A 206,388-nucleotide genomic window follows, 5' to 3' on the forward strand; every position below is an offset into this window, starting at 1 on the left:
AGCTACAGTCAATGGCCTGGATTTTTAGCTGTCTGGACACAACTGAAAATTGTCCCTACCCAAAATGAGAGCGAGGTCTTTTAGAAAAAAAAGCCAAGGTGTGTTCAGCATCCTGGGCCAGGCTGCTCCCTGACGTGTGAGGGCACCTTGCTAGCCAGGTAATGGAGCATTATCCCAGCGGGTCAGAGGGAGGCTCCATATTCTGTTCTCTGTAATAAGGGCTGAATCAGGCTGGGGCAGCAACAAGTAGGGGCCAGTCCCAGTCCCAGGAACACAGAGCTGAAGGAGGGAGCAGAGCACGTTTTACCCTCACCAGTGCTGACTAAAAAGGCCTGTTTCATTTGTGCAGCATTTTCTTTCTTTGTTTCTGCTGTGCCTTGCCCCGGCTGTAAATCGCCAGCAGCCCAGGGTACCTGCAATGTTCTTGTCTGAACAATTCCTGCTCAGCATGGAAGTCCCTCTACTCCCCCCCCCGGCCTATTTTTGCAAACAGGGCAGGTGGCTCCTCCCAGCGGGGTAACTGTTACCTCCTGTACCCTTCCCTGTGCCAGGGCTTTGCCCTCTGCACCCTCTGGCAGCACCTCCCCCCTGGGCTGAACACCAGGTCCTACCTTCCCCCCCCCACAATTTTGCTCCTGGGCCCCTCTCCTGCCCCTGCCTCCAGCTGCTTCACCCCTCTCCCCCGCAGTCAGTTTCCACTCCTTGCTCAGACCCTGCCCACCCACTCCCCCTTAACCTTTTTAATACCCAGCAAGGGCAACAGTTTTAGTAGCTGTTACTGAGGCTGCTCAGAAGGAGCCAAGCCGCACTCAGCACCCTGCCCCCCCTGTTGCCCTGCCAGGGTCCTAGTGCCAGGGATCCTGCTCTAGCCGGGGTCACTGGCCCTGCAATCCTGGGCTCCAGCTGGAAGCTGCTGGGCCCGATCCTGCAGGGGCTGATATTGCTGGGCCTGATCCTGTGTGCTATCCCATTTATGCACCCGCAGCAGCTCTGCACCCTGGGAGTCTTCCCCCCCTCCCCCTGCCATAGTTAGGGTTCTGCAAAGGGACAGTTACACACCGACTTGTGTGATTCAACTTAGGATCAACTTCTTGTGTAACACCACTGCACTGAGTCCAACCAAATCATTGCACTGTCTCACTTTGGCCAACCCCCTCACATTCCAAAATCATGAATCCGCCCCTAAAAATCATGAGAGTTTAAAAAATGTGCAACCTTGTGATTTTGTAATGCAAATTATTTAATAACATATTCTGCATTTGTGAATAATTTGCTTGTTATCATAAACTTTGTTTTATAAAGGACGACGTGTGGAGTCCATGTTGTTCACAGGGGTGGGTCTCTTTAACCTCAGTCAGCAAGGAGGGCCCCTGAAAGTGTGGTTGCACAGGAATCACCCTGGCTAAATCCTGGGCAATAAATCCAAAAATGCAGTTGTGGGAGGTAGCAGGTCCAGCAAAAAGATGCCAGGAGAGGACACTGCGCAGAATGCCCCAGAAAGCACCCACTGCTCTGAGGGCGGATCAGAGGAACCAGTGAGCACTGCCCAGTGCAAACCTGCCTGAAGCTGCTCATGCAGAGGTAAAGAAAGCAGTCCCAGAGAGCTCCACAGTGGAGTACCTGGATTATAATGGCACTCCAGGAGTCCACACTGTGGCCTCGCCCCTACTCCACCTTTTTCCCTGAGGCCCCACCCTCGCTCCACCTCTCCCAGCTCCCTGCTCCACTTCTTCCCCTAAGGCCTGGCCCACTGCTCACTTCTCTCCATCCCCTTCCAACATGCTACTCGCCTGTAAGACAGGAAAAAATGGTACTTTTTAAAGTGATGGGGTTGTGGCTCCCTGATGCCCCCTGTTCCAGTGTACCCACAAATCATGCTGTTGCCAATCCTTTAGAATCTAAAATCTAAAGATTTATTCATAAAAAGAAGGAAATATAGATGAGAGCTAAACTTGGTTAAATGAGATCAATTACATACAGTAATGGCAAAGTTCTTGGTTCAGGCTTGTAGCAGTGATGGAATAAATTGCAGGTTCAAATCAAGTCTCAGGAGTACATCCACAGCTTGGATGGGTCATTCAGTCCTTTGTTAGAATCAAACACATTGAGATACAAGTACATAGCCAATATCTATAATTTCAAATACAAAAATGATACATGTATACAGATAGCATAATCATAACCAGCAAATCATAACCTTTTCATAGACACCTCACTCGACAACCTTTGTACAATATTTGCTGCAAATATATAACAATGGGTGCAACAATGATCTATACGGTTACAGTTCATGTCAATAACATCACAGCCCTGCAACCCCTTCCACCTTCCCACAAGTCTTAGTGGCAAAAAAGAAAGAGGTGCTCTGTGGGATAGCTGTCCAGAGTGCACCATTCCGTATAGCACCGCAAGTGTGAACACGCTATTGTGCAGGCAGCTGTCAGTGTGAACACACAACAGCGGTTTTCCTTCAGTGCTCTCTGAACGGCACTGTAACTTTGCAAGTGTAGACGTGCCCTTAGAAAGATTCCCGAAAAGAAAAATCTTCAGGGTAGTTTTGCAAGCAGTTTACTGTAACTGAAGGGTGTGGTGAAAGTGATTTGATAAAGGGAGTTTCAATGCCTAAGAACCAGAATTTTTCTGTTGAAAATGGATCCACTGACTTTGCTTTGGAAAGACCCAGTGTGGATAGTTTTGAGAAGGTTTTAGGTGGAATGAAAATTGTCAAGGAATTTGAACAGCCCTATGACCAAGTGGCTTTGTTTGGTCTGCTTGTTGGGAAGACAATGTTGTTGGGACAGGTATGTCTCCATGTTAATTCTGTAATTGAACAGCTCTCTCCCAGCGCTCTGCCACGACCACACAAGCCATGTTAAAATGCTCCCGCAGAAGCGCTTTAGCATTGCTAGTGTAGACTAGCCCTCGGGTTCAGAGGGAAGACTGGGTAGCTCAATCTGCAGAGCAGCAGGACAGCTGTGAAGTTAATCTCTCGAAAATACAGGGGATGGTAGGTAAACTCTCACCCTTAGAGACTGGACTCTATTTTAAAGAGATACCAAACAAAGCCACAGTGTCTAAGCTGGTGCTGGTAGTGGATCCACAAGCAAGCATGCAGGAGTGTGTCTGTGTAGATGTTCATAGCACAGAGGGGCTGCAGTTGGTGAACACACCTAGCCAGCAAAGTATCAGGGGGTAGCTGTGTTAGGCTGTATCCACAAAAACAACAAGGAGTCCAGTGGCCAACAAAGGAAGTCCTGTAAGCAGGGAGGTTCAGTTTTCAACCTTCTGGGGGGGGGGGGAAGAAGGACCCAGTCCTGCTGAGGGGAAGAATGAGAGTCCAGCCTTGAAGGTGGTAGCAGATAAGAATTTGAAAGCTAATGTCTGGGTTGATTCAATCTACCTGGCTAACAAAGGAGGGGACAGTATTAATGCAAGAAGGGAAAGGTGGAAGTAGATATCCTATTGCATACTTAAGCAAGAAACTGTCACCCACAGAACAGAATTATGCTACCGTTGAAAAGGAATGTTACGCAATCGTATGGGCTGTCAAGCAGCTTCAGCCCTATTTGTACAACCGAGAGCTCACTGTATTAAGCGATCATGAATCTCTAGTTTGGCTGCACGAGGCCAAGGGAACCAACTCCAGGTTGATGTGTTGGAGTTTAGCCCTTCAGGAATATGAAATGAACATAATTCACATAAAGTGGAAGGAAAATATAATGGCAGATGCATTATCAAGAATGAGGAGTCACTAGGACGCATTCAGTAATGTCTGCAACACTCCTTCCTGCACCAATTTTGTGTTGGGGGGTGTGACGTTATCTGATTACAATATGACTATATAGATCGTTGTTGCAACCACTATTATATATTTGCAGCAAATCTGGTACAAGAAGTTGCATGTAAAATGTCTATGAAAAGGTTATGAGTTGCTGAATATAATTATGCTATTTGTATGCATGTATCATTTTTGTATTTGAAGTTATGTGTGTTGGCTATATACCTGGATTTCAAATGTTTGCTCTTGGGTAACGCAAGGTAGTCAGCCAACACATCTTGGAGGAACTATTCAAATTGAATGGTCCATCGAAAGAACATTTATCTGACAATGGACCATGGGAGATGCCCCTCTACACTTAACGGAATTTCCTGCTGTGACTAGGCGAAATGCATGGACATGGGACTTGCCCATGTGGCTCCAAACTCCATCTTTTTGCTGTAATTTTCCACAGTAAGAACAATGGGATGCCCTCCACATGGCAGAAGCTATAAAATCCCTGGAAACCTCACCATTTTGCCTCTGTCTTGCCCAAACCTCTGGACTATGGACTATACTAATGGGAGCATTCTAACCAAGGGACTGAGGTCCTTCTGATGATTTGGAAGCGATCAGGCATTTATCAAGGCAGCAGTTTATTCCATCACTGCTACAAGCCTGAACCAAGAACTTTGCAATTACTGTATGTATTTGCAAAAAGAAAAGGAGTACTTGTGGCACCTTAGAGACTAACAAATTTATTAGAGCATAAGCTTTCGTGAGCTCACTTCATCGGATGCATTTGGTGGAAAAAACAGAGGAGAGATTTATATACACACACACAGAGAACATGAAACAATTGGTTTATCATACACACTGTAAGGAGAGTGATCACTTAAGATAAGCCATCACCAGCAGCAGTGGGGGGAAAGGAGGAAAACCTTTCATGGTGACAAGCAAGGTAGGCTAATTCCAGCAGTTAACAAGAATATCAGAGGAACAGTGGGGGGTGGGGTGGGAGGGAGAAATACCATGGGGGAATAGTTTTACTTTGTGTAATGACTCATCCATTCCCAGTCTCTATTCAAACCTAAGTTAATTGTATCCAGTTTGCAAATTAATTCCAATTCAGCAGTCTCTCCTTGGAGTCTGTTTTTGAAGCTTTTTTGTTGAAGGATAGCCACTCTTAGGTCTGTGATCGTGTGACTGGAGAGATTGAAGTGTTCTCCAACTGGTTTTTGAATGTTATAATTCTTGATGTCTGATTTGTGTCCATTCATTCTTTTACATAGAGACTGTCCAGTTTGGCCAATGTACATGGCAGAGGGGCATTGCTGGCACATGATGGCATATATCACATTGGTAGATGCACAGGTGAATGAGCCTCTGATAGTGTGGCTGATGTGATTAGGCCCTATGATGGTATCCCCTGAATAGATATGTGGACAGAGTTGGCAACGGGCTTTCTTGCAAGGATAGGTTCCTGGGTTAGAGGTTCTGTTGTGTGGTGTGTGGTTGCTGGTGAGTATTTGCTTCAGATTGGGGGGCTGTCTGTAAGCAAGGACTGGTCTGTCTCCCAATATCTGTGAGAGTGATGGGTCGTCCTTCAGGATAGGTTGTAGATCCTTGATGATGCGTTGGAGAGGTTTTAGTTGGGGGCTGAAGGTGATGGCTAGTGGCGTTCTGTTGTTTTCTTTGTTGGGCCTGTCCTGTAGTAGGTGACTTCTGGGAACTCTTCTGGCTCTGTCAATCTGTTTCTTCACTTCAGCAGGTGGGTATTGTAGTTGTAGGAATGCATGATAGAGATCTTGTAGGTGTTTGTCTCTGTCTGAGGGGTTGGAGCAAATGCGGTTATATCGTAGCGCTTGGCTGTAGACAATGGATCGAGTGGTATGATCTGGATGAAAGCTAGAGGCATGTAGGTAGGAATAGCGGTCAGTAGTATTTGATTCCTTTAACCAATTTTAACTCTCACCTTTCTTTCTTTCTTTCTTTCTATTAATAAACCTTTAGATTTTAGATACTAAAGGACTGGCATCAGCATGACTTTTGGGTAAGATCTAAGTTATATATTGACCTGGGTGTGTGGCTGGTTCTTTGGGATCAGAAGAACCTTTTAATTGATCAGACTGGTTGTAAAGAACCATTCAATTTTAAATCCAGTGTTTTCAGTGGCGATACAAGGACTGGAATGCCCAAGGAAACTGCTTTTATGACTTCTTATTAGCCAATGTGGTGAAACAGAAGTTTACTTTTGTTGCTGGGTTGGTATATCTTATGGAAGAATAACCACCAGTTATGGGTTGTTTGCCCTGTTTCTCAGCAGTTTGTCCTAAGTTTGGCTTTCTCAGTTGTGACCCACTGAGGCACAGTTACGACCCACTGAGGCACAGTTACAGCGTGTTTATGCCTGCATTTCTTGGAAGTGGATAGTTGGTCCATGTGATTGTTTTCTTGCTTGTCAGAAAGGAAGTATGTGGACGTAGAAAAGTAAAGTGTACAGAGACTTCATTCACTTTGCTAAACTCCTGGGGGGAGGTGGAGAAGATCAAGCGATGGGAGAGGGAGAGGAGGAAGTGCAGCAGGTGGTGGGACCTCAGGGAGAAGAGGTAGGGCAGGGGAGGTTCCAGCACTCCTGCTGTAATGTCCCATGCAGGCCCATAAATATGTTTGGTGCCCGCCCCACAAAAGATTAATCCAGCCTCGAGGCTCTGTGGTGGCCAAGCTCCCTCCTCCAGGCCTAGCATATGGCTGACTTGGCCAATGCCAGGAAGTGGTCTCTGGCCTGTGGCATGTGGGGCATGTATGGTTCTGCTTGGTGAGGAGGTGGCAGGTGAGAAGAGCAGGAAGAGTTGTCTCCCATGCAGGCCTCCCACAACCCGTGCTGAGCCCACAAAAGCTGAGAGAGCGGCAGCAATACTCTCACTACTGCAGCCTCTGGGTAGATTGGAACAGAAGGGGGAACTCTCCCTATGCTCATCCAGGAGAAAGGGCCAACGTGGGGGAGCATGACTCAGCCACGCCAGGGAGAAGAGGGCGAGACTTCCTTTTGCTTGGGCTAAGGAGGTGGACTTGTCCCTTTGTGACAAAGTGGCAATATTTTGTAATATTTTTATGACTCCTATGTGTGTCTCAGCTTCCCCTTTGTTTTGCATTGTGATGCAGTGAGGGGAAGGATCAATGTTGCTCTCAGGGCAGGTTAAGAGACAGAGGTACGTGCATCACCTTCCTGTCTAGGTGGCTGCTGCTCAGGACCATGGAATCCAAGCTCCCCACACCTGTCATGCCAGCATGTCCTTCAGCAAAACCATGTGCTGGACAGTTAGAGCAGGTGTCTGCGCCTGGTGACTGGAGGGTCGCCATGCCCTTTGGATTAGTATGTGAGAACACTCGCGTGTGTGGGAGGTAAGACTGCTCTGCACATAACAACCCTACCACAAAGCAAGAAAATGAAAAGATAATGCATTTAACCCTTTCCTCCTGCCCACAGAGACATACCTCTCTCCTAGAGCCATCAGTCAACATGCCGCAATCTGAACTCTGCCTCAGCCAGGCTGCCAGCTTCCTGCAGCCTCTCCCAAGCAGTATTCCAGTTCTCCCCACTCTCTGGTCACACTTACTTATGTTTGGGGAAGCTCCTGGTTGCTGTCTTGGGATCTGGTGAGAGTCTGTCTGAGCCTCACATATGTCCCTGTGATCAGCCAAAGAGATGTGTGTAGCTTCTGTTTGCAATGTGCTGTGAGCTGAGGCTACTGTTCTGATCCTGTCCCTGAGAGTGGGCAGGTTTGCATCACACAGCCAGGAGTGAGTTCTGAAAACCAGGGAGTGTCCGAGAGGGGTGGCTGTGATGGTGTCATCTTCCCATGGTTCTTTGGCATGGGGAAAGAGGGAACTCCCTTCTAGCCTGCTCCTTGTAGGTCCTGCCTCTGGCTGTGTGTAGGAGGGGGCTCCAAGCTTGAACTGAGGGATTTGGAGGGCAGGAGAGGGATCAGGGCTGGAGCAGGGCTTGGGGTGGGCTACAGCTGGGGGTGCAGGCTCTGGGGTGGGACTGGGGATGAGGATTTGGGGTGCAGGAAGGTGCTCCAGGCTGAGATTGAGGGGTTTGGAGGGCTGGGGCAGGGGATTGGGGCACAGGAGGGAGTCAGGAGTGCAGGCTCTGGGCGGTGCTTACCTCAAGCAGCAGTACCCCCAGAAGCAGTATCATGTCCCACCTCTGGTTCAAGCATGAAAGCATGGCCAGGCAGCTCTGTGTACTGCCCCATCCACAGGTGCTGCCCCCGCAGCTCCCATTGGCAGCGGTTCCTGACTAATGGGCACTGTGGAGCTGGTGCTTGGGATTGGGGCAGCTCATGGAGGCCCCTAGCTGCCCCTATGCATAGGAGCCGGAGGGGGACATGCCGCTGCTTTCAGGCGCCACACGGAGACACAGCGGGCAGGGAGCCTGCCTTAGCATCGCTGCGCCACTGACCAGACTTTTAATGGCCTGGTCAGCAGTGCTGAGTGGAGCTGCCAGAGTCCCTTTTTGACTGGGCATTCCGGTCGAAAACTGGACAGCTGGCAACCCTACATTCAACCCTTGGCCTTTCCACTGCAATGGCCAGCCAAAGCACAGTGTGAGATCACGGCTGCTGTATTTTTGTGACAGGGACCCATGTTTGTTACAAGGTGGAGTGAAACCATTAATTCATTCACATAAGCCATCTTTAATAATGGCCTCTGCATCAGGACTTTCAGAAATGTGACCATACCGGGCTAATCTTTCAAAGTTGTGACCACACTCAAGGAATGTAATGAGGCGAGTGGTAATTTAGTAGCTAAATGAGAGACAGTTTTGTCCAGTGGCTAGGGTCTCAGGAGCCCTGGCTTCTAGGCCTGGTTCTGCCTTCCCATAGCCCACATGGCTGGGGAAGAGAGGCTACCTGGGGCCTGGAGCCCCTGAATGTGGGATGTCCCCACAGTCTAGTTTGGGGGAGTCCATGTATGGGTTCTTTTGTTATTCCAGATGCTGCTGCTGTTGCTGAGGGACTTATGCACCAAAATCTTGCTGCATAGTGGCTCACCAAGCTGGCTAGTCTTTGGGGAGCTGATCCAGCAGGTTTTGAAACATGCGCTTAGGGCTAGACTCAACCTACAGTTTCTCTGATTACCTGACAGGTTCTAGCATCTCCTGAAACCTCTGGATAATCAGGGCCAGATGCTAATGTTTCCTTCCCTCCTGGCTGATTGCAATGGCTCCACAAGAGTAAGTGGGGTGCTGCTATTGACATGAATTGTTTGCAGCTACCACCTGCCCACCGGAACAGGTTTTGTAGTTGAACGGTTTCAGGTCTGAACATGAGAGGCAAACACCTGGGGACTGGCCAGGGAGAGACACTAGAGCTCCTCGTTTGGGTACGTGCGCAGGGGGTGAGCTGCTCACCCACAGGGTATGTTTGCAGGGTCAACAATATGCCCTTAAGAATGAACTAAAATAGCAGTGTGGCTGCAGTGAGCAGGGTGGCAGCATGGGCTAGCTGCCCAGTACAGTTACACCCAATCCCCTGGTAGATGTGCAAGTGGCTACCCCAAGCCACAGCCCATTCTGCCATGGCCCCACTGCTGCTTTTAGTGCCCTTGTTCAAAGAGAGCTAGCACCTGTCTGCCTACCTGCACTGGGGAGCATGCACCCAGTTGTAGTGTAGACGTAGCCTAACAGCCCCTGCACGCCGCTACTGGTGACCCACCTAGCTAGTGCCCACTCCAACCCCTTCCAAGAGACAATGTATCCGCCTTTCCAAGGGACAATGGAAAAGCCTCCAACCAAATAAAAACTGATCTCCCTTGGAGCCCGCTGACTTGTGCCTTGTTCAAGTGCAGCTGTGTCATCTGACAGAAAATGCACCGCTACAGACTAGGGACCGAATGGCTCGGCAGCAGTTCTGCAGAAAAGGACCTAGGGGTGACAGTGGACGAGAAGCTGGATATGAGTCAGCAGTGTGCCCTTGTTGCCAAGAAGGCCAATGGCATTTTGGGATGTATAAGTAGGGGCATAGCGAGCAGATCGAGGGACGTGATCGTTCCCCTCTATTCGACACTGGTGAGGCCTCATCTGGAGTACTGTGTCCAGTTTTGGGCCCCACACTACAAGAAGGATGTGGATAAATTGGAAAGAGTACAGCGAAGGGCAACAAAAATGATTAGGGGTCTAGAGCACATGACTTATGAGGAGAGGCTGAGGGAGCTGGGATTGTTTAGTCTGCAGAAGAGAAGAATGAGGGGGGATTTGATACCTGCTTTCAACTACCTGAAAGGGGGTTTCAAAGAGGATGGCTCTAGACTGTTCTCAATGGTAGCAGATGACAGAACGAGGAGTAATGGTCTCAAGTTGCAATGGGGGAGGTTTAGATTGGATATTAGGAAAAACTTTTTCACTAAGAGGGTGGTGAAACACTGGAATGCGTTACCTAGGGAGGTGGTAGAATCTCCTTCCTTAGAGGTTTTTAAGGTCAGGCTTGACAAAGCCCTGGCTAGGATGATTTAACTGGGACTTGGTCCTGCTTTGAGCAGGGGGTTGGACTAGATGACCTTCTGGGGTCCCTTCCAACCCTGATATTCTATGATTCTATGATTCTATGAAAATGAATGTACTGCCACCAAAATTATGCACAGTGAACGATCTCTTTCCCAGCCATTAGAAAAGAGGGATTTGTGCTCACTGAAATGTTTAGCACCTTTCTTTGGAAAGGTGCAAAAGGCCCAGAGTTAACCACCTGTGTGCTGGTAAAGCCTCCGAGCATTTTAATTTATCCCAGATGTGCCATGCTGCACTTGGGCTAGTAACATACACTATACTGGGCCAACCTGACCCCTAGTGCACTATCTTTGAAGACAATGGCCTTACACGAGGGTTGTACTGGCCTAGCGACATTATAATCTACATGACATGCCAAAAATACATTACACCATTGTTAAGGTTGCAAAGTGAAGCACACACAAGATAGGACAGGCCAGAATTAAGATTGTCTATACTCAGTAAATTGAGCCCCAGGAGGGAACCCAGGAAATGAGGTACACATAAGTAGTTGCCACCTGTGAAAAATGTGGTGTAAATGACTTGCCTGGCATCATGCAGCAACTCTGTGGAAGAGGCAAGGCCAGAATCTAGTGCCTCAGAGCAGCATTCAGCTGCTTTAACCATGGACCCATCCTGCCACCAGTCCCCTGCCTCCGTCGCTACACCTCTTCCAACTTCTACAGCCGATGAGGCAGGGGCCTACAGACAACAGCCTTCTTCACTGCACAATCCAGAGTGGGTACCTCCTGTGCGCTGAATGAGGCAGAGGTCCTGTGGAGAAAACAGACTACTGCATACGCCCAAGGGAGCACAGGCGACCTTAATACATCTGGCATTTCCTAACTGCTGAGTGTTTGACTTTGCAATCTTAATAACGTTGTTTTTGTGTGTAATTTACTAGATTTTTAGAAAAGTCAATTTAAAAATTCCATCAGGTAGAGCCTTACTGACCCCCACATGGGTCATCAGCAGGGCTGGAACCTTCAGTTCCATCCCCAGACCTCTGCCACTTAAGCTAATGGAGTAGCTGGTAGCATCTTATATTGTGCAGCACTGTCCTAGACAACACAAGCTCACCTAGAATCCTATTTTCGACGTCTCAGACTCAAGGAATATTTCCAACACACCTCTGACCAACATATTAACCCACAGAGACCTTCCTGCCAACACTACAAAAAGAAGGATTCTAGGTGGACTCCTCCTGAAGGTCGAAACAGCAGCCTGGATTTCTACATAGACTGCTTCCGCCGACGTGCACGAGCTGAAATTGTGGAAAAGCAGCATTGCTTACCCCATAACCTCAGCCATGCAGAACACAGTGCCATCCACAGCCTCAGAAACAACTCTGACATCATAATCAAAAAGGCTGACAAAGGAGGTGCTGTCGTCATCATGAATAGGTCAGAGTATGAACAAGAGGCTACTAGGCAGCTCTCCAACACCACTTTCTACAAGCCATTACCCTCTGATCCCACTGAGAGTTACCAAAAGAAACTACAGCATTTGCTCAAGAAACTCCCTGAAAAAGCACAAGAACAAATCCGCACAGACACACCCCTGGAGCCAGGACCTGGGGTATTCTATCTGCTACCCAAGATCCATAAACCTGGAAATCCTGGACGCCCCATCATCTCAGGCATTGGCACCCTGACAGCAGGATTGTCTGGCTATGTAGACTCCCTCCTCAGGCCCTTCGTTACCAGCACTCCCAGCTATCTTCGAGACACCACCGATTTCCTGAGGAAACTACAGTCCATTGGTGATCTTCCTAAAAACACCATCCTAGCCACTATGGATGTAGAAGCCCTCTACACCAACATTCCACACAAAGATGGACTACAAGCCGTCAGGAACAGTATCCCCGATACTGTCACGGCTAACCTGGTGGCAGAACTTTGTGACTTTGTCCTCACCCATAACTATTTCACATTTGGTGACAATGTATACCTTCAAATCAGCGGCACTGCGATGGGTACCCGCATGGCCCCACAGTATGCCAACATTTTTATGGCTGACTTAGAACAACGCTTCCTCAGCTCTCGTCCCCTAATGCCCCTACTCTACTTGCGCTACATTGATGACATCTTCATCATCTGGACCCATGGAAAAGAAGCTCTTGAGGAATTCCACCATGATTTCAACAATTTCCATCCCACCATCAACCTCAGCCTGGACCAGTCCACACAAGAGATCCACTTCCTGGACACTACGGTGCTAATAAGTGATGGTCACATAAACACCACCCTATATCGGAAACCTACTGACCGCTATTCCTACCTACATGCCTCTAGCTTTCATCCAGATCATACCACTCGATCCATTGTCTACAGCCAAGCGCTACGATATAACCGCATTTGCTCCAACCCCTCAGACAGAGACAAACACCTACAAGATCTCTATCATGCATTCCTACAACTACAGTACCCACCTGCTGAAGTGAAGAAACAGATTGACAGAGCCAGAAGAGTACCCAGAAGTCACCTACTACAGGACAGGCCCAACAAAGAAAACAACAGAACGCCACTAGCCATCACCTTCAGCCCCCAACTAAAACCCCTCCAACGCATCATCAAGAATCTACAACCTATCCTGAAGGACGAGCCATCGCTCTCTCAGATCTTGGGAGACAGACCAGTCCTTGCTTACAGACAGCCCCCCAATCTGAAGCAAATACTCACCAGCAACCACACACCACACAACAGAACCACTAACCCAGGAACCTATCCTTGCAACAAAGCCCGTTGCCAACTCTGTCCACATATCTATTCAGGGGATACCATCATAGGGCCTAATCACATCAGCCACACCATCAGAGGCTCGTTCACCTGTGCATCTACCAATGTGATATATGCCATCATGTGCCAGCAATGCCCCTCTGCCATGTACATTGGCCAAACTGGACAGTCTCTACGTAAAAGAATGAATGGACACAAATCAGACGTCAAGAATTATAACATTCAAAAACCAGTTGGAGAACACTTCAATCTCTCTGGTCACTCGATCACAGACCTAAGAGTGGCTATACTTCAACAAAAAAGCTTCAAAAACAGACTCCAACGAGAGACTGCTGAATTGGAATTAATTTGCAAACTGGATACAATTAACTTAGGCTTGAATAGAGACTGGGAATGGATGAGTCATTACACAAAGTAAAACTATTTCCCCATGGTATTTCTCCCTCCCACCCCACCCCCCACTGTTCCTCTGATATTCTTGTTAACTGCTGGAATTAGCCTACCTGCTTGTCACCATGAAAGGTTTTCCTCCTTCCCCCCCCTGCTGCTGGTGATGGCTTATCTTAAGTGATCACTCTCCTTACAGTGTCTATGATAAACCCATTGTTTCATGTTCTCTGTGTGTGTGTATATAAATCTCTCCTCTGTTTTTTCCACCAAATGCATCCGATGAAGTGAGCTGTAGCTCACGAAAGCTTATGCTCTAATAAATTTGTTAGTCTCTAAGGTGCCACAAGTACTCCTTTTCTTACAAGCTCATATAAAGTCAGTTTGATTAATAGAAATGATATGTACAAATTCTATTCTCCCAAATGGAGTTTACCAGACACTTCAAGTCAAACACACTGGTTTAGATGAAACAAGTCTATTAACTACAAAGACATAGATTTTAAGTGACTACAAGTAATGAGGCATAAAAGTCAGGAATGGTTACAGGAGAACTAAAGATAAAACACAACTGGTGCCTAACTTAACAAACAATGTAAAATTCAAAGCAAAATTTCTCTCACCAAATGTTCTCAATAGTTTTACTGGACAAACTTCTAGGGCGGGACCCCTTCTTCTGTGTCATGGCTGCTACCTTTGCTCGTTCTGGTGCAATGAAAATGGCCAGTGAGGGTGGAGGCAGAGTGGTGGGGTCCCTTGGGGTGTTTGTCCCTCATTTTTATAGTGTTAGTCCCCCTCTTAGAAAACATTTTCAGCTGAGATTCAGGAGACAAAAAGGCTGCAGGTGAGGCTATTTCCACCTGTTGGAACTCCCTTTTTGCTTGATGACTCTGTTTATTGCTGAAATGCAAATTAAGCAGACCACACATTCTTTTGTTTGAGACAGACCTTTTTGGGCAGGGCTGTGGTTTGGAACTTGTTAATAAAACCATACAGGGGAATCTTATAACTTTACATACTATGTTGCCACATTTTATCAGGACACTATTGACCAGCAAATTATGAGTTTTCAAATGATACCTCACAAGGCATATGCTGTAAAAAGATTATTACACTCATGTGCAAGGGGTGGATGTAGGAGTGCAGCCTGTCACAAGTCCCCTTAGAGGAAACTGATTTCTCAGAGGGTGGGTGCTCTGTACTTTCTGAAATTCAGGCCTATTTAAAGTTCCTCATGTTGGACAGCCAAAAACTGAGACCCAAACCCCTACCCCTTTTGAAAATCTTGTATGTGAACTCTCATGGATTGGTAACTGGTTAAAAGATAGGAAACAAAGGGTAGGAATAAATGGTCAGTTTTCAGAATGGAGAGAGGTAAATAGTGGTGTCCCCCAGGGATCTGTACTGGGCCCAGTCTTATTTAACATATTCATAAACAATCTGGAAAAGGGGTAAACAGTGAGGTGGCAAAATTTGCAGATGATACAAAACTACTCAAGATAGTTAAGTCCCAGGCAGACTGCGAAGAGCTACAGAAGGATCTCACAAAACTGGGTGACTGGGCAACAAAATGACAGATGAAATTTAATGCTGATAAATGCAAAGTAATGCACATTGGAAAACATAATCCTAACTATACAATGATGGGGTCTAAATTAGCTGTTACCACTCAAGAAAGAGATCTTGCAGTCATTGGGGATAGTTCTCTAAAATCATCCACTCAATGTGCAGCGGCAGTCAAAAAAGTGAACAGAATGTTGGGAATTATCAGGAAAGGGATAGAGAGTAAGACCGAAAATATCATATTGCCTCTATACAAATCCATGGTACACCCACATTTTGAATACTGCATGCAGATGTGGTTGCCCCATCTCAAAATAGATATATTGCAATTGGAAAAGGTTCAGAAAAGGGCAACAAAAATGATTAGGGGTATAGAACGGCTTCCGTATGAGGAGAGATTAATAAGACTGGGACTTTTCAGCTTGGAAGAGTCGACTAAGGGGGGATATGATAGAGGTCTCTAAAATCATGAGTGGTATAGAGAAATGAAATAAGGAAGTGTTATTTATGCTTTCTCATAATACAAGAACAAGGGGCCACCAAATGAAATTAATAGGTAACAGGTTTAAAACAAACACAAGAAAGTATTTTTTCATGCAATGCACTGTCAACCTCTGGAACTCCTTGCCAGAGGGTGTTGTGAAGGCCAATACTATAAAGGGGTTCAAAAGGGAGCTAGATAGATCCATGGACGATAGGTCCATCAATGGCTATTAGCCAGGATGGGCAGGAATGCTGTCCCTAGCCTCTGTTTGCCAGAAGCTGGTATTGGGTGACAGGGTATGGATCACTTGATGATAACCTGTCTGTTCATTCCCTTTGAGGCACCTGGCATTGGCCACTGGGCTTGATGGACCTTTGGTCTGACTCAGTATGGCCATTCTTATGTTCTTATATTCCCTTAGGGAATTTGCAGAGGAGAAGATCTTCACAGGACCTTTGACCTTTACTAGAATTTGCAGAGTGGGAATTCCACTGGTCAGCTCAATATCCCGCACCACTCCCCATGAATACACAAAGGCAATATCCCAAACCTTTAGTAAGAAAGTGAGAGGACACTGATGTTGGCCCACTCAGTGGGTATTGGAGCCTCCAAGGGATCCTGACTGATTCCTGCTGACTCCTTTTGGCAAGTGCATTTTAGTAACTCCAGCCCGGGCAGCTGGCAGATAGACATGACCCTTGTGGGAGTAAGAACAAGGACAAAGGCAGTCCTTGGGAGATGTCCTAGGAACAGACAAGCTCAAGGAGGAAGCTCAGAGTGGGTGTCCAGTTGTGTTATTGTTCCTGAGTCAGACGTACCTTCTTGTTTGGGTTTGGTTGTGAGTCTGGCCATGGACTCAGAATCTGTGCATTCTGTTGAGTGTAAGGAGTGTAAACAAGTATGTCCATCCACACTCATTTTATAAATATACATTAGAGTTTGCTAAGGGATTGGATCCTTTTGATAGGACATGCTGACAATTTTAAGTGGAGCCTTGGGCCCTGAACTCACTTTCTTTGGTTCTCAGGATTCCAACCAATGTGTCAAGTAAAGTGATTGGATCAGCTTGTATTCCCCAGCAGGTGGGGAAACATAGAACACTGTGTTGGACAGTCCCTGACAAGCCCCAGGCTTCCAGATACTAACCACATGGTTTGACGTTTCCAACAGCCTGTCCCATGAAAAAGGGGCCCTCATCAGGAAGGCAAGAAAGCAGCTTTCTGGGCTGATTGTCTCAAAACAATGGACCTTTTCCCAAGATTGTGGCCTTTCCTTTCTAAAGATATCGCATATACAGTAACATCCAGTTGGCCACTCACAGGCATTCTGAGCTATCTCCTGGACAACAACTAACTGTAGCTGATACAGCACTAAAGCATGTGATAGCCACGTGAACACACAGCGGAGAGCAGTGTTTTTCAGTCTGACAGGCCAACAGACTGTAGAGACAATGATTCGAGATAAAAGGCTGAAGTGGTTTGGGCATGTTATACAGATGTCAAAATATATTCCTAGACAAGCCCTTGACTGGATCCCACTTGGTTGAAGATAGAAAAGAGGAGGACAACAGATGACATATAAAAATCCATTGAGAAAGATATCGCTGTCGTGGAAGCAGACTACAGTGGAGCAAGAAACATGGCACTAGACAGACAGATGTGGAAACAATGGGTTGTCTCATGTCACGAGGAATGAGAGCATCTAATGTGTTTCCCGGTGTTGGGGCAGGCTGCTCATCTAGTCCAGAGGTGCACAGAGGGGAGGAAGCTGCATGATTGTGAATCCATCTCTTCTTTGGTTTGCAAACATGATCTTGTGTCTTCAGATAATGCAGGAGGTGACTCCTTGGAAGCCACCCATCTTCCCTCCCTGCTCCCAGGACAGCTTGATGGTGCTGGCCGTGGGAGTTGTATATGCAGGGCTGCAGGCTCAGGCATCAGCCTCCTGGTCTAAGCTCTGCTCTTGCAGACCCAGTGACAGCACAGTTTGGGATGCATCAGAGTTTGCATTCTGACAAGTGACTTCAACTATCATACTGTATTTCACAAGCTCACACAAACTTATAAAAAACTACAAGAGTTTGACCCATGTTCTTACAGTCTAGAAGCATAAAATGTTGGCAGCATCACTTTATATCACCTGCTCCTGGTGGGCACGGGAACTGGTTAGGAACTTCTTAACTAAACTTTTTTTGTGAGAAAAAGCCAGTTTATCAAAACTGAAACTTTTTGTGGACATGTTACCGGTTTTGATGAATGTTCCCTTGGGAAGGTTCCTCAGGACCAACATGGAATTTCTGCTCAAAATGGAGAGAGAGGGAGTGTGCAAACCTCAGACTAACCAGCTTGGTTAGGGCACTCACCTGTGAGCTTCAATTCCCAGCTGTTCAGGAGCAAGGATTTAAAGTCCCTATCCCAGGTGAGGGCCCTATCCAGCTGGCTGCAGTCTCTCTCTTTCTCTGGCCCAGTGAATGTTTAATAATTTACCCAGAATGAAACAGCTCCAGCAGGAGTGATTAAGAGAGATTCTACATCCTGGTGGATAGGACACTCCCCCACTTAAAGTTCCTCCTCCATCTCCGGCAGAGCAAGGACTTGACTCTGGGTCTCCCATATCCCATGTGAGGACCCTGGGCTCCTCTGGCTCTCATCTTTGGCAGAAAATAACACTGCTCTGAAGGTCTCCATTTTGTTCCAATGTGGAATGAAAACAAATTTCAAACCCTCAACATTTTTCACAAAGTTGAATCCTTGTTTTCCAGCCAGCCCTATAAGTGAGTGGGATATTTGATAACAATGAGAGATATTACTCTGCACACAACAGCAATCATTTCAGATATAGCAATATCATTTGCAAACATGGTTAGCATAGTTTTAAAATCTCATGCTTTTCCTTTATTCATGTAGGTCTGCAGGACACAATGAAAACTGATCACACCTACAAGATAGGGGACCATATCCTGGAAAGTAGAGACTCTGAAGAGGACATAGGGATAATGGTAGAAACCAACTGACCATGAGCTCCCAGTGTGATGGCCTAAGAGGGTGAAAATGATTAGTGGATGTATAAACAGGGGAATAGCAAATAAGAGTTGGAACTTCAGTATAAGGCATTAGTGATAACATTACCTGAATACTGTGTCCAGTTCTCGTGTTCACACTTCAAAAAGAATGTGGAAAAATGGCAAAGGATTCAGAGCAGAGCTCCAAGAGGGTTCAAGGTCTGGAGAACCTGCCTTACAGTAATTGCTCTTGAGCCTCTCCTGGAATCCGGATGTGTTAACATTCTGGGCACACTGCATCCTCTTCCTCTCTCTTTCTCCTCTAAGACTGCTGAGGAGCACGTGTGCTGAGGTGAAATATTCCTGGATAGTCCTCTCTATATTTGGGGATTTCAGTTCCTGGGGTAGGTACCCAGAGCATTGGCTGGTTGTATTTTAAAATAGTTGTATTTTAAAAATGTGAAGGAATTAATAAAATAATAAAATAAACACCCTCCACACGTCAACATTTCTAGGCAGAGTTACTGCTGCTGGATGATTGTGAAAGTGTGGGGCATTAACACTGAAGTGCTGGATACCTGGGGGAATGGGTATATCAATGTGTAGAAACTATAATGTGTAGAGATGAATATATTGGTTGGCTTTGCAGGGTGTTGGCCCCAAGCACCTCACCCCACAGAGGGACTCAACAGTCATCCTGCTTCATTTTCCAAAGTTTAGCTCTCCATTAAACTCATACACACCTAGGAGTTATAAAATACCATTCCCCCTCTTCTGGCCTGATTTACTGAGCCATTACAAGGTAAATGCATGAGAGGGACTTAGGCAATGCACCTCACTGCCCTCTACACTTTCGACAACGCTACTTGCCTGTAAATTTACCTGCATTTGAAGGCTGAGATGTCTGTGCTGATTGGGGAGCAGACTGAACTGTCTGCCAACAACATTTTGTTTTTTTATATTAACCCAAACAAAACAAAGGAGCAAGCAACTAGACAGAGAAAAGGAGAGAGAACAGCTACCCACTCAGGCATGGGGCTTGGAGGGATGAAGAGGGCACCCAGCCACTGGTTAGTTAGAGCTCTGGCAGCAAAAGTTTGGGAACTGCTCATCTAGAACAACAGGTCCCAAAGACCAGGATATGCCTCTCGGGGAGTTTTGGGGACAGGGGAAACACAGAACAGCAGCAGTTCAAGTCTCCCTTGCTCTCCTGCTAACACAGGCGCTGAATAGGTGGGGGGGTCTTAGCTTTCAAAAAAGTTTGGGGCATGCTGTTCTAGAGAGTGAGGGTTATTGTATCAGTGCCCCTTTGCTCATGCTGGGGATAATGATAGCGTGGTTCTGCCAAAATCAGGGTGCTTGAGTGATGCAACTCAAGCATTTTAGGTCTTGAGCCAATAACTTTCTATAAAGGGTCTGTCTGATAAAAATCTACTGATGGCTTAACAGCGTGTTGGGAGCAGACTGCACCCGCCTGTTTTCCTTTAAAAGGATGGTTGGTTGTTACATTCCCATACAGTAATACCTCCTGTCTCACGGACAGTGATTGTGTGACCTGGTGTAGCCACAGCTCATGCTGTTTTCTGTTCCATCTAGGACGGTGCTGTCTCTAGATAAATGGTTTTGGTGGCACAAATACTGGTTCCCACCAGGATTCACCTGGGAGGACATGAAGAAATCTGGGAGTATCTCATACCCCAAACCTCGAGATCTCCTGAACATTATTCCCTATGCCCTGCTATTAGTTGGTGTCCGATACCTCTTTCAAAGGTAAGCCAGTTTTTTCCCCATTGCATTTACTTGATTCATCTCGCATTTTACTGCTAGCTTTTCTTCAGGCACTTTCCCTTTCCACTGCTCGGTGGTGACAGAGTAGCAGAATTGAGTCCTCAGAAGTTTATATTAAGCTAAAGTGAGTCAAACAACCCTAGTGTTCGAAGCTGTTTACAGTCAACATAGAAACTGAACAGCAAAGTCTATTGTGCATATGCACTTCAATGATCTAAAGCAGGGATTCTCAAACTTCATTGCACCGCGACCTCCTTCTGACAACAAAAATGACTTCACAACCACAGGAGGGGGGACTGAAGCCTGAGCCCGCTGGAGATCCGCTGCCTCAGGAGGAGGGGTGGGGAGCAAAGCCAAAGCCCAAGGGCTTCAGCCCCGGGTGGGGGGGTCTGTAATCTGAGTCTTTGGGCTTTGGCCCTAGGGGATGCAATTTGGGCTTTGGCTTTGGCCCCAGGCGGCAGGGCTCGGGCCTTTGGCCTCAGGCCCCAGCAAGTCTTAACACCAGCCCTAGCAACCCCATTAAAACAAGGTTGTGACCCACTTTGGGATCCCAACCCACAGTTTGAGAACCACTGATCTAAAGTACAGACTAAACAACATAATCTAAAGAAATCTAGCAGAAAGTCATAATTTTGCATGCATGAAAAATGTAATGCCAATAACTTCAGAGCCATTGACATTTCCTTCAAACTCAATTTATTCCTTTGATCACAATGAGATTAACAAAACAAGCCAAGTTTCAACAAAATTGCTTTAGCCACTGCTGCTCAGCAATATGTAAAACTTTTTATTGAAACACGAGGACATTAAGTTTAGGTTCAATTTTTCACTTAAAGTAGTTTTTCCATTTCCAGTCAACCACTTTGTTTTCTCTGAAGAATACAATGTATTTTCCCCAAACTTTTGTCAGATTATCTGTAACTAAAGATTTGATTTGCTGAAGTTTTTCAACTTAACCTTTTACTTAAGAGTTTAAGAGTTAAAATGTATTAAAAATGGGATCTTTTAAAAAAAAAAGTTTCCCCAAATTTCAGATCACTTGGCTGGTTTGCTATGCTTCAAACTTCCCACACAGGGAAAATTAGTTTCAAATGTGCATTTGAAAAACTTAGCAAAAAGAACAGGATTACTTGTGGCACCTTAGAGACTAAAAAATTTATTTGAGCATAAGTTTCATGGGCTACAGCCCACTTCATCAAATGCATAGAATGGAGCATATAGTAAGAGGATATATATACATACAGAGAATATGAAAAGGTAATTAAGATGAGCTATTAACAACAGGAGAAAAAAACTTTTGTAGTGATAATCAAGATGGCCCATTTCAGACAGTTGACAAGAGGTGTGAGGATGCTTAACATGGGAAATAGATTCAATTTGTGTAATGACTCAGCCACTCCCAGTCTCTATTCAAGCCTGAGTTAATGGTATCTAGTTTGCAAATCAATTCAAGTTCAGCAGTTTCTCGTTGGAGTCTGTTTTTCAAGTTTTTCTGTTGCAAAATTGCCACCTTTAAGTCTGTTATTGAGTGACCAGAGAGGTTGAAGTGTTCTCCTACTGGTTTTTGAATGTTATGATTCCTGATGTCAGATTTGTGTCCATTTAGTCTTTTGCGTAGAGAATCCGGGCTGCCCACTCTCTCACATTTATTGGGTAGGTGCTTTTGGCCCCTGCTGAAGGAAGTCTCATCTCCAAATCTGTCTGTCCCCTGTCTAGCAATTAATTCTACCTCACCCAGCCCCCACCCCTCATCAGTTCAGCTCCCAACCTCTCCATTGAGCCCCCAGCACTCCACCCAGCCCTCACCTCCCATCAGTTCAGCTCTCCTCAATTCACACCCTAGCCCCCTCTATTCAGCTGCCTCAATCCCCACATCTACCAGTTCAGCCCCCACAGCCTCACCTCTGCTCCTCCTGGCACAACTCCCTAGCGTGGGTGCAGTTATATTGGCATAAAGTTGCTTTACATCAGTACAGCTAGTCCTGTACAGGAGGGGGAACAAGCCAGTTATCAGACACCTTTATACTAGAATAATTATATCCACACTAGTTGGTGGGAATAGTAAAAAAAAAAAATCACACCTCTAACTGAAATAGTTCTACCCATACCCAACTGTATAGACTAGGCCAAGTCCCATAGAGATGATTTCTGGACACACAGTCCCAGATCTTAAAAATCATTGGCCATTTGGGCCTTTCTGATGAGGCCACAGGCCACAGCTATGCACCAATTAACATTACAAAGCTGGGATTACAGCACTGAAACACCCAAAAGAAATCCCTTGAGCCCTTTTTGTTAAATAGGGCCTTACTTTTTCTTTAAATAAGTTCTTACTTTAAAAACCTAATTAATTTTCAGTGTCCTAAAAACAAAGGGTCTGGTCAGTATTCACATTATTCTCAAGCCTCAAGAAAGCAGGTAAAGGGGTTTGGGGGAATATTTTGGGGGAATAGGGACTCCAAGTGACCCTTTTCCTAAATTTTTGTGTAAATCACTTGGTGATGGCAGCAATACCGTCCAAGGACAAGAAAAGAAATTGTATCTTGGGAAAGTTTTAACCTAAGCTGGTAAAATATAAGCTTCGGGGGTCTTTCATGCGAATCCTCACATTTGTACCTCAAAGTTCAAAGTGGCAAGGAAACCCTAATAGGGCCTGAGGGTGAGGACAAAGATAATAAAGTGCCCTATGTGGATGGTGTGATACTGCCAGACTAGGTGCCAATTTATGCCAAGGCCCCTAGACCTCAACTGAACACTGACAAATGCATAGCTGGAAACCAGTTGGCTTACCTCTGTGTTAACATTGGTAAAATAGATTTATAAAGCAGTGGTGATGGCACTCTGGAAACTCGAAATACCAAATTGCTACCAGTCAGTGGGAAATCATCCTGGAGTTGGAAAATCCACAGTGGGGGCTATTGTCATGCAAATGCAAAGGGTCATTAATCGTCTCCTGATACTCAGGGCTGTGAGACTCTCAGCAATATGCAGGACCACAGATGGATTTGCAACAATGGAGTTTCAGAACTGCAGTGGGGAGATAGCGTGCATATCCCTTTTTTGGCATTGGCTACAAAGTACACCACCAGAAAGGGCTACTTTTCTATGGTTTTGCAAGCGTTGGTGGATCACTGGGATGCTTCACCAAAAATCAGTGTGGGTTGATCAAGGAAGGTGCATGGCATCTTTAAGAACACAGGACTGTTCAGAAAGCTGGCAGCAGGGACAGTCTTTCCTGACTGGCAGATTACCATTGGAGATGTGGAAATGCCAATAATGATTCTATGGTCACAAGTTCATAACTGCCTTGCCTCATAGCAAGAACACATATCTAGGGTAGCCTTTTCTTCGTATAGCTTAAGTCTTTGATTTTGAGAGACCTTGACTAGATAATCAGTCAGACTCAGATTCTCTCCTCGGGGTGTAGCTTCAAAAGATCGAGTCTGGAGGTGGGGATTTGTGCTCACCTCCCCTGGTATTTCCTAGGAAACCCAATGACTTTTGTTTGTCCTGACATTTTTCCCTGGTCTGGCACATCGTTTAAAATAGCCCTTGGACATTCAAAATACCACCGAGGGTTTACATGGCCCGGGGCGTGGCATACAGAGACCTCGGCCTGCTTAATGCCATGGCAAATACACAATAAAACCCTTTCAGTCTTTTATTATGGATAAAGAAAAGCAGGGAAAACAAGTTAAAGCATTTGAAATGTAAAGTATTACATCAGACTTTCATTTTAAAAACATCCCTTGTTCCCTCTCTCTTTAGCTGGAGAGAGTCTGTGGAAGGGGGAAACACCCTTGTCAGACAGACAGTCTCTTAACTGGTCTCACAGACGGTGAGAACTATCCTTTGGAAAAAAGAAGAAGTGAGCTGAGTTGGGATGGAGCCATTGTTCTTGTTGCTGTTGTTAGAGTCTGACCCCAGGTGGTGTATGGGATTCAGCTGGAGGTGGTGGTGTCTTCTGGGCCCCGCTCTCTGACCCCATTAGGTCAGAGCAGCTCTGAGGATTAGAACAAAGAAGGTCCAGGGTCCCAGAAGATGATGGGGTTGCAGCGATGATGATGGGCCTGTCGGTGAAACTCTCTCCAATAGAGAACAATTTTTCTCCCAGAGTCTTTCTTTAAGGACCCACCAAAGGACCCCTACATTATTTTGTCCACCAGTTAGGCCTAGTTTCTGGCACACCAGTTCTGGATCCCTGATTTCTGGTTCCACGTTTTTCTTGCTTGACAAGCATGATCTTAATACAGTCCTTGAATTATATCAGTAGGCTTTTTTGGTTGGACTAGTTCAGTCTTTCTCCCTTTTAACATCACTATTTGTTATTATAGATTATTGTGAAATCTTGTGAACTTTCACATACTTTGTACAGTTGGACTCACAATTATAGTAAATGTATAGGCCTAATTATCACAACAGAACACAACTGCTGCTAGTGTCCCATAGTTTCCCAGGCCCATATGGCACTAGGCTGTGTACTGCAATGCTGGCAGCCAAACTCATCACAGAGTGGCGTGGGAAAGTGTCCTGCTGCAGAGGAAGATACAAGGCTGCCATCCTTAGAAACCTTTGGGAGCGGATTGCAGATACTCTATGAAAGTTTCATCACAATCGCTCAGGAGGATACAAGGGCTGTCCCTATGCACATAAACAAAGTGGTCCACAAATCCCCTGCCTGACCCAACAGGGGAATAAAAAACAGATGCCAACTCTACCTCTGTTTGTTGTACCACTACCTCTTCTCATACAAGTAAAGCAATGAAGAGTCAATATCTGTATCTTGTTAATTTGAGGGTGGGATGGTCACCATCTTTAAATTTAAACACTGAGGGAAAAATTCATGCACAAATTTCCCTGAGGTCCCTTCCACTTCATTAGTCTCATCTACAGTGAAGTCTCAAGCAGGTCCTGGCTCACACCATGACTGGAGTCCCCCACTGTGTCTCTCCCTCATCATCCTTGCTGTTCATGGCAGGGATCTCTGTGTAAGGTTCCGACACTAAACTGGGAGGAGAGGTAGAAACACTGGAAGGTAGGGATAGGATACAGAGGGACCTAGACAAATTAGAGGATTGGGCCAAAAGAAATCTGATGAGGTTCAACAAGGACAAGTGCAGAGTCCTGCACTTAGGACGAAAGAATTCCATGCACCGCTACAGACTAGGGACCGAATGGCTCGGCAGCAGTTCTGCAGAAAAGGACCTAGGGGTTACAATGGACGAGAAGCTGGATATGAGTCAACAGTGTGCCCTTGCTGCCAAGAAGGCTAACAGCATTTTGGGATGTATAAGTAGGGGCATTGCCAGCAGATCAAGGGACGTGATTGTTCCCCTTTATTCAACATTGGTGAGGCCTCATCTGGAGTACTGTGTCCAGTTTTGGGCCTCACACTACAAGAAGGATGTGGGAAAATTGGAAAGCATCCAGCGGAGGGCAACAAAAATGATTAGGGGCAACACATGACTTATGAGGAGAGGCTGAGGGAACTGGGATTGTTTAGTCTGCGGAAGAGAAGAATGAGGGGGGATTTGATAGCTGCTTTCAACTACCTGAAAGGGGGTTCCAAAGAGGATGGATCTAGACTTTTCTCAGTGGTAGCAGATGACAGAACGAGGAGTAATGGTCTCAAGTTGCAGTGGGGGAGGTTTAGGTTGGATATTAGGAAAAACTTTTTCACTAGGAGGGTGGTGAAGCACTGGAATGGGTTCCCTAGGGAGGTGGTGGAATCTCCTTCCTTTGAGGTCTTTAAGGTCAGGCTTGACAAAGCTCTGTCTGGGATGATTTAGTTGAGGATTGGTCCTACTTTGAGCAGGGGGTTGGACTAGATGACCTCCTGAGGTCCCTTCCAACCCTGATATTCTATGATTCTATGATTCTGTTGCTGCACTCCCTGGCCTTGCAGTACCCCTGATCCCTTTCCTTTGCTTTCACACAGAGCGTCTGCTGATCCCTGTCATACTTCTTTGCCTGCATCCGCCATGGAATCTGCTCATAGATGTCCACATTTCTATGGCTGGTCCATAGCTGTGCTTGCATTGCCACTTCTCCCACAGGCCCAGGAGATCCAATTCTTCAAGTGTATTCCAAGAAAAGGTGCATCTAGTACCTCTTTGTGTTTATGGGGCTGGCATGGACAGTTGGGCAGATCTGTACAACAATGATGAGCTGCTAGGTGTGCTCACCAGGGTGCAATCAGGAAAAAATCATTTCAAAAACAATTTTAAATTGGGCATGGCTCCTGGTCTCTGTGAGCCCCAACCAGTGTAGTTTACAATTATGACCAGAGGGGTCACTGTCACAGAGGATGGGGCACTGTGAGACAGCTGCTGGAGGACTGTTAGTGGTGTCACAGGCCGTGCAATGTTTGCACTTGCACTGTGTCAATCTCAGTAGGTCAACCATGGCGCCACCCCATTGGGGGAGGTGGCATTACTGTGTCACTGTAATGGAGCACTTACATCGGCCATAGACAAATTGGAGCGTAGACAGGTGCACAAATAGGTAGACACAAGGCAACTTATGTTGACTCAACTTTGTGGTATAGACCAGCTGACTGAGGCACTACAGTGTCTGTTCAAGACCCAAAGTTTTTAAACTACTCTCTTTGTTGTTGTTTAATCAAATGCTCTTATTTCTTAATCCCTATCTAAGATATTGCCTCCGTTCATACTGGAGTGCCACCATCTTGCCAATTTGCAGCTTTGTTTGCAGTACATCCATGTTTGTGAACTTGTGTTCAGTGTTACCAACTGTAATGCAGGGGTGGGGTTACACATCTCTCGAGCACCTCCTGCTGCTGTGTGAAGTACTGCAGTCTTTTCCTCACTCCTGGTGCCCTCTGTAGGTTATCAACCTTGCTTGGTAGGTTTTCAGTGGCTCAGCCCTCTAGCCAGATCACACTCTCAAAATGAACCTCTTCCAGAGTAGCAGAAGTCCAGCAAACCTGTCTATTTGCCCTCACCAGGGTTTTTAGCCCCAGCTGTAGGGCCTTTAAATTCAGCCCTTCTCTCAAGCTTCCAAACAAACCTTGTTCCCTTCTCTAGGTTAGGTTAGGTTTGTTCCCCATCCTTCTGGGGGTTTACACCACTTCACCAGTGATCACTGGAGGAACGCAGGCCCACCTACTATGCTAAGTTCAACTCCGGGACCCTATAAACAGCAGTCATGTACCACTCACTTCAATTCATTGCTGCTACTTCCCTGGGCCTCTTCCCACCTGGCCCCTGTATCACCATCCCTTACCTCACGTTAAAGTTCTCCTCTCCTCTCTCTCCCAGTTTAAACTCTGGTGATCCCTCAAGCTCATTTGGACAGATAGATGCACCTTCCTTGCCCCTCTGGTCTCAGCCAGGAACTGTCCTGCTATGGTCCTGCAGCTCCTTTTATCTGAGCCTGCTGGGCTCTGACTGGCTGCTTCTGTGAGGCCTCTGTAGACAGACCCAACTTTCCTGGGGCAGGGTGTAGTAGGAACACAGGGCCTCCTGTAGGGAGCTATAAAGGCCAGGTAAACCCAGTCACTCCAAACATCATGATTTCATCATGGGTTTCATGATATTTAGTCCTTTTTCTTAAAACCCTAGACCCTGGAGTTATTGACACATCATAATCAACACTTTCATATTTTTAAAAAAGCAAGTTTCTAGCAGTGGTTATAGAGATCATGTGGTTTTAGAGAAATGCTGGGAAATGTGTGCAAAATACAGAAGGGAAATAAAAAAACTTCAAATCCATATTATTAAAAATCTCATGATTTTGAAGCCAACCTTGAATTTTGAGGGCCTGACTCACCATTTGTCAATGCTTGGGGTTGGCCATACTGTTTTCATATGTATTTTTGATTGAGTGCACATTAGCTATTGAGTGTATTATTTTGGCACTGGAGCATGTCACAATTCTGCTCAGATCATAGAATCATAGAATATCAGGGTTGGAAGGGACCCCAGAAGGTCATCTAGTCCAACCCCCTGCTCAAAGCAGGACCAAGTCCCAGTTAAATCATCCTAGCCAGGGCTTTGTCAAGCCTGACCTTAAAAACCTCTAAGGAAGGAGATTCTACCACCTCCCTAGGTAACGCATTCCAGTGTTTCACCACCCTCTTAGTGAAAAAGTTTTTCCTAATATCCAATCTAAACCTCCCCCATTGCAACTTGAGACCATTACTCCTCGTTCTGTCATCTGCTACCATTGAGAACAGTCTAGAGCCATCCTCTTTGAAACCCCCTTTCAGGTAGTTGAAAGCAGCTATCAAATCCCCCCTCATTCTTCTCTTCTGCAGACTAAACAATCCCAGCTCCCTCAGCCTCTCCTCATAAGTCATGTGCTCTAGACCCCTAATCATTTTTGTTGCCCTTCGCTGTACTCTTTCCAATTTATCCACATCCTTCTTGTAGTGTGGGGCCCAAAACTGGACACAGTACTCCAGATGAGGCCTCACCAGTGTCGAATAGAGGGGAACGATCACGTCCCTCGATCTGCTCGCTATGCCCCTACTTATACATCCCAAAATGCCATTGGCCTTCTTGGCAACAAGGGCACACTGCTGACTCATATCCAGCTTCTCGTCCACTGTCACCCCTAGGTCCTTTTCCGCAGAACTGCTGCCGAGCCATTCGGTCCCTAGTCTGTAGCGGTGCATTGGATTCTTCCATCCTAAGTGCAGGACCCTGCACTTATCCTTATTGAACCTCATTAGATTTCTTTTGGCCCAATCTTCCAATTTGTCTAGGTCCTTCTGTATCCTATCCCTCCCCTCCAGCGTATCTACCACTCCTCCCAGTTTAGTATCATCCGCAAATTTGCTGAGAGTGCAATCCACACCATCCTCCAGATCATTTATGAAGATATTGAACAAAACGGGCCCCAGGACCGACCCCTGGGGCACTCCACTTGACACCGGCTGCCAACTAGACATGGAGCCATTGATCACTACCCGTTGAGCCCGACAATCTAGCCAGCTTTCTACCCACCTTATAGTGCATTCATCCAGCCCATACTTCCTTAACTTGCTGACAAGAATGCTGTGGGAGACCGTGTCAAAAGCTTTGCTAAAGTCAAGAAACAATACATCCATTGCTTTCCCTTCATCCACAGAACCAGTAATCTCATCATAAAAGGCGATTAGATTAGTCAGGCATGACCTTCCCTTGGTGAATCCATGCTGACTGTTCCTGATCACTTTCCTCTCCTCTAAGTGCTTCAGGATTGATTCTTTGAGGACCTGCTCCATGATTTTTCCAGGGACTGAGGTGAGGCTGACCGGCCTGTAGTTCCCAGGATCCTCCTTCTTCCCTTTTTTAAAGATGGGCACTACATTAGCCTTTTTCCAGTCATCCGGGACTTCCCCCGTTCGCCACGAGTTTTCAAAGATAATGGCCAAGGGCTCTGCAATCACAGCCGCCAATTCCCTCAGCACTCTCGGATGCAATTCGTCCGGCCCCATGGACTTGTGCACGTCCAGCTTTTCTAAATAGTCCCTAACCACCTCTATCTCTACAGAGGGCTGGCCATCTCTTCCCCATTTTGTGATGCCCAGCACAGCAGTCTGGGAGCTGACCTTGTTAGTGAAAACAGAGGCAAAAAAAGCATTGAGTACATTAGCTTTTTCCACATCCTCTGTCACTAGCTTGCCTCCCTCATTCAGTAAGGGGCCCACACTTTCCTTGGCTTTCTTCTTGTTGCCAACATACCTGAAGAAACCCTTCTTGTTACTCTTGACATCTCTTGCTAGCTGCAGCTCCAGGTGCGATTTGGCCCTCCTGATATCTTTCCTACATGCCCGAGCAATATTTTTATACTCTTCCCTGGTCATATGTCCAACCTTCCACTTCTTGTAAGCTTCTTTTTTATGTTTAAGATCCGCTAGGATTTCACCATTAAGCCAAGCTGGTCGCCTGCCATATTTACTATTCTTTCGACTCATCGGGATGGTTTGTCCCTGTAACCTCAACAGGGATTCCTTGAAATACAGCCAGCTCTCCTGGACTCCCTTCCCTTTCATGTTAGTCCCCCAGGGGATCCTGGCCATCTGTTCCCTGAGGGAGTCAAAGTCTGCTTTCCTGAAGTCCAGGGTCCGTATCCTGCTGCTTACCTTTCTTCCCTGCGTCAGGATCCTGAACTCAACCAACTCATGGTCACTGCCTCCCAGATTCCCATCCACTTTTGCTTCCCCCACTAATTCTACCCGGTTTGTGAGCAGCAGGTCAAGAAAAGCGCTCCCCCTAGTTGGCTCCCCTAGCATTTGCACCAGGAAATTGTCCCCTACGCTTTCCAAAAACTTCCTGGATTGTCTATGCACCGCTGTATTGCTCTCCCAGCAGATATCAGGAAAATTAAAGTCACCCATGAGAATCAGGGCATGCGATCTAGTAGCTTCCGTGAGTTGCCGGAAGAAAGCCTCATCCACCTCATCCCCCTGGTCCGGTGGTCTATAGCAGACTCCCACCATGACATCACTCTTGTTGCACACACTTCTAAACTTAATCCAGACACACTCAGGTTTTTCCACAGTTTCGTACCGGAGCTCTGAGCAGTCATACTGCTCCCTTACATACAGTGCTACTCCCCCACCTTTTCTGCCCTGCCTGTCCTTCCTGAACAGTTTATAACCATCCATGACTGTACTCCAGTCATGTGAGTTATCCCACCAAGTCTCTGTTATTCCAATCACGTCATAATTCCTTGACATCACCAGGACCTCCAGTTCTCCCTGCTTGTTTCCAAGGCTTTGTGCATTTGTATATAAGCACTTGAGATAACCTGTTGATCGCCCCTCATTCCCAGTATGAGGCAGGAGCCCTCCCCTCACAGACATTCCTGCCTGTGCTTCCTCCCGGTATCCCGCTTTCCCACTTACCTCAGGGCTTTGGTCTCCTTCCCCCGGTGAACCTAGTTTAAAGCCCTCCTCACTAGGTTAGCCAGCCTGCTGGCAAAGATGTTCTTCCCTCTCTTCGTAAGATGGAGCCCGTCTCTGCCCAGCACTCCTCCTTCATGGAACACCATCCCATGGTCAAAGAATCCAAAGCCTTCTCTCCGACACCACCTGCGTAGCCATTCGTTGACCTCCACGATTCGACGGTCCCTACCCAGGCCTTTTCCTTCCACGGGGAGGATGGACGAGAACACCACTTGCGCCTCCAACTCCTTTATCCTTCTTCCCAGAGCCACGTAGTCCACAGTGATCCGCTCAAGGTCATTCTTGGCAGTATCATTGGTGCCCACGTGGAGAAGCAGGAAGGGGTAGCGATCCGAGGGCTTGATGAGTCTTGGCAGTCTCTCCGTCACATCACGAATCTTAGCCCCTGGCAAGCAGCAGACTTCTCGGTTTTCCCGGTCAGGGCGGCAGATAGATGACTCAGTCCCCCGGAGGAGAGAGTCCCCGACCACCACCACCCGCCTTCTCCTCTTGGGAGTGGTGGTCGTGGAACCCCCAACCTCAGGACATCGCATCTCATGCCTCCCAACCAGCGGAGTCTCCTTCCGCTTTCTCCCCCCAGACATATCATCTGGTCCACTCTCCGCATTGGTACCTGTGGAGAGAACATGAAAGCGGTTAGTTACCTGTGTCTGTGTTACTGGAACCCGGACATTCCGCTTACCTCTTCTGGAGGTCACATGTTGCCAAGCTTCTTCACTGGCCTCTTGGCTCCTCTGTGCAACCTGCTCTATATCTTTAGAGCTTTGTGCCCCTAGAAGGCTATCCTGAGTTTGGTCCAGAAAATCCTCAGTCTCTCGTATACAACGCAGGGTCGTTACCTGTTGCTCCAGACCTTCAATCTTCTCTTCCAATATGGAGACCAGCTTGCACTTTGTACAGACAAAGTCGCTTCTGTCCTGTGGAAGAAAGACAAACATGGCACATCCAGTGCAGGTCACAACAGCTGAACCCCCCCCTTCCATATCACCTACCTACTATGAGCTTCCTCAGAGACGTTGGCAAGATGTAAGCCTCACTGGGCTCACTCCAGGCGAACTCCCAGGCAAACTCCTGCTGTGAGCTGCTCTGCTGTCCCCGCTGCTCCGCTGGTTTGCTGCCGCTCAGCTGGTTGCCGCTCAGATGGTGGTACCAGAAATGCATGTTTGTGCTGGGACATTATGTAGCAGGGTGACCACAGTGTCTTTATGCCAGATCAGTGGCATCGGCAATGCCATGGCACCTACAGGACTGATTGACACCTCACTTGGCTGAAACCTGCTTGTGGTCTCTTGCAGATTCATAGCCCTGCCCCTGGGCAGAAAGCTGGGTGTGAAGGACAAGGTGAGATTGAACACTCCACCCAATCCTGTGCTGGAAACCTTCTATGCTACTCACAGCAAGGATCCAAAGGAGGTGAGTTCCTTCTCCTTCTACCATCATCCTAGATTCAGACCCTTTCATCCAGGCACCTTCTCATCACCAGCAAGCTACAATTTAATTGAACTGAGCTCACATTTGCTAGTTATGAATACCCATATTCATATTGTACATGGCACCTGCATGTAGAACTGCTGAAAAACCCTTTTATTTTTCCATAAAATTTTTCAAATAAAAATGTTTATAAATTTTGAATTTTCCCTCCTCTTTCTACCTGTTTGTTTGTTCTCCCTATTTCTGCAACAAGATTAATGATGTATAGGTTGTTTTGTTTTTCCACTTTTTTTATTTTGTTTCCTTTTTCTAGTCTTTAACTGCAAAACTTCTCCAATTTAAGTTACAAAGTGGCAAAAAGAAAATCAAAACCTAACTCTCTCACTCCGTAACTTTTCCAGAGTTGAAGAACTTTTGAAAAGTTAAAAAATGGACCCATCACTCTCACAGATCTTGGGAGACAGGCCAGTCCTTGCTTACAGACAGCCCCCGAACCTGAAGCAAATACTCACCAGCAACCACACAGCACACAACAGAATCACTAACCCAGGAACCTATCCTTGCAACAAAGCCCGTTGCCAACTCTGTCCACATATCTAATCAGGGGACACCATCAGAGGGCCTAATCACATCAGCCACACTATCCCCCCCACTGTTCCTCAGATGTTCTTGCTTACTGCTGGAAATAGCCTACCTTGCTTGTCACCATGAAAGGTTTTCCTCCTCCCCCGCTGCTGGTGATGGCTCATCTTAAGTGATCACTCTCCTTACAGTGTGTATGATAAAACCCATTGCTTCATGTTCTCTGTGTGTGTATATCAATCTCCCCACTGTATTTTCCACCAAATGCATCCGATGAAGTGAGCTGTAGCTCACGAAAGCTTATGCTCTAATAAATTTGTTAGTCTCTAAGGTGCCACAAGTACTCCTTTTCTTTTTGAGAAATTGGTAAGCATCTAGAAGGAAATAAGGTAATACAGTAACAGTTAACATGGATTTGTCAAGAACAAATAATGTCAAACCAACCTAATATCCTTCTTTGACAGGGTAACAAGCCTTGTGGATGGGGGGGATGCAGTAGATGTCATATCTCAGCTTTAGTAAGTCTTTTGATACTGTCTCACATGACCTTTTCATAAACAAACTAGAAAAATATAGCCTAGATGAATCTACTATAAGATGGGTACACAACTGTTTGAAAAAGTACACTCAGAGACTAGTTATCAAATTGTTCACAATCTAGCTGAAAGGGCATATCAAATGGGGTCCAGCAGGGATCTCTCCTGGGTCCAGTTCTATTCAATATCTTCATAAGTGATTTGGATAATGGCATGGAGAGTACTAAGTTTGTGGATGATACCAAACTGAGAGGGGTTGCAAGCACTTTGGAGGACAGGATTTGAATTCCAAATGATCTTGACATGCTAGAGAAATGGTCTGAAATAAATAGGATGAAATTCAAGAGGGACAAATGCAAATTACTACATTTAGAAAGGAATAATCAATTGCACAAATACAAGTGAGAAATGATTGCCTACGAATGAGTACTGCAGAAAAGGATCTGGGGTTTATTCTGGATCTCAAACTAAAAATGAGTCAACAATGCAATACTGTTGCAAAAAAAGTGAACAGCTTTCTGGAATATATTGTCAGGAGAGTGGAAAGCAAGACATGAGAAGTAATTCTTCCACTCAGCACTGATAAGGCCTCAGCTGGAATACTGTATCCAGTTCTGGACACCACATTTCAGGAAAGATGTGGACAAATTGAAGAAAGTCTAGAGGATAGCAACAAAAATTATTAAAGGTCTAGAAAACATGACCTTCTGCAGAAAAGGACCTGGGGATTACAGTGAATGAGAAGCTGGATATGAGTCAACAATGTGCCCTTGTTGCCAAGAAGGCTAATGACATATTGGGTTGCACTAGAAGGAGCATTGCCAGTAGATTGAGGGAAGTGATTATTTTCCTCTATTTGGCACTGGTGAGGCCACACCTGGAGTATTGTGTCCAGTTTTGGGGCCCCCACTACAGAGGGGTCTGGACTAATTGGAGAGAGTCCAGCAGAGGGCAACGAAAATGATTAGGTGGCTGGGTCACATGACTTATGAGGAGAGGCTGAGGGAACTGGGCTTATTTAGTCCGCAGAAGAGAAGAGTGAGGGGAGATTTGATAGCAGCCTTCATCTACCTGAAGGGGGGTTCCAAAGAGGATGGAGCTCGGCTGTTCTCAGTGGGGGCAGATGACAGAACAAGGAGAAATGGTCTCAAGTTGCAGTGGGGAAGGTCTACATTGGATATTAGGAAACATTATTTCACTAGGGGGGTGGTGAAGCACTGGAATACCTAGGGAGGTGATGAAATCTCCATCCTTAGAGGTTTTTAAGGCCCAGCTTGACAAAGCCATGGCTGGGATGATTTAGTTGGGGATTGGTCCTGCTTTGAGCAGGGGGTTGGACTAGAACCTCCTGAGGTATCTTCCAACCCTGATCTTCTATGATTCTATGACCTAGAAGGTAAGATTGAAAAAACTGGTTTTGTTTAGTTAGAAGAAGAAAAGATTGAGGGAGAATATGATGATAGTCTTCAAGTACAGAAAATATTATTATCAAGAGGAGGGTGTTCAATTGTTCTCCTTAACCATTGAGGACAGGACATTGCAGCAAAGGAGGTTCAGGTTGGACATTAGAAAAAACTTCCTAACTGTCAGGGTGGTTAAGCACTGGAACAAATTACCTAGGGAGGTTGTGGAATCTCCATCATTGGAGGATTTTAAGAACGTGTTAGATAAACATCTGTCAGGGATGGTCTAAATAATACTTAGTCCTGCCTCAGTGCAGGGAACTGGACTATATGGCCTATTGCGATCCTTTCCAGTCCTAGGGTTCTATATCACACCACTAAAGCTTTTGCCAGCCACATGATCACCAGACATGTAGCAACATTTTTTGGTAAAGATCCTTTGTAATTCTTTGGTCTTCTATCCTTATAATATGGCTGTACCAAGCAAGCCGCAGAAACTGAACCGATGCTGATGTAGGCAGCTGCTGGGTTCAGCTGTGAATATCCTCATTTCTGAGAGAGATGTCCAAACAAGATATAAACATTCAATGCCTGGTTCTCCCCTGCCTTGAACCTTTAGCTGACACTTATTAACTACAATGTTGTATTTAACTGCATGAGCCTAAGACTAGTATCTTTATCTACCATCACTCTGCACTTCAGAGTTAACTGCAGGCAAAATCAGTGGCATTAGGATTAGACACCTAGATTCCAGTTCCAATTAAGCACACATCTTCTTCCTACCTTATTTCCCTCTGTCCACTACTACCGGCAACAAGGAACTCGCACCTTCACAATCAATCCCAAGCCCTGGGGGCTGCAGATCCCCAGCACCTGGTAACACTCTTCCCCCTTCTCCACCATCTTAAGGTGGCCATTGAAGAGGTGCTTCTGTGGATGCAAAGCAGAGTCTCAAGGGGGCACAGACTGTGTTGTCTCTTGTTTGCTTTGATCAGTAATGCTCACTGCACTTCCAGGGGTGTTCAGAGCCTGGTGTCACACAGCCTGTCCTTTGGAGCAGTGCACATCCTGGCTGATTAAGGCTTGCAGGAGAAAATGGTCCATTGGTTGTCAAGACACTCAGAGATTCCTTTAAGGAGGATAGATGCCAATTTCCCCTACAGATGCTGTTCTGCAGCCTTTACTCAGGAACTCACACTGATGCTGACAATCTGACAAGCTCTTTCCCAGTAGCTAAGGGTCCATTATTAGTCAGAGACCTCAGTGTAGTGGAGAAACATGAGACATCTCCCTCCAATTTTCAGCCTGGGAGGACAACAGTGCTTTTCCCCTATCTGAATTTTTGGGCAGCTGGAGGGGATGAAAGGGAGGCACCAGAAGAGGAGAAGAGGGTCTAATCACCTCTCCCTCCCTTCCTTGTGTGTGTGGGCCCCGTTTACTGATTTAGCAGATAGGCCCTAGGGAGCAGAACACTGCAGCTGGAGCCTCTGTCCCCTACTAATCCCTTTGGAGCCAGCCCTGCCCCAGCCCTGCCTTGTAGCCCTCCCTGTTCCCCTGCCTGCTGGGATGTGGTGTAAGTAAGGGGAGGGAGAGCTGAGCAGACTCTCTTCTTCCCTCTGTCCCTTCCAGGCTCTGAGTCTTGGGGAGAGTCCAAATCACTTACCCAACAGCAGTTCTCCCCCTCTTTCCCTGCCCCCTTAGGGGATAGGGAAATGGAAGAGGCTGTGAGGGGGCACCATGAAAAGGGCACCTGACAGGGGAAGATATGTGGGAAAAGGAGAGGCAGTGAGAATTTGAGAGGGAGCAGCAGGTCCAGAGAGACTGGGGGAGTTAGAGGAAAGGCAAGGGAGGAACTTGGGGAGGGGGATTTGGGGAGACAGGGCAGGGGACAAGGTGGTGGGGGACCGGTATACAGGGAAACCATCTTGAAGAGGGACCTTGGGGGGTCAGGATACTGTGAAGCTGGGTGTGACCTTGGGAAGGGGAAATGTGAAGCCTTAGCAAGGGAAGGTATAGGGGAGGAAGCTGATAGTTGCAGGCAAAACTGGGGCATCAGGGGCACGGATAGGGGGACCTACGAGAGGAAGCTATAGGTACTGGAGGATCCCGGAGAAAGGTGCAGGACAGGATATTGGGAAAGGTGGGACAGATACAGGGGAGGAACTTTGATGACAGGGAAAAGGTCCAGGGAGGCAAAGACTGGGGGTGTCTTGTGTGAGAGCACATGAGTGGGACGCATAGCCCGGGGGAAAGAGCAGGCAAAGTCATGGGAGCTTGGGGAGGGGAGCTGTGGAGAGGGATGCAGAGATTATGGGCACTTGGAGAGGAGTACTTGGGTGAGACAGAGCCAAGAGGGGTGGCAGAGGACCTTGAGAGACAAAGAGGTAGAGCACCAAGGGGTTAAAAGAGACCGTCGGAGCCTGGTCATGGTCAGAGGGGTGACTATAGGCCCATTAGCCTGACATCATTCCCAGCCAAAACAATGGCAAAGCTGGTACAGAATTTCATTGATAAGGAATTAAATGTCGGCGATATAATTAATGCCAGCCAGCATGCTTTTACAGAAAATAGATCTTGTCAAGCCATCTGATTTCATCCTTTGATGAGATTACAAGTTTGGCTGATAAAGGTAACCCTGTATTGTAATAGATTTGAGTTTTGTAAAATGTTTGACTTAATACCACATGCCATTCTGATTTAAAAATTAGCACTATACAATCTCAGTAGAGTGCACATTAACTAAAGTGCTGACTAACAGACAGATCTCAAAAGGTAGCTGTCAACAGGAATCACTGAATGGGCCAGGTGTCTAGTGGGGTTCTGCAGGGACCAGTACTAGGCCCGATGCTATTCAACATTTTGTGCCAGTTATCTAAAAGTAAATATAAAATCACTGCTGACAAAATTTGCAGATAACACAAATTAGTACAGTGGCAAATAATGATGAGGACAAGGCAGTCATACAGAACGATCCAGATCACTTGGTCACCTGGGCTTATTCAAACAGAAAGTGTTTTAATTATACATTTTAATTCACATTTAATACACATCTTGCCAAAAGCAAGATCAGACACTAGGAACAAAGAATGCAGGCCACATCTACAGAATGGGGGACTGTATCCTGGAAAGCAGGGACTCTCAAAAGGATTTAGTGGTTAGAGTCGACAAGCCACTTAACACAAGCTCCCACTGCAAAGCTGTGACAAAAAGGGCTAATGTGATTTTTTGGCTGTATAAGAGGAGTAGTAGGTCAGAATTAGGGAGGTGATTTTACCTCCATATAGGGCACTGGTGAGACTGATACTGGAATACTGTGTCCAGTTCTGGTGTCCACATTTTTAAAAGGATGAAGAAAAATTGGAGAGAGTGCAGAAAGGAGGCAGAAAAACTATTCAAGGGCTGGAGAAAATGTCTGGCAGTGAGAGAATTAAAGAGCTCAATCTGTTTAGTTTATTAAAAAGAAGACTGAGAGGGGACTTGATTGCAGCGTGTACATACCTTTATGTGGAGAAAACACCTAAAGGGTACTAAAGGGCTCTTTAATCTAGCCGAGAAAGGCAGAACAAGAACTGATGGCTGGAAGTTGAAGATAGATAAATTTAAATTAGAAATACTTGCACATTTTTAACAGTGAGGGTGATTAATCATTAGAAGAAACTACCAATTTATACTGCTAGGAATTGCACTCAGGATACCGTGGGGAGAGTTTTTGTCCCCACCCTGCACCCTACTTGAGTAATTTCGATGGAAAAAACATGAGAAATTTGTTTTTAAAATGTCAAACATTTAGATCATTCCAAAACAAAATATTCCAACTTTTAATTTGTAAAAGTTTTAGTTCAACCACTTTGAAATGTTCTTTTTGACTTTTTGGGTAAAAATGGCATCTAATTTAGATATCTAGCTATTTAAAAAAAACACAAAGTGTTTTTCACCCCAAAATAACCTGAAACCAAAACAAATTATTTTTGGATCAAACAAAACATTTTGTTTGATCCAAAATAAAAAAAGTTTTCATTAATTTTGTTTCAGCACACAAAACTGAAAAAAAAAAATCAGTTTTGATTCAAACCAATGTTTTCCCCAGATTTTTTAGTGTGGCCCTTGAGCTGAAAAATCTACTATTTACTCAGCTCTACACATTACCCCATGGCTCAAGATGTGCCATGGCCTGTAGCCTTTTTCTGGATGCAGTTTAAGATGCTGGGTTTATCCTTCAAAACCTTGGTTCCTGGGTCACTTAGGGACAGGGACAGGATTGTGTGTGTAAAGGGCAGGGGGAGGATTGTGTTTGGAAGGGGCAAGATTGTGTGGGGAAGTAGCAGGGAGGATTGTGTGGGGAACGGGAAGGGGAGGATTGTGTGTGGAGGGGCAAAGGGGGGATTGTGTGTGGAAGTGACAGCGGGAGGATTGTGACTGGAAGGGGCAGGGGGAGGATTGTGTGTGGAAGGAGCAGTAGGGATTGGACTATTAAGAAAAGCTGGACATGCTCAAGTTCATGGGTCCAGACCTAATACATCTGAGGGGTTGGCTGATGTGATGGCAGAGCCATTGGCCATTATCTCTGAAAACTCTTGACAATTGGAGAGGTCCCAGACAATTGGAAAAAGGCAAATATAGTGCCCAACTTTAAAAAAGGGAAGAAGGAGAATCCGGGGAACTACAGACTCACCTCAGTCCCTGGAAAAATCATGGAGCAGGTCCTCAAAGAATCCATTTTGAAGCACTTGGAGGAGAGGAAGGTGATCAGGAACAGTCAACATGGATTCACCAAGGCCAAGTCATGCCTGACCAACCTGATTGCCTTCTATGATGAGATAACTGGCTCTGTGGATATGGGGAAAGCAGTGGACATGATATATCTTGACTTTAGCAAAGCTTTTGATATGGTCTCCCACAGTATTCTTGCCAGCAAGTTAAAAAAGTATGGATTGGATGAATGGACTATAAGGTGGATAGAAAGCTGGCTAGATCATTGGGCTCAGGGGAAAGTGATCAACAGCTTGATGTCTAGTTGGCAGCCGGTATCAAACGGAATGCCCCAGGGGTCTGTCCTGGGGTTGGTTTTGTCTTCATTAATGATCTGGGATGATGGGTTGGATTGCACCCTCAGCAAGTTCTTGGATAACACTAAGCTGGGGGAGCGGTAGATATGCTGGAGGATAGGGTTAGGGTCCAGAGTGACCTAGACAAATTGGAGGATTGGGCCAAAAGAAATCTGATGAGGTTCAACAAGGACAAGTACAGAGTTTTGCACTTAGGATGGAAGAATCCCATACACTGCTATAGGCTGGGGACCAACAGGCTAAGTGGCAGTTCAGCAGAAAATGACCTGAGGATTACAGTGGACGAGAAGCTGGATATGAATCAATAGTGTGCCCTTGTTGCCAAGAAGTCTAATGGCATATTGGGCTGCATTAGTAGGAGCATTGCCAGTAGATTGAGAGAAGTGATTATTCCCCTCTATTTGGCACAGTGAGGCCACATCTGGAGTACTGCATCCAGTTTTGGTCCCCACTACAGAAAGGATGTGGACAAATTGGAGAGAGTCCAGCGGAGGGCAATGAAAATGATTCGGGGTCTGGGGCACATGAGTTATGAGGAGAGGCTGAGGGAACTGGGCTTGTTTAGTCTCCAGAAGAAAAGAGTGAGGGGGGATTTGATATCAGCCTTGAACTACCTGAAGGGGGGTATCATATACATACAGATAAGGGTAGCATAAAATCTCTACTGGGGAGCTGCACTGAATATTTACCTGTAAGGGATTAAGAAGCTCAAATAACCTAGTTGGCACCTGACCAGAGGGGCCAATGAGGAAAGAAGATACTTTCAAATGGGGGTGAGGGGTTGTGCTCTCTTTGTTGTTCCCTCTCTGGACAGAGAGAGAGAGACCAGGCAGGTAAAACATCTCCTGAAAACATGCCTGAAATGATCTATTTAAGATTACAAAAATTGTAAGTAAGAGCAAGGAAATGTGTTAGATTATCTTTTGTTTTAGCTTGTGAATTTTCCCTATGCTAAGAGGGAGTTTTATTCCTGTTTTTTGTAACTTTGAAGCTGAGCCTAGAGGGGAATCCTCTGTGTTTTAAATCTTTTTATTACCCTGTAAAGTTACCTTCCATCCTAATTTTTGCAGGTGTGATTCTTTTACTTTTTCTTTAAATATAGTTGTTCCTTTAAGAACCTGATTGATTTTCGGTGTCCTAGAGACAAAGGGTCTGGTCAGTACTCACATTATTCTCAAGCCTCCCCAGGAAAGGGGGTGAAGGGGCTCAGGGGAATATTTTGGGGAAATAGGGACTCCAAGTGACCCTTTTTCTGAATTTTTGTGTAAATCACTTGGTGGTGACAGCAATACCGTCCAAGGACAAGGAAAGGAATTGTACCTTGGGGAAGTTTTAACCTAAGCTGGTAGAATATAAGCTTAGGGAGTCTTTCATGCAGGTCCTCACATCTGTACCCCAGAGTTCAGAGTGGGGAGGGAACCCTGACGGGATTCCAAAGAGGATGTAGCTCGGCTGTTCTCAATGGTGGCAGGTGACAGAACAAGCAGCAATGGTCTCAAGTTGTAGTGGGGGAGGTCTAGGTTGGATATTAAGAAACACTATTTCACTAGGAGGATAGTGAAGCCCTGGAATGGGTTACCTAGGGAGGTGGTGGAATCTCCATCCTTCGAGATTTTTTAAGGCCCGGCTTGACAACGCCCAGGCTGGGATGATTTAGTTGGGGTTGGTCCTGCTTTGAGCAGGGGTTGGACTAGATGACCTTCTGAGGTCTCTTCTAACCCTAATCTTCATTGATTCTATGATTGTGTGTGGAAGGTGCAGGAGGGAGGATTGTGTTTGGAAGTGGCAGAGGGAGGATTGTGTGTGGAAGGGGGGGATTGTGTGTTGAAATGGCAGGGGGGATTGTGTGGGGAATAGGAAGGGGGCAGATTGTGTGGGGAGGAGCAAGGGGCGGATTGTGTGTGGAAGTGGCAGTGGGAGGATTGTGACTAGAAGGGGTGGCAGGGATTGAGACTGGAATGCGTGGGGGGATTGCGTGTGGAAGGGGAAGGGTTATGTGTGGAAGGGGCAGGAGAGAGGATTGTGTATGGAAAGGGCAGGTGGGGATTGTGTGTGGAAAGGACAGGTGGGGATTGTGTGGGGAACAAGAAGGGGTGGATTGTGTGGGGGAAGGGCAGATTGTGTTTGGAAGGGGCAGGAGGGCGGGTTGTATGTGGAAGGGGCAGGGGGGATTGTGTGTGGAAGGGGGGATTGTGGTGGAAGTGGCAAGGGGAAGATTGTGTGTAAAAGTGGCAAGGAGATTGTGTGGGAACAGGAAGGGAGGCGGATTGTGTGGGGAACGGGAAGGGGGCGGATTGTGTGGGGAAGTGGCGGGGGGGGAATTATGTGTGGAAGGGGCAGATGGGATTGTGTGTGGAAGGGGGAGGGTTGTGTATGGAGGGGCAGGGGGCAGACTGTGTGTGGAAGGACAGGGACGGATTGTGACTGGAAGGGGCAGGGGAGGATTGTGACTGGAAGGGGCAGGGGGAGGATACTAGTTCTGAGGGATTTGGGAGGGGTTTTCATTGTAGTTTTAACAGTGGCTTAAATAGGTTTTTATGATAGATTGGTAACATCATTGTGGGTTCCTGGAGTTTGGACCCCACTGACGAAACTGCCATAAATCAGCAGGCCTCTCAGAGGAAATCTTCCGCTCGTTCAAGTGACTGCGATCACTCCAACTGCAAAGCACTGCACAGTTAGGTGCTATTGGAGCCTCTGCTCAGGAGACTCCCACCCAGGTGGGTGTGAATGCTGCCCCAGATGGGAGAGGGGACTAGTGAGGGAGGCTGGGCACTTCTGCTACTTGTGCCATCAGGGAGTGTGAGTCCTGTTTGCTTGGCTGTTTTCCAGGGGCAGCTGATCAGCTTATCCAAGCAGTGTGACTTGCCCGCCAGAAAGGTGGAGAGGTGGTTCCGATACCGGCGGAACCAGGACAAACCCAGCCTGACTACAAAGTTCTGTTCAGTGAGATGAGTGATGTGGCCAGAGGCCTTGGGTCACTTCAACCTTCCAGCAGGGTCTGAGCTCTGCAGCCTGTGCACCGCCTCCCAGCACCTCCAGGTCCCAGCTGGAAGGTGCCGTTCCTGCTGCCCCTCTGTTTCGCCTCTCCCATCCTGTGCTGCCTCCCTACCCTAAATCAGAGGCCTCGCTTTTCCCTCCACCTTCAGCCCCTGGACTGTCTCCTTGGCCCTGTCTCCTCCTTCCCCTACCCTCAGGGCCGGCCCACAACATTTTGGTACCTGAGGCAGGGAGCTCAAATGACGCCCCCATGCCCCCACAGTGAAGAGATCTTGGGCCAAAACTTTGAAAGATCTCAATTCTGCCTTCTTCCTGTTCTACTCTTCTCATGGTACTGTTCTGCTACCTCCCCCAATATAGGAGAACTAACAACTTAAAGTGCCTTGTTCAAAAATTTTAAGTAACACTTAACTTTCAAACGTCTGAACAGCAAATGTAACTTTTCTTGTCTGCATAGTAAACACTGGCATTTTTATCTGTTGTAATAATCAAAGTGGTGCTTTCCATGCCTTCTTGGTTGCAAAGATTTGAACTGCTTCCTGCTGAAGGTCCACAGTCTGGGCCAGCTCATGCTCTGTTGAGATGGTTGCAAGGCTGACCAGCCTCTCCTGTGTCATTGTGGAGTGTAGATGTGTTTTTATTAACTTCAGCTTGGAGAAGCTGCGTTCTCCACTGGCAACTGTTAGAGGAAGTGTTGGAAGTATGCACAGAGCAACAAAAGCATTTGGAAAGAGGGTGGTCATCTTATTTGTGCACATATATTCCAGAACAGCCTTTGGAGTTGATCCTGCTGAAATGTATCTTGAAAGGTTCATCACCTAAATCACTCGCATCAATATCATGCATGTCATCATGCGTCAACACTCTAGTTCCCTGCATTGCTGGTGTAGGTCTTCTTCAGGTATAGTGAGGAGTTTTGGAACATCATACAACATCCCAAATATATTGCTGTGTTCCTTGAGCTGCATGAAACGTTCTTCAACTGACTGTATTGCACAATCTAGCACCTGGTTAAAGAATTCAACTTTGAATTGTTCTTATGGGATTATCCCATGCCTCGTAATCAAAATGTCGTCTTTTTCGGTGACTCTTGTATTCTTGAATGGGTGGGAAAATAGCTTCAGTGTGAAGTTCCTCTGTCAACTTCTGTGCACTCTTCAGAATGTTTGAAATCCCTCATCTGACCGGTAAGACTGTAGGTATGACTTTGCTTTGTCCAGTTGTTTCATTGCTCCAGATATATCAAGGTCAACATCTTGGAGTCTCTTGCTTACAACATTTATTTCAAACAGTGTGTCATGCCACAAAACAAAGCCACACAGAAATTTGAAGTTATGTATGTTTCTGGTGATTTCATTTCCCTCTGCCACTGTTCTCCCATGAACAATTCCTGTCATAGCATTATCCTCCATAATGGCAAGTATGGCATCATCTGTCTTCCCAGAAACATACATAACTTTACATTTCTGTGCCTCAGAAACACCCCTCGGAAGGTGTGCTCCACAGCAATGGTTATTCACTACTGGTCTGTACCAGCAACACATTACAACATGTCCTGTGCCACCTCAGTTGTCCAAGCCAGGGTATGATCACCCATTCCTTGCACTCCCATCCAGCTTGGGCTCCAACTGCTCTGAGCAGGAGTAAGTAGCTGCACAGAGCTAGAGCACAGAAGTTCCTGGCTCCCAGGAAACTATGCTGCCTCCTTGCCAAGCCTAACAGCATCCTCTCCATTAAATCTCCTTAATCTGTCTGCTTGCCTTTGACACAGACAGTCACTCCCACCTCATCCTCCACAGATGAAACTTGACTGCCTGGTGCTTCTGAAACCAAAATATACCAAGCCCCACCCCAAACTGCCCCCTAAGGCCTTGTCTACATTGTGTAATAGAACCATTGATGACTATTGTTGTCATGAGAGTGGCAACTCAACCAGTGGTGAATATGATGTGTTCTAGTCTATACTCCCATTTAAACCATGGTGAGCTCACAACCATTACTGACAGCGGTTATCAGCAGTGCTTCAGTTTGACAGTATGTACCAGGGCTAAGGAAATTTAAACTGGGCTTATTAGAAGAGAATATGGAGCAGTGGGCCAAGACTGATGGAAGTGATACAAGATACACTACTGTGTGTTATAAGCAGTTATATACAGTATTACATGTTGCTCCTATTCTGTGAATGAGGGAATAAAGTGCACCTAGAGCTCTGCTATCAAGTGGAGCTCATTTGAGTGCTATATGCTGTGCAAGTATTTATTAGCTAAGGTCAGTGGTTGTACGAATGACTGACATTAGGTGTGGCCAGAAGAGCTGAGCCTGACCTCTGATGAACTTCTAATTTCCTTTGTTCTTTTCTTACTTGCTTTTAGTTGGAGTTCTTTGTGTTACCTCATTTCCTTCTGCACTGGACTTGTGGTCTTGTATGATGTCAGTATGTAATCAGCACCCATCCTACCTTGCTAGCAATGATGCATAAAAGGAAACGTGTTCAATAAATATTTCTGTTCTGTACTTGGAGAGAAGCAGGATGATGTGTTTGTGTCACATGAGGATGATGAAGTACTTTCCAGTCCATCTACTAGGGGAAAACATTTTTAAATCATCCAAAAACTACACAGGAAGTTCAAAGGGCATAAAAGCTAACACAGAAATTTCACACTGTGAAGCCATCCACATATTAAAAGAAGCAGGAGTTTAATGTAGTCTAATGGAAAATCTTACTGTAAGACTGACAAATTTATTTGAGCATAAGCTTTTGTGAACTACAGCTCACTTGCATCCGATGAAGTGAGCTGTAGCTCACGAAAGCTTATGCTCAAATAAATTTGTTAGTCTCTAAGGTGCCAGCTCATGTACAAAAGTACTCCTTTTCTCTTTTGCAAATACAGACTAACACGGCTGCTACTCTGAAACCTCTTATTGTAAGACTGTTTAAGAATGCATCCTTTATGATGGGGTCTAAACAAGCACCTCTATTTTATACTATTATATAATCTATAATGGGAACAGGCCTAATTCATTAGGCAGCTGGTGGGGAGAGGAATGTTTCTGACATTCTCACCGTTAGATTACACTGTTTCTTTACAGAAGCTCTGGTTTGGGGACCCAAGAGAATGCTGGGTGGGATATCCACAGCAGGTAAGTCATCCAGGTGTGTTGGTCCATGTAACAGCAACTCAGAAAGTTCACATATTCTCTTGGCCTGTGCCAAGCAGCTGGATGCACCCCTTATCCTGTACTGTTTAAGGTAGACCTCAGAGGGCTCTTTACAGGCAAGTTACAGCGTGTGCCAGGGACAGACTGGTAAGCACGGAAGGTCTAGGTTTGAGTCCAAAGAATGCAATCACCTGTTAATAGGCAGGCTAACTCTTCAGTTCAGCAGAGGTATGACTCTGTGTAGACACCCATTTCCACAGATGGTTCATTCAAATCAGTGTAATAGAAAGATCCTATGTGGTAAAGGCAGAATCACCTCTGAACATAGCTGGACCATCTGCAAGTCTGCATCCTATTGGTGTAATGGATAGTCAGACATTCACAAGAGGTGAGAGATGTAAAAAGGCTGTGGCCATGTCAGGACTTAGCCAGCTCTGCACTCCTGCAAGCAATGGGGGACAAACTAATCTGAGGTGATAAGAAGGATTCTGTTAATGGTGAATAAAACAAAAACAAGTCACTTTCGTCAGGGTTCACAAAGATCTCTCAGAGCATAGGAAAGCAAAGAGTGTCCTTTCCCAGCTGCTGGAGGATGTGCTGGGGATACAGGCTTCTCCAGTCTGCTTTAGGGACATCTCAGCACATTCTGCCTAATGTCTTCCCCCAGCCTGACACAGGCTTCCCCAAACCACTCTGCTTTGGTCCTCTTGATGAGGAAGCACCCACAGCTTAACCTGCATCACTCCCTTGATACAGGTGCCTTCTCTGTCATATTTAGGAAGATGAATTTAACCTGTTAATCTCTCAGTACTGGGCAAAAACTATAAACCCCATCTATAGGGGTTACAACATATATGCTGTGGTTTCCAATGTAGTTAATGTTACTTAAGTTAAGGGGATGATGTCACTTAACCTTTGATGGGATGATGTCTGTTCTGTTGATCAAATGGAAACACTGGTTACTGAGAGACAACTAGTTTCTGCATTTGGGTATTCAAATGCAGTGGAGCCTGGGAATGCTATGCTCTGTCCCAACTGGGCCTCATTGGATGGAAATGTCAGTTCTGCATCCCCTTCCTTTCTCTGTCAGCTCTAGGCAGCATGTCCCCTGGCTGAAGCACTAGTGTGCGACTAGGAGTCAGGAGAACTGGGATTTTTCTGTGACTTTAGCTACTACAGACATGCTGTGTGACATGGTGCAAGTGCCTATTCCCTGCACCTCAATTTTCCTCTCTTTAAAGTGATATTCTTCAGTTAAACATATTTGTAAGAATGCTTTGAGATCCGCAGAGGCAATGTTCTAGGCAGATGCTAAATATTATTATTGAATATCAACAGTTTAAATCTAAAGCAAGATTATTTATGTATTTAGACTTATAGAAGTGCTGAAAAGGGTTCCTGGGGCAAAAATCGCATGTGATCATGTAATTAAAGACTGTATCTTAATGCATACACCCAAAGGCATTGACATAAGTTTGCAAAGGCAGTCTTAATCCTGGCACTTCCTGACTTTTGAGTCCTTGATTTTGCAACCCTTTAAATGGAGAGGTTTTTTAATGTAATATAAATATACAGAACTGGGCAGTGTTTTAAAAGAATAGAAACACACACAAGTTTAAAACAACCCACTGATTTGGTAGAAATAAGCTGCGCCCCTTGCTGGACCATGTAATTTTATAACCTTATTACTATTCCTCTTTTGTTCCTTCCGTTATTGTTTCTTACACCAATTTGTTGAATCTCTTTTTAACCTGGCCCTATTCTTTGTCTTAACCAAGCTGTTCCCTGGGGACAGACCCCTTGTCAAGGTTCCTTCCCCACTCTGAACTCTAGGGTACAGATGTGGGGACCTGCATGAAAGACCCCCTAAGCTTATTCTTACCAGCTTAGGTTAAAAACTTCCCCACAGTACAAATTTAGCCTTATCCTTGAACAGTATGCTGCCACCACCAAGCGTTTTAAACAAACAAACAAAGAACAGGGAAAGAGTCCACTTGGAGACGTCTTCCCCCCCCAAAATATCCCCCCAAACCCTACATCCCCTTCCCTGGGGAAGGCTTGATAAGAATCCTCACCAATTTGTACAGGTGAACACAGACCCAAACCCTTGGATCTTAAGAACAATGAAAAATCAAGCAGGTTTTAAAAGAAGAACTGTAATTAAAAAAAAGGTAAAAGAATCACTTCTGTAAAATCAGGATGGTGAATACCTTACAGGGTAATCAGATTCAAAACATAGAGAATCCCTCTAGGCAAAACCTTAAGTTACAAAAAGACACAAAAACAGGAATATACATTCCATCCAGCACAGCTTATTTTTACCAGCCATTAAACAAAAGGAAATCTAACACATTTCTAGCTAGATTACTTACTAACTTAACAGGAGTTGTAAGTCTGCATTCCTGATCTGTTCCCAGCAAAAGCATCACATAGACAGACCAAACCCTTTGTTCCCCCACCCCCTCCAGATTTGAAAGTATCTTGTCCTCTCATTGGTCATTTTGGGTCAGGTGCCAGCTAGGTTACTTTAGCTTCTTAATCCTTTACAGGTGAAAGGGTTTTGCCTCTGGCCAGGAGGGATTTTATAGCACTGTATACAGAAAGGTGGTTACCCTTCCCTTTTTATTTATGACACCCCTGAATCAAGGCACTATAATAAATCTTGAGTGTTGACTATGCAACTTTAACATGTATTAATGCATGAGGGGCAGGAGGGGGTTCATGTAGTATAATAACTAGCTGAAGCATATCAGTTTGTAGGTACTGAAACAGAAACAATTGTTGGGACCTCAGTGATCCCAGTGCCAAACCCTGGACCACTAGTCCAATCATAGAGCTGGTTGGGAATTTTTCAACAAAACAGAAAATTCCAATAAGACAAATACAAAATGTTGTGCAGGAACATCCTAGAATTTCTAATTACAATGAGAAAGGCCAGTAGCGAGGGCACTCAACTGGGGTGGAAGAGGCCCTGGTTCAAATCCCTGGTCTAAATCCAGCAGAGGAAGGACTTGAATCTGGGTCATCCATGTTCCAAGGAAGAGCCCCACTGGGCAGTTGGCTCTTCTGGGTTTGTGGCTGGGGGTATGTGTCTGCCTCTCAAATATATTTTTCCATCTAAAGGAGTCAGGTTCATCTCAATACAGATGGGGGGGGGATTTAAAATCTCAAAATTTTTCACGGAACAGATAAACAATTTCCCACACAGCTCTACTGATTCACTCTTTAATCACTGATATAGCTGCTCACCGAATTCCCTGTGCCCAAGTAAATCATTTCAGACACAGCTGCAAAAAAACCCAGAGCTGAATACATTTGCTGTCTGTCCCTCCCTACTGTTTATGCATTAACTAAGCCTCTTTGTTCTGCTGTTGCAGCCACAACAGTGCGCTGTGTACTGGTACTACATGATGGAACTCTCCTTTGCCTTGTCACTGACTTTCACGATGGCCTTTGATGTGAAAAGAAAGGTGAGAGGAAGTACTCAGATTCTAGACAGCAATGTGTGAGATGTGACTGGCCAGCCAGAGGTTATCTGGGGGTCTGAGGAAAAGTAACAAAGTCAGGTGCCTGTCCAGCATTCTCCCACTTCTTTCAGCTCTGCTCTCTCACAACTGTCTCCTGTCTGCCTCATCAGTCTGTCAGTGATCCGCACTTCAGGCTGTGGGGAGATTCACCCCAATCTGTTTTTCACGCTCTGCATCCTATAGTGACTCTCTCTTCAAAGGCCAGTTTGGAAGATGCTTAGATTCTAGTGTGGTAAGTTCAGTATGGATCAATAGATAGATGCAGACAGAAATTATCCCTTTCCTTAGAGGGTTAATTTTCCCCACTCAATGTTGACAGGAGGGCAAATCTATCCATTTCAGCAGAGAAAAGTGTTTAATTTAATGTAAAGATATGTAATTCTGTGGGACTGAGCTAACTCAAAGAGTCAATTCCTGGCCCTCCAAGACAGCTGCACTCCACAGGGCACTTCAGCTAGAGGGCCAAGGCCTAGGTTTAGGCTTGTCTACACACAGATTTATACCAATTTAGTTAAGCCAGTGCAAACCCCTGTGTAGACACTCTTATTTCAATTTCGCTTAAACCTGTTCCTAAAGGCTGGTTGCATTCAGAAGTTGCACCAGTTTAATTTAAATCAGTTTTAAAACAATTTAGTTAGACCAGTACTTACCCCTCTGCATCCATTTATATCACTTTAAACCTGGCATATATGGGTTTACATTGCACCTGTAATTTACAGGCACAGGCTAAATTGATATAAATCAGGTTTAAATAGCTTTAAGAGTGTTCACAAGCAAAGTTGCTCCAGATGAACTACATAGGTTTAAAATCACACCTTTAGTTAAGCTATTTCAGCGCTGCATGTAGAAAATCCCTAAGACACCTGTGTAGGAAACACAGCCTTTTTGGAGGCAGGACCCCAGCTTTGAAACCCCTTACCAGAGAGTCATACACAGTCACACCCTGAGCTGCTCAGATATAAATGAAGGAACCACCTCTTTGTTAAGGTCATCCTCCAGTAACAACATCTTCCCAGGAACTGTTGTATTAATTTAGATGGAATAAACAGCCCAAAGGTGTAAACATAACACAGTCACAGTCCAACATTAAACAGTGTTAAATGAGGTCTGAGGTTTGGTATACAGAGACCTCAGCCTGCTTGGTACCATGGCAAACACACATCCATTAAACATCCTTTTAAACTATTATGAAAAGAAAGCAAAGAAGGAAAAACAATTAAAGCATTTGAAAGCTATTAAATCATTACATTTTAGAAATGTCCTTTGTTCCCTTTCCCTTTAGCTGGAGAGAGATTTTAGAAGGAAAAGCCCTTTGTCTGACAGCTAGTCTCACAGACGGTGAGAACTGTCCTTTGGGAGAAAGAAGAAGTGAGCTGAGTTGGGCTGGAGCCATTGTTGCTGCTGCTGCTGTTGTTAGAGTCCGACCCCAGGTGGTGTCTGGGATTCAGCTGGAGCCGCTGGAGGTGGTGGTGTCATCTGGGCCCCGCTCTATGGTCCCGCTAGGTCAGGGCAGCTCTGAGGATTAGGATGATGAGGGCCCCGGGCTCCCAAGAGATGGGAGGGGGATGGGCAGGCATGGTGGTGAAATTTATAGATTCATAGATACTAAGGTCAGAAGGGACCATTCTGATCATCTAGTCCGACCACCTGCACAACGCAGGCCACAGAATCTCACCCACCCACTCCTACGAAAAACCTCACCTATGTCTGAGCTATTGAAGTCCTCAAATCGTGGTTTAAAGACTTCAAGGAGCAGAGAATCCTCCCTCACGTGACCCATGCCCTATGCTACAGAGGAAGGCGAAAAACCTCCAGGGCCTCTCCAATCTGCCCTGGAGGAAAATTCCTTCCCGACCCCAAATATGGCAATCAGCTAAACCCTGAGCATATGGGCAAGATTCACCAGCCAGATACTACAGAAAATTCTTTCCTGGGTAACTCAGATCCCATCCATCTAATATCCCATCTCAGGGGATTAGGCCTATTTACCTTGAATATTTAAAGATCAATTAATTACCAAAATCACATTATACCATCATACCATCTCCTCCATAAACTTATCGAGTAGAATCTTAAAGCCAGATAGATCTTTTGCCCCCACTGCTTCCCTTGGAAGGCTATTCCAAAACTTCACTCCTCTGATGGTTAGAAACCTTCATCTAATTTAAAGTCTAAACTTCCTGGTGGCCAGTTTATACCCATTTGTTCTTGTGTCCACATTGGTGCTGAGCTGAAATAATTCCTCTCCCTCTCCTGTATTTATCCCTCTGATATATTTATAGAGAGCAATCGTATCTCCCTTCAACCTTCTTTTAGTTAGGCTAAACAAGCCAAACTTGCTCCAGTAGCTAATTTTTCTCCCCAAAGTCTCTGTCTTTGAGGACCTACAAAAGGAATGGCGAGCAGAATAGCCCATCCCCTCATTATTTTCTCTGCCAATTAGGCCACTTTCTGACACACCAATTTTGGATCGCTGATTTCTGATTCCACTTCTAGTTTTCTTGTTCACTAGGCATGATCCAAACACAGTCCTTGAGTTATGTCAGGAAGCTGTCTTGTTTGGACAAACTCAGTCTGTCTGTCTCCCTTTTGAGCCTTTTCCCCTCAACATTTGTTATTATTTGTTGTTGTGACATCTTATGAACTTTCACGTACTTTTGACAGGTGAGCTCAGTTTAAGAACTTGTATAGACCCAGTTATCACAACAGCCCAGCCCACAATGGGAGAGATTGAAGGGGTGGAAAGAGAAGGAAAGAAGAAAGCAGGAACAGAACAAAACAAAGCACCCAAATATGCATGCTGGGAATCAGGCTGTGAGCATGCTGCCACTTAAGGAGCATGCAGTTCTTTGTTGTGTGATGCTATGCTACCCCCGTGATAGCACCACTGAAATACTTAGAGAGATCTTTTGCTAGGTAGTTTCAGCCAGTTCAGTGACATTCTCATGAAGCCAGACTGAAGGATCACATTTCTAGGTAACCCCGTCTGAAGCCTTAGACACAGACATGGCACACACCCAGGATTTGAGGTGCCACTATATGCTTTCAAAATGCCACTGATAAAATCTCTAGGCCCAATCCAGTTAGTGGCAGCAGCATTCTTCTCATTGCAGGGGGCATTTGGTCATGACAGGGTGCGGGATGATTCCAAGGTAAAGACTCATTTCCCCCACCCCCACCTCCACCTTTCCCTTCACCTTCTGCTTTTGAAGTCAGCATCTGGCCATGTCTACACTACATTGCAGCTGTGCCACCGTAGTACCATAGTGTAGACATTTCCAACGTCAAAGGAAGGGTATTTCCAACGTCAAAGGAAGGGTTTTTCCATCACTTTAGTTAATCCACCTCACTGACAGATGGTAGCTAGGTTGCTTCCATTGATCTAGCAGCATCTACACCAGGGATTAGGTCGACCTTACTATGGCACTCAGGGTGTGAAATTTTTAAGTGTAGACCAGGCCTCAGTTCTTAACCAGTGGAGAGGGTCTGAATCCAAATACCCCAATGATCTGGGTAGCTCAGAGCCCCATCTCCAAATCTGACCTGCAGCCCCTGGTAACAAATACTCTACCGTATGTCTGAGAGGAGAGAGAAACTGGGGAACTAAAGTGCAGTAATGTTCAGAAAAGAGGCTGTGGAAATAACCCTTCTTGCTCTCCATACCTACTCCCTGTTGTCTTTGTGTCATACTTGCTTCCTTTTGTGACACAAACAGCTCTTACTCCTGCTTAGCCCTGTGGAGCCAATACGGTTGTTCTAGAGTGTGCTCGATTCTTTTCTGCCCTTTGCATCACCAGTCAGTAAGCTCTGATTGCATTCAGAATGATGTCAGAGGCCGAAAGAGCCCACCTGGAATTTCAGATCCCAGCTGTGGCCCTGGCAGTGCAAAAAATCTGCTGACATAAACTCAGCCCATGCAGTCAGGAGTCACCAAGAAGAAAATATGCAGTCCCACAATGTCTACTTTCATCATTGTGCTAAGATCCACAGTTCCATTACAATGGGTCCTTTGGGCCAAAACCAGACCTGTCCATCACTGGCAGCAGGTGAATGGCCCACCCTCTGAGGTTCCTCCTACTTTATCTGCCTCCACAGCAGCCAGGGCTCCCTGGCCCTCCCTGCTGCAGAGCTTTTTGGAGAGAAACTCCAAACTTTATTTCAAATTCCTGACTAACACTTGGACTCCATAACATGTCCATCTAAACCCTAGTCCCAGGTCTGCGATCGCCAATTGGGAAAACTGTCCCCTCCACTCCACTTCCCCTCCCCGCTGCAGTTCAGTGCAGATGGGTCACCTTGGCCCCAGCTCCCGCAGGTCAGGGAGGATAGGAGCCAGCTCCAGAAGCAAGCAGTTCCCCCAGCCCCATCTCCCTAAGGAGAATGATGCAAGAAGGGCCCTGCACTGGATGGAAGATTGACTCTAAGTCCCTAGAGCCACATCAGCAGCCACACTCCTCACTGCAGAGCTCAGCCACCTCCCCACTCACTGATTTCATCCTGAAATCATGATTTAAAGACTTCAAGTTACAGAATCCACCATTTACATTAGTTTAAACCTGCAAGTACCCCGGCTGCAGACGAAGACAAAACCCCCACCCCAGGGTCTCTGCCAATCTGACCTGGGAGAAAATTCCTTCCTGATCTCAGACCTGCCCTGCCCTCAGGTGACCACTCAGTTTGTCCCTGAGCATGTGGACAAGATCCACCATCCAGACACCTGGGAAAGAATTCTCTGTATGAACTCGCAGCCCTCCCCATCTAGTGTCCATCACCAGCCATTGGAGATATTTGCTGCTAACGGTCGCAGATTGGCTACATGCCATTATAGGCACTCATATCATACCATCCCCTCCATAATTTATCAAGCTCATTCTTGAAGCCAGTTAGGTTTTTTGCCCCCATTGCTCCCTTTAGAAGGCTGTTCCAGAACCTGAACCCTAACCCTTTGATGGTTAGAAACTTTTGTCTAATTTCAAGCTTAAACTTGTGGATGGCCAGTTTATATCCATTTGTTTTTGTGTTCACATTGGTGCTTAATTTAAATAACTCCTCTCCCTTCCTCCCTCTGATGTATTTGAAAAGAAATATTTTTGGAGCAATCTCTGAGCCCAATTTTGTTTCTTCCTATGCAGTTGGATTAAAGGACAAACTCTCAGAGAGAAAATAAATAAACAAAATTAGTTCCTGGCCCCCACTACTCACCTTTGTGGAGTACAACATGGCAGATAATGCTCAACATCTTGTTCCCTTGCTCACTATAATGGAGTTCAGCTTGGCAGTTTAAGGTAGAAAAGGCCAATTAGACCTGCTGATAGCTATTTTCTCCAATCAGATGAGTTGTGAAGTTGGGAGTTTACCCAGATGAGAGCCAGAATTATATTTTGAATTCAGATAGGCAGTCCTCACAACTGTCACATTCATTCTCAAAGTAAATTCAAGAAATATTCTTCCTACTTTCAAGTATCAAAGTCCATTCCTTAGGAGCACTGACAATCTCAGAGCAGAGAAGTCACATGTACAGTGATGAGGTCTTCTAGGAGGCCTTATGGCCATCAATACATACATTTGCCAAATGTGATCATAAGAAGCAAACAGAGCTATAAACAGGGGAGTTTGAGTGGGAGTTCTGTTGGAGGAGAAGGTATTTGTACTTGGTTTTGTATTTGTGCGTGTAGAGGCTTGTAGGGGCTTTGTGCTGGGAGAGAAGCTGAGCCCTGATTAGGGGGCACGGCTTCTCGGACTAGGGGTCCTATAAAGGTAGCCAGCCAGCCAATGGCACAGACAGCTGCAGTAGCACAGGAGCTAGCAAACAGAGCTGTAAACAGGGGCGTTTGGGTGGGAGTTTGTAAGGGGAGTTTGTATTGTGGTGCTTGTTTGGGGTTTGTTTTTGCTGTAGGGGATGGTCTTTTGGTGTGGCTTGTGTTTCCCAGATTAACAGGATTTAGGTGGGAAGGCTATGACAGATATGGAGGCAGCAGTGGGAGTGACCTCATGTAGTGGAAGACACAATGAGGATGACTGGATGTGGAAGTTGGTATGTACATGATCCTGGAGGGGGGACCTGGTAAGAGTTTTTTCTGCATGAAATGCCGTCTGATAGAGCTGATGGAGGAAAAGATCCGAGGTTTGGAGATGCAGGTGGAAAGTCTGGTTGAGTTTAGGAAGGGGTTTGAGCAGATGATGGAGCAAAGACATGAGGTATCTGAAGGGAAAAGCTCAGACTTACAGATGGAAGCAGGACTGGGGAATTTTGAGGGGAGACTGGGTGAGGAAAGTGGTCAGTGGAAGCATGTGACTAAAAGAACCAGGCAGAGGAAAAGACGGGCTAGTGAAGGAGAAATAGAGCTTAGGAACAGATTTGCAGAGTTGGAAAATGAAGAAGGGGCTCAGCAGGTAGTTGCTGAAGGTGGAAGGGCAAGGAGGAAGAGAAGAGAGGCTAGTCCTATAGGAAAAGGGGAAGAGTCAAGGGAGACTACACCAAATATGAGCCCCAGGAGGATACAGGATGGGTTGAAGAGGATTATAAGAGAAAATAGGAATGGAAAGAACTTGCAACCAGAGGGAACAGGGGAGAGACTGGACAATAGCACCGTTACCAGGAAAAGGCAGGTCTATGTGATCGGGGACTCTCTATTGAGAAGAATAGACAGGCCTGTAACTAGAGCTGATCCAGAGAATAGAAGGGTGTGCTGTCTTCCGGGTGCTAAGATACGGGATGTAGACCTGAGGTTGAAAAGGATCCTAAAGGGAGCGGGAAAGAATCCCCTAATTATCTTTCATGTGGGAACAAATGATACGGCTAGATTCTCGCTGGAAAGTATTAAGGGAGACTATGCTAGGCTGGGGAAGACACTTAAGGAAATTGAGGCTCAGGTGATCTTTAGTGTGATTCTGCCCGTTCTTAGAAAAGGGCAACAAAGGTGTGACAAGATTATGACTGTCAACAGATGGCTTAGGCAGTGGTGCTATAAGGAGGGCTTTGGGATGTATGGCCACTGGGAGGCATTCGTGGACAGAGGACAGTTCTCTTGGGATGGACTTCATCTGAGTAGGGAAGGAAATAGACTTCTAGGATGGAGGCTGGCACAACTGATAAAGAGAGCTTTAAACTAGGAATTAGGGGGAGATGTTTGGGAGATGTCCAGGTAATCTCCACACCAGATTTTAGCATTGAGAGGGAAGAATACGAAGTAAGAAAGGATACAGCCGTGGGTAGGAGACTGTTTATAAGGAGCAAGGGCAGTGTGGATACTAGTCTAATAGGTTATACTGGCTGTAGAATGACTGTGCCTAATAGGGTACAAAATGTGAGCGAGGCCAAACAGCAAAAATTAAGATGTTTGTACACCAATGCGAGGAGCCTAGGTAACAAAATGGAGGAACTAGAGCTCCTGGTGCAGGAAGTGAAACCAGCTATTATAGGGATAACAGAAACATAGTGGAATAGTAGTCATGACTCGACTACAGGTATCGAAGGATATGGGCTGTTTAGGAAAGACAGAAACAAAGGTAAAGGTGGTGGAGTAGCATTGTATATCAAGGATGAGGTAGAATGTAAAGAAATAAGAAGCGATGCAATGGATAAAACAGAGTCCGTCTGGGCAAAAATTACATTGGGGAAGATAACTAGTAAAGCCTCTCCTACGATAGTGCTTGGGGTGTGCTATAGACCGCTGGGATCTAATTTGGATATGGATAGAGCCCTTTTTAATGTTTTTAATAAAGTAAATACTAATGGAAACTGCGTGATCATGGGAGACTTTAACTTCCCAGATCTAGACTGGAGGACCAGTGCTAGTAAGAATAATAGGGCTCAGATTTTCCTAGATGCGATAGCTGATGGATTCCTTCATCAAGTAGTTGTTGAACCGACTAGATGGGATGCCATTTTAGATTTAATTTTGGTGAGTAGTGAGGACCTCATAGAAGAAATGGTTGTAGGGGACAATCTTGGTTCAAGTGATCATGAGCTAATTCAGTCCAAACTGAACGGAAAGATTAACAAAAATAAATCTGCAACTAGGGTTTTTGATTTCAAAAGGGCTGACTTTCAAAAATTAAGGAAATTAGTTAAGGAAGTGGATTGGACTGAAGAACTTATGGATCTAAAGGTAGAGGAGGCCTGGGATCACTTTAAATCAAAGCTGCAGAAGCTATCGGAAGCCTGTATCCCAAAAAGGGGAAAAAATTCATAGGCAGGAGTTGTAGACCAAGCTGGATGAGTAAGCATCTTGGAGAGGTGATTAAGAAGCAGAAAGCATACAGGGAGTGGAAGATGGGAGGGATCAGCAAGAAAAGCTACCTTATTGAGACAGGCTAAAAGTTGAGTAGAGTTGGAGCTTGCAAAGGGAATTAAAACCAATAGTAAAAGGTTCTGTAGCCACATAAATAAGAAGAAAACTAAGAAAGAAGAAGTGGGGCCGCTTAACAGTGAGGATGGAGTGGAGGTTAAAGATAATCTAGGCATGGCCCAATATCTAAACAAATACTTGCCTCAGTCTTTAATAAGGCTAAAGAGGATCTTAGGGATAATGGTAGCATGACAAATGGGAATGAGGATATGGAGGTAGATATTACCATATCTGAGGTAGAAGCAAAACTGAAACAGCTTAATGGGACTAAATAGGGGGGCCCAGATAATCTTCATCCAAGAATATTAAAGGAATTGGCACCTGAAATTGCAAGCCCATTAGCAAGAATTTTTAATGAATCTGTAAACTCAGGAGTTGTACCGAATGATTGGAGAATTACTAATATAGTTTCTATTTTTAAGAAAGGAGAAAAAAAAGTGATCCGGGTAACTACAGGCCAGCTAGTTTGACATCTGTAGTATGCAAGGTCCTGGAAAGAATTTTGAAGGAGAAATTAGTTAAGGACATTAAAGTCAATGGTAAATGGGACAAAATACAACATGGTTTTACAAAAGGTAGATCGTTCCAAACCAACCTGATCTCCTCCTTTGAGAAAGTAACAGATTTTTTAGACAAAGAAAACGCAGTGGATCTAATTTACCTAGATTTCAGTAAGGCGTTTGATACCATGCCACATGGGGAATTATTAGTTAAATTGGAAAAGATGGGGATCAATATGAACATCAAAAGGTGGCTAAGGAATTGGTTAAAGGGGAGACTGCAACGGGTCCTACTGAAAGGCGAACTGTCAGGCTGGAGGGAGGTTATCAGTGGAGTTCCTCAGGGATCAGTTTTGGGACCAATCTTATTTAATCTTTTTATTACTGACCTCGGCACCAAAAGTGGGAGTGTGCTAATAAAGTTTGCAGATGATACAAAGCTGGGAAGTATTGCCAATTCAGAGAAGGATCGGGATATTATACAGGAGGCTCTGGATGACCTTGTAAACTGGAGTAATAGTAATAGGATGAAATTTAATAGTGAGAAGAGTAAGGTTATGCATTTAGGGATTAATAACAAGAATTTTAGTTATAAGCTGGGGACGCATCAATTAGAAGTAACGGAAGAGGAGAAGGACCTTGGAGTATTGGCAAAAAGAAAAGGAGTACTTGTGGCACCTTAGAGACTAACAAATTTATTAGAGCATAAGCTTTCGTGAGCTACAGCTCACTTCATCGGATGCATTTGGTGGAAAAAACAGAGGAGAGATTTATATACACACACAGAGAACATGAAACAATGGTTTATCATACACACTGTAAGGAGAGGGATCACTTAAGATAAGCCATCACCAGCAGCAGGGGGGGGGAAAGGAGGAAAACCTTTCATGGTGACAAGCAAGGTAGGCTATTTCCAGCAGTTAACAAGAATATCAGAGGAACAGTGGCGGGGGGGGAGAAATACCATGGGGAAATAGTTTTACTTTGTGTAATGACTCATCCATTCCCAGTCTCTATTCAAGCCTAAGTTAATTGTATCCAGTTTGCAAATTAATTCCAATTCAGCAGTCTCTCATTGGAGTCTGTTTTTGAAGCTTTTTTGTTGAAGTATAGCCACTCTTAGGTTTGTGATCGAGTGACCAGAGAGATTGAAGTGTTCTCCAACTGGTTTTTGAATGTTATAATTCTTGACGTCTGATTTTGTGTCCATTCATTCTTTTACGTAGAGACTGTCCAGTTTGGCCAATGTACATGGCAGAGGGGCATTGCTGGCACATGATGGCATATATCACATTGGTAGATGCGCAGGTGAACGAGCCTCTGATAGTGTGGCTGATGTGATTAGGCCCTATGATGGTATCCCCTGAATAGATATGTGGACAGAGTTGGCAACGGGCTTTCTTGCAAGGATAGGTTCCTGGGTTAGTGGTTCTGTTGTGTGGTGTGTGGTTGCTGGTGAGTATTTGCTTCAGATTGGGGGGCTGTCTGTAAGCAAGGACTGGCCTGTCTCCCAAGATCTGTGAGAGTGATGGGTCGTCCTTCAGGATAGGTTGTAGATCCTTGATGATGCGTTGGAGAGGTTTTAGTTGGGGGCTGAAGGTGATGGCTAGTGGCGTTCTGTTGTTTTCTTTGTTGGGTCTGTCCTGTAGTAGGTGACTTCTGGGAACTCTTCTCGCTCTGTCAATCTGTTTCTTCACTTCAGCAGCTGGGTATTGTAGTTGTAGGAATGCATGATAGAGATCTTGTAGGTGTTTGTCTCTGTCTGAGGGGTTGGAGCAAATGCGGTTATATCGTAGAGCTTGGCTGTAGACAATGGATCGAGTGGTATGATATGGATGAAAGCTAGAGGCATGTAGGTAGGAATAGCAGTCAGTAGGTTTCCGATATAGGGTGGTGTTTATGTGACCATCGCTTATTAGCACCATAGTGTCCAGGAAGTGGATCTCTTGTGTGGACTGGTCCAGGCTGAGGTTGATGGTGGGATGGAAATTGTTGAAATCATGGTGGAATTCCTCAAGAGCTTCTTTTCCATGGGTCCAGATGATGAAGATGTCATCAATGTAGCTCAAGTAGACTAGGGGCATTAGGGGACGAGAGCTGAGGAAGCGTTGTTCTAAGTCAGCCATAAAAAGGTTGGCATACTGTGGGGCCATGCGGGTACCCATCGCAGTGCCGCTGATTTGAAGGTATACATTGTCCCGAAATGTGAAATAGTTATGGGTGAGGACAAAGTCACAAAGTTCAGTCACCAGGTTAGCCGTGACAGTATCGGGGATACTGTTCCTGACGGCTTGTAGTCCATCTTTGTGTGGAGTGTTGGTGTGGAGGCTTCTACATCCATAGTGGCTAGGATGGTGTTTTTAGGAAGATCACCAATGGACTGTAGTTTCCTCAGGAAGTCAGTGGTGTCTCGAAGATAGCTGGGAGTGCTGGTAACGAAGGGCCTGAGGAGGGAGTCCACATAGCCAGACAATCCTGCTGTCAGGGTGCCAATGCCTGAGATGATGGGGCGTCCAGGATTTCCAGGTTTATGGATCTTGGGTAGCAGATAGAATACCCCAGGTCGGGGTTCTAGGGGTGTGTCTGTGCGGATTTGTTCTTGTGCTTTTTCAGGGAGTTTCTTGAGCAAATGCTGTAGTTTCTTTTAGTAACTCTCAGAACGCCACTAGCCATCACCTTCAGCCCCCAACTAAAACCTCTCCAACGCATCATCAAGGATCTACAACCTATCCTGAAGGACGACCCATCACTCTCACAGATCTTGGGAGACAGGCCAGTCCTTGCTTACAGACAGCCCCCCAATCTGAAGCAAATACTCACCAGCAACCACACACCACACAACAGAACCACTAACCCAGGAACCTATCCTTGTAACAAAGCCCGTTGCCAACTCTGTCCACATATCTATTCAGGGGACACCATCATAGGGCCTAATCACATCAGCCACACTATCAGAGGCTCGTTCACCTGCGCATCTACCAATGTGATATATGCCATCATGTGCCAGCAATGCCCCTCTGCCATGTACATTGGCCAAACTGGACAGTCTCTATGTAAAAGAATGAATGGACACAAATCAGACGTCAAGAATTATAACATTCAAAAACCAGTTGGAGAACACTTCAATCTCTCTGGTCACTCGATTACAGACCTAAGAGTGGCTATCCTTCAACAAAAAAGCTTCAAAAACAGACTCCAACGAGAGACTGCTGAATTGGAATTAATTTGCATACTGGATACAATTAACTTAGGCTTGAATAGAGACTGGGAATGGATGAGTCATTACACAAAGTAAAACTATTCCCCCATGGTATTTCTCCCTCCCCCCCCCCCCCCACTGTTCCTCTGATATTCTTGTTAACTGCTGGAATTAGCCTACCTGCTTGTCACCATGAAAGGTTTTCCTCCTTTCCCCCCCTGCTGCTGGTGATGGCTTATCTTAAGTGATCACTCTCCTTACAGTGTGTATGATAAACCCATTGTTTCATGTTCTCTGTGTGTGTATATCAATCTCCCCACTGTATTTTCCACCAAATGCATCCGATGAAGTGAGCTGTAGCTCACGAAAGCTTATGCTTTAATAAATTTGTTAGTCTCTAAGGTGCCAGAAGTACTGCTTTTCTTTTTGCGAATACAGACTAACACGGCTGTTACTCTAAAATCTATTGGTTTGATGAGTGGTGCCACAAACTGGTGGCACAGCTGTTGAGAAAGGTGATTTGTCTGAGTGGCTAAGTCAGGGCTATGTCATATTAGAGATCTGGGTTCAATACCTAGTTCTTCTTGAAATTACTTTGTGTTACCTTATTGGTAAGGTGAGAGAGTAGTTGTTGCCTGTCTCCAGGGAGTGTGTGATAAGGCATGTGTGAACCCATCAGAAATACTACCAGTTTTCAAGAGAAGTGAGAGTAGATACTATGCTCTGTGCCCCTTTAATCACAGAATATCACGGTTGGAAGGGAAGTCATCTAGTCCAATCCCCTGCTCAAAGAAGGACCAATCCCCATCTAAATCATCCCAGCCAGGGCTTTGTCAATCCTGACCTTAAAAACTTCTAAGAAAGGAGATTCCACCACCTTCCTAGGTAACGCATTCCAGTGTTTCACCACCCTCCTAGTGAAAACGTTTTTCCTAATATCCAACTTAAACCTCCCCCACTGCAACTTGAGACCATTACTCTTCGTTCTGTCATCTGCTACCACTGAGAACAGTCTAGATCCATCCTCTTTGGAACCCCCTTTCAGGTAGTTGAAAGCAGCTATCAAATCCCTCCTCATTCTTCTCTTCTGCAGACTAAACAATCCCAGTTCCCTCAGCCTCTCCTCATAAATCACGTGTTCCAGTCCCCTAATCATTTTTGTTGCCCTCCGCTGGATGTTTTCCAATTTTTCCACATCCTTCTTGTAGTGTGGGACCCAAAACTGCACACAGTACTCCAGATGAGGCCTCACCAATGCTGAATAGAGGGGAACGATCACGTCCCTCGATCAGCTGGCAATGTCCCTACTTATACATCCCAAAATGCCATTGGCCTTCTTGGCAACAAGGGCACACTGTTGACTCATATCCAGCTTCTCGTCCACTGTAACCCCTAGGTCGTTTTCTTCAGAACTGCTGCCTAGCCATTCGGTCCCTAGTCTATAGCGGTGCATGGGATTCTTCCGTCCTAAGTGCAGGACTCTGCACTTGTCCTTGTTGAATCTCATCAGATTTCTTTTGGCCCAATCTTCTCATTTGTCTAGGGCCCTCTGTATCCTATCCCTACCCTCCAGTGTATCTACCTCTCCTCCCAGTTTAGTGTCATCTGCAAACTTGCTGAGGGTGCAATCCACACCATCCTCCAGATCATTAATGAAGAAATTTGAACAAAACCGGCCCCAGGACTGACCCTTGGGGCACTCCACTTGATACCGGCTGCCAACTAGACATGCAGCCATTGATCACTACCCATTGAGCCAGACAATCTAGCCAGCTTTCTATCCAACTTATCGTCCATTCATCCAGCCCATGCTTCTTTAACTTACTGGCAAGAATACTGTGGGAGACCGTGTCAAAAGCTTTGCTAAAGTCAAGGAACAACACATCCACTGCTTTCCCCTCATCCACAGAACCAGTTATCTCGTCACAGAAGGCAATTCGATTAGTCAGGCATGACTTGCCCCTAGTGAATCCATGCTGACTCTTCCTGATCACTTTCCTCTCCTCTAAGTGCTTCAGAATTGATTCCTTGAGGACCTGCTCCATGATTTTTCCAGGGACTGAGGTGAGGCTGAGTGGCCTGTAGTTCCCCAGATCCTCCTCCTTCCCTTTTTTAAAGATGGGCACTACTTTAGCCTTTTTCCAGTTGTCTGGGACCTCCCCCAGTCCTCATGAGTTTTCAAAGATAATGGCCAATGGCTCTGTAATCACATCTGCCAACTCCTTTAGCACCCTCGGATGCAGGGCATCCAGCCCCATGGACTTGTGCTTGTCCAGCTTTTCTAAATAGTCCCGAACCACTTCTTTCTTCACAGAGGGCTGGTCACCTCCTCCCCATGCTGTGCTGCCCAGTGCAGTAGTCTGGGAGCTGACCTTGTTCGTGAAGACAGAGCCAAAAAAAGCATTGAGTACATTAGCTTTTTCCACATCCTCTGTCACTAGGTTGCTTTCCTCATTCAGTAAGGGGCCCACACTTTCCTTGAGTTTCTTCTTGTTGCTAACATACCTGAAAAAACCCTTCTTGTTACTCTTAACATCCCCAGGCAAAGAGAATTCTGTAAGGCTAGCTCCTCCCACATACATATCTTTGACATTCTTCTGAGCGGTGAGAGGGCAGCAAAATGCTGGACACTTAGCACTCTGCCAGTTTAACACCTATGCACCAATTAAGTGTCACTTTAGCTTCGAGCTGGATCTTGGTGAAAGGGGGAATTTCACCCACCGTGAATATGACTATAGAGAGTTAATCTAGGGCCAGATTCTGCACTCAACTACCTCATTGAAGCCAATGAATGTGCTCAGGGTGAAGCGCAGAGTAGGGCCCCAGAAGAGTAAGTGTTATTAAAATATCTGTGTGTTTTGGGATGGCAAAGTCAGGAGTCCCAGCAGTAGTGTGCTGGCTCTTCCTGTGCAGCTGGGGAGCCAAACCCCCATTCACTGAGAAAGGGTTAACAATCAAAGCCTGGGACTGGGGGCCAGATTCACAAAGGGACTTAGGTACCTAAATCTCAGAATCAGGTCTCACTGGGATTCACAAAACCCCTGCTCAGCTGCCCCCAAACCCTGTAGGCACCTACAATTGTTTTTGCAGTAAAAATTCCCTAGGCATCTCTGTGCATGGGCATGGCAGCCCCACATCCAGAGGCCCATGCCCCAGAGCGATACATGACCTGGGGGAAGATAGGCGTTCCTCCGCCTAACTCACTTGCAAGGCCTGATCGTAGGCATACTCAGAACTCACCTATTGGATCAGGCCCCATAGTCAAGCTTACACAAAACAGGGCAACTTGTCTCACATCTCTTAGCCCCATGCCCAGTGTACTGGCTTGGGATGTAGGAGATCTCTGGGTCACGTAGTCCCTGAGATGGTGTGGAAGAAGGGATCAAAACAGGGATCTGCCACTGTCAAGCTGTCTGGAGTGTCTCACAAATGTGGGTGCCAACCTCAGGACAGATTGTTACAAACCAGGGTACAAAAGCCAAACGGGCTGTGTGTTCTATGATTAGATTTCACCAACCAAGTATCAAATGAGAACTTCTAAAGCACTATAACAACCTTAACACGGAGTCACAGACAGTCCCCTTGGGCACTGCGGATTATCTTGCCACTCAAGTGAGCCTGCCTTTATGATAGATGGTCCCTTACCCCCAAAATTACAACAATATTCAGATTTACTCCCAGTCCCAAAGGACCAGTCACTTACCCAAATCAAATGCACACTAGATCTCTCACCAAAGATAGCATTTGTAACCAACCCTGTAATAAACTAACTAAAGGTTTATTAACTAGGAAAAAGCAATTAGAGACTTATTTACAAGGTTAAAGCAGGTGAACATACATATACAGGAGTTACAGTATTAGGTTTCAAAAAGTAATAGAAGCTGCTGTAACATACAAGCTCTATGTGTCTTTTAGGCTAACTTAAGCTAAATAGTGGAGGATCCCTTGCTTATGCTTCGAAGTCTGGCCCTCTCCTTGAAGTCCAAGCAGTGTAGGGATAACAATTTCTTTTTGTCAGGATTTTTATTCCCTTCCCCCAGAGTTCAAGCTGTGATGGGATGAGCATTTGTGCGCATCCTCTCTTCATGGGTGTGAGGAAAACAATCAACGACGTGTTTTGTCCACTGAGTCTAGCCCTGAGTGGTTTTTAAAATCAGTTTCTGATCAGTGATCTCTCTGAATGGCCCAGCTCAGTCTATCCTGTTGTGGTCTATCTAGGTTCTTATATGGCATTCATCACTGTAGTATCTGAGTGCCTCCAGCAGGGCATTATGCAACATGACTAACACTGGTCATGTGTCTGTTATCATCCTTGCCCCAGGGGAGAAGGGTGTGCAAGGAGTGTCTTGTTTTGGAATTTGAATATATTTTCCCTGAACACACATGTACATATGTTGCTGTCTGTTTCTGCTAGAGGAGGCAAGGTCAAAGAAATGCTCCTTGCCCTTGCATGAAGGTGGGTACATTTGTGATGGCCCTTGATTCCTGGAGAGTTCATCCCACATCCTTGAACTGGCTCCCACACAGATGAGCTTTACCCTTATGTTTCAGAGTGGTAGCCGTGTTAGTCTGTATCAGCAAAAACAATGAGAAGTCCTTGTGATACCTTAGAGACTAACAAATTTATTTGGGCATAAGCTTTCGTGGGCTAGAACCCACTTCATCAGATTCATGGAGTGGAAAATACAGGAGCAGGTATAAATAAATGAAAAGATGGGAGTTGCCTTACCAAGTGTGAGGTCAGCCTAATGAGACAATTCAATTAACAGTAGGATACCAAGGGAGGGCGGGCATAGGTGCAGGAACTAGGGGTGAGGGGGGTGCTGCAGCTTGAAATGGTTTCCATCATATACAGGGTTCACAGTTTGGCTCAATGGCTCCCAGCACCCCCACTATACAAATTGTTCTAGCAACCCTGAGGGCAGACGGTGTGGTGCCAGCCCAAGCCGGGGCCACCACATAGGGGGACTGGAGATGCCAGCGCACACATAGCGGGAGCAGGTGGAAGGACCTGGGGGCGGGGCATGAGCAGGGCCACATCTGGCTGTGGCCAATTTATCAACATACTTCTTGAATTGTGGACCCCAGAACTGGACACAGTATTCCCGCAGCAGCTGCACTAGTGCCAAATACAGAGACAAAATAACCTCTTTACTCCTACTTGAGTTTCCTGTTTATGCATCCCAAGTTTGCATCATCTCTTTTGGCCACAGTGTCACTTTTAGAGCTCATGTTTAGCTGATTATACATCACGACCCACAAATCTTTTTCAATGTCACTGCTTCCCAGGATAGTCTCCCATACCATAAATTTGGCCTCCATTCTTTGTTTCTAAATGTATACATTTACACATAGCTGCATTATAAAACATACTGTTTGTTTGAGCCCAGTTTAACCAAGTGATCCAGATCACTCTGAATCAGTGACCTGTCCTCTTTGTTATTTACCACCCCCCAATTGTTGTGTCATCTTCAAACTTTATCAGTGATAATATTATGTTTTCTTCCAGATCATTGATAAAAATATAAAATAGAGCAGTGCCAAGAACTAATCCCTGGAGGTCCCAACTGGAAACACACCTACTTGATGATGATTCCCTATTTATTGTTACATTTTGAGACCTATCAGTTCACTAGTAATTAATCAATTTAATGTGTTTGCCATGTTAATTTTTTATCATTCTAGTTTTTTAATCAACATATCACGTGCTACCAAGTCAAACAGCTTACAGAAATCTAAATGTTTTGTGTCAACACTATTACCATTATCAACTAACTTGTAACCCATCAAAAATAGATATCAAGTAAGTTTGACAGGATCTATTTTCCATAAACCCATGTTGATTTGTATTAATTACATTACCCTCCATTAACTCTTTATTAATGGAGTCCCATATCAGCTGCTTCACAGGGGAATGTGATGCTGTGCAGTGTTGTAGTGTACATACATATCTACTATTGCTTTGATGTTATTTTAAGAGAGTTTAAAAGATTGTTAAAAGCTTGGATAAAACTTCCTGTCTCTTTATTGTTTCCCAAGCACTTGCACAGCAGTGTAGTGTAAAACCAAAATTTTAGTTAAATGATAATGTATTAAAACTAAAAGAGGCAGCCCTGCTGCCAGTAAGTAGCCATTGTAATATTCATGAAAAGTGTAAACTAACAGTGAGGCAAGTCAGTGCAATCTCATAGGTCATGGAATTGCCCATTGCCAGGGTATCTTGATCCCATGGATGCATGGGGGTTGAGTGAACAGGGTACATCTGCCCATGCACACTTCAATCCCAGGAGTGCATCGATGAGCCATGACTCACGTTCTCCCAGCACTGTCCAGTGGCTGCATCAGCTGCTGGACATGGTAGTATGAGGTGAGTCCTCGTGCAGGTGCTGGAGTCTGCAGCCTTCTAGCATCAGTGCTTTTCAGTAGATATAACACAATTTGGGCCCCTTAGGTACAAATGGGGTCAATAAGACTCAAATATGTACCATGAATTGCTCATAATTGAACAGAAATCAATTGCAGAGCCAGGATAAGAACCACATTCTGTTACCTACCCTCCAAACCATTGTAACATAGTTGAACTTTAAAAATAATAATACAAGATGTCAGACAACCATCTCAATCAGAATTTATTTAATCAAAGTTTACTAGCCAAAGATTAATACAGCACCATTCAGAATACAGAAAGGAAGATTTTGTACTTTACCCAGCCAATCTGAAGTCTGCTTGCACGCATACACAGTCACATGCGTTGCTCTATGGCTAATTAATTTCCTGTCCATCATAGCTCTAGACCGTAATGTTTAACAAATTATATCATTTGTAAGCTCTAACACTACCATCTTTGGAGTGTCTCTCTTAGGGAGCAGCTGTTGCACAAGCAAAGTGCAGGTAAATTTTCAAACATGACTCGGAATCAGGTCTTATTTCTCTTGTTATACATGTAGTGGGTAGAGCTGGGCAAATAACCGAGTTTTTGGTTTGGTGGCAATTCAATGTTTTAAAATATTGAATTGACACGAAAACAATGTTTTGACACTTTTGGCAAATTGAGGGGTTAAAAAAATCATTTGGCCTCAGACAAAACATTTCACTTTGATTTTAAGCATTTTTATAAAACCTTTAAAAAACTACAATTGAAGGAAATTTTGTAACGAAAAAGTTATTTTGAATTTTAAAATTTAAATATTTTGTTTTGAAAATGTCAAAACAAAATGTTTTTACTTGGTTTGGAGTTTGTTGGCTTTGTTTTCAAAATTGGTGATATTACCTCACCCACCTTGTCTCACAAATTAGTGAAACATTTCAGTGACACCAAATCATTTTTTGCAGAGAAACAGTTTCAGTCAAAAACTGTCACCCAGCTGTGAAGCAAGCAGCCTCATACATAATAATGAACTGAAATGTTGCAGCAGGGAGTTACAATGTATTGGTTCTGTGTGAAATCCTGGCCTCATTGTATCTAACTGCAAAATTCCATTGACTTCAATGGCCAGGATTTCATCCCCTGACTGAGCACCATAGGATTAAAACAGCTCAAAGTGTATGTGGGCTCAACTCCTATTTGCTAGCTGATATCCTCTTGTCATTTGTACAACTATCTCCATAGCCATCAATAGCAGCTCTGAACAGGGTTCCCTAGGTGCTACCTAACACCTGAGTGACACAGCTGCTACTCTGAAACTTTACACATGGAACTGAGTCAGCACAGAGGTGAGGAGGGCATTGGTTTAAATAAAGAATCAGTTTAAATCCTACCATATGCTTGCTCTTTTCCTTCCAAATAAAATCAGGGCCCTGTCCAAGCTCCTTAAGAACCCAGAGGAATGAAGCATGAAGTAGCTCAGGTCTTTATAGTCTCCCTATGGCTCTATTTGCATTTTAGGTATTGTCATCCCTATGAGCTGAAAATAAAAATCAATTTTCAACTACTGAAATTTGGTTTTCTTTGGACAGATGCCTTTCACCTGCTGCTGCCTGGAGTGCTCTTCAGCATTTGAGAAGCTGCAGTCCTGTCATCTGGAAAAATCAAAATAACACAAACAAAAACCCAACAGCCATGTTTCTGACTGACCCTGCAATGCTATAATTTCTTCTGCTGCTGCAGAGGCCAAGTTAGTGAGTTTGCTAACAAATGTTTTCATGGAATCATGCTGACACCAGCGGAGATGTCTTGATAAAGAAAGGAGAAAATCTTCCATTTCAATGTTGGCTCCTTGAGGACAAAGGACACCAGCATTTGCCAAACTGAAAAAGACAAAATCAGGAGAGGAATAAATGATGTTTTCAAGATTCTACAAGTTCTACAGACAATAAATATCAGCCCTTGTAAGCGTTAACACACTGGAATCCCTCTCTGTATAGTGACCTGGGCCAGCCTTGCTTAAGCCCATGTGTCAAATCTTCGTATAGAGACACACCCATAAATAGGAACCGGGCAAGGGAGTTTGCTATCTACCACCTGACATGTGTCAGTATAAGGGTCAAAGAGCACCATGTTGGGGACAGCCACGTTCCCCTTCCTCTGTCCCAGGAGATAAATTTGGCCATTGGCAGTGCTGCATCCCATGAAAAATTTCTGAATCAGGAACTCTTCATCCACTTGGGTCCATTCATCTGTGTCCATATCAAAGCGAAAGGCTCCACCTCCTATGGTGTAGAGAGCTCCATTCAGAGCTGTAACACAGAGGTCATACCTAGGGAGAAGGAAAACTGGTGATCTCAGCAGAACACAAAGAGAAGGGTCAGCACCCCCAGCATGCATCTAGTTTCCTCTAAACTGAAAACCGTTGAACAATTGGTATAGATGCTGAGAATAACTCAGTTTGATGATAGTGAGTTAAGATCTCAGGCCCTTTCTGCAATATTTTTACTAATTAACTCTGCTTTACTTGCATCAGAAGTTAACTGAAATGTTGCTACTCTTTAGCTTTCAATAGCAACCATCCACTGCAGGAAAAAATCACACCCTTTAAATAGTTATTAATCTTTCCCAGGACACTGTCAGGGAGTTTAGGGCCTGGGATTTAATAGCAATTGCCTATCTTTTCTTCTTTAATTCAATGAATATTGCTTTTATTTTGCATTTAAATATCCCTGTGCAGCCCCAAACAAGAGCGAAATGTGAGGGCAAGAGCACTAGATAGTGAAACTGACTAGAAACTGAGCAGTCTAGTGTCACTGTCCAAGTCCAGTGAAAGTGAAAAAGTAAACAATAAAAATAATGCCAGCCTTTGGTGATCATATTTTAAAGTGTGATGATTGTCCAAAACACAACTTGGGGCTGTTTTTATAATATTTCTCAACAGATCTGCTCTTAGAATGAAATTCGCTTGTGCAGAGGAGCGCATGAGGCCTTCACACCAGTGCATCAGCTTTGTGCTGGCCCTGCACAGGGGTAAATTTCAACCTTTGCCATCAGATTAAAAGGGCACCTAAGCATAGAGAAATAACTGCCTTTGTGATTCCCTAGGAAATATTTCAATTCTGCAGAACACCTTTTAGACTCATGAATGCATCAAGGACATTTCAGGGGGTAGCAAATGGTCTAACCCAAGTTTTGATAATTGAAGACATACTAACATACCTAGATAACTTCATTTGTTCCCCAAAAACTGGGAAGGAACATCTGGTAGGAATAGAAAGGATCCTAAAACTTTTTAAGGAGTCAGGGTTTAAATTTTTGGGAAACAAATATCAGTTTACAAGGAGTCACATCACCTTCTCAGGACATATAGTCAATGGGAGGAGCACCAGGAAGAGGTGGTTCAACAGTTTGTAGTTCTCTGTGGGTTCAACAAAGATTGTACAAAATTTTGCAGCATGGGCAGCAGCGCCATTATACCAGCTAATTAAGAAGAACTTTGTCTGGACAGAGCAACACCAAAAACTATTGGCATCACTGAAAGAAGGACTTCTAAACCATGCTGTGCTTAACTTTGCAGATCCATCCCATCCATTCCTGGTAACCTTGTGATGCCTCAAAGTTTGCTGAAGGATTTGCACTTAAACAAATAGATGAGCTTGGTAGGTGCAGAGTGGTGGCTTTTGGAGGTCACAGATTAAATGAGAGGGAAATCAAAGATTTGGCGACAGAACTGGAGTGTCTAGCAAGTGTGGAGGCCTTCAAGGCCTATCTTCCATATTCAGAATTCACCGTGTACACAAGGCACAGTGCCCTGCAGTGGTTCTGATGAGGGACATTTTCAGCAAGCAGCCGGGTGCCCAAGCCACTGCCAATTATTAAAATGGACTATCAATTATTCTCCTCATTGCATTTAGTAGGCCTTTGCAGGAACTTAGCACTACTAAGGCGATGCTGGGAGGGAGAGGTTAAGACAATCCCCAGAAGTTAGCCTGATTCTATGTCCTCCCTAATATGCTGGGATAAGTGTCTGTAAAAAACAGGAAGTCTGAATATATTTTAAAACTGTCATTATGGAAGACTATAGCTGCCAGCCTAATGGCTTCAAACTGCTTGCTTAACCGTTTTTGTTTTTGTTTTTTTTGTTTTGTTAGTAACATGTTTTTGTAACACCTGCTTTTTGCCCAACAGTTGATTTTGTTTGGTCAGCTATGTAACACTTTTGATTAACATATCTTTGTAACTTTTTAAGTACAGTAACTCCTCACTTAACGTTGGAGATAAGTTCCTGAAAAATGCAACTTTAAGTGAAACGACGTTAAATGAATCCAATTTTCCCGTAAGATTTAATGTAAATACGGGGGGTTAGGTCCCAAGGAAATTTTTTGGGGGGCAGACAAAAGGCATTATATACTGTACAGTACAGTACTGTACTGTGGTTGGGAGGTGCCCCTGGCTTACCCCACACAGGCACAGCCCGCTGCAGATAATGAGGCAAGCAAGGACGCTAGGAAGCACCTTGCGCAGCATCAGCTTCCCCCCAGAAGAACAGGCACCGACTTTGCCAGGGGATGCTCCAGACCTGCCTCTTCCCACCCCCACTCCACTTCCTCCCTGGAGCAAACTGTGTCCCCACTCCTCCCCCTTCCTCCCAGCACTCCACTTGTTAAAATTCCACCCACAAACTGCACAGAAAGTTAGGGATGAATTCCACACCTTCTCTTAGAAGTTTTGCATGCTATTTAGGCTAAGATGATATTTCTCTTAATTTCACTACATTACCTTTAAGTATCTCACTTACATTTTTAATCTCTACAACCTATTCTTGTTCTCTTTCCTTGGGGCTGGATTCTGAGTAGCTCTTGCACAGGTGTGCAGTAGGAGAGGAGGAACTAAGGCTCCCCCTGTCCTGACACTTGCATGACATAAATTCTGGGCAGAATTTCAGTTCCACAGCTCTGAGACGCCTCCAAAATTACTTCCCCAGAGGCACTTGGCACCCCAGATGGAGCAGGGAGAATTAGGTAGAATCATGGTTCTGTCCCTTCCTGTTATCAGCTATGCTGCAGAGTACATGTCCCTAATGAAGATCTATGCTGAAAAGGCATGATCTTGACCTTGGTGTTTACAGCCAGTGAATACCTGTGGATTGTATCATATCACCTCCTCAGAGCTGTACTTTGGCAAAGGGATGCCTATTTAGGGTCCAATTCTGACATACTAAATCCATAATCTACAATTAATAACATTGCAGTGCACTTCATCATATGATGCCACTTCTGCCTGTACCTAATGGTCACCTGACTCCCTTCTTAAAAGACATGGGTATTTCCAATTTGAACTGGAAATACATTGCATGCCACACTAGAATTCCATCACAAACGGTACAGTATTTGGACAATGAAGGTGGAGAAGAGGAACTCGTGCAATGCTCCCTTGTAAAGTTGCTGCTCTTCCAGCAGCAATAGATACACTGGAGGATAGGGATAAGATACAGAAGGACCTAGACAAATAAGAGGATTAGGCACATGACTTCTGTGGAGAGGCTGAAGGAACTGGGATTGTTTAGTCTGTGGAAGAGAAGAATGAGGGGGGATTTGATAGCTGCTTTCAACTACCTGAAAGGGGGTTCCAAAGAGGATGGATCTAGACTGTTCTCAGTGGTAGCAGATGACAGAACGAGGAGCAATGGTCTCAAGTTGCAGTGGGAGAGGTTTAGGTTGGATATTAGGAAAACTTTTTCACTAGGAGGGTGGTGAAGCACTGGAATGGGATACCTATGGAGGTGGTGGAATCTCCTTCCTTTGAGTTTTTTAAGGGCAGGCTTGACAAAACCCTGGCTGGGATGTGTGATAGACCCAGGCCAGTTGGGAACAACAGAGCAGCCCTCTTGGGATCCGGGAAGTGCTAAAGGATCCCCCTCCCCCCCAGTCTAAGAGGGGATCCACAGGACCTGGACACCAAATGATTACAGGGGACAACTAATGAAATAACAGGAACAGGAGTGTGGTCAAAGGAAGGGAACCAGACGGGGACACTGAGCAGAGAATCCCGGACAGCGCCCACTGCTCCTCGAAGGCGTCAAGGAGTCAGTGGATGCCGCCCAGAGAAACTCTGCCTGTGTACGAGAATGGATGGAGGATCGGAAATAGGCCCCACAGTCACAGGAGACTCCATCAGCCAACCTCCTCACCCTGGTTTTATAGATGGCCATTCTAGCCAGGGTCAGGAGGAGGGTGACCAGGAGGTCCTATGATTTTGTGGGGCCGTGGATAGGGAGTGCATAAATAAAAAGGTGAGGGGAAAAGTGTAACCAAAAACGCAACAAAATATTTGTGAGGAGCTGGAATAGGGGCTGCAGCCTGGCACACTTCAAGTATGTGTGCGCCAGAGTTTCCCTCATGCTGCAAAAGGGGAAGGTGTCTGGGATGGGGTGAACTGCACCAAGAACACGCCTGTGCTCACGGCTCCATGAAGGAGAGGCCAACTGATATCCCCGGCGAGCCTCGGGACCAAGGTGGAATATAGGCTGGTCCACCAGGGCTCCTCACCCTCCAGAGGTGGCAGGAGGTCCCGCCATTTTGTATCAGGGCGGGACGCGAGGGTGAGGACGTGAAGGGTGTGGAGCACGAGCGTGTATAGATGTTTCCTTGGCATGGTCTGGAAGCAGACTGGCTGCAGCTTGTGCAGCCAGCTTACGGTGAAGGGGCAGGGGGTTTGTTGGGTCCACGGGGCAGGGGCCCAATGAAAAGGTCCGCTGGGCCTGGGGTGGAGGGTGGGTGGGGCACGCCCTCATGCAGGACCCAGTCAAGGTAAACCCGAGCAGCGGGCGGCAAAGCGGCCCTCACTTCTTGAAATATGCGTCGGGGAGTACGAGATCTGGAGAGCCCCATGCGCTGAGCGAGCGTCAGGGGATCCAGCCAGTCTCCCCGGTCGTAGTACAGGAGGTCTCCAACTCTTGTGACTTCTGCTAGGACCAACCTCTGTCGCACAGGGGGACTCCGCCACTTACACACAGAGCTGCGGGTTGTGTTGCAGGGGCTCTGCGAGGAGATCTGCCCCCTCGGTGGCTGCCATGGACCTGGTCATTGAAAGCAGTTTCCAGGTCCGGAGGAGGTCCTGGTAGAAGAACGGCAGCCCAGAGAGGTCTTGTGGAAGACCTCTCGGATGGAGATAAAGGAGCTGCTGGTCATATTGGAGCCCTCAGAAGCGGCGCAGGAAGGCGTGCGCCACTATCCTCCACGCCGGACTACCTGCACCATAAAGGAGCCTCTGCAGGGCCTAGAGGTAGAAGACATGGACCTGAGTGTGCAGACACTTCAGGCCCTGACCTCCCTCGTCCAGGGGCAGATGGAGAACCCCTACAGGGACCCAGTGCAGTCCTGACCAAAAGAACTCCAGAATCCATGTCCTAAGGTTGGCCAGGAAACCCGGGACCGGGACCAGGGTGTTGAGCCAGTACCAGAGCATGGACAGGACTAGTTGATTCAGCACCAGTGCCCTCCCTCGAAGGGAGAGGCACTGGAGTAGTCCATTTCCGGAGCTGCTCTATCTCCCTGCCCTCCAAATTGTGCCAGTTCTCCAGCAGAGAGGGATGCGTGGCAGAAAGGTAAATGCCGAGATAGAGCAGTGGACTCGCGCTCCACCAGATGGCCTGAAGCGTGGGTGGGAGGGAGCTCGCCTGCCGCCAGTCCCCGACCACCAAGCCAGAGCTCTTGACCCAGTTGACCCACATGGAGGAGGCTGCCGAATAGATGTCCTGGCAAGCCTCCACCCGCGCCAAGTCTCCCAGGTCCTGGACCACAAGGAGCAAGTCGTCGGCGTATGCCGACAGGACCAGCTGCAGCTCTGGCTCCCATAGCACCAACCCCATCAACCTCCTATGGAGGAGACAGAGGAAGGGCTCGATTGCCAGAGTGTACAGCTGGCCCAAGAGGGGGCACCCCTGCCGTACTCCTCACCCGAAGCTGACCGGTTCGGTCAGGGTCCAGTTGAGCCTGACCAAACAAACACTCTGCGGAGGCGTACAGCACCCAGAGAAAACTCACAAACTGGGGTCTGAAGCCAAACGCTCGCAGAGTGCTCAGGAGATTCCCGTGGTCCACCCTGTCGAACCCCTTCTCCTGATCCAAGGACAGGAGGGCGAACGACAGACCATCCCTACACCCGAGTTCCAAGAGGTCCCAGACCAGATACAGGTTGTCAAGGATGCTGTGGCCCGGGACAGTGTAGGTCTGGTCTGGGTGGATCACGTCCGCCAGCACGGACCCTAGCTGCAGCAAGATGCCTTTTGCTACAACTTTGTAGTCCGTGCTGAGGAGCGAGACAGGACACCAATTTTGTAAATCACAGAGGTCCCCCTTCTTCTGCAATAAGGTGAGCATGGCTCGCCTGCATGAAAGAGGGAGGACCCCACTCTGCAAAGACTCAGCCCAGATGGTGACTATGTCTGGGCCCAGGACGTCCCAGAACACGCAGTAGAACTCCACGGTCAGCCCGTCCATGCCCGGAGATTTATTGGTGGGCATGCGACGGAGGGCTTCCAAGAACTCGGCCAGAGTGAGAGGCAGCTCTAGCCGGTCTCGGTCACCCACGCTGACCATAGGGAGCTCTTCCCAGAGCATTCTGCAAGCGTTAGGATCGCTCAGATCTGGGGAGAAAAGGCTTGCATAGAAGGCCCTGGCCCTCCCGCACATCTCCACTGGATCCATGAGGGGGGTGCTGTCCTCTGCGAGAAGGCAGGTGACATGCTTCTTGGTCCCCCTCCTTGTCTCCAGGGCATAGAAGAAGCAGGAGCCGCGATCTATCTCCCAAAGGAGATGGATGCGGGATTGAACAAAGGCGCCCTGGGCCCGATGATCTTCGAGGGCCAGGAGCTCCTCCCGCTTCTCCCAGCACGCTCCACAGAGGGGTGGATCCTCGGAGCTGATGGCCAGATGCCTCTCCAGCTCTAAGACCTCCCGTTCCAACTGCTCTATCGCCACATCTCTCCGTCGGCTGGTGCCCCGGGTGTAGTCACAGCAGAAGAGCCGGGCGCGCAACTTCCCCAGGTCCCACCATCGCTGCGCCGAGGGAAAGGCATGCTGCTGCCTTCGCCAGGCCAGCCAGAACTCCCGGAAGGATGCCACGAAGCCCACATCCTCCGGCAAGCTGTTGTTCAAATGCCAATAGGCCGGCCCCGGCCTCTCCATGCAGAGAGAGACCGTCACGGTGGCTAAATGATGGTCAGAGAATGGGGCCGGTTGGATGCTGGAGGAGTGGGCCTGTGAAAGGTGGAAACATGATAAATAAATGCGGTCCCTCTGGGAGTGGCACAATCTATGGGCCTCCACCCGGACAAAGGTGAACGTCGAAATGTCATCCCCGTGGTCGTCGCGCCAGACGTCCACCAGGGAGTGGTGTTTGACTATCTCCTGGAGGACGTCCGTGGTGGCTGGACACTGCTCGGTCCCTGAGCGATCCCTCTCCTCGAGGGTGGTGTTAAAGTCCCCACCCAGGACCAGGCATTCACGAGGATCCAAGGTGCCGAGGAAGACAGACACCTGCTGAAAGAAACGCAGCCGCTCCGGGCCTGATGTCGGGGCATAGACGTTGACGAGATTGACCACGAGCCCCTCCATACGGACCCGGAGGTGCAGCAGGCGCCCCGGCACAGCCTCGGTGACCCCCAGCACCTCTAGCTGCACTAGGGGAGGGGGGGATACAACAGCATGGGGGGGTGCAGTGAAGGGGGTTCAAACTAAAACGGGGAGGGGCACAAGCGCATGGGAGGGGGCATGGGCGCACAGAGCAAGTGGCTAAGCGGGCTGGAGGTAGGACAGGGAAACCAAGGGGTTAGCTTCAGAGGCTGGGGCGGGCCAAACACACAAAGGCTGCAGAGAGAAATGGGCGGGGCAGACAAACAAACTGAAGATAGTAAGGGGGGAGGGGCAAAAGGTTGCAAGGGGCAAAGCTGTGGAGTGGGCAATCCGGGGGGGGGGGCACATGCGCCCACGTGCGCTTGCACAAAGTCAGTGTGGGCTGGCTGCTGCTTCTGGCCCAAATGGTGGAAACAGGGCATGGCAAGCCAAGCAAGTAGCTGAGTCCAGAGGTAGGAGCTGAGGCAGGTGGTAAACAGCCAGTGATGGTGGTGGTGGGAGGGGCGGTGATGCAGATGGATCGGGAGGCAGCTCCACACTACACCCCCTGTGTACCCACAAAGACAGTCAAAACCCCCATCACAAGAGCACAGTTCGAAAGTCCTTCATGGCCCCCTCCTCAGTGGTCTGCAGAGTCTCTGCGCGCTTCCCCAGTAGTGGCAGGTCCTCTTCGTCTTCCTCCTCTAGGGTCCAGCAGCTCCCGGGCAGCAAGGGCAGCAGCAGCTCCAGCAACTCCAGATGGCAGTCCGGTGGCTAGGCAGGCAGAAACGACCCCTCACAGGTGGTGGTGGTGATGGTGTTCACGGCAGCAACGGCTAGGGCTGGGGTCCCTCACTCCCTTCCTCTGGGGAGCAGGCCAGCAGCCCCCCCCCCACAAGGGGCTGTCATTGGAGCAATAGCAGCACCTGAGAGTGGGGGAGGGGTCCAGCAGCTGGCCAGCAACCAGGTAGCAGAGAAGGGTGGTGGTGGTGTCTGGCCCATCCAGGGGAGCAGCTGGAGCGGTGGCAGTAGCAGCAGCAAGATTAAAGGCCCAGCAGCAGGAGCAGAAGTCTCCCTCCAGGCCAGTTGGGTTCAACAGAGGAGCAGAAGGCTGGTCTACTGGCCACTGGATTAGCAGGTTTCTGTTCCCTGACGGACCAGAGCAGGGGCTGCTCCAGGCTAATGAGAACACCTGATTCCAATTAACCTGCAAAGAGTCAGGTGAGGCCATTAAGCTAATGTAACCTCCTGACTCTAAGGCCCCTCTGATAATATAAAAGGGCTCACTCCAGTCAGGCAGAGAGAAGTCAGGGAAGAGGAAGTGTGGTTGAAGGGCTGGTTAATGAAGACACCCTCAAGTCATTGGTAAGGGAGCCCTAAGGTAAAGGAGAAGCAGGAGAGCTGTGGGGAAGTGGCCCAAGGAAATGTAGAAACTCTGGCAGTGAAAGGTTGGCTGCTAACAGCTGCTGCCATTAGGGTCCCTGGGCTGGAACCTGGAGTAGAGGGTGGATCTGGGTTCCCCACAACCCACCACTAGAGAAACACCTCCTGGAAGGGGAAAACAGGCCCCTGTCAGGACAGGGGGCTAAACTGTTTTGGCATGAGGCTGTAGGAGCAACAGAGACTGTGGGAATTCTCTCACCAACCTCCATTGCTGGCTTATGATGAAAAGCGCTCAGTAGACTGTATCCCTGGCCCTAGAGAGAAAAGAGCTATGTGGAGGGTTGCAGTGAGCCTCTGAAGCTAGCATAAACCACCAGAGCTCTGCCACAGATGATTTAGTTGGGGATTGGCCTTGCTTTGAGCAGGGGGTTGGACTAGATGACCTCCTGAGGTTCCTTCCAACCCTGATGTTCTATGATACATGCAGTGGACAGAGCAGGCAGCCAAATGATGCTATAAGGGAGCATTGCACAACTTTAAAGGAGCATGTTTCCTAATGGAGCAGCGATGTAACTTTGAAACAACGTTAAGCGGGAGGACGTTAAGTGAGGAGTTACTGTATAAAAAAATTAAGGGTCTGAGACAGGCGGATTGCTTTGTGAACACATTAAAAACATCTCCAGCAGCAGACGGAAAGCTGGCCACCAAAACTCTGCTGTTAAAATATGCAAAAACCGCTCCAGACTTATGGGATAATGCTATAATGTACTGTGTTTGTATGTCCTCAAGACTAAACATAGCAAAAGCTTTAAGTAAAGGCATTCCTGTAAAAGTGCTGAAGACTAAAAGTAAAAGTAAAGACTTTAAATAAAAGCACTTAACTTTGGCCTTCTCTACACTAGGTGCGGAGATCGATCTAAGTTACGCAACTTCAGCTACGTGAATAACATAGCTGAAGTCGATGTATTTAGATCTACTTACCACGGGGTACACACTATGCAATGTTGACTAGAGCTGCTCTGCCATTGACTCCCCTTGCGCTTCTCGTTTAGGTGGAGTACAGGAGTAGATGGGAGAGCGATCTGTGGTTGATTTAGTAGGTCTTCACTAGACCCGCTAAATCGACCGCCGATGCATCGATCACCGAGCATCGATCCCCCAGTAAGTGCAGACAAGCTCTTTGTATGATTTATGCCAACCATCTAGTAGACAGACATGCTGTGTCTCCATTAATTTATTTCCTGATACCACCCCACAAAAAGTAAAGTTACCTAAAGCTTTGGGTTTAAAAAACCCTGGGTAACAACTCCTTATGAAGCACCACCCATAAGGATGCTTGTGCAGATGGATTCACAAACTGTCTGGATATACACTCACAGTTCACCATAAACCTGGAAAGCAAAACATAGCTGCAGATGCGCTCAGCTGGGTGAGGGCAATGAGAATAGACTCTGCCTGCTCTTGTGAGGACATCTGACAAGAACACCTTAAGGACCCTGAGTTATGTTTGGTGCCAAAAGATCTACTGAAGGACACCCAGATTAGCACAGTGCAAGAATGATTATCCATTGATCTCACTACCAACTGATGTATGCAGGCAACAGGATTGTCTTGCAAGCAAGCTTGCAGAGATCTGTACTGAAGTGTCTTCATGATAACAAAGCAACAGGTTACCTGAGGTATGAAAAGACATTGAACCAGGCATCCAACAGATTGTTTTAGCTGGTATGGCTGCAGATGTGAAGGCCTGGGTGCATTCCTGCTTTACTTGTCAAAAAAGGAAAGCACCAGCAAGAAAAGGAAGAACTAATTTAGAGGAAATACCCCAACTAGTGAGCCCTGGGAGTTCATAAAAATTGAAAAGATGCACTACCAGAAACACTTGATGGAAATCAGTATTTGCTAGCAGCATATGACATCTTCTCAAAGTATGTGCTGTCACAGCCATGAAAGGATAAAAGAGCTGAGGCAGTAACAGATAAATTGATAAAACATGGAGTGTTGTAGTTTGGCCCATCAAGCTGCATCTACAGTGATCAGGGAAGGAATTTGAACGGTTATTATTACACATGGTTGTCAATATCTCCAGATAATCAAAGTGAGGACCAGTGTTATTCAATATTTTTATCAATAGCATGGAAGGAAACATAAATAATTGTAAATAAAATTTGCAGATGACACACAGATCAGTGGAAATCTAAATAACAATGAAGACAGGTCACTGATACACAGCAGTCTGGATCGGTTGGTTAGCTGGATGCAATTAAAGAATATATGTTTTGATTATACCTAAATGCAATGCCATACATTTAGGAACAAAGGATGTGGACCATACTTCTAGGATGGGGAACTGTCCTGGAAAGCAGTAATTGCAAGAAGGATTTAGGGGTCATTATAAATAACCAACTTAAATGAGCTTCCAGTGCAATAGTATGGCTAAAAGAGCTAATGCAATCCTTAGGTATATAAACAAGGGAATATTGACGAGGAATATGGAGATGGTATTACCTCTGCATACAGTACTGGTGAGACCATTACTGTATACTGTGTCTTGTTCTGGTGCCCATACTTTACATAGGATGTTGACAAATTAGAAAGGGTTAGATCAGAGCTACAAGAATTATTCAAGGTCTGGAATACTCCTTACACTCAAAGACTCAAAAGAGCGCCATCTATTTACTTTATCAAAGAGAAGATGATTATGTGATTTAATTACAGTTTAGCGAGGGCTTATACAAAGAGAAGACATCTGATGCAATACTACTACTGCAGAGAAGTAGTAATACTACATACTACTGCAGAGAAGGATTTGGAAGACCCCGCTGAGGGAAGGTATCAGAAGGAGACCCCATCAGCAGGAAGGCACGGGCTGCATTGTCGTAGGGACGGGGGTTCCATGACCACCACTCCCAAGAGGAGGAGAATGGTGGTAGTGGTCTGGGACTCCCTCCTAAGGGTGATGGAGTCATCCGTCTACCAACCAGACCGGGAGAATCAAAGTGTGCTGCTTGCCTGGAGCTAGAATCCAGGATGTGACAGAGTGTTTGCTGAGACTGATCAAGCACTCGGACTGCAAACCCCTTCCTACTTCTCCACATGGGCACCAATGATACTGCCAAGAATGACCTTGAGCGGATCATTGCAGACTACATAGCTTTGGGAAGAGGGTTAAAGGAGTTTGAGGGGCAAGTGATGATCTCGTCCATCCTCCCTGTTGAAGGAAAAAGCCCAGGTAGGGACCGTCGAATTGTGGAGGTGAATGCTTGGTTACGCAGGTGGTGTCAGAGAAAGGGCTTTGGATTTTCCACCATGGGATGTTGTTCTGGGAAGAGAGATTGCTAGGAAGAGATGGGATTCACCTAGTGAAGAGAGGGAAGAGCATCTTCACAGGCAGGGTTCCTAACCTAGTGAGGAGGGCTTTAAACTACGTTCGCTGGGGGATGTTGATCTAAACCCAGAGGTAAGTGGGGGTGTGGGATACTGGGAAGAAACACAAGGAGGAGTGTACAAGACGGGAAGCCTCCTGATTCATACTGAGAAAGTAGGGCAATCAGCTAGTTTTCTTAGGTGCATGTACACAAACACAAGAGGCCTAGGAAACAAGCAGGAAGAATTGGAAGTCCTGGCACAATCAAGGAACTATGATGTGACTGGAATAACAAACTTGGTGGGGCAGTTCACATGATTGGAGCACTGTCATGGATGGGTATAAACTGTTCAGGAAGGACAGGTACAGGAGGAAAGGTGGAGGAGTTGCACTGTATGTAAGAGAGCAGTATGATTGCTCAGAACTCCAGTTTGAAACTGAAGAAAAGCCTGAGAGTCTTTGGGTTAAGTTTAGAGGCAAAAGCAACAAGGGTGATGTCATGGTGGGCGTGTGCTATAGACCACCGGATCAGAAGGATGAGGTAGACAAGGCTTTCTTCAGACAACTAACTGAAGTCTCCAGATCACAGGCCCTGGTTCTAATGTGGGACTTCAATCACCCTGACATCTGATGGGAGAACAATACAGCAGTGCACAGACAATTCAGGAAGTTTTTGGAGAGTGTTGGAGACAACTTCCTGGTACAAGTGCTTGAGGAACTAACTAGGGGCCATGCTCCTCTTGACCTGCTGCTTACAAACAGGGAAGAATTGGTAGGGGAAGTAGAAGTGGGTGGCAACCTAGGCAGCAGTGACCATGAGATGGTTGAGTTCAGAATCCTGAAAACAGGAAGAAAGGAGAGTAGCAAAATACGGACCCTGGACTTCAGAAAAGCAGACTTTGACTCCCATAGAGAACTGATGGGCAGGATCCCCTGGGAGGCTAATATGAGGGGGCAAGGAGTCCAGGAGAACTGGTTGTATTTTAAAGAAGCCTTATTGAGGGCGCAGGAACAAACCATCACGAAGGGCAGAAAGAATAGCAAATATGGTAGGTGACCAACTTGGCATAACCAATAAAATTTGGGGAGCTTAAACTCAAAAAGGAAGCTTAGAAGAAGTGGAAATTCGGACAGATGACTTGGGAAGAGTATAAAGATATTGCTAGAACATACAAGGGTGTAATCAGGAAAGCCAAGGCACAGATGAAGTTGCAGCTAGCAAGAGATGTGAAGGGTAACAAGAAGGGTTTCTACAGGTATGTTAGCAACAAGGTCAGGGAAAGTGCGGGACCCTTACTGAATGGGGGAGGCAACCTAGTAACAGATGATGTAGAAAAAGCTGAAGTACTCAATGTTTGTTTTGCCTCGGTCTTCACAGACAAGGTCAGCTCCCACACTGCTGCACTGGGCAACACAGCATGGGGATGAGGTGAGCTGTCCTCAGTGGTGAAAGAACAGGTTAAGGATTATTTAGAAAAGCTGGACATGCACAACTCCATGGGTTCAGATCTAATGCATCCAAGGGTGCTGAGGGAGTTGGCTGATGTGATTGCAGAACCATTGGCCATTATCTTTGAAAATTTGTGGTGATTGGGGGAGGTCCCGGACAATTGGAAAAAGGCAAACAGTGTCCATATTTAAAAAAGAGAACCCGAGGAACTACAGTCTGGTCAGCCTCACCTCAGTCCCTGGAAAAATCATGGAGCAGGTCCTCGAAGAATCCATTTTGAAGCACTTGGAGGAGAGGAAGGTGATTAAGGAACAGTCAACATGGATTCACCAAGGGCAAGTCATGCCTGACCAACCTGATTGCCTTCTGTGATGAGATAACCTGGCTCTGTAGATATAGGGAAAGCGGTGATGTGATATATCTTGACTTTAGCAAAGCTTTTGATTCGGTCTCCCACAGTATTCTTGCCAGCAAGTTAAAAAAGTATGGATTGGATGAATGGACTATACGGTGGATAAAAATCTGGCTAAATTGTCAGGCTCAGTGGGTATAGATGAACGGCTCGATGTCTAGTTGCCAGCCGATATCAAGCGGAGTGCCCCAGGGGTCGGTCCTGGGACCGGTTTTGTCCAACATCTTTATTAATGGTCTGGCTGATGGAATTAATTGCACCCTCAGCAAGTTCACAGATGACTTTAAGATGGGGGGAAAGAGGGTCCAGAGTGACCTAGACAAATTGGAGCATTGGGCCAAAAGAAATCTGATGAAGTTCAACAAGGACAAGTGCAGAGTTCTGCATTTAGGAAGGAAGAATCCCATGCACCGCTACCGGCTGGGGACTGACTGGCTAAGCAGCAGTTCAGCAGAAAAGGACCTGGGGATTACAGTGGATGAGAAGCTGAATATGAGTCAACAGTGTGCCCTTGTTGCCAAGAAGGCCAATGGCATATCGGACTGTATTAGTAGGAGCATTGCCAGTAGATCGAGGGACATGATTATTCCCCTCTGTTCGTCACTAGTCAGGCCACATCTGGAGTATTGTGTCCAGTTTTGGTCTCCCCACTACAGAAGGGAAGTGGACAAATTGGAGAGAGTCCAGCGGAGGGCAAAGAAAAGGATCAGGGGGCTGGGGCACGACTTATGAGCAAAGGCTGAGGGAACTGGGCTTGTTTAGTCTGTTGAAGAGAAGAATGAGGGGGGGATTTGATAGCTGCTTTCAACTACCTGAAAGGGGTTCCAAAGAGGATGGAGCTCGGCTGTTCTCAGTGGTAGCAGATGACAGAACAAGGAGCAATGGTCTCAAGTTGCAGTGGGGGAGGTTTAGGTTGGATATTAGGAACCACTATTTCACTAGGAGGGTGGTGAAGCACTGGAATGGGTTTCCTAGGGAGGTGGTGGAATCTCCATCCTTAGAGGTTTTTAAGGCCCAGCTTGACAAAGCCCTGACTGGGATGATTTAGTTGGGGATTGGTCCTGCTTTGAGCAGGGGATTGGACTAGATGATCTCCTGAGGTCTCTTCCAACCCTAATATTCTATGATTATATGATACTAGATTTCAGAGTAGCAGCCATGTTAGTCTGTATTCGCAAAAAGAAAAGGAGTACTTGTGGCACCTTAGAGACTAACAAATTTATTAGAGCATAAGCTTTCGTGAGCTACAGCTCACTTCATCGGATGCATTTGCATCCGATGAAGTGAGCTGTAGCTCACGAAAGCTTATGCTCTAATAAATTTGTTAGTCTCTAAGGTGCCACAAGTACTCCTTTTCATGATACTAGATGGTTCTTTAGTCTAGCAGAGAGACATAAGATCCAAAGGCTGGAAGTTGAAGTCAGCAACATTCTAACTGGAAATAAGATGCACATTTTTAATAATGACTGAATTAACCATTGGACCGATTAGCAACGGATGTGGTCAATTTGCCTTCATTTGAAGCCTTTAAATGAACACTGGATCAATCTTTCTATTAAATATGCTCTAATTCAATTACAAGTCATTGCCTGAAGTTAGCAAAGTTCTAACTGAAATAAGATGCCTATTTTAACAATGAATGAATAACCATTGGAACAAGTCATCAAGGGATGCCGTAAATCCTCCAGTACTTCAAGTCTTTAAATCAGGATTGGCTGTCATTCTAAAAGTTATGATGTAGCTCAGCTAAAAGTTGCTGGATTAGATATGAGGAGGAGCGTGTGAGGTTGTCTGGCCTGTGGAATGCAGGAGGACAGACTACATGATCATAGGGATCCCTTCTGGCCATGAAATGTATGGACCCATGAATGGGATAGGACATGTGGACACATCCTCTATTCACCATCCTGTGAAACAAGAGAATCTGTTAAAATATTGTCAAGGCAGCCCATGAGATGTCTGAGGACCCTTTAACTAAATGCTTTGTGATTCTTTACTTTGCAAATCTTTGTGATGTGATTTTCATCTTGGCATTGTCCCTTTTATATTGATTCCGACTCGCACTAATTTGAGAGCAGACAACAATGGCAAGGGGGCAGAGCTGGAACTTCTACTACTGGTATGTTTATTTCTAAAGAGAGAAGTAAATAAACCCTCAGCAAACCGCATGCACTGTTCTGGGCAGAAGCAGATGTGTGTGACTCACTCGCCCCCATTTTCTGCTTCCTCCACACATTTGTTTGTAACACTCACTTGGGGCACCTGGAGTTAAATTAAGTGTATGCTCTTTGGGGCAGAGGTAGCCTCTTACTATAGATTTGAGCTGTACCCTGCACATTGAGGCTCGATCTGAGTGCAGCCTCTTGTGTCACTGTAACAGAAACCAGCATGATCAGATGGATCATACCAGACCAACCAGAGGTGAAATTCGGCTCTACTGAAGTCAATAGGAGTTTTACCCTTGACTTCAATGAAATCTCTGTGAAATCTTTTTCAGGGAGTCACATCCCAGAGAAGAGTTCCTCACCTGGGAAGCGGTGAGAAGGAGATGACATCCCAAACATCCTTCTCCATGTCCAGTCTCTGCACGCCACCATACACATCTCCCTTTTCATCCAGGCCACAGACCACGTAAAGCCTGGTCCCCACACTGACTGCACCTGCTCTCTCCACAGGCTGAACCATGGGGCTCATGCTTTGCCACTGAGAGTCCATTAATGCCAGGCGCTCCACATCTGGGATTATCCCCTCATCTGTGCTCCCTCCAAGCGCGTACAGATACAGCCCAGCCCCTACGGCACAATGGTTGTTGCGAGACTGCTTCATAGCAGGCCCTTCCAGCCAGTTGTTGTCCCAGCAATTATAGATCAACACCCAGTCCACGCTGTACCACACAATCTCATCTCGGAAATAACCTCCTGTCACAAAAAGGAAGTTCCCTGAGGATAGAATGGAAAGAAGTGTCAGGCAGAGGCATCTCTCAGCCATCCTCATGCATATCCTGCTGCCCACTTCCCCTCAAGCAATTTGCACATTTAGGCTTCCTTCCTTCAGCCTGATCTGTGTGGAGTCCCCTGCACCTGAGTAAGTTCTCCTTGGAATCAATGGGAATCCAGGTAGGTATGGGGTCTGCCCGTGTAGATCAGAGTGCAGGACTGGAGTCTTAATCTCTCCTTCAACTTCTAATATGGATGAGTCATGAACAGTTTGCTGCCAATATTTGACACTCAGTATTTGAAATTTAGCTGCACTGCCTGCATTGTGATTGGTCATGCAAGTCAGATGGCCTTGTTTCTCTTCCCTTATAGGAGGAAGCTAACTCTTAAAATAAGGTTTTCTATAGAGAACTAAGCTTAAAATGTGCATTCCACGAGTATTCATCCCTTTACAACTTGATCACCCCAAAGCCATCACAAAATGGCTGCAAAGATAGACATAACTAATCTGCCCTTTAATTTGCACTAAATGTCACACCAGTTTACATTTCTTTCAGTATTTGCTCAGATGTGTCAGGCTAACAGAATATAGTGACTCTCCCACAAGAGTAATGCACTCAGTGTAAGGCAGTCAGGTCCGGGTAGTTAATTCTGAAGATCATCCCTGTGACAGAGAGGGCTCTGGCCCAAAAAGGGAGCTATATAATAGTTACTCTGCACAACCGATGTAAGTGGGAGTAGAGTCATAGCTTTAATGTTTATGCCTCATGGTCAGCAAATTCAGAAAGAATGAATATTTCCTTTTTTCAGTCAAGTCCCCATACAAACCCCTTACAGCCAGACCACCAGGACTAACAGGTCTCTGAACCAAAGAGAACTTTAGGTCTGAGTTAAGTCACTAACAGCACTGATGGTTTAATGGGGGGAGAATCTGAGCCCACAGTAATCAAGGCTCCAAACCCTGACATCCTCTGAGTTTGCCTAGTTCTTACTAGGTGCCACCTGCATTATGTGCTGCAAAGAATTCTCCTGGGTACACATGCATCTAAGGGAGAGTTACCTACTACTGCCACTGCGTACTGGATGAGGTTCCTGCGTTGCAGTGGGGAGCAAAGATGCCAGGTGCCAGATTTAGGTTGAAACTGAAACAATTCTTGCTGCTCCTTGTCATGCTTCCCTCCCAGAACATATAGGGTCTCATAGCTCCTGCTGGTGCAAGAAGACAGCTCCATGTTACTCCAGCTGAGTGGAGGGCAGCTGTCTAACTTCTTTAGCAGCCTGGCAGAAGTATCCTTCTCTCCAGGGTGTTTGCTTTGTTTCACCAAGATATCGAGGAAAGAAAGACTCAGGAAGGTTACTCTGACCTGCCCCACCAAGTCCAACAAGGCCTCCTCCCTAGATGCTGGGTCATGCATAATCCATTTCATCACAGTATCAAAAACCACATCCTCTCGGGGAACAAAGAGGTCATCGTTTTGCAGGAGCTGCAGCAACATTTCTTTGGGAAGTGTCTCAAATTCTTCCTGAGAAGTCACTTCTGTCCAGTGCGTGAGAGCCACGCTGAGAGCTGATGCATGAAGCTCTGGACAGGCGAAGCATTGGGCATAGGCCATCAGGCTCAGACAATTGGAAACGTGCAGTTCCCTCTCCAGGAACTTCTCGCACATCCTTTTCACTCTCTCAAACTGGAGGAAGTCAGCTGTTTCCAGCAGGCGAGTGACATTGTGCAGAGTTATGAGCACCTTCGCTGTGTGAGTGAACTCAAGAAGCACTTGGAAAGTCTCTGCATCTACTCCTCTGATCACTATGTGGTGTTCAGCGCTCTCTCTAGTGCCCCCAAAAAACATGGCCTCAAAATAGCGACTGTGGAGAGATAGTGCACCACGGTTGACCTGGAAAAGTTTCTGTCCAATCTCCAGAGTGGTGTCGGTAACTGGTTCTGCCTGAAGTCTCAGCCCTTCTGGTTCCTGCACACAGTCCATGTTAGTTGTCAGCTGGAGGAGTTAAAATTAACTCAGCCCTTCAGCACCCTTTGCTCACATGAGGCATCTGGAACTGTGACTTCAATAAATATGGGAAGTGCCAACCTTGTCCTAAAAATAGACCATGCTTCCTACACTCCTGTCTGGCTCCACTGTCTTTCCCACTCTCACTAAGCTTACTCTGCCACCACTTCGCTCCTCTCAGACCCCTCAGCAGCTGCGGCAGTAAGGCTGTAAATCAATAATGAGGTTTTGTGGCTAGTTTATAAACCTAAAGAGCAAGGGGTAACAAGCCCCATTAGAGGGTCTGATTGATTTCAGAAGCCTAATGGTGAGTGACTGAGGAAAAAAACTCTGCACACCCTAGAGAAATTCCATAATTTAATAAGAAATAAATACTTGGCAGTTATACAGCAGTTTTCATTCAAGGTTTACAAAATCCGGTTAACTAACCCTAACCAGTGCCTGTGGATGGATAGGCAGCTGATTTCAACTCCCAAGGAAACTGACACACGGAAAGGGGAGGTGATTTGCCCTACCCCCACAGGGTAAATCTTAGATTTGGCAAGAGCCCAGAACTCCCAGCCCCTGTATTCACCAAAATGAGGTTAAATGGTTTGACTAAGCTACAGATAAGGAATTGTGTGTTTTTAAACCATCAGATCTCTCTGCAGTTCTGGGAAGCAGAGGAAGTTCAGAATGATGTGGGATTCATGAAGTAAAACCAAAAGGAGCCAGCCAGTGTTCTCAACTGCAGAAGGTCTGTTGTAAAAAAACCAAGAACTAGGAATCTTAACTCCCAGGTCTTTCTCTAAATGAAGAAGTTCAATCTGCAACTTAATACTGGATAAACACAAGCAACCAACTAAACTGAGGCACAAATCTAGGTGCCCTGGAATGGATCCAGATCCCCCCAGCACCACTCTACTTGTCACAGAGAACAGTGTGAATGTGCCCTCCCTCCCTCCCTGTTCCCAATTAGCTAGGCCTTCACAGATGGGGGTATTTCTGCAAAGTGAATGTGGCTCAGAAAGCCAACTACAGTAGAAAGTCCCCCTCTGTTCTACCAGCTAAGGAGAAACTGTCTCGTAGCATGAGGTTCACAATAATATTTCTTTAGCAGTTAAGAGCCCTTTTCTGAGGATCTTGGTCCAGAAAGGTACTAGAGTCTCAACTATCTCCTACTCTGAACCTCACTCTAATCAATTTGACATGATGGATTTTAATGATCCTATTGGGATCCAGAAAGTGGGCGGGATCCACAGGACCTGGAAGTCAAGTGATTTCGGGGGACAACTAATAAAATAACAAGAACAGGAGTGCGGTCAAAGATTTAAATGATGCTGGGTGCTCTGATGTAACCCTGCCTCCAGATTTGTTACCAATCCTTGACATTGAGCTCTGCAGGTGCACTGCAGAACTCATACCAGGCTGCTATAGCTTAGAGAGATTGGGATTCTGCACTTTAGCATTGACACTATCCCTTTCTACCAACCCAACCCCTCACATGGGCTGCTCCAGAGAGCAGTTGTAATTTGCCAGTCAATATAAAGTGCACAAGCTCCCAGCTGATATGGTCAGATTCTAAGATATGTGACCTGAGGTGGATTTGACTGTTGCCAGTAGCACTGGCAAAGGCAATGTTATTCTCTACAAGTGCTCTGGGTCATCATATTGATGGTCTAATAGTAGGTTATACTATCCATCCATCTAAATACTTATACCATGGCTCATCACATGGTATATGAGAGCCTTTCAAAAGAACAAGAACCAGTTAGTTCTCCACACACTGATCCAACTCTCTTCACCTATCCACGTCAAGGAACAGGGTGGGATAGTTGTTATAGCTGATTTTAAAACAATTTCTGTCCCATGGGAAATTCCAATATTTCATGTTTTCATCCTCAATTGGGACAAAAAGTCAAACTATTAGAAGAAAAGTTCAGAAAAAATTTGATTTGGCAATATCTGACTATTAAAAGTTAATATTAACCAGTGCCTGCTTGAATTGCCCTGGTGCCTCCTAGGAGCGTGTAGTTCATCTGCCTCATGGCCCCATTCTTCTTTATGAGCCAAGGTCCCTGCTAGACTAACTCTCCCATGATGCACCATGATACACTGCAGCAGTTTAGACAGATATAGATTAACTCTGAATCCCCCTGAAACTATGTTTTAAATTTTCCATTAGGAAAATGGATAGTTGTAGGCAACATTGACATTTTCCATGGAAAATGTCGATTTTCCAGAAACCACATTTTCCATCATTAAAAGGAGCCAAAGTCATGGAGAAGTAGTGATTCTTATTCTTTCACTCAGTCCCACAAATGTAGAATGAAGATGGGGCAGAGGAGATAGGGGAAGTCTCATTTCTGGGAGTTTTCTCAGCAACCCTGGGAGTCATCCTTCCTCACTGACTTCCATCTCCAAATGGAGTGGTGGCCCCACATCAGAATCCATATCTACATCTGACTTGGTCTTTCACCTTCCCCTCTACCCTCTCTGCTTGCAAACATCTCTATGCCTTCTTCACCACTGCCATATATGGTTGGCATGCTCTTCCAAGATCTATGCAAAGACATGGCAGAGTTAAGGTTCTGGTGCACAGTCAGCAGGGGAGGTGCCTGGTTGTTAGAGAAGGCAGACATGCACTGTTGAGTAGCTTAACTTTTCATTTCCTTGCTTTGGTAGGTTTGCAGCAGGTATGTTTCCAAAGTTGTGTGTGTGTGTGTGTGTGTGTGTGTGTGTGTGTGTGTTAGTCTACATAAGTCTGTAGGACAGAACCAGTTTTGTGGGTTTTCTGCAGAAGCCCTAGTACGTTTGTGAGTTCTATAACATAGCATGTTATACAGGTAAAACCCCTGTCAATTACTGAAAAGTATCACAATTACAGAAAAGAAGAACTTAAAAAAAATAGATGGCACAGCTTTGATCAAGAACTAGCAAAAGCTTATAAAAACTAAAATCCGACACCTCTTCTCCCTGAAGTTTTACTCATATAAACACGCTATTGAATTAATCTGCAGCTTCACATATGTATTCAGAGATGTCAACACTCTAGTGACAAAAAGGGAGATTTAGAAGCCCCCACTCTTCAAAATACAGAGTCCATGCAGCTAAAAAAACAGTAATTCTATTTCAACTCCTACCTTAGCAAGACTACATAATCAAGTTCCAATTAAAGAACAAAGTTTACCTTCAGAGCCATGCAAAATCATGTTCAATGGAGCACCCAGACCAAGTTGTGCTTTCACGTACATGGAGAGCATTGTTATTATTGATGCTGCATGAGCCAGAAAGAATTCTAGCTGACTTTTATATGTTATGTTGAGTTTACAAGGCTGGTTTTCCAGATTAAAGTTGATAGGATAGGCACAAGAGCAGCAAATTAGTCTCTAAAGAGCTTTTATTTATTCACAATTGTTTTGAAGTTTTCCCATGTATCATGTATGAAGTTTAGAAATGCATAGTTACAAGTCAACAAGAAGAAATCACAAGTGGAAGTATGAGTATGTATGCAAGATGCAAAGTAACCCAGTACTACTAGACTGCCTGCAGTAGAAAATTAAATTTTAATAAGCGCATACAGGACAAAACCAATGTTCCTTCCCCGTGGTCCAATCTGGTATATAAAAGAAAATAGGTAACTTCAGTAGGTTTTAGGTCACTCAGCCAAGCCTGAAATTTTCTGGGGCCACTCAACACAGATGTCTCTAGGAAAGACTGACTTTACAAATTCCACCAAAGGCACGGTTTGGAACAAGAGCCAGAAATTGATAAGATTCCCTTCTTAGCTCTGGTGTTTATAAAGAATGGTAACAAGTTAGTAAATACTCAAATTAATTTCCCTATAAGTATCCGAGTGGGCAGCCAGATAAGAAATCACTAGTACAGAGCCTAAGATGCTCTGTGGAATGGTTCCTGCCTATAAATTCTGCTACATAGAGGAAAGAAAAGAGAATTGGAAAAGACAGACCTGAAGAAGAGCTCTGCGTAAGCTTGTCTCTCACTAACAGACATTGGTCCAGTAAAAGATATTACCTCACCCACTTTGTCTCCCTACTATGAAAACTTGGTTTTGGGGGTATTTAGTTAGTCTTTTAGATCCAATCTTCATGCATGCCTGCTGGCTACCATTACTATTAGTTCCAAGCAATCATTTTAAACCCAGAATAGAGAAAGGGATGTCTGTACCATTTAAGACTTCAATTTGAACAGTGACTAGAGCAGTAATGAAGTTTTTCTTTATTGAACAAAATTAGATCTTATTTTGCAGTCGTCACGCCGTGTTCCTGCTATCACCGGTGGCAAATGACAAAGTAAAAAGGTCAAGGTCCTTCTGCCCCTCGTAAAATGAACATTAAAAAAAACAAACAAACAATCTATTCCCCAAAATGGGAAGGTTTCTCATACACTGTTCATTATCTCCAATGATTTCCAACCTCGAGGCTTCAGTGAGTCTCAAGAAAACGTTAGCCCTCCTGCTGCTGAATGAAAGGGTTTGGAATAGCTTCCATTCCATCCTGTGGACAAATAAGAACCACAGATGTTCCTCTGCAAACCACCAGTCCCAGCTGACGGGTATCCTCTGTTAGTTTGTATTGGTCATCTGGATCTGAAAGTAAACCACCCAGGAGGGCTTAGGGTTATAATGACAACATAAAGAAATGAAACAGAATTCAACCAGCTTCAAAGACGTACACAGCTCCCTCCACCCCCATCCCCAGGTTTCTCTGAATTATTTTATAGAGATTAAATTTCCTCTATCATTCTTCATAGAATCATAGGACCAGAAGGGACCTGGAGAAGTTATCTACTTCAGTCCCTTGCACTAATGGTAGGACTAAGTATTAGTCTCATAACTTCTGATTCCTACTAGTACCTCTTAACACTAACTTTGTTAGTCTTCTTTTCTTTCTATATTAAACTCATTTGCACATTAACTATTCTCCTCAAATCTTTACCATATTAGCAAGAGTGTGTCTAAGTTCTAAGGCCCAGCATGTTGGTTCTTAACCTGTGAACGACTGGTATTCAGGAATTTCAGGTGATTGAGGGCTGGGCTGTATCTAATTATCCTCAGGATCTCCGAGCCTGTGGGAATCCAAGTGTCCAAAGAAAAGACCCCTCAAGCTAATAAAAAAATGTCTAGAGAAGTATGTTATAAAAAAACTGGGTGATCAATAAGGAATATTTGTTACGGCACATGGGTTCTGTAATGGAGGAAAGAAAGATCACTGAAAAAGATTTTAACTCATTCAGAACTGGCAGTTGCCATAGCTGTTAGTAACAATGACAAGACTAGAGATTCCTTTTTACTCAGTCAGGTAAGCTGAGGACTACAAAAGAAATTCCATTAGTAATTAGAAAAACAAGAATACATGGTAAAATCATCATGGGAAAGTATTTTTTCCCCTCCAAGAACAGGTTTTTGATCTCATAACTTATTAAAAAAAAACAGAAGTTTTTCTTGGAAGTCAGGTTGTGGAGTGCAGTCTATCAGCATCCCACCAGAGAGCGAGGAAAGAGAAACAGAGGCCAGCTCTCTCCCTTACATAAATGTGGTAACGTATCTACTCTTTCTGTATTCTGCATAGTGCTGTACTAATCTGATAATCTTTGACGAAATAATTCCAGGGGAGCCTGTTATTTGACTATCGTGAGTCGTTAGTAACTACAAATGTGCAACATACCTTAAAATGAAGTTATTGATAACTGAGGATTCAAAGCTGCACATATCCTGTGCTATGACAATGACCATGTGTGACAGAATGCACCTATGCCTACACACTATTGCAATAATGTTTGCACCAAGTATGTCCTGCAAGAGATTGCTTGAAAACTTGTAATTTACTTGTCAGTGTTCTGATAAAGCATGTGTGACAACATTGTATGTGAAGTTATAAGATTCCATTGTATGGTGTTATTAACATATGTTCCAAACTGAGGCTGGCTAACGGGTCTGTCTCAAACAAAGGAATGTGTGCTCTGTTTAATTTGCATTTAAGCAGTAAACAGAGTCATCATATAGGAAGGGTACACAAAGAAATCCCAAATAGGTGAGGAAAAGCAGAAGGGAACATTCTTTCCTTTAGACCGTCTCCTGAATCTCAGCTGGAAATGTTTTCTAAGAGGGGGACTGACACTATAAAAATGAGGGACAAACACCCCAAGGCACATCATCTCTCTCTCTCTCTCTCTGCCCATCAATATACTGCACCAAAAGGAACAAAGGAAGCAACCAGTGAACTGGGAAAGGGGTTCTGACCTAAGAAGGTGGTCTGTAAGACTGCTGAGAGCATATGATGAGAAAAACTTCGCTTTGAATTTAATATAGTTTAAGTTATGCATCAGTTGTGTTTTAGTCTTTATTTTTCTTGTAACTATTTTGACTTCTATTCCTCATTACTTGTACTCAACTACAAAAAGATAAAGCGTGTAATAAATTTATCCTATTGTTTTATCTAATCCAGTATGTTTACACTGACGTGTCTGTGCATATTATTCCTATTAAAGAAATACAAATTTTATAGGAATTTGTATGGTCTTAGGAGAGGGCTGGGAAATACAAGACATGCATGCATGCATGCATGTAGGGGGCAGGGGGGAAATCTACAACTGGGAGTGCGGTGGGGTTACCCTGCAGTAGAGCCAAGTGCGCGCACGCACGCGCGCCCACACACACACGAGTGACCTGCAAGGTGCAGACTATTTGTGAGCAGTCCACACTAGAAGCACCCCAGGTTAGCGGGCAGGGATTGTATCCTGGGTACATTCAAACTTGTCAAATAAATATATCATAAATGGAAAACAAGGAGAAGTTGACAGTAATTAATATAGATCAGAAGTTAACTGTAAATAAAAAATTGATAACGGAAGCAAACGGACACAAGGAGAAATCTATGACCAGCAGAGTTAAGGACAATAAGGAGTGTTTTTTTAAAACTATTTTATGAACAAAAAGAAAAATCACACTGTCATATAGAATAAATTTAATCGCAATGTTACATTCCAAATAATAAAATAGTAGAATCTCCATCCTTAGAGGTTTTTAAGGCCTGGCTTGACAAAGCCCTGGCTGGGATTGGTCTTGCTTTGAGCAGGGGATTGGACTAGATGACCTCCTGAGGTCTCTTCCAACCCTAATATTCTATGAATACCAACTGAAATTTACTGAATATTTTTGGATGTTTTTCTACATTTTCAAATATATTGATTTCAATTACAACACAGAATACAAAAAGTGTACAGTGCTCACTTTATATTATTTTTATTACAAATACTTCACTCTAAAAATGACCAAAAAAATATTTTTCAATTCACCTCATACAGGTACTGAAGTGCAATCTCTTTATCTTGAAAGCACAACTTAGAAATGTAGATTTTTTTTTTTGTTATATAACTGCATTTAAAAATAAAAAATGTAAAACTTTAGAGTCTACAAGTCTACTCAGTCCTACTTCTTGTTCAGCCAATTGTGAAACAAGTCGTTTACGTTTATGGGAAATAATGCTGCCTGCTTCCTATTCTCACTTTCTGGTGACATTGTAAACAGGCATTTACATGGCACTTTTGTATCTAGCATTGCCAGATCAGCATACGAATGTTTAGCCTCTTCATGCTTTGTCCTCTGGAATGGTGGCCATGCTTCCATGCTGATGACACTCATTTAATTTAAAAAAATAAAAAATTAATTTGTGACTGAATTCTTTGGGGGAGAATTATGTGTCTCCGGCTCTGTTTTACCTGCATTCTGCCATATATTTTATGTTATAGCAGTTTCAGAGGACGACCCGGCGCATGTTGTTCAAGAACACTTTCACTGCAGATTTGACAAAACGCAAAGAAGGTACCAATGTGAGATTTCTAAAGATAGCTACAGCACTTGACCCAAGGTTTAAGAATCTGAAGTGCTGTCCAAACTCTGAGAGGGATGAGGTGTTGAGCATGCTTTCAGAAGTATTAAAAAAGCAACACTCCTATGTTGAAACTACAGAACTCAAACCACCAAAAAGGAAAGTTAACCTTCTGCTGGTGGCATCTGACACAGATAATGAAAATGAACATGCATCCGTCCACACTACTTTGGATTGTTATCAAGCACAACTTGTCATCAGCATGGACGCACGCCCTCTGGAATGATGGCTGAAGCATGAAGGAACATATGAATCTTTAGTGCATCCGGCACGTAAATATCTTGTGACGCTGGCTACAACAGTGCCAAGTGAATGCCTGTTCTCACTTTCAGGTGACACTGTAAACAAGAAGAAGGCAGCATTATTTCCTGCAAATGTAAACAAACTTGTTTGTCTTAGCGATCAACTGAACAGGAAGTAGGACTGGGTGGACTTGTAGGCGCTAAAGTTTTACATTCTTTTGTTTTTGAGTGCAGTTTTTTTTTTGTACACAATTCTACATTTGTAAATTCAACTTTCATGATAAAGAGGTTGCACTACAGTACTTGTATTAGGGGAATTGATAATTTTTTTTTTACAGTACAAATATTTGTAATCAAAAATATAAAGTGAGCAATGTACACTTTGTATTCTGTGTTGTAATTGAAATCAATATACGTAGAAAACATCCAAAAATATTTAAATAAATGGTATTCTATTATTGTTTAACAGTGAGATCAATCACAATTAATTTTTTTAATTGCTTGACAGACCTAATTTTTATTAATGACTTGGAAGAAAAACAAAACCACCAATAAAGTTTGCACGACAGAAAAGTTGGAGGAGTGGTAAATAAAGAAGGTCACTGATTTAGAGAGATCTGGATCAAACTGGGCGCCAGCAGACACTATGCGTTCTACTATGACTAAATGTATGCATCGAGAAGGCCATACATACAAGATGGGGGACTCTACCCTGGGAAGCAGTGACTCTGAAAAAGGTTTGGGGGTCATAGTGGATAATCAGCTGAACATGTGCTCTCAGTTGCACGCTGTGGCCAAAACAGCTAATGCTATCCTGGGATGCATGAACAGGGGAATGTTGAACAAGAGCAGAGAGGTTATTTTACCTCTATATTTGGCACGAGTATGATCATTGCTGGAATACTGTGTCCAGATCTGGTGCCCACAATTCAAGAAGGGTGTTGATAAACTGGAGAGGTTCAGGGAAGAGCCATGAGAATTATTAAAGGCATTAAAAAAAAACCACCCATGCCTAATAGTGATAGACTCAAGGAGCTCCTTCTGTATAGCTTAACAACGACAGTTAAAGGATGACTTGATTACAGTCTACAAGTATCTACTTTGGGAACATATATTTAATAAGGGACTCCTCAATCTAGCAGAGTAAAGTATAACATGATCCAATGACTGGAAGTTGAAGACAGACATATTCAGATTAAAAAAAACACGCTTTATTTCCAAACGATGAGAGTAATTAACCGTGTTGTGGTGGATTCTCCCTCACTATTTTTAAATCAAGACTGGATGTTTTTCTAAAAAGATCTGCTCTAGGAATTATTTTGGGGAAGTTCTATGATACTATGTTATTCAGGAGCTCAGACTAGATGATCACAATGATCACTTCTGGCTTTGCAATCTATGAACTTTACTTTGAAGGACATACCATTCAGATCCCTCAAATGGCAGAAATGAAAAGCTCTTATCAAATGAGACACCCAAGAACTGGTGTCCAGATGACAAAAGAACTTCCCAATCCCTAAATCCAGACAGATTCTAGGAAGAGTATAGAATAGTCCAAAAACTACAGGAAGACAGACTTTTCCATATATAAATTCCACATTCACCCAAGAATTACATTTGCACATCCCTAGTATTTAGGCATAATGGAGGAGGGAGAAAAATTGTTCTCTTTAATCTCTGAGGATACGACAAGAAACAATGGGCTTAAATTGCAGCAAAGGTGGTTTAAGTTGGACATTAGGAAAAGCTCCCTGTCAGGGCAGTTGAGCACTGAAATAAATTGACTAGGGAGGTGGTGGAATCTCCATCATTGGAGATTTTTAAAAGCAGGTTAGACAAACACACCTGTCGAATGGTCTAGGTAATACTTAGTCCTGCCTCGTGTACAGGGCTAGATGACCTCTTCAAGTCCCTTTCAGTCCTACAATTCTATGACTGGACTGCATCAGACAATCGGTAGGGGAACATTCTCTTGTCTGGATATTGCAATATCAAATGCTATACTTTTTTGTAGTCGCCACACTTAGCAATTATTTATTTATTTTTTTAAGTCTACTTCTGAAAAATAAAATTTTATTCTAAAACCATGGCCAACTGGACAGATGATACTTTGTGACACAAACATGCATTCTTTTGACCCTATGTACCCCCCTGGAAGTTAGATAGGTCATGAGCATTATGCTGTATCGTAGGATATGCTAAAAAACAAGGTAAAGATAACAACACTGCAAGAGTTTTGTTTTTAAACAAAAAAGGGGAAGCAGGGGTCAGCTGTAGTGGATCACCTGTTTGTGCTGATGGTAATTTTACAAGAGTGCCCCTGGGTTCATAAGACAGCTAAGACCGGAATTTTCAAAGACAACTAATGAAATCTCAGTAGGTGCTGGATTTTTAACTCCATTTAGCTTCTTTGAAAATCCCAGCCTGAAGTGTTAAAGGCATTTTGTGGGAGGAAGTGATGTCACGCAATTAGGTGCTGTGAATCAATGTCATAGGTAGTAAGATGATCTGCCCCTTAGCAGCGATTCCTGGTTAAGACTACGTTGTAGTCATGGGTATTTTTAGTAAGAGTCATGGACAGGTCATGGGCAGTAAACAAAAATTCACGGGCCCGTGACCTAACTTTTACTAAAAACACCCGCCCTGACTAAAACTTGGGTGGGGAGCTGCAGGTGCTCTAAGGGGGGGGGGGGGGGGGACAACAGTCCAGGAGCACCATGGGTGCTGGGGGAGGTGGCCCAGGAACTCTGCTGGTGCTGGGGGAGAAAGGGGGGGCCGCGGAGCGTGTCCCACGATTCCTGTTAGTGCTGTGGAAGGGAGGGCTGCAGCATGTGACCTGGGACCCTGCTAGTGCTGGGGGAAGAGGGGACTTCCTGACAGGACTTCCTACCCGCTCCATCCCTGCAGCTCCTAGGTGGCGGAGTCAAGGGTTCCGCTGCTCCCACCACAAGTGCCTGGCTGCTGCAGCTCCTATTGGCCAGAGACCCTCCGCTGCCTAGAAGCTGCAATGGGGGCTCCTCACCCCGAGGTAAGCGCCCCTCCCTGTGCACTCCCCTACTCCTAGCCCTTAGCCCCCTCCGACACACCTGAACTGCTGCTGCTGGGCTCAACCGCTGCAGAAGTCACAGAATCCATGACAGACTTGCAGCCTTATTCCTGGTTATTCAGTTTGGAGACTAGGGCGTTTTATCTATAAGTGAATCCTTGACAATACAAAATCAGCTTCCACAGTTACTCTAAGCTTGTAGATGTTACATACCTCTCATATATTCAATAGTGCCATCAAGCACAAGGTTTAGAAGAGGGTCAAATCCTTTCAAGACTCCGCTAGCTGAAGACCACACACACAAAAAAAAAAGTTAGAAACTAAAATACACATTGCTTTTTTAGAAGACTGTAGCAAAAGGAAGAAAAATCCCAAAGCCAAGACGTAAGAAAATAACAAATTCCTAAATTCCACCCCGTCCCAAACTAGGAAGGGGAAACAAATGGGAGCAGCCACCAAAAACTGCTTGGTCTGGGAGAGAGAGGGAACGGAGAATGCCCTTCTCATCATGTTAAGATGTCATTAGTAAACACGCTGAAGCATGACAAGTTGCTTCTAGAACTTTCAGGTTATTCAGACAATTAAGAAACAAAAAAGTCATTTCAAGTAGTGAAACTTCTGCATTCTAGTTCTGTGGTCAGTAGATTAGTACAGCCTTTCATTCACAAAATGAACTGTTCATGTGTTAACTGGAGCAAAAAAGTAGTTGTTTAATAGGATAGTAATTATTTGACATCATCATAAATCAGAGTAGATTGTGTCTGTGGTGGTAAATGTTCATATTTTGGTTACCACCACCACCAAAAAAATAAAATAAATAAATAAATAAATAAAATAAAAATAAAAAAAGATACCCCACATACTAAGTCCCCCTAAACAGCCCAACACATCCCATCTCCTGTACATCTTTTCTAGAATGTACGCTCTTGTGGCATGGGCATTGCCTTCATGTTTTCATATTGTAAAGAGCCAAGTACCTGGTTCATGCTAATGTAGATAGATGATGATGATTTTGCAAGGCTGAGCAATGAATACATTATGCAAGATCACGAGTTGACTTTCCCACCTTGTAAAAGCCAGTTTTACCATTTGTATTACCATAATATCCAAGACCCCCCAGTCATGCTAAGACTCCATTGTGCTGGGCACTGTACAAACAAAGAACTAAGAAGACAATCTATGCCCCAAAGAGTTTATAATATAAGGCAGCAGACAAAACTGAGATAGACATAGAGTATAAGGAAATGACAAACCATATACTAGCCATCATGCTAGGCAGTAATATCACTGCACTAATGGGCTAACTATTATCAAGTTCTTTATAGGCATCACAGCAAAGGAGAGTTTTAAGGAGAGATCTGAAGCAGGATAATGAGACAGTTTTATGGGGGGTTTTGGTGAGCAACTCCCACAAGTCAGGGGCAGCATGGAAGAAAGCATGAAAATGCTTGTTTGAAAGTTTAACAAGTGGGTGATGGAGGCCGGCATCTTTGGGTAACGAGAGAGGTGAATCAATATTACGATACTGAATGAGAGATGATAGGTAGACCACGGATAGGTTGTCAAGGGCCTTAAAAGTGAAGACAAGATGTTTGATGTGTTAGAGAAAGGGAGTCATTATACCACAAATGTGTGATGATCTGCAAACCAGCGTTGTACTGATTGAAACTTACCTTCCCTACCACCTTGAAATTTTACTCGAATTGTTTTGTCAATGTATTTTGAGAGATCCAAGATGCTCTCTTTCTTCTTCTTCTCTTTATCCTGGGGGGAGGAGGGGGGGAGAAAGGAAGCAGAGCTAACATAACTAAAAAGTAAACCAGAACCATCTCTTGGTTACATGTTTGGCCAGTGCTTGGCACAAAGGGGTCCTGCAATACAACTAATTAATAATACGTTATTAATAGTTAGAAGAAGAATAGTGAAAGTGTGCCCTGCCTAATTGCAAGGGAGCTCATCAGCATAAACTACTGGTGCCTTCAAATTACAGATTAGCCCATGGAAACTGAAAGTCCCCATAAACATACCTTTGTTTGGATCTAGATAGACTCTTGCATGAATTTTAGACCACGCAAGATGCAACCTGCTTCATCAGGCAGGCCTTTCAAACTCTGGAGTATAATGTACACACCAAACCATCTACCCATCCCACCACGTAACACACTTGCCAAACTGAGGGAGTATTTAAGTAACAGCTTAATCTCTAAATTGAGCCATAAAACTGTGACACCTCAACACGCTAGGTTCAGGAATGACAGTAGTGATTTGCCGAGATAGATTATCAGAGTCTACATAGCTAGTCCAAACCCTTGGGTAAGGGGACTTTCCGCGTACTAGAGTCTTCTTCATCAGTGAGAACTTGAAAGTTACACGCTGGTTTGCTTTAGGGCGCCCCTCTGTGTTCCGCATTCATCTCGGCTTGCGCCACGCCAGTCACCTGCGGGGCTGCTGCTCCCGCCCGCGGCTCAGCCTTCGCCCCCGACACGCCGCAGCCGGGCTTTTGCCAGGGCAGGTTCTGGCCGCGGGAGCCCAGGCGGGCCCGACTCTAGAGAGCGCAGGGCCGAGCCCCGTGTGGCTGCACTCGCGGCTGGCCCCCGCCCCGCCCCGCCCCTCTCAAGCCGCGGGGGCAGAGCGCCCGCAGCCTCCTCCCGCTCGCTCAGGCGAGGGAGCTCCGCAGCCCGCTCCGCGAGCCGGCCCCGGCCCCGGGCCCGGCCCCGGCCCGTCCGCCACTCACCGCCATCTTGCAGCCCCCGAGCAGCTTAGCCCTCTGCCCTTTCACCCCGCCACTTCCGGAGCTTGGCTCACAACCCCGTCCTCCCATTGGCCGCTTCGCCCGCTTTGGCCCCACCCAGAGGCGGGACTTCCGGGCGGAGAGGCCGGGTTGCTGGGTAACGGGGCCGGAGCGGCGCTAGTCCGGGCTCTGCTCGCGAACAGGCGGGGCGGCGCCGGCGCTCGGGATGCGGGCGGTGCGGGCAGGCCGCGTCCAGCCTGGGCTGCTCCTGCTCCTGCTCCTGCTCGCTCAGGTGAGTCCCTGGCTCCGCCTCCCGACCCGGGCGCGGCTAGGCCCCGCTCCCCCTTCCTGGGCCCCGCGGCAGCCCCCGGCTCCGTTCCTCTGGGGCCGCCGTGCGGCGCGCCCCGCCCCGCCCCGCCCGGCTGCCCGGCTGCTGTCGGTGCGGGACTCCGCCTTCCGGCCGGGCTCCCCCCGCCCGCAGAGCCCCTCGCTCTTGGCCTGTCTGCGTCCCCCCAGCCCCTCGCGGCCTTCGGGCGGGCTCCAGCTGCCTCCCTGGCCCCGCCCCAAGGGGGCAGGCGCGTCCCCGACCCGTAGCAGGGATCAGCCAGGGCCTTGCTTACGGTCCCTGCCCCGGAACGGGGACTCGCCGCGCACCCAGCGGAGGCTCTGTTTCGCTAAGACCCGCACTTCCAGGCAGGCGCCCGGGGGTCACTGCCGCAGCCGGTAGCGCTGGGCGCTTCCTGAACAAAAGACTTCCGAGTCGGCAGGTACTTTCGGTGCCCAACGTTCAAGACCAGTCAAGCTGACACGTCCTCGTTTTGTAGGCAGCTATGAAAGCCATATCCCTGCACTACACAGAGACCGAAAATAAACTTGGAGACATCTGCAAAATGGGGTTCAGGCACAAAGACAGGCTTCTTCACCATACTGCAATAATAAAACTAGAGTAAGGCTATGTCCGTACTACCGCTTAAGTTGGTATAACTTCTGTCTCTCAGCCCTGGTCTACGCTGGGTGGCAGTCAATGTAAGGTACGCAACTTTAGCTACGAGAATAGCGTTGCTGAAGTCGACGTACCTGGATCGACTTACCGTGGTGGCGTCACGGTGGTGAGTCGACGGCCGCCGCTCCTGCGTCAACTCCGCTTGCACCTCTCGTGGCGCTGGAGTTCCGGAGTTGACGGGAGAGCGCTCGGGGATAAATTTATCGCGTCTAGACTAGACGCGATATATCGACCCCTGATGTATCGATCACTACCTGCCAATCCGGCGGGTAGTGTAGACCTAACCTCAGGGTGTGACTATGTCACCCCCTTAAGTGGCATAAGTTACACTGACCTAAGCACTTGTGTGGACAGTGCTATGCTGGCAGAAGAGCTTTTCCCGAAGATGTAGCTACCGCAGCTCTTTGGGGGTGGATTAATTAAGTTAATGGGAGAACTCTCTCCCATCGGTTTAGAGCGGCTATGCTAAAGAGCTTACGGTGGTGCTGCTGCATCGGTAGCCTAGATGTGGGAGGGAAGAGAGACCATGTCTATTAGTAAGCCAAACTGGGACTTCAGTAAGTCTCTCTTGCCCATCATGCCATATACTTTTTGGGATTACCTATTACAGTTTTCTTAAGGCTGGTCTACGCTACATAGGTAGACATAATGCAGCTTATGTAGACCCAATTATGTCAGTGTCTACACTACAGCCTTCCTCCCACTGACTTAAGTGCCCTACTACACCAACATAATAACTCCACCTCCATGAGAGGTGTAAGGCTTATGTTGGTGTCCTTGGGTAATGCAGTGTCTGTGTAGACACTGTCCCTTACATGGGCTGTCTTGTCACTTTCACAGCTTCTGCCATGAAATTGACAAGAAAGCTCCTGCTTCCCTGGAGAGCTTGGTGGCTGGACCCTGCTTGCGGCTGGGAGTCAGGGCCAGAAGCTGGGGTGGCTTTGGATCCCTCTCCCAGCTGGGAGCCAGGAGCTGGGGCTGCCCACTGCCTGCTGGGAGCCCAGCAGCCTTGTCAATTTCACAGGGGGAAACAAGGGGGCAGCCCCTGGGGACCCTGTGAGGCAGCTAGCCTCCCAGCAGGGAGCTGTCAGTGGAGCTGAGAACCAGGCTCTCAGCTTCCCACACTGTTCCTGTTAGGTTGGTGGAAGCACTCCTAGTTAGGATGTGCACCACTGTCCCAGGGAGGATAGTGTGGACATTCACCACCGCAGTAATTACTGCGGTGGCTGTAAGTCAACCTAATATATGTCAGCTTGTACTGTAGATGTACCTTTAATGTTGACAAAACCATGTCTTTCTCACAGTTCCTGAAAACATAGTCTTCCTGTCCCACTCATGGGAGTCCTGCCTGTGTACTCTGCAGAGAAGGTGGTGTGGATCAGAATACTTAATCCTGCATAAGCACACCAGTGGAAATTTTTTCTTGATGTTGTGTCCTGAAATTCTCAGCCTTTTTACATTTTCTAACAAGCACCTTCTTGCTTTCTCCCATGCTACCCGTCACATTTTGGAGGAGCTCCCAATAAACATCAGCACAACAGACTAATTATTCTCCTACAAAACCCCCTTAAAAATTGTCCTTTGCTGTGATGCCTACAAAAAAAAACCCCAAACAAATGACAATGGTTAGGTTGCTGATGTGCTGAGACCACTGCTTATGGTACTGACCATTATTGTCTCTGTTTCCTTATACTCCCCCAGCTGTCTGCAACCATTTGTTGTACAGTGTCTTATACTTAGCCCATGCCTCAAAGAGCTTACAGTCTATCTTTTTTGTTCTGAGTTTGTATGATGCCTAAATACAATGGGATCATAATCAATGTTCCCTCTAATTTTTTCCATCCATGTGCTGAATGAATTTTGTTATGGGCACCAATATCAAGGTAATGGGCAGATGCGTGCCACCAATAGAAACAAAAAACCTAGATATAATATATATTTTTAAAAAGTTACCATAGGGATAGGTTTCAGAGTAGCAGCCGTGTTAGTCTGTATTCGCAAAAAGAAAAGGAGTACTTGTGGCACCTTTCCACTGAATGCATCCGACGAAGTGAGCTGTAGCTCACGAAAGCTTATGCTCAAATAAATGTGTTAGTCTCTAAGGTGCCACAAGTACACCTTTTCTTTTTACGGATACAGACTAACACGGCTGCTACTCTGAAACCAGAGTATATATGTGCATTGCAGGAAGTACCAAGCAGTAACAACAACACAAATATGTGTTGGGAGGTGAGTGTGAAAGAGACAGAGTGTGTGTGTGTGTCTAAGTAAGAGAGAGAAAGAGAGATAGAGACAGAATGTGTGTGCATTGGCTGTTGGGGAAGTCTATGAGAGACCCTGCGCTGTCTCTTTAAGGCACTCACACCAGAAGGCTCAGGCTGAGCTCTCTGCTCCTGAGCCCTGTCCCTCCTCCCCTGCTCTGCAGAGATGGGGTACATGGGCAGGGGGGGCACCCTGACATCAGTGCCCTCCTTCCCTTCCAGTATTCCCACTCTGCACAGCAAGCAGGAGGGTCCTGGGAGCAGCTGGCCATGGACTCCAAGGCAGAGGGCAGGAGCAATGCACACCTGAATGCACAAGCCGCCATGTGTGGCTCTGCTAATCAAGTGCACGGCACTCCTGAGCGGCTGCGTGACCACACAGCTCTGAGAGAACACAGGTCATAGTCCATGACTTGGGCTTCCTAGGTGCTATGATAATATTAATAAATAACCCTACTAGCTCATTAAACATACATCAGGGGAACTGTTAAGGGTACAAAACAGCTGGTTTCAGTCCTACTGATTGTCATCATGAAGCAAGTTTTGTGCAGATATTGTCTCTTGAGTAACATCTGGATATAATGAGAAAAATCACTCTCTTTGCCTTCTTATTATGACCTAAATTCTCCTGGAATTTTGTTATGGATGTTCAGAGAATAGTATCAAGTAAAACAGATCCTGCCTCAGTCACAGTTCAGGGCAACTGCACTTTTATTTCCCCTCGGGGTCCAGCAATGGCACCCATTCTCAGGCTTCCAGCTCCCCAGCTGTTGCCTTTCTTGGTGGAGCTCCTTGTTTCTCTTTCTCCAGCTGGAATATTTCCAGGCTGCACAGTTTCCTGCCTTCACTGTGTATTTCCTAGGACAGACAGGTTGCCTAAAGACACTGTTTGCTTTCTCTTTAGAGATGGTTAACAAGTATGATTGCAACAGGTATGTTGCCACACATCACTTCCTATGCAAGCCTACTTTATTCCTAAAGTGAAAAGCATTACAGAGAGAACATTAAAAACAATAGCAGAACCCACATGCATGCTATTAAACTTATCAGAATTACCCCTACCCCTAACAGGGATTCTGGCAGGAACAGTCCTTCAAACTCTCACCCAAAGGAATTCTGAAAATCTGGGGGGGGGGGGGGGAGGAGAGAGAATAGTTAGGGAATCCAAAGGCTTGATGATGGAGGGAAGTACATTAGCATCCATCCTCTCTAATAGATAATGTACATACAGTGTGACAATAACACATACTGTTTTAATACAAAGATATTAACCCTAATTCAAGATTCCCCTGAGCTAATGGCTCTTTCACTTAGGGCAAGTCAGTTTCTTAGCCAACAGTACACAAGGGAGTAATGTGCTCAGCATCACATCCAGCCAGCTTTGACTGTCCCCCATTTTGCAGCTGGCCATTCAGTGTGCGATCAAATGAGACTTGAACTCATAACCTTCACAATTGTTGTCAAGGATCTTAACTGCTCAGCTACCATACCTCAAAGCTAATACCGAACTGGGGACTTGAATTGTAGCCCCTCAGATTAAAAGTCTGATGCTATACTAACTGAGCTATCCAGACTCATTAATTCAATAAAGTTTATCTGAATTCCATAAGGTTTGTTCATGAAATTACATGATATTGTCAGTATGTCACCGGATCTTGTTATGGGTGTTCAGAGAATAGTACGAAGTAAAACAGACCCTGCCTTTAATTTAGATGTGTCAGAAGATCAAGACATGATATTCTGAGGAGCAAGCCATTGAGGAGAGAAGCTGGTAATAAACGTAAAAGGATGTTTTTTTCTAACTGCCAGCCTTGCAGATTCTCCCTGGGGTCCTAGAGTCAAGCCCAATTCTTACCACCTTAACTATCATCACGGGAACGGCGAACCGTGGCCGCTGGGAGTTGCGGGAGACTGCCTGCGGACGATCAACGTAAACAAGATGTCTTGCGGCCCACCAGTAGATTAGCCTGTTGGGCCGCGTGCTGAAGGGTTGCCGACCCCTGCCTTAATGCATCCTTAACTGAAGTTTTCCACAGACCATGCACAACAGCAGAGGACCAAATCATGGAAATAGTCTAAAAATGGACGTGCAGCTTACCTTTGTCACACATGTAGGTGCGTGCACACTCCTTGCAACTCTTTCTTGCGGTCCCTTTTGTTATCTCAAAGAATATTAATTATAGATGGCATGTGTATATTTTCTTCCTTCTTTTAAATAGTGTGATAGGTCTCACTAAGCTCTCAAACTGCAATTTGTGTGGTTTGATCAATGTCAGCTACAAATTAAGTACTATTGATTCACTGAAAGCATCAGAAATATTATATGAAAATAGGCTAAAAGAAGCAGGAAAAAGGAACAATAAATGAAGATTGAGTCCATGAATTATGGTAGGCCTTGGAGTACTTCTTGGTATAGGGGGATATGGCTTTAATTAGTACAGACCTTTGCGGAAATGGCCCTAAAACTCTTTCTGTTGGTGTACTCTGTGGCAAGATGGGCTGGTGCCAAACCAGGGATATGTGTGCTGTTTGTCACTCCATTGCATTTGGAAATCCAATTGCTTCAAAACCATCTATGGTCCTGCACATTACCAAGAATCACAGCCCTCTGTAGCCGGAGAGGATTAATGTCCCTGCATGCTTGCATGACAGTGGCCTCCATGGTGCGTTTCCCGACTCCAAATTGATTTCCTACTGACTGGTAGCAATCTGGTGTTGTAAGTTTCCAGAGTGCCATCGTCACTTGCTTTTCCACTGTCAGTGCAGCTCTCATTCTGGTAAAAAGAACAGGAGTACTTGTGGCACCTTAGAGACTAACAAATTATGCATCCGATGAAGTGAGCTGTAGCTCACGAAAGCTTATGCTCAAATAAATTTGTTAGTCTCTAAGGTGCCACAAGTCCTCCTTTTCTTTTTGCGAATACAGACTAACACGGCTGCTACTCTGAAACCTCTCATTCTGGTGTCCCTGTGCTGGAGGACTGGGACAAGCTCAGCATACAGATCTAGGAACATGGCTGTGCGCATCTGAAAGTTCTGCCAGCTGCTGCTCATCATCCCTAACCTGCATTACCCTGCGATGCAACCAGTCGGTGCTTGTTTCTCAGGCCCGGGCTCCACCATCTGCAGCTGCTCCATGAATGTCGCCAACAACCTTGAATTGTTTTTTGCTATGTCCTCCAAGGAATAATAATTTTCCCTACTTGTTCAGTTTTTCTTGCAATTCTGCAAATACTACAGAATTGTGCTCCCTGAGCTTTCAACGCTCATGACAAAGCCCTGGCTGGGATGATTTAGTTGGGGTTGATCCTGCTTTGAGCAGGGGGTTGAACTAGATGACTCCTGAGATCTCTTCCAAACCTAATCTTACTGTGATTCTATGACAATAGTGCAGAACTATGCAGGCTCCATGCTTTTGTCAGAGATGGCAGACCGTGAGGAGGGCCACGCAGGTTTGTGGGAATTTTAGGGGAAAAAAGGTGTAAAAATGATGAGGTATAGATAACACTATGGGATGGAGACAGTTGCAAACTGGAAAGTTGACCTCATGCTCCCAGTCACCCTTAGATGACTCATTTTCGCTTTATCATGCATTGCCAGAACTTTGCGAAAGGTAGGGCGCTAGATGGTGGTGAGTTGCACAGAGGGATACTGACTCAAGGTCCACTACACTCTGCATTGATACAGGTTTCAGACACAAGGAGCCATGTATGCAGTTGCACAAGCATTGTACTAACTGCTGTGGCTGTATGCTAATGTAATTCTGAGTCAATATAACTTGATCTCAGGCTTTGTGAATCTCTATCCTGTTCCAGGCACAGCAATACTCATTGTCACCAAACCTAAGTTTCAAAAGAAGGTTTGGCTTTTTTCAAGGTTTTTTTTGTATTTTGCCTTTCAGTTATTTCTCATAGTGGTGTAATCTTGTAAAATGAAGGAAGATTATACCTTGACAGCCATCTTCATGTTTGAGATAGGGTATCATTTTCACTTGAACATGTCCAATGTATTAGTAGAGGCTGCAGTTATTCATATTCTATGCAATAAAACTATATGGGAAAACTTAAGTTTACCTGAGAAAATTCAACGTACACAACAAGAAATTCAATGTACAGAACAGCTCTATTTTGTATACTGGGGTTTGGTTAGTTTCAACAGGTGTGGACTTGAGACAGCCTTTTTTTGAGACTTTTTCTTGAGACAGCCTACTTTTCAGCCTACAGAAAAGTACACAGGTAGTGTGTGCTTTTCTCAAGCCCTTTGCTAAGGAAAGGGAAACGATAGGTTTGGCAATATACAAAAACCTGTAGGAGAACACTTCAACCTCCCTGGACACACAATAGCAGATTTAAAGGTAGCCTTCCTGCAGCAAAAAAACTTCAGGACCAGACTTCAAAGAGAAACTGCTGAGCTTCAGTTCATTTGCAAATTTGACACCATCAGCTCAGGATTAAACAGAGGCTGTGAATGGCTAGCCAACTACAAAAGCAGTTTCTCCTCCCTTGGTATTCACATCTTGACTGCTAGAAGAGGGCCTCAACCTCCATGATTGAACTAACCTCATTATCCCTAGCCTGATTCTGGCTTGCATATTTATACCTTCCTCTGGAAATTTCCACTACATTAATCTGACAAAGTGGGTATTCACCCACGAAAGCTCATGCTCCAATACATCTATAAGTCTATAAGGTGCCACAGGACTCTTTGCCGCTTTTACAGATCCAGACTAACATGGCTACCCCTCTGATACTTCACTCCAATTTGTCCACATCTCTTCTGTAGTGGGGGGACCAAAACTTAATGCACTACTCCAGGTGTGGCCTCACCAGTGCCAAATAGAGGGGAATAATCACTTTCCTCAATCTGCTGGCAATGTTCCTACTAATACAGCCCAATATGCCATTGGCTTTCTTGGCAACAAGGGCACACTGCTGACTCATATCCAGCTTCCCAGTTCCTTTTCTGCAGAACTGCTGCTTAGTCACTTCGTCCCCAACCTGTAGCGGTGCATGGGATTCTTCCTTCCTAAGTGCAGAACTCTGCATTTGTCCTTGTTGAACCTCATCAAATTTCTTTTGGCCCAATCCTCCAATTTGTCTGGGTCACTCTGGACCCTATCCCTACCCTCCTGCATATCTGCCTCTTTTCCCCCCAGCTTAGTGTCCTCTGTGAACTTGCAATTAATCCCATTATCCAGATCATTGATAAAGATGTTGAACAAAACCGACCCCTGAGGCACTCCACTTGATATCGGCTGCCAACTAGACATTGAGCCATTGATCACTACCCATTGAGCCCGACAATCTAGCCAGCTTTCTATCCACCTTATAGACCATTCATCCAATCTATACTTTTTTAACTTGCTGGCAAGAATACTGTGGGAGACAGTGCCAAAAGCTTTGCTAAAGTCAAGGAACAACATGTCCACTGCTTTCCCCTCATCCACAGAGCCAGTTATCTCATCATAGAAGGCAATTTGATTAGTCAGGCATGACTTGCCCTTGGTGAATCCATGTTGATTGTTCCTGATCACCTTCATCTCCTCCAAGTGCTTCAAAATGGATTCCTTGAGGACCTGCTCCATGATTTTGCCTGGTACTAAAGTGAGGCTGTAGTTCCCCGGGTTCTCTTTCTTCCCTTTTTAAAATATGGGCACTATATTTGCCTTTTTCCAGTTGTCCGGGACCTCCCCCAATTGCCTCAAATTTTCAGTTTGTTTTCATACCACTTAATAGAAATCTCCCTCTTTTTTTAATGTAAATGAAGCTGCTGTAGAATTTCCAGTCTATTCCACCCCATTGCAGTCATCCTTCCTGCAGAATTTAAATCCAAGTTCATGCAAAGTACATAGAGCCCTGGCTGTAATTTCTACAGGTAGAATGTCTGTATTAAAGATGAAAGCGACTACAGTCTGCAGAACCATTTTGTGCAAGTTAAATGAAGGCCTCTGGCTCCTAGTAACTGGTTTGGGTGTCCTTGTTTCAATGATTGTCACCTTTTTTGTTCTGAGCTAAATATTCTCCATTTCAACTAAAAGTTGCCTCCTTAAGGTAAACCATTTAAATGAAAGTTACAATTAGAGCTTAGTGAATTATTGACTTTTTTGGTTTGTGGTTTTGAACTGAAACTGGATTTTTTTTTCCCCTCACCTTTTGGGGTACAGTCCAGAAGCTGACAAAAACCTTGGGTTGCTCAGTTGCTGTGGCTTATAACCTGGATACCAACAGCCAGCAGATAAGCATGCAGTATCCTGAGTGTCTGTGTGCTATGCAGCCCTGGTTCAATGCTCTGACCCCAGCAGTCTGCTTACAACACAACTCTAGTCTCTCTATCACCCAGTTACGTTATGCAGGGGTGACCTAATATTCCAAGTCCTGAATTTTCCCCAAAACCATCTGCCCTGAAATGTCCAGCCCTCTCCTGGAACAGCCCTCTCCTGGAAATAGTTTGTTTGTGCCTCTAAACAGACAAAATGCACAGCTTATCACTTTCACTCAAACACAGCATTGTCTTGGTTTAGATTAAAAGCAAAACAAGTTTATTAACAAAAGAAGATTAGGATTTCAAGTGAATTCAAGTCTAAAGGATAGAGTCAGAAATGGTTACAAGCAAATAAAAGTGAAAAATGCTTTCTAGAGACTAAATCTTAACAAAACTACAATCTTGGTTCAAAGTAAGATTCTTATCACATTACCTTTCAGCAAGATGGCTGACCCACCCCTCTCTTCAGGTCTTCCACAATGTCCAAAGTAAAGTTAATTTGAGGAAGGCTCAATGGATTCTTCTGGTGAAGGAAGTTCGATACTGATTTCTTCCCTGCTGGTGTTTCCTATAATACAAATTGATGTTTCCTGCAATCTCCTTCCCCTGCCCTGATTCTGAGTGATTATCTTCTCCTCTTGTTGTTTTGATGGATCTGTTTACCTTTTATGTAAATTGCATTCCCATTGTCTCTTAATGTACCTTGGAAATACCTTCAAGTAGCGAAACCACATTCCTTTGGCTAGAGTGAAAAAACTTCAGCCCTGCTTGGCAAATGCACTTTAAGACAATAATGCCCAATATGTTTCTAATTTTGAATTTGTCCTCCAGACACACAGCAATGATCAGTATGTTGTTAGTTTTCTAATGATAAATTACATGTTGCCTTTTAGATACGGGGTGTGACGTTAGTGAATTGGAATACACTGAACTGGTCAGGCCAGTTGAAACTCACTACCAGATACCAGTCATCCCCTCTGCCCTCTTGCATTGGGATGCTATTACGGTCATACTCACCAAAACAAAACAAAAAAAAATCTTTTGGATAGATTGAAAAATGTTGATTCAAATGACATTTTGTTTCAAAGGTTTTGAAACAGTTACAGATTGGCTGTACATCCATTTGAACCAGATAAAAATAAAAAGTCTTTAGCCTTTCAAGGCTCCCTCCTTTTTCTTTGTATTTCTAGTTGTCGCCATCTTCCTTTCTCTATCCAAATTCTTCTTTCTGCTTAGGCTACTGGTATTGAACCCATTTTTGAAGCAAGTGTCACGCACTAGAGTGTGCAATAGTATCCGAGGGGATTGTTGAGGTTTGAAATGTAAGGTGGCCAATCAAGAAAGCAGAGAGGTTTTATTTTGTACTTATTTAATAATAATAATAATAATTAATTAAAAAAGACCTCATCTTTCTCATTTCTGTTGCTGTGGCAGATATGGTGAAATAGATTTTTAGGATGTCTTTTGTTTCTATACATTTGTTTTGAAAACTTCCCCAATAATGGAAAATTGTGTAATGTAACTTTTTTGTTAAATGTAGTGACTATATGGTACAGGACTTGAATGATCTAGACAGATATGATGACCTGAAAGTAATCGATGTGTGAGAGAACCTACCACTTTTCCGTCTTAACAGGAGCCTTAGATAGTTTGCTAAACCACATCGGAAGCCCTTATTGAGCAGTGTAAGTGAGAGGATGGAAGATTCCACATCACCATAATCAAAGATATTGAAACCAAGTAACCTCTTCAGCTTTCTGCTTGATAGGTTCTTTTTCATCATAAGCGAAAAGTGGTATGTCCACATTCTACTCTGCTTGATACAACCCAAATTTACCTTTATCTTCAGAAATACTCATTGTTATAAATCATTAAAATATAGTTAACAAAGCTTTTAATTTTACTGTTAACAATTCTTCATTTTATATTATAAGTGTTTTATAAGTCAGTATATGTTCTGTGGTACCCTTAACCTTTTAGAAAGGGGAAGAGAAGTTTTGGGAAACGTGATGATTCTTTAATGTCAGCATTTCTTTTCTTCTTTTAACCTGGGTTTTTCATTCTAGTTTTGTTTGTGAATTATTACAAAGCAACTTCATTAGAGGTTGTCTCAATTTTAGGGCTGTGACGATGCTGGTTGTGGTGGGACCCAACTGAGAGTGTCAATTCAGGACAAATTGCTTAAAGCAGGGCAGTTACAGGCCAGGGCTGGGTTTTCTGTGCACACCAAGGCAAACCAAACCGGCTAAACAGAGAAGACTTTGGTTTTACCCCACTGGCTATCCACAAGTCACACAAGCAATTCCCTTAGACACCACAATTTCCCAGTATCACCACCAGTGCCACTTGTTATGGAGACAAATGGTTATGAAAACCAATACCCCAGTAAAAGAAAAAAGGTTCTCTCAGTCCCAAAGGACCAAGCCCCAGACCCAGGTCAATATACAAATCAGATCTTACCCACAAATCACGCTATTTCCAAAAGGTTTATTCATAAAAGGAAAAGATATAGATAAGAGCTAGAATTGGTTAAATGGAATCAATTGCATACAGTAATGGCAGAGTTCTTGGTTCAGGCTTGCAGCAATGACAGAATAAACTGCAGGTTCAAATCAAGTCTCTGGAGTACATCCACAGCTGGGATGGGTCTTTCAGTCCTTGGTTCAAAGCTTCAGTGTAGCAAAGTTCCTCCAGAGGTAAGAAGCAGGATTGAAGACAAGATGGAGGAGCTGCAGCAGCTTTTTATATTCTTTTGCCATGTGGTCTGTCTGTCTTAGTGCCAAAGACAAGCTGTCCATCACATGGCATGGAAAAGCCTCAGAGTTCTGTCCATAGGCATGTCCCTGCATACCTTGCTGAGTCGCAAGGCGTGTCTGCCTTCTCTCAATGGGTCAGTTGTGTAGCTGATGGTCCTTAATGGGCCATCAAGCAGGCTAGGCAGAGCTGACACCAACTTGCCTGGAGTATGCCCCAGAAGCATAACACAAGTTTGAAATACAGACAGTATAGAGCCAATATTCATAACTTTAACTATAAAAATGATACACACATATAGACAGTATAATCATAACCAGCAAACCATAACCTTGACTTAGACACCTCATTTGACCCCCTTTATGTAAGATTTGGTGCCACTCCAGGACCTTGATTTCAACAATGATCTATACGGTCCCAACTTATGTCAATAGTGTCACAAGGGCCTTGGTATTTTATTGCTTTTAATGAAACACCAATAAAATGTTTTGTGTTTTCAGGTGTGTTGCGAGTATGGCATGGTGCGTGTTCTTTCGGAGAAGGGGAGGAGTAAAGGAAAGGACTATTGTATCCTCTTCAACTCTCAGTGGGCCCACTTGCCACATGACCTAGGAAAAGCTGTAAGTACCTAAATCAAGCAATGAGAGAGGAACACAATTCACAGACTCCCATATTTTAGGGAACCCCTTAGGTCTCACCTGGTTCTGGTCAGGCTAGCAATGATTAGGAAGTTTGTTTGACTTCAAAACTATTCTTTGCTTTATCTGTATTTGCACAGGTAACCTCTAGCAAACCAATGATTTAGCCACCATACATTTTTCCAAAAACAAATCATAAGTTGAAGTTAATCAGTGTACCCGTCTTGTGAAAGAACCTTCCTTTGTACCACCAGAGCTCTCTAATAAAAATGAAAATGGCACTTGCCCCTGGCAAGTAAGGTGTTTAGTTCTTATAATCTGCAAAGATATCCTCATTTATGTGAATTGAATATAAACAGATACTGTATAGACTCCCTAATGTTTAGACAAAGAATTCTAGTGTCTCTTCAGAGACATGTAGTTCTGCTAAGGTGCAGTAAAGTGAAAATAGATCTGTCTTGTCAGGTTTTACTGCTTTATTCAAACCTATGAGCAACTTTAGGCTGAGAATTGGGTCAGTTTTGCAGTGCTCCCTGAGAAAAACTGTGAGCAATGCTTGAGATTAAAGCACAAAAATGGTGGCTGGAGTAGGAATAGATTAGTGGAAACTTCCTCCCCACCATCACAACTGCCAGGCATCTCTTGGGTGGCAGGAGGGAACTGAGAGAGGCTCTAAAATTTATTGTACACCTGCTACTCAGATGCTGTGGAATATGGAGATCCTTAGTGGGGATCCAAGGACAACACCCTGGTAGGAATTGCAACACTCCTTTTTCCCTTTTCCTAACAGCTTTGGGGAGAAGGGGCATGGCAAGGGCTTGATTTCCCGCCTGATCTTTCATACTGCATTTTGACTAGTAGGCTTAAAGAGATTATGATATTAATATTTTTGTAGGCAGAGACAGAAAGCACAGGAAAAAAGTAGGAAACACAGTTTATGAAAAGATTGGCCGATATAAGGGAGTGGAGAGGGGAAAGAAAAAAAGAGGAAGCAGTGAAACAAGCTACATAAACTATTTGGGGAAAAGAGGATGAGGATTGGGGTCGGGGTGAGAATGAAAGTGAGGCAGGGAGGGAAAGGGAAAGTATAACAACACCAACAGATTTAGTGAGGGTTTTTTGGTTTTTGTTTTTTTAATTGATACTGAATAGTTGGTTTATATGTTACAATTAAATACAATACTTTACTCTTAAAATTGTAAGGAGGTGTGATAGTGACAGTATTTTTCCATCTGTCTGGTAGGCTTAGCAGTTGGGCTAATAAGTGTTGGGTAAATTTTTCAAGCCCTGGGAATACATTAATTTTTTTTTCTTTAAACAAAGGCTAGTTCTTGGGAGTCTTAAAATATAACTAACTAATACAGAAATGGACATCATGTCCTACACAACAGAGCAAGGTGGAAAAAGGAAATATTTTTGGTTTTCTGGCATGAAATATACATTTGTCACTGAAATATACGTTGCTGTGCTATGGTCTGGGTATAGTTAATGTGCTTCTCCCAGTGTCTGCAATACTCAATGAAAGTATTAATGTGCAGAGTTCTGAGAGTGTATTCCAGATTCTGTTGTTGTTGTGTACCTTGATTAGGTGTTTTTCTTTATTTTTTTTGGTATTGTGGGAATAATTCCTTTTTAGAAAATGGCACAGAGCAGCATAAATATGTGAATATCTAGGGTTGCTTGACATAATGCATAGTTAGAGAATGAACCTTTCATCGTTTGGGACCTACTTCCAAATTCTCATTTTGTTCACATATGGAAATATTACTTAGCACTTATCTGGTGTTTGATGGATTCAAAGGGCTGTACAGATGTTAATACCCACAAATTTCCTGTGAGTTGTGTACAGCAAATGTTATTGCCATTGTATAGATGGATGCACAGCAAGTAAATGGCAAAGTTGGAACTTGGGGGCTTCTGATTCCCAAACTTGTGCTCATTCCTTTATATCATGATGTGCAATTAGTTTACGTGCTTAGTCTCCGTTCATTTATTTCACACCACCTGCAAATAGCTATGAAAACGGCAGGCCTAGGAAAGAAGTGGCTGCTCAGACTTAGGATTGTAGTGGTTTGGCAAAGCTGTTGTTGAAACCAATGGCAATCTGCACCGAACCTGCTTCAAGACAGAAATGTGCCGATTTTTGCAACAAAGTTACAGTATTTGTGTAACCAGTCTTATGTATTTCATTAAGGCTTTAATTTTGTTTCTAACCCCAGAATACTGAGAAAGCAGCTTTGAGATTTGTTTGGGGATTTCATGTTGTTGTGCAGTATGTTGTAGTGTTACTGTAATTTGATTTATTAGTGTTCTGAAAATTGGAGATTTCTTAAAGGTAACTTCATTAGCACATACATAACATAAGAGTTGGCCTAGTGGGTCAAACCATGGTCAATCTCTGATTGTGGCCCATATCAGAGCTTCTTGGGGAGTGTACAGAACAGAGCAATTATGGAGTGATCCCACCCTTTCACTCCCAGCTTCTGATATTCAGAGATTTAGGGTTGCCCTGAGCTCAAGGTTGTGTCCCTGACCAATAGCCATCGATGGATCTATCCTCCATCAACTTACCCAGTTCTTTTTTGAACTCTGATGTACTTTTGGCCATCACAACATCCCATGGCACTGAGTTCCACAGGTTAGTTGTATGGAAAAAGTACTTCCTTTTGTTTGCATTAAATCTGCTGCCTATTAATTTCATCAGATGACCCCTGGTTTTTGTATTGTGTGAAAGGGTAAAGAATACTTCTTTATTCACTTTTTCTACACCATTCATGATTTTGTAGACTCTATCATATCCCCCTTTAGTTGTCTCTTTTCTAAATTGACCAGCTGTAATCTTTTTTTTTTTAATCTCTCCTAGTATGGAAGCTGTTCCATACTCTTGATCATCTTTTTTCCCTTCAGTGAACCTTTTCCCATTCTGCTTTGTCCTTTTTGAGATGGGGTAACCAGAACTGGACTCATGGACACACCAGGGATTCATATAGCAGCATTAAGATATTTTCTGTCTTATTTTCTATCTGTCTTCTAATAGTTCCTCACATACTATTAGCCTTTTTGACTGCTGATGCTGCACACTGAACAGAAATTTTCAGAGAACTATTCCCCCCCGCCCCTAGTGCCTCTAAGATCTCCATCTTGGGTGGTAACAGCTAATTTAGAACCCATCATTGTGTGTATATATAGTTGAGATTTATTTTTTCCAATGTGTTTTACTTTGCATTTATCAACATTGAATTTCATCTGCTTGTTTGTTCAACAATGGCAACAATCTCATTTAGGCAATGCTTTCTTATATAGTCAGTTGTGACATAGATCTCATTTCCTGTAGTCTTAAAGATCTTGCTGTTTGCTTCTAGTCCTTGGTCAACGCTTACTGTGGAGATTAGCAGGAAAGAAGATAATACACTACTCTGCTTCTTTAGTTGTGTGGTTTCTTTGTCAGGGTAATAGCTTTCTTTCAGAAGGGTCTTTAATTCAGATTCTCATTTGTTCTTAAGGACACTGAAAGTTACCCCATTCCACCCTGATGCACTGCATTCACTCTCAATGCTGTCTGATTACAGGACATTGCACATTGGCTCTTGTATATAAGCCAGGGGAGCCCAAATTAAGGGCTGTACTGCACTACCAACTCACCAGGAACCAGAGGGCTACACGCAATATGCATAAAATGGGAAGATTGCATCCATCTTTTTCTTCAGTTTGAAAGTATGGCTTCATGTAGACTGAGTCCCAGCATGCAGTACTCCACCTGGGACTGAGTGGGCTGCTCGGTTCAAGGAAGCATTGCATGCTGGGAGCTGTAATCTGTGGGGAGCACAACTTGTAAGCAGGACTTTGTGACATTGATTGGGACATGTTAAAAATTAATCCCTTTATTCTGTGTGATATAGCTAAAATGAGTCCTGGTTCATTGCTATTGTCACACCTCACATGAGGTCCTAATGTCATTTTTTAAAAGTTTGAGGCTAGTTGACTGAAGCTTGGTCCACAGAAGACTGAGATAGTGAAGATGGGAACAAGTAGCAAAAGTTTTCTGGGCCTTTTTGAGTGTGTCAGTCGAGTTTGTTGGCTTGTATAGCAGCAGTGGTGGGCATTTCAAGATGAGAGTATTGCACTGTACTCTACATGGTGCTGTACCGTAACAGCCCTGAAGCTGGTGCAGAAGGTGAAGGTCTGTTAAATGCTATTTCACCCTGGGTGCAGGAAACCAGTGCTTTGAAATCTATATTGGATTCCCATGGGTTTCTGGAAGGAGTTAAGGTGCATATGTTTTATTGTATATCCTAATAAGCCCTAAATGGAATGTGGTCTCTCTACCTGAGACACTGCTCTGTATGTTATGCTGCCACACTTTAAATCAGTGGATATGCTTGTGCTATAGCTCCCTTGTAATAGAAAGGAAAGAGCTGCTTGGAGGGCGAGGCCCTTTCTCTGAGGGTGCCTTGACTTAGGGATTCACCCACCCACTTGGCCAATAATAGTCCAAATCCATTGACCTTTAGTGCACACAGTAGGGCTGTGGTTGGGGATCTGGATAAGAGTGTGGGGTGTTTTATTGGGGAGGTTAGGATTTAGAGCAGAGGTCATCAACCCATAGATTGCGATGGACTGGTCGATCCTGGAGACTTTCCCACTAAAAGTCCAGCGGTGCACGGGGCTGCTGCCAAGGCAGGCTCCCTGCCTGTCCTGGCCACATGCCACTCCCAGAAGTGGTCAGCACACCCCTGCAGCCCCAAAGAGAGAGGCAGGTGCACTGTGCACTGCCCCTCTCAGCAGGCACCACCCCCACAGCTTCCATTGGCTGCAGTTCCCTGTTCCTGGCCAATGGGAACTGCACGGGTGGTGCTTGCAGGCAGGAGCAGCGTGCGGGGACCCCTAGCTCCCCCACGGGCCGCTGGGGAGCGTTGGCCCCTTCCAGGAGTGGTGTGGGGCTGAGACAGGCAGGGAGCCTGCCTTAGCCCCACTGTGCTGCTGACCGGGAGCTGACCGGTGGCAGCCCGCAACCCAGCCCTGAGCCCCCTCCTGGAGCCAACACCCCATACACCCTCCTGCACCTCAACACTCTGCCCCAGCCCAGAGCCTCTTCCTACATCCAAACTCCCTCCCAGAGCTTGCATCTTTCACCCTCTCCCATGCTCCGAACCATTCGGCTCCAGCCCAGACCCCGCACCTCTTCCCAAACACCCACCTCCTCCCCCAGCCCGGTGAAAGTGAGTGAGGGTGGGAGAGAGCAAGCGATGGGGGGGAGATGGAGTGAGTGGGGCAGGGCCTCGGGGAAGGGGTGGGGTAGATCCTGGGTTGCACTTAAATTCAAAAAGTGATCTTGTGCCTAAAGAGGTTAGAGACCTCTGGTTTAGAGGGAGTCCGTTGTCTGTGGGTAGATGTGTGTGGAGAAAGGTCACCAGTTTGCTACTGCTGGTCTTGTTTGAGTTAAATTGTGTTTTTCATTATACATTATGATACCTAGAAATGGGATAGGCATCCTTTTCTGTCTATGTCCGTATATTGTATTCAGTATTGGTGTAGCCATGTTGGTCTCAGGATATTAGAGAGACAAGGTGAGTGAGGTAATATCTTTTATTGGACCAACTTCTATTGGTGAGAGAGACAATTTTTCAAGTTTACTCTGAGCTCTTCTTCAGACCTGAAGAACTTGTCTCTCTCTATATATCCCATATGTTGAAATCCAAAATAAAAAATACATTTTTATGACCAATATTACTTGCAACTTTCCAATCTTAAAATAAAGATAAGCAAATCTCATGCTTCTGGGCATTAAGTTGATCAGCATGCGGGTCAGAATAAAATGTCTAATCCCACCAGTGATTTGGTTAGAATAATAGATTCCAGTCTCTTATTGGATGACTTTTGCAAATGCTTGTCTACATGTTAAGGACTGTGTCTCAGAGACTACAGTGATGACCATGGTATAAGAACCTATATAGCCTGAAAGATGCATATTTTCTCACTTGGCACCAACTGTTAGGACAATTATTTGAATAAATTAAAAACCTCCAGTAGGAGTGATTGTGACCACATGCTTGGTTTAAATACATTTGCAGTGGGTACCATTAATGCCCAGGGCATCGTTGAACTAAAAGTGAGTGGCTTCCCTCCACTTTAGAACAGTAAGAAATTCTTAAATGGAAACTGAAATTGCAGTTTAACTAGCCCTAAAATATGAGGCTTGCCAACATTTTTAAATTATTAAAGAGACACTAGTCAATTTGAATAATTGGCCTGTATCAAAATTATCTAAGAGTGCTCTCTTTCAGCTGCTTGCTCACAATGTTTTATTAATTTAATTTAGTAATGTTTCTCATGGGTTTCTCTGCAGCCCTTCTGATGTTTACAAGGGTCTTTTGGTAGGAGTGTAGGCCGATCCAGGCACAATAACAAATGTATTTGAATCCACCTCTTCTTCTCCCTCCTCCCCTTCCTCTCCATGCAGTGTTGCCCGCCAGGCCTCTTCCCTTTCAGTGACCTGAGCGGCGGCGGCAGCAACAGGAGCACAAAGGTTAATCCTGCGTTATTCACTCCCCAGATACCTTTCAATCCAAAGGGATTGATGGTTGAAGCTGGCTCCTGTTGCCCCGGTCCCATGCATGGGACTGGAAAGAGAAGACCACAACTCCAGCAGTGTCGCCAGTTTTAAAATGACTCCCAAGAATAGGTAAGGCCCTACCAAATTCATGGTCCATTTTGGTCAATTTCATGGCCAGAGATTTTTTTTAAATTTCACGTTCATCTGAAATTTCACTGAATTGTGACTGGGGGGGGTCCTGACCCAAAAGGCAGTCAGGCTGGGAGGATTGCAAGGTTATTGTAGGGAGGGTGGTATTGCCACCCTTACTTCTGCCCTGTTGCTGGCAGGGGCACTGACTTCACAGCTGGTCAGCCAGAGCAGAAGGCTGCTGGCTGGGTGCTCAGCTCTAAAGCCAGTCTCACTGACAGCAGCAGTGCAGAAGTAAGGGTGGCAATACCACCCTCCCCACAATAGCCACAGAGTATGGGGGGTGGGTTACCATAGGTCTAGTTTTCCCAGCAGCCTCCCCTCCCAGTGCAGGGCTGACCCCTGGAGCTGCAGCTTCCGTGTACGGAGGGAGGAGTGCGACAGCTGGAGCTGGAACCTCCCTGCGCAGAGTGGGGGGGCGACAGCTGGAGCTGCGAAGCTTCCTGCAGCTGGGGGAGATCCCGGAGATGGGTCTGACCTGCCCCAGGAGCAGCCCCGCAGGGATAGAGGAAGTCTCCTCCATCCCCATCGGACTAGCAGCTGGAACCCTGCGCAGGGTAGGAGCCCCTGGCTGGGTGCCAGATTTCATGGGGGAGTTAGATTTCATGCTCTTTGACACATTTTTCATTGCCGTGAATTTTGTAGGGCCCTGCTCATAGATGTTTGGAAGTAAAGGGAGCTCACCTAGCTGTTCTGTGACTCGTATTGCTCACTTATCAGAGTGCAGTCACTGACCCCTGTGGTAGAATGAGCCAAAGTAAGTCAAAGAGAAGTTGGATCCAGTTTTATAAGGGACCCATCTGAGCCTAACTGGAGAGGAGTTAGTTCACCTGTCAGCTCTCTGGGCTCTGTCTGAAGTTATCAAAGTCTCACTCTGCAAAGTCAGACACTGTGGGAGGCAGAACTGGCAAGGTTTTTCTCTGGAGTGCTGGGCCCTAGAGGCTTCTTTTCCTAGCAGAGGGATTTATTTTGATGGGCATATTCTTGTTTGAATAATTTGAGACACTTCTGTTGTATGAAATAAACAAACCAGGACTGAATATTTTGGCTATTGGGACTGCCTAATTAACCCTGGACCACAACCTTAGGCTATATTTACGTTACAGACTTCTCAGTGGCACAGCTGTACCGCTGCAGGTGCGCCACCGTAAGATCTTCCCATGTAGCCACTCTATGCCAGCGGGAGAGAGCTCTCCTACCCATTTAGCAGTGTCCATACCGGCGCTTTTGTTGGCAATACTTGTCGGTCAGGGGTGTGGGTTTTTTACACCCCGTCTGAAAAAAGTTTTACTAACAAAAATGCTAGTGTAGACAAACCTTAAATTCAAATGAAGCAGCCACTTTCTTACCATTACTGGTAAAACATCTTTCTTCAGGATCTAGGGTAGAGTGTGGAAGTGAGCTCAACTCCTAAGCACAGCCTAGGGCAGAGCATGAGCTTCCCCTAGGATAGGGCCTACATGGGCATGTTCCCCTAGGGTCAGGGGGAACAATATGCCTGTGATCTCATCATGCTAGTGCATGAGAAAGGAAGTGCAACTGACTAGACATAAAATGCTGTCCAATGCACAATGAAAACACACTGGGGGGCGGGAGGGAATTGCTAACTACTTTCAGTTCCATTCATCTTAAATATTACATGTAAAAATAATAGATTTTAAAATGTGATTATTGGGGGGGCATTCCTTTAAAATTACACACATTCTTGGGGTGAGTGGGCCAGCTTGATTATCTGTTTGGTTTTTCTTTTACTTTGCTTAAAGTTTACAAGTGTGGTCTGCTGTGGATTGTGTGTTTGTTTAGGGACTGTTTGGAAGTGGGCCAGTGACCTATTATCTGCTAGTTGAGTGGGTGCTAGGAAGGTACTAGCCCTCCTGTCCATTGTTCCTTTAATCCTTGTGTTCACTTTTCATCGTCCTTGTGATTACCCTTCCCTTGTGTGTTAACGAGGGGGCAGGACTGACCTGGGAGAAAAGCTTAAAAGGCAGACACTAAGCTACCAGATGGAGCTAGCAAACAGGGGAGTGTATAGGAGGGAGAGGGAATAAAATCAGCATGGTTTGGAAAGGCAGTGTCTTCAGTCCAACATTGCTCCTGTCTCCTCCACTTGTACCTGTGTCCAGGCAGAGAACTTGACAATGCCTGTACCCAGATCCTGGTGTTGATCTGCAGACTGTGGCCTGCTTTGCCCCATCATAGAAAGCCAGGCTGGAGAGACCATCCAGTGTGTGAGGTGTCTACTGGTAGAATCTCTCAGGAGGCAGGTGAGAGAGCTACAGGAGGCAGTGGCTAGGTTGAGGAGCATCCATGCACAGGAGGAATTAATTGAAAACATGCATATGGAGACCTCCAAGTTTGAGGAAGAAATCCAGCTCGAGAGGACTACAGTAGCATCACCAGGGAAGGAGGAAACTGCTCCTTCACAGGGAGGAACCTGGCTGCTGATTACTTCTGGCAGCAGAGAGTGCTCTACCCTTGCTCCCAACCTACTGTCCATAGACATAAACCGATATGCTACCCTGGCAGCAAGGGGTGAGAAATCTCCCACAAAGGTGCAGGATGAGAAGCCTTGTACCCCAAAGGCTGGAAGGATCGCAACCATCACTCCGAAAAGGAAACAGTGATTCCCTTCTAAGAGAGAAGGAAGCATCCCTCTGCAAGTCTGACCTGGCATCCCGAGAGGTATGCTACCTACCAGAGGTCCATATCCGAGACGTTACAGAGGGATTTCCAAGGATCATCCTGGAGGTAAATACATGGCTGCCTGGATAGTGTCTCCAGGAGGGCTTTGGCTTCCTCAACTGCGGGATCTTGTTCTGAGAAGAAGGTCTGCTGAGATTGGGCCCACCTGTCAAGGAAGGGGAAGAGTATCTTTGGATACAGACTGGCAAGCCTAGTGAGGTGGGCTTTAAACTAGGTTTGATGGGGGCAGGAGACAAAAGCCAACAGGTAAATTCAAAATGTGGAGCCCCGTGGGTGAAAGGTCAGAATCTCCGGAGAATATGGGAAGTTGCAGCATAGACAAAGGAGAGACGAGAGGGAATATAAAGGGGAAATCTAATAAACATCTTAAATGTCTGTATACTAATGCAAGAAGTATGGTGAATAAACAGGAAGAACTAGTGAATAAGAACGGCCATACTGGGTCAGACCAAAGGTCCGTCTAGCCCAGTATCCTGTCTTCTGACAGTGGCCAATGCCAGGTGTTTCAGAGGGAATGAACAGAACAGGTAATCATCAAGTGATCCATCCCCTGTCGCCCATTCCCATCTTCTGGCAACGAGAGGTTAGGGACACCATCCCTGGCCATCCTGGCTAATAGCCATCGATGGACCTATCCTCCATGAATTTATCTAGTTCTTTTTTGAACCCTATTATAGGCTTGGCCTTCACAACATCCTGTGGCAAGGTTGACTGTGTGTTGTGTGAAGAAATACTTCGTTTTGTTTTGTTTTAAACCTGCTGCTTATTAATGTCATTTGGTGATCCCAGTTCTTGAGGTATGAGAAGGAGTAAATAACACTTCCTTATTTACTTACTCCACACCAGTCATGATTTTATAGACATCTATTATATTCCCCCTTAGTTGTCTCTTTTCCAAGTTGAAAAGTCCCAGTCTTTTTAATTTCCTCATATGGAAACATCACTACCAAATCCTGTGTTTTGGATGAGGGACTTCTACTACCCAGAAGTTCTTGGGAAAATAATATAGCAGGGCACAGATTATCCAACAAGTTCTTGGAATGCATTGGAGACAACTTTTTATTACAGAAGGTAGAGAAAACAACTAGGGGAGAGGCTATTCTGGATTTGATTCTGACAAACAGGGAGGAACTAGCTAAGAATCTGAAGGTGGAAGGCAGCTTGGATGAAGGTGACCATGAAATGATAGAGTTTGTGGTTCAAAGGAATGGTAGGAGGGAAAACAGCAGAATAAAGACACTGGACTTCAAGAAGGCAGACTTTAGCACACTGAGAGAATTGATAGGTGAGATCCCCTGGGAAGCAAGTCTAATGAAAAGAGAGTTGGCAGTTTTTTAGAGACATTATTAAGGGTACAAGACCAAACTATACTAGTGTGTAGGAAAGATAGGAAGTATGGGAAAAGGCGACCATCACTTAAACCAAGAGATCTTCAGTGTCCTGAAACTCAAAAATGAGTCATACAGGAAGTGGAAACTCGGTCAAATTATAAAGGATGTATGATGGTGTGCACTCACATCTCATGAGCGCCTCCTATCGGTCAGGTGCGAACCTCCACTCAATCTCTCTTGCTCCCGGTGCCCCCTGTCAGTTGTTAACCTCATCAGGTGGATTTTCAGTGGCTCAGTCCTCTGGCCAAGTCACCCACAGTTGAAAGTAGTTGTCCTCAAACTGGGGTGTGCCCCCAGGGCTTTCTCCCGAGAGAGCTTTGTCCTGAGCAGTTCTCACTGACCAAGCCCTCCAGCCAGGCCACCTCTCGCATTCATTCCCCTTCCAGAGGTAACAAAGTTCAACAAATGGTTGGCTCTCTCTGGCATCTTCAGCCTCATCCTTGAGCCCTTTAAATTCTAGCCCCTTTCTTGGGCTTCTAAACAATACTCCTTCAATTTTTTTGCTTGTATCGATTCCAATTAGGTGTGCATGAGTGCCGCATGCATAGTTGCTGGAAGGTTTTTCCCCTAGTGGCACTAGTCGGGTTGGCTGTGGAGCTCCCTGGAGTCACACCTTCTGTTCTGGGCAACGGTCCCCGAAGCACCACAGGTCCGGCAGGAGTACTCTGAGAAAAACGAGGCTTAACTCACAGCTGTGTGTATTGGCTTTATTGAAGGTTAGTGACCCATCCGCAACGGGGACTCCAAGCGTTGCAGTCATGGAGGCGGGGAACGCAGCACACCGGAGCTTTGCCTGGGACGGAGTCTGACGGAGGGGCAGACAGTCAGCATTAATAAGCACTACACAAAAACAGCTCATGAATATAAAGTTAGGTGCTTCTTAAAGGGGGGCTTTCTACTACCTGGCGAAGGGCCATGCAAAGCAGCTGTGTCCTTCAAGAACTATCTCTATCTCACAGTAACGAAGCAGCTATCTATATCCCACAGTAGCCTCTCGGCTCGAGAAAGCAGAAGTTCCCTGGCTAGGCTGTAACAGTCTTCTGCAGTCCCTTACACCTTCATAGTGCCACATATAGGGCCCTGACGACCCGCTGCCTCTCCAGTTCCTTCTTACGCCAATGACAGTTGTTGGATTGTTTCGTCTTTTGTCTTCACAAGCAATCCTCTAGCATAGTTTCTCTGTAAAGTGTTAAAAGATAGTGATGGGTTGTTGTTTTTTTTAATAGTTAGTTTAGGTATCTGAACTTGGGTTACTGGGGGTTTCTCTCTCTTCCCCCCGCCGTTTTCCCCTTCCCTCTCCTGGGCATGCCTCGGATCCAGGGGTTTAATCTCTGTGGGGTTTGCCAAAAGCTTATATCCAAGGGCGACCCACTCACGGCTTGTCTAAAGTGCCTGGAGGAGTCCCATTGAATGGACAGGTGTAAAATCTGTAGGAGTTTTCGCCCCCACATAAAAAAGAGAGGGACCACAGGCTGAAGCTGTTGCTAATGGAAGCAGCTCTGCACCCTTGGTCCAAGTCGAGCCCCATGGATACTGCACCGGGCTCCTCGGCATTGGTGCACAGCACGCTGGCTTTGATATGGGACATGGCGCTGAGGAATGACTCTGGGGTCAGAGACCCTCGGCACCAGCACTCCTCAGCACCAAAGACCACAGCGCAGGAACAGTTGCGGCACTGATCAGTCTCCTGTGCCAAGGAAGAAGCACAGGAAGATGGACAGGAGGTGCTTCCCCTCCTGAGCAGCGGAACAACAGCCGCCCAAGGGAGGGCAACCCGTGCCGGGCCACACACCTCCACTCCTGCTCAACAGCCAGCACCGTCGACTTCAGGCCTGCGGCAGGGGCTGTTGAGTCCAGTGCCACCTGAGGAGACCCTGGTGGAGGATTTGGATCTTCCCTCCACTCTGTGGACTTTCGAGGCAGCCTGGGACCTTTATAGCCTTGACCGGTCCGCACTCCAGATCAGGGTGAGAGTACACCGGCCCCGAGACTTCAGGCACCACAGAGGCCACTGGTGCAGTCCAAGGGCAAGCCTGCTATAACTTGGCACTGATCTCCATCTCGCTGGCACCGACGGGTACGGCACTGCCATGGTCTCCATGCTCTGACTCCTTGGAGTCCGAATCGCAGGTGGACTCCTGTGTGTCCCAGAAGAGCCGGCACTGTAGCCGCCAGCACTCTCAGACGATGGGGATGACGCAGACTTTCCCCCTGGTGCTGTGGCTGGCTCGATGGCAGGTATCAGCCCAGATCCCTGCACAGTGGCCTTTCTGGACCCCGTGGCCTTACCATCGGTCCCAGGGGTCCATTTCTGGACGCTCCTTCTTGGTCTGAGAGGACTGCATCCAGGGCCAGGGATCTCTCTCAGGCTTCAGCCACTGCTACCACTGCTAACGCCACCACCAGTACTGCGCACAACACCAACAGCAGGACCAGCACCAACAATAGGATCAGCACTGTGCCCGGCACTGTTTCTGCCACAGGTATAACAATCAGCACTGCAGAAGGCACTGTGGCCAGCACCACAACTGGTACCACAACTGGCACCGCAGAGGACACTGATTTGGGGGTGGAGCCACAGCGGTTTGAAGAGCCAGATGGGCAGGAGGGACCCTCCCTGGTTCAGGGTTCCTCATCGTCACCAGATGCGGCGGCGGCAGGAGCATCCTCAGGGTCTCCCGCTCCCTACAGCAGAGCTCACCTTGAACTTGAGGCAGGTCACTCAGAATATTGGAATACAGATGCAAGAGGTCACCAAGGTGTCGAACCATTGATGGACATTTTATCCCCGGCAGGGCCCACCAGGGTGGCTCTTCCCCTGATTAAAACTATTCAGGAGAACATGACGACCATCTGGCAAACACTGGTCTCTCTGGCCCCTACAGCTAAGGGCGTTGAGAGGAAATACTCACTCCAAGGGCTACGAATATTTGTTGACCCACTCCCCTCCGGACTCTGTGGTAGTAGCGGCTGTTAACAAGAGGGAAAGGCAAGGGTAGCAGCTAATGATGCAAAGAAACTGGATCCCTTCAGGAGGAAGATATACTCCACCGGTGGGCCCCAACTTTGAATTGCAAACCAGCAGGTGATCCTTAGCCAATATAACTTTAAATGATGGGATGCAATGTCCAAATTCTCAGCCCTTGTCCCACCAGACTCTGTCTGAATTCTCAGCTCTGGGGATGAGGGCAAGGACATCACTGCAAGCCATGTTAGACTTGGCGGACTCTGCAATGCAAGCCATGTCCTCAGGCATCACAATGCACCATTGCTCCTGGCTGCAGGCCTCGGGCCTCCCTGGGGAGGTCCAACAGACAATCCAGGATCTCCCGTTTTGAGGGCACTACACTAGTCTCAGAAAAGATGGACTTGAGACTCCACAGCTTAAGACTCCCTAGTCACTCTGAGATCGCTGGGGCTGCACACTCCTGCCACCCATCGTAGACAGTTTGGGCCTCAGCCCACGTCACAACCGTAGCAGGGGCAGTCTTGACAAGACCATAATCACAGGCGACCCAGAAACCAAAACCGCCATCGCCAACCCCAACGTCTGAACAACCGGGGATCTGGGTGGTCCAGACAACCACCGGACCCTAAGCGGACCTTTCTGAGGATGCGTCCGAGGGCAACATACCAACCTGTCAACTGGATCCTTCTTTCCCCTTTTAAGCACAACTATTCCATTTCTACTGGGTATGGTCCCAAGTCATCTCAGACAGGTGGGTCCTTCACATAGTAGAAAAGGGATATTCTCTTCAACCCCCCCCCCCTTGCCACCCCCTTACCCCATCCCTCTTCAAGGACCCTTCTAACAAACAACACCTTATGCAGGAGGTACAAACCCTCCTATCAGTAGGAGCAGTAGAAGAGGTTCCACTGAAGCTCAGGGACAGGAGTTTTACTCCCCATATCTCCTAATATCAAAAGCAAAAGGGGTCCTCAGACCTATCTTGGACCTGCACAACCTCAACAGGTTCATGAAGAAACTAAAGTTTTATATAGTCTCTTGGCCACCATTATCCCGTTGGAAATATTCCTTGAGTCGGAGACGTCGAAAATAGGATTCTAGGTCACCACAGAACTAACCCACAGAGACCTTCCTGTCAACACTACAAAAAGAAGGATTCTGGGTGGACTCCTCCTGAAGGTCGAAACAACAGACTGGATTTCTATATAGAGTGCTTCCGCCGACGTGCACAAGCTGAAATTGTGGAAAAGCAGCATCACTTGCCCCATAACCTCAGCCGTGCAGAACACAATGCCATCCACAGCCTCAGAAACAACTCTGACATCATAATCAAAAAGGCTGACAAAGGAGGTGCTGTCGTCGTCATGAATAGGTCGGAATATGAACAAGAGGCTACTAGGCAGCTCTCCAACACCACTTTCTACAAGCTCTGATCCCACTGAGAGTTACCAAAAGAAACTACAGCATTTGCTGAAGAAACTCCCTGAAAAAGCACAAGAACAAATCCGCACAGACACACCCCTAGAACCCCGACCTGAGGTATTCTATCTGCTACCCAAGATCCATAAACCTGGAAATCCTGGACGCCCTATCATCTCAGGCATTGGCACCCTGACAGCAGGATTGTCTGGCTCTGTAGACTCCCTCCTCAGGCCCTACGTTACCAGCACTCCCAGCTATCTTCGAGACACCACTGACTTCCTGAGGAAACCACAGTCCATCGGTGATCTTCCTAAAAACACCATCCTAGCCACTATGGATGTAGAAGCCTCTACACCAACATTCCACACAAAGATGGACTACAAGCCATCAGGAACAGTATCCCCAATAATGTCACGGCTAACCTGGTGGCTGAACTTTGTGACATTGTCCTCACCCATAACTATTTCACATTTGGGGACAATGTATACCTTCAAATCAGCGGCACTGCGATGGGTACCCTCATGGCCCCACAGTATGCCAACATTTTTATGGGTGATTTAGAACAACGCTTCCTCAGCGCTTGTCCCCTAATGCCCCTACTCTACTTGAGCTACATTGATGACATCTTCGTCATCTGGACCCATGGAAAAGAAGCTCTTGAGGAATTCCACCATGATTTCAACAATTTCCATCCCACCATCAACCTCAGCCTGGACCAGTCCACACAAGAGATCCACTTCCTGGACACTACGGTGCTAATAAGCGATGGCCACATAAACACCACCCTATACCAGAAACCTACTGACCGCTATTCCTACCTACGTGCCTCTAGCTTTCATCCAGATCATACCACACGATCCACTGTCTACAGCCAAGCTCTACGATATAACTGCATTTGCTCCAACCCCTCAGACAGAGACAAACACCTACAAGATCTCTATCATGCATTCCTACAACTACAATACCCAGCTGCTGAAGTGAAGAAACAGATTGACAGAGCCAGAAGAATACCTAGAAGTCACCTACTACAGGACAGGCCCAACAAAGAACGCCACTAGCCATCACCTTCAGCCCCCAACTAAAACCTCTCCAACGCATCATCAAGGATCTACAACCTATCCTGAAGGACGACCCATCACTCTCACAGATATTGGGAGACAGGCCAGTCCTTGCTTACAGACAGCTCCCCAATCTGAAGCAAATACTCACCAGCAACCACACACCACACAACAAAACCACTAACCCAGGAACCTATCCTTGCAACAAAGCTCGTTGGCAACTCTGTCCACCTATCTATTCAGGGGACACCATCATAGGGCCTAATTACATCAGCCACACTATCAGAGGCTCATTCACCTGCGCATCTACCAATGTGATATATGCCATCATGTGCTAGCAATGCCCCTCTGCCATGTACATTGGTCAAACTGGACAGTCTCTACGTAAAAGAATAAATGGACACAAATCAGACGTCAAGAATTATAACATTCAAAAACCAGTTGGAGAACACTTCAATCTCTCCGGTCACTCGATTACAGACCTAAGAGTGGCTATTCTTCAACAAAAAAATTTCAAAAACAGACTCCAACGAGAGACTGCGGAATTGGAATTAATTTGCAAACTGGATACAATTAACTTAGGCTTGAATAGAGACTGGGAATGGATGAGTCATTACACAAAGTAAAACTATTTCCCCATGTTATTTCTCCCCCCCACTCAGATGTTCTTGTTAACTGCTGGAAATAGCCTACCTTGCTTGTCCCATGAAAGGTTTTCCTCCCTCCCCCCCCCCCCCCCCGCTGCTGGTGATGGCTTATCTTAAGTGATCAGGTTTCAGAGTAGCAGCCGTGTTAGTCTGTATTCGCAAAAAGAAAAGGAGTACCCGTGGCACCTTAGAGACTAACAAATTTATTAGAGCATAAGCTTTCGTGAGCTACAGCTCACTTCATCACTCTCCTTACAGTGTGTATGATAAACCCATTGTTTCACGTTCTCTGTGTGTGTATATAAATCTCCCCTCTGTATTTTCCACCAAATGCATCCCATGAAGTGAGCTGTAGCTCACGAAAGCTTATGCTCAAATAAATTTGTTAGTCTCTAAGGTGCCACAAGTACTCCTTTTTCTTTTTGTCACTAGGTTGCCTCCCTCATTCAGTAAGGGGCCCACGCTTTCCTTGACTTTCTTCTTGTTACTAACATACTTGAATAAACCCTTCTTGTTACTCTTAACATCTCTAGCTAGTTGCAACTCCAAGTGTGATTTGGCCTTCCTGATTTCGACCCTGTATGCCCGAGCAATATTTTTATACTCTTCCCTGGTCATTTGTCCAATCTTCCACTTCTTGTGTTTTAAGATCAGCAAGGATTTCACTGTTAAGCCAAGCTGGTTGCCTGCCATATTTACTATTCTTTCTACACATCGGGATGGTTTGTCCCTGTAACCTCAATAAGGATTCTTTAAAATACAGCCAGCTCTCCTGGACTCCTTTCCCCCTCATGTTATTCTCCCAGGGGATCCTGCCCATCAGTTCCCGGAGGGAGTCAGTCTGCTTTTCTGAAGTCCAGGATCCATATTCTGCTGCTCTCCTTTCCTCCCTGTGTCAGGATGATTAACTCGACCATCTCATGGTCACTGCCTCCCAGGTTCCCATCCACTTTTGCTTCCCCTACTAATTCTTCCCGATTTGTGAGCAGCACGTCAAGAGTAGCTCTGCCCCTAGTTGGTTCCTCCAGCACTGGCACCAGGAAATTGTCCCTTAAGTTTTCCAAAAACTTCCTGGAAGTTGATCTGCTCAGGCCCTGCATCTCCTGTTATCTGAGCCTGTTGGGCTCTCACTGGCTTTTCTAGGCAGGCCTGGAGGACCCACCCTCACTGCTCCTTTTCTGGGGCAGAGTGTGGTAAGACTGCAAGCACTCCAACAGGGGGCCTCAAAGGCCTCTTACACCCCATCACAGGATGAGTTTTAAAAAAAACACAAGCATGCATGGACAAAATTAGAAAAGCCAAGACACTAAACAAGATTAAACTAGCTAGGGATAAAAAGGCTAACAAGGGTAACAAGACAGAATTTTACAAATACATGAGGAGCAAGAGGAAGACTTGAAACAGGGGATGCCCATTACTAAATGAGGAGGGAAAGACAATAATAGAAAATGCAGCAATGGCCAAAGTGGTAAATGACTCTCCCCTCTCTTCCCCGCCCCACCCCCAACATTTTCACAAAAAATTTTAGCAGGGATCAGATGACTAAGATAGAGAACATCGGTGTAAATGGGGTAGGGTGTGAGGCTACAATAGGAAAAGAACAAGTTAAGAATTACTTAGACCAGTTAGATGTCTTCGAGTCAGCAGGCCCTGTTGAAATACATCCTAGAATACTTAAGGAAGTGGCTGAAGAGATCTCTGACCAATTAGCGATTATCTTTGAGAACTTATGGAGGATGGGAGAAATCCCAGAGGACTGGAAAAGGGCAAATATAGTTCCTATCTATTTTTAAAAAAAAAAAAGGGGGAATAAGGACAACCCACAGAATTATAGACCAGTCAGCATCACTTCGGTACTCGGAAAGATAATGAAGCAAATAAACAATCAATTGGTAAGAATCTAGAAGAAAATAAGGTAATACAGTAACAGCCAACATGGATTTGTCAGGAACAAATCATGTCAAACCAATCTAATATCCTTCTTTGACATCTTGTGGATGGGGGAAAGCAGGAGATATCATATCTCAACCTTGGTAAGGCTTTTGATTTTTGTCTCACATGACCTTTTCTTAAATTAGAGAAATCTAGCCTAGATGAACCTGCTTCAAGGTGGATGCACAACTAGCTAGAAAACCATACTCGGAGCATAGTTATCAATGGCTCACAATTGAGTTGGAAGGGCATATCGAGTGGGGTCCACAGGGATCTGTCCTGGGTCAAATTCTATTAAATATCTTCATAAATTATTTGGGTAGTGGCACAGGGAGTACACTTATAAAGTTTGTGGTTGGTACCAAGTTAGGAGGGATTGCAAGCACTTTAGAGGACAGGATTAAAATTCAAAATGAGGTTGACAAACTGGAGAAATGGTCTGAATTAAATAGGATGAAATTCAATAAGGACAAATGCAAAGTACTAAACTTGGGAAGGAATAATCAATAGCACAAATACAAAATGAGAAATGACTGCCTAGGAAGGAGTACTGCAAAAAACAATCTCGGGGTTATAGTGGATCACAAACTAAATGAATCAACAATATAATGCTGTTGCAAAAAAAACCAAGCGTCATTCTGGGAGGTATTCGCAGGAGTGTTGTAAGCAAGACACAAGAAGTAATTCTTCCATTCTTCTCAGCAGTAATAAAGCCTCAACTGGAGTATTGTGTCCAGTTCTGGGCACCACACTTCAGAAAAGATGTGGACTATTTGGAGAGAGTCCAGAGGAGAGCAAGAAAAATTATTATATGTCTAGAAAACATGACCTGCAAGGAAAGATTGAAAAAATTGAGTTTGGTTAGTTTGGAGAAGAGAAGACTGAGTGGAAACATGGTAACAGTCTTGAAGTATGTAATGGTTGTTATAAAGAGGATGATGATGATGATGATAAATTGTTCTCCTTAACCACCGAGGACAGGAAAAGAAGTAATCCTAGGACTGGAAGGAATCTCGAGAGGTAATCTAGTCCAGTCCCTTGCACTCATGGCGGGACTAAAGTATTAAATGGGCGTAAATTCCAGCAAGGAAGATTTAAGGGTTAGACCAGTGGTCTCAACCTATTTACCACTGTGGGCCACATATGAAGCTCTTTCTGTGTTATGTGGCCTGCATCCACGCAATATGTATACTACCTGTATATCTACTAAAAATAAGGTTTAGTATTTGTTATCTGAGAGAAATGTGATTCAAACTGATATACTACCTTTCATTTGAACACTGGCAAACACCAGTAATACAGGTTTGGTGGTTCAGATTCTGCTCTCAGTTACAATGGTACAACTTTCATTGATTTAATTGGGGGCTTAACCATTGTAAACAAGTAAAGACATTGGCTTTGCAACTAGAATTTAGTTAACAATTCTGTGGATGATGTGTGAGCTAAAACAGACTCCATTTCTCCTCTAAGCTTGTCTAACATGAATTAATGGTAAAAACTTTTTCTACTCAAATCTGCAGATGTGACTGTGAACAGAATCACTTTTCTGAGCTGGACAGTAATTGAAGTGCTGCAAGTAGTTTGAAGCTCCAAATTCCACTAAGTCAGTAGAAGTCTTATTTGTCATAAGGTCTACAGATCCATGAGAATGGGTCTCCGTTCTCTGCAGCCTAGGATTAGATCAAATCTGTCAGTCAGTAGAAGGGAAGGTCTGGCTTCCCTCTGAGAAATCACCAGTTTTTCTTCTGAAAAACATTGGCTTAAAATCTCCAGGCTCTCGGGGTGTGCCTTTATCTGCAGAGGGGATTCCCTTTCTCCTCATAGTTACTGGGACTTTCCATTTACATGTAGTGCAGCAAGGTGGAGAAGGCTAAGAGAGGGTAAGCCAAAAACTATCTCCAGCATCTCCACTCTGAGTGCCTGCATGGAGAGCTGCACCTGTTTTGTGGAAATCCAGTCCCCTCTGAATTGCTTGGGCTGAAGTAGGGTTTTTCCTGCAGCCTCCCACTCCCGAACAGGAGAGTCTCCAGGAAGTATCAGCAGCACATCAGGAGCAATGTCCCTCACTGGGCCCCCTGAGGCAGCAGAGAGCTACTAAAAGGGATCTAGAGCAGAAAAACCAAGGAGAGCCTGATAAGGGGCCCTCAGGCTCAGTCCCTCCCTCCATTACACAGCATGCCCTCCTGCCCAGTCTTTCAGTGGTTCAGGATTACTTCCTGCCAGCAAAGTCAGACCAGCTTTGTTTCCTAGTGCAGCAAGTGGACCAAGAATTCCTTTGGAACCTCCAAGGTTGGAGCATGGTGCCTTTCGGGTGAAATCAGTCTACGTCCAGGCTCGTCCAGGAATCTCTCTTGAATAAAGAGTGGGAACCTGGGAAGCCCTCTTCTGGACCCAGGCCAGTGCAGCCCTACAGCCCCCTCTTTTTCAGAGCAAGAAAGCTGTGAAGAGTAACCATAAGGTGTCCTCCTTCCCTTTTCGCACCCTCCCTCTCCAGGAGACTCAGTCTGAAATTTCTCTCTTTCTATCAAACGAGGAGGATAATAAAAAGAAGGGTCTCGCTGATGCTCAGACCCCTCTGTGCAACAAAAAGCACCAAGGGGAGGGAAGTCCCACTGATCCCCTTCATCATATGAATAGTTTGACTCAGCAGATTCCTCTAAGAGGCTCGAAGCAAATCTGTTTTCCTCATGGCACACAAATGTGCAAAGAGCCTGGTTTCCCTACTCCCCTTCAGAGTACAGCATAGCAGATAATCATAACTACGGGTTCCACTGCCCACTCTCAGAGTGGGCAGCATGGCAAATCAGTGCAGAAAAGACCAGGTCATAAAGATGTGTTGGTTACTCTAGGCCAGTGGTTCTCAACCAGGGGTACGCAGAGGTTTTCCAGGGGGTATATCAACTCATCTATATTACATAAAAAGCCCTAGCAAAGTCAGTACAAACTAAAATTTCATACAATGACTTGTTTTATACTGCTCTATATACTATACACTGAAATGTAAGTATAATTATATTCCAATCAATATATTTTATAATTATATGGTAAAAGTAAACAATTTTTCAGTAATAGTGTGATGTGACACTTGCTTAAAAAATCAGCCTTAAATCATGCCCTGTCACCAGCAACCAAGATGGAGGGGACAGCTCAGTGCACTGGGAGGGAAGACTCCCTGATACGTCCGACTGCAAAATTGTCCTCTTCTGTTCATTCTTACTGAAGCATCTGGCACTGGCCACTATCGGAAAACAGGATACTGGGCTAGATGAGCCATTGGTCTAACCCAGTATGGCCATTCTCACTTTATAATTCAGCATTTTTATTTAAATGTTTTAAGATATTATAATTTTAAGATTTAAAATTATTTTGTATTAGTCAGATTTCACTTTAAACAGGTATGTTTTTAAAAAGAAAAAAAACTTATAATTTAAATAACAATAAAAAACCCAATTTTAAATAATCCAATTTAAATTTTAAAAAATCAATTTTATATTTTTTTTTAAACCATTAGTTTTTATCTACCCTGAATTACAGGGAAAGTCTTGCTCAGGCCTTGAATTCCTGGGATGGACCTTCAGTACAGATGCAATCATTGGATAATTTAGCTTCTTAGCTCTCAAAAGTCTCTACTGAGTATGTGCAAAAGCTTACAACTTGACCAAGTTTGGGCTAATTTGCATGGGAATGGCAAACAGCACAATGCTGACACCAGGCCGACGCCCTCCCTCTGCAAAATGTCAGTTCCCTATATCAAACATGGCATCGCTAAGGTTTCTCAATAAAACAGATGTACAATTCTTTTTTTTAACATTGGCAAAACATTTCTCCCCAGTCTTGTTCTTGGAAGCAGCTGAACTATTTTAACTGAACCTTTCCAAAAAAAAATTCAGCCTGGGGCAGATGATTACTTTGGAAAATTTCAGACCAAATTGTTAGTTTGGCAAAGCTATAAGCAACTGAAAATAGGGACTTATATTAAGTGTTGGGCAGTGGTAACTGTAGGTGGTGCTAGTAGTGCTGTCTATAATACAAGATAAGATGGGCAGCATGTCAGTTCATGCTACTGTGAGACCTCTACAACTTTGGTTTCCTGACTTGAATGTTCAAAGTAACCTTGACGTCATTTTAATACAAGTTTTATGTTTTACTATAACTTGCATTCAAATATTTGTGCCTGCTCCTTAGATCCTGGAAGGGGGGGGTGATGATGGTGGGGGATTGTTCGTATGTTTGTTTTTGTAAATGGCAATTCTTGCTTAATATAAAGAAATTGAGTGATATTTTTTCCTAAGACTTCATGTATAACTTTCTGCTCTTGGTTTTTCAACTAATGTTTCTTCCTCTCCAGTCCCTCTTGCAGCTTCAGGATCAAACAGCGTCTGTGTTGTGTTCCCCTTCTGATGTACCAGATGGGGGATTTCATAACAGAATCCCTATGGTGATGCGGGGGAACTGCACCTTCTATGAGAAAGTCAGGCTTGCTCAGATCAATGGAGCCCGGGGGTTGCTGATAGTCAGTAGAGAGAAACTGGTGAGTCTATTCCTAGTTATTGTCTGCAGTACTGATGTATCTCTGATGTTAGTCTTGGTTATAAAACTTTATTTTTCATCTAGACTTCATTCTTGATAAACTGCATTGTCTCATTGCTTCCCACAGTTGCTATTTTTAGCTTATTTGTGTTTGGGTTTTCTGACCTGGAGGGTTTCTTTCTAGAATTAATGCCTCTCTGTGGGCATGTGATGACTCAGCCTGCAGCATTTTGGCCTTATTAGGACCTGTACGAGGGGCTGTGAAGCTGCATATAAAGTTACTCATGTTCTTGGCCAACAGAAAAATATATGGAGTACTTGTGGCACCTTAGAGACTAACAAATTTATTTGAGCACAAGCTTTCGTGAGCTACAGCATCCGATGAAGTGAGCTATAGCTCACGGAAGCTTATGCTCAAAAAAAATTTTAGTCTCCAAGGTGCCACAAGTACTCCTTTTCTTTTTGCGAATACAGACTAACACGGTTGCTACTCAGAAAAATATATGTTCACTCCTGATATACTGGCTGAATAATTGCTGTTTTGTGAGTAATTTTGTTAAATTTTTCTATTTGTGGCATTTAATATTTATTAATTAATCCAGAGGTTTTACTCAAGTAGTGATGGTTCCCAATGGGACTTGTACCTGTGTGTATATAATGCCCCTGGGTGAACTCTTGTCTATCATTAAACACTTTGCTAAAACAATGAAACCGGCTCCTTGGACCTCAACAAAATATTAGTTCTGTGTTGTGACTTAGAATTAGTCTTTTTGAATGCTATGAAATACATAGCACTATGGCTTCTGTTTAGTGAAATCTGAGTGTCAGCACTGGAAATACACATCTCTCGTAGAATTATATGTCAGACATGGAGCAGATGTTGCATGAAGATTGGTTCTTCTTCAAGTGGTTGCTCATGTCGATTCCAATTAGGTGTGTGCGCACCGCATGCACGGTCACCAGAAGGTTTTTCCCCTAGCAGTGCCCATAGGGTCAACTGTGGAGCTGCCTGAAGTCAGTCACTCATGGCGTCACATATAGGGTCCTGCTGACCCACCACCTCTCCAGTTCCTTCTTACTGCCAGTGACGGTCATAGAATCACAGGGTTGGAAGAGACCTCGGGAGATCATCTAGTCCAGTCCCCTGCTCAGTGCAGGACCAACACCAACTAAATCATCCCAACCAAGGCTTTGTCAAAAATCGGGCCTTAAAAATCTCTAAGGCTGGAGATTCCACCACCTCCCTAGGTAATCCATTCCAGTGCTTCACCATCGTGAGCTGTAGCTCACGAAAGCTTATGCTCTAATAAATTTATTAGTCTCTAAGGTGCCACAAGTACTCCTTTTCTTTTTGCGAATACAGACTAACACGGCTGCTACTCTGAAACCTGTCATCCTCCTAGTGAAATAGTTTCCTAATATCCAACCTAGACCTCCCCCACTGCAACTTGAGACCATTGCTTCTTGTTTTGTCACCTGCCACCACTGAGAACAGCCGAGCTCCATCCTCTTTGGAACCCCCCTTCAGGTAATTGAAGGCTGCTATCAAATCCCCCCTCACTCTTTTCTCTTCTGCCGATGAAATAACCCCAGTTCCTTCAGCCTCTCCTCGTAAGTCATGTGCCCCAGCCCCCTAATCATTTTTGTTGCCCTCCGTTGGACTCTCTCTCCTCCCTTCTGTAACGGGGGGCCCAAAACTCGACACAGTACTCCAGATGAGGCCTCACCAATGTCAAATAGAGAAGAATAATCACTTTGTTCGATCTGGTGGTGGTGCTCCTACAAATACAGCCCAATATGCCGTTGACCTTCTTGGTAACTAGGGCACACTGCTGACTCTCATCCAGCTTCTCGTCCACTGTAATCTCCGGGTCCTTTTCTGCAGAACTTGGCCTTGGTGAATCCGTGTTGACTGTTCCTGATCACCTTCCTCTCCTCCCAGTGCTTCAAAATGGATTCCTTAAGGACCTGCTCCATGATTTTGCCAGGGACTGAAGTGAGGCTGTAGTTTCCCGGGTTCTCTTTCTTCCTTTTTTTTAAAGGTGGGCACTATATTTGCCTTTTTCGAATCATCTGGGACCTCCCCTGATCACCATGAATTTTCAAAGATAATGGCTCCGCAATCATAACAGCAAGCTCCCTCAGCACCCTTGGATGCATTAGATCTGGATCGATGGACTTGTGCATGTCCAGCTTTTCTAAATAGTTCTTAACCTGTTCTTTCACAACTGAGGTCATTGGAGCGTTTCTTCTCTCGTCCAAACATACAATCCTTTAGCTTGCTTGTTGTACATATATTTCTGTAAATTTAAAAATAGTATTTCAGTATTAGTTTAGACTATTTGAACCCTTGCTACTGGGGGTTTTCCCCCATTTGCCTTCCCTCTTCCTGGGCCGGGGCATGCCTCTGTCCCAGGGGTTTAAACCATGTGGGGTCTGCCAGAAGCCGATGCCAAAGGGCGAACCACACATGGCTTGTCTGAAGTGCCTGAGAGAGTCCCATCAAACGGACAGGTTGAAAATTTGTAGGAGTTTCCACCCCAGAACCAAGAAGGAAAGGGACCACATGCTAAAACTGCTGCTGATGGAAGCAGTTCTGTGGCCACAGTCAGAATCAAGCCCCCCATGGATGCAGCACCGGGCTCCTCTGCATCGCTGTGCAGCATACCGGCTTCCATCTGGGACGCGGCACCAAGGAAGGACTCTGGGGTCAGAGACCCACGGCACTGGCACACCCCAGCACCGAAGACTGCTTCACGCATGGAATCGCAGCACTGCTCTCAATCACCTGTGCCACAAAAGATGCACAGGAAGACAGATGGGGGCGTTCTCCCTCTTGAGCATCAGAGCATGAGCCACCTAAGGGAATGAGACCTGTGCCGGGCCGCTCCTCCCTGCATGCACACCAGCAGGCACCATCAACTCCGGACCCACATCAGGACCTGTCGAGTCTGGCACCACTTGAGGAGGGCCAAGTGGAGGACTTAGACCTTCCCTCCACACCGGAGACCTTTGAGGCAGAAAGGGATCTCATAGGCCTGACTGTTCCGCACTCTCCTGACCAATGTGAGAGGCACCAGTCCCGAAGCACCTCAGAAGCCACTGGTGCAGACCTGGGGAAACCAGTGAAGATGCAGCACCGATCCCCATCTCCCCAGCACCAATCCCCGGCACCGTCAGGCATGGCGCCACCTTGGTCACCATGTTTGGACTTCTCGGACTCCTATGTGTTCCGCCGGCACAGGAGTTGGCGAAACTCTGACTGCGAATATGGCACAGATTTTCCCTCTGGTGCTGTGGCCAGCGCAGTGGCCTTTTTGGACCCCCTGGGCGTACCATCAGTTGCAGGGGTCCATATCCACGTACTTCTTGGTTGCATCTGAGAAGGCTGCGTCCAGGACTAGGGACCCCTCATGGGGGGCATTGGCATCAGGCAGCGTTGCCACAGAGGGCACATTGGCCGGCGCTGAGATGGGGGCAGTAGCAGACAACAGGCTTCTTTGAGGAGCCAGGCGGGCAGGAGGGGCCCTCCCCCACCTGACAGCAGAGTCCACCTGCAACTCTTGAGGCGGGTGGCTCAGAATCTGGGCATCCAGATGGAGGATGGCACTTCCCTGATTAAGACTTATTCAGGATAACACCAGAACTTTGTGGCAAACTCCTACCTCTTAAACTCCTACAGCAAAGGGGGTCAAAAGAAAATATTTCATGCCCTCCAAGGGTTACAAATACCTATTTATTCATCCCCCACTGGACTCAGTGGTGGGGGTGGTGGTTAATGTGAGGGAGAGGCAAGGGCAGCAGGGGCCTACTCCTCAAGCTAAGGACATGAAGACGCTGGATCTCTTTGGGAGGAAGATATACTTCACCAGAGGGCTCCAGCTTTGCATCACAAATCAGCAGGTGATCCTTAGCTGCTACAATTTTAAATCGTGGGACGCGATGTCCAAACTTTCAGACCTTTTCCCGGTGGACTCCAAGTCCGAATTCTCGGCCCTGGTGGATGAGGGCAAGGCTGTGGCTAGTACATCACTGCAGGCCATGCTGGACTCGGCCACTCGCGCCATGTCTTCAGACATCACAATGCGACAACGTTCCTGGCTGCATGCCTCAGGCCTCCCTACGGAGGTCCAACAAACTATACAAGATCTCCCATTTGAAGGTGCCACACTGTTCTCAGAGAAAACAGACTCGAAGCTTCATAGTTTGAAAGACTCCCGAGCCACTTTGATATTGCTGGGGGTGCACACAGCAGCCACCCAGCATAGACACTTCAGGCCTCAGGCTATGCCCCGGCCGTATCAGGGCCAGCCTCGTCAGGACCACAATTGCAGGCAGGTGAGAAATCACAACCGGCGTCACCAGCCCCAATCCCCAAACAAACGGGTCTGGGTAGTCCTGGCAACCACTGGGCCCCAGGCAGGCCTTTTGAAGATGCACCCTGAGGTGACATACCAACCCGAGCACTACATCCTTCTTTACGCTTTTCTGCACCTCTATCCCATTTCTACCGGGCGTGGTCCCAAATCACCTTGGACGGTTGGGTCCTTCACACAGTAGAAATGGGATAATCTCTCCAATTCTCCTTGCACCTTCCCTCTTCAGGAACCCTTCTTATGAGCAACTCCTTGAACAGGAGATATGAACCCTCCTATTAGCAGGACTTGCAAAGGAGGTTCCGCTGGAGCTCAGGGGCAAGGGGTTCTACTCCCAGTATTTCCTAATACTGAAAGCAAAGAGGGGCCTCAGACCCATCTTGGACCTGCGCAACCTCAACAGGTTCATGAAGAAACTAAAGTTTCATATGGTCTCTTTGGCCACCATTATCCCGTCCCTGGATCCAGGAGATTGGTATTCTGCCCGCAACTTGAAGGACACATACTTCCACATTTCCATAATCCCACCTCACAGGCACTTCCTAAGGTTTATAGTGGGGGGGCATGCACTACCAATTCGCAGTACTCCCGTTCGGCCTGTCATCAGCATCTCCAGTGCTCACCAAATGTATGTCAGTCATGGCCACCTTCCTGCAGAAAAGGCAAGTTCAGGTATTTCCATACCTCAACAACTGGTTAATGAAGGGCTGGTTCAGGACACAAGTGGATCAACAGGTCAGCCTGATGAGATCCATTTTTGATACACTGGGCCTCCTCTTAAACACTCAAGTCAATGCTCACCCCTACTGAGAGAATAGAGTTCATAGGGGCAGTGCTAGATTTGAGGTAGGCCAGAGCATTCCTACCTCAGTCCCGCTTTCAGATTATACATGACATCATACAAGACCTCAGACAGTTTCCTACAACCACGGCAAGGAATTGCTTGAAACTCCTTGGGCACATGGCGTCCTGCATGTATGTGATGCAACATGTGAAACTCAGACCTCTCCAGGCCTGGCTATACTCCGTGTATCAATGGAGCAAACGCAGCCTAGACGGTAGTCACACTTCCACCGTGGGTTCTCGAGTCTTTTCAGTGGTGGCTCGACCCCCAAATGGTATGTGCAGGGGTCGCCTTCTCCAAACCGCACCCCTCGTGTCTGGTCACCAACGCGTCGGCAATGAGGTGGGGAGCGGACCTTGGAGAGCACAGAACTCGGGGCTTCTGGTCTTCAGAGAAAAGCTGTTGCTTCACACCAATGTCAGGGAGCTGAGAGCAGTTCATCTGCTGTGTCAGACTTTCCAGCCTCATCTGGAGGGCAGATGCATATCAGTCCTGATGGACAATACAACAGCAATGTTTTAGATCAATAGACGGGGGAGCATGCATCTCTCCCCTATGTCAGGAAGTGCTCAAGCTCTGGGAGTTCTGCATAGGATGCTTCCAAGAGTATTGAATGTGTTATCTGCCTGGGTCTCAGAACAAGCTAGCGGACAATCTCAGCAGGTCTTTTCATAATCACAAGTGGTCCATTCGCCCAGACATAATAAGCAATATCTTCCAACGATGGGGAGTTCCCCATATCGATCTGTTCGCCACAAGGGGCAACAGGAAGTGCCTGCAATTCTGCTCCTTCCTGAACCATAGTCTGGGCTTGTTGGTAGACTCGTTTCTTCTTCCATGGAATCGTAGAATCATAGATTTTAAGGCCAGAAGGGACCATTATGATCATCTAGTCTGACCTCCTGCACAACGCAGGCCACAGAATCTCACCCACCAACTCCTGTAACAAACCCCTAACTTATGTCTGAGCTATTGAAGTCCTTAACTCATGATTTAAAGTCTTCAGGGTGCAGAGAATCCTCCAGCAAGTGACCCGTGTCCCATGCTGCAGAGGAAGGTGAAAAAACCCCATGGCCTCTGCCAATCTGCCCTGGAGGAAAATTCCTTTCTGACTCCAAATATGGTGATCAGCTAAACCCTGAGCATGTGGGCAAGACGCACCAGCCAGACACCCAGGAAAGAATTCTCTGTAGTAACTCAGATCCCACCCCATCTAACATCCCATCACAGGCCATTGGGCATATCTACTGCTAATAGTCAAAGATCAATTAATTGCCAGAATTAGGCTATCCCATCATATCATCTTCTCCATAAACTTATCAAGCTTAGTCTTGAAGCCAGATGTGTCTTTTGCCCCCACTGCTTCCCTTGGAAGGCTGTTCCAGAACTTCACTCCTCTGATGGTTAGAAACCTTTGTCTAATTTCAAGTCTAAACTTCCTGATGGCTAGTTTATATCCATTTGTTCTTGTGTCCACTTTGGTACTGAAGAACCACCTCTTCTACACATTCCCTCCTATCCCGCTCGTTCACAAGGTCCGCCTTAAAATCTGCAGGGACGGAGCCTCGGTGATCCTGGTAGCACCAACCTGGCCACGTCAGCATTGGTACACCATGCTACTGGAGCTATCAGTGGATACTCCAATCGCTCTGCCTTTAGTTCCAGACCTCATCACTCAACATCACAATCAGCTCCAGCATCCCAATATCAAGTCTCTCCACCTCATGCCTTGGAAGCTGCGTGGTTTAATCCACTAGAGCTCACATGCTCAGACCCCGTGAGGGAGGTTCTTCTGGGCAGCAGAAAACCATTGACCAGGACTACCTACTTAGCCAAATGGAAGAGACTCTCGATTTGGTGTTTACAGAGCCATATCCCTCTGACGCAATCTCCCATTCCCTTTATCTATCTGCTAAAGTTGAAACAGCAGGGCTTGTTACGCTCGTCAGTAAAGGTTCACCTGGCTGCCATCTCGGCTTTCCACCCAGGAGAGGCGGGCCACTCCATCTTTGCTAGCCCGATGGTGTTTCCTTAAAGGACTAGACAGGCTATGCCCTCAAATCCAGTGGCCAACTCCAGTTTGGAACCTTAACCTGGTGCTCTCGAGGCTGATGGGACCTCCGTTTGAGCCCTTAGCGACATGCTCACTGCTCTGTCTTATAAAGTGGCTTTCTTAGTCACAATAACTTCAAACAGGAGGGTGTCTGAGCTGAAGGCCCTCCCTAGGGCCTTGGACTAGATGACCACCTGAGGTCTCTTCCAACCCTAATATTCTATGAATCCTGACCACACCTCCTAGGTAAAGCTTGGGAATCACCTAATTGGAACTGACATGAGCAAGCACTTGAAGAAGAAAAAACGGTTACCTACCTTTCATAACTGTTGTTCTTCGAGATGTGTTGCTCATGTCCATTCTAAACCCACCTGCCTTCCCCTCTGTCAGAGTAATCCGGCAAGAAGGAACTGGAGAGGTGGTGAGTCAGCAGGGTCCTATATGCAGTGCCATGAAGTCGCGACTCTGGGGGCTCCACTGCTACGGGAAAAACCTTCTGGTGACTGTGCATGCGGCACGCACACACCTAATTGGAAAGGACCTGAGCAACACGTCGCAAAGAACAACAGTTGGGTAACTTTTTTTTTGTTGCCCTTTTCTGTTATGCCCTTTAGTCTGTCAGGTTGCAGACCTATTGAAATGTGACGTTTTGTTAAATGATTTGCCTTAACTTTTTTTTTTTTTTTAGCTTTGAGTTAAACTATAAAAACAGATTCTTTTAATACTGGATATGACTAGAGAATGGCATTGCAATGTGGACATGAACCCAGAATAGTTGTCCCTTGTGTCTTGAGAAAGTTAAATTGAATCTGACATCACCATGCAAAATTTCTTGGAGCTTAATACTATCTTTTTGGGGAAATGCTGATGTGCATCTTTATTGTTTAAAGTAATATGTTAACCTGAGTGCTGGATCTTAAAACCTCAATATAAAATGCCTTTTTGGAAATCTATTTTGCATTTCCAGTCAAATAAACATTTATTGTTTTCAGAGGCCTTTGTGAGAGATGGTTGTTGTAAACTTGCCCAAGTGAATTTAATAATGAAGGATTAATCAGCTCTATAGTTGATTTGGGGAGCAGGAGGGCTGTAGGTGCTATTGTAAGATAAATAATGTTGTTCTTAGATGGACAGACAATGATTTGCAAGTCTCTGTAATGGATCTTTTCTGTTCTGGTAAATGTATAGTGATACTGAGATCAGGGTGTAGCCATCTTTTGCATACATAAAACAGCACATGATCCTAAATTGTATTATTTTTATCTACTATGAGGAAAAGTTTATTAACCTGCTTCTCCTGCCTATGCAGAATGGTTGTTGGTTTGAGATGTTGATGTCTCATGCACAGACTAAAGGACACTAGAACAGATTCAAAGAATCATAGAAGATTAGGGTTGGAGGTCATCTAGTCCAACCCCCTGCTCAAAGCAGGACCAACCCCAACTAAATCATCCCAGCCAGGGCTTTGTCAAGCCGGGCCTTAAAAACCTCTAAGGATGGAGATTCTACCACCTCCCTAGGGAACCCATTCCAGTGCTTCACCACCCTCCTAGTGAAATAGTGTTTCCTAATATCGAACCTAGACCTCCTCCACTGCAACTTGAGACCATTGCTTCTTGGTTTTGTCATATGCCATCACTGAGAACAGCTGAGCTCCATCCTCTTTAGAACCCCCCTTCAGGTAACTGAAGGCTGCTATCAAATCCCCCCTCACTCCTTCTCTTCTCTTCTCCAGACTAAATAAACCCAGTTCCCTCAGCCTCTCCTCGTAAGTCCATGTGTCCCAGCCCCCTGATCATTTTCGTTGCTCACCGCGGGACTCTCTCCAATTTGTCCACATCCTTTCCGTTTTGGGGGCCCCAAAACTGGACGCAATACTCCAGATGTGGCTTCATTCACATTATTATGGACAGTAAAGCGGCCTCTTGTAACTTTTACTGTTGTTTTGTGATAGGCATTTGATTTTATTTTCTGTTATAATCCCAAATGTTAATATGTCTTATTCCTTTCAAAAACTTTTCAATTGATTAGAAATAGAGCTTTATCTCTACTAAAGAAATACAGCCAGCTCTACAAAGACTTCTGTTCTGACTTTCAGGCTCCCCCAAAAGGTAACTGGAGTCAGTATGAAGAGATTGATATTCCTGTGGCTTTGCTCAGCTACACTGACATGTTAGATATTGGAAAGGTAAGCACTTTATAGAACAATTTCACTTATACCATCTGAAGCATGTCATGGCACAGCAGTGTGTTTTCAGTGCATTTTAGAAGCTTTTTAAGTTGGGCACTCTTCTCAATGAGTGAATGGTTACTGTAAACTAATAAGCTTATTTTTTCTGTCTTGAGTATCCACAAAAATGAAACTCTCTATAGAGAGGCTTATGCTGTGTCTTCAGTGTGAAACCCAACGGGCACTAAATGAGATGGTATGATTTAGAATGCTTTGGTGCTTGACACCAGTATAAGTAAAACCATCACCTTGTTCTGAAATATTTTTACTAAGGTATTGAGTCTATGGGCTCATCTACACGGGAGATTTACTCCACACTAAATCGAGTTACTCTGGTGTGAAAATACCTGCATACACACAATGTAATTCATTAGCCTGCCCCAACTCTGCATTTATTGCAAACGCTGAACTCCTCTTTCAAGGTGTGCTAAGTTCAATATAAGTTGAGTTAGTGTGGTCAGTTCATGTGCACACAGTGCTACTGCACACTACTTTGGCAGTCGTCCAACTGCTGTCTCACACTGTTTTGCAGGCATCCGTTACTGACCTGTGTGTTTACTTGTGTGCCCTCTACTGCTCTGGGGTCAAGTTGACTCTATGTCCCCTCCCCCTAACTAAAATTTGGCACATGCCAGGATTGGTGCATTTGCTCCTTGATTCCTATTGTGAAGGGGCAAGGCCAGATGGCTATAGAAAAGTAGTGGGAGATGGATATATTAGCTCCAGGCTAAACAAATCCCTGGTACCAGGTTAAGTGAAATGGAAGCTGCTCCAGGTCAATAAAGACACCTGGGGCCAATTAAGAACTTTCCAGAAGGCAGGGAGAAGGCTATGTTGATTGGGACAGCTGAAGCCAATCCGGGGCTGGCTGAAACTAATTAAAAGCCTCCCGGTCAGTCAGGTGGGTGTGCATGTCAGGAGCTGTGGGAAGAAGTTGCGCTGTTGGAGAGGCTGAGTAGTACACACAATATCAGGCACAAGGAAGGAGGCCCTGAGGTAAGAGTGAAATGGAGCTTGAGGAAGTGAGGGCTGCGGTGGGGGAAGTAGCCCAGGGAATTGTACATGTCATGTTTCTAAAAGGTCAGCTACCATAGCTGACTACTATTAGGGTCCCTGGGCTGGAGCTCGGAGTAGAGGGTGGGCCCGGGCTCCCTCCCCCCCACCTTTGCCCCCTGATTAATCACTGAGACTGGGAGACAACAGAGACTATGCAACAAAGGATAACTTCTCCTCACCTCCCTCACTGGTTTATGATGAAAATGGCTCAGTAGACTGTGACCCTTGTCTCTAGAGAAAGAAGGGTTATGTGGAGGGTCACAGTGAGCCTCTGAGGCTAGCGAAATCCACCAGGAAACGCGGGACCCATGGAGGCAAGGACAGAGCTTTGTCACACTATATATTGACACTGTAGCAATATCATTCCAGCAGCATCTACAACATGCCTCAAGTAGCTGTGCTGAGACCCTAGATCTCCTGACCATCTGGGGAGAAGTATTGGTTGAACAGTTTCTTGGGGCAGCCACTGGAATAAAGATGTGTTTGTGGACATTGCTGGTCGGAGATCCTCAAGTGGTCACAATTGGATTGCTGACCAGTGCCAGATAAAGAGCCAACAGCTCAAGAGGACTTATGTTAAAACCAGGGATGCTAGGAAACAGACTGGCCATGGAAATATAACCTGTCCATTTTTTGAGGAGCTGCGCAGGATTTTTGAGTAGTTGCACCACTACTGAGCCCAAGGAAGCTGTGGACCCTCCATTTCCCTCTTCCCATGGATAAGCAGCACGAGGCATCAAAGGAGGAGAATGAGGAGGGCAGTGAAGAGCTCTCCATGGAAAGCCAGAATCTCTTTAGAACTCAGAATGCTGAGGGTGAGCATGTAGAAGCCATCCTGATTCTCGGCAGGAAACCCAGCCCGGAGGCAGAACCTCTCGAGGGAATCTTGGCATATATCTGCCTTTACAATTTATTATTGCACTATACTGCTGTGCTAACTTCTGTTTTTCAAGTAGTGTCCCTATGGGTGCTCCCCTCAGCTGAACATGTGCCTCTTGAGCACTTGATTGGAGGCTTTCAGCTAGCAGTGTCCATTTGGCCTACGCATGCATTCTAAGCCTCTTTGTGCCAGACACCGAAGCTTTATATGCATGCAAGGGTGAACCACCTTCAGTTCTTTCTCAACTGCCTTGGCCAGAGATGGAGCCTTAGTGTGTCCATCTTGAGCATGCCTCAGCCTTTCTATTTTTCCTTAACATTATGATATTTAGTTTCAGAGTAGCAGCCGTGTTAGTCTGTATTCGCAAAAAGAAAAGGAGTACTTGTGGCACCTTAGAGACTAACACATTTATTTGAGCATAAGCTTTCATGAGCTACAGCTCACTTCATCGGATGCATTTGGTGTAAAATACAGAGGGGAGATTTATATATACACACACAGAGAACATGAAACAATGGGTTTTATCATACACACTGTAAGGAGAGTGATCGCTTAAGATGAGCCATCACCAGCAGTGGGGGGGGGGGGGGAAAGAGGAAAACCTTCCATGGTGACAAGCAAGGTAGGCTATTTCCAGCAGTTAACAAGAACATCTGAGGAACAGTGGGGGGGAGAAATAACAAGGGAAAATAGTTTTACTTTGTGTAATAACTTCATTACACAAAGTAAAACTATTTTCCCTTGTTATTTCTCCCCCCCACCTCACCCCCCACTGTTCCGTTGAGGCCAAGGACTCCTCCGCTGATACGGGTAGGGCTGTGAAGCCCCAAAGTTGCAAGGAGAAAACATGGCTCTGTTAGGGCCCTGATATCCTCTACCAGCAAAGAGAGCAAGTGTAGGACGTGTCGAGTTTGGCCCAGCCATCGGTACTTATGTGTCTGGCCCAGCTTTCAGTGCCGATGCAGTCTATCCAACTGCTGGTACCAGTGCATTCGGCATCTTCAGCACTGAACAAACAATAATGTGTTCATCGTTGGAACATGCCACCATGTTGGTACCGGATTCCTTCTTGGTACTTCAGGAATTCTGTTACTCTAAGGACCAAGGTATCAAATGAACCAGAGACTCTGCTTTTTATGGTACCGAGCACCTTTCAGTATCAAGACCACAGTCTCCAGGCCACTGTTCTCCATCACCACAGGAGACTCATCCATTTTCAGCAAGTGCCCCCACATGGGATGATGTGGAAGATGAAGAAGACTCTCAATTGGTCCCCTCTATTTCAGTCAGGGAATCACCAACATACCCCTTCAGGAATCCCTTTCTGGCTAGTCAGAAGGAGTATTGTACTCATCACCAAGGGTGATAGAACCAACCCAATATGCCATCTTCCCTTCTATATGGACCACAGTGACCATATTGGGACTGCTGGGTGGCCTATTGACAGCTGTTTGCCAGACCACCAGTACCATCTCATAGGGAAATCAAGGTTTTGCAACTTACCCCTCGCCAACCAACCCCCACATTGGAAACATTTGAGGAACAGGAGGCTAGGGCAGATGAGGAGGCCATCCCTGAAACTGCATCTCCTCTTCATCACTGGATGAGGAAGTCATGCCTCCATCACCTATGGCTGAGGACTTCCCATCCCAACCCCTCCAAATAAAGTAAACAGAGAACTGGAGGTTGTATTTTAGATTGGAGAGGGAAAATGACAGGGAGCTAGCCAGAGACAGTGTTACAGTGGCCAGAGACATGCAGAGGCAACTCCTGGAGACAATACAGAAGGAGAATGCTCTGCTGTGGTGCATGCTACAAGCTAGTTCACAGACAATACAGTGCCCATAGCCAGCCATGTCTGCAGCCCCTGAACAATACAGGGTACTGGGAACACCAGCATATGTTCCCCCACTGTGCCCCCACAGCCATGCTCCCCCCTGCCATTCCCCTCCCAAACTCAGACAAGTGAGGAGAATTGCACCTGCGAGCCCAGCTCTTTTGAGTTGTCTAATGCCCCTGCTAACTTTGAGCCCAGGCACGCAACACCAGAAGAGAGAAGAAGCAGCAGAGGCAAGTTATATACTCACCTGTGAATTGGAGCCCTACTCTTAATCCCCCTATTGCTGTGTGCTGCTCTCCACTGCACAGTGTCACTTTAAAGCTGTGTTTCATTGTTGTTTTAATTAAAGCTTTGTTATTTCTAGTTGTTAGATACTAAATTGTTTAATAATAAAAACCATTAAAATTAATTCATAAAGAATCTGCAGTGCATAATATAGAAAATCTGTAAATTTTGCATAAATCGTAGGTTTTTATGAAAGTGTAAAGGCACACACATGATAAAATGAGGACTGCCACAATGTGCCACTTCTGCTACTCATAAAAGAGACTGCAATGTATGCAATCCATTCTTCTCCCTCCCCCCCCATAACAGCTGAATGTACAGCTGCACATTTTCAGGCCTGAGACTAAAGATAAGAGCAGTAGGCATCCCATCGCCCTGATGTTTCATTTTCTAATGGATGCCTTGCTGTCTGCTCAAACTGTTGAGCATGTCTTTGCACCTAGCATCACACCCCTTGTTAAGGCTTTCTCCCTTATGCTCATAAGTATTGTGCACAATACAGCATGCAGTGAGGCAAGTTGTTTTCTGCAGCTTTCAACCTAGCCCATAAACACTGCCACCTTTCTTTCAGACAGCCAAATGCACATTCCACTGTCTGCAGCTACTGAGGCAATAGTTAAACAGTTTCTTCCTTCTGTCCAAGTGGCTCTGAATGGCTTCTTTATCCAGGGAAGCAGAGGTTAAGCCATGTCTCCCAGGATAACCAGAGCAGTTTCCATAGTGATCCTGGGGTAATAGTCTCCTTTATTCATTAAGGTAAATAGGGAGAGTTCCAAAATAACCTGTGTAATTTGACCCCAAGTCCCAGAATTCCCCTGGCTTCTGCCTGGCTTCCACTATGCATTTGCAACACACAATGAGAAAAAACCGAGAATACACACTGCTCAGCCGTGAAGCAAAGATCATGGGTGTCTTCCCAGAATGCCACAAGGTTAGTACACAACAAGACCCCACCACATGTATTCAATGATGCGAATTGAAAGAGGGCATAGCCATCCCATATGCACACTATTGGTATGGCGTACATAGTGCACGCCAACTACTGTGTGTCAACTTGGTGTGAAATAAACCCCCTGCACAGAGAAGGCCTCTGAGTGCTTTTGTAAAAAAACAACATAACCTCTCTCAGCATACTTTGTGCCATGTGTCTTATCGACTGCATCAAAAAAAACAAAAGTCCTTTTCTAGTTCTTATCAGAGGGGCTTCTCATCCTCTCTACCTTGGGAATGTGCATAGAAGCATTTCTCTGGGTACGAGATTGTTATCATCAAGTTAATGGCATCTACATTGAACTAAGAAGATTCTGCCAATAGTTTGTTTTCTTTAAGGTCAGCAGGTGAACTTCTTTCAGAAATGTAGCCATCCTTAGCTACTCCACTCCTCTTTGGAGAATCTTACTTTTGGGGAGGAGGCGGCTAAGTAAGAAGACATGAAGGCTGGGAATTTTCAAAAGCACTGTGTTCCTCTAACTTTGAGGCAACTGAGTCAATGTGGAGCAGTTTTGAAAATCCCATCATGGTTCTCTTGGAGGACGTGGGTCATGTTGCTAAACCGCCAACTACAAACACTGGAGCTGTTAACATCAGGCTGAAGGCTGAGTGAGGAACTGACAAAACACTTTCACGTAGATAGCAATAGAAATTATCTTACTGGGTTTAAAGAAATAGTTGATTCTGTTGAGGCTGAAACACTAAACAGTTTGTAATTATCATGTTTCCATTACAGAGTTTTGGCAGATCAGTGAAGGTGGCAATGTATGCGCCTAATGAGCCTGTTCTTGACTATAACATGGTGATTATCTTTGTAATGGCTGTGGGCACCGTTGCAATTGGAGGCTATTGGGCAGGAAGCAGGGATGTGAAAAAGTAAGTAGAGCAAATTTAGTGCCATGTTGTGCAGATGTTCTTGAGTTCTGTTATGGTTCAAAGAATGCTTAGCAAATATGATTCAGAGAAGTCCAAAGCAGCACTGCTTCAGCTGTTGGGGTGGCTGTGCCTGTGCATCTGAAATGTGGAAAACATTGAAGTGATAAATGTATGTGTGGGCAAGCCTAGAATCGTAGAATATCAGGGTTGGAAGGGACCTCAGGAGGTCATCTAGTCCAACGCCCTGCTCAAAGCAGGACCAAAACCAACTAAACAATGATCTTTGGAGTTATTTCAATGTAATTTGAATTTACGGTACTTTGGTGCCTCAATTTACAAAGAAAAAACTTGGAGCATGTTTTTAAAATGTTAAAAAGAAGAATTCAGCAGAAATGTTTAGTCTTCCTATCTGGGCCTCTATAAGGGCTCCTTTAGGCTTTTATTGGTGTTTTTCAGTTCATAGAAAATATTCTAGATAACTTTTTTTCTTACTAGTATAATTTCTTTTAGAGAGGGATTTATTTATCCACCCAATGATAATTTTAGTGCAAGAAATACAACAAATATTTTTAATCATGTGTTGACTAAAGTGTGAATGTTTTTGCAGCCTGTGTTGAGGATCTTTTCATATTTTAAAATATTTCATATTTTAAACACTATGTTCATTGAGACCCGTTGCTGAAATTTTATATATTCCCTTTCCTAAGAAGGAAAAAGTGATGCTCCGTTGACTCCATGCAGGCCCAGGTGTCATCTCATTCTCATCCTCTTCCTCCCATTGCCTCCCCTTTCTGTGCTGTGCACCATGAAGGATTAGAGCCCTTGTCTGTTCACTGCAGGATCTGATTATCGACATGCTGCTCTCTTTCAGGCGATACATGAAGCACAAACGAGATGATGGAGCAGAAAAACATGACGATGAAACAGTTGATGTCACTCCCATCATGATCTGTGTATTTGTGGTGATGTGCTGCTCTATGCTGGTCCTTCTTTATTTCTTCTATGACCACTTAGGTGCTTTTTTATTATATTTCTATAAAATTGTCTTATTTTATACCTAGTTTGAAAAGTGATTGTAAAAACGGCTATCATTTCATAAACAGGTTAGATTCTTTTGTTTGTTTAGAGTCTCATCTACTTATTCCAGTGACAGACATGCTTTTTACTACTTCTGGTAGCTCTGAAGACTTGCACATCTCTTTGAGAGTAAACTGGATTCCCATGTAGCTTGTGCATCAACAGGACTGTTAGTGAGGTTCCCATTGCAGGGCCAAATTCAGTTTTCAGTTACCCTTCTGTAGCTCCATTGAAGTGAATGGGATTGCACAGATGTAGCTGGTGTCTGAATTTGGGTAGCAAAATCTTTGGTTTCAGAGTAACAGCCATGTTCGTCTGTATTTGCAAAAAGAAAAGGAGTACTTGTGGCACCGTAGAGACTAACAAATTTACTTGAGCATAAGCTTTCGTGAGCTACATCCGATGAAGTGAGCTGGAGCTCACGAAAGCTTATGCTCAAGTAAATTTGTTAGTCTCTACGGTGCCACAAGTACTCCTTTTCTTTTTGCAAAATCTTTGGTGGTGATGCCCAAGCTAGAAATTTACATTACTCTCAAATCCCAGGTTGTTGTGGGGTTTTTTTTTCTTACAAACACACCTTTTTTTTACTTCTAACATGAGAAAATTTTATCTCATCTTATTGATGTGTAATAGACATGAAACCTTGATGTGCCATTTCTAGTCACTTCTCAGAGTAGAAATGCATGTCAGAGCTCAGTCTCTGAATTAAAATATTTCATGGCTACTGTAGTCTTTCTCAGCAGTGTTTGCTATTCCATCCCTGTGGTCTTCAGCTTTGAATCCATGCCATCCAATGGTCAGAAAAGATTTGAGCTACAGTGTTTCTAAGCTTAAAAGCAGACTATATATTAGTTAACCTTTCAGGAACATGCACTGATTTAGATGTGTTTAAATAATTTTATCTCACCAGCAAAAACCAGAGGGGATTTTTTTTCTCCTCTAAAGGAACATCATGAAGAAGTTAAGCCCAAAATGTAGAACAAAGACGTTTGCAACAGCAGGGTTTTTTAATATAATCTTGTATCTCATTTTTCTTTACTCTTGGGGGAATTCTGCACCACTGCATGCATGCAGAATTCAATGTCCTCTGCAGATTTCTTTTCTTCCCCACAACTGACTTTCTGACTGGGAAGCAAGGAAAACTGCAAGAGCGGTCATGTGCCCCTCCCTGGCAGTGTGGATGCGTTGTTTCGGGCTCCCGGAGTAGCCGGCAGAGAGGTAAATCACCCAGGGTGGGGGTCTGGGGCCACCCCAGCCGGTGGCTCCTATCCTGCACTGAAAACTGCTAGTCCCAGGTGGGCTGGGAGCAAGGGAGGATGGAATTTCCTCTTCTCCTGAAGGAAAGACGAGGGCTATGGCTAGATCCGACCCACCTCCAGAAACCTCCCCCAGCTACAGGAAGCTCCACGCACGCACCCTCTTCCTGTTCCCCATCGCTCCACAGTTGTGGGGAGAGGGGTCACTGTATGGAGAGCTGCTCCCCCAACTGTCCAATGCCTCTGCATCCGGACTCCCCCACACCCAGACCCCCTCACCAAGCCTCATCCCCACACCCAGAGCCCCAACCGCACCTGAACCCTCACCCCACCAAGCCTCACCCCCTGAATGTGGAGCCCTCCTGCACCCAGACACCCCTTGCCAAGCCCCAGTCCCTTGCCAAGCCCCAGCCCCTGCAATCAAACCCCAATCCCACCGAGCTTCACCCCCTGCATTTGGAGACCCCCTGCACCCAAACTCCGGGCCGAGCCCCACCCCTGCACCCACACAACCCCCTGCTGAGCCCCCCACCCTGACGAGCCACCCCCTCCGTACCTGGATCACCTCAATGAGCCCCCCGCACCCAGCCCCCCACCCCACTGAGCCCCAATCAGTTGCACCCAAGCCCCACTCCCCCAGCACATGGAACCCCACTGTTGAGCCTTCCACACCCAGACCTCCCACCCTGCTGAGCCCCATCCCCTCATACCAGACCCCCCCCCCACTGAGCCCCGACTATCTTCACCTGGACCCCCTACAGAGTCCTATTGCTTCTGCATCTGGAACCTTGCAATGAGCCCCTGTGCATCCAGATCTACATCCAGACCCCCTACTGAGATGCCCGCATCCAGATTGCCCCACACAGAACCCTCTCAACACACACCTGGATCCCCTGCACTAAGTCCCTCCACACTTGGATCCTGCTGGGCTGAGCCACCCTGCCAGCACATGACACAGAGGGGCAGGACCCCAGGATGTTTCTGGGATAGGCCCGGCCCTTGCACTGTGTCAGGGTCAGATGCAGCCTTACCGCCAAGTTCCTGCCCTGTGGGGGAAGGAAGGAGGGCTTCAGGGTGATCTCCCACCTCTCTGCAGCCAGTGGCCTATGCTCCCCATTACCATGCTGGAGATCCACATTTATTTATTTAACAAATAAAAATGTGCATAATTTTAAAATATTGTGCACAGAATTTTTAATTTTTTTGGTACACAATTTTTAATATTTTAGTGTAGAATTCCCTTGGGAGTACTTCTAGCACCTCAGTGAGAGGTGGCTGGCTCTTCCCTAAGATCATATCTGAAGGACTAGAACTTCCTTCTTTCATAATAATCATAGAAACTGAGATGGAGAAAGAACCACTGCTTACACATTCTCCTTGTCAATGCAAGCTTTCCAAGGGTCATTATGTGCCTAAGTCTGATCTACTAGTATTCTAGAGATTAAATTTAAGAAGCCATATTACTCGTCCTCAATTAAAGACTTGACTTGAAGCTCTATTTATTTAGCTTATCAAAGAGAGGCTTAAGAGCTGATTTGATCACAGTCTATAAATACCTACCTGGGGACAAGATTTCTGATAGTAGAGAGCTCTTTAACGTAGCAGACAAAAGCAGAACGAGATCCAGTGTCTGGAAGCTGACAGGTTTCTGATGCATCCGATGAAGTGAGCTGTAGCTCACGAAAGCTTATGCTCAAATAAATTTGTTAGTCTCTAAGGTGCCACAAGTACTCCTTTTCTTTTTGTCTGGAAGCTGAAGCTAAATAGATTTAGGAAAGAAATAAGGCGTTATTTTTAAACATGGTAATCGGGACAATTTAGATAGGGATGTGGTGGATTCCCCACTGCTTGAAGTTTTTAATCAAGCTTCCAAAATATCTGCTTTAGCTTGACCACAAGTTCTAGGCTTGATGCAGGTATTGCAGGTGTTATGGAAGCATTCAAACTAGATGATCATAATGGTCCTTTTTGGCCTTAAAATCTATGAATCCCCACTTAGATGTGGAACTCCTTGCTCTTGGTCTTGTCTGGAGAAGTCTGTGTAATTGCAATGTATAAACTGATTTCTTAGTCATTTTAATGTTGTTAAAACATGGAAAGCAGCATCGGATTGTGTACACTTTTATCATGTAATTTAGTAGGTTACTGTTAAATTATATGATCGCTTCAGAAAGGGACCTGGAAATGTAGTTTGAAAGTTTAATTCATTGAAATGAGCTCCAGCTAATAACCATGAAAGACTTTGTAGAGCAACATGTTTTTATGCCCCATCTTTATGTAAGGAATTGAAGAAGAAAATCCTGTTATATCAACATATTAATAATACTGATTAACAAAATCCACATAGTGACCAGTTGAATATGTGACCAGTAAAGTGGTAAATAGCTGTCCATTTTTTGGTGTAATTTAATGACAAACTGCTAAATATTTGCAAGATACAGTTTATCTATTAATAACTGCATGCAACAAAGTCTATTGCATAAGAGCAAATGGGCAACTAATAGAGGATGAGCTAGATAGAATTCAACAATATTTAAGTAGTAAGAGACCTCGGGTGCAAACAGTAATACTTCAGAATCCCCTCGGGAGTTTAATCTTCTATCTATAAAACTGTAAACAACCTCTTCCCTGCCTTGCCACAGGCTGTTGTCTTGCATGAGTAAGTAACTTTTCATTTACCTGAATAATCCCACGAGATATCAATGTTGGCTTTTAATACACTTTTTAATATGGTTTTCTTTTCTCCAGTTTGGGGATATGGAGAGCCACATGGTTGAGATGTTTCAGAGTAGCAGCCGTGTTAATCTGTATTCGCAAAAAGAAAAGGAGTACTTGTGGCACCCTAGAGACTAACAAATTAATTTGAGGATAAGCTTTTGTGAGCTACAGCTCACTTCATGGTTGAGATGTGAGGGACAGTGTCTGGTATCCTACCATCACTTATTAATTTTACTCTTTCAGTCTATGTTATTATAGGGATTTTCTGCCTGGCTGCCGCCATTGGTCTCTACAGTTGTCTGTCTCCCTTTGTAAGAAGATTCCCATTGGGGAAGTGCAGGTATTTGACCATTTGCATACTTTTTAAAGTCAAAAATGTGTTTCATGTAGTCTTAGAGTATTGGATGCTTCCCTTGGGTGTTAGGTCGGAGTTAGACTTCGATTGTTGCTGCATAATTAAAAATGTTAAACTGAAAAAGGGTAATTGTGCCAAAAATCAGGAGCAGGTGTGAGGTGGTTGTTTTCCAGTATGCCTATATGGTGTTCAAAGCTTTACCTAAAGTGCCCTTGATATTCCCTTTGTCTGTTAATGTTTACATGGTATGTTTTCCACTTTCAGAATCCCTGACAACAACTTGCCATATTTTCACAAGCGTCCGCAGGTCCGGATGTTGCTTCTGGCTGTGTTTTGTATCTCTATTAGTGTGGTCTGGGGAGTCTTCAGAAATGAAGATCAGTAAGTCCAGGCTTTGCTTTCCACACTGAGTCACTGTAATACTGAATACTTTGTGTTGTCCAGGAGAACAAGTTAACAGACCCCCTCAAAAGCCTGTGTTGTACTGCTCCAGAGTAAGAAGGGAAGAGGGGCTGCAGAATTTAGGCAGCTAGAAATTGTCAACCACATCTTCCAGGAACCGAGTACTTCATCTCTGCACTGTACTCTGAGCCCACTGACCCATGGTTCATAAAGCTGTACCTGCTACCAAGCCCAGGTTTTCATAGGCACAGTACATTGTGCTGCCACTGGGATCCTGGGTGGTCTTGCACTTTGCAGGGCCTCAGCCTTCCAGAATGGGAATGGAAATTAGGCCATGAGTTCCGCTGCTGGGTGGAATCCTCCCCGTCCAGTCTCAGTGCTGGACAGGGATATAGGACTGGCCCATGATTTGGGTATGTGGCACCAGGTGTTTGTTCGGAATGGTTCATCTGGACTGTTGTTAAAACCATTACTCATTTGGTATAGATCACTTAACTACTAATTCTCCTTTGTGTTCTTGTCCGTATGCACATTCCACTAACCGTGCACATGTGCCTCATGCACTCAAGTTCAGAGTCTTTTGGCCAGCAGAATCTGTATGTTAGAACTCTGCAGTGGGATTAGGATCCCACGGGTCCCACAGGACCTGCTGCCATCCTGCTGCCATAATAGTGGGAGCAAGTAAAATGTACTTTTTTTGCGGGTGGATTTGGATGGGCAAAAAAACCCAAATTGCTGTAATTTGTGGGAAAATACCAAATCTCTTGTCAGTTTATGGTAAAAATTGTCTGAATTCCATTTATTTATTTATTTTATTTATATATATATATATATAAACTGACAGTTGAGGTTTGGTTTGGTTTTTAAGCAGCATGGGGGAATCTCTCTCTCTCGCTGGATTTGCGGGATCTAAGGTTTTGTGGAAACAGCATAAAAATGCAAGAAACAATGCAGGAATGGGTGGGAATGGTTACTGCAGGGTGGGATAGGAACGGGATTAAAAAAATAAATTGTTAGTTAGTTTGTATAGGTAGTGAGGGGGATGTACTAGCCAAGATGGGCAGGGATGGTGTTCCTAGCCTCTGTTTGCCAGAAGCTGGGAATGGGCGACAGGATGGATCACTTGATTATTACCTGTTCTGTTCATTCCCTCTGCAGCACTTGGCATTGGCCACTGTCGGAAGACAGGATCCTGGGCTAGATGGACCTTTGGTCTGACCCAGTATGGCCGTTCTTATGTTCTAATAGTGTGCAGTAACATTTTTGTATTTTTATGTCTGATTTTGTAAGCAAGTAGCTTTTAAGTGAGGTGAAACTTGGGGTACAGAAGACAAATCAGACTCCTGAAAGGGGTACAGTAGTAAGGAAAGATTGAGAGCCACTGAGTTAAAGCACTGCAAACCTCTATGGGTATCTCTACACAGCAACTAGACATCTATAGATGGCCTGTGCCAACCAACTAGGGTTCGTCAGGCTCGGGCTGCGGGTCTGTTTCATTGCTATATAGACTTCTGGGCTTGGGTTGGTTTTTTGGTTGTGTTTTTTCCCAAAGTAAAATTGTTCTTGGCTACCCAGAAAATTGGAACATTAATTGAACAGATATGATGAGATAAAATGAAAATATTTGGTCCTTTGTAAGAATATACGCTTTTATAGCATGCAGAGGAGCTAAGATAAGGCCCAGTGTAACTTACCTAAGTAGAGATTGTGGTAGATAACAGTTCCTGTTCTTTTTAATAGTGGCAAACTTTTGAGCAGTTCATTTTAAATTATCCCGGTTAGTAAATACAGCTGAACCTCAAAAATTGTTACTTAGCTAATTGACAGACCACATTAAGTCCCTCCACAAACACCCTGTGATCTCTCCCTACTTCTCAGAAAATAGCAGATTGTTGTAATGAGGTCTCATGTTACTAAGAATTCAGTACTGAAGCACATTTATTGGTATTACTGCAAATAAATAAAGCTAACTTGTATCTGCCAAAATAAATGAACAATGTCCCTTTGTTACTTCCTTGCTAATCCATAATAGGTCTGCAGGTAAATTTGTAAAATTGAAATTGGATTAAATACTTGCAGAAATATGAAAGTTTTTTCCTAGATTATATCAATACAAGTACATGAAATACCCCAACTTGACATCAGAAATTCATTTTAAATATATAATATGATGTAATAGCTTACTATATAAATTATAATTTCAGTAGCACTAGAAACAGTAATATCTTTCACAAACACACTAACTTCAGTTATTGAAAAGTTCTCAGTGATTAAAAATGGTGTACTGGCAATGAATGTTTAATAGTCTTTCTCAGTCTGTTTTGATGTCCAGGTTCTAGACCGTTGACAGAAAGTGGGGAGGGGTATGTGGGTACAAGACAACTACAGAAGCTAACTGGTTTTCATAGACTTAATTGGCATGCACAAAATGCACCGTGTCTACTACAATTTTTTTTATTGTCATAACAGATAAGGCACTAGGTACTAAATTTTACATCTGTCTCAGTTTTTTAGCCTATTATAAAAGTTAATTCAAAAGAGAGAAAAAGACAACACTAATAATGTGTCTATGTAGCGTGTGTTCTTTGCCCAAGCTGGTGGTAAGCGACTATTCCTAATGTGGTTGAGAGAGCCTGATTTGGATTGGCTCTTTTTGTGCCTCCTGCAGGAAAGTAACATTCTTGTCTCTCTAGGTGGGCATGGATTCTGCAAGATGCTCTGGGAATCGCCTTCTGCCTTTACATGTTGAAAACAATCCGCCTACCTACATTCAAGGTACGGAAACAGTACAAGTGCCAAAATAAAGAACCTGCTCAGCCATGGTGTATAAAAGGGCAGTTTTTGATTACACACATTGATTTGGAAACACATTTCTGGTTTTAACTGATGCTGTGCGTGGATTGGGGCAAACGTGGACAAAGAAGTTTAAGAAATCGAATGGCTTGCACAAGGTTGGTAACCTCTCATTCAGTAGAGAGCTGGCTACTAACAGAAAATAGCCCCTATCTGAAAGTACCAACTACTATCATATAAATGTGAGGTAAGACTTTGGGAAAGGGGTGTCCATGCAGGAATAGGACAAAGGGATAAAAACGAACTGTGCTTGTGCCCTCTCCACCATTGATGCAGTGCTCCGCTTTAGGCTCTCCTATAGCTTTCAGATTCATGGAGACAAAAAGTCACTTGAAGGGCCAGAGTACTCATATTGGATCTTGGACTGGCCAAGTGCTGAAGTGGAGTCAGATTTGTACCTGTTGAGATTGCTGGATTATCGTCTAGACAGACATCTACAAATGTCTTGAATCTTGATATCTGATCAGAATGGCCCTTTCCAGAGCCCCCAGCATAATTTAGGCCTCACTTTTACACTTAAAAGAGCTTCTGAAGGAGAAAAGAAAAGCAAACCCATCGTTTCACAGTGCAGTCCTTCATGAATGAATAGGGTCCACCTATTCTTTTTGTTTTTGTAAAATTCATCATTCGAACTTTCATTTGTCTATGAAGAGTTTGTTCTGATGGTGCAGATTCCCTCTGTGATATATCCCTGTTCTATTGCACCTTTTTGTATCCTGGCAACATTCTCATTCTTTGGACTACATAAACAAACATGCAGTGCGGGGGTGGAATGTGCTTTGGTATTTATGGGTCCCACGCCTCTGAATTGGGTACTATCCCAGATCTTGACTTTCCTCTTCCTTTCAACTGAATGCTTGTGTCCTCCAGCTGATCATTCTGAGTCAGACTGACCCCTCCATCTCTTATTGTAAGCAACTGCCATAGCAGATTTTCTTACTGGGCCAGGAAGGTGGGCAACTTGACTTTGTGCAAAACTACTGTCAGAGGCCCAGCATGGATTGGCCAGAATAGTGTTATAGCTACTACTGTCTAATGGAATCTGTCCTTCAGAGCTTTCCCACAATTCCGAACAAAACAGAATTGCAGCATATTTAGACTTCATAGAGCAAGCATATTTCATGGCAGGAATTCTGTTGGGAGGAAGTGTAGTGTCGTGGCTGAAGGATAATACAGTTACACATTGTGTGCAGGGAAAGATCTTTCCATGTGATATATCTGTGCAGAGTTGAATTCGGGAAAATGCATGGGTATATTGAATAAATCTTGGAAACTGAATACTCTTGACCTGCTAACAGTAAATTTATTTCCATTAGCTAGCACAGAGTACATAAAATATCCACTGAAGCACTCATCTTTCCCCCAGGCTTGCACCTTGCTCCTGATGGTTCTTTTTGTGTATGATGTGTTCTTCGTATTCATCACACCTTTTCTAACAAAGGTATGTACAGTGTGTCTCCAGTGCTTGGTGTTCAGAATGGACTGTAACCGAACAGCACATTTCTGTGTGTGTTCTTAAATTATCCAGACATGCTGACTGAAGTTCTGGTTTACAGTTTCCCCTCTTTTCTTTAGACAGGGCAGAGTATAATGGTGGAGGTGGCTGCGGGCCCGACTGACTCTGCCACTCATGAAAAGGTACTGTATGCATTTTGAAAATATGAAAGTATCTACTAGCTATTAACCTCTGAGGCTTTCAACTTCTGAAAGGGTCAGACCACAAAGAGCTGCTGAAATGGCCTGGCACTTCTGGGGCCGCTAGTTTCGAAAGCATTTGGCGTGGAAATATAAAGCACTGCAGAGCTCCATGGGAATCCACAGCATTCTCAGAAGTAGAATTTTAAGTAACTTTCAGCAGTAGGGCCAATGTCGTCACATCTTGAATTGTAAGTTTTCAGTGCAGGGAAATTTGTGCTGTATTTGTAAAGAACCATGTAAATATAATAATATTTAATTTTGTTAATGTCTGCTGAGGTACGTGTATTTCTTCCATTTCTGTGGTCAGAACAATATGCGCACTACCGTGACATGAAAAAGCACAGTGTAGTAAGAACTTCTGGTGTGCAGAACAATGAGTGGAGCAAGCTATTCATCACTTACACGGTCCATTTAAATAAAAATCATTTAAGTTTAAAAAAAAATCTTCAAGCAGTACATCTTTTTTTCCCAAAGAATTTAAGAAAGTCAAACCACTGAACTGGTGGAAGTCACTGGCTAAGCACCTAGAATCAACATTTGTTGAAGTTCTCAACTAACTTTTGGGAGGAATAGTCTCCTTTACGGGTGCAGAAGAGTGTTTCCTCATTTTGGTTTATTTGACGTGTTCAGTTCAATGACTGGTTAATTCAGAGCTGAGAAACCAAATGAGAGTTGTGAAAGTAGGAAAGCTTGTTTTCTTTTTCCCATCTATGAATTAAAATAAGATGCAAGACAATGAGATCTAGTAGTTCTAAAATCTTGAAGGGACATGGTGACCAGAAACAATCAGTTCAGTTCACTACTACAGATAATACTTTCTTTGTTTAATAAGAGTTAGTTTTAAATGCAAAACATGTTTTGTTAAGGGGAAAAAAAAATAAGTTTTATATATCCAGCACATTTGAGGTAGTTTTATTTAACTAGTTAAAACTTATTTAAAATGTTTGTTTTTTTGGATTTTTAATTGAATTCCAATTTGCATACAAATGCAGCTTGACACAAATTCCAAGTTTAAAAAAAATCATCTCTTAAATAAGAAGTGCATTATTCACCATTTTCTAGTATAATAATAAATGTAAAACTTAAGAATCTGAATAGATGTATGGTAAGCAATATAGTTCTTAAATAAAGGTAGATAGATACAATGTATCCTCCTGGTTAGCAAAACAATACCAAATTATACAAACCATTGAGAACCAATAATTACAAAATACAAATGCTCAGCAGGATTAAAATTGGTAATTAAAGCAAGATTTTCTGCTTGCTGATTTAAATGATTAAAAATCAGTGATTTTAATCAATCTATCCTGTTCAAGGGAGCTCAGTAAAATGAAAAATAACACTCAGATAATACTCGTGCTCGTATATGTAGGTTTCATCTGTTTAAAGTCTGCATAACCAGTATGACAAGATGAACATGTATTTGGTACGGTTAGTACGTGGGTGAAACCTTTCTGCTTTATAAAACATGTCTTCTCTCATTTCCAAGCTCCCCATGGTCCTGAAGGTTCCAAGGCTGAACTCTTCACCATTGGCTCTTTGTGATAGGCCTTTTTCCCTCCTAGGATTTGGAGACATCTTAGTTCCAGGTATTTCTGATTGTTTGCCTAAGCAATATGATGCAAAAGGAAAAGTTCTTATTGACACGTCTCCCTTCTCCCTCAATTCCCACTCCAAGTGGTAAATTTGACTTGACCTCTCCCAAGCTGGTGATTCATAAACATACCCATTTTTCCTTTGGCTCTGCTCTGTTTGCTTTTCTTAACAGATAAATTAAATGAGAAGAATCTACATGAATTTGGTGTTATGATGAGACTTGTGCATGCAGGGAAGTCAAGAAATTTAAAGGGATGCAGCTGGTGGTTGCTTTATGTCCTGAAACATGAGCATTTATACTCTTAAATTTTGCATCCTGTCTAATGAAACTGAATGTTTTTATTAACCGTATAAATATCTGATCTTTTAATTGTGCTATCTTTTAGCCTTAATATCTTGTTTCACAGGTTCCACAGGGTAATTGTGTACTGTGTTTTGTTTTCTTTTTTTAATCCTCTTAGAGTTTTACATATGTTGCCTTTCAGTTTCATTGGTCTGAAATTTCTGCTGGTCTTAATTCAAAATTGTAGGGTTTTTTTTTTCCATTTCACCAAAATTGATAGTAATTTTTGAATCGTGTATACATTTTTTTTTAAGTTTTATAGTCCTATAAGAAATTTTGCACACAGATAACAGTGAGAGAAGATAGTAAGGTCACAACTGGCTTGTCTAATGATCTTGCTGGGATCTAAGTAGTAAGCTGAGTTTCAAGAAAATTAGTACAGTAGGTATGTGAGGGAGATGATATCTTTCTTTGGACCAACTTCCAAAAAAGAGAGACAAGTTTTGAGCTTACACAGAGCTCTACTTGAGAGCCCAGGGACCCTCTTGAAGAAGAGCTCAGTGTAATCTCGAAAGCTTGTCTCCTTCACCAATAGAAGCTGGTCCAGTACAAGATATTACCTCACCCACCTTCTCTCGCTAATATCCTGGGACCTACAATGGATATGAGCATTAATGAGGAAAATTTCATATGCACAATATGAACTCTGCTATTCAGTATTTTGATTATTCATTGGAGATACTGTCAAGTCTGCTCACTTTGGACTGAAAAACATTTGAGTTGTAAATAATTTGGTCTGCTCTGTATGGTAATACTGCCAAGATCTTGAACTGACCCTTAAGGACACAGATATAAGCCATAAATTACCACTCTATGCACTAATATAGAAGTCTACACGAATGTAAAGGGCACAAGTTATGGTTGCTGTCACTGTTAATGCTGCTTGTATGCAGTTGTTTACATTGCATATGGACTGTCTGTTATTTACTGGAATGGTGTTTACTTACTGATGTCAAGTTTCTGATTCAATAGTTAATGTCATCCAATACAGTAGAAGTGCATATCTTCTGTTCTATGAGTTGTGCACTCTTGTGAATCATATCAGGATGGTAGGGCACAGCTTATTAGGCAGGAAATCTAGCACGGTGGTGGGCCATCTTATAAGCACCTAGATAGGGCACTACATTCTGTGCATCTTACAATTAGTGTGTATGTGTTTAAAAAATGCTTAACTTTTCTTTACTTCCCTAGGCTTACTGGTAGCCTACTGCCATAGATTTGATATTCAGGTGCAATCCTCCAGAGTCTATTTTGTAGCCTGCACTATAGGTATGTATGACCCTGGTATTTCTACACAGCAGCTAGTGCAATCCCTTGAAAAGCAAAGCCAGAGCTCTCATATTACATAGCTTGCTTTTCAACTCTTATCTTGCTTTCAACAATCAAGCAGTGAAGCGGTTTTAAAATAAATAAATAAAAACTGTACTACGTATGAGGTTGGACCTTCGAACCCTAGCTCATCTAGCATAACGCATTTTCTGAGCTGCTTTGCCTGTCCAAACTAGAAAGTAAGCTCTTCGTTGTGATTTACACCTTCACCAGAACCTTTTGGTTGAATTACAGTGTTTTTATGTGTGCTTGGGATACATTTATTCTTTGTTATCATTGTAATTTGCTTGTTAGTGAACCTTTCAAATTGCATTTATTACATGAGAGAATTCAAGTTTAGTGATTGTCCTCTTGACTTCAGTCTTAAACTGTATGTCTGCAAAAAAAATCTGTAATTGACCTGTTTAAATTAAATTAAATTAAATTGTAGAGACAGTAGTGTCTTCATAGATACTACTAACTTTATTTTAAAAGTCTGATTTTTTTTGACAACACTGGGGGCAGGTCTACATTAGAAGCTCTACATCAGCGCTGTAGCGCATCTTGTAAAGACGCTCTATGCCAATGGGAAAGCACTTCCTCGTCAGCATAATTACACCACGTCCACGAGAGACAGAAGCTATGTCCGTGTGGACAGCGCTTAAGTCGCTGTAACTTGCATCACTGAGGGGGTGTCTTTTTCACATCCCGAGTGACATAAGTTAGATCAACTAAAGCAGTAGTGTAGGCCTGCTGAGTTGATTGACTAACCCAGTGAGCTACAACTTATCCTTTGTGGTTCTCTGCTAATGGAGGGGGAAAAAGTTTCTTCAAATTTGAGATAAACAGATAAGGCATTTTTAAATGATAATCTGAAAAATTAGGGGGTTCACTTTCAGGAAAGGTTGTGAATGATTTTGCCACCTCCTAATTTGATAAAACTTTGCCTCAAAGCTAATTTTTTTATTTTGCCCTGCATGTAAGGAGTGATGTCTGACACTTTTGGGAGGCTGTTGGGTTGGTTGACTTTTGGCTTTATTCAGTACATTTCATCTAACACTAATAACTGATGACATCGAGAAAGCTGAGGTGCTTAATGCTTATTTTGCTTCAGTTTTCACTAAAAAGGTTCATGATGACCAGATACTCAACAAAATTAATATTAACAATCGGGGGAAGGAATGCAAGCCAAAATAGGGAAAGAACAAGTTAAACAATATTTAGATAAATTAGATATATTTATGTCTTTGGAGGATAGGATTATAATTCAAAATGATCTGGACAAACTGGGGAAATGGTCTGAAGTCAGTAGGATGAAATTAAATAAGGACAAATACAAAATACTCCACTTAGGAAGGAACAATCAGTTGCACACATACAAAATGGGAAATAATTGCCTAGGAAGGAGTACTGTGGAAAGGGATTTGAGGGTCATAGTGGAAAAACTACTGTAGGGATTCCTACAACAGTTGCTAGCTCCAAAGGGACTCCTAAGATGATTTGAGCTACCTTGCTGCTGCATTTCCATTCACAGGTTTGGGGTGTTGAAGTGTAATCTTTAAATTTGAATTTCTTGACTAAAACTACATTATTCTGCTGTGGTATTCTCTTAAATCAGCCTTGCAAAATTGACATGAAATGTACTAGCCTACCTACGGAATTTACTTGCATACCCTTTGTCATAACAACTGTATAAACAATATATTGCCTCCCAACAATAAAATACTTGCCTCGTATGGGTAGAATTTTGCATGGCTGCTTTAAGTTATAGATTAGCATTTATAACCTTAACTTCAAGTGATTGAAGCTTTTTGTCTGGATATTTTATGTATCTTCCTGCACCAGAAATAAGCCCACAAACTTGCACCTTGCAAGCTTTTAAAGGTCTTTTGTATTCCTTAATATTTTCTGCAAATATATAAATGTTTCAATGAGTAGTAACATTCTAACGGGGAGCATTCACCCCTTGAACACCTTCTACTGTTGTGTGTGGTGCTGTAGACCTTTTCCCACTCCTTGCACCCTCTGTAGGTTGTGAACCTCACTTGGCGGGTCTTCAGTGCCTTGGCCCTTCAGCAGGCGCTCACAGTCAAAACGAAGCCATTCGGGAGTAGCAAAAGTCAAAAAACTATCTACCTTCCCCAGAGCTGCTGAAGACCTTGGGATCTTTAAATTCAGTCCTTTCCTCAGACTTCCAAACAAGCTTTGTCCCCTTCTTGGGGTTTTCATCACTTAGCAGGTGATCGGTGGGGGAATCCAGGCATGCCCACTATGCTGTGTTCCAACCCAGGGACCCTATAAACAGAGGCCATATGCACTCACTTCTGTTTGATACTGCTACTTCCCTGGGCCTCTTCCCACATAGCCCCTTTATCGTCCCCCCTAACCTCAGGTTAAAGTTCTCACCTCCTCTCTCTCACAGCTTAAGCAAATGCAGCCTGAACCAAACACTGGTGATCCCTCAAGCTCATTGGCCAGAGAGAAGCACCCTTCCTTGCCCCTCTGGTCTCAGCTAGGAACTGTCCTGCTAAGGTCCTCCAGCTCCTTTTATCTGAGTCTGTTGAGCTCTGACTGGCTGCTTCTGTGAGGTCTCTGTAGGCAGGCCTGGAGGACCCATCTTCACTGTTCCTTTCCTAGACTAGGATGTAGTAGGATCGTGGGGCCTGAAGCAGGGGGCCACAAAGGGCCTGGTACACCCTATCAAAAACACAAGTAGGTATGTGTTTAATGATGTTGCAGTGATGCCCAAGAACGTGAGTGAAAAGCCAAGCACATCCAAATCACAAGAAGTGCTGGTTATAGTGGTCAGGCAGTATTTATTTGTTTTCATTAAAATATTGTATGGTTTAAATACAAGGCCTTTTTTGCTATTTTTTAAAACTCAAATGATTTAATAAAATGTTTCATTGGTTTATTTTGCCTTTGTAAAATTGTTCTACTTACTGAGTTAATTGTACCACAAATACTGTACAATTGGATCGCTCTTCTTTTTGTCCTCTTTCACTGAAAGACAACGTCTCATAGTGTAGCACAGGGATGAGAAAACTTTTAGGCCCTAGAGCCACATTTTGGTATGGAAATTGTATGGCAGGCCATGAATGCTCACGAAATTGGGGGTTGCAGTATGGGAGGAGGTAAGGGCTCTGGTTGGGGTGTGAGCTCTCGGGTGGGGCTGGGGATGACGGGTTGGGAGTGCAGGAGGGTGCTCTGAGCTGGGACAGAGGGGTTCAGAGAATGGGAGGGAGATCAGGGCTGGGGCAGGAGGTTGGGGCGTGAGAGGGAGTCAGGGGTGTAGGCTCTGGATGGTGTTATCTCAAGCAGCTCCCAGAAACAGCTGCATGTTCTCCCTCTAGCTCCTACGTGGAGGCGCAGCTAGGCAGTTCTACGCACTGCCCCATCTGCAGGTGCCACCCCTGCAGCTCCTGTTGGCTGAGGTTCCCAGCCAATGGGAGCTGCGGGGGCAGCACCTGGGGCAGTGGCAGCATGCGGAGCCCCCAGGCTGCCCCTACATGTAGGAGCCAGAGGGGGGGACTTGCCACTGCTTCCGGGAGCCGCGGAACAGGGCAAGCCCCTGACCCCGCTTCTCAGTGGGAGCTCAAGGGCCGGATTAAAACATCTGAAGGACTGGATGCAGCCTCCAAGCTATAGTTTGCCCACCCCTGATCTAGCAGATAGTCTTTCCGTGATTAGCAAAGAGTAATCCTGAACGAATGTTGGACACAGAATGGTGGTATTTAGGGAAGTCAGCAAAACGCTATAAAGAAGGTTCATAATACTAACTGAAGGAAGCTATCATTAGAATGTTTTTCTAGATAATTGTACTGCCATTCTTGACCAGAACTGTATCTGAATTATTTTCTTTTGCTATTTTTATCTCCTTTTAGCATATGGCATTGGCCTTCTGGTGACCTTTGTAGCCTTGGCATTGATGCAGATGGGTCAGCCAGCTCTGCTCTACTTGGTGCCCTGTACTCTTATCACTAGCTTTGCTGTGGCTCTTTGGCGTAAGGAGCTTGCAATGTTCTGGACGGGCAGCGGCTTTGCGGTGAATACCAGTTTGATATGAGTGTCTTCAAGAAATACTAATATTATAAATCCTAAATAGAATTAAAGTTGAGTAAAATATTGTAGTACTCTCCAACAAAACAAATGTTCATGTTTTGGTCCTAAAGAGTCTTTTACAGGCTTTAGCAATTGCATAACATGAGCCTTGGAATTTTCTGCTTTAATGTTTGTAGCCACTAAAATGGACCAGGATAAAGTAGATCAGTCCCTATCTATCCACCCTGATCCTGCTATAAGTCTTGGTAGTTGTAACAAACAGCTTTATTGTATGTTTTATTAATTATAACTTCATCAGGTAACTTCCATGAATATGAAGAATTGTAAGGATTTTTTTGCAGGTTAACAAAAGGAGTTAAGGAGGTAGTGAGTTAATTTAGAATCTTAAATTGTCACCGTTAGGCTAATCCATTAAATTCTTTATTGAAAATTAAATGCATCCATTATGAAGGGAGTAGGTACTTCATAGTAAGGGATAATTTATTGAGGAGATATTTAATATAAGGGTAAAGATGCAGCAAATCAATTAAAGATCCTGCATAAAGAGACTAGATTTTTCATAGGATGTCCCACAAGCTGCTTTCAGGAGACCTGAAACGTCCTGGTTTTTCACTTAAGTCAAAACACTTGTGTATTTGTTTTTGTTTGTTTTAGAATTTTTTTTTTTTGTTCAAAGCGTATTGCCGTACAGAGTATAATTTATTGCGTGTTCACCAGGAAACACTGTACAGTGGAATGAGAGTTCAGTGTAATAAACAGTATTTGGAGTGAAGAAAAAAGTCCAGTATCAAAGCAGTTCTTTTGCTCAGAGTGAATGTTAGTCAATTTATCAGTGTTTCATGCTGAACTCAGACCTTGTCTGTACTACAAAGGGTTTGCCAATATAATTATATCAGCCTAACTATACTGGCAGGCCCACCTAGTGGAGACGTCGCTTATACTGACAGGAGTTCTTTTGCTGACATTGCTTATGCCAGTTCCCTGATTGAACTGAGCTATCTGTATCACTATGTCTACACTTGGGTGTTTGCCAGCATAGCTATGTCACTTAGGTTTGTGATTTTTTTCATATACCCAGCTGATATAGTTATACTGGCAACGTTTTGAAGTGTGTACACCCAGGCCTCACTTGGAACACTAAGTTACTATGAAAAATCCTCCCCTTGGAGAATTATGCAACTATTGGGTCAGAAGCTGGCAGTAATAACACCAGCACACTTTACAAAACAAACACTTTAGTCCTTGATTATTTTCATGGCTCCAGATGTTTCTACAAAAGTCTCTGTTTTTTTTTTATTTCTAAAATATAGTCAGCTTATCCTGTAGGCAGTTCATTGTGGAATGAAAAAGGGTGTCTTCCTTTTTTTAAATCCTGATACCCACAATTTGTATTTAGTATCTATATCCCATTGATAGCCAGACTTTTCATAGCTGAAGGCCACATTGGAAACTTGTTGGGAGCAAAACTGCAGCTGATTTGTGTAAAGGAAAGCCATCACTAACATCCTTAGAAAGGGGTGCAGCCCATTGCAGATCAGTGCAACATGGGTGTTCAGATGAAGATGTACATTGGTCAAACTGGACAGTCTCTACGTAAAAGAATAAATGGACACAAATCAGACGTCAAGAATTATAACATTCAAAAACCAATTGGAGAACACTTCGTTCTCTCCGGTCACTCGATTACAGACCTCAGAGTGGCTATTCTTCAACAAAAAAATTTCAAAAACAGACTCCAACGAGAGACTGCGGAATTGGAATTAATTTGCAAACTGGATACAATTAACTTAGGCTTGAATAGAGACTGGGAATGGATGAGTCATTACACAAAGTAAAACTATTTCCCCATGGTATTTCTCCCCCCCACTGTTCCTCAGATGTTCTTGTTAACTGCTGGAAATAGCCTACCTTGCTTGTCACCATGAAAGGTTTTCCTCCCTCCCCCCCTGCTGCTGGTGATGGCTCATCTTAAGTGATCACTCTCCTTAAAGTGTGTATGATAAACCCATTGTTTCATGTTCTCTGTGTGTGTATATAAATCTCCCCTCTGTATTTTCCACCAAATGCATCCAATGAAGTGAGCTGTAGCTCACGAAAGCTTATGCTCAAATAAATGTGTTAGTCTCTAAGGTGCCACAAGTACTCCTTTTCTTTTTGCGAATACAGACTAACACGGCTGCTACTCTGAAACAGATGAAGATGGTTTGTTAGAATCTGTATTCTCTACGCTGAGGTTAATGATAGCTATAGAGTGGGTTTTGCCCATCTCTGGTCTACACAAATGTCAGGCACAGAGCTAAGCAGCAGGTTGAGTTTCAGTTTATAATGCATAGGAAGCTTGACATTTAAGTTTGAAGAAGCTTGTTGGAATTAAATGTACAAGTCAAATGGTAATTCAGATAGGAATAGCATATATAGAAGTGATAGACAAGGGCTGAAAGGAGGAGAGGTCACTTTCTATTTAAGAGAACATACTACAGGAACCAGACTTGAGCTCTCATGATGCAAATGGAAAAAATGAAACACAGTGGAGAAAACCATTAGACTATCTTACAGGTAGTCTGTTAGAGACACCTGATCATGGGGAAGACCAGAGCAAATTATTGGTAAAGGAACTAAAACAAATGGCTTCTGCTATCCGGATGTTTGGGACATTATCTGTGTTGAATTTGATTACTCTCCAGTAGAAAGGAAAAGTTAGAGATAGGACCTAATGGGTAGGGCTTGTGGCAGGAGTCTAATTTCTCATCTCGGTACTTTGTGAACTTGGGTTATCACTTAAAATTTCTTATACCGCAGTTTCTCAACTGTAAAATGAGAATAAAATGTCTTAGGGGAGTTGTGAAGCTTAATTAATGTTAAAATACTTTGAGATCCGGTGAACTGTGTCAGAAAAGTGCCAGTTGTTGTTTATTATTAGTGAGGATGGGAAGCAATTGTCACCATGGCAGGTAAACAGGAAGAGAGCTGAGAGTGCTTCCCATATCCGTCAGAGATAATGAGCCTATAGGCTTTAAGCATTTAATTAGATTCCTGCAGAGAGCATTCTCCCACTGTGTTTGTTACTCAGTGGGACCTGCCCAGAGAATAGATGTGCAAATCTTTCAACCATTAGGGATGATTTGAATTAACTGCAGTTGTGCAGCAAGTAATCCTTCTCCTTTCAGTGTGCTTCAGTTCATATTTTTGAACTCCTTCACCAAAAGGTCATTGTGTAATTGCTGTTGGCCATTCAGTATAATGATTGGTCTCCTGTAAATACTAGCATGTTTTGAGAAATTATGATTTAAGTTGCCCTTAGTAACAATAGTGGCTCTTGTTACTCACTTCACATCATCCTAAAAATTATTTGTATTTTTTTATTTTTTTACAGAAAGACCTACCTCATCCTCCCTTGGTGCTGGCTCCTGTCAGCTTCCCCAACCCTCCCAAAGAGATGAATGCACCAGCAACTCAACAAGAAACAGAACAACAAATGACCAACCCCACGCTTCATGCAGATGATCAAAATAACCCCTCCCTGTGTGCAGAGGAGCTGCCTAACTTGAATACCAAGGAGCTGACCAATCCCAGCATGCAAGCAGAACAGCCACAAATTTCCATCTCACAAATAGAACAACAAACCAGTCAGAACAAGGATGACCCTGAAAGCAAGAGCCTAAGAGTAGAAAAGAACCAGCTGGATTAGATGATGAAATAGGAAATCTTTTTTCCCCTCTCCCCATCTCCAAACTTTCCCACATAGAACCAGTATGTAGACTGATTCAGTAGTGTTCACATTCATTGAGGAACCTCACTGGGAATCTGATCATCAAATGCAAGGATATTCTGCCTTTGACTTCAGATACAGCTATACATTTCAAACAGCATTCTGAAATATGGTGCTTTACAAAAATTCTGATGTATGAATTTCAGTGATCATTTTATTAGTTGGATGCCTTTTACCTTTCCTATTTCGTTATACTAGGGTAACATTAAGAATTTTTATTTATACAGTACTCTGGGCTTGTGTGGCTGTTATGCTGCTTTAGTATAGCATAGATTAATGTGGAGGAAAAGCATTGGACAAGTCTGCTACAATTCTAAGCAGGGAGAAATACTGTAGTTTTGTAGATTTTCCCCTTAATACTTTTAAATTTCTGCTTGTAAAAGGCATTGATGCAAGTGAATGGTTTAGTATAAATTGACACTCAAGAAATGTTGAGAACTGGATAAATTACCAGCTTTCTGAAAAGATTTTGTTTTACCATGGTGCATTCAATGCATCTCTTTCCTCAACATTTTTTTTTCCACTTCCAGGTGCCTGGGTTGGATGATACTCTAAATTAAAAGGCAGGATGCATGGATCTCCAGTAAGCACTGTAAGCACTCCTATGAATTCTAGGGGCTGTCTTTGAAACAAAATGTTCACTGAGTGGACCTTGCAGAATAATACACAGTAGACAAGCTTACTTGAAGTATCTTTGCTGTTTTGTTTTGTTTTTAAAAGCACCCCACATCCTTATTTACCAGATAAATCAGATCATAAATAGTAACATTCTGCACAATTTAGTGATCAGGCAGAATGGTATGCAGGAGACTTTAAGGACTGACTTTGATATAGGAAGTTCAGCTGGTTTCTTTGAATCTCTACTTACTATTATTTTTATGAATATAGCTTTGATTTATGTGGGTTTGTCTACATTATAAATATTTTATTAGTATTGCTATACCTGTATAGCTACATAGACAAAAACCGCTAGTGTAAATACAGCATATGTCCGCAGAAGGGTTTTTTCTGTTGGCATAGTAACACCACCTCCACAAACAATGTTAGCTATGCCGACAGAAGCACTCTTCTGTTGTGATAGCTGCATCTACACTTGAGGTTTATAGCGGTGTTAACTGCAGGGACAGTGTTCACACCCTTGGCCAACATAGCTATGCTGAGAAAACTTTGTAGTGCAGACTTGGCTTATTGCTGAAGAAAAGTCTGAAGTTCTCTTCAAAGGAGAGCATGTGGTGCAGCTGTTCGTGGTTTGCAACCTCTTTATAACTGGTCAGCTGCCACAAGTTGTTTTTGTCCTAGGAGTGTTCAAAGTGTGACCTGCAAGGTTTTAGAATGAGGCCATAGGCACCTTCACTTGTGCTAGAACTGCAGAATAGATGCCCAACGGGAGCGCTGCATCTCCACAATGAAGTTCAGGGAGACTACAGTCTATTCAGCTTTAACCAGATTAGGTGCAACTGCACTTCATAAATTGCCAGTGCAGCTTTTCAATACCCAAAACGTGGGCATATCTTGTGTAACCTCACTCATTTCTTTGCACACCGGTATTGCACATGCAGAGGGGCAAAGTAGTCAGATTAACTTTTGTTAATTATAAATATTATGTAGAATATATTCTGTTTGAGAATTAACTGATCAGAGCCATTTGATTTATTTCTAAGACATTCACATTCTTTATTTAATTATAAACATTCCAACCCCTTCAAAAAACCCTTGCATTTTAAATGCAAATAACAAGGTTTTCAGGATCCTGTTAATATCCTGGAAATAGAATATAATCTTCAACTCAACTCTTCCACTCAATAAATACAGTTCTTCTGAAAGAAAAATGATTGCAAGACATATAGTGTGACACTTTCAAGAGTATAGTCTCAATAGACCCTAAGAAATGCATTAATATTAAGCTCCAGTTGGCCTTTTGGATCAAGTTTTGAAAGGCTTTCAGTTGGCAGCTGTACATGATAATTCTGTTTCTGTTTTCCTTCCGTTGAGTAGGCCTTCTGAAAGTTTATGCTGTGTCTTTTAGACTGTAACCGCTTTCTCTCTACTGTTTCATGTTAAGTGGACAATATTCATTTTCCAGAATATTAGAGGCTTTCTGTAAAACTACACTATGGGTTCAAAAGTTTACCATCTTCTGCCTAAGCCTTGATGACCTAAACTGGGCTCTGTCTGCCAAATTGACTCAACTCTGGCTGAAATGATGGTGAGTTTCTTGAAAGGTTTTCTGAGTTCTAAAGTCTGTAGTTTGTTCAGATTTGGTTTTCAAATTAACTGAATGCAACGTGTTTTGAACAATACTAAAGAGATTTTACCTATTTTATTTCCTCTTCTCCTTTATGGGCAATATTGTCTTTGCTGAGAGTAAGCTGAACCGGTTTTTAGGCATGCAGAGTGACAGAGTTGCTTGTATTGGACACTTCAGCCAGCTGGATGATGCCTTAATTTAAGCCATTTTATAAATATGTATATTAAACATTTATTAAAAAAAACCCACTGTGTTTAAATAATAAATTTGACAGACAAATGCCAGGAAATTCGAAGTTGAGACTGATGTGTCATGACATTTGAATTTCCTTTGCCTTGATTCTCTTTTAACCATAACGTTAAATGTAATTTTTATATATTTAATATTCAACCTGTTTTATGTGGTGATAAAGTATTAAGTTTTATCAAACTTCCTGAAACATTCATTTCTTTTCATTTGCTGTAGTGCTGCTTCCAGAGGTGAAACAGAGGTCTGATGGGAGAATGTAGACCATCATGTTGCCTGTAACTAAATTGAAAAGAAAAAATTCAGAACATTATAACTATCTTGTAGTACGCCTTTCAAAGTCACTTTTATTGTGTAGTCGTTTTGGCTAATCGGTTTAGGAGAGATAATTTGCCTTTGCTTTTGTGAATTATCCCCACAAATGTCATGTGCACATTTCACCTCCTATAAAGACTCATGTAAGGAAATGGATATGTTTTGCACACTAATGCAATACCTCTGATTAAAATAGGTGACTTGGAGATGTGTCCCATGATTTGACCATTACAATACTGTTTAAATCAGATGACCCTGATAGTTTTATGTGACTGAGACTTTCTGGGCTCTGTCTCTCTGCAGAGCATTAACACTCTCCATCATGAAACACCAGTTTGTTTTAAATGTTTCATTATAAGGCTACATTTTTCTATTTTATTTTTTTAAAAGCATCCTTGATTGGTTTTAATATTGTAAAATTCAATATTGCATTGAAAAGAGCTAACAATATTTTCATAAATTTCATTTTTTATTTGATGGCAAACTTGTCAGTCCAATGCCAAATTATTGTTGAAATGCACATTTTAGAAGTAATGCTCAGGCATTTAATATATGCATCCTTCAGTATCTGGTTAACTGAAAATTAATTTGCTATAATAATCAGAGGATAAAGAATTTACTTCCACTTTGTATATGTTCAGTCACAAGTACTTGTTTTAGTGACATACATTTTTGCTGTTTCATACTCCTTTAGAATCACTACAACAGTGGGAGAGGGAACTAGGTTTATTTTGGCTCACGCATCATTAAATTCTAATTAGTACACCAAATCCTGTCTTTAGTTCCACCTGTCTGTCCTATTGAAGACAGAGGGGTTGTACAGATGGAACAGAGGACAGAATCTGGCCTGCAGCATTTTGAATAGAGGTGATACATGAGTCAGAAACACTCAAACACTATTTTAAATTATACTTCTCTTTCTTTAGTCATATTACACACGAAGAGTATTTTTAAGTGCAATCCATTACAGCATGAGAAAACTTATCATGCTTTTTAAGATAAGACAACTCTGCAAGATGTAGAAATTAAACCCCTGAAACCACTTATCATTGACTGAAGATGAACTTGTAATCTAATCAATCAATGAAGTTCCTAGAAAAAAGGAGGGGGGGAAATCAGCAACATGCATTCAGGTTTTTTTTTTCTGCATCTTTTCCACTAGGATCATTAATACATTTGTAGAAGATTGCCAGTTTACTCCATTGTTTTTATCCTTTTTCTGTATTAACCACCTCTGATCTGGTTGTTCTTGTAGCTGATTTCTTTACCAGTCAGCTGAACTTTCAAGCCTTTCCTTTAGACTTTGCATCTGTGTTACGATTGCCCTCAATCTCTCCTTCATATTCCTACTGCCTTAAAAGCCTTGACAGCATTTTTCTCAGCAGTGCGCAGTTTCGTGAGCCAAGTTTTTTTCTGCACCCATGATCTGTGTGTCTGAGATTGAGAGCTCTATGAGTGTGATGGCAGTACGTTGGGGAAGGCAGCAGTGACTGTGGTGGTAGAGAGGGACCGGGCAATGTTACTTTGGTTCACTGTACTGAGGCAGGGCGCTGAGGTAGTAGCTGTATTACATGGGAAACTAATAGGAAGATGGTGAATTGCAATCTGCTCGGAATTTTGACCTCTGTGTCATGTACTGTCCTGGGAAGCTCTCATGGTCCTTTATAATGACATGGGATTTTAAAGGCTGTTTTCTACTAAAACCCTGTTCTTCTGTAACTTGGTCCATGTTGAAGCATCTTTCCAAATAAAATGATTGAGCAGAAGTGCATGTTGAACCTCTCATCTCTGTGGAACTTGCCCTGTAGTTTTTGGAAACCTCTTCTGTTCCTTTTCCTGCTTGCTTGTAAGTGTTCATACCCGGAATGTATCTGGATTGAGTCTCCTTAACTATCATAGTTTCTATTGAACTCCACTTGTGTTTGGGATTCCTTGGCTCTTTCATGTAACTCCTCTTATGGCCTCTTTTTAGCTTGACCACAGAATGATTTTTTCAGTTCTTGTCACTCCTGCGTTGGGTATCTAGAAATAAAATTGCTTCAGGAAGTGGACTCTGTATGCAAATATCTAATATAAGCGACAGTCAAGTTTGTTTTTTCCTCCTTTGAGCTTTTTCCTCATTAGTGGATGGACAGTTGTATGTATTTCTGTGTGAAGTTCCAGCAACTATCTTTTTCTGCAGCTTTACTGATGAATAGTAAACAAAGTCAAATATTTTGGCTTTGGCTTTAATCACTTGCAACATTTGTTTAGTATAATTTGTATTGAAGTAAACAGTCTAGTCACTAACATACCGACCACTTCTTAATCAGTTCAGAGAAATGTTGTACTTCAAGTTTTAGAGGGCTAATGTTACACATACAGTTTGAGTCTTAACATTCTGTTTTGCACGTCAGATACCATAGTGATGAACAATATATAAATGCCTAAATAGACTTTGTTTGAGCCATTAAAAGATGTAGAGTAGATGTCAGCTTAGCCAGTTTTACTGTTGCTGCTGCTTGTGTTACAGAAGTGACTGAAGATCCCAGTCAGGATCAGGGCTGGGTGCTGTATAGAGACAGCTGTTCTGTCATAGTTTCCATTTTTTGTAAATCTTATAGCTTGTCAGATATCAACATCTGCTTCCCCTCTATATTCATACTGTTCTGTGTGAAACCACAATTCTTTACTTACTGTTTCAGCAAAGAGAGTAGAAGGGGATCATCATTAATAGGTATTGAGGGCAAGTATAACAGCTTTTAATAACTTGTATCCTTTCTGAGGCCCTTATTTTTCTTGTTTAAAAACTCCTAGTTCTGGGAATGGAACAACAGTGTCATGACTGGGACGAGGGCAATCAGACCTAGTGGTCGGGCAGAAGGCAGGCAGGGTCAGATACCGAGAAGTCCTAGTCCAAGGCAGGCCAGAAGGCAAACCGAGAGTCAGGAGACAGGCAGGGTCAGGTTACCAGGAAATCAGGGTTGGGCGCCAGGTTACAAACAGCAGTAGAAGAGTGAAGCCAAGGACAAACCAGGGTCAGAAGCCAGAGTCCAGGGTCAATTGCAAGCAGGATCTGGACCAGAGATAGGCAGGCAGCCTGTGGTGTTGCTCAGACAGCTCTTGCTTCATAGCTTCCTGGTTTAAATACTGTTACCGGCCAATCAGTGGGTTTTGAGGGGCTGCCACTCAGGTCCAGCTGGATGGTAATTCCTGCTGAGCCCCGCCTCACAGGGTCATCTTGTGGGAGCCCAGCCTAAGCCTCCAGTGGCGATGCAGAGGTGGTAGCAGCCCAGAGTCTGTTACAGCCCTGCAAGTTCTTACAAATGGGGAATTCCTGTCAGCTGGAAAAACTTCAGTCCAAAACCTCTGTATTTTTAAACACATCCCCCATTATTATGAAACCAAGAATCCCACTCTTTCTGTCCTGTCCAACACTTCTTTAAAGATCCCACCAACTACTACAATGGAAAGCCCTGGCTGGGATGATTTAGTTGGTGTTGGTCCTACTTTGAGAAGGGGTTGGACTAGATGACCTCCTAAGGTTTCTTCCAACCCTAATATTCTATGATTCTTTATGACTCTATGAATGAATGGGCTTATAAAACCAGAGTAGTATTTTGTATAATTTATTAATTTCAGACTTTAATTTTAGATATTGAGATTGCTGACTCCAATTATCCAATCATTTCTCACTGATTCTATTCCCATATCAATCCACTGGTCCATTCTGTCTTTCTAGGCTTCCTGGACTTTGATTTAACACCTTTGCATATAGGAGAAACTGAATCCCCTGCCACCTTTTCTTGACTAACTGAATCCTCTTCTCTTTCCAATTTATAGAGCCATAGAGTTGCCCAAAATTTGATTTTATTAATAAAAATAATCATTTTGGAGAGTTTCAGTTTTTGTCGTTGGTGTCCAAAAGACATTAGAACAGGGAGGATGCTCTGGTAGTTAAGGTGGTAGACTGGGAGTTAAGAGATCTGGGTTCACTTGCCAGCTCAGCCACAGATTTCCTTTGCAACCTCATGCAAATCTCGTCCTCTCTGTGTCTCAGTTCTCCATCTGGAAAGTGGAGATAATACTGCCTTTCTCCCATCCTTTGTCTATCTTATCTGTTTCTATTGTAAGCTCTTCAAATTGTTCAGCACCTAGCACAATGGTGTCCTGATCTTGATTGGGATTTCTAGGCACCTCTGTAATAAAACAATGAATACTAGACACACACACACAGGACAAACTGTCTTGCACAGAAACACTCTTCCCATAAATACAGTCTTTATTTCCAGGATGACTTACACAAGGTGCCCACCCTGGCCATGCTGCTACTACAGAGCAGTACGTCTGTGTTCCAAAATCAGTTGTCAGGCCAAATTTTGGTAGAACTGTGCCCAACAGTCTCTTTCCAACAGGTTTGTACCACAGCTGGCCTGACTTACTTTTATTACCATGGTGAGCACAGCTTTATTTAAAATGCATGCTCCTCCTACACTACCCTTCTAGATTCCCTAGCACACGTTCTTAAGAGTGTTGAATGTGGACACAAATTCTATTAAGTGTGTCAAAACTCTGTTTTATAAGGCCTGTTTATAAGCCCTAGTGTGGAGAGGCCTCAGTGACGTTATTGCTGATTAAAATTTTCAGTTTCACTGTTCACTATTATATCCAGCTTTATTTTACATGAGTATGAAACAAATGTGCTATGAAGCCAGCCTGTCTGTGGTAATCTTTAAAGGAAGGAATCATTTTTCTCAGGCCACCAGTATAAATAGGTCCCTACAAAATTCACAGTCCAACTTGGTCAATTTCACGGTCAAAAGATTTTAAAAATCGTACATTTTATTATTTCAGCTACTTAAATCAGAAATTTCATGGTGTTCTAATTGTAGGGGTCCTGACCCAAAAAAGGAGTTGGGGGGGGTTTGCAAGGTTACTGTGGGGGGGTTGTGGTACTGCTACTCTTACTTCTGTGCTGCTGCTGGCGGCGGCACTGCCTTCAGAGCTGGGCAGCTGGAGATCAGCAGCTACTGGCTGGGAGCCCAGCTTTGAAGGCAGCGCCACCCCAGCAGCAGTGCAGAAGTAAGGATGGCATGGTATAATATTGTCACCCTTACTTGTGCGTTGCTGCCTGCAGAGGCAGGCCCTCAGTCAGGAGCTGCCACTCTCTGGCCACCCAGTTCTGAAGGCAGCGCAGAAGTGAGGGTGGCTATATTGTAACCCCCCCCTAAAATAATCTTGTGAACCCCCTGCAACTCCCTTTTGGGTGAGGACCCTCAATTTGAGAAACACTAGTCTCCCACATGAAATCTGTATAGTATAGGGTAAAAGACCAGATTTTTGGGAGGAGACCAGATTTCACGGTCTATGATGCGTTTTTCATGGCAGTGAATTGGTAGGGCCCTAAGTATAAATGATCACAGACACACACTCATGACCTGTTTGTAACTTAGCTTTGTTCCCAAGTTCTCTATTAAACTTGGTATTTCTGAACCCACTCCTGTAGGCAGCCACCTTGCTGAAAAGACAATTTCACTCTATTTAAAAACAAAATATTTTGTGGAACTCCTTTATTAATGCTTGTTAGAGCAATTTGGAAAATGCATTAGGAATATGCTCCATGGGGCACTTGTACCATCTGGGTCACAAATAACATCAGTCTTTAGCAAGACAGCATCTTCAGCAGTAGGCTCAGAAGTGCCAAATGTAATTGAGTAGTTGGTGAAAGAGATTTCACAAGTTATTCAGGGTGACCAGTTATTCTTAGCCTGTGAATATTCATAATGCAAAGCTGTACAAAATGGGTACAAAATGTAGTTTCACTTTGAAATACAAGAGATGGTATTTCTCATGATAAGGGAAACTACACTGCTCAGGACTGGGTTGGTAATTGTACATGATGCTTTACTACAATGCTTTGGGACAAAAGTTTGGTTCTGTAGGAGTTTCAAGTACAGTAAGTTGAGATCAGGCTGGTTCAAGAATTTCATGAAGAATAAAAGTTTTCATCCATAGATCTCAAAACACTAAACATGGTTCAAGGGGTAGCATAGACAAAGGATGGGGGACAGTTTGTGATAAAGATCAGTTGTACAGGAGCTCTGTAGCAGCAAAAAGACCCACTGCTTAGTTATTATTTCCAGTAATGATGCTGAATGGGATTTTCAACAGCACCTAAGGAATTCAGGAGCCCAACTCCTAACTGATTTTTAATGGGGGTTAAGTGCTTTTGGAATCCAACCTGACTATCTTCAATATATTGTGATATTTCATGATAATTTACTAATACTCTGTCACATTCTGGGGTGCAGTCCATACCATTATGAGTAACCGTGCATGCCTCACCATGCCTTACTGTTGCAGCTCCCAACCTGGGCCACTCACTACCAGTCTACCAGCATGCAGGTCAGACCCTGAATGTGTGTGTACTAGACAGCCCTGGACCAACAGCTCTGATCCCAGCACCCTGTCTACAGCCCCACCGCCCCACTCTGGCTTCCACTGGACTGGGTTGCAACCAGCAGGGTGACCCCAACACACTCCCAGTCCCAAATTTTCGCCAAACCATATGCTTTGCAATGTCCAGCCCTCTCCTGGACAGTTCAAAGAAATCATATGGTTTGCTTGCTCCTTTAAGGAGACAAAATACACACCAGTTTGCCACATTAATTGGCGTTGACAACCATTTTAGTACAAACAGCACTGTTGGTTTAGCTTAATAGTAACAGAAGCTTATTAACAAATGGAGATAGGATTTTAAGTGAGTTTATGTATAAGAGAGAAAGTTAAAATGGTTACACGCAAATAAAAGTGAAAACTTGGGTATAAAACTTAATCTAGCAAGGTTTGGTTCCAGGCTTTGTTCAAGATGGCCTTTCTCACCCCCCTCTCTTCCAGCAGAATGGTGACTGACCCTTTCCTCGGTCAGGATCTCTTTCAGAGGCCCAAAGGTACTGGTGCGTTTGTCATCTTAGGTAGAAGAGTGAACTTTAGGGTTCTCTACCCCTTTCTTTGAAATGGATTCTTCCAAAGGATACCCCCAGATTTATTCAAGTTGTGAGGAAGGCAACATGGAATCTGGTGGCGAAGGAAGCTCCATGATCTTTCTTCCCCCTCGTGTGTTTGCTGAAATACAAAGTGTTCTGCTTCCTGCCATCTTCTCCCCCTGCTATCTTGATGGTCCTGTTTCTGCTTATATGTAAATATGGATCTTCATTGTCTTTGCCTGAATATCAGGCTGATCAGAGAATAAAATATACATTCCTTTGTCTAAGATAGACCTGTTTTATGCACGTTAGTCATAATTCCATCATATATCCATAACTCTTAATACCCATTGCGTACATACAGCACACAAGAATATTAATGATTAATGAGTTATTAATTTCAAATGATACCTCACAAGGCTCTTGGGAGTGATGCTCAGAACTGGAATTTCTTTAGTCTCATGATTGAATGCCACTGTCATGAACTCTCACTTGCAGCAGTCAGCAGGCCTTTGCTTGAGCAAAGCGTTCATAGAATCATAGAATATCAGGGTTGGAAGGGACCTCAGGAGGTCATCTAGTCCAAACAAGCAGGACCAATCCCCAACTAAATCATCCCAACCAGGGCTTTGTCAAGCTTGACCTTAAAAACCTCTAAGGAAGGAGATTCCACCACCTCCCTAGATAACCCATTCCAGTGCTTCACCACCCTCCTAGTGAAAGTTTTTCCTAATATCCAACCTAAACCTCCCCCACTGCAACTTGAGACCATTACTCCTTCCATTCACTATAATGCAATTTGTAGCACTGTAAATGGCAATATATATATATATATATATATATATATATATATATATATATATATATATATATATATATATGGGAAGAATCATGTACAGTTGAATAGATACAATTTTCCCTTTGCCCTTTTTCAGACTTATAGAATTTCATAAACTGTCTGGAAAGAAAGCTCTCCGAAATATGTAGATATTTGATCTAACATTTCTTCAACAATAACCAGTCCCTTAGAAATTAGCGGCTGATCCTAATAAGCTTCTGTCTTACTTTCAGAAAGGAATAGCTGTATGAGGTACAAGAGCTTGTCTCTGGGCATTGAAACAAGAAATTTGGCTCTTTGCTGAGCATCTCTAAGTTTAACATACACATGGCATGGTATCTGAGTACAGCCAAAGTTAAAATTAAGTAAACGTTCATCTGTAAAACTCCATTCTTCTCCTGTCTTCCTCGTGCAATTCCACAGGAGAGTATGAGAAGGGCTGCTGCCATCCATAGGCTATTCATTGGGAGGAGACAAAAGAATGAAACATATGGGCCTTGCATTTAACACTGAACCAATGGTCATGTTGATACCTGGAAGAAAGGAATTTAACTGTAGGCCAGCTGCTGAGATATCACCAGATTCCCTAGCACATGCAAGTTTCAGCTTAGATGTCATCACCAGCCCAGTATCTCTGCTGAAAGCAGCTATCATGATTGGTTGGGGTCACAGATAATGTAGCCAGGACACAGTCGGTTGAAGGCTTTGAAGATCAAGACCTGACTTCAAATTGGATCCTGTATTGGATCAGGAACGAGTAGATTGTGTACGGCAGTGTGGTGCCTTTGTTTTGTGCCTATGTTAATATAACACGTAACAGCTCTTCTGAATACCTAGGCCTTCCTCTTGGCCTGTACTTTCAACTGTAATCAAGCCTAGGAATGACAAATGCATGAACCATGGAAGCCAGGTCCACATCTCACAGTCTTCTTGTCAGCCACTGATACTGTAATAGATCTAAGATTAACAGAATGCTGATCAATGACTACAGCCTGTCTAGTGTACTCGCAGAAGATTAGCTGTCACTTTGTTCAAGAATGGTAGATTATATGCAAGGCAGTAATTGGTGAGATTATTCCCAATGCAGTATTTTTTAACTTTGTCTTTAACCAAATAGTATTTTACCAGACATCTATTGTCTTAAAAGTTTGGCTGTGGTCAGAACAATGGTATAAAAATGGCACATCCTCCCTCACCATGGACCCAAATTTAAGATGCTTAAGTGTGTGCACAGCAAGGAGACAAAAGGAGTAGAGACCCTGAACCTGAAGACTCCACACACACCCCTGTATGCCATGAAAGTGATCCCTTGAGTGGGTTTCCACAGCTAACAGTAGAGGTTTGGGCATGCTATAGATGTGACCAATGGACTTGTGCATGATGCCAACACACTTAGCAACAAGCTTGCATGGCAAGATAGCAGTGGGCTGTCTGTTTCTGATTTCCCTCTGCCCCCCATCCCCCTGCCATTACCAACTGAAGCTGGTGGCTGTGTGCGTGAACTGCTTTGTTTTCAGTTTGCGGGCAAGGATTCTGATTCTTAAACCTCTTGTAATTTGTGCAAGTAGAGCTCTTTATTTCAAAGCCATGGTAATGACAGGATGATATCTGATATTTGTCTGCTTCTTGTGTGTCTTTAGGACTCACCTGCTCACTTTCTGTCACTGACAGGCTTTTATTCCTCATAGAATCATAGAAGATTAGGATTGGAAGAGACCTCAGGAGGTCATCTAGTCCAACCCCCTGCTCAAAGCGGACCAACCTCAACTAACCAACCTCAATATCTCATACTCCTGCAGAGCCAACACCAGCTATGGGAGAGCAAATGGATTCTCTCTCTGCCTAGTACATTAGCAGTGGTATTGTCAGCTAAATTCATCACCATAAACAGACGGTCTACAGTTGGAAGTCGGTCAGCAAAAGCCCAGCTTGATTGGCTCACAGATTAAGTTTACTGTGTTGGCACTTAGATAATACTTTGAGTTTTCAAATGAGCAAATTTGATCCTGGAAGCCACTGACAGAATAAATATGGGACCCAACAATTTCATTCTGGGCACATATTAAAAATAAAATATCACTGCAGTAGGACAGTTTGCTGTAGAGTGGGTTATGGTAGGTTTTTAGCCTTTTGAGGTGAATGGTCTGTTCAGTATGTGTAAGTTAGTCATATCCCTACTGATTCTCCTACTACTACCTTGGTGAAGAAAGTGGAGACAGACATAGTTGTGCATGAGTGCTGATTGAACAAAGCCAATGTTTTATCAAAAGAGAACTGGTGCTGCTTCATGTGTGGAACAGATGGAACATTTAGACCAAATCGCAGCTTTCCACCCAATATGGACAACATTTAAAAGACAAGATATAGGAATGTTTTTATTAAAAATTGGTTTATCTTGGATGCTTCACAGAAGCTGCTTCTGGGAGAGAGGCTTATCTGTGGGGTGCATAATCTACAGACCAGTTCTAATGGGCTGGCTCATGGAAGGGCCTTGTAATAATGTATAAATACAGCATATCCATTAGTAGAGTGAAGATTTTAAACACTAAGGAGGTATTAATCTTAGTTCCTGTGGAGTCATATATTTAACTCTGCATATGTAAACCTGAACTGAACCCTTTAAACTAGTATTTTATACTGTATAGTCTGGTAGCCAAATGCAAGGTTTGGGCACTTGTTTGGTGTCCATACAGTGGTGGTGTTTTTATGTGGATTCTGAACTTTAGTATCCTAAATTCAAAACAATTGCCTTATGACACCTTGTCACTCTTGAGCATTTTGAAATCTGAGCACTTATTACCACCTCCCTCCAAACTCTCAAGCCGAGTGAGAGTGAAATCACTTTAATTGAATTTCAATTTTTTTAATGAAAACCGCACGCTAATATTTTGTTACGGAACATAATTAGCAAAGAGGTATATATGTAATGTCTGTATTGGTGTGTGTATAATCCATATATCTTGTTAGCACACCCCCACCTACCCACTGAGCCATATTCTTCTTGTACTCACAAATCATGTTGACAACAAATCCTTGCATATTTACTCATGAGAATAAATTTTCAAATATTGGACAATTATAGGCATTAGCAGATTATAAACCAAACAGAGATTCAACTCTTTTCCTCATTCACTGATCCCTTAGACTTCACTTAGCACCCAGAGGCAATAGTAAACATTGTCCGTGGTAGAGTATCAATGTACACACTTACAACTGGAATTCACCAAATGCAAGAATTGAACTTAGCTGGCCAACAGGATTCTGTAACACAATACCAAGGATAGTAGACACTCAGTGATAAAACATGTACAGGTGGGTCCAACAAAGGTATGACACTAACATTCTCTATTCAAGAGTGATAGGCCTACAAGCAAGTTCATGAGAGGTTGACATCAAGAATATTTTGTCATACGAGTTGGTTCCTGTACAAGTGTCCATGTTCACTAAATGGTTACATGAGGATTTCTACAGCTGAGTCTAATCTAAAGAAGCAGCTGTAGACAGAAGTGTCAACTAGACATACTTCACAAGAAGTATCCTGCACAGTCATTGATGGTTCAACAATTCCTTGGGTTACTCAAGCGGCATCATCAAGGACTTTGACCAATTTCAAAGTCTATTGTAAACACAAGCTAGCAGCAAGTGATGTACATCTTGTCTCTGACAGGTACAAAGACTTCAGCACAAAGACTGTCACAAGATCTACCAGAGCCACAGAAGCAAGCAGAGTGCATCAGTTGAGTATAAGTGCACAGCTACCTCCACTGAAAGTTGTCTTGACAGTTACTGAAAATAAGAAACAGTTGACTGACATCATTTATACAGAACTCATTCAAGACAAGAAGTTTGACCTATGACACACACTAAAGCACAAACTAGTCATCAGAGGCAGAGATAATAACCCAGTGAAAATAAACCAGGGAGATGTGGTGATCTACAAAGAAAATACAGCCACCTCAAATGAGAGAGCCAATAAAATCCTCGTACAACAAATGGTTATGGTTGCAAAAGAGAAATCAATGGGAATGTCAGTATTATCACTGATGTATTTGTCTTATAAGACAAGAGCACCCTTATCTTGAACAGGGCCTAACGTCTTTGATGATTATGGAACGCCAATCAAAGAGAGATCTGTAATAAACATCCATGCCACTGCAGAGCAACGCTGTAACACTGTACTAAGACTGTTAGCTGCCTGTACGCACTCAGGCTATGATACAGCAGCTTCCTATTTTGATCTCGACAAAGGAATTGTGTTGATGATTCTGCAAGCTAGATTCTCTCTCTGCTGTGTGACATCAGTGCAGCAATGCCTGCTGTCATTGAACAAGCAGCCATATTCATAGCTGCATGGTACGGACAATCTAGTGAGAGTTATGTACCTTCTAAATTTTAAGAGATGTGGATATGACAGTGCCAAACTGCTATATACCATATTCTTTTCTTGCCAGGGAGGGGTCGGTTTGTTGCAATGAAATGACAAAATTTGCTTTCACATTTGTAGATAAAAACTGGTGACAAGTAGTGACCTGATTATTTATATTAGGACACTCAACTATAGTTTGAATGAAAAGAACACTAGTAATCATTTATAATGGGGGAAGGGATAGCTCAGTGGTTTGAGCATTGGCCTGCTAAACCCAGGGTTGTGAGTTCAATCCTTGAGGGGGCCATTTAGGGATCTGGGGCAAAAATTGGGGATTGGTCATACTTTGAGCAGGGGGTTGGACTAGATGACCTCCTGAGGTCCCTTACAACCCTGATATTCTGTTATTCTAAAATGAAATATTTGGTTCAAATTGTTTTATTGAATATTTTTCACATTCGAGTGGGCAATGTATTGAATGAAAATTGAGGTCCGTGCCGGTACCCACAACCCCCCCTCCTCATGTACCTCTTTATTCAAATATGTATTGTTATTGATTGTCATTGCAAATGTTAAATACTTGCTTTTTATATATTAAAACTCTTTTTTGGCTTGATTTGGGCAAATTCTTACTAACGGGGATAGGGATGGCAGCAAGGGTGGGATGGGATGTCCAATATTTCAAATGCTCCGCAGTGACAGTGTCAGGCAAATTTTTAAAATATCTGGTCCCGAGATACAGAATCCACAAAAAGCTTTGTATGGACCCTACAGCCTGGTTGACCAGCGGGGTTGACAGACTAATGCTAAAGAAAGCTGCCATGGTCCAAAAGCTACACTATATTTTTCTGCATGAATCGCTTTCTACTTCATTCTTTTTGTTTAAAATTTTTTAAGAGTTGGCCAATGTGGACAGAGTGTAACATTAAAATTCTATTAAAACGTGATATTTTCTCCACTCTGACGGGCACTACCACAGTAACTGACACTGAAAATGGGGCATAGATGGGCCCTAAAAGAACTGGAGGTGGTTCTTCGAGTGCTTGTTCATGTTAATTCCAATCATGTATGCGCACTCTGTGTGCACGACAGCTGGAAGATTTTTCCTCTAGCAGTATTGGTAGGGTTGGCTTGGGCACCCTCTGGAGTTGCGCCCTCATGGCACACAATATAGGGCCCTGCCGTCCTGACCCCCCCCCCTCAGTTCCTTCTTACCGCCTGTGATGGCTAGCTGGAACTCCTTGTTGCTCATGCCTTGGCAAGCACATGCTTTGCAGTAGTGTGTGTGTGTGTGTGTGTAGTTTAGTTTTTAGTAGGTTTCAGAGTAGCAGCCGTGTTAGTCTGTATCCGCAAAAAGAAAAGGAGTACTTGTGGCACCTTAGAGACTAACAAATTTATTTGAGCATAAGCTTAGTTTTAGTAGTAGTTATACTTAGTGTAGATAGTTTTTCTCTCATAAGTTTCCTTTGGGGATCCCCCACACATACACGCTTCTCCCCAGCTCTGGAGTATGCCTCGGTCCCCAGGCTTTAAGCTGTGCTCTGACTGCATCAGGTTTATGCCAAGAAGTGACCCACACACTTTGTGCTTGAAGTGTCTTGGGGAGGGTCACCTTAGGGACCATTGTAAAATCTGTAGAGGATTTCAACCCAGGACCCTCAAGGGCAAAGCACAGTGCCTCCGAGTTCTGCTTATGGAGGCAGCACTTCAACCTTAGTTGGACCCCAGTGCGGTAGACCTGGCCCCAAGCGCCCCTCCTCTGTGCGCAGTGATCCAGTACCATCGACATGCAAGCTGGTTCTGAGGAAGGACTCCTCTAGAGATGAACGGCTCCACACACAGGTCCCAGACATCTGTCAGGCACCTGTCTCACTCCCTGGTGCCCCATAAAAGGAAGAAGGTCGACAGAGGGCACTCCCAGACCAGGACTAAAGACCAGGTGGCCAGCAAGCCCCCATCAGGCGCCCAATCAGTGAGGCCTCAGTCAACTCCTGCCCCAGGATGAATCTAGTCGAGTCTGGACCCGCACCCCTCACCAATCTGCCACCAGGAGGACCTACAGCTTCCCTCCATGCCAGAAGTGTTTGAGGTGGCATTGGACCTCTTGCCACCAGAGCCAGTGTTCCTCGCTCCTAGGGACCCCAGAGGGGTCGCGGGCAGGGAGCAGGCTCCTGTACCAGCTACCATCTTGTCCTCCTCGTCTCCGGATGAGGTGGTGGCTGGCTCAGCAACCACTGCAACCTTCAAGGACAGCAGGGTCCTACAGCAGCTGCTGAGACGAGTGGCCCAGAACCTGAACATCAAACCTGAGGAGGTGGTGGAGGAGGCTGACCCGATGGTCGACATTCTTTCCCCTCTAAGGCCATCCCGTATCACACTGCCGCTGATTAAAACGGTCAGTGATGCCGTGAAGACCCTGTGGCAGACCCTGTCCTTGTTACCGCCTACCGCCAAGAGGTACGAGCGGAGATACTTTGTCCCCTCAAAGGGGTAGGAACACCTATACATGCACCCCCAGCTGGACTCCCTGGTAGCGGATGTGGCCAACCAGCGCGAGCACCAGGGCTACCAGGGGCCCTCTCCCAAGAATCAAGAGGCCAAAAAACTGGACCTCTTCAGGAGAAAAATCTGTTCCATGGTGGGGTTGCAGCTCCATATCGCTAACCATCAGCAGTGGTTAGCAGATACAATTGTAATACTTGTGGGGCCATGCAAAAGTTTCCAGAACTCCTCTCAAAGGATTCTTGCATGGAGTTTTCTGCGCTAGTAGAGGAGGGTAAATTAATTTCCCATGCATCCCTTCAGACAGCCATGGATGCAGCAAATGCAGCGTCTTGCACCATGGCTATGAGGAGTTCCTGGCTGCAGGTCTCTGGCCTCCTATACGAGGTGCCACAGACAGGCCAAGACCTCCCCTTTGAGGGTCAGTCTTTGTTTTCTGAGAAAACTGACTCGCCTGCACAGCCTCAAGGACTCTCAAGCCACCTTGAAATCCCTGGGCCTCCACACCCCTGCCAACCAATGGAAGCACTTGAGACTTCAGCCCCCATCGATGCATTATCAACCTCAGGGTAGGAAGGGCAGGTTGTGCAGGAAGAGTAGGAACTCAAGGAAGAGACTTCACCCCTCCTCTGGCCAGGGCTCTGGCCAATCGAAACCCTCCTCAGGCCCAAAATAGGCCTTTTGAGAGTGCACCTGGGGACAACGCTCTAGTGCAAAGACTGAATCCATCCCACCTTGCCTTTTCGTCCCGTCTTTCCCCTTTCTACCATGCATGGGCCCATATTACGTCAGACTGCTGGATACTCCGCACGGCAGAGAGGGGATATTCACTCCAATTCTCTGCCCTCCCGCCCTTCCATCCCCCTTCCCCATCCCTCTTCAGGGACCCTTCTCACAATCAACTCCTTATACAGGAGGTGCAATCCCTTCTCTTGCTGAGGGCAGAGGAAGAGGTTCACAGGAGCAGAAGGGCAAGGGCTTCTCTTCCCGGTATTTCCTAATAACGAAAGCCAGCGGCAGGCTCAGGCCCGTCATAGACCTGTGAGAGCTCAACAAGTTAATTAAGAAACTCAAGTTCCACATGGTTTCCTTGGCCACCATCATCCCTTCCTTGGATCCAGGGGACTGGTATGCTGCCCTTGACTTGAAGGACGTGTACTTTCATATAAACAAGGAGTCTGGTGGCACCTTAAAGACTAGCAGATTTATTTGAGCGTAAGCTTTTGTGGGTAAAAACCCCACTTCTTCAGATGCATGGAGTGAAAATTAAAGATGCAGACAAATATACGGACACATGAAGAGAAGGGAGTTACCTCACAAGTGGAGAACCAGTGTTGACAGGGCCAATTCGATCAGGGTGGATGTAGTCCACTCCCAACAATAGATGAGGAGGTGTCAATTCCAGGAGAGGCAAAGCTGCTTCAGACAGAGACAAACACCTACAAGATCTTTATCAAGCATTCTTAAAACTACAATACCCGCCTAGGGAAGTGAGGAAACAGATTGACAGAGAAAGACGGGTAACCAGAAATCACCTACTACAGGACAGGCTTCATAAGGAACAGACAGCCCCCCAATCTGAAGCAAATACTCACCAGCAACCACACACCACACAACAGAACCACTAACCCAGGAACCTATCCTTGCAACAAAGCCCGTTGCCAACTCTGCCCACATATCTATTCAGGGGACACCATCATAGGGCCTAATCACATCAGCCACACTATCAGAGGCTTGTTCACCTGCGCATCTACCAATGTGATATATGCCATCATGTGTCAGCAATGCCCCTCTGCCATGTACATTGGCCAGTCCCTACGTAAAAGAAAAAATGAACACAAATTGGACATCAGGAATGGTAACATACAAAAGCCAGTGGGAGAACACTTCAGTTTTCGTGGACATTCTATAACAGATTTGAAAGTAGCTATACTTGAACAGAAAACAGACTTCAAAGAGAAACAGCAGAACTAAAATTCATTTGCAAATTTAACACCATTAATTTGGGCTTGAATAGGGACTGGGAGTGGCTGGCTCATTACAGAAGCAGCTTTGCCTCTTCTGGAATTGACACCTCCTCATCTATGGTTGGGAGTGGACTACATCCACCCTGATGGAATTGGCCCTGTCAACACTGGTTCTCCACTTGTGAGGTAACTCCCTTCTCTTCATGTGTCCGTATATTTGTCTGCATCTTTAATTTTCACTCCATGCATCTGAAGAAGTGGGGTTTTTACCCACAAAAGCTTATGCTCAAATAAATCTGTTTAGTTTTTAAGGTGCCACCAGACTCCTTGTTGTTTTTGTGGATACAGACTAACACGGCTACCCCCTGATACTTTCATATAGGAATCATATCATCCCACAGAAAATACCTCAGGTTGTGGTGCACAACAACCACTTCCAGTTCACAGTCCTCCCTTTCGGCCTATCAGCAGTGCCTCAATATTTACCAAACGCATGGCAGTTGTGGCCATGTTTCTACGCAGGTGCGGGTACAGGTGTTTACCTTACCTCGACGACTGGCTGATCAAGGGCTGCTCCAGTGCACAAGTGGAGGCACAAGTCAGATTCATCATTGCAACCCTCAACAAACTGAGCCTTCTCCTGAACACAGGGAAGTCAACTCTGTCCCCTGTTCAGAGGATAGAGTTCATGGGGCAGTGCTGGACTCGACCCAGACCAGGGCCTACCGGCTGGAATCAAGGTTCTGGGCCCTGGGCAACATCATTTGGAGTCTCAAGCAGTTCCCCACCACCACAGCAAGGAATTGCCTGAAACTCCTGGGACACATGGCTGCTTGTACCTATGTGCGCAACATGCCAGGCTCAGACTCGGTCAGCTCTAATCGTGGCTAGCCTCAGTGTATTGGCCGGATCAGGACAGTTTGCACAGGGTTGTGACTTTGCCTCGTCCAGTCCTTGACTCCCTTCTGTGGTGGCTCAACCCACAGCTAGTGTTTGCATCAGACTTGGGCTGGGGAGCGCATCTGGGAGACTTCGGCGCACAAGGCCTCTGGTCTCAGGTGGAGCTTGCTGTCCACATCAATGTCAGAGAGTTGAGAGCGGTACGCCTGGCATGCCAGACTTTCTGAGCCCACTTAAGTGGGAGATATCAATGTTGACAGACAACACAGACTACAACAAACGGGGAGGTGCACACTCCTCTCCCCTGTGCCAGGAAGCCCTCATGCTGGTGGGACTTTTGTGTAGAGCATTCAATATGCCTGCAAGCATTGTACCTCCCTGGGGTACGGAACGAGTTAGCGGACTATCTCAGCAGGTTGTTCCACGACCACGAGTGATCCCTACGCTTGGACATTGTGAACTCAATTTTCCAACCGTGGGGCTTTCCCCATGGTAGACTTGCAACACGGCATAACAGGAAATGTCAGCAGTTCTGCTCCTTCCTGAATCACAGCCCGGGCTCCATAATAGATGCCTTCCTCCTTCCCTGGGGAGACTGTCTCCTATACGCGTTTCCACCCACCCCTCTTGTCCACAAAGTGCTCCTCAAGATATGGAGGGATCGAGCATTGGTAATATTGATAGCCCCAGCCTGGCCTCACCAACTCTGGTACACGTTGCTCCTGGATATGTCCGTGGAAGCTCCAGTCATCTGGCTCTTCTTCCTGGACTTGATAACTCAGGATCACAGCTATCTTCAGCACCTGAACCTCGAGTCATTGCACCTCAGAGTGTGGAAGCTCAATGGCTAAACCCGATGGAGCTTTCCTCCTGGGACCAGGTTAGACAAGTTTTCCTTGGCATTAGGAAACCCTCCACCAGAGCCACCTACTTTGCCAAGTGGAAGAGATTTTCAGTCTGGTCAGCACAGCATCATTCGTCCCCAACACTCACCTCTATTCCACTCATACTGGACTACCTTCTCCATCTCAAGCAGCAGTGACTGTCCATGTCATCAATAAGGGTTCACTTGGCTACCATCTCTGCATTCCATCCAGGCGCAAAGGGCCGGTCAGTCTTTGCCAACCCATTGGTCAGCCATTTTCTCAAAGGTTTCAACAGGCTATATCCGCACGTCTGGCAGCCAGTTCCAGCATGGGACCTCAACCTGCTCCTTTCTAGACTGACGGGGCCACCCTTTGAACCGCTAGTGACATGTTACCTGCTCTACCTCTCGTACGAGGTGGCGTTTTTAGTAGTGATAACCTCAGCCAGGAGGGTGTCTGATCTCAAGGCCCTAACATCAGAACCTCTTTACCTCATATTCTATAAGGATAAGGTTCAGCTCAGGCCCCACTTGGCTTTCCTCCCGAAGGTTGTCTCCCATTTCCACATCAACCAGGACATCTTCCTCCCAGTGTTCCATCCTAAGCCGCACTTGAACGGCAGAGAGCAGAGGCTTCACTCATTGGATGTCCGCAGAGTGCTAGCCTTTTTCATTGAGAGAATAAAGCCATTCCGAAAGTCCATTCAATTATTCATGGCTGTGGCAGACAGAATGAAAGGTCTTCCTGTCTACTCTCAACGAATTTCGTCGTGGATCATGTCCTGCATCCGAGAGTACTACAAACTGGCAGAGGTGCCTGCCTTTCCGCTCACAGCACACTCCACTAGGGCGCAAGCTTCTTCAGCAGAATTTCTGGCGCAGGTTCCCACCCTGGAAATATGCAGAGCAGCGACGTGGTCCTCCATACACACTTTCACCGCGCACTATGCAATCACCTAGCAGGCCAGAGATGATGCGGCCTTTTGGTAGAGCAATGCTCCAATCAGTGGACAGCTCCGACCTTGCCTCCTGAACTTAGGCATGGGAGTCACCTGATTGGAATGGACATGAACAAGCACTCAAAGATGAAAAAATGGTTACTCACCTTCTTGTAGCTGTTGCTCTTCGAGATGTAGTGTTCATGTCCATTCCAATACCCACCCTCCTACCCCGCTGTCAGAGTAGCCGGCAAGAAGGAACTGGGGGAGGGGCATGTTGTCAGGGCTCCATATTGGGCACCATGAGGCTGCGACTCCAAGGGGTGCCCAGGCCAACCCTACGGATACTGCTAGGGGAAAAACCTTCCAGCTGTCTTGCATGCAGCGCGTGGAATGGACATGAACAATATATCTCGAAGAACAACAGTTACAAGAAGGTGAGTAACCTTTTTTTCTCTGGGAAGATGTAGCTGGTTATCAATAAAGTGTATTTGCTGATGCTCTGAAGGCATGGTGGTAAAATTAATATCCTTGCCTGATTTGTAATCACACATATCTGATTGACTTCAATAGCCAGTTAGCTAATCATTCTGCACCCAATTCCAGACAATAAAGATATCTAGGCAGCTTTATAGTGTACTTGGATAATTCTTTTCCTATTCACATGCACTCAGTAAGAGATTTGGAATTTCTTGGACAAGGAATTGCAGAGTCATTGAATGACTAGTAAAATTATCTACAATGGTAGGCTTCATGTGAAATAATACAGATAGTTATTGCCTAATGTTACAAGTAACTTTTTAAATTGCAATATATAATAAAGGAAATGGCATGATGGTTTTTCCTGTAATTAATCTCCAGTGTTGACAGTAGGACACAGGCACTGCAAAAAGAGAGTATAATTGGTGTCTTGTCCAAGTGGGATAAGACATCTTATCCTCTTGCCTCTTTACTAAACAGCTCTGCTGTAGTATATACAGCAGAACCCTGTTTATCCGATCTAGCAGGGACAGAGACCAGATCGGATAATCAAAAGTTCAGATAATCCAGAGAATGGGAAAGTGCAAAGCTATAGCACCATCTAGCGGTCACAGGAGAGAGTGCCTGCTTCTGGACCTGTGTGTGCTGGTTGTTCGGTTAATACAGAGAGCTGGATAACGGAGGATCGGATAAATGGGGTTCTACTGTATTCCAGATAATTACTACTGTAGGTCTTAATTGCATTGCTTGCATCAAATCTGTAATTCTGTCTGGGTGGGTTCTTTCTGCCATATGAGCATTCCTGGTTCTCAATTTACCCTCTCAAACTTTTGAATATCAACCACCCCCACTGACTGAATTACAGCCTTGTATTCAATTGCACAGTATATCATAATATATAGTTTTATATATGTAAATATATTGTAATTCATAACATTTCCACTGACCAAATGTATCTTCGGTGATGTTGTTATGGAAAATGCCCTGTTTCAAAACTAGCAGTTGGGGATGGGGAGGTAGGGCTTTAGATTAGAAATATCCTGAGGTTTTCTGCAGACTGACTTTTACTGTTATCCCTAGAAAGTAAATGATTAGGTCCATTTCAGGCACACAGTGATGGGTGAAATTAAACACAAACTTGACAAATGACTTGATGGTTATCCGTGCTGGTACAAATTAAATTGTGGGAGTTTGGTTTTTATTTTGTTTTTCAAAGAAAATTGGAATTGACTTTCCTTTAGCCTGTTCTAGATTATAAATTCAAACATTTTTTAAAACTGTTAAATAAAGATACTTTAATTTTTAAATGGATTTTATTCAGTTCTTTCTGGATCACTGTATGGTTTGAAATCCAGTTATTTGCCTTTTTGTTCTTTACATTGTGACATTACAGAAAAGTTTCCCTGATTTTAAAGAGTCACTGCCATGGAGTTTAGGCCTTGACTGAAACCTAGCTTAAAATTATTCAAACTGGTGTCTAATATCCTCATTTTTCAAGTAACTACCTGTTCATAAACAATCCACTATACCATCATAAAGAATTGTTCTATATTTCCATGTGGATCCACACAAATTTCCATGGGGATCTCTCTTTTCCTTTGTCTCCTGAAACTTTGGTAACAATAGTACTAAAATAATCAGCTATAGCAATTCAGGCCCATTTTGTGATGTGCCATATCATGGACTTTTTTGTTTTGTTTTCTGAAAGGAAAAGTTCTGGAGGGACTAAATCTCTACTGAAACCAAAGGCAAATCCTGGATGCAGCTAAAAGAAATGTGCACTGCTGTCTTAGGTGTTTCCTAGTGGGTGCAAGTGCTATTAAATAGTGTATGTACCCATTTCCGTGCCCCTTGTTTTTCAGTACACACTGCTTTCCTTTTACAGATACAAAGTAATACAGTAAGTCAAAAATTCAGAAACATCTTGTTACCTGCTTCTTAAAAAAATTGACAAAGCAACAGCTCTGTTCAGACTGAGGACTGAGAGACAACTGCTTCCATTCACATAAAGAGGACTCTAAACCAGAAAGACCGGTTTTGTGGAAATAAAGGATAGTAAATAGTAAAATGCAGTCTGTCCCCAAAGCCCAACTCAGGATCTCTGCAGTTGTATAAATTGCAGGATTAGCACAGTAAGGATTAATGTGGATTGTATAATGTTAAATTATTTTGAATTGCAAACACAAACCTATATCTCTGTTCTGTTGTGTGAATCTCTCTTCAGCATTTATAGCTTGGCAAACATTAGGTGCCACTTCTAACATACAAATGCCTTAAAGGGAATTGGGTCCAGTGCTGTGATCTTGCTAGCTCTGCACCATTTCTGCTGGAGCTCCCCAATTTAGGGGCAGATTGGGAGCGGGAGGAGATATGACTGGGGATGTCCTGTGTGTGTCTGCTGGCCACTGAAGCCATTGCAACAGGAGCATAAGTGAAGGCAACCTGCAGGACTGGTCTAGCTTATGTTGGGCTTCAAATCCAATTCCAGTCCCCTCATAATTAGGAGGTGCAAGGCATCCCCTTGAACCAATCCATGGCAGAATCTTCCCCGTTGTGTTTTCAATGTGCATAAACACAGAACTTATTGTCAGTTTATTGATGGAGTGCTGACAGTGATGGAGAAAAGCAATAATCTGCCGCTGTACTACATTCCACTGTAACTTGATCAGATCATAGACAGTTCTTGGATGGGAGAACTCCAGGCAAAACCAAAGTACCATAAGAAATTCTGGTGGTTAGTAGGTGGCCCTTTTTTCTCTGTCAGTACTGAGCTAAGGGCCCAGCATGGTGCCATCTATCTAGTTCTTCTATGGCCTCCATCACCATAATATCTGAGCATGTAGGAGGCACATCTTTTGACTAAGATGTAAAAACAAGCTGTGGACTTTTGCTTAGTTGGCAAGCCCTGTAGGGGTCATAGAAGCCAAAGATTTCTTTCTATCCTTCCTAAAGTTGATGCATTAGAGCATCCCTGATGAAAGACGGTAATTCTCTCCAAGAATTTTTGACCTGAAAAGTCCCCGCAAACATGCAGGTAGCCACCCTTAGAAAGGAATACAAAGCTTCTTTAGAGCCTCACTGGCAAACATACACTACAAGGTCCTGGGGCAGTGTCTTGGAGCTTTGTAACCCAGAACCAAAATAAATTCAAATTGATATTCTGTGGTCATTGCACTCATGTTTGCTGTGTCCATTGAATCCATATCCCTGGCAGCTACTGCAATCATAGAATCATAGAATATCGGGGTTGGAAGGGACCTCAGGAGGTCATCTAGTCCAACCCCCTGCTCAAAGCAGGACCAATCCCCAATGGCTAGGCCCTAACTTTGTCTGAAGTTCTGGGCAGCAGATAATTATTTGAAGCAAATCCGCTCTGCCTCAGTTCTCAGGTGAAGTCTTTGAGTGAGAAGATTGTGTCATTGGCTAACTCCTTGCCAATCAGAGGAGCTGACATGTTTACTCCCCACCCCAGCAAAGCCCAGAAAGGACTGCAAGACCTGGCTGAGGCCTGGAGCTTCTTTCATACCTTATCTGTGGGTCGGAATTGGTAAACGGATACCTCTTTATTCCAGAGGTAAGACCTACACCCAGACCATCTAAGGGAGGCCAGTTAAGGGAACCAACCCTGCCCCTCCTGCCTAGCCATTTGGATACTATGAATGCTGCTGGACCTTATGCTGTCCAGAAATAGGCCAAGGGATCAGGATACCTAGCTCCTCAGATACTTGGTACTAATCAGCTTAGAGACTACTACTGGGGACCGTGCAGATATTCTGTAGTTGTCCACTACACACACAGTTGCACCTTCCTCTGAAGGATCTGGTAATGGTCACTATCAGGAACAGACTGTTGGATTAGATGGCCCCTGTGTAGGTACAGTCTGGCAATTCTCATGTTCCTTTGTTCCTAATTGTTGTTGAAAATGGTTGAGTCACTAATGCAAATGAGACAAAAACACCTGTAACACTGTTAGAGAAGGTTTGAGAGAGGCCACCCAAAAGTGGGTCAGGCAGTTCACAGAAACAGAATAAGCCCCTGCTCCAAAGAATCCACAGTGAAAAATCATATGCAACATTAGGAGAGAGGGTAGCAAAGGAGAGGGGATGGATCCAGGACAAACGAGGATCATAGCTTTGTGATACAGTGTAGGTAAAGCAATTGTCTTGAGGGTTCAATTGAGTTCTCAAATATAAGTCGTCACTTTCCACTTCCTGCAACAGTGCTGGAAGTGTTGATGTCTCATTTGCACTGCAGCTGAACCATTCTCAAGAGCAGCCCATTGCTCACAACCATTGTCAGCAATAGGACGTTTCCAATGGAGACAGGGCCACTGTATGCAGCGGTAGGTCTTTAAAAAAGTGACATAATGAGTGTACAATAACGTCATCAAAATTTGAATTATTCCTATTTCTGAGAAGATTGAGTCACTTAACTCCCTCAAGATTATAGGCGCTCTCTGCCCTGGAGAGACAGAATCTTCCATCAGGAACAAAGTTGTGGCAGTCTGGAGCTTTCCTTACATTTATCAAAATCTGCATGATGAAATGTAATTTTGTGGCAAGGAAATAATTGATTTCCTCTCAGTCTTCCCAATATGAGATATGTTCTGCCTATTGGAGGCCTTCCAGCTCCCTGCCAGCATTGCTGGAGATGCTTTTTAAAGTGATGATACTGACCATGAAATAGAAGTGGAATGGGTGTAATCACAAACTTGGCATTGAGCCATTCGCTGGGAGCAGACACCAGGTTCCCTTGTTCAGACGCATCTCAATGACCTGAGCCAAGTAACCTGAATATGGCTCATCTTATGAGAATCAAAGGCCATGTGTAATTACAGCTTTCTGTTTTGTTCTTCAGTAATAAGAAATATGATTCATACACAGTAATCCTCTGTCTTTGCTTTGGCATGGATAACTTCTCTGACCTCCAGTGCCCACTCCCAGTTCTGAGTCCCTTTATTATGTTCCATTCAGTTTGTCTGGTTCCTGCAGCCTCTTGTTTTCTGTCTTCTCTAGTACTTAGGCCCTTGGAAACTGACACTTTATTTATTTATTTTATTTATTTACTAATAACCACCTCTCCTCTACAGCGTGCAAATGAATTTGGAAAGAACAGCTTGCAGTGGTGTGACCCTAAGAACCACTAACTGGCATAGGTCATACCAATCCTCACAATTGTCACATCATGTATGTATGGGTAATATTTAAGAAGTTGTATGTATGTACTGAAAATATATTTTAGGATCTGTGTCACAGGCAGGGTTGACAAACAAGTATTTCCCGGACAAAGGGATGTTGATTTAGCTGTCTGCCTAAAATCATGTGAAAATTAAGCATTGTAAACAGATACAATTGGGGGGAGGGGTGAATGGAACAGGGGAGAACTCTGGGAACAAAGACAATGAACTCTGCAACACTTGCTGGTGGTCTATGCAGAGATGGCAAGTCACATGGTGCTGTTCCTCCTCCTTGTTTCCATCTGCTTCTACAGCCACCTGGGCTCTTCATTGCAAAGAAGAGCACAGAGTCCTGTAAAAGTAGCTGTAAACAAGAGGAGCATCCACAATAACTGCCTTGATTGGAGACTGTTGCTCATAAGAGGAGATGGGGAAATGGGAGCTATCCACAGAGACATGCGCTACTAGTTGAACTAGAGCTGCCGCGTGTGATTGGAAGTCAGCTGTGGGAGCAGAGCAAGGAGTTTCCAGTGGCAGAGAAATATTCAGGAGATGAGGAAATCAAGCCGACATCTGGGTGGCATGTGCAGGGTAGAGGGTGGAAGGAGGGATCGTTTATGGGAGAGCATAGGGAGGGAAGAGGCCGGAGTGGATGAGGCCCAGACAGCCAGGAACTATGTACAGGGGGAGAGAGAAGAGTAGAACAGACAGGCCGGGCTGATGAAATATGGAGCAAAAGAAGACTGGGTGATCAGTTATCTTCCCCAGAGGTTCAGTTGCTCTGGTTACCACAGGAATGTTGCACGGTTTCAAATGGTGGTGTGGCTGGGCAGCTAAGGTCTCCAAGCGCTCTTCAGATGAAGTTTGAGAATCTTGGGGACCTGTACTGGCCTCATTCAGTGTAGCTGCCTCTCTGCTGGAGGGACTGACCTGTGAAGCAACAGGAAAAGGGTGAAATTTAGTGGATCTTGGCTCAAAAGCTCTGAGGAGGAAGAAATGACATTGACAAGTACCTGGAGGGGTAAGTGCCCTGAGTGGGCTGTTCGGGGCAGTCCAAAGCAGGAATGGAAATACACTGATTAAAATAAAATGTTGGTACAATGTCAGAGCAAATTCCCTGACTGAAGAATCTTTTTGCCTGTGGAATAGCCAGAAAAAGGGGCAGGGGCCTTGTTACATCCCCGAATTTGGAGTTGGCTAAGAAAAGGTGCTCCGCTCACAAGCAAATGCTCCTGGTACCAACCACACTGGCCATGTCAACAGCTGAAACAGCAGGCCCCTCTGGCACCGTCAATACCAAGAAACTGACAGCTCCCAAGCAGCCGAGCTCAGGCACAGGCACAGGCACTAAGGGGAAAATGAAACCCCATGCCACCGTACTGTCGGACATGAACAAGCAGTCGGTACTCAGCACCTCATTAACTCCAATGCTAATGCTGCCACCTAGTGAGACCGTTGCGCACTCCAATCACACACTGGTGCTGACAAGCAGTTTCCAACATGCGGTACCATTTCCTACCACACCAATAGTACTGATACCAGGCATATCGCAGCAATTCCTCACCAAAAAAGACCTCTCTGTTTCGTCAGTACGGGAGTCTCCCATCCTCGGCACCAATGATACCATGGTACCCGCAGTGCTTAGTCAACCCAGTTCTCCAGCTCTGTACACTCCACAATCCTCCAGTGAGGATGAAGATGGAGATGAGGATGCTGCCCTTGATTCAGGAGATTCAGCTGTGAGATCCATAGCAAACACAATCGTTATAAGACAAGCCTTCTGGCAGTCGACCGTGGAGGACTTGCCATTTGAGGGATCCAAACTTTTCATGGACAAAACAGATGAGTTGTTGCATGCTCTTAAGGACTTGAGGGTGACATTGCAATCTCTGGACATCCACACACCTAAACTCAAAAGACAACAGGGCAGTTATCAAGGCCCTCAATGATTCTGACCCTTTCCGTATGCACAACACAATAGATACTATGACAATCAGGGTTGGAAGCAAAAAACCTTGAGGAGAT

At 44.7% G+C, this 206,388-nt stretch overlaps 3 protein-coding genes across 11 annotated transcripts; 1 reads left to right on the top strand and 2 right to left on the bottom strand.

Annotated features, from left to right (window-relative positions):
• Positions 1–68,542: 68,542 nt before the first annotated feature.
• On the bottom strand, positions 68,543–89,590 carry LOC119848176 (kelch-like protein 23). The gene is made up of 3 exons (XM_038383602.2): positions 88,527–89,590; positions 87,058–87,469; positions 68,543–70,633 (listed from the first exon to the last, which is right to left on the bottom strand). The coding sequence occupies exons 1-3, from the start codon at positions 89,446–89,448 to the stop codon at positions 70,321–70,323; spliced, it is 1,647 nt and encodes a 548-aa protein (XP_038239530.1). The 5' UTR covers positions 89,449–89,590; the 3' UTR covers positions 68,543–70,320.
• Positions 89,591–93,667: 4,077 nt separating this feature from the next.
• On the bottom strand, positions 93,668–103,515 carry LSM7 (LSM7 homolog, U6 small nuclear RNA and mRNA degradation associated). 3 transcript variants are annotated; one of them, XM_038383609.2, is made up of 4 exons: positions 103,384–103,515; positions 102,323–102,413; positions 100,863–100,934; positions 93,668–94,060 (listed from the first exon to the last, which is right to left on the bottom strand). In XM_038383609.2, exons 1-4 carry the CDS (start codon positions 103,468–103,470, stop codon positions 93,918–93,920), a joined length of 393 nt encoding a protein of 130 aa, XP_038239537.1. In that variant the 5' UTR covers positions 103,471–103,515; the 3' UTR covers positions 93,668–93,917. The 3 variants fall into 3 exon arrangements, with proteins under 3 accessions (XP_038239537.1, XP_038239538.1, XP_043358353.1); XM_038383610.2 differs by lacking the exon at positions 103,384–103,515 and adding an exon at positions 102,984–103,073; XM_043502418.1 differs by lacking the exon at positions 100,863–100,934.
• SPPL2B (signal peptide peptidase like 2B) lies at positions 103,514–192,151 on the top strand. 7 transcript variants are annotated; one of them, XR_005290201.2, is made up of 17 exons: positions 103,514–103,672; positions 116,160–116,279; positions 139,509–139,691; positions 149,062–149,151; positions 154,981–155,120; positions 155,992–156,134; positions 160,415–160,511; positions 160,791–160,907; positions 163,622–163,703; positions 165,148–165,222; positions 165,357–165,419; positions 166,969–167,068; positions 168,610–168,687; positions 172,611–172,771; positions 176,162–177,149; positions 178,641–178,763; positions 188,858–192,151. XR_005290201.2 is itself a non-coding variant. In XM_038383608.2 (15 exons), exons 1-14 carry the CDS (start codon positions 103,607–103,609, stop codon positions 172,790–172,792), a joined length of 1,536 nt encoding a protein of 511 aa, XP_038239536.1. In that variant the 5' UTR covers positions 103,520–103,606; the 3' UTR covers positions 172,793–172,838; positions 176,162–176,293. The 7 variants fall into 7 exon arrangements, 2 of the variants coding, with proteins under 2 accessions (XP_038239536.1, XP_038239531.1); XR_005290204.2 differs by having other exon boundaries at positions 103,520–103,672; positions 190,837–192,151; XR_005290203.2 differs by lacking the exon at positions 188,858–192,151 and adding an exon at positions 179,271–179,572 and having other exon boundaries at positions 103,520–103,672.
• Positions 192,152–206,388: the final 14,237 nt, after the last annotated feature.

This window comes from Dermochelys coriacea, chromosome 25, assembly GCF_009764565.3.
Source record: "Dermochelys coriacea isolate rDerCor1 chromosome 25, rDerCor1.pri.v4, whole genome shotgun sequence".
NCBI lineage: Eukaryota > Metazoa > Chordata > Testudines > Dermochelyidae > Dermochelys > Dermochelys coriacea.

Coding starts and splice junctions, on each gene's coding strand:
- LOC119848176 (XM_038383602.2), bottom strand. CDS start 89,448: ATGGACTGTGTGCAGGAACCAGAAGGGCTGAGACTTCAGGCAGAACCA. Junction 87,470..88,526: donor GTACGCAGTGGCAGTAGTAG/GTAACTCTCCCT, acceptor TTCTATCCTCAG/GGAACTTCCTTTTTGTGACA. Junction 70,634..87,057: donor TCCTTCTCACCGCTTCCCAG/GTGAGGAACTCT, acceptor CCTTCTCCCTAG/GTATGACCTCTGTGTTACAG.
- LSM7 (XM_038383609.2), bottom strand. CDS start 103,470: ATGGGAGGACGGGGTTGTGAGCCAAGCTCCGGAAGTGGCGGGGTGAAA. Junction 102,414..103,383: donor TCGGGGGCTGCAAGATGGCG/GTGAGTGGCGGA, acceptor TCCTCCCCCCAG/GATAAAGAGAAGAAGAAGAA. Junction 100,935..102,322: donor ATTTCAAGGTGGTAGGGAAG/GTAAGTTTCAAT, acceptor TGTGGTCTTCAG/CTAGCGGAGTCTTGAAAGGA.
- SPPL2B (XM_038383603.2), top strand. CDS start 103,607: ATGCGGGCGGTGCGGGCAGGCCGCGTCCAGCCTGGGCTGCTCCTGCTC. Junction 160,512..160,790: donor TTCCCATTGGGGAAGTGCAG/GTATTTGACCAT, acceptor TTCCACTTTCAG/AATCCCTGACAACAACTTGC. Junction 167,069..168,609: donor TGGAGACATCTTAGTTCCAG/GTATTTCTGATT, acceptor TTACTTCCCTAG/GCTTACTGGTAGCCTACTGC.